The 260,735-nt window shown below is 61.6% G+C and overlaps 19 protein-coding genes and 2 long non-coding RNA genes across 59 annotated transcripts in view; 9 read left to right on the top strand and 12 right to left on the bottom strand.

Moving 5' to 3' along the window:
- Nucleotides 1–469: 469 nt before the first annotated feature.
- Nucleotides 470–15,649, top strand: GABPB2 (GA binding protein transcription factor subunit beta 2). 3 transcript variants are annotated; one of them, XM_074929324.1, is made up of 10 exons: nt 470–520; nt 2,166–2,228; nt 2,444–2,586; nt 3,581–3,748; nt 3,890–4,084; nt 4,464–4,614; nt 7,490–7,603; nt 8,914–9,099; nt 10,535–10,665; nt 11,459–15,649. In XM_074929324.1, the coding sequence occupies exons 3-10, from the start codon at nt 2,479–2,481 to the stop codon at nt 11,744–11,746; spliced, it is 1,341 nt and encodes a 446-aa protein (XP_074785425.1). In that variant the 5' UTR covers nt 470–520; nt 2,166–2,228; nt 2,444–2,478; the 3' UTR covers nt 11,747–15,649. The 3 variants fall into 3 exon arrangements, with proteins under 3 accessions (XP_074785425.1, XP_074785427.1, XP_074785426.1); XM_074929326.1 differs by having other exon boundaries at nt 13,913–15,649; XM_074929325.1 differs by lacking the exon at nt 7,490–7,603.
- An 86-nt stretch (nt 15,650–15,735) lies between these two features.
- Nucleotides 15,736–26,402, bottom strand: SEMA6C (semaphorin 6C). 3 transcript variants are annotated; one of them, XM_074929305.1, is made up of 18 exons: nt 26,286–26,402; nt 25,294–25,469; nt 25,106–25,220; nt 23,936–23,993; nt 23,798–23,854; nt 23,082–23,183; nt 22,515–22,605; nt 22,297–22,419; nt 21,996–22,084; nt 21,071–21,288; nt 20,164–20,295; nt 19,926–20,081; nt 18,941–19,180; nt 18,556–18,693; nt 17,958–18,035; nt 17,772–17,827; nt 17,575–17,616; nt 15,738–17,077 (listed from the first exon to the last, which is right to left on the bottom strand). In XM_074929305.1, exons 2-18 carry the CDS (start codon nt 25,412–25,414, stop codon nt 16,257–16,259), a joined length of 2,637 nt encoding a protein of 878 aa, XP_074785406.1. In that variant the 5' UTR covers nt 25,415–25,469; nt 26,286–26,402; the 3' UTR covers nt 15,738–16,256. The 3 variants fall into 3 exon arrangements, with proteins under 3 accessions (XP_074785407.1, XP_074785406.1, XP_074785405.1); XM_074929306.1 differs by lacking the exon at nt 26,286–26,402 and having other exon boundaries at nt 15,736–17,077; nt 21,071–21,198; nt 25,294–25,777; XM_074929304.1 differs by lacking the exon at nt 26,286–26,402 and having other exon boundaries at nt 25,294–25,777.
- A 731-nt stretch (nt 26,403–27,133) lies between these two features.
- Nucleotides 27,134–29,118, bottom strand: LYSMD1 (LysM domain containing 1). Its single transcript, XM_074929337.1, has 3 exons — nt 28,813–29,118; nt 27,807–28,072; nt 27,134–27,686 (listed from the first exon to the last, which is right to left on the bottom strand). The coding sequence occupies exons 1-3, from the start codon at nt 28,909–28,911 to the stop codon at nt 27,542–27,544; spliced, it is 510 nt and encodes a 169-aa protein (XP_074785438.1). The 5' UTR covers nt 28,912–29,118; the 3' UTR covers nt 27,134–27,541.
- Nucleotides 29,119–29,372: 254 nt separating this feature from the next.
- Nucleotides 29,373–31,258, top strand: SCNM1 (sodium channel modifier 1). Its single transcript, XM_074929334.1, has 8 exons — nt 29,373–29,516; nt 29,915–29,985; nt 30,084–30,172; nt 30,253–30,350; nt 30,428–30,522; nt 30,606–30,757; nt 30,845–30,977; nt 31,069–31,258. Exons 1-8 carry the CDS (start codon nt 29,466–29,468, stop codon nt 31,166–31,168), a joined length of 789 nt encoding a protein of 262 aa, XP_074785435.1. The 5' UTR covers nt 29,373–29,465; the 3' UTR covers nt 31,169–31,258.
- A 760-nt stretch (nt 31,259–32,018) lies between these two features.
- TMOD4 (tropomodulin 4) lies at nt 32,019–36,282 on the bottom strand. Its single transcript, XM_074929331.1, has 10 exons — nt 36,190–36,282; nt 35,308–35,451; nt 35,074–35,230; nt 34,488–34,610; nt 33,689–33,778; nt 33,329–33,459; nt 32,796–32,903; nt 32,448–32,591; nt 32,223–32,367; nt 32,019–32,133 (listed from the first exon to the last, which is right to left on the bottom strand). Exons 2-10 carry the CDS (start codon nt 35,428–35,430, stop codon nt 32,111–32,113), a joined length of 1,044 nt encoding a protein of 347 aa, XP_074785432.1. The 5' UTR covers nt 35,431–35,451; nt 36,190–36,282; the 3' UTR covers nt 32,019–32,110.
- A 340-nt stretch (nt 36,283–36,622) lies between these two features.
- On the top strand, nt 36,623–37,680 carry LOC141971769 (uncharacterized). Of its 2 annotated transcripts, none has more exons than XR_012635320.1 (3): nt 36,623–36,739; nt 37,027–37,200; nt 37,554–37,680. It is a non-coding gene; the product is annotated as an uncharacterized LOC141971769 (long non-coding RNA). The 2 variants fall into 2 exon arrangements; XR_012635321.1 differs by having other exon boundaries at nt 36,684–36,756.
- On the bottom strand, nt 36,741–39,204 carry VPS72 (vacuolar protein sorting 72 homolog). The gene is made up of 6 exons (XM_074929330.1): nt 38,826–39,204; nt 38,246–38,398; nt 38,024–38,135; nt 37,756–37,935; nt 37,510–37,651; nt 36,741–37,275 (listed from the first exon to the last, which is right to left on the bottom strand). The coding sequence occupies exons 1-6, from the start codon at nt 38,940–38,942 to the stop codon at nt 36,882–36,884; spliced, it is 1,098 nt and encodes a 365-aa protein (XP_074785431.1). The 5' UTR covers nt 38,943–39,204; the 3' UTR covers nt 36,741–36,881.
- A 183-nt stretch (nt 39,205–39,387) lies between these two features.
- Nucleotides 39,388–71,605, top strand: LOC141971460 (putative PIP5K1A and PSMD4-like protein). The gene is made up of 25 exons (XM_074928799.1): nt 39,388–39,497; nt 49,975–50,009; nt 50,742–50,831; nt 53,223–53,353; nt 53,683–53,800; nt 53,991–54,143; nt 55,174–55,473; nt 56,210–56,415; nt 57,064–57,147; nt 57,767–57,815; nt 58,189–58,273; nt 58,556–58,693; nt 59,383–59,512; nt 60,459–60,539; nt 61,721–61,805; nt 65,961–66,112; nt 67,824–67,964; nt 68,586–68,700; nt 69,276–69,362; nt 69,996–70,064; nt 70,358–70,573; nt 70,657–70,765; nt 70,975–71,106; nt 71,240–71,307; nt 71,397–71,605. Exons 1-25 carry the CDS (start codon nt 39,440–39,442, stop codon nt 71,559–71,561), a joined length of 2,997 nt encoding a protein of 998 aa, XP_074784900.1. The 5' UTR covers nt 39,388–39,439; the 3' UTR covers nt 71,562–71,605.
- A 1,487-nt stretch (nt 71,606–73,092) lies between these two features.
- ZNF687 (zinc finger protein 687) lies at nt 73,093–99,396 on the top strand. 5 transcript variants are annotated; one of them, XM_074929292.1, is made up of 9 exons: nt 73,093–73,174; nt 91,301–93,567; nt 95,306–95,484; nt 95,916–96,092; nt 96,849–97,011; nt 97,191–97,487; nt 97,827–97,939; nt 98,170–98,311; nt 98,568–99,396. In XM_074929292.1, the coding sequence occupies exons 2-9, from the start codon at nt 91,321–91,323 to the stop codon at nt 99,039–99,041; spliced, it is 3,792 nt and encodes a 1,263-aa protein (XP_074785393.1). In that variant the 5' UTR covers nt 73,093–73,174; nt 91,301–91,320; the 3' UTR covers nt 99,042–99,396. The 5 variants fall into 5 exon arrangements, with proteins under 5 accessions (XP_074785393.1, XP_074785395.1, XP_074785397.1 ...); XM_074929294.1 differs by lacking the exon at nt 73,093–73,174 and adding an exon at nt 81,498–81,769; XM_074929296.1 differs by lacking the exon at nt 73,093–73,174 and adding an exon at nt 84,173–84,257.
- Nucleotides 99,397–101,920: 2,524 nt separating this feature from the next.
- PI4KB (phosphatidylinositol 4-kinase beta) lies at nt 101,921–127,910 on the bottom strand. Of its 6 annotated transcripts, XM_074929298.1 has the most exons (12): nt 124,095–124,176; nt 120,472–121,441; nt 110,386–110,430; nt 106,210–106,437; nt 105,590–105,817; nt 105,385–105,494; nt 104,998–105,102; nt 104,253–104,376; nt 103,911–104,176; nt 103,627–103,759; nt 103,243–103,363; nt 101,921–102,769 (listed from the first exon to the last, which is right to left on the bottom strand). In XM_074929298.1, the coding sequence occupies exons 1-12, from the start codon at nt 124,157–124,159 to the stop codon at nt 102,588–102,590; spliced, it is 2,577 nt and encodes an 858-aa protein (XP_074785399.1). In that variant the 5' UTR covers nt 124,160–124,176; the 3' UTR covers nt 101,921–102,587. The 6 variants fall into 6 exon arrangements, with proteins under 6 accessions (XP_074785399.1, XP_074785403.1, XP_074785404.1 ...); XM_074929302.1 differs by lacking the exons at nt 110,386–110,430; nt 120,472–121,441; nt 124,095–124,176 and adding exons at nt 127,321–127,436; nt 127,695–127,824; XM_074929303.1 differs by lacking the exons at nt 110,386–110,430; nt 120,472–121,441; nt 124,095–124,176 and adding exons at nt 127,321–127,439; nt 127,695–127,824.
- Nucleotides 127,911–128,202: 292 nt separating this feature from the next.
- On the bottom strand, nt 128,203–132,764 carry RFX5 (regulatory factor X5). Of its 4 annotated transcripts, none has more exons than XM_074929319.1 (10): nt 132,533–132,764; nt 131,793–131,923; nt 131,288–131,321; nt 130,859–130,941; nt 130,586–130,711; nt 130,343–130,459; nt 129,954–130,035; nt 129,509–129,707; nt 129,267–129,364; nt 128,203–129,141 (listed from the first exon to the last, which is right to left on the bottom strand). In XM_074929319.1, the coding sequence occupies exons 1-10, from the start codon at nt 132,743–132,745 to the stop codon at nt 128,212–128,214; spliced, it is 2,013 nt and encodes a 670-aa protein (XP_074785420.1). In that variant the 5' UTR covers nt 132,746–132,764; the 3' UTR covers nt 128,203–128,211. The 4 variants fall into 4 exon arrangements, with proteins under 4 accessions (XP_074785420.1, XP_074785421.1, XP_074785419.1 ...); XM_074929320.1 differs by having other exon boundaries at nt 128,203–129,135; nt 129,509–129,710; XM_074929318.1 differs by having other exon boundaries at nt 129,509–129,710; nt 131,793–131,920; nt 132,533–132,761.
- Nucleotides 132,765–133,727: 963 nt separating this feature from the next.
- LOC141971763 (methanethiol oxidase-like) lies at nt 133,728–138,634 on the bottom strand. The gene is made up of 11 exons (XM_074929336.1): nt 138,589–138,634; nt 137,159–137,271; nt 136,705–136,890; nt 136,014–136,134; nt 135,632–135,814; nt 135,265–135,443; nt 134,693–134,771; nt 134,467–134,588; nt 134,262–134,354; nt 134,021–134,139; nt 133,728–133,900 (listed from the first exon to the last, which is right to left on the bottom strand). The coding sequence occupies exons 1-11, from the start codon at nt 138,593–138,595 to the stop codon at nt 133,738–133,740; spliced, it is 1,365 nt and encodes a 454-aa protein (XP_074785437.1). The 5' UTR covers nt 138,596–138,634; the 3' UTR covers nt 133,728–133,737.
- A 3,999-nt stretch (nt 138,635–142,633) lies between these two features.
- LOC141971601 (methanethiol oxidase-like) lies at nt 142,634–146,367 on the bottom strand. The gene is made up of 9 exons (XM_074929052.1): nt 146,185–146,367; nt 145,617–145,737; nt 145,041–145,223; nt 144,598–144,776; nt 144,317–144,395; nt 143,887–144,008; nt 143,697–143,789; nt 143,379–143,497; nt 142,634–142,796 (listed from the first exon to the last, which is right to left on the bottom strand). The coding sequence occupies exons 1-9, from the start codon at nt 146,350–146,352 to the stop codon at nt 142,634–142,636; spliced, it is 1,227 nt and encodes a 408-aa protein (XP_074785153.1). The 5' UTR covers nt 146,353–146,367.
- Nucleotides 146,368–153,343: 6,976 nt separating this feature from the next.
- LOC141971599 (methanethiol oxidase-like) lies at nt 153,344–156,809 on the bottom strand. The gene is made up of 9 exons (XM_074929050.1): nt 156,627–156,809; nt 156,144–156,264; nt 155,583–155,765; nt 155,139–155,317; nt 154,858–154,936; nt 154,428–154,549; nt 154,238–154,330; nt 153,893–154,011; nt 153,344–153,506 (listed from the first exon to the last, which is right to left on the bottom strand). The coding sequence occupies exons 1-9, from the start codon at nt 156,792–156,794 to the stop codon at nt 153,344–153,346; spliced, it is 1,227 nt and encodes a 408-aa protein (XP_074785151.1). The 5' UTR covers nt 156,795–156,809.
- A 5,113-nt stretch (nt 156,810–161,922) lies between these two features.
- Nucleotides 161,923–175,669, bottom strand: LOC141971499 (methanethiol oxidase-like). Its single transcript, XM_074928893.1, has 12 exons — nt 175,573–175,669; nt 170,715–170,768; nt 169,695–169,807; nt 168,433–168,618; nt 167,577–167,697; nt 166,331–166,513; nt 166,069–166,247; nt 165,188–165,266; nt 164,567–164,688; nt 164,309–164,401; nt 163,307–163,425; nt 161,923–162,692 (listed from the first exon to the last, which is right to left on the bottom strand). The coding sequence occupies exons 1-12, from the start codon at nt 175,574–175,576 to the stop codon at nt 162,530–162,532; spliced, it is 1,416 nt and encodes a 471-aa protein (XP_074784994.1). The 5' UTR covers nt 175,577–175,669; the 3' UTR covers nt 161,923–162,529.
- A 4,599-nt stretch (nt 175,670–180,268) lies between these two features.
- Nucleotides 180,269–184,816, bottom strand: LOC141971736 (uncharacterized). The gene is made up of 3 exons (XR_012635316.1): nt 182,719–184,816; nt 181,868–182,558; nt 180,269–181,078 (listed from the first exon to the last, which is right to left on the bottom strand). It is a non-coding gene; the product is annotated as an uncharacterized LOC141971736 (long non-coding RNA).
- Nucleotides 184,817–185,101: 285 nt separating this feature from the next.
- On the top strand, nt 185,102–219,581 carry POGZ (pogo transposable element derived with ZNF domain). 10 transcript variants are annotated; one of them, XM_074929363.1, is made up of 19 exons: nt 185,102–185,387; nt 187,899–187,999; nt 196,237–196,361; nt 205,726–205,901; nt 206,692–206,800; nt 207,720–208,013; nt 208,809–209,078; nt 209,834–209,943; nt 210,336–210,670; nt 211,331–211,485; nt 211,879–211,979; nt 212,795–212,941; nt 213,774–213,908; nt 214,320–214,489; nt 215,006–215,146; nt 215,721–215,780; nt 216,070–216,182; nt 216,709–216,733; nt 216,850–219,581. In XM_074929363.1, exons 3-19 carry the CDS (start codon nt 196,238–196,240, stop codon nt 218,420–218,422), a joined length of 4,038 nt encoding a protein of 1,345 aa, XP_074785464.1. In that variant the 5' UTR covers nt 185,102–185,387; nt 187,899–187,999; nt 196,237; the 3' UTR covers nt 218,423–219,581. The 10 variants fall into 10 exon arrangements, with proteins under 10 accessions (XP_074785464.1, XP_074785468.1, XP_074785463.1 ...); XM_074929367.1 differs by lacking the exon at nt 187,899–187,999 and having other exon boundaries at nt 208,809–208,870; nt 208,934–209,064; nt 209,838–209,943; XM_074929362.1 differs by lacking the exon at nt 187,899–187,999.
- A 1,095-nt stretch (nt 219,582–220,676) lies between these two features.
- On the bottom strand, nt 220,677–223,122 carry PSMB4 (proteasome 20S subunit beta 4). The gene is made up of 7 exons (XM_074929373.1): nt 222,966–223,122; nt 222,458–222,664; nt 221,966–222,112; nt 221,734–221,815; nt 221,526–221,642; nt 221,021–221,109; nt 220,677–220,790 (listed from the first exon to the last, which is right to left on the bottom strand). The coding sequence occupies exons 1-7, from the start codon at nt 223,085–223,087 to the stop codon at nt 220,778–220,780; spliced, it is 777 nt and encodes a 258-aa protein (XP_074785474.1). The 5' UTR covers nt 223,088–223,122; the 3' UTR covers nt 220,677–220,777.
- A 437-nt stretch (nt 223,123–223,559) lies between these two features.
- Nucleotides 223,560–237,665, top strand: CGN (cingulin). 3 transcript variants are annotated; one of them, XM_074929196.1, is made up of 21 exons: nt 223,560–223,624; nt 228,515–229,464; nt 229,570–229,670; nt 229,902–229,971; nt 230,126–230,218; nt 230,434–230,582; nt 230,803–230,944; nt 231,041–231,253; nt 231,552–231,700; nt 231,949–232,090; nt 232,161–232,361; nt 232,582–232,788; nt 232,872–233,129; nt 233,463–233,633; nt 233,720–233,881; nt 234,171–234,260; nt 235,413–235,496; nt 236,243–236,361; nt 236,454–236,562; nt 236,684–236,847; nt 237,105–237,665. In XM_074929196.1, exons 2-21 carry the CDS (start codon nt 228,538–228,540, stop codon nt 237,244–237,246), a joined length of 3,693 nt encoding a protein of 1,230 aa, XP_074785297.1. In that variant the 5' UTR covers nt 223,560–223,624; nt 228,515–228,537; the 3' UTR covers nt 237,247–237,665. The 3 variants fall into 3 exon arrangements, with proteins under 3 accessions (XP_074785297.1, XP_074785298.1, XP_074785299.1); XM_074929197.1 differs by lacking the exon at nt 223,560–223,624 and adding an exon at nt 225,640–225,850; XM_074929198.1 differs by lacking the exon at nt 223,560–223,624 and adding an exon at nt 227,945–228,304.
- Nucleotides 237,666–239,022: 1,357 nt separating this feature from the next.
- Nucleotides 239,023–251,677, top strand: TUFT1 (tuftelin 1). Of its 5 annotated transcripts, none has more exons than XM_074929164.1 (13): nt 239,023–239,098; nt 242,240–242,314; nt 242,576–242,680; nt 243,035–243,121; nt 244,777–244,857; nt 245,194–245,265; nt 245,866–245,988; nt 247,276–247,404; nt 248,133–248,227; nt 248,810–248,915; nt 249,428–249,511; nt 250,243–250,343; nt 250,659–251,677. In XM_074929164.1, the coding sequence occupies exons 1-13, from the start codon at nt 239,039–239,041 to the stop codon at nt 250,711–250,713; spliced, it is 1,173 nt and encodes a 390-aa protein (XP_074785265.1). In that variant the 5' UTR covers nt 239,023–239,038; the 3' UTR covers nt 250,714–251,677. The 5 variants fall into 5 exon arrangements, with proteins under 5 accessions (XP_074785265.1, XP_074785266.1, XP_074785267.1 ...); XM_074929165.1 differs by having other exon boundaries at nt 245,869–245,988; XM_074929168.1 differs by lacking the exon at nt 239,023–239,098 and adding an exon at nt 239,940–240,146.
- Nucleotides 251,678–252,580: 903 nt separating this feature from the next.
- Nucleotides 252,581–260,735, top strand: part of SNX27 (sorting nexin 27) — a 27,228-nt gene continuing 19,073 nt past the window's right edge. For 5 of the 7 annotated variants that reach the window (XM_074929060.1, XM_074929059.1, XM_074929061.1 and 2 more), the window contains exon 1: nt 252,581–252,885. In XM_074929060.1, the coding sequence (XP_074785161.1) occupies nt 252,602–252,885 (284 nt within the window). In that variant the 5' untranslated portion in view covers nt 252,581–252,601. The remainder of the gene's footprint in view (nt 252,886–260,735) is intronic. The other 2 variants (XM_074929064.1, XM_074929063.1) reach the window with 2 other exon arrangements.

Raw genomic sequence — 260,735 nt, forward strand, 5'->3', positions numbered from 1 at the left:
TATAGACCTAAACCTATCAAAAAGCCAAAAACTCAACCAAAACCAAACGCCTCGCCTGAGGGAGGCGCCGCCGCCTTTTTATAGTTGGCGCCTAAACGCCTCTGCCGGAACTAACTACAGAGCCGCGTCACCCCCGTCCGCCATTACAGGGCGGTTAATCCCACCGGATATCCTTCCGCTGGAGAAAGTAATCCCCTTCCAGCGCTCCCCCCGCGTGGCTCGCCGCCCTCCTGCAGGCCCCTGGGCGGGGAGAGGGCCGCGGAAATGAAGGAGAAATTTTCTAAGCCCGTCCCGTGCTGTCTGCGAGCAAGGGGAGGCCCACCCCGCCCTTCCTCCGCCGCTACCGGCGGACTCTTTGCTTACATCGCGGTATCCTTCCGCCGCCTCGCTTCCGGGTCGGCCATTTTGTGTGGCGCGGCGGGAGGGGCGGGAACAGCCGCGGGGTGTCCGGCGGGGGCGGGGGGGGCGGTGCCGAGCACCGGGAACAGCCGCGTGCCTTGGGGGGGGCCCGAGCCGCCGTGTGAGTGGGGCCGGGGGGCGGCGGGGGGACCCCCGGGAGGGGAAAGGGGGGGGACCCCCTGTGGGGGAGCAGCGCCGGGGGCCGCTTGGGACGGGAGCGGGGGGGACCCCAGGGGGGTCCCGTCGGGGTGGCACGGGGAGGGGAGAGCGTCGGGGCCCTGAGGGGGGGCCTGGTGCGGGAAGGGGGGTCCCGGCCCCCGGGGGGAGCTGGGCCGGGGGGGGGCTCCTGTCCCCTAGGAAAAGTTGGGGGGGTCGGGAGTTTTGGGGCGTCCTGAGGCGGGTCTCCCGCCCCCCCCCCCGGCCGCTCAGGGGGGTTTGGAGAAGCGTTCTCTTCCCTTTTACTTCTGAAATGCGGCGCGGAGAGGTGGAGGAGTTTGTCAAGAGCAGCCCAAGCTGCGGATACTGTAAATAACTTTTATATTTATAAATAAAAAAAAAAAAAAGAGGGAGCCTCAGACTGAAATCCTCCCTGAAATCATCCTGCTGGGAAAAGAGCAGGAATGCGAGGCCCCCAAGTAATTAATTAGCGACAAAGGTTCGGGTTGGTACGAGGAGAGAAATGACTGGTTTTCGTAAGGATTCGGCTTCTTTCTTTCCCAAACCTGCCCAGGGTGTAAGCGCCGCTCTCGCAAGCTGGTGGTTAACTCTGAACCCAGAGATGGGTGCAACGAGTCGTGCCCGGCAAACATGCACGCGTGTTCGACGTGTGGCGATGAGAAGGAACGTTTGAAAAATAGGCGGTGTCCTGCAAGAAGTGAGAAAGGGGAAAAAAATAAACTAAACCCAAACAACAGACCCAAACTGGAAAATCCTAAAGGGCGAGAGGGGGTTGTGGTGGTCAAACACACGGATCGTAAATGCGCCGAGGTTCCGGCTGCAGGGTGAACTCTTTGAGTAGCTGCTCTGGGCTCTTGACTTCCGAGCTTTAGGTTGCGCGTAATGACTGCACGCTCGGAAGAAGCTGCACGTCCGAAAAAATAGTCTTATAAAGTGAGATTGTGGAATTGTGGGGGGAGAGGATGCGGGCAGGGGGTCCTGGTGAGCTGCAGGGGGGAGGTTTGCTGTTTGCCTTTACTGTCAGGGGCTTGTGCTACTCGTAGCGGGTCCTGTTCGTCACTCAGGACAGGCTGGGGTGTTTCTCTTGAAAGAACAAGAAATAAAGGAAGAAATAGAGCTTTCTGACTATTTCATAGCACTGGAGGTGAAGGGGAGGGCCTCATGCTGCCGGAGGGGCTGTTGGGGGGTGGCGCCGTGCCCCTTCGCACAGACCTTGGGTACTGAAGGCGCCACGTGAGCGATCGACGACTCGAGTCGGCCCTGGCTTGGTGTCAGAACACGCCGTGGTTCACTAGTGCCGTCATCACGCTGTGCTCTACGGAGCTTGGGATGAATAGAGACTGTTGTGTGGTACGTTGAGCCCAGCTTTTGGGTGCTGCTCCTTTCACGACCTTGGAGAAGGCGTTGGAGTCACTGAGGTTTGTTTTATCCTCTACGGGCAGAGAACGGGCATCCTTCCTTCCCCCAGGCTTAGCTGGTAGTGCTGGGGTCAGTGAGAGGGTCTCGGAGATTAAATCAACTTCTTAAAGTGCTTTAAAAATCGAAACGATGTGCGTGGGGTGCCAACAGCTTTGCTGTTGTTTTTGTAGGTTCTGCTCTTGGAACTGGATCCACATGGGCCAGTCTTCGACTCCGTGCAAGGCGCTGTTGAGGTAAGCAGGAGCTCTGGTGGCTTCTGGTGTCTGACCCCTTTGCTGAGCCTCTGTGCTGCCTTTGCTTGGTATTTCAGGGCACAGAACCGAAAAATCTAAATATTTATGCGTGTGTTGGGCCTGGTTCTGTGGGAAGATGGCGTGTCCTGATGGGCGCTTTTACCAGGTCTCCGCCTCACTGCTCTTTGTTCGTTTTCTGTTTGTGGCTTTTAAAGCAGCTTTCGGCGAATACTTGTTCCCATGTGTGAAGATGTCCTTAGTGGACTTAGGGAAGAGGTTGCTCGAAGCAGCTCGCAAGGGCGAAGATGACGAAGTGCGGAAGCTGATGGCGAGCGGCGCTCCCTTCACCACCGACTGGGTACGTGGGGGAGCGGGCGCGGGTAGTGCTGGGCCTGAAGGGTGCGGGTGGAACCCGGAGCCGTGACACCAGAGCGTGGGTTGGCAGAAAAAGCACCTCTGGATTCCTGTGGTGGAGGGGATTCCAGATAAAGCACTCTTAAGAACCAAGACTTAGGCAAAGATGATCTGACGTTTGTGTAAGGGTTGATCTCGGCCTGATGCCCGCGAGCACAGTGACAGGTACCGTGTTGTCCTGGGGCCACCGACAGGTACAGGATTCAGTGCTTTGAGAATTGCAGTTCCCAGCAGCAAAATGATGGGTCAAGTCAAGTGGGAAGAACTTTTAACACCTCTGAGTAATAGGAAGTTCTTTTACAAATAGTTTATTTAATTGTTTAAACTTTCTCAGTCAAGAAACTCACCTTTAGGGTTTTTTTTGTTTCCTTAAAAAAAAACCAAAATCTGAAAACAAACCAGCCCATCCTGGGGCTGGAAAGGAAAGAAAAGCTTTAACAAAACTGAAGAGTCACAGTTGGATAAAGAGAGAACCAGAGAATAACGAACAAGCCATCAGTAGCCATTTTCCATCACCAGTCGGCTTCCTTTCCTGACTAACGAGCCGGTTCGTTGTGAGCTGTGCGAGGGGAAGGGATGAGCTGCAGGAGAGGCAGCAGAGCCTGGGGCTGCTGTGCCAGGGCCCTTCTCTGCACAGCGGCACCTCGCCTGCCGTGAGAGCTGCGCCGCTCTGCCGTGGGAAGGCGGCTCAGGGGCGAGTCAGCGGCACCACGGAGAGAGCAAACCCTGTTTGATCTTCAGATCCCTGAGAAGTCTGAGGTTTATCAGCTAAATTATTGGATGGGCAGCCCCCTATTTCTGAGTGGAGGTAAAAAGGATAAATGTGTTTCTTCCAGAAGCTTTGTGATTCTAATTACTGCCAGACGTACACGTGGTGATTGCCGTGGCTGTCCTCTCCCGCTGTGGACCGCCAGTAACTCTTGTAAACTCACCCGCAGCTCGGGACGTCGCCGCTGCACCTGGCTGCCCAGTACGGCCACTACTCGACAGCTGAAGTGCTGCTTCGTGCCGGCGTGAGCAGAGATGCCCGGACGAAAGTGGACCGGACGCCACTGCACATGGCCGCGGCCGACGGACACACTCACATTGTAGAGCTGCTCATTAGCGTAAGTACAGACAACCCGGCCTAACGTTAAGCTGGTCTAAATCACCCTCAGAGTCAAGCCTTGATGCTGAAACGCACAGGCACCACCTTTAAGACCCTGAGAGGGGACGGCGCGCAGGCCAATAAAGCTTCTTTCTTTCAGAACGGGGCCGATGTAAACGCCAAGGACATGCTGAAAATGACGGCTCTGCACTGGGCGACAGAGCACAACCACCGCGACGTCGTCGAGCTGCTCCTCAGATGCGGAGCTGACGTCCACGCTTTCAGCAAGTTCGATAAATCGGCTTTCGATATCGCTTTGGACAAGAACAATCCAGAGACTCTGGTCATGCTGCAGGTAGATGAGGGAGGGAGAAACTTGCTGGTAATTCTCTGCCCCGCAGCTGCCTCTGCGCTAGAGGGATCCTGTTGTGTCCGGTGGGATCGTTTTCTGTTTGCAGAGAGAGCTGGAAGTACGGAGGTGGATGAGGTGTGTTGGATTTCTAGATCCACCGGCGTGTGCCTGCTAGGACTTGGGGAGTGTTGGGGTTTTATTACCACGCACCTTGCGCTGTTGTTTCACAAGTTTTCAAGTTTAGGTGGTAGTTTTATCACAGCTTTTTCACCGGTGTCCCTGAACTGCTGCAGAGCGAAATAATCTGCCTCTAAAATGTTTGAAAGGTGCTCATCAGCACAGAAAGCCTGATGACTTTGTGCCTGACCCTGCTCTTTCCTAGGAAGCCATGCAGAACCAGGTAAACACTCATCCAGAGAGAACGAACCCCGTCACCAACACTGTGACTCTCACCTCACCGTTTCTTCTGTCACCAGGAGAAGTTTTCAATCTGGCCAGTCTCGTCTCTTCAGCAGACGCCAAAACAACCTCAGGTAAGGTTTTACGTGACCTTGAGTGGGAAAGTTGTGAAAAAAGTTTCTAAGACTGCCTACCAGTAGAGGGCAGATGGTTATTTAGTAGAGGAAAAGTGGTGAAATCCAGCCGAACACACCCCACTACTGCTTCCTGCCCCGGAACGTTTTTTGCCATCGAAGGTAACAAAGCAGATTTCTGGCTGATGTAAGTGAAGGTGGCGCCGCTGTGCGTGGCAGAGCTCTGCTCAGCTCAGCTGTGGGGCTGCTCCGGGTCTGTTTCGGAGCTTGAGAAAATGGATTTGGCTGATTGCAACAGAGGAATAATGAGAATTATGGCCTGTGCCAAATCCTGAGCGCTGCCGAGCGGTTGGGGAACAGTTTACCTTGTTCTTCCCTGGCCACAAGAGCTGGGGGAACGTTTTACTGTGTGTAAACGTTGGGTGAGGAAATTGCAGAACAAGCAGGTCTCTTGGATATGTAGATTACTCCTTATTTCTTCAGTCCCACATCTTAGATGGAAATAGTTAGGTTCCTCGTTGTTCCTGTGAGCCTTATTTTGGTGGGGAAAACACTTTTCAAGGCTGAGCGCGAATTCTTTTTTTGTGTAATTCCAATTTTCATCGTTAACTCTTAAAGTGAATTTTCTGTGTTTGGGGAAATCCAAACCGTTGTTTCTTTTCAGTCGCAAGGAGGCTACCAAATACAAGTTTTGTGAAGCTATTTGGCCTCATCCTGCAGACACTTCTGCCTGTGAGTAATCCTTTGGTTAGTGGGAGCGTTCACATGCTGGAGAGTGCTTTGAGAACCCCCGGTTTGGGCGGCCCCACCCCGACCTCTCCGCCTGGGCCTGGCCACAGCCACTTCAGCCAGCTCCAGGCTTGCTCTCCAAGCTTCCAGGGCTGCTCGCAGCTTCGGGGCACCGACAGCCCCTCCCTCAGAGAGGGGAAAACGTGAGGAAGCTGCAGCGTGGCTGGCGCACGGCATCGTCGGTCAAGGACCTTCCACAAACTCAAAAGGGGCATAAAATTCGGGGGTTTTGTAGCCGGGAGGACGCTCTGGCCACGGTCCTGGTCCCTGCAGACGGGTCAGGCTCTGCCAGGTGGGAGTCACGGGGGCCAGCGCCCCGCTGAAAGGCTGTTAGAAAGCTCCTTTTAGCTTAAACACACAGCCCGTTCGGACTTTCTCCTGGTGCGAATGCAGCCCTTCAGCTGAAATCATTCTTCTTCTTCCATCTCCTCCATCCCTTTGATGTGGAAGTCAGCCCCGTCCCCTCGCGGCCTCGCTGTGTGGGTGAGCAGCTGCAGGCAGCGCTCCCTCCGGATGAGCTCTTGGCCTTGTAAATCCCCGTCTCTGCCCGTACATCCTCGTACATCCTGCACCGTAATCGCCTTTCGGTGCCACAACGCGGCGGCAGCAGCTTACTGTCCGCATGGGACCGGACTAAAATACACCTGGGCTTTTCCCCCCACGACACTGCAAGGATCAGTAGTAGCCGGGCAGCTTCAGAACAGCCGGTGTCCCCTGCCCTGGGTCACGCCGGGAGGTTTTTTCCTCATTTCCCACAAGAGGGCATCAGCGACTGCACCTTCATTATAACAAAACCCTCTGATTTAGCACGTCTGGTTAATAATTTTTTCCTGCCTCTCTTAAATTCCCGATGTCTTCCTTTATCGAAAAAGTTTTTAAAGCCGAACAAGTACCTTTAACTGCTCTGAAGAAAGCGGGTTATAAGCTGCTGGAGACAGTCACTAGTCCTGTGTTTTTTTTTCACGTGCCCAGCCCACGGCCTTTTGCAAGTGTCGTCCTTTGGAAATAACCCCTCAACAACCTCCTGAAACCAGGAGCTGGCACCAAAGAGAGAAAATAGGCTGCAGGGGTTAAGGCGGGGGAACTTCAGATGAACTTCCCTTTGTGTGCTTATAATCTGTTTATCTAGCTGGCAGTGAAGTACAGGATCTTTTTTTTTTTTTTTTTAAGAGGAATTGTGGGTTTTATGCACTGAGTTTGCGCCCGTTTAGTTAATTTCCTGTTCATTCTTATGAAGTCAGCCTTTGAATAGGAGTTACTGTGGTCAATTGGAGGAAGAAACATTGTTTTTTGGGAAGTGAGAAGGCTTGTTTAGTTCGTTCAAATCAATACCCCATTGCAGTAACCGGGGTCTTTCCGTTGCCCAACCTGCCCGGGGAGGAAGGACAGACCCGCACGCGCAGCTGATCTCAGCCTTGGAGCAAAAGGCTCTGAACTGACTTGTGCCAAAACCTTTGGCCCCTCAAGTCGAGCTGGAGACTCTCCCAATTCGGGAAGAACCGGGGTGCTGGAATTTACTCGTGGTAGCCGACGAGTTTAAGATGCTTTTCAGCTTTTTGCAGTTTTTTGCAAGCGGTGGTACGACGCGAAGCCAAGAAATTCCGTGCGTAGGAACCGCTGTGCAGGACGTCCCAGCCCTCGGGCTCCAGCGCCGTCCGGGGCTCGCAGGGCCGCCCCTGTCTCCCGGGGGGAGCTGGGCAGCCCGGGGGCCCGGCAGGCAGCCTGCCTTCCCCTGCCTCTTACAGCCAAGCTGGAGAAAATCGGGTCAGCTGTGCTCTTCTTTTTGTGACGTGGTTCAGAAAAAAACTTAAATACTTGCTTTCGGTTCGATTAAAATGATCATAAAATATTCTGAGTGGGTGCAGTCTGTGCTAAAGTAGCATCAAAGCCCTTTCACAGTCAGTCACTGAAAAATGATCTGTACCACCTCCCCGTCTCCGCCGGCCACTGCCAGCCCAGAAAATACTTGACAGCCTCTATCTTGATCTCTAGAAGACCAAATTGTTGCCTTCTGAGTGCGTTATTCGCCGTTTAGGTGTGGCAGGTCCTGACGGTCCTTCCGTTTGCCCTCGTCTTTCCCAACCAGGTGACTCTCATATCTCCACGGCGCAGTTTCCCAATTCATCGACCTCCGTGCTTGCTGCGCTTGCGGCCCTCGCCGAGGTATCGGCGCCGCTGCCCAGCTCAAACAGAGACCCAGGTAGAGGAAACCGGGCGGATGCCGGTTCAAATTTGTGTAGCTCTGGCCAGGAAATCGAAGGAAATGTAAGATGTGGAGGTAAACTGGCCTTTTTTAAGGGTAAGGAGGAGATGATAATAAATATTTGTGAAGCAGTGGGTTTATTTGGTTTTTTTTCTTGCTAATCCCAGTTCAAATTTAATTTAAAAAAAGAGCAACTGTTACCAGTAGAAGTAACTTCATTTTTGTTAGCCAGCGTGTCTGAGCCTGGCGTGACAGTATGTCCTCTTGATGTGCTTTAACAATTATATTTAAAAAAGCCCCCAGAGTTCTAGAACGTAGGTTTACTTCCTATCAAAGTAAATGTAGATAAGTATTTGTTTAAGAAGGACCTTGAAGTGTTTTCTGTCCCTGCTTTGGGGTAAAATGTTGGTAGCCAATGTTTTGAGGCTCTGGAGGCTCTGGTAGTTTTTCTTACGGAAAGGTTTGGGCGTGTTCTGTGTTTGGGTTTTTTATGATCTTTTACTCTATGTTTGTAGAGTGTGATGTTTGACCTTTCATTAACTTCAGATTGAAGGGTTTGATAAAGTTTACATAATCCTTTCCCCTTGGGATTCAGTTCTTTTCCCCAAAGCTAAGCGTTTTGCCTAGAACCCAGAGAGGAGCCATTTGACTTCCTCAAGCTGCTGGTGCCGACGCCTTGACCTGGGGTGCGGGAGTGTTTTCCTCCCTGGCACCCGGAGCGCCCCAGCGGGTCAGACCCCCCCTGTTTCCTGCGCCGGGAGCAGGATGCAGCCGCAGGGTTGAAATCCTGATTATTTGTACGAGCTGTTAGGTCACACACAAGTGTCCCAGGGAGTGGAGTCACCCGGCCGTGCTCAGTAGCCTCCTGGTGGTCGCCTGGGCCGTGCCCGTGGGGACGGGGCTCTTGAGGCACAAGGAGGTTTTTTGCGTGGGGTTTGTCTGTGTTGGAGCTGGGGGAAGGGTCACGGGGGGAGCCTGGCCAGGCCTGTCGGGCAGCTGCCTCCAGCTCCGGGCTTCTTAATTCACTTCGTGTGCTCAGATGCTGGTATTTATTAATTTACCTCAAACCCGCTGGGTTTACTCCAGAACTAGACTTGTTTTGTTAAGGTGTAGTGGATTTTCTTTCCCCTGCTCAGACTTTATGTCTCGGTAATGTGTTTCTCTGTACTTGGCTTGTTTTTCATCAGCAGCATCCCAGGAGTCTCAAGCCGTGTACTTGAGCTTTTTTCACTTCAGTTTCTATTCGAGGAAGAGAGAAGGAAACGCTGACTCTTTTTTTTTTTTTGGCACTTGCTTTATTTCTCAAGGTAAGACGGAGGAAGTAGTGGAGGCAAATTCCATCGACCCTGCCCTACGGCACGCGGTTGGCAGCGGAGGGCAGCACGTCATCGCCATCGTGACCGACGGCGTTTCCCTGGGCAGCCTGCAAACGGCCATCCCCGCTGGCGGCCTCAGCCAGCCCTTCATCCTGACCATGCAGGATGGGCAGCAAGGTAAGGAGGAGCTGGGCTCGGAAGGCAGCGCTGAGGATTAACTCCAAAAAGACAAAAAAATAAAATCAAGTGCTGCCTGTGAGCCCCGTGGAGCCCCGCAGGGCTGGCGGCGGGTGCGACCTGGCTTGATCCGTGCCTGACCGCCGGGCTCCGGGAGGGGTTAAAATCCCTCTGTGACTGATGTCAGTGGCAGAGCTTGCCAGCCACTTGTTCGGAGCTTACTACATGCTGCTGTGCTTCAGTATTTCGATCTGTGCGTTAAAACCGAACACCGTGAGCAGAAATGCCCGGTTCAGCCGTTGTCTCTTCGGCAGCCGGGCGAAGGTGATTCCTTTATCTCGTGGTGAACTTCCCTGTCTGGGAGCAAATCACTCGGCTGATGAAACTGCAGCCTCTTACCTTTAGCAATCACTCTGCTGTTCTTGTAAAACTTAGTATTAGGCCATTAATATCAGCTTAAATCTGCCTCTTCCTCCCATAACTAGTTGTATTGCCGAGGGCAGTATAATCTCTCCGTTTTACAAGGCAAATGTACGTGGTGCTCAGTAAAGCAGGGCAGAGCTCCAGAGCGCTCCTGCAGTGGTTTTTCTCTTTCCTCGAGGGATGTAATTCATCAGCCTTGTCTGCTACCAACAAGTCTCTCAGCGTGTCCCGGGGATGCTCTGTTGTTTGGATTAACAGTGGGTGGAGAAAAGGAAAATGAGGAAGCGGAGCCGCTCTGCTGTGACACGCACACGGCGCTGCAGCGTGAGATGGTTACATCAGCTCTGCCTGTTCACAGGCTTCACGAGTGAAAAGCAGTTCTCTGAAGCTGTTAATTGCTCAGAATTATTTGCCAAATTTGCCAAGTTACTACAAGTAAAAACCGTTCTTAGTCTAAGGAAGACAAAGGCAGAGCTGTTTAGGTAGCGCTACCTTCGGTAGCTCACGTGGTGCCTTTCTCTTATTCAAGAAATAGAATTCAAGTAGAATTGTTGCTACTGGCTTCCCAAACCCCTGTTTGCAGATTTAAAATGTGTTTGTTCTCTGGAGTATTTACAGCTCTTGCTCGTGCTTAAAGCTGATTCAGAGCTTAGCCCCTGCGACCGTGCGCTGGGATTTCCGAGCAGAGCTTCTGTTCCTCCTGCTTAGCCTCTCTCGGCTTTCAGTTGCGCTGCCGAGGCATCGCAATGATAGTTCTTACATCACATGTTTTCTGAGGTGCAAATCTTTGACTCTGGATTCTGCCAGCCCTGTTGTGGTGAAATGCTCGGGAATTTCAGGGGCCTGAACAACAAAAATTGGAGACCCGGACCGGAGTTTCTCTCCTCTCCGGGAAAGCTTCAGCGGGTCTCGTCTCCCCAGGCCCGCGCCGATGCGCTGACTTCAGAGAACTCTTTGGGAAACATCTGTGCATGTCTCGCACTGGATAATTTGTCACCTTTCAATTTTTCAGTTTTAACTGTACCTGCTGGTCAGGTTGCAGAAGAGACTCTCGCTGAAGACGGAGATGATGCAGAAGAGGAGGAAGAGCTGCCGGCCAAGAAGCAAAAAGTAGAACAAAATGTAGATGACTCGGAAGACAAGGTAGATACTCCTGCTTGTAACTTGGATTGCCGTCGTGTCCTGCGGGTTCCTCTGCTGTGCTGGGGATGGCGGGCTCCTGGTCTGCCCAAACCATCTTGGAACGGAGGAGCAGAGCCCGGGGGTGTCTGTGTGACGAGCTCTGCCCCGAGGTTCCCTGCCCTTCCCACACACACTCCTGCAGCGGCAGGGAACACGCGGGCGCTGGGGAGCGGCGATGCTCGGTGCAGTGCGGGGAGGAGGAGAAGAGCCAGCTAAACCTCGTGTGGCTGTTTTGCCTGAGCTGAAGGGGTAGCTCAGGGTTTTTAGATGAATCGTGGTCGTCTGCTGAGATTATTTAGGATTTCCTGTAGAAGCACGACACACGGGCTGGGTGTGAGCCAAGGCTCAGCTCTCCCTAAAGCAGCAGGAATGACTCGCCGTCATTCTCTGCTGGGAGAAGGAACGTTCCTCTCAGTTGCCTCCCAACTTTTCAGCACTAACAGCTCTGTAGTTCTCTTGCATCGTGGTCTCACCTGCTTCCAACCTTGGAAATTCTTGATGGCGAGCTCCCACGTAACTCCCCAGCGTGCCTCCCCGCGCCGGGGGGCCGACACCCGCCAGCCAGTCGGTGCCTCCCCGTGTCCCGGCTGCCCCCGGTGACACGGGCTGAGCAAACCAGTCCAACAGAACTCGACCCGAGCCCGTTTCCAGCGCCGCCTCGGAGCGTTTTGCTTTTATAACTGGTAGGTGTCGGAGCGCTCCGTGTGGCAGGTTGGGCCTCCACCGTGGGCTCTCTCCGCTTTGTTTTCCGCAGGGCAGCGTTGAAAGGGAAGTGCTGCAGCAGCGGCTGCAGGAGGCGAACCAGAAGGCTCAGGAATATCGCAGCCAGCTCCGAAAGAAGGAGCAGGAGGCGGAGGAGTACCGCCTGAGGCTGGCAGCCATGGTGCGGCAGCAGCCCAACGGCGCCGAGGGGACGGTGCTCCACGAGGTCGCCAAGGGGGACCCGCTTGGGGTCACCCCAGAAGAACTCAAGGAATCGGTGCTGTCCCTGCTGGAAATGGATCAGCCCACTGATATCGTTGTGGAAACTGTAACCTCCTAATCCTTGGTCATAGACTTTTTTTTTTAAAGGAAAGTAACTTTTTTTTCTTTTTTTTTTTTTTTTCTGTTGTTGTTCAATAAGGTGCTGTTGGCGCGTGGTGTTGAGAGCAGAGGGCCGTTGGCAGAGCTGCCCCGTCGCCGGGGTCGGAGCTTCCCCAGCCCCTCGCAGCGTAACTCTGCTTTCAGCGCCGGGCCTAAAGGTGCTTTTAAAGCTTGACCTTGAGGGATTTGGAAGCTTTTTAACAAAATTTTAACCGGTGAGACCTGACGGCTTATTTGGTGATGTCAATACCTGCTTTGTTGGGGAGTGGAAAAGAAATACCTCGTTGCCAAAGCAGCTGGCGTTGGCGCTCGGCTGCCTGGGAGTTACAGCACTGAGAAGTGACCCTGCAGAAACCTGAGGTGTGCGCTCCCTTCCGCCAAGCCGAGGGACTGGATCTGGACCTTCAGAAAAAAAAAAAAACCAACAGTCTCGTGGGGTGTTGCTTTAAAATCTGCAGAGATGTGGAGGGGATTTCCCCTTTCAGCCAGAAAGTGAATTACATGTTCGTTTTCTTCCAAAACCATGAATCTTCCTGACTGAGGCAACCGTCAGTGCAAGAGCAAAGGCTGAGCTCAACGTCCGTCAGCCGGGGCGTGCACGATGCTGGGGAATACCACCCTTCACCCCGGGTCTTTCAGGAACGGTTTGGGGGGGCTCTTCCCCTTAACTACCAAAAGGGATCACCAAAAATTCCTCCTCGACTTTACGATATTTAGTCAGATGTTCCGTTTGACGCTTTGGTGCTGAACGGGGGCTGATTACGTACGCAGCTGCTGCCGGGCAGCTGGGGAGTGGAGTTGGCTCTGGAGATGCTGCTCCAGCACGGATCCTCCCGGGGACTCTGCCGGGGCCCCCGAGGATCAGGAGGTGATGGGGGATGGCCAGCGTGGCTTTGCCAAGGGCACGTGGGGCCGGGGCAGTTTGGTGGCCTACGCCGGGGTTACGGTGTCGGTGGGGAAGGGAAGGGTGATGCCGTCTGCCTGGGCGGGTGCCCAACTTCGTGTGGTCCTGCACGACAGCCTCGTCTGAGCTGGAGAGGGGTGGCTCTGGGATGGGCCGCTCGGGGGAGGAGGACTTGGCTGGTGGTTGCGCTCAGAGTTGGGGTCTGCAGCTCCGTGTCCATGGGGGAAAAAAAGAGGCGACGAGTGACGTCCTCAGGGGACGGGGCCACAGGGACTGAGCGCGCCCTCGGCACGTTCCCCGCTGGCACCGAGCTGGGGGGGGCTGGAGGGAAGGGACCCCTCCCCAGGGGCCTGGGCAGGCTGGAGAGGGGGGACGTGACACCCTCACGGAGCTCAGCAAGGCCAAGGGCAAGGTCCTGCCCAGGGGTCGGGGCAGTCCCCAGCACAAACCCGGGCTGGGCCAGGAGGGGCTGGAGAGCAGCCCCCAGGAGAAGGGCTTGGGGGGGCCGGGGGGTGGAAAACTGCCTGTGAGCCACCAACGGGCGCTGGCAGCCCAGAAAGGGCCCCGTGTGCTGGGCTGCACCCAGAGCAGGGGGGGCACAGGGCCGGGGGGGGATTCTCCCCTCTGCTCCGCTCTGGGAGCCCCCCCTGCAGGGCTGGGTCCAGCTCTGGGGCACCAACAGCAGAAGGACACGGACCTGCTCCAGCGGGGCCAGAGGAGCCACGGAGATGCTGGGGGGGCTGGAGCCCCCCTGTGAGGACAGGCTGGGAGAGTTGGGGGGTTCAGCTGGAGGAGAGAAGGCTCCGGGGAGACCTTAGAGCGGCCCCCCAGGGCTGAAAGGGGCTGCGGGAAAGGGGGGGGGGATAGGACGAGGGGGAAGGGGTTTAACCTGAGAGAGGGGAGATTCAGGTGAGATCTGAGGCAGAAATTCTCCCCTGGGAGGGGGGTGAGGCCCTGGCACAGGCTGCCCAGAGCAGCTGGGGCTGCCCCCTCCCTGGCAGGGCTCAAGGCCGTGTTGGACGGGGCTTTGGGCAACCTGGGCTGGGGGAAGGTGGCCCTGCCCAGTCTAGATGCCCTTTAAAGGCCCCTCCCAAGCCATCCTGTGGTGCTGTGACACACGTCACTTTCTTTTTTACTAAACAGCTTTTAAAGATACTAAATCCTTTCTTAATAAGCAGCTGATCTCGTTACTGAAATTGTATTTTTTTTTGCTCTTTGCAGCCCGGTTTAGCGCAGGGATCCGTTTAGCCCAGCGGATTAGGGGGGTCAGCAGGGAACGGCTTGGAAGCAGCTCGAGTAATCACGTGGAGCTTGGTGATGAAAACTGATCAAGTGAAGTTTAGAAAAACACCGTCGGTCGCGGAAAAGTTTTAAGGGCGAGGAGAGACTCGCAGCTGCGAGGCGCAGCAGCTGGCCTGCTCTCCGGGTATCTCTGGCAAGATAAAAATCCGGAGCTCTTTTGGCCCGTAGTTCATTGGTTTGGGGTTTTATGGGTTTGTTGTGTTGGGGTTTTTTTTGTCCCAGTTTTGTAACCGTTGGCAGGACTCAAGGCAATAATTCAGTTTTGTGGACCTTCCGTTGCGTTCTTCCCACGCGTGTCCGGGTTTTCTCTCGGTTCTGGCCTTCGTTAACGTCTCCTTGCTGAGAGATCAGACCCGGCGGCGCGGCCTGACGGGCTCGTGAACGTCCAGTCCTGGCACCGAGGGAATTCCTCGTTCCCACCCGGCAGAGGGGAAGGTGGGATCTGCCAGCGCCCGGGCTCACCCGCGGCCGCTCGGAGCGTTCCTGTGCCGGGCGGGGCAGGGAAAAGCTTCCCGAGACTTTGGAGAATCAAAGTGCATTTATTTATAACCGGTGTCGCTGTATTTATAAATCAGACTTTTTGTATCTTTTTTTTTTTTTTTTTCCTAAAGATGTTTTGAAGAAGGCTTTAATAATTATTTTTTACGAATGAATGTTTGGAGAGACTCGGTTCCTGGCTGTCGCTTACTTGGGCGTTTCCTGGCTGACTGACCGCAGATGATGTTCTTGTGCTCCCCAGCCCGCTGACACTTCGGGTCTGTTTGACCTCAAAACCTGCCTCAGAGGGGCCGGGACAGCAGGAAAGTCAACCCCGGGCAGGTGCTTCCAACACCCAGAAGTGTTTGCCGGGTATAAAGGGACTCTCGTCCACTTTGGCCTTTACGTTTTGCCTGAAATTTGTGTTTCTTTGTAAATTTGAAGAGCTCGGCAGCTGCGCTGCGTAGAAAGGCCGTGCTGTGCCTCCCCCAGCACCGCCGTTCTCTGTTATTTCCCCCCAAAAAGGCTCAGTTTTGCCAAAAACTCCCTTCAGCTGGGAAACAAACTTCCCCTTCAGAACAGGACGGGGAAAAAAAAAAATAAAGGGGGTGTCGTGGCGCGTCGCCTCGGGCAGGCGGAATCCCACGTTCCTTTTATTCTCAGACAGGCCCAGAACAAAGCCGAGGAGAATTTGATCTCCGCTAGAAAGAATTTAAACCCGGCTGCGGCCCCTGCTCCTCCCCCAGACAAGCTTCGGAGCTTTTCCAGCCGAGAGCAGCAGTTTTGGGGCGCAGGGCTGGGCTCCCCCCCCCTCGGCGAGCTGCTCGGCGCCGGGTTCAACCTTCGGTGCCGGATCAGACGCGGATTAAACCGTTCCCGTTACCCCCCCGGGGCCAGCGGGACGGTGTAAATCCGGGGGGGCTGCCCCCACAAACAGGTGAACCCCCGGCCGCCCGCGAAGGGGAAGAGCCACCCCTGGGGGGGGTGGGTGTGTGTGTCCCCCCCCTCGCCCCCGGGGCCGTTCTGGGGCCAAATCCCGTTATTTCTGTAACGGCGCCCGTTTCGCCCCGGCGGGGTCGTGGCCGCAGGGCCCCCACGGGCGCCCTTGGCACCGTGACCGGGGACCCCCCCCCCACCTTGAGCCTCTTTTCACTGAGGACAAACGGTTGGAAACGCAGAAATTTCAACCTTTATCCTTTTTTTTTTTTTTACAATTTTTCTTAATAACCCCCCCCCCCCCCCCCCCGTGGCTCTCCTGTCCCCTGCACCAGCGCTTTGCCAAGCCCTCGGTGTCCTGGTCACTGCGGGGACACCCCAGGGCCACCCCCCTGTCCCCAGGCTGGCCTTGGGGGTCTGGTGGCCCCTTGTGCCCCCCCCTTGTCCCCCCCCCTCACCCCGGACAGAGCCAGGTGGGCACCGGCGCGGGGGCCACCACGTCGCGCGGGGCCGAGCCCTGCCCCTACACGGTAGGATGAACCCGGCCCTGGTGGGGTTGGGGGGGCCACTGCGTCCCCCCACATCCCACCCGGTGTCCCCAGGGGGGGGCGGTGGCCTCAGCGACCCCCCCAGAGTAGCCAATAAATTAGAAATGATCAAACAAACAAAAAAAGGGTCTGGGGAGGTGAGGCCACTCGGAGAGGGCGTGGGGGGGACATGGGGACCCTTCTCCCCCGGGGGGGGGGCAGTGTGGGGACATGGGGACCCTCATTATTCGGGGGGGGGGCAGTCTGGGGACAAGGGGACTCCCATCACCGCGGCGGGGGTCACCCTGGGGACACGGGGACCCTCATGGCTCAGGGCACAGAGCTGGGCCCCCCCTCCCTGCCGCGGCGGGGGTGTCCCATGGGTGCTGGGGACCAGGACGCCCCCGTGTCCCCCCCACCGGCGCCACGAGGGGTTTGGGCAGCACCAGGGGCTTGGTGGCCAGGGAGCGGTGCAGGGGGCCGGGGCGGGGGCCCCCGGGCGCCCCCCCCAGCGAGTGCATGCGGGCGAGCCCCCGGGCCAGGCCCGGTGGTCCCGCGGGCGGCCCCCCCAGAGAGTGTCTCTGTGCCAGGGGCCGCCGGGGCGGGGGGGGGCTGTCGGGGGGCACGTCCAGGCGCCGGAGCGTCGCGTCGCGGGGGGCCGGGGGCAACGGGGCGCCCGGCTGCACCCGGTTGGCGAAGGAGCCGGTGCCCGGGGGGGTCACCGGCCACCCCGAGCCCCCCGCCCCGTGCAGCCGCTGCAGCAGCAGCTCCTCCAGGGTGGCTTTGGGGGGGGGGCCCGGCCCGGGGGGCTCCGGGCGCCCCGGGGTGCCGAGGCGGGGGTCCTGGCCGCGTGTCCCGGCCGGGGGCTGCGGGGTGGCCTCGGGGCTGGGCGGCTCGGGGGGGTCCCGCGGGCCCCCGGCCGCTCCCTGGGGCGGCAGCGCGGGGTAGAGGCGGGGGGCTGGCGGCTGGGCCGGGGCCCGGGGGGCGGCGGGGGGCTCCGGGGGGCCCTTGGGGGCGGCGGGGCGGCGGCAGGAGGCCCGCAGCAGCCCGGCGGCCAGGGCGCCCAGCGCGAAGGCGCCCAGCACGCAGCCCGCCAGCACCGGCACCGGCACCGCCGCCGCGCCCGGCCCGGCCCGACGCACCCCTGCGGGAGCAGCCGTCAGCCCGGCACCCCCGCGGGGGGCCCGCACCCCCCCGGGCCCCTCCCGGTCCCTGGGGTCTCCCTCCCCACCCCCGGGGTCCCTCCTGGTCCCTGGGGTCCCCCCGCCCCTCGTCTTTCTCCTGTCCCCAGGGTCCCTCCTGGTCTCTGGGGGTCCCGCTCCTGTCCCTGGGGGTCCCCCCACCCTCAGGGTCCCTCCCGGTCCCTGGGGGTCTCCCCCCACCCCAAGGTCCTTCTGTCTCCGGGGTCCCTCCTGGTGCCCGGGGTCCCTTTTCCACCCCCGGGGTCCCTCTTGGTCCCTGGGGTCCCCCCACCTCAGGTCTTTCTCCTGTCCCCAGGGTCCCTCCTTGTCCCCCTGGGGTCTCCCTCCCACCCTGGGGTCCCTTCCCGGTCCCTAGGGTCCCCCACCTCTGTGATCCCCCTCCCATCCCCGGGGTCCCTCCCAGTGGGTGTCCGGGGGGGACAGACGGGGTGTCACTGACCGTGGGCCAAGTCCCCGTCACCGTCCCCCGCAGCTGGTGCCTCTGTGAGAGCAGAGGGGGGGTCACCGCTGTCCCCCCAATGTCCTCCACATCCTCCGGTGTCACCCACACGTCCCCCCCGGTCACCTCACGTCCCCAGAGGTCCCCGCGGTGACACTCCATGTCCCCAAATAGTCCCCAGTGTCCCCCCCCTTCACCTTGGCAGGTCCCGGCGGTCCCGAGGGATCCCTCCATGTCCTGCTCAAAGCCGCTCCTGGGGCACGTGGGGGGGACACACATCACCCGCCGTCCCCAGTGTGTCCCCCCCCCGCGAGGAAGGGACCCAGGAGATGGCGGGGGGGTGGGAGGAGCCCCCGGCGGGGGTCACCGCGGGGGACACTTACGGAAGGTCCTCGGAGAAGGGGACGCAGCCCCGGGGGGGCAGCCAGACGCAGTACGGGTCCCGGGCGGCCAGGCAGCTCCTGGGGGGGCAGGCGCCGGGTGCTGGAGCTGCCCTCGCACACCCTTGTGCCCTCGCACACTCCTGTGCCCTTGCACACCCCTGTGCCCTCACACACCCCTGTGCCCTCACACACCCCTGTGCCGTCGCACACCCTTGTGCCCTTGCACACTCCTGTGCCCTTGCACACCCCTGTGCCCTCACACGTCCCTGTGCCCTTGCACACCCCCGGCCCTCACACACCCTTGTGCCCTCACACACCCTTGTGCCCTCACACACCCTTGTGCCCTCACACACTCCTGTGCCCTCGCACACTCTCCCACCCCCCCGTGCTCTCACACGTCTCCACGCTCTTTGCACGCCCTTGCGCCCTCACACACGCTCTGTGCCCGCACGTGCCCTCGCACACCCTCGTGCTCTCACACATCCTCGCACGTCCCAGTCCCCGTGCCCTCGCGCATCCCCAGCCCTCGCACACCCTCGTGCTCTGCCACGTCTCCGTGCCCTCGCACACCCTCGTGCCCCGCCCGTGCCCCGCTCACCCGCGGCAGGCGCCGTGCCGGGCGCAGCGGCTCAGGGGCAGACGCACCAGGCACCCGGCGAAGGCGACGTAGAGCTCCCGGCCCGGCGGGTGCAGCTCCAGCCCCAGCACCCGGCTGGCACCTCGCGGTCCCTGGCACCTGCACCCCCCAGCACCCATCGTGACTGCGCCCCCCAGCACCCACGGCCCCCACCCGGCAGCACCCACCGGCACCCCCACGGCCCCAGGACACCCATCAGCACCCTACGGTACCGGCGTGACCCCCCCAGCGCCCCACAGTGCCCCCCAGCACCCCCGTGGCACCCACACCACCACTGCGCCCATCAGTGCCTGCTGCCCCCCAGCACCCGCAGCCCCCCCCAGCCCCCCCAGCCCCCGGCACTCACCGCCCGGGGTCGTAGAGGCTGATCTCCTCCAGCAGCAGCGTCTCGGAGCCGGGGTCCCCGGGGTCCCCCCGCCCGCGGCTGTCGCCGGGGGGTGCGGGGGTGCCGCCGGGGTGCTGGGTGGCCCCGAGGTGCCCCGTGGGCGCCAGGACCTTCAGCACCCGCCCGTCCTCGGCGCCCAGGAAGAGCACGGTCTGGTTCCCCCGCGGCCCCGCGCCCGCGTCCACCGCCAGCTGCGTCAGCCTGCGCCCAGCGCACCCTCGCACGGGGCCTCGCACGGGGGCCCGCGCACCCACGTCTTACACACCCTCATGCGGCCTCGCACCACGGCTCCGCACGCCCATGCCCCAGGGCTTTGCACGCCCTTGCGCCGGGGCTTTGCACACCCTTACAGCAGGGCTTCGCACACCTGTGCACTGGGGCTTTGCACACTCATGCACCAGGGCTTTGCACGCTCATGTAACAGGGCTTTGCACGTTCATGCACCAGGGCTTTGCGTGCTCTTGCACTGGGGCTTTGCACACACGTGCACCAGGGCTTGGCACACGCATGCCCCAGGGCTTTGCACGCTCATACACCAGGGCTTTGCACATCCTTGCACCAGCCTTTGCACACACGTGCATCAGGGCTTGGCACGCCCTTGCACCGGGACCTTGCACACCCATGCACTGGGGCTTTGCATACTCGTGCACCAGGGCTTGGCACATCTTTGTCACCGGGCCTTCACACACCTTCACGTGGCCTTGCACGCCCCTCGCACCACGACCCCTCGTGCACCCTTGCCCAGGAACCTTCCACGAGGACCCTCCCTGCGCCGCCGCACCCGCAGGGCTGGGCGCTCCCCTCACCCCCCGCCCCGCGCACCCACACCCTCCTCGCACGAGCCACCCCCTGTCCCCGGGGCCACCGTGTCCCCGAGGGCACCCTGTCCCTGAGGCCACCCTGTCCCCGAGGGCACCGTGTCCCCGAGGGCACCCGTCCCACGCACCTGGCGCCGGTGCGGGTGAAGAGGGGCCGCCCGCCGGCGGGTGCCACGGCGCCGTGCAGCAGCGGGTGCTCCTTGGCGAAGGCCAAGGTCTCGTCGGGGAAGTCCCTGGAGGTGACGACGCCGGCGGCCGAGCCCGTCCCCGCGCAGCAGCCCGGCCTGCGGCACGGCCAGAGCTGGGGACCCGGGTGGCCACCGCAGGCCGGGGGGGGACACCTGGGTGTCGTGGGGGGGGTGGTACCTGGGCCGGGGCACCCTGTCCTCGGGCACCGGGGCCCAGGTGCCGGCGGCGCCGCGGGGCTCAGCGAAGGGACCCTCGAACGCCCGTTCCACGTCCGCCAGGTAGAAGGCGCAGACGGCCGAGCCGGGGATGCTGCGGGGCGGGGCGGGGGTGGCACCGGCGCGGGGGACACCCCTGTCCCCTCCCGGCGCTGACGGGCCGGCCTGGGTTTGGCCAGAGCCCCTCCGTGTGCCCACACCCCCTTCCCGTGTCTGTGTCCCTGTGTCCGGTCCCAGTGTCCCCATCACCCGTGTCCCCACGTCCCCATCACCCGTGTCCCCATGTCCCCGTGTCTGTCCCTCCCGTGTCCCCATCTCCTGTGTCCCCATGTCCCCACTGAGCCCATCCTCATGTCCCTGTGTCTGTCCCTCCCGTGTCCCCATCTCCTGTGTCCCCATGTCCCCACTGAGCTCATCCTCATGTCCCCGTGTCTGTCCCTCCCGTGTCCCCACGTCCCCACCGCCTCCATCTCCATGTCCCCATGTCTGTCCCTCTCACATCCCCGTGTCCCCATCTCCCGTGTCCCCATCTCCTGTGTCCCCATGTCCCCACTGAGCCCATCCTCATGTCCCCGTGTCTGTCCCTCCCGTGTCCCCACGTCCCCACCGCCTCCATCTCCATGTCCCCATGTCTGTCCCTCTCACATCCCCGTGTCCCCATCTCCCGTGTCCCCACTGACCCCCTGCCCATGTCCCCACATCTGTCCCTCGCATGTCCCCATTTCCCCACCTCTCCTGTCCCCGTGTCCCTGCCCACATCCCCCCCCCATGCTCCCCTGTGCACCCACAGCCCCGGGTCCCCTCGGCCACCCCTGTCCCCGTGTCCCCACGCCCTCACCCCCCGTGTCCCCGTGTCCCCGCCACCGTGCCTGTTGGGCTGGGTGCCGAAGAGGGCGAGGACAGCGGGGCGCCCGTGCAGGGCCCGGGGGGGCGTCACCGCCTCCAGGACGTCGAAGTAGAAGATGGCGTCGCCGGGGACGGCGCAGAGCAGCCGCACCTTCAGGAAGGACGTCCAGCGCCGCTCCAGCACCCGCGGGGACCCGCCCCGGTCATTGCGGCACACCCGCGCCACCCGCGCCACCACCACCTGCGCCGGCACCCAGGGGCGTCAGCACCCACGCGGACCCAGGACACTGGCACCCGGGCACCCATGGGTGTCAGCACCCCAATAGCTATGGGAGTTGGCACCCATGGGTGGCAGCACCCAGGGACGCGTGGGCATCAGCAGCCGGGCACCCATGGGTGTCAGCACCCCAATAGCCACAGGAATTGGCACCCATGGGTGTCAGCACCCCAATAGCTATGGGAGTTGGCACCCATGGGTGTCAGCACCCAGGGACACGTGGGCATCAGCAGCCGGGCACCCATGGGTGTGAGCACATGGATGTTGGTACCCAAGCACCCATGGGTGTGAGCACCCCAATACCCATGGGAGTTAGCACCCATGGGTGTCAGCACCCACGGGGACCCAGGACATTGGCACTCAGGGGCGTCACCACCCAGGGACCCAGGACACTGGTACCCGGGCACCCATGGGTGTCAGCACCCCAATTCCCATGGGAATTAGCACCCAGGGGTGGCAGCACCCACGGGGACCCAGGACATTGGCACCCGGGCACCCATGGGTGTCAGCACCCCAATACCCACGGGAATTGGCACCCATGGGTGTCAGCACCCCAGGAGCACCCTGGGAGCCAGCAGCACGTGGGCAGACACCCCGGGGGGGGCACTGGGCTCTCCCCTGCCCGGAGCCGGGGGGGTGGGTGCTGGGTGCCCCCCCGTGCCCGCACCCACCTTGCCCAGGGCGCTGAGCTCCACCGCCACCTCCCTGAAGAAGAAGTAGACGTAGGGGCCGTAGGGCAGCGCCTGGACGAAGTGGGGCTCTGGGGGGGGGGGGGGGGGGCCGGGGGGGGGCCGTCAGCCGCCTCCTGTCCCTGCCCGCCCCCCCCTGCGCCCCCGTGCTCAGCCCCCCCCCGTCCCCCCAGCCCCAGTGTCCCCCCCAGCCCCCACCCCGTCCCTACGCACCCCTACACCCGCACCCCCCCCCTCCAGCCCCCCAATCCCGCCGTGCCCCCCCCGGCCCCCCCGCGGGTACCCTGCAGCCAGCGGGAGCTGTACTTGAGGGTGCGCAGGGGGGGGCGCCCGGGGCTCAGGCTGCGGTAGATGACGGCGTCGCTCGCCTGGAAATCCGCCACCGTGGCCGAGTAGAGGCTCCCGTCTGCGGGGGGGGGACGGCGGCGTCAGCCCCCGGCCCGCCCCGGGCACCCCGGGCGTGTGTCCCCCCCCCCCCGACCCCCCCGCCCCGGCACCCACCGGTGAAGAGGGCGACGACGCTCTGCTTGGCGTCGAAGGGGCACCGGGCCTGGCCGCTCACCTCCTCCCCCTCCTGCGCCAGGCTGCCGACCTGGGGGCGAGGGGATGAGCCCCCCCGAGCATCGCCCTGAGCCCCCCCATCGCCCTGAGCCCCCCCAAGCATCACCCTGAGCCCCCCCATCACCCTGAGCCCCCCCGAGCATTGCCCTGAGCCCCCCCATCGCCCTGAGCCCCCCCAAGCATCACCCTGAGCCCCCCCATCACCCTGAGCCCCCCCGAGCATCGCCCTGAGCCCCCCGGAGCATCGCCCTGAGCCCCCCCTGATCATCACCCCTGAGCCCCCCCCGATCACCACCCTGAGCCCCCCCATCACCCCTGAGCCCCCCCCGATCGCCACCCTGAGCCCCCCCCCATCACCCCTGAGCCCCCCCAGCTCATCGCAGCCTCACGCTGCCCCAGCACGGAGGCACTGAGGGCGCCCACACTCGTCACACCTGTGGGCGCTGCCCCGCCGCACCCCCCCCAGGCTGAGCCCCCCCCCGGCAGTGACCCCCCCGGCCCCCCCACCTGGTAGGTGCGGCAGAGGGGGCTGAAGGCGTTGGTGCCGCAGGCCAGGAGGGTCCCGGCGTCGCGGGGCACCAGCACCCTGATGTAGTTGTGGCACTCGTCCTGCGGGGCGGGGGGGCGCGGGGGGGGCGCGGGGGGACCCGTCATCCCCACCTCCTCCTGCCCCCAGCGCCCTGTTTGCCCTCCTCCCTTCTATCTCCCCCCCCGCGCCCCCACACCCTGTACCCCCCCACATACCCCCATTCCCCCCCACCCTGTACCCCTCTGCCCCCACATCCCCCTGGACCCCCCCTGGACCCCCCCCATATCCCCCTGTACCCCCCCTGTGCCCCCCCACATCCCCCTGGACCCCCCCTGTACCCCCCCCATATCCCCCTGTACCCCCCCTGTGCCCCCCCACATCCCCCTGGACCCCCCCTGTACCCCCCCCATATCCCCCTGTACCCCCCCTGTGCCCCCCCACATCCCCCTGGACCCCCCCTGTACCCCCCAATATCCCTCTGTGCCCCCTCTGTGCCCCCCCACATCCCCCTGGACCCCCCCCTGTACCCCCCCGTACCCCCCACATACCCCCATACTCCTTCTGTACCCCCCCATCCCCCTGTACCCCCCCTGTACCCCCCAATATCCCTCTGTGTCCCCCCTGTACCCCCCCAAATCCCCCCGTACCCCCTCGCATCCCCGCGTGCCCCCCCGTGCCCCCCCGTGCCCCGTACCTGCCGCCGGCCCCGCATGGCGCAGTTCTCCCTGTCCCGCGCCTCCCAGGTGAGGTGCTGCCGGGGGACGCGGGCGGGGGGTGGGTGTGGGCATGGGGACCCCCCCGCCCCCCCGGGCAGCACCCGGCCCCCCCTTACCCGCTGGGGGTACAGCGTCCCCCGGGCCTGGCCCAGGTCGAAGGCGTAGATGTGGTCCCTGGGGGGGGTGAGTGTGAGTGTGAGTGTGAGTGTGCGGGGGGCACCGGGACGGGTGGGGGCACACGGGGGGGCGGGGGAGGCAACGCGGGGGCACAAGCACGTGCACGCGTGCGGGAGCACGTGTGGATGAGGCAAAGGCACGTGGAAGAGAGTGCGAGGGCACACAAGTGTGCACAAGCGTGTGCAGGCACACATGGGCTTACACGAGTGTGCACACGCGGGTACAAGTGCGTGAAACCTTGCACAAGCAGGTACAAGTGCGCGCAACCTTGCACGAGCAAGTACAAGTGCACACAAGCTTGCACAAGCACAACGCGTGTATAAACACCACAACCTTGCACAAGCACGTAAACGGGGTGATGAGCTTGCACAAGCCGACCGGCACGTGCAAGCGTGCACAAGCGCACCCAAGCAGGCAGAAGCTCGCACAAGCGCGCACGAGCACACAAAGGGGGGACGAGCTCACGCAAGCGCAGGCACGCGTGTCCAGGCCTGCGTGAGCTTGCACGAGGAGACAAACGTGCACAAGCGTGCACAAGCACGGACAAACGTGCCCCAGTGCGCCCCAGGGTGACATCACACCCCCCCTTCGCCCCCCCGCCCCCCCCCGGCAGCTGCCGAAGTCGCCCCCTTGGCCCTCGGCCTGGCCTCGGGGCAACACCCTGGTGCTTGCACACCCCCCTTACACCCCCTTACCCCCCCTTTATTCCCCCTTACACCCCCTTACACCCCCTTCACACTCCTTATTCCCCCTTACCCCCCCGTACACCCCCTTACACCCCCCTTCACCCAAATCCACACTTTACACCCCCTTACACCACCCTTGCACACCCCTACACCCAACACAGGGTGTCGTTACACCCTGAACTGGGTGACGCTGCACCCTGAACTCGGTGTCGTTACACCCAGCGCGCCCCAGTATCCCCAGTACCCCTAGCACTCCCAGTTCCCCCAGCACTCCCAGTTCCCCCAGCACCCCCAGTACCTCCGGTGCCCCAACTCCCCCAGTCCTCCCGTTCTCCGCAGTCCCCCCAGCACCCCCAGTTCCGCCCCGTTCCCCCCAGTGCCCCCAGTGCCCCCAGTGCTCCCAGTGCCCCCAGTGCCGCTCACCGCCCCGCCACCAGCAGGCTGCCGTTCAGCCGCACCATCCGCTGGAAGTCGAGGCCGCGCGGGGCCGGGCCGGGGCCCCCCCGGAGGCCGCCGAAGCGGGGGTAGGCGGCGGTGGCTGCGGGGACAGGGGGCGCGGTGACACCCGGGGACACCCGCCGGCCCCCCCGGGCCCCCCCCGGGCCGCTCACCTGCCAGCCCCACGGTGCTGCGGGCCGCCAGGTCCCGCGGGAAGGCGGCGGCGGCGCCCCCCGGCCCGAGGAGGAGGAGGAGGAGGAGGAGGAGGAGGAAGGGCAGCGGCTCCCCCGGCATCGCCACCGGGGTCCCGGGGCCGCGGGGCTGAGGGTGACACCGCCCCCCCCCCGGGCTGCGAGGGGCGACCTCAGCGCGGGGAAACTGAGGCACGGGGGGGGCACAGGGCAGCCCTGGGTGTGGGGACAGCGGGGACGCGCTTCCAGTGCCCCCAGTGCCCTCCTCCCAGTGCCCCCAGTGCCCTCCTCCCAGTGCCCCCAGTGCCCTCCTCCCAGTGCTCCCAGTGCTCCCATCCCAGCGCCCCTGTATCCGGCCCCGTGTCCTCCCGCTCCAGGGGCCCGTCCCAACGCCCCCGGTAACCCCGTCCCAGTGCTCCCAGTGCCCCGGGAACTGGTGCCAGCAGCGCCGGGACACCACGCACGGCTGTGAGCACCCCCCCACCCACTCACAACCCCCCCACACACCCCAACAGCCCCCCCGGCACCCACCTGCGCCTTCACAGCACCCCGAAACACCCCCCAACCCCCTCACAGCACCCCGAAACACCCCCCGGCACCCTGACAACACCCCGAAACACCCCCAGCACCCCAAAACACCCCCCGGCACCCCGAAACACCCTCCAACCCCCTCACAGCACCCCCCAACCCTTTCACAGCACCCCGAAACACCCCCCAGCACCCTGACAACACCCCGAAACACCCCCAGCACCCCGAAACACCCCCCGGCACCCCGAAACACCCCCCAACCCCCTCACAGCACCCCGAAACACCCCCCGGCACCCCGAAACACCCTCCAACTCCCTCACAACACCCCGAAACACCCCAAAACTACCCCCCCCCGTGTCCTGCCTCACCCACACCCCCCGAAACACCCCCACAGAGCCCCAAGGACCCGCCGCCACCCCCCGCCCCGACCCCCCCGCGCCCGGTACCGGCTCCGCTCCGCGAACAGCCCCGAGCGGCTCCGCCCCGGAACGGGCCGGGACCGGGGGCGGGACCGGGGACCCCCGCGGGACCCCCCCGGGGCCACCCTATAGCCAGGCGTTAATTCCCGTTAATGAGATGATCCTCATTAGCTGCCGGGGGGTTGGGGGGGCGGCTTGCACACGCGTGTGCACCCATGCGTGGGAGCGGGCACAGCCCCGCGCACCCCCCGCACCGCCGGCCCCCGTGTCGCTGCACACGCGTGTGCACCCGCCCCGGGGGGACTGGGAGCTACTGGGAGCTACTGCGAGTTACTGGCAGCGACTGGGAGCAACTGGGGTCCCGCCCAGGTGCCACTCAGGGCCCGGTCCCCAAGTGTCGCCAGCACCCCCGGGGGGGGCAGCACCCCCTGGGGACATCCCGGGCTACCGGGGGACCCTGGGGAGACCCCCGAGGCTCTGGGGGGGGCCCCAAGGGTGCGGGCACAGGGTGACACCTGGTGGCACCACGCGGCGTGACACGCGGGTCCCCTGGGTGGGGACACACACAGACACCCCCCCCCTCCCCGGTGTCCCCGAGCAGGCGCCCGCAGCCCCCGGAGGCGCGACTGTGTCCCCCAGGGTGTCGGTTGTGTCCCCGGGGGGTGACAGCATCCCCGGGAGGTGACCCCATGTCCCCAGCGGGGTGACAGTGTCCCCAGGGGGGTGTGTCCGTGTCCCCAGGGGGAGCAACCGCGTCACTGGGGGGGGGCAACTGTGTCCCCAGGGCTGTGACCGTGTCCCTGGGGGCCACAATCATGTCCCCAGGGGGGTGTCCGTGTCCCCCGAGGGGGGGGACACAAGCAGGCAGAGCCGGGTGACAGTGCTCCGCTTTATTGACAGGCTCTCGGGGTGGGGGGTGACCGTCCCTGTTCCCGGGGGGGGCAGGCACCGGCCCAGGGGGGTCCCACCCCCCCGCCAGAGCAAAGACGTACAAATAAATTACAACCAGAGGAAAAACATCAGCTGGTAAATCTTGTCCCAGTCCCTCCCAGTCCTTCCCAGTCGCCCTGCGAGAGGGCTGGCTCTGCACCCAGGCGCTGGGCGTCCCTCCGGCGGGAAATGTCCCTCGAAGGAGACAGGGAGGGGACACGGCGTGTCATGTGTCCGTCCGTCCCCCCCCCCCCCCAATCCCTCTGTCCCCTCCGGCGTGGGGGGCCGAGCCCTGGGGGCGTCCCGGGGTCCCCGTCACCGCGGGGTGGGGGTCACGGCGTCACCTCCCGGGGTCACAGCGTGAAGATCTCGTCCTCGGCGTCGCGGAGGGCGGCGGCCCGCGGGGTCCTGGTGAGGGGCCGGGGGCCGAGGCGGGGGCCCCGGGGGGGCGTCGGGGTGCTGGCGTCGGGGCGCCGGGTGCCGTCGGCCTCGGCCGTGCTGCAGGGGGGACGCAGCGGGGTGGCACTGAGGGGTGGCCTCGTCACCCGCCCTGCGGCCAAACCCGCGTTCCAAAAGAGCCCGTTTTGTCCCCAAAAGGGGAGGGGGGCGGGCGCTCACCCTGGGCCGCCCGCGCGGAGCCGCTGGGCCGCCGCCGCCGCCTTGGAGCGGCCGATCTCGGCGTCGAGCTGCCGCAGGAAATCGGTGGCCGAGAGGTCGTGGCGGGACGGGGCCGGGGGGTCCCCCGAGGGGCCGGGGGTGTCCTTGTTGTCCTCGTCCTCGGGGCAGGGTCCCCCCGGCCGCGCCGGCGCGGGGATGAGCAGGGTGGGCTTGAGGAAGATGGTGTCCGAGGTGTAGAGGCGGTTGGCGCGTTTGATCTGCTCCATCTGCCGGGGACAGGGACGGGATGGGGACAGGGACGGGGACGGGATGGGGACGGGATGGGGACAGGGACAGGGATGGGATGGGGACAGGGACAGAATGGGGACAGGGACAGGGATGGGATGGGGACAGGGACAGAATGGGGACAGGGATGGGATGGGGACAGGGACGGGGACGGGGATGGGGACGGGATGGGGACAGGGACGGATAAAGGGACAAGGATGGGGACGGGGACAGGGATAGGATGGGGAAAGGGACAGAGAAAGCAACAGGAATGGGGACAGGGATGGGGACAGGGACAGGGATGGGGACAGGGACAGAAAAAGAGACAGGAATGGGGACAGGGACAAGGATGGGGACAGGGATGAGGATGAAGATGGGGACAGGATGGGGACGGGGACAAGGATGCGGATGGTGACAGGATAAGAGTGGGGACAGGGTGGGGACAGGGATGGGATAAGGGCGGGGACAGGATGGGGACGGGGACAAGGACAGGGAGGGGACGCGGACCGGGATAAGGGTGGGACGGGGACAGGCCAGGGTGGGGACAGCGGTGGGGTGGGGACAGCCAGAGGGGCGCGGGAAGGGGACGGGGACAGGAGGGGACGGGGATGACCCCGGGGGGGTACCGGGGGACCCGCGACCGTCGTGTCACCCCCCCCCCCGCCCCGCCCCGGCGATCCCGCCCCTCCGGCGCCCTGGATGTCCCCATGTCCCCCCCCCGCCTTCCCCGCCGGCCGCTCACCGTCACCCCGTAGCGCAGCGCCAGCCCCGGCAGCGTGTCCCCGGGCTCCAGGCGGTGCTCGCGGGCGGGGGGCCCCGCTGCCCCGCTCCCCGCCGCCATGGCGGGGCGGCCCCGCTCAGCCCCGGTCCCCGCCAGCGCGGGACGCGGCGGGGCTCATGCGAACAGCCCCGGCCCGGGACCGGCCCGGGGCCCCGGCGCTGCGGCCGCCGCTCGCAGAGGGGGGGGCTGAGCCCCACCGCAGCCCCCGGGCGCCCCCCGGGCCCCGGTGAGGCCGGTGGCTCCAGCCCCGGTCCCGCCGCCCTCGCGGAGGCCTCTGGGAGTTGTAGTCCGGGACGGGTGTGGGGGGGTGTGTGTGTGAGAGAGAGGCCCCGCCGCCCCCTCGGGCCGTGACGCCGCCGCCCCCCGCCCCGGGGCCCGTCCCGGTCCCCGCCAACCCCCGGGCTCTGCCCCGGGGGGGTCTCTGTGCCGCCCCCCGGGATATTCCGCCGCGGAACTACAACTCCCGTCATGCCGCGGGGTCCTCCCGCCCTGCTCCTCGCTCGCTCTGATTGGTCGCCGCTCCCGCGCACAGCCCGACGGGAAAAGGTACCCGGAAGCCGGACACGGCCGGGGGGCGGTTCCCATAGTAACCGCGGGCCGGCGCTGCGGCCGCCATGTCCTTCAAGCGGGAGGGGGACGACCCCGCTCAGCTGGGGGTGCTGCAGGTGGGTCTCGGCCTCCCCACGACCCCCCAGATCCCCCCGAACCCCGGCTTCGGCCTCCCCGCGGAGGGATTCGCCCCCTTGCCCCGGCCTGTGCCCCCCCGCTCCCCCCTCCTGCCCGCAAACGGTCCCCAGTTCCCCCTCGCCCCTGCCCTGTCGTGCCCCCCCCCCCTCGCAGCGCCCCAAATACTCCCCTTGGCCCAGGGGACTCCCCAAATCCCCCCCCCTTCCCCTGCCTCAGCCTGGCCCCGGCCCCCCCGGCCGGGAGAACTGGGGGGTACAGGGCTGGGGGCAGAGGCTGGTTCCCCACGGGGTGAATTGGGGACAACCCCCCCCCCCAACTGCAGCAGCAGGCGCGGGGGGGTCACAACGGCTCAGCCGCCCCCCTCGATCTCTCCTAGAAAAGACGCGTCGCCGACTTGTTGGCCAACTACATCCCCGAGGACGAGGCGCTGCTGCTGAGGAGCGGGCGGTGAGTGAGACCCCCCCCCCTCCCTGCCCCGAGCGCAGCCCCCCCGCCCCGCTCCGGCTGCTGGCGGGGCCCTGACGGCAGCTCCCCCCCCGGGGTAGGTACGCCTGCACGGTGTGCGCCCACCGCCCCGTCTTCGACACACTGGACGTGCTGACGGTCCACAGGGCCGGCAAGAAGCACACGGGCAGTAAGTCGGGGGGTATGGGGGGGGCTGCGCCGAGCGAGCGCGCGTCCCCCCCCCTCGTCGTGCCCTTCGCTCTCCCCCAGACCTGCAGCGTTTCTACGGGGGGAAGCGCTCACTCCAGGACGCGGCCCCGAGGCAGCGACACGAGGAGGAGGCGCAGGCCGAGGAGGCTGAAGCACAGGTTGGGGCGCATCCCCCCCCGCCAACCCCGCTGCGCCCCCGGGCGGGCCCCCCCTGAGCCCCCTCCCCTCTCCCCAGGGCTCCCCGGCCCCGCTCCTGGCTCGGACGAGGCGGATCGCCCGGAGCGCCCTGCTGAAGGCGGCTCCCTACAGCAGCTGCTGCCGCCGGACCGGGTGAGGCCTCTGCGGGGCGGGGGGGGGCAGCGCCGCGGCCCCGCCGCCCGCGGGCGAGGCCCTGAGCCCCGCTCCCGCCGCAGGGTGGAGGGAAGCAGCTCGCGGCCCGGCGGGACCCCGACGGCGCCGAGAGTCGCCCCGACACCGGCGGAGCTGTCGCTGTCGCGGCGGGACGGCGGAGCCGTGGGGGCCAGTCCCGCGGCCCTGCTGCCGGGACACCGCGCCGGGCCAGCGGGTGAGCGCCGGCGCCACGGGCCGGGCCGCGGGCTCAGCTGGGCCCCTCGGCTCTGCGGGTCCCACCGGCCCCTCTCTGCCCCCCCAGACGCACCGAAGGCGCCTCCGGCTCGGACGCAGCGAGGTGGCAACGGAAAAGCCTCATCGTCGGGTCCGAGCCGGGCCGAAACCCTCAGCCCCGAGAGGCGCCGGGCCCTGGAGCGGTACCTGCAGCTGCGGAGGTGAGTCTGGGCCCCCCCCCGGCGCGGGGAACCCCGCAACGAGCCGCCTCTCACTGCCCCCCCCTCCGTGTGTCCGTCCGTCCGTCCCCAGCGCCGGCTGGATCCAGGACCGCGCCGGCAAGTGGGTGAAGGATGAAAACGCCGAGTTCGACTCCGACGAGGACGAGCCGCCCGCGTTGCTGCCGGCCTGAGGCCCCCCCGCCCCCCCGGGGACAGTCCCCCCGGGCTGTCCCCAAGTCCCCCCGTTAATAGAGGCAGCTGGAGAGGACGGAGGTGTCTGAGCCGTGGGGGCAGGTCCCGGGGAGGGTGATTTTGGGGCTCCCAGCGTTTTGCCGCCATGGGGTGCTCAACCTGATGCCTTTTCGGGGCGTCCCCCCTGCCCCCCCAGAGCGCTGCAAGCGCTGCCAACCTCCATGTGGGTTTCGGCCCGTCCCCACCCCGTCCCCTCCTGTCCCTGGCCCAAGTCACGCTCGTTTTCTTGCCCGCTGGCAGCTGCCTGTGGGTCGTGGCCTTTCGGGGTGGCAGCACCAGGTTCCCCCCCCTTCCTCCCCAGCCCCAGCAGCTGTCTCGGCCCCGCTGCCCTCCCCCTGCCTCAGTTTCCCCCCTCCCTCTTCCTGCCAGGCTTTGGGTGCCTGCGCTGGGAGCACCCATGGGGCGGTTGTTGATGGCTCTGAGCCCTGAGCCGCCATTCCCCCCCCCCCCCCCCCTCCCCAGGGTCTCTCTGGGTCCCTGGGGGCCTGATCCTGTCCCTAGGGGGGCTCCCTGGCAGGTCCCTGTGTCCCCCCACCCACCTCACTGGTCCGGGGGTGCCCGGCTCTGTGCCGGGGGTGTTACCCTGCTCCCCCCACCCCTCCGGGTGTAAACACCCCAACCTGCTGCCCCCCGCGGGGTCCAGGCCCCCGGCTCAGCCCCCAGGGATGAACGCCCAGGCCTGACGGGGCCCTGGAGCCCTGCAGGGCGGGGGGTGCCCCCGCTGCCCCCTCGGCTCATCCCTGTGACCCCGAGTGCGGCCCCCGCGGGCAGCTCCCGCCCCGGGACACGTCCCAGAGCCGCCTCTCTCCGTCCTCTTTATTTACGTCGGCCGGGGGGGGGCCGGAGCTGGAGCTCCTTCGGGCGGGCGGGGAGGGGGGCTGTTAGGTTTTCTTCTGCTTGCGACCTGGGGGCAGAGGAAAGAGGAAGGCAGGTGAGGGCCGGGCCCCCCCCAGCCCGGTTCCTGCCCCGGGAGGGGCCGCGGGGGCCACTCACGGAGCTCGTTGTTGTTGGTGATGGCGGTGGCGGCGCGGGCGCGGGGGCCTTGCTGCGTGAAGTGGTAGCCGAAGCGCACGACGGAGGGGCACTGCTCCAGCATGGCCGCCATCTCCATCTCCACCGTGTCCCCCAGGCGCTGGCACTGCGGGGTGGAACCAGGCGCGTCGGGGACGGCCCCGTCCCCTCCCCTCCCCGGGCCACCCGCGGGTGCCCGTCCCCTACCTGGTTGTCCACCTTGAGCTCGCTCAGGGTGCTGTTGTGGTGCATGGCCTTGATGATGCTCATCATGCCGGCGCTGGTGATGAAGTTGGATTCGATGTTGAGGCTCTGCAGGGTCTTGTTCTCCATCAGCATCTCGGCCACGGCCTGCGTGTCACCTCGGGGTGTCACCTCAGGGTGTCACCTCGGGGTGTCACCTCCCTCTGGCACCTCTCAGGGCCACCAGTGCCCCAGGGGATGGCGGAAAAGCCACCGTCACCTCAGCTTGCTGGTGCCCGGGATGGAGCCAGGGCAGGGGAATGTGTCCCCGTCCTGTCTGGGGACATGTGGGGACACGGGGTGTGGACTCACGTTGGCCACGGGGTCGTTGCTGCGGGTGGCCACCAGGCTGAGCTTCTTGACGTGGGTGTTGGTTTTCATGGCCTCGCAGATGGCCTTCAGCGTGGAGACGGGAATGTCCTGCGGCACGGGGACGGGGTGTCACCGGGGGGATGGGGACATCCCTGAGGGGATGTGGGTGACACCGAGGGGACGGGGTGTCACCGGGGGGTGTCACCGGGAGGATGGGGACATCCCTGAGGGGATGTGAGTGACACTGAGGGGACAGGGTGTCACCGGGGGGTGTCACCGAGGGGATGGGGACATCCCTGAGGATGAAGGATGTCACCAAAGGGGTGTCAGTGGCACCGAGGGGATGCGGGATGTCACCAAAGGGACACGGATGTCCCCTGGGGTGCCCTGGAGCCACTCCAGGATGGGGACAAACACCCCAGGGACACCCCAAGACAGGGACCAGCCCCGCAGGGACACCCTGGGACAGGGTGACCAGGCCCCGTGGGGACACCCTGGGGACACGCTGGGGACGCTGCCACCGGGCCCCTCACCTTGATGTTGTTGAGGTTGACGTCCTCCAGGGCCCCGTCGTTGGCCTGGATCTGCCGCAGCGTCTCCTCCACGTTGGTGGGGTTCGGGGGCTCATCCGGCACCGGCTTGTACGTGTCGGGCTTCACCACGCCTGGGGCACACGCGTGTGCGCGGGGACACACGTGACCACGCCCGGGGGCACGGACACACGTGTTTGCACACGTGCGTGGGGTCACCACGGGGAATCCCAGAGGCGTTCTGGTCTTCAAATCCCCCCCCCCCGAACAGCCCCGTGGACCCCGTGTCCCCGGTCCTGGGTGTCCCCTGTCCCGGGGGTGCTCGTCCCCGTGTCCCGTGTCCCCGTGTCCCGTGTCACTCACTGTTGATGCCCTCGGTGTTGGAGATGGTCCCGCTGCAGATCGCGTCGTAGTACTGCTTGTTGCTCATCAGCGTGTACATGCCCAGGATGGCTGCGGGGCCGGGGGCGGGGGGGTGTCAGCCAGGACCCCCCCCCGGGCCCTTCGTGTCCCCCCAGGGGTGGCCGCAGCCCCCCCTGCGCTGGCCGGGAGGGGCCGGGGAAGCCGCGGGGAGCGGGTGGGCCGGGGGCCAGCGGTGAAAGCCGAGCGCGGGGACGCGGCGCCGCTTTTAGCCGGGCGCTGGCGGGGACCCAGGGGGGGCGGAGGGGGGGGCCGGGCACACGCCGGGCTTGGGGGGGACGGGACACGGGGCTGGGGCGGGCGTGCAACACGCTGGCCTCGTGCGACGTGTCTCCCCACGCGACAAACTGCTCTTGTGCGTCATGCTGGCTCAGCGCGACGGGCTCTTGCCTCGTGCAATGGGCTCCCTCACCCCGTGCAATGCCACAGCTCCGTGTGCTGCCCCCCCCCCCCCCGTGCGAGGCTGCGGTGTGACACGGCTGCCTCGTGCAAGGCTGTGGTGTGGCAGCCCTGTGTGAGGCTGTGGTGTGAGATGACTGCCTCGTGCAAAGCTGCAGTATAGTGTGGCAGCCCCGTGCAAGGCTGTGGTGCGACGTGGCTGCCCCGTGCAAGGCTGTGGTGCGACGTGGCTGCCCCGTGCAAGGCTGTGGTGCGACACAGCACTCCCTCGTGAGGTTGCGGTGCAACACGGCTGCCCCGTGCGAAGCTGCAGCACGCCGCGGCCGCCCCGTGCGAGACCCACCGGCGATGTCGCACATCTCGGCCTCGGTGGCGTTGGCCAGCGCCTCCTCCAGCTCCGGCTCCAGCGTGATCTGCTCCTCCCGCGGGATCTCCCGCGTCGGGTTCTTGGGCACGAAGGGCTTCCCTGGGCGCGGGGACGCGGGTCGCACCCTGCCCGGCCTCGCACCGCCGCACGCGGTGGCCCGGGGCCAGCAGGGGCACGTGGGGCCGGGGGCTACTGCTGGAGGGGTGAGCTGGCCCGGGGGGCGACTGTCCCCGGGGGCGACGTTGCGGGGGGGTGGCTGCGCCGGAGGTGGCGTTGCCGTGGGATGGTGGTACGGGGGGGGGGGGGGCTGTACTGGCAGGGGGGGGTGTGACATTGCCGGGGGTGGCCGTGGGGGGGGTGACATTGCCGGGGGTGTCTGTACCCGGGGCTGGCGGGGGCCCAGCTCGCCCAGGACACCCGAGCCGCTGGCGAGGACCGTTCTGCCGAGCTAAATATACCCGGTGCTGCGGGGCCCCGTCCCCCTTGGCCCCGCCATGGTCCCCGCAGCGTGTGTGTGTCCCCCCCCCGGGTCCCCGCAGCGTCCCCCCCCGGGTCCCCGCACCTTTCTTCTCGCCGGTGAAGGGCACCAGGTCGTCGCGCTCGCCGGCCTCCAGCGCCTGCTTCTCCAGGTGCTGCAGCAGGGCCTCCCGGTCCAGCGGCCCCGTCGGGCTCTTCCGCGTCTGGTCCCGCTGCCGCAGCCCCGCCGGCAGCAGCATGTTCTGGGGACCCCCCGTGTCAGCGGGTGGGGGACCCCCACGGCCGGGTGGGCGCCCCCCACCCCGCGCCAGGAGCCCACCTCGGGGTCCATCTCCAGCAGCTCCACGTCGAGCTGCTCCAGCTCCTCGGCCGACAGCTCCTGCAGGATCTTGTCCTCGTCGATGTCCCGGTACTTCTCCAGCTCCTGACGGTAGGACGTCATGGCGGCGGGCCGGGGGGCGGCCTGGGGGGGGACAGAGGCGGTGGGGGGGGGCCTGAGCAGCCGGTGGGAGGCCCCCCGGGGTGGGGGGATGCCCCGTGCCACAAGGGACCCCCCCACACACACATCGTGGTGACCCCCCTCCACGCCACAGCTCGCAGGCGCCTTGGTGCCGCGGGGTGGTGTTGGGTTCCCGCTGGACTGGGGGGGCTGGGGGGCACCCCTGGGTGGGGGGGGACAGGGTGGCGTGTGCTTGGGGGGGCTCTTGGGGAAACTGAGTCACATCTCCAAGGTGCTCCCCAGGACCAGGACCTGGCGCCCCCCCCCCCCCCCAGCTTGGGGTGGGGGGGCAGATGCCAGTTCAGCAGCCCCAGCCCCCCCTGGACCCCCCCCTCCAGGACCCCTTTGTCCCCCAACATGGGTCCGCACCCCCCTGGCGGGGGCAGTGGGGATAAATGCCGAGGGCGTCAGTCCCCCGACGCCGGGGTTGGGGTCCCCCCCAAGGAACTGGGCTGGGATTTGTCCCCCAACACTGGGGTCCCCTGGGCGGGGGGGCGCGCACACCCCCCCGCTGCTTCCAGGAGGGACCAGACGCCCGTGGGTGAGTGGGGAGGCTGCAGGGTGGGGGAGCCCTCAGTGAGGGGATCCCCAGCAGCACCCGGGGACCCCGGAGCCGGTGTCCTCAGTGGTGATGTGCCCCCCACCCCCCCGGGGAACACCCCCTTGGCTCCCCACCCCCCCCGGCACCCCCCCCCCGCCTACCTGGCCAGTGCCCGGGGCGGCGGATCCTGCCTGGGTGCGAGCCCCGGTGCTGAGCCAAGGGCTCCGGCCGCGCAGGGCATGAGATCAGCGTTTTATTCTGCGAGCCGGCGGCGGGGAGGGGCGAGATCACATATCCCCGGGCGTTATCGAGCGCTGCCAGCCCCGCGCCGGCTCCACCCCAGCACCCCGCCACGGCGGGGGCACCCCGGGGCGATGGGGGGGCCCCCTGCCACCCGCTGGCTCCCCTGTTCCCCCTTGGGGGGGTCCTGGGGAGACGCTGAACCTTGTGCCCGGGGCCCTGCACCCCCCCTCGGGGACATTTTCTACCCCTTCACCCCAAAACACCGAGGTGATTTGGATCTCAGCCCCCCCAAATCACATTCGGGGGGGGTGCGTGGGGCCGCCGCGGCAGCGCTGGGACCGGCGGCCCTGGGGACAAAGGGTTTGTTTATTGTAGGGTCTGTCGGCAAACGAGGGGTCGTACGCACCCGGGGGGGGTCACTGCGGGGTCTCCTGGCGGTGAACGGAAATAAGAGTCCGCGCCCTCGCTGTACGCAGGCTACTCAGGTTTATTTCTCTTTTTGTATAAAAAAAAAAAAAAAAAAAAGTCGGGAGGAGATAAATAGAACAAAACCGTTCACCCGCGGGAGCGAGGAGAGGCCTCAACCCGCAGCGGCCCCCCCGCTCCGGGCTCAGGTCGGGGGGACGCTCTGCTTGATGATGATCTTCTGGCGCGTGGGACGGACGTTGGGGTCGGGGCCGGGGGGGGCGGCGGCCCCCAGGGCGGCGGAGGCGGCGGCGCTGGGCAGCCCGTGCGCCGTGATGTATTTCTTGTAGGCCTCGCGGATGATTTTGAAGGCGCGGATGTTGGAGTAGGGGATGTCGGTGATGGGGTCGCGGTAAACGGCCGGTTTGTGGGTGACGGGGCAGATCTCTCGCACCGGCAGCCGCGGAGGTTTCGCTTTGGGGAAGAAACGCTCAAAGGTTTCGTCGTCGCTGAAGGAGATGAAGGTGCGGGAGCATTTCCCGGCCGAAGGCGGAGCCGGGGCTGGAGCTGCTTCCGCCTGCTGCGGGTCTTGGTCCAGCCTGGGAGAGGCACAGTGAGCGCCCAGGAGAGCCCGGGGTGGGGGGAAGCCCCGAGAGGGCTCCCGCGGGGGGCAGTGCTGCCCCCCAGGGCTGGAGGGGGAACTGGGGGGGCTCCGAGGTGTTGCCCAAAACTCTCCCTCGCTGTGAGGAGCCCGGGGAGGGAGCGGGGGCTGGTGGGGTGTGTGTGGGGGGCAAAAACCCCACTGGAGCCACACCGAGGTGACCCCAACTTACCCCTCCACGTCCACGTTCTCCTCCTTGCCCGGCTCCGGGACCAGGGGCATGGTGACGGACCAGTACCGGATAACGGGCCCCACGCACTTCCGCTTCTTCTGCACCTGCTTCTTCTTGTCGGCCTCCAGGCGCTCGTAGTTCTCTGCGGTGGCGAGGGGGAGGCTCAGCGCCTCGGCGGCCCCCTCACCCCCCACCCCTGCGGCACCCCGGGGGTCCCCGCGCCCCTCGGCACGGCGCCCGGCTCACCCAGGGAGCGGAGGTTGATCTCCTCCGTGATCTTGGCCTCCTCCAGCAGCTCCTCCTGCGTCAGCGGCCGGTCGTAGTTGGGGCCGCCCTTCTTACGCTTGGACTGGACCTGCCGCTCCTGGATGCGCAGGAAGGTTTGGCGCGTGTGCTCCGTCGTCGACTGCCGCATGTGCTTCCGGCCTGCGGCGGGAGGGGACGCGGGGCTCAGCGGCGGGGACCGGCCGGCCCCGCTCCCCGTTTCCAGCCCCCCCTGTCCCCACACACTCACTGTCTCCCACATCATCCTGGAGCTCCAAGGGGACAGATTTCACCTCTCGGGGCTTCTGGGAGCCGCCGCTGGGCACGTCTGTCTTCTTGGGGCGAAGGCTCTTGAGGGGCTCCTGCGGGACGGGGCAGAGAACGTGAGCAGGGAGAAAAAAAAAAACCCGGCTACGGCTTCGGCCTCGTTTAAAGCTCGTTTTTTCGCGGCCCCCGAGCCCCCCGCCCGCACCCGGTAAGCCTTGGTGACGACGCGGCGGCGGCGCTTGGGTTCGCTCTCGTCCTGGTCGCTGGCGGGTTCCTCGCCCTCGTCGATGTCGAAGTCCGAGTCCACCTCGTCGTCGCTGTCCGACTGGTCGCCCCGGTACTCGTCATCGCCCGATTCCTGGGGGGACAGAGGGGCTGAGTCACCGCTCCACCCCCCTCCCCCGGGCTCCCCACACCGGAACCCCGGGGACCTCCCCCCGCCACGGCCACGGGGGCCTCATCGCAGCGGGCGGGGAGGGGGCGGCTTGTCTAACGGCCGGACACCCCCTGGCCCCGCTGCTCCTCCCCCGGACCCTCCTGCTGCCCCGGGGCCCCCTCCCCGGGGGACACCCCCCTCCCCCCCGGTGATCCCCATCTTCCACACCCCCCCCCCCGGGGGCTCCACATCGACCTCCCACACCCCCCCCCGTGGCTCCCCCAACCCCTCGGGACCCTCAGATCCCGCCCCGAGCCCCTCACAGCACCGGGGCACCGTCGGTCCCGTTCGCCCTCGAGTCCCCGAGACCCCCCCCCGGTCCAGGCCGCTGCAGGTCCCGTCCCCGCACCTCGGTGAAGCCGCCGTAGGTGGTCTGGTAGAACTCATCCTCCTCCTCGGCCTCCAGCAGCCCCGAGAGCCGGTTACCGGCCGTGCGCCGCGGGGCGCGGCCCTCCGCCAGGCTCATCGCGCCGCCGCCGCGATCGGCGCTCTGCTACGCGTCCTGCCCGGCCCGTCGCTGCGCCGCCAGGCAGCGCCGAGCGCGCGCCGAGCGGCCGATGGCGGCGGGCGCCCCCCCGCGGGCCGGAGGGTGACGCGCGGGGGGTGTAAACCGGCGGGACCGGGCCGCCACCGGCGTGACGTCACGGGAACGCGACGCTACGGGAGCGCCCCCCGATGCCCATCCGCTGGGCCCTGGGAAGGGAAAACGGGAAAATGACGTCACGGGGTGACGTCACATGGCGCCGTCCCGCGCGCCACGCGCCTCTCGGCTTTGTTTTGGTCGCGCTTGGCCCCTCACGTGACCCGCCCGCGGCCCTCAGCGCCCCCCGCGCATGCGCGGCCCGTCCGCGGCGCGTGGTGCGGTCCCGGGGGGCGGGGCCGAGCGGGGCGGGGCCAAGCGGGGCGGGGCGCGGGCGCCGCGCGCGAGCCGGCGGCCGCCGCAGGAGGAGGGAGCGCTCCAAGATGGCGTCGGCGGGGCCCGAGTCGGGGGGCAGCAGCGGGAGCAGCGGCGGCCTGGCGGGTACGGGGCGGGGCCCGGCGCCGGCCGAGGGCCCGGGGGGGCTCAGCGGGGGGCCGGGGGGTGTGGGCTGGGGGCGGTGGGGCCGCTGTGGGGCTGGGGGGGCCGCTGTGGGGCTCAGAGGGGGGCTCTGGGGGGGGTGGTGTGCTGAGGGGGGCTGTGGACGGGTGAGGTGCGCGGCGCGGGGGGCTGAGGAGCGGGGTTTGGGGGTGTGCGGGGGGGCCGCGGGGCGCGTGGGGCCGGTAGGAGCTGGGGGGGTGGGAGCCCCGCGGGGTGCGCGGGGCTGGGTGTGGACAGGAAGGGAGTCGGGGCCTGGGCCGGGCCCTGCGTGGGGTGGGGATGGGCAGACGCGGGGGCCGGGGAAGGGCTCTCGGGGCGGGGGGGAGGGCGGTCGGGGCGCTGGGGCAGCGCTGGGGGGTGAAGCCGGGGGTGGGGGAGGTCTCTGCGGGTGGGGGGGGGACACGACGAGGAGCCCGAGCTCTGCGGAGGGTGTGTGGGAGTGAGCGCTGGGGGCTGTGGGCCGAGCCCCGGGGGGGCTGGGGCTCCGGGGGGGGCTGGGGCTGAGCCTTCGCTGGGGGAGGTGGGTGTGGGCCGACCTTTTCCTGGGGAGGAGGCTGGGGGTGTGTGGCGAGGACCCTCCGGGCATGAATGGGGGCCCGGGGGGCTTAAAACCCCCTGCAAAAGGGTAGTTGGGGGGAGCAGAGGGGTCTGGGGAGGCGGCGCTGGGATCCGTTAAGGGGGTGCTGCGCTGGGCTCGGGGAGCAGCGGTTGGTGCTGAGCCGTGAGTCCGGCCGCTCGCCTCGGGGGTGGCGGCGGGTCCCTGGGCCCGGCTGCTGGGGTGCAGTGTGGGGGGGAGCCCAAATCCTTCCGTTAGTCGGGACGGTGCTGGGGAGGGGGGAGGATGGCGTCTCCCCGGCGGGGGCACTCTCTCTTCTGCTGCACCTGGCGTTGAGCAAGGCGAAGGTAGCTCGTCAAAGCCATTTGGCACCTGTGGGAGGCAAGATATTGTGGGAGCGTAACCATCTCCTGGGCAGATTTGGTTTGATGAGTAGAACCGGAGCGGTGGGAGTCGAGGGGAAGGTCCCGAAGGCCTCTGACGGCTGAAGGTTTCTCTCGCTCTGCTGGTTTAAAACGTGAGCTGAACCAGAAACACGCAGGGTTGGAAGTGGTCACCGTCCGCATCCCCGCAGAGGGGTGGTAACGAGGGGTGGAAGCCTCGTCCGGGGTGAACCAGGGCGCTTTGGTTCTTAAACCCGCGACTCTGCCTCCTGCCAGCGTTTCGCAGGTCTGGCAGCGTTCCTGGGGGAGCCGAGAGCCCTATTCCCCTCTCCACAAGCCCCAAACCAGCTTCTTCACGCTAGTTTGTGGCTAGAAACCAAAATGGCTTTCTCAAAGCCTTAAAATTTGCATTTGGCAAGATCCAGCCACCCTTTTGGAGCTTCCCTGGTAGAGAGTGGCCGGGCTTTTTATTTATTATAACGCAAGACGCTGCGGCTTCGCCGTCGGTGTGACAGCGTTTGTCACCCAGGTCACCGCGAGGAAAGAGGAAGCCCAGGGGAAGGCCCGTGGCTGAACCTCGACTTCACCCGCTGCTCTCAGCGTTGGTGTTTTGCACCTTAAGCCCCGCTGCCTGCTACCCCCCTTCTAGAAGTGTTTAGGGCCGGATCGTTGAGCACCACTGGAAAATAAATCAACGTAGTTGTTGGTCTGGCGTTGGTGAAGCATTGTCTAGCGGGATGTCTGTATGTACGGGATTTTCCAGGCTCGTGGCTGCGTCCCTTGGGCAGTTTTGAAGGCAGACGTCCAACGTAGCCGCTTTATCTTTGCTCGCCGTGGAGCGGGCGCGGGGGAGGTCGTACCTGTCGGTCCGATACAGCCAGTTTTGTGAGGGAGGAGGGAGCGTTTGGGCCTTCCCTGGCTGCGGTGCCTCAGCGCAGGGCTGAGCGTTGGGGGCCAGACCCCCGCGTCTCTCTCTGTTGCTCTGGGGATCCCTTTGAGATCTTGATCCTCTCCCCTGCTCGCCCGTCTGGGCTGAGGAGGAGGAGCCGGCTTCAGAAAGCTGGAAGGGTTTGGAGAGCGTTACTTAAGAGAAAATGGGCAAGTCCACGAGTAAATCTCTTCTCCCTTCCTGGTGGAGTAATTGCCATTGTTCGCTTCTCCGGCCAGCGAGGTGTTGGCTAACGCGGGTTTCCCACAGGATTTGAATTCTGGTTGCGGCGGAGGCTCCGCCGCGTGACGTGTGCGAGACGTGACACGCGCCGACCTCGGCTGGTCCCTGGCGGCGCAGGCTTTGAACCTCGGGCTCCAGCCCCGCTGCCGCGACGTCGGGGCCTCTCCGGGCGGTCGCCCCCCGGCCCGGGCAGTGCCTGGGCGCTGGGTGGGACCCGGTTCCTCTGCAGCTTCTGGAGGAAGCGGGTAGAGCCGGGGGTGGCGAGAGCTGGCAGGCGAGGAGGGCGATCCTGAAGCGGCTGTTGGAAGGGCTCGGATGCAGGGGACAGAAGGAGGCGGGTGGTTGTTTCGGACACGAGGTTTTAGTTTGCCCCGTGGTGAACCTTAAACCACCTCAAACCCTGCCACGGGTTTTTGGGGGACAGTTGCCCTCAGTGGCCCATGGTGCCGGGGACTGTCACTGCGCTTTGGCACTATCCAGCGCAGGTGAAGGACCCGCGAGTGACTTTGAAGCCCTTCCCGGCCCCGGCAGGCAGTGCTTCCTCCTCTCCCAGCCTCGACGTGTATTTACCTCTCTGGGGAAACACCCAACGAGATTTTCTTTTTTTGCTGCTTTTGCTTTGAAGCAGCATCTGCCAAAAAATGCTAATGTGGGATTTCAGTTGTTTGGCCCTTTGTGCCTTGGGTGCCGCGGCTGCTTTATAATTATGGGTCCGAGCGAGTTGAGAGTTCATTGTCACCCCGGCGTCGGGCCCCTCCCTGGAGTCCACAGACAAAAGAATTGCTCTCAAAATGGCTCGGTCACTTCTGGGCGCAGGAAAATCATCCCGACAGTGAGCTGAGAGCAGGGTCCCGAACTGCAGAGCCCTTAATGTAGGTGTAAAACACCCAGAAAGACTTGGCCCCCCCCCCTCAGATTCCTGCGAGAGGGACAAAGCTGTCTTGATCGCACCTCGCCGAGCGTGCAGGAGGGAAGATTTTATTAAATAGAAACATCAGAATGGCTCATCACCCTCCAGCTTAAAATAGGACTGTCAAATGACTCCCAGTCCTGTCTCTGTTACACAAACCTCTTCCCCACCATCAGCTGTGAAACCCTGGTGGGTGTCGCAGGTTGGTATCGTCAGCCGGGTCCTGTCGCCCAAACTCTCGGCGGCCCTTTTTGGTGCCGTGGGAGTCGTGTGCGATGCCCACCCCGGCGTGGGGCAAGGCTCCTCTTTAAGATGGAGACAAAAGATTACTGTCGGAAGAACAAAGGTAGGAGCCAGCTCGACTAAATAAATGACAGATTCGTCTGTCGGAGGGAAGCTCGTCTGGCGAAGCGGTAGCTAGGAAGCGAGTGAGAACCGTGCGGTTTTGGGGGGACACCAATGAGCGGGAGAACCGTTTCCTGAATTGGAACTGAATTTCCCTTTGGAAAGTAAAAGCCGCTCCTTCCTCCCTCCCTCCGGTCTCGCCGTGTGTTGTTGAAAAGAGCTGCTCGGTGTTTTATTTCCCCTTCCCACCACCCCTGTTAGCCCCGCGGGGTTGCTGAAAAAGCCTTTTTTTAAAAATTTGAGATGGAGGTGAATTACTGCTGCCCGCGCCGCTTCCTTCCGCTCGCCCAGAGCTTCCTTCTCCAGGATCGGGGCTTCGTTTTCCCCCAAAGGAGGTGTCGTACTCGTTCCTCCCCATTCCTGATTACGACATAATAGCGGTGATTAGGAGCGTTATCTCACCGCATCCCTGCGGACTCTGCCTTGTTTAAAAGCAGAGCGCTCCCAGGGCAGAGAGATCCCTTACATCTGACCTAAATCTTACTCTTCTGGGAGAGGATCGTTTATCTTCCCCCAAATTAAGGAGGTGGCGGAGCAGGCAGGAGCCTGATTCTGGTTCCCCCGTCGGCAGGTCCCGTCCTCGCTCAGCTGGCAGAGGGGCCGCTGGTGCTCCCTCCCCGGCCTCGCTGGTGTTTGCAGGGCCGGCTGGAAAAGGAACGTTTGGGGTGTTTGTCCGTAGGATTCGTGTCCCCAGAGTAGCGCCCGGTAGCTGTAAAGCCGGGCTTTAAATTCATCACCCTGGAAAACCTGGTGCCTTTGTGTTTCTTGAAGAGGCGTTGCTGTCTGGGAGTGGGGGTCGGCTTAAATTCTAAATCACAGAAGTGTTTTGGTGGAAAGCGGGAGTAGTGCCGAGCTGTAAATTCGATGGTCTTTGGCCAAGGGCAGGATTAATTTTCAAATGGCAGAACCTTGTGCAAAGCCGAAGTGCCGGGAGACGCTGGTGGAGGGAGCGAGGGTCCCCCCAGCCTCCACAGGTTGCAGGGGCAGGACTCGCCATCGGATGTTCCAGAAAGGGGTCTTGTCCAAAAGGCCTGCAGCAAACACGAGTCTGCCCCCTCTCCTGCGGGGAACTTGAGAGCTCCTCGTTCCTCCTCCCCTCGGGATAGTTGTGCCGTGACCCGCACGGAGAAGCCGTAACGGGAACGGTCGCCGGCCGGCGGCTGCGACAGCCCCAGCTCCCGCCTGCTCGGTCCCAGCTGAAGGGACTTTTGCTGAGCTTGCTCACTGATTTCCTTTCTTCTAACTGTGATTTTTGCAGTTCCGTGGTGCTCTTCGGCTCCCAAGTAACAAGGACTAGAGTGTGCGTGTCGGCTCTACCTCAGAGTGGGTGTTTGTGAGCGAGCAGGAGGGCACGGCCCCGGCCGTGGGGCTGCTCCCGGGAGAGGGATTGGGGGGGAAATAGGGGCTGGAGCTGGGGGCAGATGCTGGAAACTTCTCGCTCGTTGCCCTTTTTGTCTTCAGTTTCCACCCTTTGGTCCTACCATCTCCCCGCTGCCCTGCGGGCCAGCCCCATCCTCTGCTGCTGAGGACGTCATGCAGTTGAGTCTTGTTCGATTCGGGGTTTTTTTTTATTTATTTCAAATGTTTTTCAGTGGAGAGAGTCAGTCAGCCAAGACCTTTGTGTTTCCAGGCACGTTTAGGCAGGGTGCTCTCCTGAGCACCGGTCTTCGGTGCGGCTCTGCCGTGCTGCCGAGACACGAAGGGGAGCGGGTTTCTTCCCAGCCCCGGTGAGCTGTGTGGGCTCTGGGTTGGAGCTCCCCAATAACCAGATGCCGTGAAGTGCATCCTTCCCCGAATCGCTGGGATAAGCCCCAGATGGGGGCTCCAGAGTTACTCTGGGGTCTGCTGGCGTCAGCGCTGACCTGCGCCCGCCGACCTCCGGGTGACGGCAGGGGAAGCCCAAACCCCAACCTCTTTGGTTCCTTCTCCCCTCCGCTCACCTCTGCGGAAAATGGGGCATTTCCTTGGTTTAGGGGTTTTAAATTGATTTCTAGATGTCGTGCCTGGCCTCAGCTCTCTCCTGGGTACTTAGAACACACTGGTGACTTTGTGCGTGGAAACCGGTTCTTCGTTCTCCCCCCGGCCTCTCGGATTATAAACCGCCTTTGTTTCCCCGTGGCTAGGTGTGCTGACCTCCTCCCAAAGCGCTTGGCGGTTTGCTGGTGAGGAGAGATTGAGGAAGGGTTTATGTTTCTGCAAAGCACCGAGCAGCCCCTAGATAACGTTACAGAGATTGTGTCTCCTGGGCCTTTTCCCAGCGCGTCGTCCGCTCGCCAGCCTGGACGCGTCAGCGGGATCCGGTGACTTTCGGGAGCGTCTGGTCCTGCGCCTCCATCCTGAAACAAGTGTAGGGGAGAGGAAGATGTGCTAATCCGGGGCAGTAAAATTAGTCATGGGCACATCAGCTGCCGGCTGCTAACGGTGGTGGGAAAGATAATCCTGAGCGGGAATCTCCAGCGCGCGGGAGCTCGGGGTCGGGAAACTGAATTATCGAGCTCTCTCACGGCAGCTTTGATGCCGTTGGGTTTCACGTCCTTAATATAAGTTATCGGAACGAATCTATTGATGCAGAGAAGTTCAAAATTATTTCTCGCTGCTTGGCCTTCTGGCCAAGATCAAGTGTTTGTGAGTGTTTTCCTCTGGAGGGCCGTGGTCTGCGCTGGCAGGGCGGGCTGCGTCATCCCCCGGGTTTTCTCCCCTCTCCAGCTGCTGTTGGCTTTGAGTCCGAGTTCAGGCCAGACTTGGAGAGTTTTCCATCAGAGCTGCCCGAGAGAAGCAAATGCAATATTTAGGCTCTTATCTTCCAGAGCAGTGGAAGAGGTTGTTGTCCGTGACTGAGGTGCCTTGCCTGAAGGGTTTAGCTTGCAAAGTTTGGACCTTTGTTTTCTTAACTGGTGGAAACAGGATTTCTTTTCACGTTTCTTTAACTTTCTTGGGGAAAATGTCTCTTGTTTCTTCAAGCAGGCGAAGTATCAGTTCACCACAACAACTATAACCTTTTTTTGTTTTTCCCTCGTATAGATTTCAGCTTTTTGTGCTGCTCGGTGATGTCGTGTCGAAGAGGTAGATGTGTTGTGTATATGTGCTTAAACAAAGCATGGTTTCTCCCTCTCCAGTAACCAGCAGCAAAATGCCGAATTACCTAACTGCCTTGGCTTTTCAGGACTGACAAAACTTGGTGGGTTTTTCTTCCCCTAAATAAGCTGCTGCCGCTCTGGACAAAAGCTGCTGTTTTGTTGAGGTGTGTTGTGTAAGCGCTCTCCTGACATCCAAACAGCTCTCCGCATCCCTCCGCACCAGCAGGATTGTTCCAGCGCGGCTTTTCTGCTTTGGTTTCTGCCTGGTTTGCACTTTGGGGAAAAGAAATGGCCCTGCTGCTCCCGTGTGCAGCCGTGGCCTTGGATGGGGGGGACACGCTCATCCCAAGAGACCTTTTTTTTTTAGCGGGGGGAGATTGGCGGGCAGAGAAAAAAAATGTGTTGGGGGGGTTTCTGTGCGGACAACGAGTTGGACGTGTCCGCGGAGGCTCCAACGTGCTACACGTCCTCCAGGTAGAGTTTGGTGGGTCTGAGGCTTGAGCTCATGGCTGACGTCGGTGTGTGTGGAAGCTCTTACCGCTGCTGCCACCACCTGCAGGCAGAGGCCAAGCGAGGAGGGAGAATATTCCCGTTTTTGAGCATTAATTGGGCCTGGCTGGGGAAGTCCCCGGTGCTCTCTGGCCCTGGCTGCTTGTCTGGCCGGGATGGAGCCCGCGGGCGGCGTGGCGGGGGCAGTGCATGCTGCTGTGGCGTGTCCCGGCGCTCGGCTTGTCCTGCTCACACCCTGGAGAGTTGAGCTTGATGATGTGTCTGGGTGTGCTAACGTTTTCACTTTTTATTTTCGTCCAAAACATGAGCAGCTCAAATCTGTCTGAGCAGCTGTTTAAAAATAGAGCGGAGCGGGTATTTGTCCTGGCTGTGCCCCGTTAGCACGCTCGTTTGCTAGACGAGACGAGGGAGGATCTGACCCGGGCGACTTGTTACCTGCCCCTTCCACTTGAAATACTTGTCCGAACCCTTTGCCCAGGTGCTGTAGCCACAACTTTGTAGCTTTTTTTCCCCGTGGTTGTGTCGTGGTCGGTAGGAGAGCACTGTCTGTCGCTGGCTAAAACGATCCCGGGCAGCGAGGGCTGGCGGAAGGCAGGCAGCTATTTGTTTAGGTTGGTTCAGCTTCCAGTAAACAGCTCTGAGGAATGCTCTGAAACGGCCCGTAGGAATTGCTCCCAGAATCACGAAAGAAATGGAAAAGGAAACTTCTTGGGACATCAAGAAACTCGTTTTGGACAGGACTTTCTGACCTCGATCTGTTTCCTACAGCCAGAATTAACTGTTTAAGTCTCTCAGGCCATTTTTCCAGTTGTCAGTCTGGGTCAGAATTGGGACTTTTCATTTTAAAGGTGTTTAAACAGACCCAGAAACGGCAGGTTTTTTTGGGAACGGTTTCATTTTGTTACGTTCATGCCATTGGATTTAACACCTTCCAGCAGTGTGTGTTCGGGGCGGGAGGAGAGAGAAAACTGCCTTGACACAGCAACAGAAAGAGGGGGAGATAACTGAAACGTTTTCACGTGGAAACCTCTTGAGTTTTGCTCTCCGGCCTCGGCTGATAACGCTGTTGGTAACGGAGAGAGCTTGTTTTTGCAGGAGGACGCGCCACAGACCTGTCGGAGCCGAGCAGATCTCATCAGCCGCGTGTTCGTCCTCGCGCTGGGGCGCGAATCGGGGTGTTCTGTCACGGTCAGGCAGGAATTACCTCTTTCCCAATCAGCAGCAAACTCGGGTGGAAACCAGCGGGAGGGAGGGAGGGAAGGGGGGAGCTTCCTGCCGCGGCAGCTGGGCGTGCTGGGACCGGGCGATGCTCTGACCGCAGGCTGCAGCTTTCCCTCGCTGACTCACCCTTGGCTGGAACCGCCCGGCTCGGGAGGAGCGTTGTCACCTCCCGAATCGCTATGGGAAGGGGCAAACCCAGATGCCGCCGTCTCGGGGCAGCGGGGGAGGAGGAGAAGGTGAAGCTGATGCTTTGGTCTGTCCTGGGATGCTGTACGACTTCCTTCGAATCACGGCGGAACCTCCAAGATAAGGGCTGGCGGCACAGGGGACGGAGCAGCCGCACTTCGGGGTGCCGCCTCCTCCAGCTCCTCCGTTCCCCCTTTTAATGGTTGTTGCGTTGATTAAGGCAGCAAAGAGAAGATTTGCTGCTGGGTCCCCCGGCGAGGGAGCTTTAGTTAAATCCCAGCGGAACCCGGTTTTGCACAGACGATTAAATATTAACACAGCGAATCTCCAAGGTGATGAGGCCGGTGGCGCCGCTTCAGGATTGCTTAAACCATGGGGCTTCTAGAGGGTTTGAGTTACATAATTACGGGTACTTGCTTAAAAAAAAAAGGCTTAATTGCTATAGAACACACGTTGTATTGTGATGCCTGGGATGTTTCCTCCGTCCCTGTGTCCTGATGGATCTTGGCAAGTTCCAGAGGCTTGTGGCGAGGTGATGGAGTCGAGCTTTATCGATTTTTGCCGTAACACAAAGTCACAGGAGCTTCCTTCTAGCTGGAGAAGTCCCAAGTCGGGGCTGGTGGTGAGGGGAAGAGGGAAGGGACCCCAGGGGTGAAGTGGGGCGGACGAGTGTGCTGGGAGGAGGAGGAGGAGGAGAGCTGGCCGTGAGAAACTTCAAACACAAAAAATTAGAGCTTGTGGGACAAACTTGACTTTAAAGGGAGATGAGAGGGGGTGGGAGGGCAGTTGGAGCCAGTCCTCCCGCGCTCGCTTTGTTTAGCAAAAAATGTTTGTCACAGATTTTCTTCTTGTTTGTTTGTTTAATATGTATTGAAATGAGAACTTTGATCACTCGATAAGGGGATCAGAAGGCTGCTGGGTTTTGCTGTTAAGCGCCTCAGTTCCTTTTGCTGAAATGGGGTTTCTGTAGAGCTGTGGCGCTTGATGAAATCACAGCGTGAGTCTTTACACCGCCTGGAACAGGCGAGCAGAAGGGGCTTCTCCGCTGAGCGAGCGGTGGGTGGACCCAGAAGGATTTTATGTAGTAATGCTTAATCTGGGAAAACAATTACTGGCCGTCGGGGGAAGCAGCCCTGCGCCTGCTCCGTGGTGCGACGCGGGTGTCGCTCCTGGGTGGGGGCGATTTTGTAAGGCTGTGGTCATGGCTCCCACGTAAAAAAAAAAAAAAAAAAAAAAAGAGTTGCCGTGTCTGAAATGGAAAGAAAAACAAAATGAAAGAGCTTGTCTGCTTTCCTGGGCTGGAGGCAGAAGGCCCGTCCCTGTTTTACGCGTCTTGCTGGCGAGGGCAGCGTCCCTGTCCTGGGAGCTCTGGGCTCGATCCGGCTGGTGCCTTTGTGGGGTGGACGGACATTGCAGAGGGCTGGTGTCATCTAATTGCTTTTTTTTTTTTTTTTTTCTCCTTACTGCACCAAAAAAACCCCCAAGATGGGAATCCAGGCCTAAAAGATAAAAGCTAATCACCTCGCAGATATTTAACAGCACAGTAGTTACAAAAATCCCTGGGCTTGGCTTCGAGCAGAAGGGTTGATCTTCTGGGTCTTTTATTAAAAGGTTTGGAAATAATTTTAAGATGAAGTGTGGTCAGTGCATCTAGAAGGTTCTGATGAGCAGGCAGCAATAACCCCGCGACGCCCCGGGGCTGGGCGAGGGCAGGGGGGTGCGGGTGCCCTCGGAGGTGGCCCCGTGTCTGCCTGGCAGCCCCGAGCCGGTGGCACCGCCACGGAGCTGAGCTTGGCAAGGGGGGAGCAGAACGGCATTTCTTTGTGTCTTGACAAAAATTCTCTCTGCTGTAAGAGGAGAAGCCGGGAAGAAATCGGCCGTGAGTCAGTGCTTTTTCAGATGCCTTCAAATGTTCGTTGGAACCGAGGCGGTGTGTCAGGCTTTTTTGTGATGCGTAATAGTGATTAAGGCTTTCTGAGTGTGGCTTTATTCTTTTGACAGGATCGTCTACATTCAAAAAATCACTCACCCCTGAGGTAAGTTTCTGACCGACAAGCTGGTTTGCTCCCTGGCTGAGAGAATGCACGATGTCAGCCTCGTCGGCTGGTTTTGGATCTCGTTCAAACTGGGGGTGAAGCAGGCAGCAGTAGGTGCAGGAGGCCGCAGGGGGTCAGTTGGGAAATGGGAGCGTTTCTCCCTACCCGGGGAATCTCTGCTTGAAAACCCAACGTGTCTGGAAGTGAACAACTCCCCTGCCCCCAGAGCACTGCGTCGATCTGCCGCGAGCAAGGCGTTCAGCTCCTTTTGGCTGAGAAACACCATTTAGCAACTGCGTGTGTTAGACAGAAGACGATGAGTCAAGCGAGCTCTTGTGGCATGAATCAGAGTAGAATTTGCCACCTTCCTACAATGTTTCCTCAAAGACTTGTACCCTTCCTGGCAGGAGGCACGGTGACCGCCTGCGGTCGGTCCAGACTCTCTTTGAGCTGGTCTCTTTGTGATGATGGTGGCCAGGAAAAGGCAAACGCCTGCAGGTGGTCTTGCATGAAGGTGTTTCTCTCTAATTAGATTTCTGGCCGCAGTCACGCAGGGGTCAGTTGGTTCTCTGAAGGCATTTCAGTGCCGTGTCCTCCCTTCAGCAGGGTGCACTGCACTTCACAGCCTCCACCTTTGAGAAAATCCTGCCGGGGGGCTCTGGGGAGCCACCAGCCCTCTGCCACCTTGGGTTTTACATCCTTGGTTCTTACCCACTTCTGCTCCAATCCTAGATGCCGGGTGGTTCTGGGCAGCCAGGCTCACAGACGATAAAGAAAGGGCACAGAGGAGTGGACTCCACGGGCGAGACTACCTATAAAAAGGTGAGTTGTCTCTCTCACAGCTCATCCGACTGTTGCCATCCTCCTCCTCGCCGGGGCAGCGATGCGTGTCGCGAGGTTCGGCCTGAGGGGGTGGGTGAGGACTGTGCCGGTCGCTGAAGAAGATCTTGGAGGAAAGGAACCGAAGGCCTGAACACGTGCTGCTTGGCTTCTCTCCTGTACCCTTCTAAAGAGGGGATTATTTTTAAACTTTACCCATTGGCAACACTTCCTAGGCCTCTTCTGGCTTGTTGGGTGCTTTCTGTGCTCTTTGGGCACAATGGTGTCTATAGATCTTGTGGCATTACTGGAATTTGCTTTACAAAGGGGAGATTGTTCGGGTATTTTTAAGAGGCCTGTAAATGTGGGTATTCTGTGGATGCTGCTTCCCGTTTGTTGGACTTCATCAGACTGGACCGACTTTCTTTGAAGCGAGGTTGACTTCTAGGGTGTAGATTAAAGGGGTAATGGCTTGATTTGGGCATTTCACTGCTTTGTGTAAGGGAGGCTTCTGCTCTGAAATCTCTGATTCGGAGGTACCTCTGTCTGTCTGCGGGGAATCGGAGTGGGAGGGAGGGATTCAAAGGGTTTCCTTACACTGCCCTTGTGGGAGCTGCTGGTGTCGTCAGGATGGGCATCTGGCTTTCAGTTGCCCAGAAAGTTCAGAGCTGGAAGGTTAGATAGCAGTGATAGGAGAGGAAAGGAGGAGCCAGTGGAAAATGCCTGAAAAAAGGGTCCCAGAAACCTGGTGGGACACTGCAAGGGGTTTATCTGGGAATGAGAGGCAAGGACGGGCTGTCTGTTTTCCAGCCCCTTTTTTTTCCAGCAGTGGTAAGTTGTTTTTTAAAATTCTTTGCCCTATAAAAGCGACCGTAAACAGGCAGGCAGCTGCTCAGCTGATCGTGCTGGCTAATAAAAGAGAAAAATACTTGTTCCTTGGCAACCTGGCCCTGTGGCTCTGTGTTCACAAACAAGGCAGCAGTGCTGCGCTGTTGGTAAGTTCTCTTTCTCAACAGTGAGACTGTCCTGGGAGTTTAAGCAGGGCCAGGTGAGCTGAGATCTGTTTTCAAGCAGCTTTAGCCTTTAGAGGGTAAGGAAGGAAAGCGGAGTCAAGTTCTTCCTCCTTCCCCATCTAATACCGAAGTAAATACCAGATACAAACAGGTACCTGAAGCAGAAAAGGACGTTGCTGACACGCTGGAGTTACTGCCAGATTTTGTTGCGCTCTCCCCGGGGAGCTGCGAGCGGGTCCCTTGCAGCTGTGAGAACAGAAAAGCAATTAAGTGGGAGAAACGTTCCCGTTCGTTTGACAAGCTTCGCGGAGGATGCGTGTCTGGGGAAAAAAACCCCAAAACCTTGAAATGTTTGTTCCCCAGATACTGCGGTGTCCTCTGCCAAATGCTTTGATCTGCAGCGATTTGTTGGTGTGGCAGGGGGCTGGGCTTTGTTTGGCTTAAGGAAACAAACACCAACGAGTGGGATCGTGAGCCCCGGATCTTGTTCTGGGTCCAGTTGCTTTATGTACAGGCCAAGTGAAACGTCCCTGAGCTGCACAAATCCCGGCTGCACCTGCTCCGCGGCCGCAGCGATTCCAGCAGGTTTTACGGCAGAGCTCGGGTCCCCGAGCCAGCGGGCTGGCCGGCAGGGCCAGTCCTGGCCCCTCGGGGGCAGCCGGGCCATCGCTCCGGGCTGAGATGAGATCGTGGGTTTCGCAGGCAGAGGAGGGCTCTGGGTGGAGTCGCTGTCACAAGAACACAGCCCTACGTTGTTCTTGGGCGCTGCAGGAGCAGGATTCATGTCTTTGCTCCTTATTTAAATCCGACAGTGACCTCCCTGGGTTAAAGAGCTGCCACCGAGCAAGGGAGGCAGGAGGGGGAACGTGGCAGCACCGAGCAGGGTGCGTGGGGTTGTGTGTGTGGGCTGGCGTGTTGGGGGGCGCGTTGGCCCTGCCTTGTCCTGTAGAAGAGCTGAGCCTGCGCGAGCTGGGGAGCGCACGTGTCAGAGCGTACGGTCCCAGGGTGACAAGAAGCGCGTCTCCTGTGTCCCCACCCTGACTGCAGGATGTAGAGGGGAGTGCTGGGGGAGGACGAAATGAAATTCAGTCCTTTTAAGGAGCAGCTGGATGTTGGTTCCAGCTCAGGTCCTTCACTGCTCGAGCACCCGGAGTGCAGACCCTGGGTAGGGTGCTGTCGGGGATGGGGGGCTGTTCCCAGGTGTTCCTGGCGCCACGGCGGTGTTACTCAGTGAGGAAGGAATGAGGAAAGCTGGAGCCAGCGGGCGTGGAACACCCCGGCTAACAGTGCTGGCTGAAACCGCGGCCTCTTTCCTTTAGCTCCTTTCATTCCTAGTCCCAGTCTGCGGCTCCGCACTAACTCGCCTTCTCTGCCCCTCCAGACGACATCATCTGCCTTGAAAGGTGCCATTCAGCTGGGCATTACACACACGGTCGGCAGCTTGAGCACCAAACCTGAAAGAGATGTTCTCATGCAAGATTTCTACGTAGTGGAAAGTATTTTCTTCCCAAGGTCGGTGCTGGCTTTCTCCTCCCCGTGACGCCTCGCTAGCGAGCAGCAGCACTGGTCCCTCACGCTGCCCGCGCGCGGGGAGGCTGCCCCAGAGCCTCTGGCTCCTGCTGCCGCCTGTTCCTGAAGAACCCTGGCTCTGCCTGTGCCAGCGGGCCTGGGAGCAAACGCAGGCCGCCCGTGGGCTGTGGCCCCGTGGGTCCCTCTGGGTGGGTCCTTCCGAGCCCTCGCGCGGGGTAGAAGCAGCCCAGGCGGTGGGCGTTTGCTTTTAGGGCAGTTTCTTAAGAAATGTTTCAAATATAAATCCTTGCGTTTTGCTTCTCCTCGATCAGCGAAGGGAGTAACCTGACCCCAGCTCATCACTACAACGACTTTCGGTTCAAAACCTACGCCCCAGTGGCCTTTCGCTATTTCCGGGAGCTCTTTGGGATCCGACCGGACGACTACCTGGTAAGGGGCGGCCGCGGCGCACCCGTGTGCTCAGCGTGACGGGGTTTGTCCTCTTCCCCCCTCGGAGCTGGGGGGGCCCCGGGGGAAGCTCTGGGAGCGCAGCGGCGGGTGCTCTGCCTGACCCTGGTGTCGGAGGCAAAGCCTTCGCCCTGACGTTTCCCGTTGACGTTTCTCACCTTCTCCTCCTCAGTACTCGCTCTGCAACGAGCCGCTCATTGAACTTTCCAACTCCGGGGCCAGCGGGTCCCTCTTCTACGTGTCCAGTGACGATGAGTTCATCATCAAAACGGTCCAGCACAAGGAGGCTGAGTTCTTGCAGAAGCTGCTGCCTGGCTACTACATGGTGAGTGGCTCGGGGGAGGCTTTCTCGGCGAGCTGGGGCGGCTCCCGGCCGCGGAGGCGTGCGAGACGCGGCTCTGCGCCGCGCGCGAGCCCTGACCGGGGGTTGAGCCCTGCCCCAGCTGAGTGGCAGCTTCTCCCCCGGCCGACACGAGGTGCCTGGGTGTGGCGAGCCCAGCGTGCCGCGCGGGGCTCTGGGCTTGCGCTTCGTGGCTTGTGGGAGGTGGCAGGCTGCGTCGTCGCCACCTACGAGCTCTCCGTGGCCTCGCCGCTGCGCGGCGTCGGGCCCCTGGTGCTTTGTCTTGCAAAGCGCTTTCCCTTCCCAGGGTTCTGTCTGCAAAGAGAGTTGAAAAACTCCTGATTTTAAGTTTATACAGAAGCAGCGGCAGCTTTGGCAGTAAAGGCGCGCTGATCTCATGGCAGTGGCGACAGCAAAAAAGGCTTTGCCAGCCCGGGGCAGAGCCGGGTCCCAGCCGGCTCGTGGTCGTGTCCCGCCCGGCCCCTCTGCGAAGGGGAGCTCAGCCCTCGGGTGTTGTGGCCCCGTAGCCGTGCCTCAGCACTGCTGATGCTGGTGGGGTCCCTACCTGAACTCCTTAAACTGCTTCGGAACCTACAAATATTTTTTTTTTCTGTGATTCTATCCCAGAACCACATTGTTTTTCTTCAGAATTCTGTCTCGCGTCTTCTGCGGCTGTGAGAGTTTAGATCATCTCTATCCTGACGTGTTTAGCTTGACCTAAGCACCAAATCTAAAAAGGCTTAGCACGAGATCTTCAAAGCCTCTCCAGCTTAGCTTCTGCGTGGATGAGCACAAACGCCTTCCTACACTCTCTCTGACCCGCTCAGCTCTGCAGAGGTCACTCGCAGCACCCGTCTGTCCCCGTGTTCACCCCCGCTCCTCTCAGCAGCTTTGGCGATGGCTTTGAGCCGCCACCAGCTCCGTTTCAATCCAGGAAGGAGCAAATAACTCCTGGAACTGGCGTGTGAATATCCAGAACGGCTTTGAAGGTGTTTCTTTGTCTTTGGCATTTCAGAATTTGAACCAGAACCCAAGGACGCTGCTGCCAAAGTTTTATGGCCTGTACTGTGTCCAGGCCGGAGGCAAGAACATTCGCATCGTCGTGATGAACAACCTGCTGCCCCGCTCTGTCAAAATGCACCTGAAATACGACCTGAAGGGCTCCACCTACAAGCGCCGAGCGTCCCAGAAGGAGCGAGAGAAGGTTTTCCCGACCTACAAGGACTTGGATTTCATGCAGGACATCCCAGACGGGCTCTTCTTGGACTCAGACATGTATAACGCGCTCTGCAAGACGTTACAGAGGGACTGTTTGGTAGGTGGGGGGGACGGGGCGGGGGAGCTGCCTCTTCTCTGAGCCCTTCCCACGCGCGGGAGGTGGCAGCTGTCACCCTTGGAGCCTCTTGGCCCAGGTTTTTGGTGGTGGCACAGACCCGGAGCCCGGTTTTGTTCAGTACTTCTAACCTGAATTAAACCCAACACTGCCCCCAGAGCTGGAGGAAGCACCTTCTGCCGAGGCTGAGCTCTAGATTAAACCCGAATTAAACCCAACACTGCCCCCAGAGCTAGAGGAAGCATTTTCTGCCGAGGCTGAGCTCTAGATTAAACCCGAATTAAACCCAACACTGCCCCCAGAGCTCGAGGAAGCATTTTCTGCCGAGGCTGAGCTCTAGATTAAACCCGAATTAAACCCAACACCGCCCCCAGAGCTCGAGGAAGCATTTTCTGCCGAGGCTGAGCTCTGGAGCAGGGCAGGGTCGAGGAGAGGGGTGGGATGCTTGGCTGAGTCTGGTCTCAAGTTGAGCAGCTGTGCAAAAGTCAGTGTTTTCCCCTGGCTTGAGTCCTGCCCAGGAACACCACCGAGGGCTTTCCTCTAACTCCCTTTGGTGGCTGAGATGAGCTGACTGTGCACGAGCTGGGGATTAAAACCCATCCCCTCGGTACGCTCGGGGCTCTGGGTGGAAATGCTGAGTGCGCTTCTGAAAACCTCAGCTCTGACAGTTTCCCTGGGCTCGCGATAATGAATTGGCTTTTGTTGACTTTCTGCCCAGGTCCTGCAGAGCTTTAAAATCATGGATTACAGTTTGCTTGTTGCGATTCACAACATGGATCTGGCCCAGCGGGAGCACGCGCTGGCGGACGGGACGTCCCAGGCCGACACGCGGCGCCCCGCTGCCCAGAAGGCCCTTTACTCCACGGCCATGGAATCCATCCAGGGAGAGGCCCGGCGAGGTGGCACCATCGAAACAGATGACCAGTAAGTTTACGTGCCCTTCCCAGTGACATCCTGCGGGGAGTGAGGGGTAAAACCCAAGCTTGGCTAACGGAGACTTAATTTAGACGCAGACTAGGCCACACAGGATGGCTGTCGCGCCGGGCAGAGAGGGCTTGGCATCAGATCTTGTGCTTTTACCTTTGATTTCCCTTCCTTTAACGTACGGAAGATCTTCTTGCTTTCTCGGTGGCATTTGAGAGTTCTCTGCCCACCAGTTTTTGGCAGCTTCAAGTAGCTGCTTCCATCCACCTCCAAGAAGCGCCGCGAGTGCTTCGTTAGATCAGACTTAACAGCCCTTAGAGCCCAGCTGCCATCTTAGAACGGGTGGTAGTAGATTCTCTTGGCGGTTCCTTGGTCTCTTCTCACACACGAGTTGGGTTTAATCCTCACCTTCAGTAAAATTGTCATACGGAGGGAAAAGGGGGTCAGTTCTCAGGGGTTTTAGCCGATTCACTGGAAAAGCGTTTAGCTCTGGCTCCTCTTCCCCTTCGTTAGCTGAACAGTAGGTGCCTCCCGCGTGTTGGTGCTTGTTAAATGTTTTGCATAATCCTCAGCCCGCGCCGGGCTGTGTGAGGGAGGCGGAGGGGGGTGAGAACCCCCTGTCTGACGCTCGGGCCCTGTCTGCTCTAGGATGGGAGGCATCCCAGCCCGCAACGCCAAGGGGGAGAGGCTGCTGCTCTACATCGGCATCATCGACGTCCTGCAGTCCTACAGGTACGGGACACTTCCCAGCGCCTGCGCCTCACCCAAGGGTGCCTGCCCCTGCTCGCTGGTGGAGGTTGGCTCTCAAGAAATAGTTAAGACACCAATAAACCTTTTTAAAAATTCATTTACCACCGTCTGTTGAAGTCGTGCCTTTCGGGATCAGTTTCTGGGTTTTGCTTACTGTACTTCATGTTCCGGGAATAGATTTACTCTCGTGAAGTTGTTTTTGTGTGCTGTGGTGGTTGTACACAGGCACTGTGCGGGAAGTGGCAAGGAAAAAAACCCAAGCGATGGCTTAAAATGGCCACAGGCACTTCTCCCTGTAAAATGAACCTTCTCTGTTTACATGGAAATGCCGCGTGCAGAGGGTCACACGTGTAAGGTCTCTGTTAAATACCATCGTGGGGTCGCTGCCCCCCGATAACTCCCCTCGGGAGGGTGAACTGTGCGGGCAGCCCCGGTGCCTGTGGAGCAACCTTAGGATGAGAGGAGGAGAACCCAAAGCAGCCACGTCTGGGGCTCGCTCGCCCCTGTGGCCACCAGCCGGGCTCGGCGCCGAGCCAGCGTGGCGGGACACGGGCAGCGGGGACCTGCTGTGAAAATTGTTCTTAATTCTTTCCTTTGTCAGATTTGTCAAGAAGCTGGAGCACTCCTGGAAGGCCCTTGTACACGATGGGGTAAGCAGAAGACTAACCCCTTTGGAAGTTGTTCAGCGGTAATACCAGTGTCTCGTCAGGCTGCGCCCGCTGTCCTTGCTCCTCCTGGGATTTCTGAGGCGTGTGTTTGCCCTCTTAGCTATGAGTATTTCCAGGTGCTCTCAAAAACGTTGGTTTTGTTAACGCTGGTCACCCGTTCGTTAAGGAGCGTTGGTTGCTCTGGCTGTACCACCTGCTGCTTGTAGCTAATTGCTCCCCAGAGCTGCCCCCGAGAGCGGCTCTGTTGGCACTGGGACAGCGCCTGGGCCAGGCTGCCGGCCTGAGCCGCTCGTCTCGACCTTGGGCGCTTCTTAATTCAGATTCACACGTTAATGTTTGTCCCTTGGACTTCTAGGACACCGTTTCTGTGCACAGACCCAGCTTCTACGCCGAAAGGTTCCAGCGGTTCATGTGCAACACGGCGTTCAAGAAAATCCCCCGTAAGTGCCTCGGCGCAGCCGTCGCCGGGTTTCTGGTGGCTCCCGCCCGCAGCCCTGCTTTGGGAAGGTGGATGACGGCGTGACAGAGCCGTGTCACCTCTTCCTTCCTCCTCGGCTGTTCTGGCCTCGCAGACGTGACCTTAGAGGAGCTGTTTGATCCCTCAGCTCGTTCCTTCAGGGCGCAGCCCTTGCGCCAGACGCTCGCTGGGAAGTTGCTGCGTCGGGTCTTTTCCTCCTTCCTCGACGTGTTAGAAAAGGGCTCTCTTGGTTTTTGTCTTGAAGTGAAGCCTTCCCCCTCTAAGAAGAGCCGCTCTGGCACGGCGGTTCCTCGGCGGAGCTGTCAGGGAGGAGTGCCTTCCCAGTCGCACACGTCGTGCGAGACAAAAGCACAAGTAACGACAGAGGCGGATGTAGAGCAAGGTTGGTGCCTGGGCTAAAAAAAGCAGCTTAGAGAAGTTATTTTTCAGCTTGTATTTGTCTAGTTGAAGCTTGCTGCCTCCTGAGCTGTGCAAGACACCTCCACGGTGCTTTGTGGCCTTGCTGGGGAGGTTCTGGGGCTGCGGGTGCAAGAAACCAGACGGGGCCAAAAATTCGTAGACACCAGACGGCCTGCGACAGCGCCGTGAGAAGGCCTGGAGGGGCAGGCAGCCCTGCAAGCGCTCGCCTGTGCCCAAGTAGTCTGTTGCAACAAATGCACGGCAGGATGATAAACCTCAGTGAAAGCCAGGCTTTACTCGCAGGCGGGACAAGACCAGGTTGTGGAGGTGGGGAGTTGTTTCTCCCTGGGATTTTTCAGCCTTGTCCAAGCACCCAGCGTGGCCCCCGCTGCCCCGGGAGCTGGGCTGAGGCTGCGTGGCAGGGCCCTGTGCCTGCTCTCTGCCTGACAGCTCGTGCCTGTGGGGTTTGTGCCGGGGAGAAGCTGGGTTCAGGCAGGTGTGTGGAGGCTTGGACTAACGGAGAACTGCCTGCAGGGCTGGCTCCTCAGCGCTCCAGTGTCTTAAACGTCTCGGGTGGGATCCAGCGCGGATCCCGGCCCCTGGCTGGTGTGGGAGCTCGTGCCACACGATCCCACTTGTGCTGGTGATGGAACAGTCTGTGCTTCAACTCAGGTTCCCACCTTGGTCGCCCAGATCTCCTGCCCAGGACCCTGCCCGTAGACGAAGCCAACAGCGACTCCATCGCCACAACCCTGTCCACGTCGTCCTTGGGCAGCGGCGGCCTCAACTCGCCCGCCAACAGGTGAGGCTCGGGCTGCTGCGGTGCACGGCAGGCCAGCAGCTCCCGCGGGCCAGGGTCGTGAGCCGGGGGAGGACTTTGTGCTGCTTGGTGGATGTTTTGGGTTTTGGCATGCTCAGAAACGCCCCGTGGAGCGGTCCGTGTGTCGTGGAGCAAGTTCAGTGCTGCCGGTCCAAGCATGTGCAAGGGGGGAGCATCGTGTCGCTGTCCCAGCGCCCAGCCCGTCTCGGAGGAGGCATTTTGCATCTTCTGCTTGGCCTGTGCGGGGGTCCCGGTGGCTTCTAGTTCCTTGTGTGTTCTGTGTGTAATGGCTTTGGTCTGGAGTTGAGGTCGTTGTGCTCGTTAAAGTGACTTGGTGAAAGTGTCGCTGCCAGGATGTACGTGAAGAGCATTAACGTGGTGACGGGGGACGCCGGAGTCGACCTTCCTGCGGCTCGTTTCACAGGGTCGGGCGCTCTTACTGGTTGGGTTGGCGTCGAGGTGCTGCGGCCCCTCGGGAAGGGAGGCCGCAGGATGTGTGCGGGTGCCGTTCAGAATGTCTCAGAAGCTGAAATGCATGGAGAGCCCTGAGGGAGCTGGTGGCTGCCTTTGAATGTTTCGTTTCTTGCTGAAGTGGGACGACGAGCAGGGACGAGGAGGAGCTGTGGTCGGAGGACAATCCCTTTCGTAGGAGTTGGTCTGAGGTGTTAACTTCTCTGCCTGGGAGCAGTCGGGAACCATCTCCCCCGTTCCCGGCCCGCTGCGTGCACGGTGGCGCTGAGACGTGCCCGCCCTGTCCTGAGCAGCAGGAGGACACGGTGCCGTTGTAGTTAACACCTCTTAACTCCCTCCCTAAAACTTCTTGGTAGGGATCCCACACCAGAGCTGCTCCTTTCCAGTGCGTCAGCATGCCTGAGGGGTTCTTCTGACTTACTTAACCGCGGGTCTCTCTCCTTCGATCTCTACGTAGGTCAGTGGGCGTACAAGTGCACAAAGCTGACAGCTCAGCAAAGGATTTGACTAGAACAGCTCCTGGCATCTTCCTGCCTAGGTGAGGGGAGGAACCAGCCTTTGCCTGACACCTTCTCCTGTCTGGAGGGTGGCACCCCCCGGGGTTTGGCCTCACGCTGGTCGCTGGTCACAGACGGGGCAGTCGCTTCGCTCCCGCGGCGCGGGGCTGTGCCACGGCCCGGCACCCCCCGACTCTGTCTGCTGGAGGCTCCGCGGCAGAACCTCTGGGGCGGGCGCTGGGCGGGGTAGAGCCTGGCCCCGAGGGAGCCAGAGCAGCTCCGGGTAACCGGCCGTAGGTGAGGCAGAGGCGGCGCTGGGCCCTCCCGCCGGGAGCCCCGTGTCCCCCCTGGGGCGTTGATCCGGGGTGAGTGAAGAGCCCGATGCTCGGGCAGGCTGCGCCGAGCCCTGGGGGGCGGCTGCGGGAGGGCCGGGCGGGTCAGGCCCTCCTGAAACCGCTGCTAGTCACCGGGGCACGGGGGAGCCCTGCCCGCCTGGCCGGGGGGAAGCACACACCCTCGGACCTGGCTCCTCGCCCCGGGGCCGAGGAGAGCCGCTGCAGTTGCCGGAACGGGGCAAGGCCCAAGCTGGGGACTGGAGCCCCTCAGCCAGCGCGTCGCAGCCCTGTGGCTGCGGGGCTGTGGAAGAGGTGGGGAGATGAGGGGGTGCTGCTGGACCCCAGCGAGTCTTGTCCTGCGCCCCACCTTCCTCCTCGGCGACGTGTCCCGTCAGGCGCTCGCCGTGCCCGTGTGCGCACCCTGCTGTAGCTCGTGTTCAGGGTGTAAAAGGTTTGTAAAAGGTGTGTAAAAGGTTTGCCAGGTGCTTTTTTGAACGAGGGCGCCTCCGTCTGAAAAGGCCGAGACTCGCTGAGCTCCGGTGCTTCGTGGTTTCTGTCTCTGGACTGTTCTCGCCCGGGACCGTTTCTGTGCTGATGAGTCGCTTGAAGATTTCTGTTGAAGAGGTGCTGCTGCTTGGCTGCACACAAGATCCTCGTTTCTAATTTCCGAAGTCTCGGAGGGATGATTTTCGCGGTGGCGCTTTGGGTGCCGCCCCGGCGGAGTTGTGTTGCCTGTGCCTCCCCGTCCAACCTGCCTGAGAAACGCCTCTGCGCCCGCCGGGACGCCCCGTTGGCTGGGGGCAGCAGGGCAGCCCCGAGGGGAGACTTTTACTGACGGCTCCCGTTTAAAAACTGCCTTACAGGTCTCCCCCCTTCTGTTTCCCCAGCGGCTCCCCGGGGCCTTCCATACCCGAGCGCTCCGCAGAGCTGAGAGAGCAGCTCGAAGACCTGCAAGAGACGGAGATAAGCTTTGTGAGTACTCGCTCCCCTGCGCGGGAGCGGGGTGTTCCTCATCCCCCTCTGGCAGGCGAAGCTCGGCTGCCTTGTGCTCGGCACCGCTCGCCCTCTTGGCGATCCTCGGATGCGGGAGGCAGAGCAGGGAGCGTCCCCCCTCGTGAGGGCCCAGCGCGGGGGTGAGACGGGACGGAGCTGGTGATAAACTCCCAGACCCTCCTCTCTCAGTGTGGGACGGTGGTTGGGGTAAACCTGGACTTGGCAGCCCCCTCCGCTCCCCTCGGCCAGGGTGGGGCGGGAGACCTGCCGCTCTTCCTCGGAGGAAGGCAGAGCCCTCTCCAGCATCTCCCCTCTCTTCTCTTCACAGTGAAGCAACGCCGAAACCGCTGCGATGGAAGCAGATTGTTCTGTGCTCTGCGTGGTCTGTGGAGTCTGACAAACGTTCAGCCCCTGTTGCTGATTTTTTTTTTTTTTTGTTGTTTTTGTTTTAAAGTAATCTTCTCTGGACAGAAACCTAAAAGCTGGAAGGCTGGGCTAGACTTAGCAGGATAGGATTAACAAAGACCGAGGCAGCGCAGCTGAGCCTCGGACACCTGGAAGTCTCCTTAGAGCAGAGCCCGCCGCTGTGTCCCCGCTGTCCTCCTCCTGCGAGGGTGGCGGGAGGAGGAGGAGGAGCTGCTCCGCGTGGGCCGAAGGCCTCTGGAAAAGGGATCTGACTTTCAGGGAGTTGGCCGCTTACGATGCCGACGCCACAGACCTTGCGAGAACGGGCGACTCCTCCGAGTTCCTGGGAGGGAAACGGGCGTTAGAGCCTCGCTGGGGCAGTTTGCGACAGAGCGATGTGGTTTTATTTTGTATTTTCAACAAGTTTTTAATTTAAATGTTTCTCTGAATTCAGTCATATCACTTCTTTTTAGTCCTGCAATACGGCAATTTTTTTTTTTTTTTTTTTTTTTTTAACAAATAGGGTTTTTTTCGGTGTATCACCAGAAAGTATCCCAGGTGCGAGGGGCGGAGCGGGGCAGCGGGAGCGGCACCGGCCGCGGCCGAGCTCTTGGTCCGCCCCAGGCGGCGCCGAGGAGGGCTCGAGCTCGGTGCCCGCAGGACTCGGAGCCTGCGAAGCTTTGTCGGACGTCAGGGAGGTTTCGGGTGACTTTGTCCCGCGGTTTTTAAACTAAACCCTTTCGTCCCTTCCCCGCCAAGCAGGGAGTCGCAGGAGGAGGGAGATCTTTGTCAGGGGCACACTTTTTTAAAAGTATTTCTTAAGCAAACGGACCAAACCCAGCCTGCCCCGCTCCCCTCCGTCCTGCTGCGGGCGCCCGGTGTAAACCCTTCCCGTTTTTACAGCTCGCCTCCCTCTTTTTGATATCCCGCCCGTATCGTAGCCGCGGTCGACACCGGTGCTCCCGGCGGCTTGAAACCTGAAATTCCTCCCCAAACGGGACAGATTTCAGCCTCCGCAAAAGTCCGGGGCGTTTTGAGTCCGATTTTAAACAAAATAATGAGCTGACAGGAGGGATTGTTCTGCTGCCGTGTCCCCGCGGTGCCGCCGCGCTGGCTGCAGACGCTTCTCCAGGAATCTCGGAGCAGATGTTGGACTGATCTTTATTTTCACTAAATGCTTTTTTTAAAGAAATGAAGTGACTTTTCCCCGTGTTCCTGGTGGGTTAGAATCCTCCGTTCTTTTTTATATATATTAAAAAAAAAAAAAAAATAATTTAAAGCTTGCCCTTGTGGTAGTGCAAGGGGTTTCTATACTAATTAGCAATGATTGCTAAGGAAACAAAGAATGTAGTGGTGTAGAGAGGGATTATTATTTTTTTTTTAGTTGATGTTTCAGAGCCAAGTCTCTTCCCACCTTCCACTTCAACCTTTCAAAGTGGATGCGACACAAGCTAATATTTTATTTTTTTTTAAGCAAAAGCGCTTTTTTTGCTTGTTTTTTTTTTTAATTTTTTTTTTTTTTTTTTTTTTCAAAAGACTGAGCAGAATGGCCTTACTCCGGGTATCCGGATCCCCAGGGGGAGGGTTGGTGGAGCGCGAGGACAGGCGCTGTTCACAAACCTGTTTGGTTCTCAAGGGCTCTCAGACTTTTCGACACGGATTTATCGTCAGGACGAGTCCCGAGAGCGGGAGGAGGATCGGCCCGGGGCCGCCCGCGCCGTCTCTGCTGGATCTTCCCGTCTCCCTCCCCTGTACCTCTGACCCCACCCAGCAGGTTACACTTCATAGCTGCAGTAACTGTCTATATTAGACACTTGTTTCTTATTTTCCCTCCTAACCCATATTTGTTTTTGGTTTTCTTTTTTTTTTTTTTTTTTTTACCAGGAGGGAAGAAAACCAAGTCTCAATTTTTTTTTTTCATGATTTAATATTTATGAAGCTGTATTTAAGTGTTGTGTTTTATTTTTTTTCTTTTCCTGGGGATAGTTATTCAGCGAGTAGGAGGGCGGTGGGGAGGGGGTCGCGTTTCTATATTGACCTCTGCTTTGTAACGGGTTTTCAGAACCGCTTTTTTTTTTTTTTTTGTGCACGCGTGTTTCCCAGCGCCGGGTTTTTGTGTCTTTTTAAACACTCGAGCGGGTTTTTTTTTTTTTTTCTTCAGCGCGGGGAGGGAATTTGGCTTCTCCGGCCCCACCGGGGAGGGATCGGAGAGCAGCCACCGCCGTGGAGCGTGGAGCGGTTCCTCCTGTCCTGCTCGACGTCGGCATCGCCACCGGGACCCCTTGGGGGGGGGCATAACCCCCCTGCAGCCCCCGGGGAACAGCTCGTGCCGCGCGTGCCCCCGTCCTCTCGGCTGTGTAACGCTTGTGGCCTCGTCCGCCGTCTCCTGGCCGCGCAATACACCGTGTGCTGCTGACCCGCTGCCTCGCTGCTCTGTCCGGGGGGGCCGGGGGGGGCCGGGCGTGCGGAAACAAACTCTACAACTCGAAAAGAGTTCTAAAGCAGGCGTGTTTATTCCGGCCGGGGTGCGAGGGGGTTTTAGCCGCAAAGCTTGCACACCGTCTCTGGCAAGTAGCCAGATATTTACTACACCAAAACACACGTATTCCTCAGGAAGGGCCGGGTTATTACAATTAGTTCGGGGAACAGGTGTGATTATTTTAATTATTCAAAGGGGAGAAGTACGTGGTCCTCTTCACGGTGTCCCGCTGTTAAGCATTAAGTCCGGCTGTCTCCTCCCTCGAGGAGCATCTCCCAGTCCCTTTGTTCAAGTTTCAGTTTGCCCAAGTGCCCGCTCAGGGCTGAGTTGGCCTTTTCATTCACCCCCCCGGCCTAGCTGATACTTCATCGGAGCCAAGCCCCAGACTGTCTCTAAAGCCCCGGTGAATCCCCAACGCGAGTCTGGACAAGCGGGATTCTCAGCAACGTTCGGAATCGTCGCAGGTTGCGATGAGTAAAGAACCGGTGTTATAAACTGACTTAAAATTGGCTGAGTCAAGAGTTTCCAATTTCTTTCTTTAGCAAGCGGCAACAAGCAAAACAGTACTGGGAGGCCAGAGAGTCTCCTGCTCCAACAACGGCTCGCCCCTCTTATGGAATTTTGTCTTAATTTTATGCTAAAAGCATTGAATATTCATTAAAGGCCTATACGTGTTCATTACCTAAACCCGCCTACTCCCGCTTCGCATGGTAATTAGCTCATCGGTCCTTTACGCTTGCGCAGATGCTGCTGGAAATTACGGGCCGGGGTCTTCAAATCATGGGCGGTGGTCTGCGGGAGGAAGGCCGTAGGTCCTCCTCACGGCGCCTGGAACGCGATGGTTTTACAAGCTTGCGGTGCCCTTGCCAGTCTGGGCTCGTTGCCGCTCTTGAGTAAGGAGGTTTCTGGACGTCCCTGTTCGTGCTTTGTCAAGTACAGACACTTCTCCCTCCTGTTGCCCCCCCTCCCTCTTTCTTTCACTCTTTCACACAATATTTTATCGTGTCAGTTCAGCTAAGCCCTGGCCGTTAGGCCTGTGCGATGTGCGGCCGTTCGTAGGACGGTTCACCTTTCCTTTTTTTGATTCGATTCACAACCCGCGAGGACAGCGGTCGGGTCTCTGGACCCGGGGGGGCCCTCTCGGGGTTTTTTCCCCCCCGTGGGGGCGGCGGAGGGAAGGGGCGGGCGCGTCGCGGCCCGCTGGGCCCGTGTTCCGTCTCCCTCCGCCACACCGGGACTACAACTCCCAGCATGCCCCGCGCCGCGCCTCACCTCGCAAGACGGCACGTTGCGATTGGTCCGGAGCTTTGAGCCAATCGCCGGGCGTCTTGTTTAAGCGGGATCCGGCCCGGTCTTTGAGGCAAAAGGAGGCGAAGATGGTTCTGGAGAGCACCATGGTGTGGTGAGCGGCCGGGCCGGGGCGGGCGGGGCCGCAGGGGGGGTCCGTGCCCCGCTTCGCCCCCCCGCTCCCTCCGCCGCCGCACCGGGCACCGGGCGGGCCCCGCGGGTTTCCCTGAGTCATCCCGGGCCAGGCCCGGGCGGGGGGTGTGGGGGGGATTGGGGCGGGGGGGTTAAACTGGGCTCAGGGGGGTGGTGGAGGGTTTGGGTGCCGGAGGGGGTCCGGGCGGGGGGTGAGGAGGGGTCTGCGGGGGGGGGAGGCTCCGGCCGAGCGGAGGGGCGGGGGGGGCTCGGGGGGGGGGGGCGCTGCCGCCGCCCCAAAGCGGGGCCAGGCCCGGCGGAGGAGAACCGGGGCTCAGCCCCAGGCCGGGGGGGTCCCTGCTGGGGCGGGGGGGGGTCCTGCGCGAAGCAGCCCCCGCATCAGTCTCCCTCCTTGTTGCTCAACGTCGGGCTTGAGGTGAAAACATTTCTGTCCCCTCCGTGCCGAGCGCCTCCGGGGCGGGGGGCAGAGGGAAGCGAAGGCGAACTTTGACGGGTCGTTACATCGCGGCGGGTCCGGGCCCGGCGTTTTCCCGTTGTGGTGCTCGGGAAGGGCCCCGGCGGAGACAAACGCTGGACCGTGCCCGGGCTCTGCGGCTCCCTCGGCTCGCTGCGGGCTCCCGCAGCCCGGGGCCACAGCCAGCGCGGCCCGACCCGCTGCCGGGCATCGAGATCCTTAAGGTTTTCTCCGGGTAACTCTTTGCTTAGTCACGTTGAAGGGCGTTAAAACGCGTCGCTGCTCCTCGGGTTGCCCTGGAGAGCCCGGAGCAGCGAGCGGTACGGCCTGGGATGGCCTCGGCCAGGCCGCCTTGTGCCCGAGGTCAAGTTCGGCCGCTGCCGCCTCGCTCCGGGGGTTTGGTGTGGGCTGGAGGACGGGGGGGCCCAGCCCGAGCCCGAGCCCAGTCAGGAAAATGGTCATAGGTGGTTTTTTTTTCCAGAAGAAACCTTTCCCGTGGTGTTAAGACTAAGAAATGGTGGCACTAGTCCTCGAGAAGGTCTTCATTTGAGGCCGGAATAAACTCTCAAGCTCTTATTTCACTAGTGGTGCTCCCCGGGGTGGCTTTCCCGAGCCTGGCCTAAGAGAAAGGCTCTTTCTGCCGGGGCTCTGCTGGATTTAGCAGCTGAGGAGGGAGCGGAGGGTCCGCGCAGCGGGCTCGGGGGGTGCCTGCTGCCCTCACGCTGCGGGACGCTTGCCCGTCGCCGTGTGGCTTCGGGGGGGGAGCGGTGGCGGAGCAGAGCCCCTGGGAAAGCGCCCGCCGTCCCTGCCCGGGGAGAGCTGCTCTTTGTCCCGATGAAAACCCCACGGCGGCGACGAGCGCAGGGCTCCGCGCTTTGCCGTGGAGTCGTGTCTCTTGGCTTTTTTTTCGTTGTTGCGGAGACGGAAGAAGGTGTCGGGGAGACGCGGGGCTGAGGCTGTGTCTGGCCCGGCCGCAGTCTCACGTTTTTTAGCGAGGAGCTGGAGCTCCCAGCTCTGGGCCAGCGTTCGTCCGGTGACCCAGAGGTCGGATCTGATCGGAAAACTCAGCGGAACGCAGAGACAACTCGTCTCTGCCCTGCCGTGTGTCTTGCTGCATGTCCCCAGCTGCGGGACCTTAGGGCTGCTGCCCCAGAAAGCACGTTTTGGGGGTAAACCTCGACTGTTTCACGAGCTGACGCTTCTCCTCTCCGTGTTTCAGCGTTGACAACAGCGAGTACATGAGGAACGGAGACTTCCTCCCCACTCGCCTGCAGGCCCAGCAGGATGCTGTCAACATCGTGTGCCACTCGAAAACCCGGAGCAACCCCGAGAACAACGTGGGGCTCATCACCTTAGCCAAGTGCGTCCCGGGGGGAACCGGCCCCGGGTGACGCTGGGGGGGACACGTCAGGGAGCTGGGGGGCAAGGGACAGCGGGAGTGTTGCAAAACGGGGCAGCAATAACAGTCTAAAACCAAACCGGTTCTTCCTGGAGGGCTGGTACGAGAAATCCTGGTTCCTGACGGGTCTGTAGCTTCTGGGCTCGCTCCTGCAGTGCCGGGGGACGTTATGGAGGTTTCTCCCCCGGGACCTCTCTGCCAGGCCCGTCCTTTTGTGGCCTCGTGTCCCAGAGCGTGGCAGGTGAGGCCTGAGCTGTCACCGTAGCTCACGAGTGGCCCCAGGAGAGTGTTTCCTCCGTTTTGCTGAAGTCTGTAGGATTGCTGTGAGGTCTCTCTTAGCCAGTCGATTAAAATTGGCCACTGGGCTCAAGGTTGCTGGGGCAGGGGTCAGAGGCACCCGCAAGCCTTCACGCAGATGGATTACTTCGGGGTTTTTTTTTAGGAAACCAGGCTAAAAGTCTTGCTCCCTGACGCGCTGACCCCCGGCGCCGAGCAGGCGCCAGCTGCGGGCTTGGGGCAGGACGGGCCTTTCCTACCCCCGTCCCAAATACAGACGCTGACGTGAGTGTGTTTGCGTTGCAGTAACTGTGAAGTGTTGACCACGCTCACTCCAGACACGGGCCGGATCCTTTCAAAGCTACACACGGTGCAGCCCAAAGGGAAAATCACCTTTTGCACGGGGATCAGAGTGGCTCATGTAAGTGTCTTGTTGGTTCCTCACGAGGAGCCTGCACCTTTCTCTGTCGTTCCTTTTGCCTTAGCGTGTCTTAAATTACCCGCCCTGGGGACAGCTTGGACACGGGAGCCTTTGTTCTCTCCCTGCCTCTACGGCTGAACGATACCAAGCAAACCATTTTGGTTTTGCCTCAGTTTCCCCGCCTGCAGACGCAGGTGACGCTTCCTTTAAAAAACCCGATATAAAAGCTCGGGCATTTGCTTCAGAGGAACCTGCCAGCTGCTTCGCGGGCGTCCAGCCGAGCTGCACAGCCCTCCCTGCCCCGAGGGGGGCAGCTCCCGGCCGAGGAGGGTCCCCAGGGTGTGCCCACCCTGTTTTCTTGCTCTGGCCCAGACTCTCCCTCTGCCAACAAACTGCTCCCAGCAGAGTCACCACGGTCAAAGGGGAGGCCCTGGGGACAGTTCGGTGACGGAAAAGTCCCTCCTGATGTTTAGCCTAAATCTTCCTGTGTACCAGGAAGAGCGTTGGGGTGCCGGCCGGCCACCCCTTTTTCCTGGGAATTGCTCCTTAAGTACAACACGGCTTCTGTCCTGCAGCTGGCTTTAAAACATCGCCAGGGCAAGAACCACAAGATGCGAATCATCGCCTTCGTTGGGAGCCCTGTGGAGGACAACGAGAAAGACGTGAGTAAGAGGCAGGGGGAAGGACGCCGGCTCAGCCTCGCGCCGCAGGTCGGCTTTCCCTGCACCGAGCCGGGTTTTGCGCCCCAGCGCGGGGGCAGAGCCGCGGGGGCAGAGCGGCCCTCGGCCCGGGCAGGGGGGAGCGGGATGGCCGGTCCCCGGCACAGCCAGGCCCGAGCCAGGGACGGGGACCCCGATGGCCCACGGGGAGCTCGGCGCCACGTTCGGGTCCTCCCGGCTTGTGACTGTCACCAAAACCACTTGGGGCTTTGTGCCCGAGGAGCCGGGGGAGGAAATCTGTGTCCCTGAGTCTGGGCCGTCGTTCTGCTGGCGCCTAAACCGGCGCAGGCGGAGTTACTGCAGATGTGCCGGGGCTCTCGGGGACACGCCGCCTGTGCCGGGCTCTGGCTGTCCCCAGCCACGGGGACATCGGCTCCCTCGCGGCAGCGCCTGTCCCGCCCCGAGAGGTGAAACCCCTCCGGCACCTTCCTGCTGGGAGGGGTCGGAACCGGGAAGCTGGTTCTGGGCTTCGTGTCTCCAGGAGCGGACCCCGCGCGCGCTGCCTGGGCTCCGCGGGGCTGCGCGCGGGTCGGGGCTGGGATCCAGGCGCACGCCGCCACGTTCTTCTCCTTGCAGCTGGTGAAGCTGGCCAAGCGCCTGAAGAAGGAGAAAGTCAACGTTGACATCATCAATTTTGGAGAAGAGGTGAGACTTGCGCCGGGTTTCTGGCGTAAGAGCCAAGGATCTGGTATCCTGGCCAGCCTGGAGCCCTTCCTCGGGCGCGTGAGGGCGCGACAGCTCTGAGCCTCGGGCCCAGCTGCCCCAGTGAAGACGCTGCTGCGGGGAGTAACGTCTCCCTCGGGCAGGGGCCGCCCTGGTCTCGCTGCGGGCGGTTTCCTGCGTTCCCTCGTGCCGGCGAGGCGCGGGTGTGCGGAGCAGCCGGCTGGCCCTCGCGGCGCCAGGCCGGGCTCTAGTCCCGGCCTTTCTCTCCGGCCTAGGAAGCCAACACGGACAAGCTGACGGCCTTCATTAACACCCTGAACGGGAAGGACGGCACCGGCTCCCACCTGGTGACGGTGCCGCCGGGGCCGAGCCTGGCCGACGCCCTCATCAGCTCCCCGATCCTGGCCGGGGAGGGAGGCGCCATGTTGGGCCTCGGCGCCAGCGACTTCGAGTTCGGCGTGGACCCCAGCACGGACCCGGAGCTGGCGCTGGTGAGCGCGGGGGGCGCGAGGGCGGCCGTGGGCGCCCAGCTCCGCCCGGCCCGGCCCCGCTCAGCTCCCGCCCGGCTCCGCAGGCCCTGCGGGTCTCCATGGAGGAGCAGAGGCAGCGGCAGGAGGAGGAGGCCAGGAGGGCTGCGGCCGCCTCCGCGGCTGAGGCCGGGATCGCCGCCGCCGGCGGGGACGGTGAGGACCGGGCAGGGAGCGGCGCAGGCGGGGACAGGCGGGACGTTCCCCGGGGCCGCCCCGCGGGCGGGGGGCAGGTTAAGGGCGGCGAGTCGGGAGCCGCCGCCGCAGTTCCCCGGCGGAGATGGAGCCGCTTTGGTCCCACGCTGCCGTCCCCTTCCCGGGCGCCGCCGGCCGTTCCCGCCCTGAGCGCGGGGTTTTCTGCGCAGATTCGGACGACGCTCTGCTGAAGATGACGATAACCCAGCAGGAGTTCGGCCGGGCCGGGCTGCCCGACCTCAGCACCATGACGGAGGAGGAGCAGATCGCTTACGCCATGCAGATGTCGCTGCAGGGAGCGGGTGAGGCCCCAGCGCCGCCGCGACGCCCCTTCCCCGGGGGAGACCCCGGGAGGCGCCTCCCGGCCCCTTCCCGGGGGGGTTTTATCACCCGGGGGGGGGTGACCCCCGCCCTCAGCGCTCCCTCTCCCCGCAGAGTTCGCGCCGGCGGAGGCGGCGGAGGTGGACGGCGGCGCCGCCATGGACACCTCGGAACCCGCCAAGGTGGGGCCGGGATCCCCCCCCCTCCCTCCGGGAGGAAGATGGAGACCCCCGCGCCCCTCCCCGCCTCCTCTTCCTCTCTCTCCCCGCAGGAGGAAGACGACTACGACGTGATGCAGGACCCCGAGTTCCTGCAGAGCGTCCTGGAGAACCTGCCGGGCGTGGACCCCAACAACGAGGCGATCCGCAACGCCATGGGCTCGCTGGCCTCGCAGGCCAAGGACGGCAAGGAGCGCAAGGACGAGGAGAAGAAGTGAGGGCGCGGGGGGGCCGGGCCGCCCGCCCACAATAAAGGAATTCACGGGGGTCCCTGTGCCCGCGCCTCCCTGGGGATGGGCCCCTGGGGTCCCCTGTACTGGGGGGGACTGGGCCCCTGGGGTCCCCTGTACTGGAGGGGACTGGGCCCCTGGGGTCCCCTGTACTGGGGGGGACTGGGCCCCTGGGGTCCCCTGTACTGGAGGGGACTGGGCCCCTGGGGTCCCCTGTACTGGGGGGGACTGGGCCCCTGGGGTCCCCTGTACTGGAGGGGACTGGGCCCCTGGGGTCCCCTGTACTGGAGGGGACTGGGCCCCTGGGATCTCCTGTACTGGGGGGGACTGGGCCCCTGGGATCCCCTGTACTGGGGGGAACTGGGATTCTAGGATCCCCTGTACTGGGAAAATTGGGCCTTGGGATTTCCTGTACTGGGGGCACTGGAATTCTGGGATCCCTTGTACTGGGGGGAACTGGGCCCCGGGGCTCCCCTGTACTGTCTCCCCTGGGCCGCCCCTCAACACGTGCCTGGAGGCGGGGCCTGAGTGTCCAAGCCCCGCCCCCTGCGCCACCTCCCGGCGTGCCCCGCGCTCCCGCAGGATGTTTATAGTGAGGCCGGGGGGGGTGGGCCTTGGCGGTTGATGGGCAGCGGAGTCGGCCAGTGAGTGAGGAGAGGTGGCGTGGATGTTGTCCGTGCGTGGGGCTGGTGAGGCGGCCAATGGGGTGGGGAGAGCCCGGGGAGGGCGGGATTTTGGGTTGAGTGGCGGCCAGGCGGCTCAATGGGTGGCGTTGCTTTGTCATGGCGGACTGGCGGGCGGGCCAGCCAATGGGGTAGCAAAGAGGCAGGGGCGTGCCTGAATGACAGGGCTCTTCACCAACGGGGCTGAACGTTGTGCGTCACGTGCCAGACGGAGGGGGCGGGGCAAGCACGCACCTCCCTCCCTGAGTGATAGCGTTGCCAGCAAATGGGAGAAAACGGTTGAACCACCTGTGGGAGCTTCCGACCAATGGGACTGGTGGAGGGGCGGGCCCTGGCGTTGAACGACAGGTCTCTCGCCTAATAGGGAATAAACAGCTGGGAGACGCCCTGACGGACGTTCCCTGCTGCCAATGGATGCGAGAACCCGTGCTTGAAGGGCAGCCTCGTTGGGCCAATGGGAAGCGGGAGGAGGGGCGCTGATTTGATGAACAAAGGCTCCGCCAATAAGCAGCGAGGCTGCCCGGTGGACGAGCCAGGGCCAGCCGCCAATAGGAAGCGGGACAGCGGGGTGGGCGAGGACCACGCTTTGAATGGCACCACTGCGCCCCAATAAGCACACGACGCGGGAGGCGGGCTCCGGCCGCGGAGTTGTCGTCCGCTCCACCAACGGCGAGTGCGAACGGTCGCGACCACCCGAGAGCGACAGCGTCGCTGACCAATGGAAACGCGCGCAGAGGCGAGTGGCGGGTGGCTCCGCCAATGGCGCGGCGCGCGGGGGGGCGGGGGGCGGGAGCGCGTCCCGCGAGCGGCCGGCGGCGGAGGGCGGGGGGCGCGAGCCAAGCAGGAAGTGGCTGAGGAGCAGCGGCCGCCGCGGCGGGGCCTGGGCGGGAACCGGCCGCCCCCCGCCCGCAGCAGCAGGTACCGCCGCCGCCGGACCCCCGCGCCTCCCCGGCCGCGGGACGGGCCTCGGGGCCTGAAGGGGGCACGCGGGCCGGGAGCGGGGGGGCGCAGGCCTCGGGGCGGGGGGGGGCGGTTGGGGGGGGGGGGGGGCGATGGCGCTGCCCGTCTCCCCTGTCGGGACCGCGGTGGGGCAGCGCCGCCCCGTCCCCGCTCGGGCTGTGGGGCGGCGGTCGCGGCCCCTCCCCGGGTGCCAAGGGGTGGGGTCACGGTCATCCCCTTCCCCTGCGCGGTTTGGGGGGGTCGCGGCCATCCCCTCCCCTCCCGCGCTGTGGGGGAGGCACCGCTACCTCCCCCCCCCCCCCCCCCCCCCGCCTCCATGAGATTTGGGGGGGGGGGGGGGGGTGCAGCCTAACGGTCATCCTGCGCTGTTCCCCTTGGGAACCGGGGACGTAACGGCCCTTCCCGGTGGGATTCTGCTGGGGGGGAGCGGTCGCGTTCCCCTGCCCCTGCCGGGAGGGCTGAGCGCGTCCCTTCCCCCCGCCCTGAGAGGTTTGGGGTTTGTTTGGGTTTTTTTTTGGGGGGGGGGGGGGGGGAGCGCTGGTCGTGATCCTCGTCCCCTCTGTCACTGGGGAGCCTGGTCATGTTCCCCCCCGCCCCTCCCCAGCAGTGGGGGGGCTGACAGTGCCCACCTGCATCTCCTGGGGAGGCCTGGGCATGTCCCCCCCGCCCTGACATCACCGCGAATAGCGGGGTGTGGGGGGGGCTCTGGTCATGCCCACCCAGAGTCAGGGGCAGGCTGAGCCCTCCTACAGCCGGAGGAGGCTTTGGGGGGGGCGCAGGGGCTGCTCGTGTGCCCCCACAGCTCCGGGAAGGGCCCGCTCCCGGCTCTCTCCAGCTCTGGGAGTGTTGTCGTTCCCCTCCAGGCTCCTGGGGCTCAGCTCCTGCCTCCTCCCTGCCCGGGGGGGGCCGAGGCCACTTCCCCCCCCTCCAGCCCAGCTCAGAGAGGGGCTGCCTGTGGCCCCCCCACTCCTTCAGCTGTAACATCTCTTGCAAATAAGGTGGTATCTTGTTTTGTGGCCCCAGTTCCTGGGGGGATTTTCTTGCTCCTCCAGTTTTCGAGGAGTGGCCGTGTGAACAAGAAGCCGGTTGGGGTTTGGGCTGGAGATCCTCTCCGGGTGCCGCTGTCCCGAGGATGGCGTTTGAGAACGGGGCGTGTGGGTCTCTTATCGCACCCCGAGGTCCTGGGAAGAACAGCGCTGCGGCTGCTGGATGGTTTAGGGGTTTGGGAGGAGGGAATCGCGCTGTTGCGCCGGGTGTGGCGGGGCAAGAGAATACGGGAGGTGAGAGGATCCTGGGGGGTTCTCGGTAACGCAGCCTGCGTGTTTTCGGGTCCTGTAGCAGCCGCCTGCCTTTTGGGGGGCAGCTGGGAGGAACTGGGGAGCTCCGGGAGGGCCCGGTGTGGTTCCAGGCGCAGGAGAAGGCTTGCGGGGAGGTGGGCGCCGTCCTGAATCGAGGTCTAGGTCCACCCTGACTCCCTGCTGGGAGTAGCAAAGCCTAACGGCGGGTTCTTGCTGGCGCTTCTCGAGGTGCCCGCCGAGGTTCGGGGGACTCTGGCCTGTGGGCAGTGGGGGGGCCCTGGCCTGGGGGTGCTTGCCCTGGGGAGGAGGAGGAGGCCATGGGGCAGGGAGCAAACCTTCTGCAGGGAGGTCGAGTATTTCAGCGGGGCTATTTCTAGCGGGTCTCGGCCACGTCTTTAAGAGCCTCCTGGTTTTGCTTTGTGAGAGGGAGAGTGGGTCGGTAGTACGAATGTGTTGTTTTCTTTCAAACCCGGTTTCTTTTCTCTCTTCTCCTCCCGTTTCTTGGTCTCAGCCCCTGTAAAGGCCCATTCATTTGTTGCTGCTGGTGCCTGTGTGCGATCGGGTAACGGGCAGCCCTTGGAGGCTGTGATTAGCTTCCCACAATTAGTTTAATTCAAAGAGACTCCCCTAGAAGGGGAGCGGGGCAAGTTTGGTAGCCTCTCGACTTAGGTTTTAAGCGGCGCATTAGGAGCTGAGCCTTGTTTGTGGAAACAGCTGCCTCAAAGGATGTATTTTTAGTGTGTCTGAGGAGGAAAAGAACTGCGTCACCCCACATGTGGCCGTGCTGGCGTTAGCAGAGGTGGGAGGACTGGCAGAGGTGCTTCCCAAAGACTTTTCTTCCCCTGATTTTTCCTGGTCAGGAGCAGCAGGAGCTCTGCCAGCGCTTTTCCTCGCAGTGTTAATCCTGGTGCGAGGGAGCCCCGGTTCCCCGCAGGGACCACGGTTGCTGGCGAGGCAGCGCCGGTGCCCAGGTAGCTCAGGATCTCCCGTGATGACCAGCAGCACCCAAAGCTCTCGTCATCTCGCAGGAATCACGTTTGCGCCTAGTTTTTTGGGTTTATTCCACCCTGATTAGGTTCTCCTGGGTCTAATCCCTCCTTCTGCTAAGGCACGATTGCCCCCTGCGAGGTATTTTCTCGGGCTTTAATTTGTTTGTACCACCGAGTATCTAAGCACGCATCTGGGTTTTATAACACTAATAACACCCTGAGAGCGAGCGCAGCGATGGCGCGGCGCCGCCGTAGCGTGCGACAGGAGCGAGGGAACTCTGTGTTCCCTTCCTTTTGGCATCCTACATGGCAGATTTTCTATTTATACCGCTAGAATAAACGGGGTGTCCTGGCTGAGTTTAGAAACTTTACGTTGTAAAAGCCAGCGCGATGAAATAGCCCCAAACCCGCCGGGATGGAGCGAACTGGGAACTGTTCACCGCGACGTGGAAACGCTCCCAGGTGAGGGGAGTGTCGCTGGGCTGAACGCTTGGCGAGAGCCTGGGCATTCTTCTGTGAAATGTCTGCCCGGAACCACCGAGCCCTCATCCGCCTTACACTGGTGTGGCTCCCGGTCATACTGGTAAATCTGGGAGCAAAAACCTCCCTGTGTTGACATTGAGGCTGTTTTGCGCGGATCATGGCTGCAAAAACGCCTGCCAGTGTTTAAAAACTTAATTTTTCAGGCCGGCCAAATTGTCGGGATTTCTGGATCTCGTCCACCCCTTGTTTGTTTTGATATCTCCAGAAGTTAGCAGATGGTAGAGACTTAATTCTGTTAAACGTATGGGAATTTAATCCCCAACCAGCCTCCGGTCAGGATGTGTCATCTCTGCGTGGCAGCTGTGCTCTGCGCCGGGGTGGGACTTGGGACCGGGACGGGGCTGCCGGGCCCCTCTCGCGGCTTTGCACCTGATGGCGGGCACAGGGGCATGGGGAAGAACCGACTTTCCTGCTCCGTTCCTCGATGAAGCATCTTTTTTGCTTGAATTCGGTGAAATCTGCGAGCTAGCTATTCATATCCCGGCAGGGGGAATCTGTGTTTGCTGCGTGTTGGTGAGAGACCGTCTCCTCTCCCCCTCCCTTTGCAGCTGATTTTGGATTCGCCTCTTGCTTTTAAAGACTCGCTTGCTGTCGCAAAACCTGCTGAAAGATAAAAAAAATGATGTTTCAGCGGTGCTAATCTGGTGGGTTTGGGTCTGACACCAGCCCTTTATTTTTATTTCACTGCAAATGTTACTCTCTCCTGTTTTTCTTTCCCCTGATGTGTTGGAGGGGGATCTGGGGTGGTTTTATCTTGCCGTGTGTGATCCAAACAGCGGGGAGGAATCCCCAAGAAGCCGCCTTAGATGGATGGAGCAAGCGTGCAGAACAAAGGGAGCACATTTTTTAATTACTTTAATTACAGCAATCATAAATCTGGCTTTAAAAAAAGAAAAAAGAAAAAAAAGACGGTTCAAACTCTTTGGGACCAGCAGCTTCAGCCTGAAAGCATCGAGAAGGTTGTTTCCTTCCCTCTCGCTCAGCCCAGCGGCGCTGGGGAGCTCCAGCCTCTGCCCAGGGCCTTCGGAGACGGTGCCCGAAACGATGGGGCAGCCTGGGCTGACGGATGCTGCTCCCTTGTCCGGGAGGGCTGGCGTGCTGCGGAAAAATAACACTTTTTTTTTTTTTTTTTTTCCTGGGGATGTCTGTACATGACTAAAACCAAGAGCCACCTACGCCCATCCTCCAGCAGATAATTCAGCCTCCGTACTTGAAGCTGCCTCGGAATCGGAGGCGGTGGGCAGGCTGCAGCTGGGGATGCTGCCAGGGGGGAGTTCTTTGATGGGGAGAAAACGTAGTTTCTGATTAGATTTTGAAGCGGAGACGGCTGGGGGGGGTGTGAAATAGGAGGCAGTGTTTAAGAAGGAGGGGAGGACGCTGCTGGGCAGGGATCTTTGTCCCCCGGCAGAGCGGGGCTGGGTGGTGTCGGGTGCTCGGGGAACACAGGCGCCTTGTTTGCGGCGGCGGGGCTGGAGCTGGCGAGGCCTTTGCCCAGATACGTTATAGCCTTGATTTATAGAAATAGATATGTCCTGCCTGGCCAAATTAAGTCATGGCAATGTGAAAAAAATCTTCCCCTTTTGTTTTTTCCCAGTTGCTGGCCTTGTTTGTTGGTCTGGAGTAGGATTTTCCTGCTCTTTGCTCCCCCTCCCACGGTTTTTACCCCACGCCGAGCAAGTTCTGCCAGCAAAACCTCTAGGTGTGCCTGGGCTGGGTCCGGGCACAAGGACGGCCTCGGCTCCGGGTTTGGAGGCTGGGATTTGCCACGGCGTTTGCATCATCACGGCTACTTGGGGGATCATTTCTCCTCGTCGATTCGGTCGGGAGCGTCCGAGCGTTGCCGAGCTGGCGGCCGGGGCCGGGGCGCTTCGCCGTGCTGGGCCTTGTGCCCGCCGCAGCGCCCTGCCCGCTCGCTCCCCCGTAGGAAATGGAGCCGGGAAGGGGTTTTCAGGCGGCACTGCTCCTCCTCCTCCTCCTCCTCCTCGAGCGGAACCGCCGCGGTGCTGGCTGGCTTGTGCAGGCACGCAGCTCGCCAGCCGCTGCAGCCGCCGCGTCTGCGCTCCCCTTGGGCTTGGGGTTTTTCTGCGAAGGGGAAGGGCTGCTGCAGTCAGCTGCAGTAATAACCTGGACGTGCTTATTCCAGAGCAAGGGTGAGGAAGGCCTCGCCCGTTCCCCTCGGGAAGGGATGCCGCTCCCGCCGCGCGGCAGAACCGCAGGCCCGCCGGCGCGACCCTTCGCAAACCCGCCGCCGGCGCCTCGCGGTTCTCCTCCGCTCCCGCTCGACCTGCGGAAGCCTCCGGCCCCTTGGGCTCCGGGGCAAGGCCCGGCCGTGGGCACGCGGGGAGGAAGGGCCAGCGGGCCCTGGCCAGGCCGCTGCGGCGGGGAGAGGCCGGACCCCAGAGCTGCCTCTGGTCTGGACGTGGGACCCGTTTAGATGTTAATGCGGAGGGATGGCTGAGCCGAGCACAATGGAGCACAAAACATGCGCATAATGGCTGAAGTTTTAATCCCCTGCTGCCGCCTGGAGCAGGGAAAACAATGCCGAGGGTTTCAAATGGCCCATCCAGCGTCCTGGCAGAGGATTATTTTCTACCTGGTACCCCAAGAGAGCCTCTTCATGTGCCAGAAGCAAAGAAAAAAGGGAAGGGGAAGGAGGGACAGCCAGCCAGCCCGCCCTTTCCAAGGCATGTCAGCAGCAGGGCACAGGCTCTGCTTGGGGCAAGGCAGCAGATTTCATGGGGAAAAATTAATAATTAAGCTCCTGGAGCGCCTTAAAGTGACCGTTCTCTCCCCGTCTGCCAGTGAGCCGACAGCCGGGCTCGGCAGGAGCCGCCCAGCATCCGCCTGCCACCTTCTCCTCCTGCCTCACCCAGGCCATGCTGCAGAAGCCGCTGGATGTGGGATGAACCCCGTCGGGGTTTCTGGCCGCGCCGGTTGTCCCCCGGCTGTCGGGGCCGAACTCTTGGCTGGGGAGAGGGGACCTGTGGCCACGAGCCCCCCTGAGCCGTCGGGGCTCGACAGGCCCGGCCGGCGGGACGGGGAGAGGTGCCCTGCCCAGAGCTCAGGTGGGGACCAGGCTGTGAGGAGAAGGGTGTCTCGGCGCAGACCCAGGGCCAGGGAGTGTTTTATTCCAGCAGAAGCGGAATTTGTGCAGCTGGAGGTGTGGGAGAGGAGGGATTGGGGGCGAACAGCCAGCGGGTTGGCTCAGGCTCTCCGAGCTGAGCCTGTGCTCGTGTTTGGAGGCCGCAACGCCCGCCTGGCTCCTTCCCTCAGCGCCGCTACTGCCTTGCTGTCAGCAGCTGGGAATGTGCACCCGGTGTGCTGGGATCAATTGGCATCAAATCCCTACGGAATCACGCTGTCGCTTTGTCCCCTTGGCCTCCAGATGGGACGTGCTGGGACACGCGGCCCCGGGCCGCTCCGTGGGACGGGTTATCGCATCCTCGTGCGCAGGAGCCCCGTCAGCACCAGCGTTTGCCGTTCCTGTGGGTGTCTGCACGCATTCGTGTTCAATAAATGCCAAAAACCCAAAAGCCTGGAGCAAACTCTGCCGGGATCATGTCATCGTTGTCTCTTCCCTTAAATCCCGCAGACACGGCTGCTTTTGGGTGCTGCCGAAGCCACTCTGGGGGTCCCAAAACACGCCCTGGCCCCCAAAGCCTGCACGGGGGCCGCGTCTGCCAGGGGCACGTCTGCTGCTCAAGCACGTGGCGCCTGCTCCGTGAGGGCTAAACCCTGCCCTGCCCCGCGGCCGGAGGCTGCTGCTTCACGTGGGGGGAGACGGAGCTCCGGGGAGGGGGCGGCCGTCACGCACCGAGCCCGAGGGTGTCTCTGGGTGCAGACTTTGTTCCCAGAGGTGCCGAGAGCCTGGATTTTGTACCGGTGGCATTTTGCACCGGGCCGAGGGCTTCGTTGCTCAAGGTCCTGCCAGCTGCTCCTCCGGCATCGTTTCCCCTTCGGAGCGTGTGCTAAAAATGTTCCTCTGGGGGGTGATCCTTTCCGTGTTTGGTCTGAACCAGGAGCTGCGCGCTGGTTTTTGGAAAGCCTGAAGTAACTGTCTCTGCCGCGCGCTCTCGGTAAATCCCGCGGAGTTGGGCGTTTGGGAGACAGCGATCCCGTTGGCGAGCAATAACCCTGGAAAAGAGCTGAACGAAGGCTTGGCCGCGGCAGGTGGGGGCCCCGCTGGGCGGGAGAGCGGCCCGGATCCTGCGAGAAGTGAGACTGAAGGTCGCGGCCGAGCAGGGAACGGGCCTCGCGCCTCCCCGCCCTCCGGCAGGATCTGCCGCTGCCTCGGCGCTGCTGGGGGGGTCCCGGGACCCCCGTTCCTGCTCCGCTGCTTCTGCCTGTGGGTGGCTCCGGGCTGGGCCCAGCCGGGCTCCAGAGCTCCCTCGGGTGCTCGTCTCCCCGCGCCTGGCGCCCGGCAGAGGGTTTCTCCTCAGCTCCGAGCGGATGTCGAGCCTCAGGCCTGGAAAAAGGGAACTCGAGCTCCCGGAGCCGGGACCTCCAGGGCTTGTGTGCGTTTCCCTCCGGGTGGGAGCGGGGGGAGGCGTGGGGGTGACGGCTCACGCCACCGCCCAGGCGCTGCGCGGTGTTGGCCTGGCCTTGGCTCCTCAGGGCCTGCTCCCAGCCCCGCTGAGGTGAAGAAAGGGGGGACCGGTCAGCTCGGGCCTCTGCGTGCTTCCCGGCTTTGACTCGGACCTTTCCCCCCTTTGCGAGATCTTGAAGAATCCTAAAACCAGAGTCCCGGCACCTTTTCCTTCCTCCGTCCTTGGGAGGGGCTGGAGGGACGCTCCGCGCTGCCCTGCAGACGATATTTTCTCGCTCTCGGATCTCTCCCATGTGGTTCTTGATGCTTTCAAAGCCCCGCAGCGTCCTCGGGGTGCCCCGATCTTACAAACGGGGCGAAGCGCAGGGATTCTCGCTCCCTTTCCCCCTGCGGGGCAGATCCAAGCTCAGGACCACAGGGGCTGCCGCTCCAGCAGGCGCAGACCCGCCGTGCCCCAGGGCTCCCAGCAAGCGGCCGGGACTGGTGACCGGGCGGAGGGAAGAGCCTCGCCAGGAATATCGAGGATTTTGCTTTGGGTTTCAGGCAGAGGGGAGGATGCAAACGCTGCTGGGGGAGGCTGAGGGGCCTCGTTTGATGTCAGCAGAGTCCGGGCACCTCGTACTCACTGCTGGTTCTCGCAGCCCCCGTCTCTCCCGCACCCTCCCCGTGCCGATGGCGGCAGCCGGGGGGGCTGAGCCCTGGAGTTGGTGGATCCCGGTGCTGGGAAGGGGAAGCGGAAGGGGAAGGGGGGGCTGCCCCGGCCATCAGCTGCTCTGCTGGGGGGCGCGGCATCGGGGAGGGCCCCTCCGGCTCGCGTGGCCACCGCCTGCAGAGCCACCTGCGGTTGCCATTCGACCACCACTGTACCTGGAGCCGTCCTCCTGAAGTGGCGGGGGCGTTGGAGGAGTTTGGTGCTGGGTTATTTTATTTATTTATCTCTTTTTTTTTTTTTTTCCCTCTGAACCTCCCCTCCCACCGCAGCCGTCACCGCTGAGCCCTGACCTCATGATGTCATGCTGGGAGTAGGACGTGTTGCTGGTTCTTGTTTAACCAGCCTCCCTTTCTATCATTTTCCCCCTCTCCTACACATGAAACCTGAGACCACTCTCTGTCCCTTCCCCCGCTTTTTTTCTCTTTTCCTCCCTCTCCGCTCTGTCCAGAAGCTCCTTCCCATCAGGTCAGTACTGGGCTCGGGTCCCTGGCACAGCGCCTGCCTCTCCGGAAGCGCAGTGGGGACGGCGCTTGCAGACCGTGCTGCTAAAGCCTTGCTAGATAAGCAAATTCTTAGGAGATCAGGAGGCAGAGAGAGAAATCTCGTGTGCTGGCAAGGGCTTGGTGCTGCGATTTGGAAATAGGCTGTGTGGGTTTGGGCTACGGTTACGGAGCAAGTGGATGCGAGTGGGAGCCGGGGCGTGTCACCGGGGCGACGGCGAGGGGACTCTGCGGGTCGCTGGGGGTGTAAATGCTGCCTGGGAAGGGGCAGAAGAGCATTTGGTGTCGTGGAGGAGCGTGGGACAAGCGCGAGGGCTGGGCGCGAGCAGGGGCTGCCGGGGGCAGGAACCCCGTGAGCGCCGGGGACGTGGCGGTGCCGGTTCCCTGCAGGGGCTGTTTCCCACGTGGCTTTGCTGCCCTTGAGGCTTCTCCTCTCTTTCTGCTTCCTTCATCCCAAAAAGCAGGAGGGAATATTTCCTCCCTGAGAAGAAGAAGAAAAGGGGGCGCAGGAGATTTAATTCCACGTCCGTGGATCTGCAGATGTCAATTGCGGATCCACGGACGTGGAATTAAATAAAGACTTTTAATGTGCGAGAGCCCATCTTGGCGTTAACCTTTGTTTCTCTTCTGACCTGTTGTCTCTTCCGAAGCTTGGCCGAACCCCTCCTGCCTTTGGTATTACCAAAACTAATTATAGTTCTGCAAAGTAGTGAGGGGCGGCTAACGAACGTCGGAGCTGGAGAGTCTGGCACCGTGCTAGATACCCGGAGGAGGTTCCCAGAGCGCCGCCGGGGCCCGGCCGGCCGCGCGGCCGGCACAGGGGGCAGGTGCGGGGGGTTCGGCGCGGCGGCCGTGCTGGGCGACGGGCCCGGGCCGGGCGCTGCTCCAGCTCCGTTGGGTGGCCTTCGCATCGCCCCGAGCCTCAGCTTCCTCACACGGAACAGGGGCTAAACCCCGACTTGGCCAAGAGCGCGAGCTCGCTGGGACCGAGGAGGGGAACGCTGGTTGGAGACGGAGGGAAAACCCAAGTCCTCTGGCAGGTTCAGCGTTCGGTTTCTGCTGGGCTGACGGCAGCGCAGCCTCTGTGTTCCGAGGATCCCATCCTTCTGGGTGATTCCTTAATAGCTCGCTGTCAGACTAATAATATCTCTGAAAATCCTTTCATCTCTCAATTCTTGTTTGCTTTTCGGCCTTCCCTCAATTTGGACGGTAAAACGACACCGTTCTGTGTCACTTGAAAAATACCAGAGTTGGTTTCATCTTCTTGCTGGGGGAAGGAGCTCTGGCTGCTTGCAGGGAATTTTCCTCTTTGGAGATACCCTTCTGGGAGCAGGGCACCGCCTGCGTTGCAGCAAGAAACTGAAATTAAACCGTCTAAACAAAACCCACTCATCTTAAAGTGGTTTTCTACTACAAAGCCACGGCTGCTTGTACCAACTTGTGCAAAACTTCTCAAAACAACACTTCTGGTCCCAAAACAAAGCGAGGCTGCGCGTTTATCTCGCGCAATCTCTCGACCACGAAATCCGGGCATCGGCTCTGCAGCGCCCTGGGCTCTGCCCCCGGCTGCGCTCTCTGTGAGGAGCTGCAGGGCTGCGGGGAAGGCAAGGCGAGGCACGGCCGCTGCGCCGGGGCAGATGCCGCCGACCCCGGCACCGGCTGCGAGCCGCCTCACCCACCAGCGTGGCGGTTTCGTGGGAGCTGCCCCTGGAGAGAAGGGAGGGGGAGCAGATGAGCGCTGGCCGGGGCATAAAGAACCGAGAGCGGGGCTGCTGCGGGCTTTGCTTTCCTCCTCCCCACCAGTTGCCAGCAACAGGGGGGCTGGGGAGGATTTGCAGAGCGAAAGGAGGCTCTGAAATGGAGAAAAGCCACGCCAGGTGCTACAAGTTTGTTGCTTGGGGAATTTGCCCCTGTCCTCCCCCCCCTGCCAGCCCCTCTGAAGCTTGTCTGCAAGGTCTCCGCCGGGGAGTGAGATTGTATAACACCCAGCCGCTCGTTTGGCTCATTAAAAACAGTTGTTCTCACCGGTGACGTCTCCTCTGCACAAAGGCTGGGGCTTTCTAGCAGGGGATCGGTTCTAAAATAGCTCCCAGAGCCCCGGGAGGCAGCGATCCGCTCGGCTCCCTGCCGCCCAGGTGGACCTGTCCTTGTTGCTTTGTGTTTTGCAGACTACCCCCGGCGGAGGTTTGTTTTTCTCCGGGGCTCCCTTGGCGCTGGCGGCCCGAGGGAGGCCACCGGCTCGAGGCCTGGGAGCAGCGGCACGGGGACAGGCTTTGTCAAAGGTTTCCTCTGTGCCTCGGAAGCTAATCCCGCCCGTCACGTGGTGCCGGGAGCGCAGCCGTTCCCGCTGGCCTCGGCCGCGGTGGCCGCAGGCAGGGCCGCAGGTCCCCCACGCGCCTGGACGCGGGGGGTTAAACCCGGCTTAACTTTGTTCCAAAGTCAGCTTTCGGAGGGTAATTTTTCATGTTTTGGTGCAAACTTGCTGGCGGGTAGCAAGTCCCCGCGAGGGTCAGGAAGGGAAACAGGAAAAGCAGCTTTTAAAAATAGCAAACCCCTGAAATAGCCCCAGCGTTCGGCCGCTTTTGTCTGGGCTGCTCCGGAGCGGCCCCCGCTCGCCCCGCCGGCCGGGGAGCCAGGCTCGGCAGCCGGGGGCCCGGTGCTTCTGCCGACGGTTCCCGCTGGTCCCGTGCCAGAGTCGTGCGGCGGGAAGCCCTTGGGGTGCTCTCGGCGTCGAGGGTGAGTGTGCGTGTGCAGTCCTGGGTGCCCCCGGGCAGCCCGGTGGCGCTGCGGAGCCCCGGGTGGGGGCCGGCCTGGCCGCAGCTCGGGGCCCGAGGTTGGCGAGGGTGGGACCCTCCGGGTGTGTTTTCACGCGACCCGGTACGGGACCGGCGGAGGAACGTGGCGTGGAGATGGGGAGCGGGTTTGGCGAGCGGAGGGGGCCGTGGGGTGGCCGTGGGCGAGCGGAGCTGGTGCCTTTTGGGGGGTTTTTGAGCAGGAGGAGCCTGGGGAAGGGCAAGCGGCGTCTCCCCGTGTGCTGTGGCCAACTTCAGTGCTGGCGTCCTGAAACAGTGAGCTGGGCAAACCCCTCCTCGTGAACAAACAAGCCTTTCTTCTAAGGGAGGCTTGGCTGCAGGAAAGGAGATTTTTAACAACATTTTATCTTTTCTCGGTAGACTAACTGAGCAAATGAGCCATAAAAATAACAGTTGTGTTTCAGCAGCTACTCATTGTCGTATTGTTTTAGCCGTGAGCCTCATTAACTTCGGGCGGGGGGGTTACAGTGGTTCCCCTCGACCGGACCGATTCAGGGCCTGTGTCTCAGCGGTGCCTGGGCCAGCGGGAGCCCCGGGCCAGCGGGAGCCCCGGGCCAGCTCTCCGGCGTTGCTGACACGCGCTCGGCGTTGGTTTGCTCGTGGCAGTCGCGCTCCGGTGGGGGCTGGGGGGAGGCGCCGGGGCTCTGCCACGGTTGGGTTTGCTGGAGGGAGGTTTGGGTCGCTCCTGACTCGGTGCCGCAGGTCTGTGGACCCAGACTTGGAGAGTGGAATCTCCTCACCCTCACCGTTGTTCTTCCGGAGCTTGTGGGTTTTTGTTGTCTTTGCTGTGCCGCGCAGGGCAGCGACCCAAGACCTGCCTCTTGCCCGGCCTCCTGCTCTCCTGAAAGGCAGAAACCTGAACCTGGCAGCAGGGCTGCAGAGCCCAACTGCTTCCTCTTCCTGCCAGGGACCGGCTAAAACACGTCCCCGCCGCGTCGCAGCCAGCCCCCGCGACATCCCCGCGCTCCTTCGGGGAGGCGCTGGGCGGCTCCGGCCCCGGGCAGGATGGGACCGCGGTGACGCCGCCGACCCGGAGCAAAGCTGCCAGCGCCGTGCCCTCGCGGGGCGTCCAGAGCGCGCTGGGCCCGGGTCTGGGAACAGCAGAATAACACCGAGCTATCTCCTCCTGCCTGAAACCGAAAGCCTGGTGATTATTGGTGTGATTTGCTTTTGTGTGTGTATATTCATTATGCAAATCAGGGGCCGGGGCTGCTCTAGGCCCGTCTCCAGCCGAGGAAGGGCTGGTGTCGGCACGGTTGATGATTCCAGTTCAGAGCCCCGTGTAAGGCTGCGGCTGGCTCGGCAGCGTGGTCGGGGGGGAAAGGGCATCTTTGGGGTAGAAAAGGGATCTTTGGGGTGGAAAGGGGACGCCAGGAACAGCGTGGTTTCAGACTCGGCAGCCTGCTCCGATTTCCTTCTCGGGCCAGGGATCCGGGTTCCCCAGCTCGCTGCCCCCGTGGGGTGTCCCGCTGACGCGTGGCTCCGTCACCGTGTGCCGTCCCCGCTGCCAGGCGTGGCCCTGGTCTGGACACGGCCCGGCCCTGCGTGTTCCGTCGGGGTGACCGTCTCCAGGGAGGGTTTTTCGGGGTGATCCTGTGCCCGATGTGTTTTTGGTGGTAGGCAGGATCACAGAGCGGGGACTCTCAGATGTGGTGTCTGCCCGCCTGTAATTCAGAGCCGGGGCTGGGATGTTCAGGGCCGGCTGGCAAACAAGTTTGGCAACCTTCTGGTCGCAGCTCTTCAAATCCAGAGAGGATTTGGGGATCTTTTCCGCGGATGGGTTTGGATCCCTGACTCCTTCTCTCCCCTGGCCTGCGGTTTCCCAAGCTGTGAAGCCAGGGGACCGGTGGCCACCACGCTGATGGACGATCAGTCCGGCTCCGAGCCGCGCGGCCACGGCCGGGTCCTGCCGGTGCTTCTGCCTGCGGGGGCTTGTGCGCGGTGGGACGCCGTTGCCCCCATCAGAGAGTGTTCCCGTGCAAAACCGGTGCTTGTTGTAACCTCGGCTCTTTCTGTGAGGCTAGATGGTTAACGCCACTCGACCGGTGAGGTTAAAAATACCCTTCCCTTCCCCCCTCGTTGGCTTTGTTTTCCCTAAGAAAAATAGTTGTTTTGCTTAAGAAAATAGTTGTGTTTTGAGCTACTGAAATAACTCCCCGGCTCAGCCTGGTAGAGTTCAAGGTGGAGCTGGGCTCTTCCCATCTCTGCTGTCTCCTTTTTGACTTGAAACCACATGACTCTCCTCTTCCATCAGGAGGGGCTGAATTGGGAGATTTTAGGAGTTCTAAGATTAGGATCTTAGTATTTCTAAGAACAACAAAAAACCCCCCTCTGGGGCGGAGACCTTCCTGTTAACACCAAACAAGGAGAAACACTGGTGTAATCAGTTCTGTGCAGGGTCTCCTGCGAGGAGGAGCCTCCCTCAGCTGAAGAGCATCCTGCAAGCGATGAACGGTTGGTAAATGACTGAATTCCTGTGGGCTCTTAGAAAAGAGACAGAGGATCCGGAATCAGTTCTGCAGGAAGCGACAGAGGGAGGGTGTTCAGGGGCAAGAAAGGCCAGAAACTTTTTAGTGAGGGGCTGGGAAGGAAGTAATCGAAGGAAACGCTAATTGAAGGCCAGCGGGGTGTATTAAAGACCCATCGGTGAGCCCAGAGAAATCGGATGCTGTGGGTTTTCCTTCTTTCCTCCCCCCATCCGAGAGCCCGACGAAGGGGAATTACGGGTCTTGAGCACGAATACAGGCACTGGGCCAGGCCGAGCCCCGTGGTCCTTGCGGCACTGGCACACGAGGCCGCCCCGTTCCCTTCACCGGTGGCGAGAGGAGCCGGCGGTGGCGCAGGCCGGTGCTGGGGAGAGGGCAGCGACCTCCTTGTGCCCGGAGCCGGGCCCCCACGCGCCGTCCTGCCTCTGCCAGCGTCCCCGGGCTCTGCCCCCCGGCCCCCCGCGCGGGTTCACCGTCCTGCCCGCGCTCGCTCGGGCGTCCTGGCCGGGAGAGAAGCTCTTCTCGGCAGCGCTGCGGTTTTAGCCCGCTCTGGTTTTGCTCGGGGAGGTACGAGGGGGATTTCTGCCTTGCAGGAGGTGCTGGCGTTTAGGAAGTTCGGCTGCTCAGTGCCGCTTGCGAGCCCTCCCCCGGCACAGGGAGCGACCATGTGGAGCCCAAGGAGTGCTCCGCCGTCACCCCTTGGGGCTCCGCCGTCACCCCTTGGGGCTCCGCCGTCACCCCTTGGGGCTCCGCTCACCGGGCTGAGCCCAGCGCTCTCGGAGGACGGCGCTGGCCCCGTCGCCCCCCGTGCCTTTCCCTCACGCCAGCTCTTCTCTTCTTGGGAATCTTTTCCCGCGTCGCAACCTGCTTCTCTCCACTTTACTGTCAATATTTGTATCCTGCTAAACAGTGATTAGAAAAGTCGTTTGAAAAACAAATGTCCTTGTGTCACACCGTTCTCAGCAGAGAGCCTGGGCTGAAGAGCCAGATGGCAGCGCTGGAAGAGGAGCGTAGCGTTCCGTGTCTCCCCCCGCCCAGTATTTTAAAGCCTGGAGCTTTTCCTTCTGGTGCTCTCACCGACGCCTTCCCTCCGCTGAGCTGAAGTCCTGACGTGGTGGAAATGCTTTTAGAAAGCGGCTTGAACTTGTTAAAATCTCCCAGAAAGGAGTCTGCTTCCCTAAAGCCGGTGCTGGAGGAGAAGTTCAGCGGCACAGACCAGGGGTCTGCTGGGCAGAGCCAGGTTTGGGGGGCACGTGCTGGCAGCCGGCGGCAAAGGCTCGTTTTAATTTTTGGGATGTGGATGATCGGCCCTCCTGCAGGAACGGGCTCTTCCCCCAGAAGCAGCCGTGCTTTGACTTCCTCCCAGAGCGGAATGGGACGTGTGGTTAAAAACCCCACACGTTTATGGGGAGATAAAGCAGCACAATCCCGCCTGCGCTCTTTGAGACGTTATTCTGGGGTATCTGGGCCTCGCGATGATCCTCCTGTTGCTGACGGCGTCCCCGGGGGCCGCTGCTCCACCCTTGGGAGCATCCCTGGCTCGAAGCAGCTCTGCTGTTTGCCTCGGTGATGCTTTTCCATTTGGGGTGTGGGTGCCTTCCTCCGGGGTCGCTCTTTTCTTGTCTCCCAGTGGCTCGTCCCGATGTCGAACCTTTTGTGCTTTTGCAAGCAAGAAATACCGCTCGTGCCACGCAGAGCTGCCTTTCCCGCGTGGTCTTCCCCTTCGGCTTCAGCGGAGGTTTAAGGGCCATCCAGCACTTGCCCTGTTAACCTCTTCCCCCGGGGTCTGTGCGTCGGCAGAGGGGCCGCCGGGGCTCGGCAGACGCGGTGCCGGGAGAAAGTCGCCCACTTGCCTTTTAAACGTCGGCGTCGTTCTGGAGCAGCAGATTCCCTGCTGGCCCACAGACCCCACGCTGCACCCGGCGGAGATCCCCTTGGGGTGACCTACGGTGAGAGTTAAAAATAAAGCTAGACTAAGTCTCCTTGCTAAGCTCTCCGTCAGGAAAACCACCAGAGCCTTTGCAACCCCGCTAAGCCTGACAGTGGCTGAATTGAGCATCTGAGGGGGTTTGTCAGGTACAAAAAAAAGACCCAGCCACGTGCGGGAGCAGTCCCAGGACTATTTCTGAACCCTGTTTGGCCTCCGCGCTGCTTTGTCACCAGGTACTTGTGTTGTAGAGGGTGAAGGCTGGTCTGGAGGCTTCTGACTGCACAAGGCAGTAGGTCTTTTGCTTCAGGCTGCTCCCTCCCAGGAAACCCAACCCGCTGCCGGGCTGCAGCCCTCGGCAAAAGCCTTTTGGTGACCAGCGGGAGGCTGGAGCGGCACGTCGAGGCGAGAGGAAGGGCCTGGACGCTCTGAAGCGGCTGCTCTGGGTTGTGCAGGGGCGAGGGTGAACGTGTTGTGGCCTCCTGGGACGTGTCTGAGAAAAGACGATGCTCCTGCAAGGGGAAAGCTCGTCTGTGTTCATCCCTGATTAGACGGGAGAGATGGAAACCAGCTCCCTTGGTGCTGCTGCCTGCCTGGCCCGTGCCCAGAGCTCACCCATCCATCCGTCCATCCATCTCACAAAGAAGCGGACAGGACTGAGGAGATTATCAAATCTTTATTAAAGAAATAGATACCACAGCGGCGTGTTGGCAGTGCGGAGGGGCCTGGCAGCGGGACTCTGAACCGCTCCCCTCCGCAGCGGCCGTAGGACAGGGGGACGGGGGCTGTGACCTGGAGATGTGGCAGCTGGAGGTGCCAGTAGTGTGCCACCGGCCAGGAGGATGCTCTGGTTTGTCTGTTGAGACAAACGCTGCAGGTTTTCTGCCTGTCGGTGGTTTGGCAGTTTCAGAGCCGTGACTGGCATAACTCTGGCATAACTCATGGCAAGGTCGAGGGCTCCCAGCACGGGGCTGCGGGGGCTGTTGGTCCCTGTCGGTTTTAACTGAACCGGGAGGGAATCCCTCCCTTGTGCGAAAAGCAGATTTACCCCCGACATGTCGTCCTCGTCCAGTCGGGGGCTGCCGGTGGGTCCTGCCGGGGTGGCTGGAGCAGCCTGTGCCGCTCGCCACCCGTCCCTCCCGGTGCCGGCAGCCCCACGGGCAGCGGGTGCCCCCGGGGGGGCTGGAGCGGGCTGAGCCTCCGCGGAGCGGCCTTGGCTTCATCTGCGGCACCCCAGGGGCAGGACGCGGGCTGGGGGAGAGGCCAGGGCTGGCTCTCTGCAGGGCTCCAGGGAGTTTGTGTTTACCCCTCACAGCTGCTGAGATAAAGGTTTATCTTCTTTTTTATTTTTTTTTTTGCTTTTGCGGATGGCTGTTGGGAGGAACCGTCCGTGCTCAGAGCAGAAGGCCCGCGGGCCGTGTACCCCGATACCATCCCCGAGAACCCCCCGTCCCCTCCTGATCTGCTCCCCTGGCCGGACACGGACACGTGTCCAGCTGCTCTCCCACACGTGGGGTGTCCCCCATCCTCCTGCCTCCTTCTCCTGGTTATCCTTATAAATCAGACTCTTTCCTGCTGTCTAAGCCGCATCCCCTGGCAGCAGCTTAATCCTGGGATTTCTTACCCAGCCTGCAGCGACGGGAGGAACATTATTCCCTTTGTCTCTGCTGCAGCCATGTTTTGAAACCTGTTGCCATGTCTCCCCTCAGCCTCCCTTATTTCTTCATCCTGCGCTCCGCAGCCCACATGTTCAAGGTCTCTTCTTATCTGAGCCTTCTCGTCACCGCCCGGACGCCCTCGTGAGCCGTGGGGACGGCACGGCCTTGGGCCGGCCTCGCTGCTGTGGGGGAGGAAGGACGGGCCCTGCCTCCTCGGGTGCCCCCCACGGCGCGTCCCCCCGGCCAGGCGCTCGCTCTGCCCGCAGCTCTCTGGTCCCCACTCGCGTTCTCCCGGAGATTCGCTGCCACCCTGCGAAGCTCCGGCCCTCCCTCGGCGCGTACGTCCGCGGGGAGCGGCCTCGGAGCCGCGCTCCTCGCCAGGCTCAGTCCCGCGCGTCTCCCCGGGGCGCTGGGGTCCTCCCGCGCTGGAGTCCCCAGCTGAGACACAAACAGACGCAGTGAAAAAGGCCGAGGAGCGTTGTGCTTTGCCCGAGGGGCTGGAGGCCGGGGTTCAAAGGGAAGGCGCACGGGGGTTTTGTGCTTCGTCTGGGGCTGAGGAGAAGCAAGTCCCCGGGGCACGGTGCTCACGCTCCTCTCCTTGCTCTGTTGCAGACTCTGCCATATTCCCCACCATGGGTGACATGAAAACTCCAGATTTTGATGACCTGCTGGCAGCTTTCGATATTCCTGACATCGACACGAACGAGGCCATCCATTCCGGGCACGAGGAAGCTGACGCTCACATCAAGCCAGTCCCCGGGGAGCCGGGACCCCCAGACCACGTCCTCCCCCACACGGACATCACCGCTGTCAGCGTGATCGTGAAGAACACGGTCTGCCCCGAGCAGCTCGATGCCCTGGACGGGCGCAGCAAGGATGGGCACGTCATCGGGCCCCGCTTGCTGCAGAATGGCTTTGGGGCCACCGAGATGCCCAGGTCCCCCACCGCCAGGTCCGTGGAAGCCGTGGCGTCCTCCAACGGGGAGTGCTGGGTGAAGGAGAAAGGCCCCAAACCCCTGGATATCTTCTCCCACTTCAGCCCCGATCCCAACGAAGACAACGCTGCCAACCTGATCGACAGACCCCGGGAGTGTAAGCCGAAGGAGAAGTCCCTCGCCGTGCCCTCGCTCTCCCCGTCTCCCACCCCGTCGCTGGACTGCAAAGAGCCCCTGGGAGAGAGCACGGAGAACCTGCCGCCGGCTTTCCCGCAGCCCTTCGAGACCAGCCAGGCTGGGGGTGCCAGCGGGTCCCCTCCTACCATCCCCTGCATCAAGAAAGAGGAGTCCGACTCGGAGGAGGTGGGCCGCGAAGCCAGCCCGAAGGGTTTGGCTGCGGCCTTGGCTGACAGTCCCTTGGATCACCTGAAATCCGTCACCGTTCGCTACTCCACGGATGATTCTCCTATCGTGGCCTGGCCCGGTTCTGACCCAAACCTCGACAGCAGCACCAACAACCTTCCTGAAGTGAAACACTCGCCCGCCAGCCCCCGCGAGCCCTTCTTCAAGCCTTCCTCGCCCGTGGTACAGAGCCCCCGGCTCCCCCCTTCTCCAAAGCAGCTGGACAACATCACCCTCAAGGAAGAGCAAGAAGTGCTGGAGAAGTCGATGGGAAGTCCGCAGAGTATGTCCAGCGCCGAGGAAGAGGAGGAGGAAGAAGACAACAACAACGATTCCCCTTCTTCCAATTCCTCGCGGCCCCTGAAAGTGCGGATTAAAACCATCAAAACGTCTTGTGGCAGCATCACCCGGACGGTGACCAGGGTCTCGTCGGATTCGGAGCCGGGCTCCACCAAGGGGCCGTCGGAGCAGAGCTCGCAGGAGGCTTCTCTCGAGGCTGCCGGCTTCTCGGCGTCGGCAGAGAAAGAGGAAGGGATCGTGCTGGAGGTGCCCAAGGAGAAAATGGAGCTCTCCAGCCCCTTGAAAACCATCGAGGGGCCAAAGATCGTCAGCGTCCAGCTCGGCAACGGCACCAAGCTCAAGGGCACTGTCCTGCCCGTCTCCACCATCCAGAACGCCAGCAGCGCCATGCTGATCGCCGCCAGCGTGGCGCAGCAGAAATCCGTGGTGCTGCCGGCCAAGACGGGGAAAGCCGTGGCCAAGAACATCATCAACCTGGTGCCCCAGACCCTGCCCAAAGCCGACACCAGGACCAACATCAGCACCGTGACGCAGACCACCACCATCACCACCACGGCCAACCAGAAAGTCAACGGCACCACGGTCGTGATGGTGCAGCCGCAGAAGCCTTCCCCCACCATCGCGGGCACCGTCATTTCCAGGAGCCAGTCCAGCCTCGTGGAAGCCTTTAACAAGATCCTCAACAGCAAGAACCTCTTGCCGACGTACAAACCCAACCTGAATCCTCCGGCCGACGCCAGCCTCGCGCTGCCGCCCTTCGGTTACCGCTGCCTGGAGTGCGGGGACTCCTTCGCCCTGGAGAAGAGCTTGGCTCGCCACTACGACCGGCGGAGCATGCGCATCGAGGTCACCTGCAACCACTGCACCAAGCGCCTCGTCTTCTTCAACAAGTGCAGCTTGCTCCTGCACGCCCGCGAGCACAAGGACAAGGGCCTGGTGATGCAGTGCTCCCACCTGGTGATGCGGCCCATCGCCCTGGATCAGATGATCGGGCAGCCAGACATCACCCCCCTGGTCTCGGTGACCTCCTTCCCCGCCGGCAAAGTGGCCGGCGTGGCTCAGGACGCCCTGGCCGCGGCCAACGGTGCTCAGGACCTCCCCATCCTGCCTCTGAGCAGCAGCTCGGAGCAGAGCAACTACAGCTGCTTCAGGTGCCTGGAGTGCAAAGAGCAATGCAAGGACAAGGCCGGGCTGGCCGCGCATTTCCAGCAGGCAGCGGCCGCGGGGACCACCAGCAGCACGGTACGTGGCGACCAGGCACGGCGGGGGGACGGCGGAGCCGCAGCAAAGTGTCCCCGGGGGCGCGGGGCAGGAGCAGGGGGGCACCCGCCCCGTTCCTCCCCGTGGGGACGGCAGACGGGGAGCCGGGGCTCTGTGGGGCGCTGGGCGGAGGGAAGGGGCTGGAAGTTGCCCCCCCCTCGCTGATAGAACTGCCCCGTGGGTGCGGTGGGGAGGGGGGAGCCCCGAGTCTGCGCCCCGCTGGCACCCGCGGCGGCCCCCCCGCGGAGCCATGTTAGAGCCGTGGGCGCTGCTTCCTCTTTCGCCAGCTCGAGGCACAAATGGAGCCTGGAGAAAGCAGGGCGGGGGGGGCGGTTTGGGTTGTTTTTTGTTTCCTTCCCCCTCTTCGAGAGCCGACGTTGCGATCCCGGGCGCTTCCTGCTGCTGCCAGCAGCCCGGCGGGCGAGGGCAGGCGGCGTCCACGAAACACCCGAGGGGCGCGAGGAGGGAAGGAGGTCCCGGGGAGCCCCGTCCTCCCCTTTGCCCAGAGGCGCTCAGCCCCCTCCCCTGCCGCTGCACGGGAGGAATTGGCTGTCTCCTGGTAACTCTGTTTGCTCGGGCGCCGCTCAGATGCGGATCCTGCGGCTCCGGGGGAGGGCTGCGGCTCTGAAGGTCACCAGGATTCCCGTGGCTGGGAGGACGGCGCCGAGGAGCTTTAACAGGGGAGGATTTCTGCCTCCCGCCCCCTCTCCTGGCCCAGGTGTCGACGGAGGGTTGGGGACGGGGGACGGGAGGGCTGGGGGAATGGTCGGGGTGTCCCCGCAGGGACCCGCACCCTGCCGGTGCTGCCGTGTGAGATTTCCAGCTCGGGGCCCGCCTGCGCTTCAGCTGGGAAATGCAACGTGAAGATGCTGGCAGGGCCGAACCTGTTACAGCCTTCACCTACCCGGGGTGGCCTTGTCCCCGCACCCCGCAGACAGCCTCCTCCCGAAACCAACACCACCTACAAATGTTTTTTTTTTTTGCTTTTTCAAAAAAAACCAACCCATGACCCAGCAGCTTTCCTCGGCACAGCGAGGGATGGGGGTGGCTGGAGCCATAAGCCTCCGTAATCCTCTTCCTCACCTGCCACCTTTCACCCCGTCTCCCTTCCCGGCGTGCGCTGCCCTGCTCCAGCTCCCAGCCTGTCTTCAGCTGCCCTTCCCGCTCCGATTTCTCGTGCCCCTCTTGTTGCCCTGCGCCCAGATCGCCCTCGGGTCTCTCTTGGCACCTTCCCTTCCCCGCCCGCCTCCGCTCTGGTTATCGCATCTGTCGGGGCAGGCTCGAGCCCTCGTCAGCTTCTCCCCTCGTCATCCCCACGGCCGCGTCCTGGCGTGGAGTTGGAATTAGTGTCAGAAGGGTTTTGGCAGCTGGTCGGAATACGCCCCCGCTCCCTCCGGCACAGCTCCCTCGCCGAGCGGCTGGTCCCGGCTCACCCTTGGCACACGCTGCATCTGGGACCCATCTGCGGCGACGAGCCTGGAAAAGGCGTCTCGTCTGCTCGCGGAACGCCCTCAGCAGTCACCCGGCAAGCTGCCGCAGGCAGATTATCTCCTAAAACGTGCCCTGCGCAGTCCCGGCGCTTCTCTCCCCCCGGCAGCACGTGGCTGCGCCGGGCGGTGCAGGCTGTCGGCCCGTCCAGCTGCGGAAAAGGCCTAAAAGCCCTTTTGCAGGCCTGGGTGCGTGCCAGGCTGAACCCCCCTCGCTGCTCTTCTCCCCCCAGGTTTGTACGACGTGTCCCATGATCATGTCCAACCGCTGCAGCTTTAACGCCCATCAGCGGATGCACAAAAACCGGCCTCCCCACGTCTGCCCCGAGTGCGGAGGGAATTTCCTGCTGGCCAACTTCGAGAGCCACCTGAAGGAGGCCTGTCTGCACTTCTCCCGCAGGGTGGGCTACAGGTACGGCACCGCGGCCGCACCGGGGGGCAGAGCGACCCTGGGGGCTGCCCAGGGCCCCGGGGCAGAGTCCCGACTCCGCAGGTGGGGCAGGAATCCCCCCTCCCTCTCCCCGCCGCGGCGCAGGGCGGCCGTCTCCCTCAGCCCCTCGCTGCCTCTCGCCACTTTAACCCCGGGGGTCTTCTCCCCCCGGCCCCCCCGGCCCCTCTCCCGCACGTCCCGACCCGCAGCCTCTCCCTGCTCCTTCCGAGGAGCTGCCCGGGCCGCGGCTCCGGCAGCGCGGGGCAGGGCTGCCCGCTCCCAACTGGGGCTTTTCCCAGAGCCCGGAGCTGGTTCGATCCCGGTGTCTGTCGGGGCAGAGGCTCCCCCGAGCGCCGCGGTCGGACGGGGAGCGGTTTCTCTTGGCTGAGCTCCCCTCGCCCCCCGCGCCCCAGGTGTCCCAGCTGCGCCGTGGTCTTTGGCGGCATCAACTCCATCAAGTCCCACATCCAGACGTCCCACTGCGAGGTGTTCCACAAGTGCCCCATCTGCCCCATGGCCTTCAAGTCGGCCCCCAGCGCCCACGCGCACGTCTACACGCAGCACCCCGGCTTCAGCAACCAGCAGTCCAAGTAAGTGCTCCAGCCAGCGCCAGGCCCCGAGGGAACGGCCTCCAGCTGCCCAGGGCAGGGTCAGGCTGGCTCTGAGGAAGGATTTCTGTGCAGAAGGGGCTGTTGGGCCTTGGAATGGGCTGCCCAGGGCAGGGGGGAGTCCCCGGGATCCCTGGGGGGGTTGAAGAGTCGGGCTGAGCCAGCGCTGAGGGATCTGGGGGAGTTGGGAACGGTCAGGGGGAGGGTCATGGTGGGGCTGGAGGAGCTTCAGGGGCTTTTCCACCCCGGATGAGTCTGGGGTTCTGTGAACAGATTGCGCCTGGCAAGCGATAGGATGTGAGGAAATGGCCTCAAGTTGTGCCAGGGGACGTTTAGATCGGATATTGCGAAAAATTTCCTCGCAGAAAGGGTTGTCAGTCATTGGAACGGGCTGCCCAGGGCGGGGGTTGTGTCACCATCCCGGGGGGTATTTAAAAGACGCGTAGAGGTGGCGCTTGGGGACGTGGTTTAGTGGTGGCCTTGGCCGTGCTGGGTTAACGGATGGACTCGATGATCTTAAAGGCCTTTTCCAGCCCAAACGATTCTGTGATTCCCAGCCCCGGGAGCGTCCTCGGAGGGCGGGACACGGGGCAGAGCTCAGCCCCAGCGTGGGGGGGGCTGCGTCCATCTGGGCACAGCCCGAGCCGCTCTCGACCCTCTCGCCGAAAGGCTCCGTCCGAGATTCTCCTGCTCCAGGCCCGGGCTGTGCCAACGGGTGTTTTTTCCCCCCCCTCCCAGAATGATTTACAAGTGTGCGATGTGCGACACGGTCTTCACCCACAAGCCCTTGCTCTCCTCCCACTTCGACCAGCACCTGCTCAACCAGCGGGTCAGCGTCTTCAAGTGCCCCGACTGCCCGTTGCTCTTCGCCCAGAAGCGGACGATGCTGGAGCACCTCAAGGTAACGCTGCGCCGGGCCCGCGCCGCCGGAAGGTGAGGGGGGTCCTTCGGGCTGGGGGGGCCGCCAGGGGTCCCTCGGGCCTGAGGAGATGACCCGGCTGGGCAGGGGCAGCTGCTGCAGTGCTGGGGGGACAGTCCTAACCCCAAACAGCTGCCCACCCCCTCGCCTTTGCTTTCCAGAACACTCACCAGCCCCAGAAGCCCAAGGAGGACCTGGCGAAGAAGGCGGCCGTCCTGCTGACGCCGAAGCAGGAGCCTGTCGAAACCCCCGTGTCCAAGATCTCGGAGGAGTCGTCGTCCTCCACGGAGGAGGATGAGCCCCCCAGCTCCCCGGAGCTGCGCAAGACCAAGCGGAGCCGCTTCCAGCGCAAGACGGTCAACAAGTCCAAGGGCAGCGGGTGGACGTGCGGCGTCTGCCACTCCTGGTTCCCGGAGCGCGACGAATACGTCTCCCACATGAAGAAGGACCACGGCAAGGTGAGGAGAAGCCTGGGGGCCGCGAGCCCTTGGGAACGTGGGCAGGGAACGTTCACGGCACCGGGGAGGGACACCCGGGATCCTTGCCGGGCCGGGAGCGCGTTCTGCCGCAGCCTGGACGTTGCTTCTCCCCCCAGTACAAACCGGGTCGGGGTTGTGGTTTTGGGGAGCGGGGACGTCCCCTGTTCTGGTGAACAGCAAAGGCCAGACACTCGTTACCCAACCGCGGGACGGGCAGGGACAGGGAACCCGGGGCAGCGCCGAGTTCCCGCGTCCGGCTTCCGAGGGCGGCGGGGAGCCCGCGCGGGCCCGGCCCCGACCTGCCTCTGCTCCCCGCAGTCGGTGAAGAAGTTCCCGTGTCACCTGTGCGAGCGCTCGTTCTGCTCCGCTCCCAGCCTCCGGAGACACGTGCGAGTCAACCACGAAGGGATCAAGCGCGTCTACCCCTGCCGGTACCCGCCGAGGGGGGGGCTGCTTCCCGGGGGGGGGCCCTTTGGTTCCCGTGACGGGGGGGGCTGAAGCTACAGATGGTCGAAGCGTGATGGGGATTGAACCAGCGTCTGGGAGGGAAGGGCGGTTCCGGGAGGGCTCTGGAGGACGGTGGGGGGGTGTGTCGGGGTTAGGGCGGGGGTCGGGGTGCCAGGGGTGCCTGTCGGCTCACGCCGCCCCGCTCTGCCTGCAGATACTGCACCGAGGGCAAACGGACCTTCAGCAGCCGCCTCATCCTGGAGAAGCACATCCAGGTGCGCCACGGCATCAAGGTGACCGACCAGACCAAGAGCCAGGAGGTCGTTATCGCCCGGATAGGGACCGGCAGCGCCCAGGTACGGCGCCTCCGCGTGCTCTCGGGCCGCTCCCAAGGGCCGGGGCCTTGCGGAGGCCTCGGGCGGGGCTGGAGGCGTCGCCGTGAGGGGAACGGGCGCGGTGGGGTTACCGGGAGGGGGGCACGGCGCTGGGGGCCGGCCAAGGCCCGTTCGGCCTTTGTGTGCGCCGACGTCTGCAGGAGCCCCCGGGGAAATCCCGGAGCCGGGGGGGGGACGCCGGGAGCGGCTGCTGGAGCTCAGCCAGCCCTTCCCGCAGGTCTCCGGTCGGAAGCGGAAACTGTCCTCGGACGAGGGCGACTCGTGCAGCGAGGAGCCCGACAGCACCACCCCCCCTTCCAAAAACCCCAAGGGCGAGCGCAAGGCCCCGTTCCGGTGCCGGAAGTGCGGGTACCTGGCCAGCAGCTCGGCCGACTTCCAGGAGCACATCCCCCAGCACCGGACTGACGAGAGCTCCCACCAGTGCCGGGAGTGCGGCCTCTGCTTCACCTCCCAGGTGTCCCTCAACCGCCACCGCTTCATCACCCACAAGAAGAAGAAGGGGGCGGCCGAGCTGGAGGAGCCGGGGCCGCGGAGTCCCCTGGAAGGCGGCGCCCAGCACGCGCCCGACGGCAAACTCTGCTGCAAGGTCTGCGGCCGGGGCTTCGACAGCCAGCTCAACCTCAAGACGCACTTCCGCACGCACGGCATGGCCTTCATCCGCGCCCGCCAGAACGCCAGCCCCGAGAACTAGGCCCCGGCCCCGGCCACGCCGCCTGCACGGACCCGGCGCAGAGCCCCCGCCCGCTCCCCCCGGCAGCGTCCCCGCGCGGGGCGGGAGGAAGGAGCTGGGGGGCCGGCGGGGGGCGGCCGCCTGCCCCGGCGCGGGGGGAGCCCCGACGCTTCGCTCGCTGCGGGGACGTGACCCGGCCCGCGGCCGCTCCCGCCTGGGGGGGGACGGTGGCCTTTGTCCCGCGGGGCCGAGGACGGGCGAGCGGCACCGACGGGGCCCCCTCCTCCCCGCGGGGCTCGTCCCGGCCGCGCCGGCGCTGGGCAGGACCCGCGGACCAGGGGAGACGTCGCCGTCGCGGGACTGTGCTGACAACAAGGTCACAGCAAAAATCCACCTTTTTTTTTTTTTTTCCTTTTTTTTTTTTCTTTTTTTTTTTTTTCTTTTCGGTTCCCGTTTGAATGTCGCTCGTTTTGTATTTTGCCGGGAGCTGCGGGGAGAAGCCGACGGCGGCCGCCCCCCATCGCCGCAGAGACGCCCCGGCCCCCTCCCGGCCTCCGCTCGAGGACCCTCCGAGGTCCCTCCTCATCCTCACTTGCACTACGGGGCCGGCGCTGCCCCGCGGACGCTCCTCGCTTCGCGCCCCCCGACGCCGCCTTCCCCGGGGAGGAGGAGGAGGAGGAGGAGATTTCCGTTTGCAGAGGAAGAACAGAAGCCAAGGCCTCTGGGCGAGAGCGGCGGCACCGGCCCCCCCCCTGCACCACGAAGCGAGGGGGGATCCCCCGGCCCCCCCGGCCCCCCCGGCAGCCGCTCTCGGGGCGCAGGGGCCGCGAGGAGGCGAAGCCGCTGCCGAAGGCCGTTACGGACCGAAACGCTGACGGTGAGTCTCGGGGGGGGCTTCACCCACGGGCCCCCCCTTCCCGCCCAGCTCCGGGGCTCCGGCCCAGGGGCTCCCCCTCGGCCAGCGACCCCGTCGCCGCGCACACGCGTGTGCGAGAGCTCAGCCCCGGCCGCGGGGCGCTCGCCGTCCCGTTACCTGCGGGGAAGGAGAAACAAAACAAAACAAAACAAAAAACAGCCGCAAAAGAAACTTTCTACTTGTTCTGTTTGTTTAGCGCCTGTGCTTGGGGTAGGGTGTTTGTGTGAGTAATTATTTCAGTAACTTAACTTTGGGCTCCTCATTTCCTTGTGAATAACCTCTAACACGCTGTGTAAAGTTGTATCATACACTAAAAGTGACAAAAAAAACAAAAAAACAACCTACTGTTGTGATTTTGGGTTTTGTTTTGGGGTTTCGGGTTTAGTTTGTTTTTTTTTTTTCCCCCTTATTTTCTGGGGTGGGGAAAGCTGGTTTGCTGGGGTTGGGGTGGGTTTTTTTTATATATATATATATTTTTTTTTCTCCTTTTTTTTTTTAAGCCTGAGGGGGGGGAAAAAAAAAATAATCCTCCCCTTCGCTGCAGGTGGATTCAGCTGGAGGCACACGCAGAGGCGGGTTTGGGGAGGGGGGGTGTGTGTGTGTGTGTTTTTAAAAGAAAAGGAGAAAAAAAAAAAAAAAAAGCAACCAGCAGTTCCCACAGCCCCTGGGCCAGGTCCCCCCCCCAGCGCTGAGCCTCCCCGCTGCGTGTCCCCCCCCCCTTCGCCCCCCCCCCCCCCCCCGCCGCATCGCGTGGGGCTGTGAACGTGTAAATGATGTTTAATAATAGAGAAGAACCTAAAGTTTCTACGAGTTTTAGAGGAAGGAAAACAAAAATTGCTTTGTAACCGGGGTTTTCAAGCACTTCAGTGCCTTTAGAGCGATTTCTGTTAACGCGGGGGGGCGGGGGGGGGGCGGCTGTACCGGGGGGGGGGTTGTGATTATGCTACAGTAAAACTACGGGCACTGCAAGAGGCTCTCAGGTATCCTTTATTCTTGTAGTAATAATGCAATTAATTAAACTTTTAGTGGTTTAACCCCTGCTGTGCCCTGTCTTGCTTACCTGGCCCCGCGTGTGTCCCGGGAGGGGGCCTGTGCCCCCCCCGCTCCACCACAACGGTGTTGGTCCTGCCCCAAAAAAGGGGGTGGAAGGGGCTGAGCCCCCCCCTCCCGGTTCTGTCCCTGCTGCCCCAGAGAGGCCTTAGGGCTCCTCCGGGCCCCCCCTCAGGCAAAGCTGGGCGGGGAACCCCCAGATGAGGTTTGTGAGCGCCCGTGACACAGTTGTGGGGTGCCCTTGGCATGGGGACAACCCCCCCCCGCCCCCATTAACCCCCCCCCGCCCCCAGCTGGTTCCTGGCCACTGGCAGCCAGCTTTTTAAAATAGAATTTTTTTGTTTTTTAATGCTAAATAATCAACATGACAAATAATTAGTGCTAAACAAAGAGACCGGGGGCACGGGCCGGCGGGGGGGGCCACGGAGGGGACAAGGCCGGGGGAGGGGGGGGGGGGAACAACACTCGGGGTGTCACCATCTGACCAGCAGGACGGGCTGAGCTGGGGGGGGACATGGGGGGGGGCAGAGCCGGTGTGTGTGTGTTTTGCTGCTCTTAAAGCCAAGAAAGGGGCTTGGGGGGGGGGGGGGTGGCACCCTTTCCTTCCTTCCCCCTGGGACCCTGGGAAGGCACCAGGCTCCCTCCAGCCCCCCCCGCCCCGGCAAGGGGAACTGCCCCCCCAGCCCAGCTCCAGCCCCCCCCAGCCCTGCCTGACACTGAGGGCGAGGAAAAGCAGCTGGAAATTATTGCAGTGGGGGGGTGGGGGGGTTGTGTGAAGCTTCACAGTCCCAAATTCCTGGAACAGAGTCAAAAAAAAAAAAAAAAAAAAAAAAAAATGCTCGTAAGGAGCACGAGGCTGCACCAGCCCCCCCCCCCCCCCCCCCCGCCCCCCCCGAGGGGGCACCAGCCGTGGGGAAACCTCATCCCCCCCCCAGGCCCGCCCCCCCCCCCCCCCCCCCCCCCCTTGATGCAGCAGCCGTGGGGGCTGCGGGAGGGGCTTCAGCTTTCAATAGGGGGAAGGGGGGGGGGCAAGAAACCAAGGGGGGGGCTGAGGGGGGATCGGGGCGAGGCTGAGGCCGCGGGGGGGGGGGCACACACATGCGGGGCTGGGCCGGGGGGGTTTCACCTTCGCGGGGGACCGGCGGAAGGTTGGAGCCACGGCAGAGGCCGAAGGGTGGGGGCCAGGCCCCGCGTCCCCTCCCCAGGTCCTAAAACATTTCATGAGATTGTGGGCGAGTTCCCGGGAACCAACGGGCGCTAATACTGGCGGGAGGACGGGGGGGGCCGGGTGCTGCCCCCCCGCCCCGAGGTCCTTCGCCGGCTCTCGCCCCGCGCCCGCGTGACAACGACAGTTACCGCATCTCCGCCGCGCTCAGATTTTTTTTTTTTTTTTTTTTTCCATGAGTGGGATTTTTTTTTTTTTTTCCTTTTTTTCCTGCTGCTGCGACCGCTTGGTTTTTTTTTTTTCCCCGGTTTCATTTTGTTGTTTTGTTGAGGCGTCTCGGCTACAGCAGCCCCGGGAAGGGGCTGAGGCTCGGCCTCCACCGTCGAGGCCCGAGGGCCGGCGCGCGGCGGGCGCGGGGGAGCGGAGCCGGCGGCCCTCACATGATGCCGTTGGTGAGGTACTGGAAGCCGTCGTAGAGCTTGGTGGTGATGGAGCGCATGCTGCCGTCCACCATCTGCTCGATCAGCAGCTGCAGCTGCTCCTCCGTCATGTTCATGTGGAAACGCTCCTTCAGGTTGCGGATGGTGCTGGAGCCGTGGAAACAGGGGAGCTGCGACCCTGCGGGGACGGGGACGCTTCAGCGCAGCCCCTCGGCGTCCCCGTCCCTGCGCGGTCGCGGGCTCCGAGGCCGGGCTGCGGCACGGGGCGGGGGGTTAGTTACAACCCGCTGCCGCACGTCCAGGGCCCGTTCCCACGCCGAGGGAACGGCACCCCCCCTTCCCCGGGCGTGTGTCGGGTGTCCCCGTGGGCCAGGCACCCCCAGACCCCGCGAGGTCCGAGAGGTGGAGGAGGGTCGGGGGCCGCTCCCTCGCGCCCCGGGGCCGCGCACCCCTCCCGGCATCCAGCGTCCCCCAACCCCTTTCCCCGGGCCAGGAGCTCTCCCCGTGCCCCCCCCAGACCCTCCCGGGGCTCCCCAGAGCCTCTCCGGGCGCCACCCAACCCCCCCCCCCAGCTTTCCTGCCCTCGCCGAGGGTCTCAGGGTGTCGCTCCGCGCCGCCAGACCCGCGCGGGGCAGCTCTGGGTCCCCTCACCCTGCTGCATGATCTCCACGATCTGCACAACTTTATCCATGTGCTTGCGGGCCGCGATCAGACCCTGCAGCATCAGCATCTTGTAGTAGTTGAACATGTCCCCGTCCAGGCCCCCCATCACCTGCAAGGGAGAAGCTGCGTGGGCCGAGGGCAGCGGACGGAGAAACCGCGGGACAACGGCGTGTGCGGAGCAGAGGGACCGTCAGCGGGGGCGGCACGACGGGACTTTTTCGGGAATTTCACTTCTCGGAGTGAACCCGGGCCGCAGAGAGCACCGGCAGCTTCCCACCCCCCGGCCGGGCCTCAACCCGGCTGCCAAAGGCTCCACGGGGCCCCCGACGCCGTGGGGTCCCCCCTCGCCCCCTGCGTCCCCCCTTCACTCACATCCACAAATTCCGTGGTGAGTTTGAAGGCCGAGGTCTCGAAGCCCAGATTCCTGGGGGAGCTGGAGAGGATGAACCCGAAGTCGATGTGGATGATGTGCCCGTCCGCGTCCAGCAGGATGTTGCCGTTGTGCCTGCGCCGCCGGGAAAACGCCGCATGGAGCCGTGCGGTGGCGGGCACGGCCCCGGCAGCAGCTGCACTCGCTGCTCCCGGGACTTCCCGGCTGCTCCTGGGACAAAACCACGAATCCCGGCGGGAGACGCGGCCGCGGCGCGGGGACCCACCTGTCCTTGACCTGCAGCAGGTAACACACCAGGCAGTAACCGGCGCAGCTCTGCACGAAATTCCTCTGGGCCGTCAGGAAGGACTCGGTGTTGTAATTGCCATGTTCCTGCAGGAAATAATCCAGCAGCGAGAGCAGGGATTGCTTCTTGATTTGGTGGATGGACACAGCATTCACGACTGGCTCAATCATGCCGCTGTCGGCGGAGATGACGAGGATTTTGTATGGCTTGATCCAGAGCGGGACGCGCTCCTGCTCCCAGATGGACTGTGGGAGAGAGCGAGAAAATCCCTCAGGACCAGGGCGGCCGCGGGCCCCGCGCCCAGCCCCTCTCCCGTCTCACCTGCAGCTGCTTGAGGACCTGGAAGGCGAGCAGCTCCTGCCGGAGGTCGTCCCCGCACTTGACGATGACGGAGAGGAGGCGCCAGGAGGGCAGGTGGCCGTAGGGGGACCCTTCCCGGATCCTCCTGCGGGGAAGGGACGGGGTTGAGAGCGTGAGGAGAGGGCGGGGGGGCAGCGAGGCAGCCCCGAGGTCTCCCGTCAGGGGGTCAGAGCAAGGAAAAACCCCTGGGAAGGCTCGGTCGGGGCGGCAGCAGAACGAGCTCCGGGGCCCTGGAGGGGACGAGCTGCCCGGAGCACGGTGCCGACCTCACCTGAGCCACAAGCCAGCCCCGAGAACAGCAGAAGGGGATCAACTCCCCGCGTCCCCCACCCCTCCGTCAGAGGACAAGGCTACCCCCAAATTTACAGAGCGGAGGGTTCTCCCTCTCGTTCAAGTTGAAATCTGGGGGTTGGATGTAGAACTCTAAGAACCGGAACCCCAACGGGTTTATTTTGGAACAGGCCAGACTCTTCCGACCTAAAGGAGGTGGATAAATACCCGGTAAAGCCCCTCAAAGCCTAGGGCAGGAGCAGCAAACCTGCCCTCCCTCCCCCGGCACACCCGAACACCCCCACCCCGGGACGAGCGGGGCCTAAAGCCGAGGCCACGGTGATTTCCTGCCCAAACCAGAGAGCCGCTTCCTTGGATTTTCGGGCCGGACAAAGTCCCTGCGGCGCCGGGGCCGGCGCGGCCCTTCCCGCCCTACCTGACTTTCTCCTGCCAGGGCTCCTTCAGGGCGACGGCCGACGGGTCCTCGGGGTCCCTCTTGAAGGAGGTGGGGGTGTGCGCCAGCTGCTCCGAGAGCCGCCGCCTGCAAGACGGAGCCATCAGGGGTGAAACCCTTTGCTGAGGGAGGAAGCGGCATCGCCAGGCGCGTCCCGAGCGCTTTACAAAGCTCCTGGGTTCACCCCAAAAACCCAAACCGAAGGTGCCGGCGCCCGCGCCAGCCCGGAGCGTCTCTGCCGAGTGCACAGCCCCTCCTCGACCCGTGCAAGTGGTTTTTTAGCTCTGGGAATTTAGCTGGGAATTTAGCCCTCCCTTTTCGCATCAGAACTCATCCCCCCAGCGAAGGCGCCGCCCGCGCCAGCCTCACCGGATGTCTCCGGCGGCGATGAACACGGGCTCCCGGCTCTCCTGGCTGGTGATGCTGTCCACGGAGAACTGGGAGATGTTGTCGCAGCTGTTGGTGTGAATCTCGGGCAGCTGGGAGGGGAGAGGGGCGAGAGGCGGGATGTGGCGGCCGCTGAAACGCGATTCCCGCCCGTCTCCGCGGCCCCCCGGGCCCCCCCGGGCCTCACCTCCACCTGCAGCTCCACGATGTCGTCCACGGACCAAGCCTCGTCGTCGTTGTCGTAGTTGGGGACGGTGGTGAAGCTGCTGGTCCTCTGCTCGTGCGTGATCCCGCACTCGGGGAGGTTCTCGGCCGAGCGGGTGCTGCGGATGCGGTTCTCGGGGATCCGGGCGGGCACATTCGCTGTGTCGAAATTGTCACATTCAAGTACTTCAACGTAGATTAAATAGGGAGCCTGGGGGAAGGAAAACCGAGCGTTAGCGGGGAACGGGCCCTGCGAGCGGAGGCAGCACGACGCTCTGCGCTTGCAGGGTGATGCTTTTTCTTTTGGGCACGTGGTTTTTGGGGGCGAAGTGGTGCTTTTCACCAGACGTGGAACAGCACCCAGGGCAGGGCTGGGCCTCCCAGTGCCCCCCTGCAGCGCCCGTTTCGGGGGGCCGTTACTCTCAGGGGTGTTTCTGCCTGCACAGACCCTCTCCCCGCTGCTCCCAGCCCTGGCCGGGCTGCTAGGGGGGGCCCCGCTCCGATGCCCTGAGCACGTTTATTTTGCTCAAGGCCCGAACGGGGGCCGTGCCGAGGACAAAAACCCGCCCTTCCGAGGCAAAACTGATCTCCGGGCGCTCGTACCTTGTCCTTGGAGTTGAGGACGACGGCCTGGGTGTGGGGCACCCGCACGACGTGGTGGTCGAAGCCCGCGGTCGGGAGCCAGGCGCGCGCCGGCAGCTTGTGGTTCAGCAGCGACAGCTCCGAAATGAGCCGCTGGGTTTTCTGCTCTTTGGTCGGCAGCGTGGCCAGGCGCTTCCCGATGGCGATCAGGGACTTGATGAACTCTCTCTCGGGGGCAAGTCTGACAGGCTAAGAAAAGGTTTAGGGAAGGAGGGTTGGGGGGAGAGCGTTACGAAGGCAGCAGGTTGGTAAGACGCCGGCGGTTTCGCAGTCAGGTTCCCCGGTCTGAAAGCACCGGGATAAATTCCGGATAGAGAAGGAGGCTCTGCCCGTCCCACCCTCCTCCCCGCCCTGGGATGACGCTCCCGGGAGCGGAGAGCCGGGCTCACCAGCCAGAAGCAGAGCAGGGCAGGGTCAAAGCCCTTTTTCCCTCTCGCTGCGCTGCCCAGAAATCCCCCCCCGAGCCCCCCGGCTCCCCGGCCCGCAGCCGGCAGAGGGAGCATCAAGCGGCCTCATCCCGGCTCGGCGCTGGCTTTTGCTGTAGCCTCCCCCGAAGCCCCGACTGCGGCTCGGTCCGACCATTTTGCAAAGATCAAACTGGGATTCGGGAAGCGCCTTGGACCCAGGAGCCCCCCCCCCGCCACCCCGCAGCTGAAGCCGAGCTCTCTGCTCGACTTTTTCAAGCTTTTAAATCAGAACAAACAAACGATTGTGGCTGATTTTGCCATTTCAGATGCAGAATTAAACTTGCAAAGTGTTCACTGTACAATCATGCTGGAAATGCACATGCAAAAAGCTACGGAGCGTGAGGAAAGGAAGCAAAGGGAAACGTCGGAGAGCCGGGAACGGCTGCACAGCAAAATAAAGGGATGGTGAAAAGAGAAGGATCAGTCTGGTGGTTCCCTTGTGGGGCAGGGCAGGTGGGAAATCGTTTGTATCTGTAGTCCACGTCAAAAATCCTGCCAAGCTCAGGGGTAAGCGCTGTCCTCTCCTGCCCCCCCTCGCTGGCGAGCGCAGCAGAGGCGGCCCCGGGCCGGAGGGAGCAGCCGCACAGCCCCTGAGCCAGGCGCTGCTCCCACCCACCAGGCAGAGGATAAAGATTTAAAACCAGCTGATGCTCCGTCCCCCGACGCGCTGGAAAGCGCCTGCTCCAGGCCCCGGCTCCTGCCACCCAGCCCACCCTGCGCCCCAACGCTTCCCTGACCTCCGGGACCGTTTCCCTCAATTGCATTTAATCCGATTTCTGCCAAAAGCAGAACAGAGGCCCCTTCCGATGCCTCTTCCCGTCCTCTCCCATGGCACCCTGACGGCTGCGACGTCCCAGCTCCTCCAAGGGCCTTCTGCTCTCGGGTCGATGCAGGATCCAGGTTTGGCACATCCTCGATATCGTCCCCAAAACAGTCCCGTGCCGCCTCGCTCACCCCGAGGTCTCTGGGAATTGCTTCTCTCAGCAGAATCATTTCACTGAAGCGCTGGTGGGAATTTGGGCTCGTGCCCAGGCGAGCAGGTGCCCCCGTGCAGGGGCAGAGCGCAAGCGAAGTGCTCCTGGTTCAGGCCTCTCCGGATCGGGGCACCCCGAGCGCGGGGGGGTTTTAAGCTCCTTCGTCTCCAGGGATCCCACAGCACCTCCCGACGCGCCTTCTCCCGTTCCGCGGCGAGCGGAGCGAAGCCGTCCCGACCCCAGAGCACCCGCCGCCTCCGTGGCCTGTTCCGTCCCCCCCATCTTCACGCTCCGGTTGAAAATCTTCAGGTTTCGGCTCCTCCGGCCCAAAACCTGCGGCCGGGGAACGTCCCCCCAGCCCGTCCCGCTCCAAAGGCGTCCCACCGAGCTCTGCTCGCTCTTCGCCGCTCCGGGGGGACTCGGCGCAGGAAGTTTCGCATCCTGTTGTGGAGAAGCAGCTTTGGAGAACGGCCTCAGCTGAACCGGGGCCGCCCCTGGCCCGAGGCGTCGCAGGAAGCGCCGTCCCCAGCCCGCCCGGGCGCCGCACAAAGCCGGGCTGCGGGACCTGCTTCGGCCCTGGCTCGTGAATATCACGGCCCCGAAGCCAAGCGAAGGGAGGGCGGGAGATGCTCTTCCCTCATCCCACCACCCGAAGGATCCTTCTGTTGCTCTGAGCCAACACAAATATTTACTTTCTACCGTTTACTTTCTACTACGGCAAACACTGCACTGGCAGCGCTTTGAAAAAAAAAAAAAAATATTCCTGCTCTTAAAATTCGGCAGGGCTTCGTGGTTTTGTTTTGCTAAGACACGCTCCAGGAGCGTCCTTCTCCCCACGTCGCGGGACGCTGACGCAGATCTGCTCCCGGGCAGGGGACCGGCAGAGGGAGGCCTAACTTCGGCCGACGGCTTCGGGGCGGCCACCGAGGGTCGGGGCCGGGGGGCTCCGCGCGGCCACCGCCAGGTTTGCGCCTCTCCAGAGCCAGCGGGTTCACGTGGACGCTTCCAGCCCCGGCTGCCCCCGTGTTTTCTGCTGCGCTGCCCACCTTGGCCCTGACGTCCCCGCTCAGACCACCACAACTGGCCATTTCAGAGCTTTAACACGGCCAAACGGTGGCCGCCCCCCATTTCTGCTGCTCCACGGGAGCGAGACCCCCCTGACCTGCTCAGGCTTGGAAACTCCTCGGCGGGGAGGAGCAGAGCTGCTGCCCGGCCCCCGTGGCTCAGGCGCCTGCCCCGGGGATTCTGGCGTCGGTGCTGGCACCCGATCCCCGGCACCGGCCATAAACGCCGCGACCGTTGCGGTCGGAGCAGGTGCCCGCGGGGGTTTACACGTCGGGCAGAAAGGTGAGCGAAGAGCCGCAGCGACCACCCGCCCCGGATGAACACCCCGGCCCTGCAAGGCCCGGCAGAAAAGCTCTCCTGGCCCCGGGGGACGGCCAGCGGGGTGGGGGGACGGCGCCCGGCGCCCTGTCGCTGCCGAAAGCCACCGGGGGAGGAGACGGGACGTCGGTGCCTGCGCCTGGCACGAGGGGGAAAACCAAAGCGACTTACCTAAAGCTGGGGGGCGAAGCGGGACCCGCGGCCCGGCGTCCTTCCCCCCACCCAAGCCCGGCACCCGCGGGTGCCCCAGCGCCCCGCCCGCCCTCGCGCCTCTCGGAAACGGTGGAGTTGGAGGAGATTTATAAAAAATGAGAGGAGGAGACTCTGCGGGGTAAAAGCCTCGTGCCCCGTGTCTGTGCGCGGCTGCAGCATCCACACGCCTGCCCGCACCGTGCCGGGCGTTAAAGGTGGGGAGATGTTCCCTGGGAAGGCCCAGAGCCCTCGTAGCTCTTCCTCAAGGCTAAAAAGGCTGGAATTCACCCCAAACCCTGCCCGGGAGGAGGGGGGCTGCGCCAGGCACCGCTGCCTGGGTAAGTGCTTTTGATCATGGACTACATATTCAACGTGTGGAAGCCCACTGGGAATCCCAGACGGAGAACACACATCCACCGCAGGAAAACGACACAGATGGGGAAGGTGCTATTGATTGGAAAAAAAATAAAAATGAGAAGGGTTCATTTCGAAAGCAAAACACTCTACTAGGGAAACGCTGGGTTTTGATTGAAAGACCAAAGTTTAACACACAGAAGGGGAAGAATAATGATTCGTGGAAAAAGCAAATTAAATCCCATCTGGCAGAGAACTTTTAAGTCAAACTCAAGGAAACAGCATTTCCTCTTCCATCTGCGGACGCCGCCACGCAAAGGTCAGCGACTGCTCAGACCGAAATCGGCAGCACCAGCCAAAGCCCTCTCCTGCCCCCGCCGTTCGCCGGCGGGACGAGGGTTTCTCTCTCCCTCGCTGCCTTTTTTTGAGGGGGGAAATGAGCCCCCAAGGGCACCCCCCAGCCCCTGGGGGTTTTCTGCTTTATTTTAGCCAAACCGGTGCAAGCGAATTTGCCCCAGAGCTCCGTCTCCGCCGGCGTTTCGCCGGGCTGCTGCGGCACGAGAGGCGCCGGGCTGGGGGGGGACACGCTGGCTCTGCCCTCGCCGCGGGCTCAAGCCGTGCAGACCCTGGGGGGGGCGCCTGGGGACCAGAGCTGCCCGCGGGGCATGGCCGGGGGCCGGGGTTTGGTGTTTTCGTGGCAGAGAGGAAATGCTGCTGTGGCGGGGAAGGCAGGCAGCCCGGGCGCAGGAACGAAACGGGCCACTTACGGGAGAGAGTGACTTATCGAGACTTTCCGTACTCGAGGAGAGCTCCTGGGAAACGGAGGAAAGGGGGTTTGGTGGCAGTTTTGGGTGGTGGTGTTTGTTTAAAAGGAGAGAGAGGAAGGAGGGAGAGGGGGAGAAAAAGCAATAGTTTAGCTCCAGGTTCACAACCATCACTTTTCATTTAATTTTTTTTTTTTTGTTCCCCACCCCATCACAATTTTGCTGCCTTTTACCCTTGGCTGGGGAGCGGCACCTCCGCCGGCACGAGACGCTTCCAGGGTCACGCGACAATCTCGCGGATGTAACCCGGAGCCTCCTCTGGCCGCGGGCACTCGTGGTGGCACCAAACGGGGAGCAGGGCTCAACGGCAGATCCTAGCGCTAAACGCCTGTAAACCCCTCAGATTTTCCCCATCCGCAGCCTTTAAAATATTCTTCTACCCCAGAAGTGTGCCTGAGCTCCGGCTCTGACTTCCCCGGCCCAAAGCAGCTGCGGAGACGGGAGCTGCTCGGACGGGCAGGGATGCGCGGGCTGGGATCTGCCCCGCCACCAGCCTCTCTCCATCCACAAACCCACTTTATCCTTCTCCCCTGCACTCTGATTCAGCCTCTGTTTTCAGTAGATAAAATAAATCCCATGGAAACTGTCCTAAAGATTAAAAAAAAACCCCCAACAATTAAACTATTGTCGAGACAGTTCCATCAGCGGAGGTTTTACGAAGCGACACCCCCGCGCGGCCAAGCAAACCTCCGGTACTGTGAGCACAAGCCACCGACCACGTTTCCCTGCGGCCACCAAAAGCCACCCCGTGTGGCCACCTGTCCAGTGACTTCCATCTCTACCCCAACCATCCCACGATTTCAGCAGCACCACGCTCAGAGCCCGAAAATCCATTTTTTTCATGCCAAAAATTGCTGAAATGGAGCTTCACGCCCTTGAGGCTGCTGCGTAATTGGTTTTAAAATTCACTTCCCAAAAAGAAACAAACAGGTCCGGGTTTAGTATGTTAATTACAGGGATACGTTAATTCCACCAGGCTTAGTCTCACCCTAAGAAATAACAACGCTTAAGTTAATCGCTTCCGTGTGATCACACACAAAGCCCAACAGCGCCGGGACCCCGCAAGGCTCACCCAGAAAAAAAATACCTGGAGCTGGAGGCTGCTGCGGGCTCAAGCCGCTGCCTTCCCTCCCAGGCACCAGACTCACTCCTGGATCTTAAATCAAAGTATTTCGGGGTCAGAGTTTCGCGTTTTGTTGTAAATAACAAACGTCTAACCGGGAGATCAGCCACGGGAGCGGGACGGTGCCGTCGGGAGGCGAGCGAAAAGCTTTGAAACGCACCCTCCTGCCGCGCCAGGCGGAACGAGAGCCGCGGCCTCGCACACAGCTACCGGCTGCGCTGCGCCCGGTTCGACTCCCGTTAAAATAAACCAGGATTTTGGAAGCTCCTCCCGCAGCATCCAGCCGTCCCCCGGCGCAAGGTGCATCTCACCCACGCCCGGCTGCTCCCCCCGGCCGCGCCGGCGCCTGCCTGCACCCCGTCCCCGGTACATTTTTGAGCACGGCCCATTCCACTAAAGCCGTGCCAGTCTGCAAGGATCGAGGGTAGAATTTTCAAACTCCTCTCAGATTTAGGACGCAAGCTCCTAATTTTTATTTGAGTCTTAAATCAAAGTCACACACAACCTGCTCGGCGCAGGAGCGCGCCCTCCCCTTTGCCATCTACAGCCTCCCCTCCCCGACGGCTTCACGAGCCGTTAGCGCTTCAGTCCCGCTGGAAACCTTGAAAAATTTATTTACCGACTTTATCAAAAAAATCCTGTCTCTGAAAACCGCAACCAGAGGAGCTGGAGGTGACCCCTGGGGAGGCATCAAGCCGCTCAGCAAACGCCGCTGTTAAACCAAAGCCCTTCGGTGAATTTAAGAGGTGTCGGGGCACGAACCCGCCCCAGAGAAGGGTCTGCTCCAGACGAGGGGGGAATTAGCGCCCGGAGACCCCTGCGGCGCCCCAGCGGGAAGAGCCGCTGCTGGGGGGCACCCGCAGGAGCCTCCCCGCGGGGCCGGGGACGCCGCGGAGCAGCCGCAGCCGAATCCCAACTCCCCGGCAAAGCCGCAGCTCGAGCTCCGCTCCTCCCGCGGCCGACGCGCGGCCCTCGGCCGAGCCGCCAGCTCCCCCGACCCACCGGCTCCGAGCTCCCGGTGCCCGCGGCTGCACCACGAGGAGCCCGGGGCCGGGCGGGAGGTGCCGGGCAGCCGCGTGCTGCCGCCCCGTCGGCCTCGCGGTGCGGAAAATGAGGCAGAGGCGGCTCGGGGAGGGGGGACCAGGCGGGTTCTGCTCCGGGTCTGTCACGGAGCCGCACGCGGGCGGAGCGCGGCCGAGACGGCGCCTGTGTGACCTCCTCCCGGGAAGGGCCCGGGAGCTCCCGCGGCTCTGCTCACCCGCGGCCCAGCTCACCCGCTCCCCACGCCGACGCAACCCGCCCGCAGCACCAGGCTGGATCCGGAGAACAGGAATAACCAACTTGGAGGGGGAATCCAGCGCATCTGATTTTTCTGCTTAGCGTCTGACCCTCTGGCGTAATCTCAGCAGCTCCAGACACGTTCAGAGCCGGTTCCTCCTGCGCTTCCAGCAACATCATTTCACGGGCAGCTTCGCTCCCCAGCTCTGAAGGATGGCGAGCGCAGGGGCAGGAAAAGCTGGGGCAGAGCTTGGCCTAAACCCACCCGCTTCACCCCAAGGACGTGGCTGCAGCAGGACCCACTGCAGCCCCCAGGGCCTCGGTCATTCCCTATTTCCCCACATTCCCGGCAGCACGGCTCTGCCCCGGGACACAGCGGGGCAACCAGACCCACCGGCCACCCAAGGAAAGACACTTTTGGGGTCACTATTCAGTACTTGATGATTTCCCCAGAGAGGTCAGGTAGTTTTACAGCAGCCAGGCAGCAAACTGTAATAAAAAAGCGCAACAGGGAAGAGCCGGCTGCGCGAGCAGACCCAGCGAAGTTTGGGTTCCTCCAGATGCATCTGACATCCCCCCACAACAGCTCCAGCCACCCCAAGGCTTCCTGCGACACCCCGACACCTCACACATCCCCTTGTTGGGGACCCAGGGGGTGGCCTTGGCTCGGGGTGCACTGGGTGGCATCAGCAAGGGGCACAAACCTCCGCAAAGCAGCCAATTTGGTCAAATATAAAGAAACTTGGCACGTTTCTGGCTTCTCCTCTCTGCAGCATTTGGCTGATGCCTCAAAATTTGCTGCTGGAGGAGACCAGGATCGCACGAGACCCATTTTTCTGGGAAATCGGGCTGGAAGGAGCGGGAAAAGGAACCACATTCAAAGGGTGCCAGCAGCACGACTCCTCTCCCTTGCAAACTCGACATATGGATGAGCCGTTTGCCAAGCGCGGGCAAGTTTCCAGATCTGTCACTCGGGAAACAAGAAGCCTTGAACGTTGAGTCCCCTGGGCTCAGCCGAGATGTAGGTGCGACGCGGCGTTTCCAGCCGGTTGTGGCCATCGCCGGTTCTCTCCCCTTCACCCATCGGGGACGAGGCTCATCCACAGCCACCATCTCGGCAGGGTTTGCTTTGGGGTTTTAAGGATAAAATTCTTGGTCTTTCTTAAGATGTAGGAACATTCGGCACAAGTTTCTACCCAGTAAACACATAGCGTCATCCCAATAAAAATAACTTCATCTCTCCGTAAAGCTCGGCACGCTTTGGCCTGACAGCGCTTTCCACCAGTCAGGAAGGCGTGCTCTCCATCCTACCGACTCTGCTAAACTACAGCAGGTATTGCGGGTGGCAGTGGTTTATATCTTTAAAAATAATCTAAAATCAAGGCAGCTCTTGAGAGGCAAACGCCTCACCAGCACTGCTTGTATTACAGGGAAATGTGGAAGTTTTAGCTAAAAGCCATCAAGTGGGTGCCCGGAGGAGTCGGGCTTTGCAGCCTGAGCGACTGCTCCCACCGGGGCCCCGTGGCTCCAGGCAGGCAGAGGGACGCCCCACTAAATCCAAAGGGATGAAGCAGAAAAAACACAAAACCTCCCAACTCCGAGCGGCCGTGCAGCGCCGCCCTCGCTGCGGTTTGCCACGACAGCATCGAGACCGATCCTCCGGCAGCCACCCTGCTCCTACCGCGGCCGGGAAGCAAACTCTGCCAGGAAACACACCTGCGCCGGTGCTGCCGGAGGTGCCGGTCCAGGGGTAAAAGGCCAACGCTCCTCCACACCCCGGCTGGCAAAGGCAGGGCAGGGACGGGGGCTAAAAAGTGAAAGACCAGGGTCAACGCGTTGGGCAACCTCTAATAAAAGCAGCTTTGAAATCCAGAAGTCGCCCGCGAGCGCGCACACACACACACGCACACACGCACACCCTCCAATAAGCGAATCCGTGCAGGAACGCAGACGTAAACAGATTTGCATATAAACCCTCGCTGCCGTTTCTCAAGAGAACGCTGATGCTGCTGTTAAAAAAAAATAAACCCCCACGCCGTGGGCAGCGCTCGCGTCGCGTGAAAGCTTTGCTCTTCCTCCACCACCACCCACACGCCACGGCCCCGAGTTAACAGCGAGGCGCTGGCATTTCAGCAGCTGCCACTTCCAGCGCTCCCTTCCCGGCAGCCAGCCTAGATTCTTAACTGATTATTCAATTAGCAGTTTTCTAATTAATTTTTTTTTTTTTTTTTTTTTTTTTTTTTACTTGACTAGTAGAACCAGTTCAGCCAAACACCTCGGTTCGCACGGAGACACAAGTCTGCCCAGCTCCTCCGCCACCAGCCTGGCTCTGGGTGCAGGCTCCCAGCTAAAGCGAGCTGTTCCCACTGAAAAATAGCTGGCTTCAATCCAGTTGGTAAAAAAAAAAAAAAAAAAAAGCTGGTTTTCCCCCCCCCCTGCTCTATTTTCAACCTTGATCTTAGCTCCGGAAGGGATCTGAGGGATGAGCCACCCCTCTCCAGGCAGTCGCTCTGATTTATTCTTCCCACCTCTGTGGCTTCAGGAGTTGAAAGGCTGGTGGGAGGCGGAGCGGGGGCACGGGGAGGGAGCATCCTCCCTGTTTCATCCAGGTGCAAAGTCTCAGCCATAAAGTTTGAGGCATCCGCCCTAATATTAAAATTTCTTAAGCTCCAGGACTCGCCACCTTGGCTCCAGATTTCTCAGCACCCTGCCACGCTGGCGGGGCGGCCGGGGTCACGCCGGGCAGCGCGGCTCGTGGGGGAGATAAAGGGCCACGTACGCTGGGGAGTGAGAGCTCGCAACCAGCCTCGGCTCCCACTCGGAGCGCAGGGTTCCACCTTTAAAGTGTTTTCCAAAAGCAACAGCCTGTGAGAAAGGCGAAAGGGTGCCCAGAGCAGCACGTTCACCCCCCAAAATGCCGACTCGGCCGAGCCCCAGCTCGGGGGGTGCAGAGCCCGGGGGGCCTCGTCCATCCCGACAGAGGTGGGGGTGATGAGAGCAGGGAAGCGGGGAGGGGTTGAGGTGCTGCCGCTGCTCAGCCCCTGCCCGGGAGGAACCGGAGGCGTCTGGGCGCTGCAGAGGCAGCACAACCCGTTTGTGCATCGAACCCCCCCGGGCGGCCGCGCGAGGCCTCGCTGCACCCCTACAGCAAACCCTGCCGGGTGTACGGAGGAGGTGTCACCAAAACCCAACCCCCCCGAGCCAGCAGGGCCTCAGGTTTGTAGAACTCGCTAAAACGAAGGCGATCAGTCACGAGACAACTTTCTCTGCTCCCAGTTACCCCAGATACCTCCAGGCCGGATCAAGGCGCCTCTGGCAGCCCGGCCCAGGCGCTCGCAGCTTCGCTTCCCTGACATTTCAGCAGCAGCTCTGCCCGGGGTGAGGTTCCGTTTCCAGGTTGCTGCCCGCAGCCCTGCCGAGACGCCGGGGTGCCGGGCGCGATGGCCCGTGGCCAGTTTCCAGCCGGGTTTCCCCAGCCCCCCAGCTCGGCTCCACGCCGTTCCTGCCCAGGACTCAGCAGCGCCACGGCGAGCCGAGGGCAGGACCAGCTCGCGCCGCAGGCAGCCAGGGACCCGTCTTAGAGCTTTAACGTTTACACAGGCAAGAAAGAAGCAAAGCGCCTCCAGGGCACAGCGCTGGGATGGCAACCTGTCATGCCGGGCTCCCGGCCACGGCCAGTCCCTCCGGCATCCCAGCGGAGCACCAGACTCCCACCACCACCCCTCGGCCCAGCGCCCGCCAGGAAACACCGAACCGCGCCGCCGGCACCAGCGTCAGGTTCCGGCACGTTCCTCCCCTCCAGCTCTCAAGTTGCTCAGGTGGAAAATTCAGCGCGGAGCAGCCGCAGCACATTTAATCCCCCCTTTGTCCGTAAGTGGATCAGAGAACGGGGCACACCTGGACACCGGCAAAACACAGCCCCCCCCTGAAAACCGGGGCTGGAAGGAAGGCTGAGCCCATCCGCCCCGGGCCGGAGGGACGCAAGACAACGGAGCTTTGAGCCTGCAGCTTTGCCTTTGCAGGCCTTTGCCTTAACTGAAAATTAACAAACACAAAATACATTTATCCCATCAGAACCACATCACGGAATCGTGTTACAGGTGCACGACCCGGTGAGGATTAAAAACCCACAACGCAAACGGCACTTGAAATAAAACCCCTCCTGCCCATTATTATGGTGGTTGTGCAGCACAAGTGACACCTGGAACACAAAGACCTCAGCAGGAAGAAATATTCTCGAGAAACAAACTGCCACAGCTGCAGGCGAGCGCGGGGAAGAGGATGGATTCGTCCCAGTGGCGACCACTGACCCTGCTAAGAGCCACCCTCCACCACGCTCTAAAAAAAAAAACCAACGCAGACTTTTTTTTTTTCTTAAGCAGCATTAATACCTGCTTTGGGTCTGACTCAACTAATCCGGGGACGGCTGGTGTCGGAGGCCCGCGCAGAGGATCTGCAGCAAAGGACAGAGGCACCTTTAAGAGCCTAGAAACAGGGAGGACCTGGCACCGCGTGGAGCAACGGGCGAAGGTCCAGAGGAGAAATAAAGACCCAGAGGTCTCGAGGAGGTGACCTACGGGAAATGTAGGAGAGGCCAAAACCGTTCAGCGGAGAGAAAAACCGATGGGAAAATGACCCCAAAATTGTCCGGCGGAGAAAAGACTGATGGGAAAACGACCCAGGCAGACACAGAGGGACGCTGCTGAGGAGGGCGCGTGGTGCCACCACCTCCTGGGCAGAGCTGAAAAGCGGCTTGTGGAGACAAAGCCTGGATGCGGGAAGCCCCGCGCAGGCTGCAGAGCCTCCGGCACGGGCAGAGCTTGCAGGACATTTCCACACGCCTTGCAGGGACGGCCGGGCCATCCTCCTCCTCCTCCCAGCCTCCAGGACCGACCCCGGGCTCGGCTGATCTGGCTCCACGCGCAGCAGACGCCGAGTTCGCCGTGCTCACGCACCGGCCCCGCGCTGGCAGCGGGAACGCGGCGTTAGCAATACGGGACAGGTGCCGAACCGTCCCGTTTTACCCGCGGCTGGGCTGTATCCGGCTTTTTTCACTAAAAAGACGGGAAAGAGATGCGCAGCCGAAGGCTGGACGAGCCTGCAGGCCGAGGCCAAGGCAAGAGCCCACGCCGCAGGCAGCGCTCCATGGGGGCCTGCGAGCCCTGCAGCCTCCCCTGATCCAGACAAACGACTTCTGGCTTTTACAGTTTGCAATTTTTTTTTATTTTTTTTTCAAACAGAGAAACAGAAGTTTCTCGGGAGGTGCAGCAGAAGCAGGTTCCCAACTCAGGGCTCGACGGCACGGACACAACAGCATGAAGGGAATAAAGCAGCTCCCAGAGGGGCAGACGTGAGATTTTAACCTGTAAAATCTCCAGTGTGAGAAAGTCTGGGGAGCAAGCTACAGCTGACCAGCACACCGCCAGTCAGACATCTGCGGGTTTCCTGGACCAAGCAACTTGTAGGTTAAAGTATCTTAAAGTAGTGAATTCCAGAATTTGCTGGAATTTACCCCGGACTTCCCAGCCACCCCCCCGACCTGGCCAGCTCCAGGGAAGCAGGTTTTTGCAGGGGATCGCTGGTTTCAAACAGGAGGCAGTAACAGTCAGCACATAAAATAACAGAGGTCCAGGAAGCCGGCGGGGGCTCTTCGGAGGCCGGGGAAGTTCTTACGGCGCCTGGAGTACCCCTGCTGCCGTGCACCGCTCGCAGCTCGCCCGGCCTCTGGAGCAAAACACGTTTCAAACGCTGCCAAGAGAAACTCTGCAGCGCTGCTTTCATCCATCATTTATGTAAAGCTTCGGTTTCCATTATTCAAGAAGCTGCAGCCAGTGTGAGCAGAGGCCTCGGCGTGTCCTGCTCTCCGCTGCCCGGTTGTTTTCCACCGAGCGGCCCATGGGCAGAGACATGAAAGATTCATTTACCCGCCAGCAAATGCCACGACCCCGGCTCCCGGCTGGGTTTTCACCCAAGAACTGTGGGGAGCAGGACAGGGCGGTTTTAACTTGAAACCAACCCAGACAACTGCTGCTTCACACCTCCAAACCCTCCTCCAAATCCGTATCCAAAGGAGCCTTCCCCAGATCCGGCAGACGGGTGGAAGACCACACAGCCCCCCCCCAGCGATTCACAGCCCCGGGCGGAGCTGAGGGAAAGGGGGAATATCTCAGGCAAGGCAAGAAAGCCAAGAAACCCTCCACCGTTAGGAAAACGGTCACGAGATCTCGGATGTCTAGACGGAGCCGCGGGGAAGGCGGCTTTCCAGGTCTCATCCACACGAGGCACAGGGATGACCCAGAAAAGGAGCGTGAGCCCCCGCCGGGACCCAACCTTTGCTACTGTGGTTTTAGGAGCCATTTCCGAGCCCGCTGAGCCATCCCCGCTGGAGAGGTGAACCACCTCCCCGGGGGAGTGTTTCAACTTCTTAACTCCTGGAAGAGACGCTGCTTTTCTCCGACTCGGTTAGCACTGCTCCTAAAGCCTGCGTTTAGCACCAGCTCACCTCCTCCGTCCTCCCCTCCCGCTCAGCGTTCCCACCTCAGCCCTGCATTTCTCACCAGCTCAGGCTGATGCTCGCGCTAAAAAAACATCAGCCCTTCCAAACAAAGCGGCAAAATAAAACAATTCCACTTCCAGCTCTTTTCCCCCCAGCCTCGCGTCCCCACTACCCGGGGTGCTGCTCATCCTTCTGCTCCGTCTCGGCAGACGCGCGAAGCGAAGCAGCTGCGTTTTCTCTGGGACAAACCCTGCTCTCCAGCGAGCGCCGACGCAGCAGCTCAGCCCTAAAGCCAAAGCAACTCGGTGCCGACGGCTTTCTGACACTGAAACCAAACGCCGCAAAGCCCGCGGGAGCTATTTGGGTTTGGCAGAGCCGCACCGCGCACACGCCCCTTCACCTGTTTCACTGCCGTTTGCTTTGGCATCAACCCGCATCGGCGCCCAACCCTGGGAACGGGAAGCGTCCCCTTTGCTTCCAGCCCCTCCGGCAGGGAAAGCCCAGCTCTCCACCACCACGGCGCCGCGGAAAGGCGACGGAAATCCAAAGCAGAGCTCGGCACAGGACAGCAGCCACGGACAAAGCTCACAGCTGCAGCTCTCGGCCCTACGGCCAAGCAGGGTGTGTGCACCAGAGGCTCGTTTTGGCCAGGGCACCGGGACGCCGAGCTGATGGGATTCACCTCCTCCTGCTCCCAGCTGCCCAGGGCCTTTTCCACCCACGAATAAACCTCATCGTTGCTAAATCTGAACAAGTCAGGACAAGGAGGAAATCAGGTTTCCAGCAGCGATCAGATGGCTGCAGATTGCAAAACGGAGGCACCGGCTGAGTTGCCCAAACCGTGTGGGAATTGAGCAGCGTAGGAAGGGACTCAGCCCTCCTGACCCAGCTTTCCGCCTTACCTTGGAGCCATCGAACGCCCTCCCTCCCCCTCGCACCCAGAAACCTCCCCTCTGGAGCCCCGGCACCCCCGAGTGACCCACCGGGAATCAAAACTTCACTCGTTTGCAGCAACTAGGGACAAAAAAGCTGCGGTAAAGGAGGAGCCACGAGGTGAGAACCAACCGCCCGAGCACGGCCCCGGGGCCATCCCTTCCCAGGCAGGCTGAGCCCCGGAGAGCCCCGGCATTACCTCCTCCTCGCTCTCGACTTTGGGATTGCTGGCTGTGCGCTTCAGATTGCTGCTCAGGCTGATGGTAACGGTGGCGTCCGACTTGGACCTCTGGTGAGTCCTTTTGGAAGGAGACAGCCCCGTATCGGGCGCCGGGCTCAGCGACGGCAGCTCCCTCTTCTTGTAAGCTGGTTTCAACTCGTCCGAGAGGATGAGTTTCCGCAGCTTGGTCCCGCGGGAGTGTCGCTGAGTGGAGATGTGCATGTCCGAGGAGTAGGCGCCCAGCAGCAGGGCGCACTGCAGGGAGAAGTTGATGCTCTGCCGGCAGCGGTGCACGATGTAGGGCTTGATGGCATCCCCCACGTCCTCGTCCATGTGAATGTACATGTTCAGCAGCTGAGGCAGGTAGAAGTCCACTTCTTCGTTCCTAAAGCAGAACAACCTATTCCCAATGTAAGCCTGCACACCAGGTTCCTTTGAATTGTACAAGTATGAAATGGCCATGGAGATATCAAAGAGTTTGGATTCAAAGAGCCGGAGGAGCCAGGACTGCTTAGCAGAGTTATTCTTCTGCCGCTTCCGGGCCGTTTTCACCGTGTTGGCCATGGTCTCGTCCTCCTCCTGGATCTTAGAGGCCGTGCCAGGCGGATCGTCCAAGCACTTGATTTCACAGCCCTCCCCAAGGTCCCCGTTGGCCAAATCCACCACGGTCCGTGGGGCTCGCTCGGCCTCGCCGCCATCGGCCGGTTTCGGTAAGCTGTCGGAGGAGACGCCGTGCATCAGCTTGACCTTCTCCAGGACCTCTTCGCAGGCTTTCTTCGCCACTTCGGGATCGATGACTGCCAGCTCCCCGACGCCTTCCGTGATGACGCTGAGCGACGTCCCGCCATTCCCCTGCGGCGCCGAGCCGGGCGCCTGCTCCAAGCCTGTCCCTCGGGCTGGGTCTCCGACAGAGTCTCCCATAGCAGTGGCGGGTCTGCACACCTCAAAGCTGAAAGGAAAACGAGACAAAAGAACAAAAAAAAAAAAAAAAAAAAGAGTCAGGGACACAACCTGAGGAGGAGACCTGCTGCCAGCCCGGAGGTGGGAACACAGGAATCCATGCTGGGACACAGCTCAAGGGACACCGAGCGCCGAGGGGAGGGTTGGTGCAAACCTGTTCAAAAAGCTTTTGTCTGGAGGGGGAAGGTGTCCCAAGGTAACTCACGCAACACAAGCCAGGCCGGCGCAACGCCCGGCCGGTCCCGCTGGGTTTTAAAGGTCTTCTTGGTGCCCCTTCCACCCAAGACTTGGGAGCTGTGAGCATCTATCAGCCCTTACACAAAATTTCCCCGTTACCATGACGATAAATAAAACTGAGCAAGCCAAAAAGAGAAAGAGATGGGGCGGGGGGGGGGGGGGAAGAAATAACCAGGTTGCTTTACGGTCTCTCCACCCCAACGGCGTTCTGCAACGCTTGGGCTTGGAGGGCCGCGGGCTGGGCGGACCCAGCGGCCCTGCTCCTTGCGGAGATGATGAAGTTTATCTCGTGCTCAGCTTTGGCTCATTCAACCTCCCTTCGGGACAGAAAGCGACGGCAGCACGCGGCGCCCCGATGGCGAAATCCTCCGCTGGTGCCGGGCGATGGGCGAGCAGAGAGCCGGAGCAGGAACCAAGTTTGTTGCAAGAAGGTCCCCGTTTTCAAAGTCCAGACACTACTGCCCAGATTCCGTCTCCTCACCAATGATCAGCACTTAATGACAGTTTAAAAAGAAGATAAACGAGGGATTGAACGCACTTCCCGGTTCCCCATCGCGATAAAAAGAGCAGCGGTGCCTCTCTATAGATAACCAGCAAGAATAAAGGCGGCCAGTGCCAAGTGAAATCGTCCTCTAAAAATAAAATAAGGCACTCTATTCAATCTAACATCATTACTGCGGCTCTGACTGCTTCCCTTTATTGCTCATACGCTACAACAAGACAGCTCGTGATCAGCAGAAGGGCACAATGCCTTTTACAAATGTTAAGCACTGCAAGCAGATTGCCAATTCCCTCCTGCTTTTCACGTCCAGCACGGTGGAAAGAATTACTGTCTTTGGAAAAGAAGTTCACTGAACCATTTTCTGCCTGTCGGTTCCCCCAATGACCCCCAGTCCCTGGTATGCCCGCAGAGGCTGCGCTGGCAGGTTCTTACGACAAGATATTTCCCCTTTTTTAATGACCTTGATTTCTGTTTATTTTTACAAGCGATTACGGCTCCCGACGCGGGAGAAAGGGGCGAGGAAACCCGCGGCGCTTCTAAAAATTCCAAGCGAGGAGAAACGAGGTCGGTGTGTCCAGATGCGAGTGCCGCGTCCCAGAGACCGGTTTCCTCCTCTTGTTTTCAAAGCACTTAAGCTCTAACTACGAGGTGAAAAAAAGCCCGACCAAAGTTCAGCAGTCTGAGCCGCTGTGAATAGCATCTTTCACCCCGTCGGCACGGCAGCAACACGCAACGTTGGCCTCTGTGCTTGCCATTCCCTTCGCTCCAAATCCCGCGTGCTTCAAATAGTTGTGGTCATTAGATCCTAAAGACCCTGCGAGCTGAAGGAAGTTGTTTTTCCTTCTTGGTGAGCCCAGCCTTGCCCCACAAAAATCCAGACGATCTAATTTTTAAATTAACACCACGCCGGCAAGGGGGAGATCCTCCGGCGTAACTCGGCGTGGGGGGATTTGAAGAGGCACGGAGAGGGGCCAGGTCCAAGGCAGAGTCGCAGAGAGCTCTGCTCGTGCCAACGTTCTCAACAAGACAACTGGGATGACAAACCGATGAAAAATTTTTTAAAAATTTACCGGTGGCATCCGCCGGAGCCCCAGAGGCGGCTTCGCAGCCTCACGCTGGGTGCAGAAGCGCCTGCGATCGCCTGGTTGCCCTCAAAGGGCTTTTCCAAGCCCCGACTGGTTTATCCGCCGCAGGGAAACGCTCCCGACGTCCCCCTGGCTGGGCTGCAGAGGCAGGAAGAGCCCGCGGGGTCCCCACAAACCTCCCTCGCCGACAACACGGGGCGCGCAGGTGAAGCCGGGTGCAGCGCGACGGCGCGCGCCGCAGTTCCGGGCGTTAAACCTCCTCCACGTCCGCGGGAGGGGCTGGACCCGGCCCGACCTACTCACGGAGTATCCCGACGGCTCCGGGGCGCCCGCGGGGCCGCTCCCAAACGCCCCGATCCTCCGGCACCTTCGTGAGGCCCAGAGGGGCCCCGTGCGCCGGCCCCGCACCGCGGAGGCGCCGGCCGGCCAGGGCTCGCAACTGCCGAGTGGGTTAAACTTGGATTAAGGATCTGCGCAAGATAAATCCACCCACGGGCCTGCGGGGTTACCTCCGCGCCGCAGGCACGGCTTTGAAATCCACGCGTTGCCTTTTTTTTTTTTTTTTTTAAATCAGCGCACCGCTTTTTTTCATCATTATTATTATTATTTTGCTCTTCAGCCGCATCCCCCCGACGCTTACACAGCCACCTTCTTGGGTGACATCTCGGCAACGGGGCCGCCCGGAGCCCGCCAAGGACACATCTCTGCTCCTAGAGCTCCCTAAAACCCCAGCAAGGGAACTCACTCCCCGCCTCCCGCACCTCTCCGCGTTTTTCCGTGACTCACATTTGTTAAACGTATCACGACGCACTATTTACCTCTGGAGGCTCAGCATAACTCCCCTACTCCAAATCGCTGGTCTCAACAGGGATGAAAACCCCATCGGCTGCACACAATGAAGCAATCCAGTCTGGAAAACAGGCTGAGCTGAATTCGTGTGGCTCATCCTCCACCCACAGCCATAACGGGCCAAGTCTCTCGCTGGTGGAACGGCCCCGAAGTCGATGATTAAATACGAAATAAAGGGAAGCCCCTATTAGCACAGAAACTACCGACAGAGCAGCCGCGTGTCGCGGCAGCGATTCGAGAGCACAGTTCCTCCGGGAAGGGACAAAAGCAGAGGGAGATCTACGGGAACAGAGCTGGGGCTTTACAGGAAAAAAAAAAAAAAAAGAAAAGTCTCTCTCCTGCCTGACTTGAATAAGAAATATTAGCCCTGGCAAACAACCAGGAGGACAGGATGAAGCCTCACCAAGACATCTGGTCTCTATTACGCTGCATTACTTTTTGTTTTGCTCAGCACTGACGGCCTCCGACATCTCGCTGTGCCTTCGGGAAGGCCACAGGAGCGGGATGGGGGTAGAAAACATCGCAGCAGCGCCGGGGGCCGGAGGAGGACGTCCTGCGGGTGCCCCTCACCCCGCTAAGGGGAAAGCCCCTCTGGACCCGCTGCAGAGTGACTCGGTGCGACTTAGGAGTTGACAGCTGAGGGGTTGGGGAAACTGAGGCACAAAGGGTCTGGGAGCGACGCAGCGGAGACGGGCGGGTGCTGCCAGCACCGCCGAGGCCAGGACAAATAATTCTTTCTGGGGGATTCTACGCTCTCAAGTCTGAAACCCCCTTCCAGGAGAGACCCGGCACCGACACGGATGGGCTCCCACCCGGTTTTCACACCCGGCTGAAGGAGATTCAACCTCTGCACAGCACCACGGTCTCGCTCTGCTTCCAAAAAACCAAACGCCAGGATCCAGACATTCCCCAAGGACAAACTCTGCCCGTAAACTGCCCCTGCTGGGGAACTTATCTCCCAGGGAGTAGCACCGCTTCCATCTCGAAGGACACACAACCCGGAGCAAATGGCAGAGGGAGAGCAAAAAAGGTGAATTTTCAGGGAAAAGGGCAACGAGAGGCCGTGAGGCAGAGACTGAGCGATCACTGGCACCGCGGACAGACGGGACGGGCTCCTCCGTCCAACGCAAGCGCCACGCGTCCGGCCCCGGGACGGAGCCGCCCCGGGAGCCTTCGCTTGGGCAGCACCACGAGCAGAGGACAAGTTCAGCTCCTCTCGGCTGAATCGGTGCCTCAAACTGGGACGTCAAAGCCCTCCCACACCAGACCAGTGGTTTTATGCTGGAAGAAACAGCATCAGGTAAAGGAACAAACACGGGCGGCCTGAGCTCGCTCCTCACGGCTCCTAACAGCCATCCCGGCGCGCGGCCCCGCGGCGGGGCTCACCGGCTCACCCACCGCCCTCGGGGATGCCGGAAGGACTCTGCATCCCCGTGCCGAGTTGTACTGGGCCAAACCAGCGCGTCCCAAACAGCCACAACGACTCTGCCCTGAACCTGGGGTAAAACAAAAGCCGCGCTGCAAGGAACGCGGCAGGAGAATGCCGAACTACACACGCGTCTGAGAACGGCTCCCAACGCGCCTCGGCCTCCCGGCTCCTTACGGGAGACGCTGCTAACTCCCTGCTCCCGGCGTCCATCCACGTCAAACTATTTAGAGTTTGTCTCCGTTGCATCTGTCCTAGGAAGCTGTTCCGCCCCCCGCGCTGCAGAGGGGACGGAGGCGCAGGGCAGAGCCGCAGCCCGACAACCCCCAAACCGCAGTGCCAGCACTTCCTTGGCTCCTTCCTCCTCCACAAATGATGCAGCCCCACGGGGATAAGTAAATCAAGCCGGCGATTGACTTATAAACTAACTTCCCCATTAAAAAAAAAAATAATAATAACTGCGAGAGCACTAAGATCTCTCTCACCTCCGCGTGTCGCCGCGAAGCGCCCCGGCCCGTCGGAGGTTTCCCTGGCTGGAGCAGGCGGGTGGCTGAGGAACCCACGGCACACATACCACAGCCGCGGCTCATCCCACACGGCCCTCACACAAACACATCCAACCTTTTGTCCTCTTCCCTCGCACCTCTCCGCCCCTGAGGAGCGTTAATTAGACCCTGAGCAAGCGAGGACAAACCCTTCCACCCCAGCAACTTGTTTCTGAGCTCACCAAAGCCTCAAGCAAGCCGCGCTGGCACGGCCACCATGGGAAGTTTCCTCCTCCCAGTCATCACAAGGTACTTTGCACCCGAACGTTCCCACACTCGTTTATATATGCAAATTCACTATTTCAAGTCGCTGTTGTTACCCACAGTCACGTCTGAGTCTTCCTCTAAAGCGTGACTTGAAATAAGCTGTCTAGATGCGACAGAAAATGGAAGGAGGAAAGGTGGGAGCCCACGTCCCCAGCGCCAGCGCAGACCCCGAGCTGCGTGTGACAAATCGCCTGGGATTTAGGGAGCACACGACTGCGGCACAGACCAAAATCCCACTCGGGATTTCCAAACCGGAGCTCGGAGGCTGTGATCCGCGCCGAGCAGAGCCCCCGGCCCGGCTGCGCGTCCGCACGGAGCGCGGTGAAGTCCCCGAGGAGAGTTAAAACCCTCGGAGGTGCCGAAAAGCCTCTTCCAGGCAGCGCCCGAGCGGGACGGCGGCAGCGCCGGGCGAAAGAGCTGGAAAGCGGCGTCTCCACCCCGAGCGGCGCCCGGTTAATTCCCCCCGCTGCTCCGCAAAGCTCCACCACGGGTTAAAGGGAAGTAGGGGAGAGCGGCGGGGGGGATTCGGTATCATTGGTATTATTTATCTTGACTAAAGCTACCAGCGACTCGGAGCAGGATGTTTCAAGGGGGGGAAAACCGCCCCGAGGGATTACTAACCCAGGGCAAAGCCTGTCCTGAAGAACCTCTGCTCAGCAGCCCCCCAGCCGAGCGCGTTACATAATATCTCCGGTCTTTAAGCAGATATTTTAGGCAATTACAAAGCACGAGGGGCGCCAGATGGCCCCGGGGGGGTTGGCAAAGCCTCCTCAGAACCGAGAGTCCAACGGCGCCAGGAGAACCAGCTCAGAAAGTCTCTGCCCGGGCCCTTGCGACACGGAATCCGGCCGCACCCCGGAGGGGGGCCGGTGTGTCCCCCCCGGCGGCGCAGCGGCACCGGGGGCCGGCGGGGGTTGTCGCCTGGTCCCCGGGGACGGGAAGGACAAGCAGCGGTACCTGGGGCGATCCCATCCCGCGCGGCCGCGTCTCCGGTCTGGGATGCCGAGGCACGGGGCAGCGCAGGCGGCTCATCCTGGGCAGCGGCTCCGCGGGGCTCCGGGGACGATCGGCTGCTGCTGAGAGAGGAAGGAACAAAATTTTAAAAAAAAAAAAAAAGCGGAAAAGATGATTTTCCTGCGCGACGCGGCGCTCTCGGCCCGCAAAGCCCCGTTCGCCGGTGCTGGCGAGCCCGGGGCAGGCGGCAGAGGCCCCGGCCAGCCCCGCGCAGCCCCGGGGGGCCCGGCCCGGTGGAAGGAGGCGGCGACAGCTCCCCGGTAAAGAGCGCGGGCCGGCGACCGCCCCCCCCCCCCCCGACCGGCGGCAGAACCGACCCGGTAGACACCCCCCGCTCCCCGGGGGGGGGACGGTGCCGCCGCGGCCCGGGCCGGGCGACCGGACGGAGTGTTCCGGGGGAGGCCGCGGGGTGCCGGGAAAGGCCTCGGGGGACCCAACGCGTCCCGGAGCGGCGCTCACCTGCGCGGGGCCGGGGCGGAGCGGGCCGGGCCGGCGGCGCGGCGGGGCTGGCGCAGGCCCCGGCGGCCGGGGCTGCCCGCGGCGCCGCCTGACGGGGCGGAAGGACCGCGCCGCCCGCAGCGCCCCCTGCCGGCTCGGCGGCACCGCGCGGGTTGGCGGAAACCGGCGTTTTTCCCCTCGGAAATCGCCTCCGCACCCCCCCACCCCCCCCCGCCCGGGAAACTGAGGCACCGCTACCCCCCCCCCCGGCCTGTTCGGCACCGCCCGCGGCTCCCCCGGGGCAGAGCTGAGCCCACCCGGGCCCCCCCCCCCCGCGCGGCGTGTCCGGCGGAGCCACAGACGGACGGACAGACGGACGGACAGAGCGTTTGGTTTTTAATGGGGGGCGCGGGGGGACGCAGCAGCGGGACCCGTCCCTGCCTGCGTCTGTCCATCGGGGGGTGCGGTGGGGGGGTCCCCGTCATCCCGGGGGGGACAGGAGCCCCCCGAACCGCCGGCGTCGCCCTGGGGGGCCCCGGCTTCGTCCGGGCCCCGCTGCGCCGCCGCTTCCTCCGGTTCGGGCTCGCGGCCGCCGGCGCCTCTGGCCCCCGCCCGGCCGTCCTGGATGACGCTGACCTGGGCGGGGAGGGACCCCCGGGGGGGGCTGTCCCCGGGGGGGCTGGTGGCACCGTCACCGCCGGGCGAGCCCCCGCCATCGGCCCCCGCCGCCGGGCCGTGCTGAAGCTCCGCCGCCTCCCCCGGGGACCCCGCGCCCCCATCCTCCGGCCTCTTCCGCGGTCGCCCGCGTCGCCGCTTCGGGGGTCCGGCCTCGCCGGCCGGTTCCGGGGGACGCTTGGTGGCCTTGGGGCGCGGCGCGTCTTGGGGGCCGGGACCCTCGCCCCCCCCCGCGCTCCGGGGGTTGGCGGGGCTCTCGGCCGCGGGGACGCCCACGCCGGGGAGCAGCACGTTGAGGACGGGGACGGCGGCTTGCTGGCTCAGCAGCCCCGCTGGCCCGTTGGCCCCCGGGGCCAGCCCCAGGGGCAGGGAGGGCGAGGCCGTGCCCACCGGCAGCGGCAGGGCCACCTTGACGGTGCCCCCCAGGGGGGCGGCCGTGATTTTGGGCGCCAGGACGGGAGGGGAGGAGCGGACGGCGGCGGGACCGGGCGCTGTGGGCCGCTCCCCCGAGGGGATGCGGGGCAGGAGCAGGGGCAGGCGGGCAACCAGGGCGTTCACCTGGGGGCTGTTGGCCGTCCGGGGGGGCTCCGGGGGCTTCTTCTTCTCAGGCCGGGGCGGGCCAGGGGGCTTGGGGCCGCCGTCCTTCTTGATCTGCGGGCAGAGAGGCGCTGGCAGGGGGGACGTCGCGGCAGAGCCGGGCTGCTTCCCCGAGCGTGTCCCCCCCCCGGCTGAGTGGGGGGATCCTGGCTCCCCGCCCGTCCCCGGTGGGGTCTCACCTGCCCCTGGCTCCTGTCGCCGCCCTCGGAGGGGTCCAGGCCGTTCTTCTTCGCCGTTGCCGGGGTCCGACTCTCGCGGGGGATCTTCTCCACGCTCTCTGCAGGTGCACAGGTGACAAAGGTGGGACGCATCCCCCCACCACCACCCCCCAGCTCAGCCTCACCACGGAAGGGGACCCCGTCTCCCAAACCCTCTGCGCCCCTCAGGGGTCTGAGCGAGCCCAGGGCTCCACCCCACCCACCTGAGACCACCATGGCCATGACGAGGTCTGCGCGGGCCGAGCGGGAGCTGATGATGTGCTGCTGGATGAGGAACTGGGCCACCTCCACGATGTTGTTGAAGGAACGTTTGAGGATCTTCTCGGCCCAGTCGCAGGTCAGGGCACAGGCCGCCTCCATCACCTCACTGGTGTAGGACTGCACCAGGTCCGTCAGCTCCGACTGCTGCCGGCGGGACGAGGCGTCAGCCCCGCGGTGAGCGACGGGACGTCCCGGCTGCGACCGGGCCCGATCCCGGCGCCCCAGTGGGTCACAAGCCCACACGGGTTCTCGACCACCCTCGGGGAGACAGAGCAGAACCTGCCCCGGAGAGGGAGTCCCTCCACCCTCTGCCTTCCTTATATCTAACGAGCGAGGAGGCTCGTTAACCCACCGGCGAAACCCGGAGGCAGGCGAGGGAGGACTTACAGTCTCCGTCACTTTGAGGTCCAAGCTGGGCAGGGGGGGCAGGCTGACCACCGTCTTCCTCCGGATCCCGCTGTAGCAGTACGTTTGCTGGGGTTAAGGAGTTTTGCTGCCACACGAACGCGGCCGTGACAGGGCACAGCTCGCAGCGGGGCGGCTGCGGGGCTCAGAACGGGCTCGTCCTGGAGGCACGACGGCAGCCGGGCTGCCCCGAGGGTACAGCAAGGACGGGGCAGCTCCTCAGACAACCCAGCTGAGCCTCCAGGAGCCAAAAAACCAGGAAGAGAAGCTACAAAACACCACCTCGCACACAGACTTATCAACGGGAGAAGTTGGAGAAGCAGCAGCAGGTCCCCGGGCTGCCCTGGCCGGCCGGGCACGTGCAAGGATATTTCGACTGTCCTCGGCCTCCCAGCCGCCGGGCTTTGATGTTCGGGAAGATCTCCCGGATGATCTTGCCAAAATTGGCGGCGCTCAGCGGGCGGCAGCAGAGGTTATCGCAGTATCGCCTGCGGGGCGAGCGGCGGGGTCGAGCCGTCGAGCCCTTCTCCGGGCGCAGCAGCCTCCCCCCGCCGAGCCCGGCACCCGCCGCCCTCCGAGCCGGCGCCCCGCGCCAGCCCGGCCCCTGCGCTCACTTGTAGGCGTCGTAGACATCCTGCTTGGGCAGGCAGGTGTCCGTGTGCTCCTCCAGGTGGTTCCGGATCCAGTTGCACGCGTGCATGTACTCGGCCGTGCTCAGCGAGCTCAGGTCCAGGCTGCTGCTGCTCCCCCGGGAGCCCCACACAAACATTTCATCAGCAGAGAAGCGGCACAAGCGGGACAGGAGGAGGCGGCGCTGTGGCCGTATCCCCCCCACCCCGGCCCCTCGCCATCTGTGTGTGTGTCCCCCCCCTCGCTCCAGCACCCACCTCTTCTCCCCCAGGCTTGGTCCTGACGGCAGCTGGAGGTAGAGGTAGAGCTTGTCGTTGTCTGAAAACTTCTGGACATCTTGCTACGGTCAAAGGGTCCACAGGGAGGGGGAGAACGGACCAGAGACAAAGGAGGGTTAAGGATCCACACCCAGGGAGAGCTGGTGCAGGCGCCTCCCGCCACACCGACGGGGCGCCGCAAGCAGAGCAGGCGGCGCGCGGGGGAACCGGGTACGGGACGTCGCAGGAGCTGCCCGCGAGGGGCCTGGGCAGGGCTGGGGGCGGGTGCTCGGGGGCTTCTCGGGGTTAATCCCCGCAGCCGGCTCCCGACCCGACGGGGAACGGGATCAGGCAAAACCCAGGGTCCGGTTTAGGCGGGAGAGGAGAGATGTGTCAGTCCCCGGCCCTCAGCGCCGCGGAGCCTCTCACCAGGATGGCGTTGACTTTGCTCTGCACGGATTTGCTGCGCGGGACGGAGAGAGGGGGTGTCAGTGCCGAGGAATGGGGTGACCCCAGGGCACCCCCCAACCCGCCCAGCCCCCTGCCACAGCCGCTGCCCAGGGCTCCCGCCGACCCGGGGCCCTCCCGGACCCTCCCCGTGCGTCCCGGGAGCACCGAGAGCCGCCTGGACCCGCGGCTCTCCCCGCGCTCGGGTGTCCCCGTGCGCCCACCTCCCCGCCCCAGCGCCGCGCCCTCGCCGACCACATCCCAGGGGGTGGCAGCCGCCCGCTCTGAGCTCCTGCGACGCCCCGAGTGGGTTTTGCACCCGCAGCGGGCGGGGGCCGCGCTCTGCGCTCAGCTCCCAGCGCGGGAGCGAGCGGGACAGGCCCGAGCCCGCGCTGCGGCGCTCATCCCGGGGGCTGCAAATTTATCAACCTCATGCCGTTCAGCCCCGTTCGAGGCCCGGGCGGGGGGACGCGAGCGCGGCCCTTACGAGATGGTGCCGCGCAGCTCCTGCAGCAGCGTGCTCGACTCGGTCGTGCCGCCCCGGGAGCTGCTGGGGGAGAAACTTCCCTTTTTGGCGGCGCGGGCGCTCAGCTCCTCAGCCATGGCACCTGGTTCCTGCTGGGAGGCGAAACCCGAAAATTTAATTCAAAACGAAAAAAAGGGAAGGTGAAGCCGTGGGAGATGTGGAGCCCCCGCGGGGCAGAGCTGGGGGGCCGGGGGGGTTTGGCGCAACCCCCGGGACGTGCCCCAGCCACGAGTCACCGAAGGTCGCGGAAATGGTCCCGGGAGGGGGGTGTCCAGCAGCGCAGACTGCGACCGGCCCCGGGTACCCGACCCCGGGGTGACACCGGGGAGCAGCCCCGGTCCTGCGCACCCCGGGGGGGGGGCCGGACCCGCAGGCCTGGGGATGCTGGGGGGGGACCGTGAGAGTCCCGGGGGTCCCGGCTGCGAGTCCCCAGGGGCGCGGGGACGGGAGGAGGGGGGTGATGGGGACACCGGGAGGGCAGGTCCCGGGGGGACGGGGCTGCCCGGGGCCCCGTGACAGCGCAGCCCCGCCGGTGCCGGCCGCCGGGGAGGGGGCGGGGACAGGGACCGGCCGCGTCCCGGGCCGGGCAGCACCGGGCCGGGCCCGCCGGGCTCTGGGGACGCCCCGGAGCGGACCGCGCCCCCCCCGCCCCGCCACCCCCCGCGGCCCGGCGGGCCCGAGGCGCCGCGACCGGCACCCACCTGCGGGCGGCCACAGCCTCGGCCGGTTCGGGCCGGTTCGGGCCGGTTCGGGCCGGTTCGGGCCCCGCCACGTGCCGCTGCCCCGCGCGCAACAGGAACCGAAAGTGCTGCGCCCCGCCGGGACGCGCCCGCGGGCCCCGCCGGCCGATTTATTTTCTGATTGGCTGCGGCGCCGCCGGTCTGCCCGGATACTGGGCTCTCCTTTAACGCCATTGGCTGCTCTGCCTTTCCTACCCGGATACAAGCGGCGTCGGTCCCCTGAGTGGCCTCGCCTGCGCTGAAGTCTGCCTAGTAACAGCCTTCTGATTGGTGGGGCGGGAGGAGGAAGCACGAGAGCGAAGGAGTCGCCGTGCGTGCGTGTGCAGGGGGTTCGTGTGCAACGGGTGTGCACGAGGGGTTCGTGTGCAAGGGGTGTGCAAGGAGGTGCGTGTGCAACTGGTGTGCACGCGGTGCGTGCACAAGGGGTGCGTGTGCAACAGGCGTGCACGCGGGGTTCGTGTGCAAGGGGGGGGGTGCATGCGGTGCGTGTGCACGCGGTGTGTGTGCAGCAGGTGAGTGTGCAAGGGGCACGTGTGCAAGGGGCGCGGCTCACACATTCCGCCTGCACGCGCCACGGGCGTGCCTGCGTGTAGCGTACGGGCACACAGCGCGCACAGTGCGTGTGCAACGTGTGCGCCGTGTGTGTGTGTGCAGTGTGTCAGCGCCGCGTGTGCTCCACGTGTGCCCGCTGCGTTTTCACGTGCGGCAGGCCCGGGTGGTCCCCTCACCACGCGTGTGTGTGCACGTGTCACGCGTGTGCGCCGCGGGCGTGTGTGCGGGCAGCGGGTGTGAGCCCGTGGTTGTGCCGGAGGCTCCCGCCGTGTGTAAACCCGATTTCCCGTTTTGGGGGACAAAACGCTCCCGGCGCCGGGAAAAGCCGCCTCGTGGGGGGCGTCGCGTCCCTCTTTGGTCGGAAAGCAACAAAAAGTGTTTCTGGCCCCTGGGCGCAGCTCGAGCCGCCAGCGCCCACGGGTTTTATTGGGGCGAGCGCGGGTCGGCGGGAGCGCGGGGGGGTTTGGGGCGCAGGGGTGTTTTGGGGCGCGGGTGGGTTTTGGGGCACGAGGGGGTTTTTGGGGCGCGGGTGGGTTTCTGGGGCGCGGGGGGGGTTGGGGCACAGGGGTGTTTTTGGGGCGCGGGGGGGGTTTTGTGGCGCGGGGGGTCCGCGGCTACAGCCAGATGTCGGAGGTGCAGTCCCCGCCGGGGTAGCGGATCTCGTGCGCCAGGCAGGGCCCGTCCGGCTCCCGCCCGAAGTCCACCAGGAAGGAGGGGTTGGCTGCCAGGCCCCCGCGCGCCGCGTCCACCTCCAGCTGCAGCATCACGGAGCCGTCCCTGCGGAGCGGCCGGAGCGGGGTCTGGGGGGGGGACGGACACCCCCCCTGCCGCTGCCTCCCGCGAGGAGCTGCCAAAATGGGACCCCCAGCACCTCCCCGCAGCGCCCTCGGGTCTCACCTGAGGAGGTCGGGGTAGAACTGCCTGTCCCAGGCGCTGTAGAGCGACGTGGTGACGTAGAGCCTCTTCCCGTCCAAGCTGAGCTGGATCATCTGGGGTCCCCCCGACACCCTCCTGCCCTGGGAGCGGGTGGAGGGGGGTGCTGGGCGGGGGGGGGCACCGCTGCGTCCGTCCGGGGGGATGCGGCGGAGCGGAACCGCCGGGACCCGCTCCCCGGCCCTGCCGCGGTCCCCGACCTCACCTGGATGACAAAGGGGTCCGGCTGCCGCTGCAGCTCCTCGTCCCCGCACACGGTCACGGGTCCTCCCCGGGTGATGCTGCCACCCAAAAAGATCTGCAAGAGCCCAGAGGTTGGGGTGGCCGAGGCAGCGCGGAGGGGCCGGTCCCAGCCGCCCCCCAGAGACGCGGGAAAAGCGTCGGGACGCGGCCGGGAGCTGCCGCCTCACCTGCCCCACGAGCCGGGGCCGCCGCGGGTCGGAGATGTCGTACTGGCGGACGTCGCCGTGCAGCCAGTTGCTGAAGAACAGGAACCTGTCGTCCAGCGAGATGAGGATGTCGGTGATGAAGCCTTGGGGAGGGGACGACAGAGCTGCACGGACCCGCGGCGGCACCGGCAGCGCCACGGGGAAGCCGGGGGGCACCTCGGCACCCGTCCCCGCGGGATGCACCCACCTGGCATGTCCGGGAGGAGCCACCCCTCCACCTTCTTGCTGGGGACTTGGATCACCTTCTCGGCCGCCCAGTCTCCTCGCTGCGGGAGGGGGGGACAGGGCACGGCCCCGGGGGGCTCAGCGGCGCGGCAGAGGCAGGATGCGGCCCCACGCTGGGCCAGTCGCTGCGTCTGCGCTGCCGCCACGTCTCTAGGGCTGGAGCCGAGCTGCCAGGGCAGCCGCTGGGACCGCAGGAAGGGTTTTGCGGGCAAAAACGTGTTTAATTTTCCAGCTAGGTTAGCTGGTCTGGCGCAGGATGTTCCCTCTGCTCACCCAGTTCGATCATTACACATTAACAACGGGCCAATTCGAATACTGCCCGGGCTGTTGTAAATCCACAGCAAAGGTACAAATAAATCTTCATGTTAAATCGTTTCAGCCTAAACCGCTGCGGGCCAGAACGAGGCCTCCGCTGAGCTCAGCCCAAGCCAGCTCGGCTCGGGGCGCAGAGAGGCGGCTGCCCAGGGCTGTGAGCGCCGGCGGGGCCGGGGGGTGCGGGAGGGGGGATCACCCCCTCCCCCGGGGGCAGCGTACCTCGGTCTTGTAGAAGTGGTGGACGGCGCTGCTGATGGTGCAGCCCACGTAGCCCTCGGCGGCCGCGGGGTTGTGCAGGAAGCGGATCTCCAGGGGCGCCGCGTCCTCGCCCACGTCGATGGCCTGGACGTAGGTGCGAGTGGTCCAGTCCCACACGTTGAGGCGGCGTCCGTAGCGCCCTGGGAGGGGGGAGAAGGGGGGGCAGAGGGGATGCTGCGGGCGCAGGGTCTCAAGGAGAAGGGCTACGGGCCGGGCTGCGTCCTCAGCCCCTGCAGCTCCCCGCAGAGCTGGTCCCCGCTCTCAGGCGAGGGTTGGATCCGCCCTGCTCAGCGTCTCTCCTGGAGCATTTAAACAGCAGTTTTCTCACCTTTCTTCAGATCGTTTGGGTCAAACCCATAGCCCAGGCATTTTGGGATGCCCCACTCGGTGCTGATCAGGACGTTATGGCGCGGCTGGTACCAGAAGTCGTAACCCATCGGGGGCACCTTGTCCCCCTTCTCCCAGTTCCCCTTGATCTCGAAGGTCTCTCCGTCCAGCAGAATAAAACCACCTGACACAAAACCACACCGGCAGAGAGGAAATCATCCAGATGAACAGTTTACGTGTTATAAAACAAGCGGTGACAGACAGGTCAGCCCGCCGCAGACCCGGCTGCTGGACTGGGAGACCTGGATGGAGCCTCCAGGACAGCTCCGGGCGTGGGGACGGTTCCTCCTGTCCCCGCGTCCCCCCCCCGGGGCCGGGGGTACCTTTCCCGTTGCCAGCCGGGTCTCCCAGGGCGCTGATCATGATTTCCCCGCTGCCCAGGCAGTGGGAGGTGTGGGGGTGGCCCAGGTTGCACTTCCAGAAGACGTCCTCTGCATCGACAACCTGCCGGGAGTTCAGAGGCACCGTCACGGCCCCTGTGCCGGGCTGCCCAGGCGAGGGGGGGCTCGCTGCGGTGCTGAGCACAGGCTCACCAGCCCGGTGTTGCCCCGTGGGGTGGCCGGGCAGCTCCTGCCTGACCTCAAGATGGGGCTTGCCGCGCAGCCAGAGGGGCCCGAGCGCGGCTGCTGCGGTGGCCCCGAGGAGCTGGCTGCTGGCCACCGGCCGGCCCCTCGCACTCCCAGGCTCAGGGCAAAACGCACGCAGATGCCCGCGGGTCCCTGGGGTACGTGCACCGCAGGCGAGACACGGAGTGTAACCCCGAGGGGCAGCGCCGTGCCTGGCACCCGGCGAGCCCGCGTCCCTCCCGCGCGGGGCTGGAGGGAGAACTCAGTATTTGCACATCAGCAGGAGAACGACCGCCGTCCGCAGCCTTCCCGCACTGTCACCCAGACATCAGGGTCCCTCCAAGCTCTCGGTGCACCCCAAAGCCTCCCGGCCAAGCTGCCACCACAGGCAGAAGCCACCATCCCGGTCCTGGAGCCTCCACCGCGCGTCGGCGCCGCCCTCGGGTACCTTGAACAGCCTGGGAGCTCGCGGGTCCGTCCCCACGTCCACCACGTAGATGCGGGAGGAGATGAAGCTGGGGAGGATCAGGCGGTTCCGCTTCTTGGTGGCGTCCCCGAAGCAGCTGCTGCAGGCGTTCCAGCCCGAGTGGTGCAGCTCGTCCCCCACGTTGGGCATGGGCAGGCGGTGGATCACCTGCGGGGCCCCAGCCCTGCTCAGACGGGGGAGCTGGGCGCAGCGGGACCCCCCGCAGGGTCGGGGTGCCCCAGGAAAAGCCTCACCCCGCAGAGGGGAGCGATGGCACCCGGGGGATCCCGAGGACGGGGCAGGAAGTGCCGGGTAAGCGCGGGAGGGCTCAGAGTCGTGAGGAGAACCAGACAGGCAGCAGCTCTGGGGAGCACGAAGGGCAAAGCACCCAGCTGGTCCCCGGGTCAGTTTAGCGCCGAGAGAAAGAGTTTGGAACCTGGCAATAGTGCGAAGATTCGGGGTTGACATCCACAGTGGCCAGAAAGTCGGGTTTCTTTCTCCCTGTGTTCCTGTAGATGCAGGGCACGTACACAATCTCCTCCCGGGGACCTGCCAAGACAGAAACGTTGCGTGAGCATCAGCACCAACCTGGCAGGAGTCTGTGGCCAGCCTGGACCCCCCTCCCGGGCAGCTGGGGTGTTCCCGTACGGACGGGGCACTTGGGTCTCCACCTCCCCGCCCTACCAGGATAAAGGACTGCCAAAGCCAGGGCTAGTGGGGAAGAACTGGTTTAGGAAATGCTGAGGAAGAGGGAACGGTGGAAAACAGGCACGGAGAGGTGCTTTGGGAGCTTTGGATTTGATCCAAACCAGGTAATAGCTGCCTTGGCAGCACAGGCCCTTTGTGAAGCTCCACGGAGCGGTGCCTGTGCAGTCCCGGGCGTGAGCGCAGCTGCCAGAGCCCCAGGGATCCCTCCCTGCGGCCGCAGCGGCACCGGAGCCGCGGAGGGAACCCGGCCACGGAGCTCCCGAGGCCTCCAAGGGCCCCCGAGCACCTCCCCGGCCCCTGCTCCGGAGCCCGACGTCTGCACGGACCAGCGATTCGGGTGCCAGAGCTGCTCGGCACTGCTGAAGCAACCAGATAGTTCCCGAGGGAACGTGCCAGAGTAGCAGGGACGTCGGGATTTGTGCGATTTGCTCTTAATTCCAATCGCTGCCCGGCCCTGCCAGCACACAGGGGTGTTTTGAAGACTCATCTCTCCATTGTTTTCTTGGTTCAAAGCCGTTTCAGGGCGAGGAATTGGGGCTCATGAGCAAGCTCCAGAGCTCTCTAAGGTTTCAAGGATGCGTGTGCTAAGCCCTAGAGAAGAGGATTAAGGGAGGGATGGCCAGGGATGATGCATTCACCAGGCTCCCCGCATCAGAGCGCCGGTGCTGCGGCAACGCAGCGAGCAGGATTCTCGGACAAAGTGTCCAGGCCTGTGAGGAAGCAGCCCCCGGGGCTGGTTTTTATACAAGGAGGTTTTGTCACGTTGTGATCCCACCGTCAGGAGCAGGGTGCAAAGAAAAACCAGCGTGGTCCCCTCTCCCACCCCGGGTTTGGCAATAAACTGCCTCGGAGAAACCCAACAATCCCGCTTGGGTTTGCAGCAGGAAGCCACAGGTGACTGTGCTGCAGGCTGTGACCCACCCCAAGCCGCCATAAAAACCTGAAAAGGTTTGTTCTGGCACCAAGCTGTCATTATGCAACTGATGCTTGGCCTCAGGACAGGCCGGAAGCGAAACCATCCGCTTCCCTAACGCTTGCTGGGAGCCTCCTCGTTTAATGGAGTTAATTGATGACGCCCTCTCGAAAGCAGCGTTCTATTCTCCTCCTAAATCCCAGGCAGCGCGGGGCTTTTCCCTCCTCGCCGGGTTTCAGACTTGCCTTTCATGGCGTCCAGCGGCGAGGCGAAGCCGGGGCCACACGCTCCACACTTCTCTGCGTCGAGAAGAACAGAAACAAACAGGAATTAGACGACAGCGAGTTCTTTTCATCCCTTTTCGCAAAGGAACCGCTCGCTGGAGCGGCCGCGCACGCTCCCGCCCCGTGGCAATGCCCGAGGTGAGCCAGGTTGCCCGTGTGCATCCAGGTGACCCCCGGAAAGGTTTGGGGCCAGGACAAGCCAGCGGTGCATTCCTGGGGGGACAGGGACACGGCTCCGAGCCGCGGCTCCCCGCTGCGCCCCCGTCGCGTCCTCATGGCGGAGGGGAAGGGGTGACGCCAGGCTCTGTGGCCTCGGGGGGACACCGAGAGCTCTGTGCTGCTTCTGCGAGGAGGAGGAGGAGGAGGAGTGGAGGCAGCATGGAAGGGCTCTGCACCAGGGCAGAGGGAGGGGAACAGATTCTCCCGGGAGCTGAGCGGGGAGGGAGCGTCCCCCCGCTGCGAGGTGAGGAGGGGCACGTGCCCAAGCCCAGGCTCCGCTCTGCGGCTCCTCCCGACCCCCTCTGGGGACGTTAATGCAAAACTTTTGCACAAAAAATCCCGTTTCCCCCCTGGACGTTCAGTCTGGGGGCGTCAGGCTCCTCGCCAGCCCCCAGCATCACCCCGGGAGCCCCCGTCACGCTGCCGCGGGTCTCCGGGGCACTTTGAACCCTGCCAGGCGTCCGCCAAAGGGCTCGTACAAACTGCTGAGAAACTGTCCGTAATGCAGTTATAAACCAGCTTGTTAGGAAACCACCCCCCCCAGAAGGACCCCTTCCCCCTGAGGAGAGGGAGGAAACCCCCGGCCGAACCCGACGACTTGGCTTTGCTGCGTCAGCTGCTTGTCTGGGTTTGTTCTCACTTGTTTTATCCCTCGTGTCCCTGCTCCCCCAGGGAAACGCTCCCACCCGAAGCACGGAGGAACCCCCCCTCCAGCTCCCTTCTCCTTGCGCCCCTCCTGCGACGCCAGCCCCGCCAAAGCCAGCCTTCGCGCGGAGCAGCTCATCCCAAAGCCCAGCCTGCGCAAGCTGCAGTGAACAAATGAGGGAAGAGTTGCGTGGCTTTTCATCATCAGTCTACCCCGACATTTCCCGGCACTTGAGACAATAAACCTGGCCAGAGAGAACAACCACATCCATTCCTAGCTTGGTTTTTTTTTCTACTTTCTGTTTTTTGGGCGTCAGAGTAACGAAACCCCGAGCCCCAGCGCCCAGCGAGTTTAGGAGGAGCCCGACGCAGCGCCCATGGGCAGAGGCACGGAGACACCAGCGGTGCCGAGCCTTCTCCTCTCTGGAGAGGAGTCAGCGGCGAGATCTCTTACCTGTGCTGGAGGCTGGGCTGGATCTCACCTGCTGAGGAGAAGGACCCGATCCCGCCTGCATCCTGCCTGCCAGGAGCGAGTCAAGAGGAAGCTGCAGCAATGCGGGGGGTCAGCTCTATAGGGAGCGCGATGGGGAGAAGGAGGGTTTCGAAGAAGGATGCCAAGGGGAGGATCCACACGCGTGGGGCTGTGGGAGGTCCCGGGGCAGCCTTTAGCGTCTCACAGCGCTGGAAACGTGCAGGGAAGCTCCAGCACTCCCAGAACCTTCCCCCCTCCCACATGGGCCGGGGCCGGGGCTGATTCTGCGCTGCACAGCACACTCATCCTCACGCGCTGGGGAAACGGGAGCTTTTGGCCGTGGAGGGAAAGCAGACTGTTCCCCCCCCGCGCTGATTCCCTGGCAGAGGCAGCGTCTCGGGGGGTGTCACGGGGCTGGGGGGTGCCCTGAGGGGGGACGGGCAGGCACCGCGCTCCCAACCACAGAAACCACTTTGTGAGGTTGCAGATGTTAATCCCGACGGAAAATGAAGAGTGAGGATGAGCGTTTCCTGTGGGAGGTGGATTTGCTGGCGGGGAGGAGGGCAGAGCAGTGTAACAGTTTTCCCCATGACACACCTGATTTAGGGTGTCGGCGGCTGCGTCCGGCTGGACGCGGGTGTCGGCCGCCTCGGCCTCGGGGCGCGCAGGGAGCTCGCCCGCCGCAGCCTCGCGGCCGCCGTGTCCTCTCCAGGGCTCAGCCCGGAGCTGGGCCGACACCAGCAGCTCACACAGTCCCTCTGCCCTCGGAGGCCCTCGGCCGCGGCCCCTGACGGTTCCCAGCAAACGACTTCGGCCTCGGCTCAGGCTCCGCCGCACGCACCTGCCTGGGCTCCTCTGTTTGTACTCGGTGCCCGAGGCCGCGCCGAGGAAGATGTTTGGCCATGGGAAGTGTGAAGAAAGAAAGTGAAAATATTTTCTTCCACAGCCCCCTGGGTCCTGCCTCACCTCTGGCCCAGGAAAACTCCCCCGGGAGGCCCCAAAGGACAAGGGGGTATAAGCAGCGTCTGGATTTGCAGGCGCCTCCCAGTCCTCGCCCGCAGGAATGGCTGCGGAGTGCGGCGAGGTTGCTGTAAGGGGGGTAAATTCCCTTCGGGGAGACGCAGCGGGGTCCGTCCTCGAGGGCAGCTGCTGGAAGCTGCGAAGGACCTGCCGGGAGCTGGCAGGGGTGAAGCCCGTCTGTCTCCCAGGTAACCCCGGGAGGGAGCAGGGAAGCGGCCGACACCGGCCACCCCAGCGCGCCGCCGCCCCAGGCGAGGCGCCCCCAGAGCCCCTCGCGCGCCGCGTCCCACATTCCTGGGGGGGACTCGCACACGAGGGGGGGAGAGGCCCGCGCTCCCCGAAACACGGAAATCGGGACCCAGCGGCCTGGGAAGAGGCCTTGGAGGGGACCGAGGAGTTTGCAGAGTCCCGTCCGCATCCACGCGGCGCGGGCAGAGCGCGGCCGGACGGGGGGAGCAGGGGCTGGGCCGCCTCCGTTCCCGTTGCCCTTCCCGGCCCGGCGGCAGCTCGAGGCCCGGGCTGAGCCCTGGCCACAGACCGAGGGGCGCCGGACGGGGACGGCGCCGGCCCCGTCGCAGGGAGGGGCTTCCCCTGGGCCACAGGCTGGCACGGGGGGGGCTGCGGGGCCGACTCTGCCTCCCGCCGCGGGCAGGACCGGGCGCGCAGGGAAGGGGGTGCAGGCTCTGATCCGGCTCCTTCCGAAGCCACCTCGGGCAGGACGTCCCCGCCGGCAGCCACAGACCAGGGCTCTGGGTGTCCCACTCAGGCAGCACCCCAGGGGGGACTCCCGAATCCTGAACCCCGAGACCTGGGGGAATGTCGTCCTCCCTGGCCCGTGAGAAGAGGCCCCCCAAGGCAGCAACTCCTCCCGCATCCCCGGACACCTCACTGGAGCTTGGGATGGCTCTGCACAGGGGATGGTTCTTCTCCTGGGACCGTTAAGGGTGCACAGGAGAGCTGCAGGAGGATGTTTGGCCATGGGAGGTGTGAAGAAAGACAGTGAAGATATTTTCTTCCACGGCAAATATGTAAAATATTAAAATTCATGAGGATTCACATGATAGCCACATGTTTGCAAACTCTGGGTTTCAGGAGGACTGACAGGCACTCCTGCCCAGCCAGAACTTCTGCCGTGGGGATTTCTAAGACCCAGAACTACTCATCAGCCACCTCTGGGCACAATATAGAAAAGCCCCGATGAAATGAGACACGTGAAGATGTAACTGATGCAAAGAAAAGTTTTATTTGCGTTTAAAGCAGAACACAAGAGCAAACCAGTGTCAGGAAACAGGCACCTCTTCTCAAAACGAAGCACTCCCAAGCCCTTCAGCTGTGAGGCGCATCCACCCAGGCACGGGGGCAGCAGCCAGGAGGGATCCGGCGCACGTCCTGCTCATCCCCAGAGCCCAGCAACGGCCCTGGGCTGCGCGCTGAGTCACACCCGGGGATTGTGTGTCCTGAAACCCGGAAACCCTGAAACCACGCCACGTGCCACCGTTCACTGGTTTGCCTGAACCCGACCCTTGCAACTCGGCAGAGCTTCCGTAGCTCCTCTTAGCAGAAATCCAGACCCCCAAACCCAACTACCCTACGCTATTTCTAAATGGCTGCGCTACGGAAGAGAGAAGAGGGGAAGCTCCCACGCAGCACCTAGGCCGGGATGTCGGAGGTGGAATCGCCACAAGAGAAGCGGATATTATGGGCAAGGCAAGGCCCGCAGGGCTCCTTTCCAAAATCCACCAGGAAGTTCTTGTTGACGGTGAGGCCGCCCTTCTCAGTGTCCACGTCGATCTGGAGCATGACGGAGCCTTCCCTGCGAGGGGACGAGAGCGCAGCCGTTAGAGGAAGCAAACCAGGGCCCTGGGCAGGAGATCCTGCCCGTCACCCTCCTGCTGGCGGAGGAGGACGAGGCTTTCCCTGAGCATCTCGTCATCCGCGGGGCGGAGGCTCAGGTTCGAGGCTTTCCCTGAGCTCTCAGGGGACCTGAGGAAGCCGCGACGCGGGTGTGAGAGGGAGGCTGGAGCTCGTCTTTGTGCAGAGACCGTTTGTTTGCTAAATGGAGACGGCTCTGGGGGCTGCAGGGGAGGTGCTGGGGCAGAGCCGTGGCCCGGCTCTCACAGACCCCCAGGTGGGTTCACTGCACCCTTCAGCCCTGAATACTCGTGCTCTCCCGAGCCAGCCCCGGGCCCTGCAGTTCCCCACCGCGCCCGGCCAGAGACACTCGTGAGCCAACGGCTGGTGAGAGTCACCAGGAGGACGCTGCAGGGATGAGTGTCAGGAAACCCGTCCCCTGCCATCGCTCCCGCGCCCCAGGAGCCCCCAGACAAGGCGCCTCTCCCGCTCCGAGCACAGAGGCCACCCCGAGGAGGCCCCTTGGCCCCCAAACACTTCTCACCTGACCATGCACGGGTAGAACTGCTTGTCCCAGGTGCTGTAGAAGGAGTTGGTGACGTAGAGCCTCTTGCCATCCAGGCTGAGCTGCATCTTGCAGGGGCCGCCGTACACCCTCTTGCACTGCAGGAACAGCACGGCACCGCGGTTACCGGCTGCGCAGGAGGCGGGAACCGGGCAGAGCGGAGCGGCCGCCTCCCCTCCCTCCCCGCGGACACGCGGCGCGTCCGCGGGGACCTGCCCCAGACACCCTGCGCCCAGAGTCAGCGGCGCGGAGCCCAAGGCCGGAGGACGCCAGAGGCCGGCGAGGACGCAGACTCACCTTGACCACCAAGGGCTCGGGCTGGCACTTCATCTCCTCATCCCGGCACACCGTCACGGGCCCGCACCTGGTGAGGAGGCCTCCCACAAAGACCTGCGAGCGAGGCAGCGGGACACACGTCGCCGCATCATCCCCCCGCCCCAGCTCCTGCTGAGGAACCCACAGCCCAACCCCGCTGCTCCCGCCTCACCTGTCCCACCAGCCTGGGCTTGCAGGACCTGGAGAGCTCGTACTGGCGGATGTCTCCGTGCCACCAGTTGCTGAGGTACAGGAACCTGTCGTCCATGGAGATGATGATGTCGGCGGTGAAGGCTGGGGCACAGAAACGAGGAGCTCCAGCAAGGCAGCAGCCACAGAAAAGCTGCCCGGCCCCCAGCCCCAGCCCCGTCTCTCCCCCCGGTCTCTGCCCGAGCCTCCAGCTCAGGAGCCCTGCCCGGGCGCGCAGGCTCCGGCAGGGGCAGCGGCGGCTGCTCGGGGGCGTGCAGAGCCCCGCAGCCCCTCCAACGAGCCTCCGTCACGATTGAACAGCGAGGCTTTGGGGGTCAGCGAGGGGCTCTGCCAGGCTGCACGGCACAACGCTGCGGCAGGAGAAAGGAGACCCCCCCTTAGGGCAAACAAACCTGGCATCCTGGGCATGATCCAATCTCTCACGTTTATGGACGGAATCCGAATCACCTCCTCCACTTCCCAGCAGCCTCTCTGCGCAAGAAAGAGAGGCCCCGCACCGTCAGCTCCCGGCTGGGCAGGCAGGACCCTCCCCTGCACCCACACGCGGGCACGGGCAGGCAGAGCTGCCACGGCACCGGCCGCTCCCCGCAGAGACGACGCGGCAGCAGCAAGACGGGGCTTCATCACCCAACCCCCGCTGCTCCTCTGCCCCCGCCGCGGGCACAAGCCTTGCCTCACACTTGCAGAAGCGGTAGGTGACACCGCTCAGGGCGCAGCTGACGTATCCCTCGGCAGCGTCGGGGTTGTGGAGGAATCGGACGTTCAGGGGCAGAGAGTCCTCCCCCAGGTCAAAGCACTGGGTGAGGGTGCGGCAGGACAAGTTCCAGAAGTTCAGGCGGCGCCCGTAGATCCCTGAGGAGAAGGAACCCCCGTCAGAAGAGGGGGGCTCCCCGCGGACACTAATCCCTGCCCAGAAGGCTCAGGGCAGGCACAGCCGCGGCGGCGACTCGCCAGGATGGGCCGAGAACGTGCAGAGCTTCGGGGAGGGTCGGGAGGGCAGGGGCTGCAGACGGGCCGTTCGGGGAGAGCCCTGCCCGTCCCCGCTCCCCACGGCGTCGCCACGCGCCCCCCACCCCACCGAGAGCCGGCTCAGCGCCTGCGCCCGTGCTCCCTCACCTTTCTTCATGTCGTTGGGGTTAAACCCGCGTCCTGCATATTTTAAGACTGCTCCAGCAGAGCTGACCAGAACATTGTGGCGTGGCTGGTACCAGAAGTCGTACCCCGTCGGGGGCACTTCACAGGTATTTTCCCAATTCCCCTTGAGCTCAAAGGTCTCTCCATCCAGCACGATAAATCCACCTGGGACACAAAAGGGGACCCGTGACAAGTCACAGACACCATTGCTGCACGGGCAACAGGCTAAGATACGGTAAGACGTCCTAAGACGTATGAAGACACGCTAAGACACGCTATAGACATGCTGTAGCCGTGCTAAGACAGGGCGGGTGAACACCTCAACGTGCAGAGGAGACCAGCTTTGCCTCTAACCTTGTCTCCGCGTCCCCACTCTGCGCTTCAGCTCGTGGGTGATGGTTGAGCTCACACCAGCACAGGAGGACACGGACTGACATGTATCCCAAGTGGGAACAAGTATCCAACATTTTCTGTTTGAACCCTGAAAGCCCGCCGGTGTTCAGCTCATCCTTTTGCTAACAGGAATCCCCTTCCTGGAGCGGTTACAGGAAAATGTACCTTTGCCATTGCCAGCTGGATCTCCCATGTTGGAAATCAAGATGTCGCCGTTAGGCAGGCTGTGGACGACAGCGAGGTAGCCCTTGTTGCACTTCCAGAAGACTTCCACTGGCTCAATCATCTGAAAAACGTTGACACACACACACACACAGACCCTTCAGCTTCCATCTCCTCGGCTCGTTTCACACTCCCCATCAGAGCCCGTGGCCACCAGAGACTCCTGGAAATCCCTGACGCTGGCAGGAACCTGCTTGCCAAGAACTCGCCCGCACTAGGCCTGCTCCTGGCAGAGGAGCCCAGAACCTTGAGCTCCCTGTGCATAGCCCAGAAGCACCCCTGGACCCCCAGCACCCCGGCTGCCTGCAGCGCGACTTGGGCCGTTGGAGTCTCTCCGAGCGCCCCGGGCACACAGGAGCCCGCGCTCGGAAAGGAGAGAGCCGAGAGGGAAGCGTGAGCCAGCCCTCTGCAGTCAGGGAGGGGAGAAGGGGCAGAGGTATCCCTCCTTCCCTGGGCACCACTGCAGAAGCACCAGCGCCCAGCCCCTGCCCCGGGATCCCCTCGGGCGTACCTTGCACAGCCTGGGAGCGCGGCACTGGGAACCCACATCCACCACGTAGATGCGGGAGGAAATCAAACCGGGGAGGATCAGCTTGTTCCTTTTCGGCGTGACATTGCCCACGCAGGCGCAGCCAGCGCTCCACCCCAGGGAATGCAGCTCGTCTTTGAGGTTGGGCATGGGCAGGCGGTGGATCACCTAAGGCAGCCAGGGGAGAGTCAGGGTCTGCGGGGAGGGACGGGGGATCCCTGCCCCCAGCAGTTCAGAGGCGATAACCCCCCTCCCTGCACCAGAGGAGACCTGTGCGAGGGTTCAAGTTCAGTGAGCCTGAGCGGGTCAGAGACACACAGGAGATGGAGATAATCTTCCTCCGCAGCCCCGGAGACAGGCGTGGGGCGGAGGTTGGCGCCGTGCGGAGCAGAACGGCTCTGGCATGGCGGCACAGCAGAACCAGGCTGAGCTCTGCGGAGGGACCAAGCCAGGGCGGCCGAGACAGGAAGGTGCAGGAAGACAAGAAGGTGCAAGGCATAAAGGGGCAGGCAGCGTGCCCGGGGGGTGTCGAGCTCTCTGAGCTTCCCCAGCAGAAGAGAGGAAAGTCCCGAGCGTGGAGGCACCGCGAAGCACAGAGCCAGCAGCCAGTCTCCAGCCCAGTACAAGCCCAGTACAAGCCCAGTGCAGAGGCAGGTACCTGGCCATAACAGGGAGATCTGGGGTTGAGATCGACCGTGGCCAGGAAGTCAGGTTGGTCAATGCACGTTCCCCTGTAGGTACAGGCCACGTAGGCCACCTCCTCTCTAGGAGCTGGTGTGGAGAAAGCTTGTGTTAAAACAGGCCGTGGACTGCCCGGGCAGGAAGAGAAAAGCTTCAACAGGTTCTCGGAAAGGGCTGAACTTATTTTTCTGGATGCTGCGACCTTCCTACGGGCAGCTGAACCACATGGTCGTTGGAGATCCTGTCCAGTTGGAACTGCTCTGCTTATTCTATTTTATTCTATTCTATTCTATTCTATTCTAGTCTATTCTAGTCTAGTCTAGTCTAGTCTAGTCTAGTCTAGTCTATCCTATTCTATCCTATCCTATCCCATTCCTTTCCATTCCACCCACCCCAAAACGCGCTGGCGAGGACTTGCCTTTTGTAGTATCGGGGCAGGTGGAGCAGTCGTAGCAGGGAGCTCTGCATCTGTCTGTTTGAGGAGAAGAGAAGGAGAAATGAGAATCGTCCCCGTCCTTGGGCGGCGCCTGATCAGGAGCCTCTGTCCCGCCCGACGGAGCCTCCCCCAGCCCAGCGGCCCGTCCCCCGTGCCGGGATGGCACCGGCAGAGCGCAGACCCGGGAGAGGATCCTCCCTGGAGCGCTCGGGGACATGGGCCGAGCGGGTCCCAGGGCGGGGTGTCTGCAGCCTCCCGGCAGCGGCCGGAGCCGGGTGCGGGACGGCGCTACGAGGCCGGGGGGAGCCGTGGGCTGCGGGGAGGCTGCAGAGTCTCTTACCCATGGCGAAGGGCCGGGGTCCCTCTCCTCGGGAGCGGAGGTGCTGGAGCTGGGGGTGCCGCTGGGTGTCTGCCTCGCCGGGGTGGGTCGAGTTGTGCCGAGGCTGCTCCCAGGGGCCTTTTATAGAGGCGAAGGGGTGGGGGCGAAGCGAGGTGCCAAGGGAGGAGCCATCGCTCCACAGCGTTTGGGAGGTGCCAGACCAGCGCTGTGGTTTGTTTCCGCCTCGCGAATCACCAATCTAGAGGGGAAATCTGCTGGTCCATGCAGGTCTTTTCCTTAAACAACCTCCCGTATCTGATCCTGGGGCTCTGATGGTTTCCACTGGGACGTTCTCGGCTCCGGAGGCCTCAAGTCCCAGCTGAGACATCAGCTAATTAAAGCTGCCCCCCGTCCCCAGGTTCCGGCCACACAAACGTTTAGTGGCTGCAAATTCCACACGAGGGGTGGCAAGTCCGGCTCGACAATCGGCCCCACCAGCAGCCTCTGGAAATTACAAGGTTTGCAGAGACGGAGCCACCAAAGGCACCTCTGAACGCTGGACCCTGACAGAAGGCACGTCTCTGTCGCGGGGCTGAGCTGAGGGCGTCACGGGCTGCCCGGGCTCAGCTCCGAGAGCCCAGAAAGCCTTTGGGAGCTCCAAGGGTGCGCCCGGGGCTGCAGCGCCCAGAGGAGGGGGGCTCCAGCGGCACCGAAATGGGGTGAGGAGCTGCCAACATCCCCCGCAGAGCCAGGCAACGCCTGAGGGTAGGAATGGGTGTCTCTGGAAAAACAGTCCGTGCCCCTGCGGGGGGATCTGCTCGCCTTGGCCAGACGCCGCTGCTCAGCCTCCCCCAAGGCCCCACGCAGGCACCGACACCGCCAAGGGCCCGGCCTCAGCCTGGTGGGGTCGTGCTGAAGTTCTCCAAATCACCACGGGAGGAGCAGGGATCGGGCTGAAGGGCCTGAGCAGGGTGCTGGGAGAAGGGTGCTGGGGGAAGGGTCCCCTCCCGACACCTCCAGGGGCCTGGCTGCCGCCAGCTGCCAGACGGAAGCGGGAAGGAGACACCAAGCGCAGTGGAACGTGAACAAGTATCGTGTCTGGTGGAAGAAACCCTCAACCAGTCGGCAAATTACACGGGATAAGCGATTGCTCCGCGTAGGAATGCAGGAACACCCGAGGGCCACTAAAGGAGCTCTGGGAGATCTGTCAGAGAGCTCCCTGTCCCACCAGGCTGCCAGTAACGCTCCCTGGTTCCGGAGCAGCTCCCCAGAGCGGGGACAGGCGGCCGCGGGCGCAGCCTGGCACCGGCCCCGGGGCCCAGCTCTAAGCAGCTTCTCAAATATTCCTGCGGCACCCAGGGGCAGGTGGGCCCAGGTGGCCAAACGCTTTCCTTCAGGCAGTAGAAAAGGAAAAAGTGGGGGATTTTATCAGGCTCGTTCTCCCTCCTTCCACAGAGAGCAGAGGGCAGGCAGGCAGGAGGCAGCGCGGCCCAGGCACATGGAGCAGTGGCCGCTGCCCGCCGAGGGACCAGCAAGGAGAGCTCCCGGCCCGCGCTGAGCCGGGCGAGGGGCAGGGAGGGGCAGCTGGCAGCAGCCTGCGCTGAGCCGGCGGCTGAAAGGCCGGCAGGGATCGGGGAAAGTGAGGGGCTGGCTGGCGCCTCCCCGACGGACAGGAGGGAGCCCTCGGCCCGGGAGCGGGTCCCCAGCCGGAGCGAGCTCCTCCTCAGAGCGACCCCGAAGGGCCGATCCCTCCTCTGCGCTCCCCAGGGCTCTGCCCCGTGCTCGGGGCTGGGCACGGCTGCCCCGCTTTCCCCAACACAGAAGGATTTGGCCCTTGCACCCGCCTCGCCGCTGGCCTCGTGCGCTGGCAGGAACCCGCCAGGCCTGGGGGCGAGCGAGAGGCACCCCCAGAGCCCCCGGCAGAGCTCGGCTGAGGCCTTCGCGCGGCTTCTGCTGTCAGGGCGCGTGGGTCGCGCTGCGCCTCCCCCTGGCGCCCACGCACCTGCTCATTAACGAGTTCATTGCTCTCCCACTCATTAACAAAGTTTGCTGGCCGTGCTCTTTGGCTTTCCTCGGTGACGTCTTTGGCATCCCTCACAAAACCACGCTGTGGGGTGTCGAGTTTTCTAATTAAAGCTGATGGCAGGGAGGGGAGGAGCAGGGCGGGCAGCACCCACAGGCCGGCGGGCGATGGTTAGCGGAGAGCACCAGCCCTGGGCGCTGGGCCCAGGAGAAGCTCCCTGCGGCTGGCAGGGAGGGGAAGGCACCGCAGGGAGAAGCCCACACGGAGGTGGCCACGGCTCCCTCCCCCCGGCCATCCCCTCCGTCCCTGATCGGGAAGAACACGCTGTCGTTCTGGTCACGGCCAAGGCTCGGTGACGCAACCCGGTGCCGACCGGCCCAGCGCTCTGAACGTGCTGCACCCAGAGCCCCACGTCTGCTCCGGGCACCCAGGCAGGAGCTCCCCCGGCCCCGGAGCTCCAATCTGCCCCCGTGCGCCAGGGGGGACGTTCGCTTCCCACCTCACCCGCCCGTAACACCCCCGAGGACCCCCGGGGTGCCTGGGTATCCCTCATGGTTCTGTAAACTCAAACCTCCTTTTCCTACACTTTTCACTTGGCCTCCAAACTCTCTCGGCAGCTCCTGCCGCATCAAACAGCTCCGGCGGGCACTGCGCCCCCCGAGAGTTTGGAAAGACTCTGTCAGTGCCAGTGTCCCAGCAAAAAATGCCAGCAGAGGTTCATTGTCCGAGACCTTCCCAGCTCCGCATCTCCCAAGGGTTTCACTCCGGTGAGTCCGTTCCCCTCTCCAGGCACAGGAGGAACACCGGGACATCCAACCCTTGTGTCAAAACAGGCACAACTCATCCCCCCAACAGCAGGGGCAAGGTTTGCCGGTTAATTCACGAGCTGCCGATGTGGTGCGGGAAGTTTAACACAGTTTACTGGTAACTTCTGCAAGACGTGGCTTCGGGAGGGGCGGTGGGAGCCCCCCAGCTCTGCACACCAGTGTTTACTGCCTGACGACCCCAGTCTGGTTACCAGCACCCGCCAGGCGGGCCGATGATGTTCCGAAGCAGAGCTTCGCGGATGAATTTAAAGTCAAGGAGCGAGTCGCAATTTGTCATTCCTACCTGAACTGCTTGGGGGCATTTCACCGCCAGCCCTGTGGGTCGCAGCGCCAGCCAGAGGCAGAGATATTTCACACCAAGAGGCAGAGAGAAAAGGGACCCTTAATGCCAACAGCCACTTAAGCCTTGCTGCACTGGGACGGGCCCCAGGGCCTGCGAGGATAAGGCTGCGCTTCCCGCTCCTCTTTGGAGCAAATCTCGGGCTGGGACAGGGCGGGCTCAAAGCCGCTGTCCCACATTCTGTCAGGAGCAAGGAGAACAACAACAGCTGACCTTCCTCTGAAGGAGAAGGAAGAGCAGCCCAGGAATACACAGGCTGAGCGCCAGCACGCCAGGTTCCACCACAAGGACCCAGCCACACCTCTCTGTGTGAGGGGCTGTTCCTCCCGCTACGCGTGTGCCGGCAGAATGTGGGCCCGTGGCTTGTTCAGCTGTTACAGAAGAGAATATTTTTATCTATGGTAAAACGGCCTAATCGATACCCTTTCCCGCTTTCTGCAGTATCCATGATTCCTCCACAGAACACTGTTGCATTTGCATCCCCATCTCCCTGGCAACGTCGCTTCAGGAAGACAAAGGTCACACTCACACTCGGCACAATTTCCATCCATTCAGCCCAGCTTCTAAACACCGAAATGAGCAAATCCTACAAAAGTACAGCAAAAAGCATTCGGGGCGGGGGGTGTAGGAGATCTCAATATTCAATATGGGACCTGCCCTGTCGCAGGGAGGGGCTTCCCGGGGGGATTCGGCCCCCTGGGCCACAGGCTGGCACGGGGGGGGCTGCTGGGCCGACTGCGGGAGCAGGCGCGCAGGGATGGGGAGCGGGGTCTGAGGCTGCTGAGATCAGGCTCCTCCCGAAGCCACCGAGGGCGGGACGTCCCCGAGGGCGGCCACAAACCAGGGGCTCTGGGATGGCGACGGGGTGTCACACTCAAGGGACTGCGATGCTGCCCAGCAGCACCCCAGGGTGCACGAGAGGCCTGTGGCCACGTGTTTGCCCCAGAGAAGCGTGAAGGAAGTAAATGAAGTTGTGTTTTTCCAAGGTAAATACATAAAAGGCTGAAACTTAGAAGGATCCTCTTTACATACTAATTTTTGCAACCACCAAACCCGTTACGGTTTTGGCTGCAGCGTGAGCCCTTGTGAGGCTGCTCAAGGCGAACGGGGCTCAGGGGAAGGGCTGTGGGTGTGCAGAGGGGCTCTGGGGCCGGTGCTGGCTGTCCCGCGGGCTCAGCCTGGGCCGTGACACCCCCACAGCACCAGGTGAGCAGGAGGACGATCGACAGCCCCAGCAACTCCTTCTGGTCTGTGTGAAAACCTCCGCGGACGGTCCGCTGACTGTTGATGGAGTGAGGGGACTCTGCCAGCGCCACAGCCGGTGCAGACGGCGCGTTTGGGTGAAAGCCCTCTCCTTCCTCTGCTCGGCTTAGCCCGCGCTGCCCCTCTGACAGGATCAGGCTGAAACCAGCCTCTCAGGAGCCGCCAGCCAGGACTCCCCGACCCCGAGAGATCTCGCTGGCGTGTCTGCGCACCATGTCCCTTCCCACCTGCACGTATCTGAACGTAAACCCTCCGGCAAGCAGATGGTTGCTTTGGGTGGTGACGCCGCGTTGCTCTGACGGGGAGCGTTGGCTTGGGGCAGGAAAGGGCCCAACGGTTGCCAAGATCCCCTGTGGAACAGGTGCCTGCAAGGCAGAGCAAGCAAAGACAATTCCTGCCAGAAACTCCCAGGAGGACTAACAGCCGCTCTTGCACAAGCGGTGTCCTGTCTTAGGGGTTTTCAAACCCCCGATCTTGCCACTAACCACTGATGGCTTTTGTTTTCCCCTGCAATAAATCTGAAAGGCTCCAATGAAATGAGACACGTGAAGATGTAACTGATGCAAAGAAAAGTTTTATTTGCGTTTAAAGCAGAACACAAGAGCAAACCAGTGTCAGGAAACAGGCACCTCTTCTCAAAACGAAGCACTCCCAAGCCCTTCAGCTGTGAGGCGCATCCACCCAGGCACGGGGGCAGCAGCCAGGAGGGATCCGGCGTGGGGACGGGCTGGCCAGGAGTGACCTGCCTGAAGAGCAGCAGCTCAGCCCAGCTGGGCCCTTCACTTGCTCGTGCCTGAGTTTTCAGGCGTGAAGGAGCTCCGAGTCTGACCCGAGAGCTGGCGGCCACTGGCCTCAGGAGGCGGTAGCCATGGGGCTGGGAGGCCAAGGCAGGTCCCGCCAGCCCGCGGCAGCGAGGGGAGGCCCAGGGGTGCCCAGAGACCGGCACCACGTGTCCTGCTCATCCCCAGAGCCCAGCAACGGCCCTGGGCTGCGCGCGCTGAGTCACACCCGGGGATTGTGTGTCCTGAAACCCTGAAACCCTGAAACCCTGAAACCCTGAAACCACGCCACGTGCCACCGTTCACTGGTTTGCCTGAACCCAACCCTTGCAACTCGGCAGAGCTTCCGTAGCTCCTCTTAGCAGAAATCCAGACTCCAGTGAGGAAGGGGGACCCCCAGACCCAACTACCCTACGCAATTTCCAAACGGCTGCGCTACGGAAGAGAGAAGAGGGGAAGCTCCCACGTGGCGCCTAGGCCCAGATATCGGAGGTGGAATCGCCACAAGCGAAGCGGATATCACGGGCAAGGCAAGGCCTGCAGGACTCCTTTCCAAAATCCACCAGGAAGTTCTTGTTGACGGTGAGGCCGCCCTTCTCAGTGTCCACATCGATCTGGAGCATGACGGAGCCTTCCCTGCGAGGGGACGAGAGCGCAGCCGTTAGAGGAAGCAAACCAGGGCCCTGGGCAGGAGATCCTGCCCGTCACCCTCCTGCTGGCGGAGGAGGACGAGGCTTTCCCTGAGCATCTCGTCATCCGCGGGGCGGAGGCTCAGGTTCGAGGCTTTCCCTGAGCTCTCAGGGGACCTGAGGAAGCCGCGACGCAGGTGTGAGAGGGAGGCTGGAGCTCGTCTTTGTGCAGAGACCGTTTGTTTGCTAAATGGAGACGGCTCTGGGGGCTGCAGGGGAGGTGCTGGGGCAGAGCCGTGGCCCGGCTCTCACAGACCCCCAGGTGGGTTCTTTCCACCCTTTGGCCCAAAAGCCCACCCCGAGGAGGCCCCTTGGCCCCCAAACACTTCTCACCTGACCATGCACGGGTAGAACTGGTTGTCCCACGAGCTGTACAAGGAGTTGGTGACGTAGAGCCTCTTGCCATCCAGGCTGAGCTGCATCTTGCAGGGGCCGCCGTACACCCTCTTGCACTGCAGGAACAGCACGGCACCGCGGTTACCGGCTGCGCAGGAGGCGGGAACCGGGCAGAGCGGAGCGGCCGCCTCCCCTCCCTCCCCTCCCGGCACAGCGATCTGCCAGACCCCGCAGACACGCGGCGCCTCCGCAGGGACCTGCCCCAGACACCCTGCGCCCAGAGTCAGCGGCGCGGAGCCCAAGGCCGGAGGACGCCAGAGGCCGGCGAGGACGCAGACTCACCTTGACCACCAAGGGCTCGGGCTGGCACTTCATCTCCTCATCCCGGCACACCGTCACGGGCCCGCACCTGGTGAGGAGGCCTCCCACAAAGACCTGCGAGCGAGGCAGCGGGACACACGTCGCCGCATCATCCCCCCGCCCCAGCTCCTGCTGAGGAACCCACAGCCCAACCCCGCTGCTCCCGCCTCACCTGTCCCACCAGCCTGGGCTTGCAGGACCTGGAGAGCTCGTACTGGCGGATGTCTCCGTGCCACCAGTTGCTGAGGTACAGGAACCTGTCGTCCATGGAGATGATGATGTCGGCGGTGAAGGCTGGGGCACAGAAACGAGGAGCTCCAGCAAGGCAGCAGCCACAGAAAAGCTGCCTGGCCCCCAGCCCCAGCCCCGTCTCTCCCCCCGGTCTCTGCCCGAGCCTCCAGCTCAGGAGCCCTGCCCGGGCGCGCAGGCTCCGGCAGGGGCAGCGGCGGCTGCTCGGGGGCGTGCAGAGCCCCGCAGCCCCTCCAACGAGCCTCCGTCACGATTGAACAGCGAGGCTTTGGGGGTCAGCGAGGGGCTCTGCCAGGCTGCACGGCACAACGCTGCGGCAGGAGAAAGGAGACCCCCCCTTAGGGCAAACAAACCTGGCATCCTGGGCATGATCCAATCTCTCACGTTTATGGACGGAATCCGAATCACCTCCTCCACTTCCCAGCAGCCTCTCTGCGCAAGAAAGAGAGGCCCCGCACCGTCAGCTCCCGGCTGGGCAGGCAGGACCCTCCCCTGCACCCACACGCGGGCACGGGCAGGCAGAGCTGCCACGGCACCGGCCGCTCCCCGCAGAGACGACGCGGCAGCAGCAAGACGGGGCTTCATCACCCAACCCCCGCTGCTCCTCTGCCCCCGCCGCGGGCACAAGCCTTGCCTCACACTTGCAGAAGCGGTAGGTGACACCGCTCAGGGCGCAGCTGACGTATCCCTCGGCAGCGTCGGGGTTGTGGAGGAATCGGACGTTCAGGGGCAGAGAGTCCTCCCCCAGGTCAAAGCACTGGGTGAGGGTGCGGCAGGACAAGTTCCAGAAGTTCAGGCGGCGCCCGTAGATCCCTGAGGAGAAGGAACCCCCGTCAGAAGAGGGGGGCTCCCCGCGGACACTAATCCCTGCCCAGAAGGCTCAGGGCAGGCACAGCCGCGGCGGCGACTCGCCAGGATGGGCCGAGAACGTGCAGAGCTTCGGGGAGGGTCGGGAGGGCAGGGGCTGCAGACGGGCCGTTCGGGGAGAGCCCTGCCCGTCCCCGCTCCCCACGGCGTCGCCACGCGCCCCCCCACCCCACCGAGAGCCGGCTCAGCGCCTGCGCCCGTGCTCCCTCACCTTTCTTCATGTTGTTGGGGTTAAAGCCACATCCAGCAAGTTTTGGGACAACCCCAGCAGAGCTGACCAGAACATTGTGGCGTGGCTGGTACCAGAAGTCACACCCCGTCGGGGGCACTTCACAGGCATTTTCCCAATTCCCCTTGAGCTCAAAGGTCTCTCCATCCAGCACGATAAATCCACCTGGGACACAAAAGGGGACCCGTGACAAGTCACAGACACCATTGCTGCACGGGCAACAGGCTAAGATACGGTAAGACGTCCTAAGACGTATGAAGACACGCTAAGACACGCTATAGACATGCTGTAGCCGTGCTAAGACAGGGCGGGTGAACACCTCAACGTGCAGAGGAGACCAGCTTTGCCTCTAACCTTGTCTCCGCGTCCCCACTCTGCGCTTCAGCTCGTGGGTGATGGTTGAGCTCACACCAGCACAGGAGGACACAGACTTACAAACAAGTATCCGATGTTTTCTGTTTAAACTCTGAAAGCCCGCCGGTGTTCAGCTCATCCTTTTGCTAACAGGAATCCCCTTCCTGGAGCGGTTACAGGAAAATGTACCTTTGCCATTGCCAGCTGGATCTCCCATGTTGGAAATCAAGATGTCGCCGTTAGGCAGGCTGTGGACAACCGGGAGGTAGCCCTTGTTGCACGTCCAGAAGACTTCCACTGGCTCAATTGTCTGAAAAAATCGACACACAACCCCACAGTTTAGCCTCCGTCTCCTCGGCTCGTTTCACACTCCCCATCAGAGCCCGTGGCCACCAGAGACTCCTGGAAATCCCTGACGCTGGCAGGAACCTGCTTGCCAAGAACTCGCCCGCACTAGGCCTGCTCCAGGGCACGACTTGGGCCGTTGGAGTCTCTCCGAGCGCCCCGGGCACACAGGAGCCCGCGCTCGGAAAGGAGAGAGCCGAGAGGGAAGCGTGAGCCAGCCCTCTGCAGTCAGGGAGGGGAGAAGGGGCAGAGGGATCCCTCCTTCCCTGGGCACCACTGCAGAAGCACCAGGGCCCAGCCCCTGCCCCGGGATCCCCTCGGGCGTACCTTGCACAGCCTGGGAGCGCGGCACTGGGAACCCACATCCACCACGTAGATGCGGGAGGAAATCAAACCGGGGAGGATCAGCTTGTTCCTTTTCGGCGTGACATTGCCCACGCAGGCGCAGCCAGCGCTCCACCCCAGGGAATGCAGCTCGTCTTTGAGGTTGGGCATGGGCAGGCGGTGGATCACCTAAGGCAGCCAGGGGAGAGTCAGGGTCTGCGGGGAGGGACGGGGGATCCCTGCCCCCAGCAGTTCAGAGGCGATAACCCCCCTCCCTGCACCAGAGGAGACCTGTGCGAGGGTTCAAGTTCAGTGAGCCTGAGCGGGTCAGAGACACACAGGAGATGGAGATAATCTTCCTCCGCAGCCCCGGAGACAGGCGTGGGGAGGAGGTTGGCGCCGTGCGGAGCAGAACGGCTCTGGCACGGCGGCACAGCAGAACCAGGCTGAGCTCTGCCCAAGGGCTGCAGACCCCAAGGCCGGGCTCGCCAGAGAGCAGCGCCCGCGCTGAGCAGCCCCTGCCAGGGTGACCCAGAGCTCCCTGGCAGCACCAAATTCTCTGGAAGTGAGTTGGGAGCGAGACAGAGCCAACGTTTCCCCAGGACACCCAGACAGAGATGAGTCAACTAGAGCCGAGCACAGAGGGGACGGGGGACAGCGCGGGGAGGTGACATTCCCGGCAGGTGACACCCCCAGCTCTCACACAGGCGTGCAGGGGGGGCCATGGAGCCCTCCGAGCTTCCTCAGCAGAAGAGAGGAAAGTCCTGAGTGCGGAGGCACCGTGAAGCACAGAGCCAGCAGCCAGTCTCCAGCCCAGTACAAGCCCAGTACAAGCCCAGTGCAGAGGCAGGTACCTGGCCATAACAGGAAGATCTGGGGTTGAGATCGACCGTGGCCAAGAAGTCAGGTTCATCGATGCCCGTTCCCCTGTAGGTACAGGCCACGTAGGCCACCTCCTCTCTAGGAGCTGGTGTGGAGAAAGCTTGTGTTAAAACAGGCCGTGGACTGCCCGGGCAGGAAGAGAAAAGCTTCAACAGGCTCTCGGAAAGGGCTGAACTTATTTTTCTGGATGCTGCGACCTTCCTACGGGCAGCTGAACCACATGGTCGTTGGAGATCCTGTCCAGTTGGAACTGCTCTGCTTATTCTATTTTATTCTAGTCTAGTCTAGTCTAGTCTAGTCTAGTCTAGTCTATCCTATTCTATCCTATCCTATCCCATTCCTTTCCATTCCACCCACCCCAAAACGCGCTGGCGAGGACTTGCCTTTTGTAGTATCGGGGCAGGTGGAGCAGTCGTAGCAGGGAGCTCTGCATCTGTCTGTTTGAGGAGAAGAGAAGGAGAAATGAGAATCGTCCCCGTCCTTGGGCGGCGCCTGATCAGGAGCCTCTGTCCTGCCCGACGGAGCCTCCCCCAGCCCAGCGGCCCGTCCCCCGTGCCGGGATGGCACCGGCAGAGCGCAGACCCGGGAGAGGATCCTCCCTGGAGCGCTCGGGGACATGGGCCGAGCGGGTCCCAGGGCGGGGTGTCTGCAGCCTCCCGGCAGCGGCCGGAGCCGGGTGCGGGACGGCGCTACGAGGCCGGGGGGAGCCGTGGGCTGCGGGGAGGCTGCAGAGTCTCTTACCCATGGCGAAGGGCCGGGGTCCCTCTCCTCGGGAGCGGAGGTGCTGGAGCTGGGGGTGCCGCTGGGTGTCTGCCTCGCCGGGGTGGGTCGAGTTGTGCCGAGGCTGCTCCCAGGGGCCTTTTATAGAGGCGAAGGGGTGGGGGCGAAGCGAGGTGCCAAGGGAGGAGCCATCGCTCCACAGCGTTTGGGAGGTGCCAGACCAGCGCTGTGGTTTGTTTCCGCCTCGCGAATCACCAATCTAGAGGGGAAATCTGCTGGTCCATGCAGGTCTTTTCCTTAAACAACCTCCCGTATCTGATCCTGCGGCTCTGATGGTTTCCACTGGGACGTTCTCGGCTCCGGAGGCCTCAAGTCCCAGCTGAGACATCAGCTAATTAAAGCTGCCCCCTGTCCCCAGGTTGCCACCCCTGAAATGTGCAGTGGCTGCAAATTCCACACGAGGGGTGGCAAGTCCGGCTCGACAATCGGCCCCACCAGCAGCCTCTGGAAATTACAAGGTTTGCAGAGACGGAGCCACCAAAGGCACCTCTGAACGCTGGACCCTGACAGAAGGCACGTCTCTGTCGCGGGGCTGAGCTGAGGGCGTCACGGGCTGCCCGGGCTCAGCTCCGAGAGCCCAGAAAGCCTTTGGGAGCTCCAAGGGTGCGCCCGGGGCTGCAGCGCCCAGAGGAGGGGGGCTCCAGCGGCACCGAAATGGGGTGAGGAGCTGCCAACATCCCCCGCAGAGCCAGGCAACGCCTGAGGGTAGGAATGGGTGTCTCTGGAAAAACTGTCCGTGCCCCTGCGGGGGGATCTGCTCGCCTTGGCCAGACGCCGCTGCTCAGCCTCCCCCAAGGCCCCACGCAGGCACCGACACCGCCAAGGGCCCGGCCTCAGCCTGGTGGGGTCGCGCTGAAGTTCTCCAAATCACCACGGGAGGAGCAGGGATCGGGCTGAAGGGCCTGAGCAGGGTGCTGGGAGAAGGGTGCTGGGGGAAGGGTCCCCTCCCGACACCTCCAGGGGCCTGGCTGCCGCCAGCTGCCAGACGGAAGCGGGAAGGAGACACCAAGCGCAGTGGAACGTGAACAAGTATCGTGTCTGGTGGAAGAAACCCTCAACCAGTCGGCAAATTACACGGGATAAGCGATTGCTCCGCGTAGGAATGCAGGAACACCCGAGGGCCACTAAAGGAGCTCTGGGAGATCTGTCAGAGAGCTCCCTGTCCCACCAGGCTGCCAGTAACGCTCCCTGGTTCCGGAGCAGCTCCCCAGAGCGGGGACAGGCGGCCGCGGGCGCAGCCCGGCACCGGCCCCGGGGCCCAGCTCTAAGCAGCTTCTCAAATATTCCTGCGGCACCCAGGGGCAGGTGGGCCCAGGTCCCCCAGAGCCCCCGGCAGAGCTTGGCTGAGGCCTTCGCGCGGCTTCTGCTGTCAGGGCGCGCGGGTCGTGCTGCGCCTCCCCCTGGCGCCCACGCACCTGCTCATTAACAAGTTCATTGCTCTCCCACTCATTAACAAAGTTTGCTGGCCGTGCTCTTTGGCTTTCCTCGGTGACGTCTTTGGCATCCCTCACAAAACCACGCTGTGGGGTGTCGAGTTTTCTAATTAAAGCTGATGGCAGGGAGGGGAGGAGCAGGGCGAGCAGCACCCACAGGCCGGCGGGCGATGGTTAGCGGAGAGCACCAGCCCTGGGCGCTGGGCCCAGGAGAAGCTCCCTGCGGCTGGCAGGGAGGGGAAGGCACCGCAGGGAGAAGCCCACACGGAGGTGGCCACGGCTCCCTCCCCCCGGCCATCCCCTCCGTCCCTGATCGGGAAGAACACGCTGTTGTTCTGGTCACGGCCAAGGCTCGGTGACGCAACCCGGTGCCGACCGGCCCAGCGCTCTGAACGTGCTGCACCCAGAGCCCCACGTCTGCTCCGGATCAGCCCAGCACACGGCGGGCTCTGGGCTGGCGGCGCCTGTTACGGGCAAACTGTAAATCCTCGGTGCGGGCGAAGAGAGAGGAGATGCAGCTGAGCCGGCTCCTGCCGGGGCAGAGGCAGAGCGACGGCAGCTCCAGGGCCGTGACGTTCCTGCCAGGGAGCAGCAAGGAGTCGGTGGCAACGCACGGGCAGCGCCGAGGCACGAGCGGCTCTGGGGGCGGCCCCCGAGGAGAGTCCCCCGAAGGTGCGTGAGACACAGACAGAGCTCTCCGAACTCTGGTAGCGATATAAATCGATCTGCAACCTGAAATCAGCAGTGAAGGTGTGAGACCCAGGAATCCGCAGCTTAGGCAGGGAGGGGGAAGCTGCACTGTGCCCTCCTGCGGGTGCTGGACGAGCATCTCCCGGCCTCAGCACCAACCCCGCGGCCGTCCCGCGGCCCCGCCACCGGTTCTCCGTGTCCTTGCCTGTCTCCCAGCAGGTCACGATGTCAACGGACCGCAGGAGACGGCGTGTGCGGACCCCGAGTTTTGCGCCTGTGAGTGAGGACGGATTTTGGCCCGTGGGTGAAACCTCCTCAGCACTGCTGAAGGAACGTGGGAGAACTTTCCTGAGCCGCCGGTACCTGGACCTGCTCTGCATTCACCAGCTCGTTTTGTTTCACTGCAGCTGTTTCTCCTGCTTCGAGAAGCACGAGAGAGCCAACGGTCAGGGGAAGGTGTCACCCCCTTCAGAGCCGCTCCCACCAGCCGGCTGAATTCTGGGGCCCGTTTCCAGTGGCCTCTGCCTGTGGGTGTTCGCCGTGGCAGCGTCCCCTCAGAAGCCAACGCAGGTGTCGGCACAGCCCGGCGAGTCCACGGGAAAGCCGCGGGGCAGAGCCAGACACGTGCAGCAGCGTCTCTGCTGCCGGCCGGACCCCGTAGGCACGGCGGGACCCGCTGGGGTCCTCCCCAGATCACAGGGAACTCTGCTCACAGCCTGCCTCAGTGCCCACGTTTGCAGATATTAGGAAAAGTGAAATATATTCACACAAGCAAGTCCCACACTTTGCTTTTCTCCTCCTTCTCTAAACATCTCTTTGCATTTAACGTTTGCCCGTTACAGGGAGTAGAAGCCGCACACACTCGTGTTGGGGGGAACAGGGTGGGACCCCGACCGGAGCGCTCTCTGGGGCTGGAGTGACACCTCGGTCACCCACAACACACTGGCGGGCCGAGCAGAGGCCTGAGGCCGCCCTCACTGGCAAGTTTGTGCCCTGTGGAAAATCACAACGTAAAATTCGAGGGAGAGAAGCTCCTCGGTGGCGGCTGCCGCCCGCCCTCAGGCGGCCATGGGAGAGATCACGTACCTGTTCCGATGTCAAACGCTCAGCCGTATGGGAAATAGGGGTGAAAATAACCCGGGCTTGGGTAGTATTGCCTGGGAGCGACTTCCTAACAAATCACTGACTTTCCTGCACAAGGTTGCCCAGAGCCCGAGCTCTCGCTGTGCCCAGCCCAACCGGTGAGTGCTTGTCTGCTCAAGGAGTTGCAGGACACCTGCGAGGCACCTGCTGCTGGCATCATCAGAAAAATTTCTTGCAGTTTTCTCCAGTTTTAGAAAATGGGAGAGAAACTTCACCTGCAATAGGTGGCTTCAGCAAAAACAAATCCCTCACCAAAGAACTTTTAGACCAGTGACACTCTTAACTTTCTGAAGTGATCTTACATTTTACGTTTTTTGAAACAGAAAATGCTGAAATGCTAAAAAGAGAGAAAAAAAAAAATGCAGCTCCACCCGATTTGAAGAACAACTTTATTGTTGATTTTTTATAAGTGCACAGACGTTAAAATATAACCCAGCTCCAGAAACATGTGGCTTCAGATTAGATACGCATGATTTTTATGCTGTGTCTGCTGTAAAGCACCGATTACTTTATGAGCAAGCGAAGCTTTGCGGGGGCAGGACGCTCTGGGACAGGCCCACGGCCGTGTCCTTTGTGCCGAGTTGTTTAGGAACAGCTTCTCCGCCAGCAAACAGCCCCAAGGCAAACAGGGAGGCAAAGCGGCAGCGAACGAGGCAAAGAGCCCTTAAAGGCTGGTGACCTTGGCCTCGAAACAGTCAGCGGGGGTTACGCAGGACCTTGTGAAGGGGGAAGGAGCAGAGGAAAGGATGTGTGTCATGTCTCGGAGAGATTCACTTGGCTGCTTCAGAATGAGAGGAAAGGGGAGCTCCTGTGGCTCACCCTAATGGAAGTTAAATTTAGATGGGGGACAAAGTTCCAGCTGGCCCGACTCACCTACATAAAAGAGAAGTGGAGAGTAGGGAGGAGAGAGAGGGAGAAAGAGAGAAAAGACTGAAAGGAGGAAAAAAAATGACAACAGAAAAGGGCTCCAGACAGCAATTACATCCAGATATCGGAGGTACAGTCTCCACCGGGGTAACGGATCTCGTGAGCCAGGACAGGCCCACCAGGTTCCTTCCCAAAATCCACTAGGAAGTTTTTATTCGCCTTCAATCCACCTCGTTCAGTATCCACATCAATCTGCAGCATAACGGAGCCTTCCCTGAAAGAGAGACAAGAAAACAGGTATTGGGCAAAGGATTCACCCGCTCCCTCTTCCACATTTGCTTTGTTCTTCATTTCATTTAAAATGGGAAGAATCTCAGACTCAAAAGGGGCCTCAGCAGGTCTGGGAGGTGAGTTGCGCTGGCTCAGTTAAACCCGCAACCTCAAATCAGCCACGAGCGAGTGACAATCAGTGGCTGTTGCTCCTTCGAAAGGGAGAGGGAAGCTGCGCCGTGCCCTCCCGTGGCCGTCCGGAGCATCAGCCTCTCCTTAACGCCCCAAACTGGAGAGTCTGTGCGGCCGCCTCAGAGGCCGTTTGGAGTCCTGCGGCTTCCAGGAGCCTGGGCCACATTCACTTGTTTCTTCCCATCCCCATCCGCTTCCAAACGGGTGATGATTTCAACAAGGAGCGAGTGCAGACCCCAACGGCTGTGCGCCTGTTGCGGGGGGAAGGATTGTGGCCAGTGGGTCAAGCACCTGGGCCGGTGGCCTGTGCAGAAAAGTCACGGGAGCTGGGAACTCTGCGTCCCCGCGGGTCCCGGCTTAGCGCGGCTGGAAGGAAATCTCGACCGTGGGCTCGACGGTCGTCCTCGTTTAGCAAAGCTTCCTTACTTGATGAGATCTGGGTAGAACTGCTTGTCCCATCCGCTGTAGAGAGAGGTGGTGACGTACAATCTCTTCCCATCCAAACTCAGCTGGATCATCTGGGGTCCGCCCGGCACCCTCTTCCCCTGAAATTGGAGTAGAGAATAAAGAGCTGCTCAGGCCAAGCTGCCACAGAGCCTGAACTAAAGAAATGCAACAGCGAGGAGAAACAACAGCACGGCAGTTCTGCTACTCCGGGGAGCAGCCAGCGCTCCGAAACCCGTGGGAGGAGCAGCACGGCCCCTGCTTCGGAGAGGGAGCAGTTGTGGATGGGAGTTTGTTCCTTCCGAACAGGGAGCCCCAAAGCCACCGCCCCGAGTTCCGCTTCATTCACAGAAGTAGTAAGGTAGGCAAGGGGGAAGGGTGCAGGCTGCCCTGCCGGGATGGAAGCTCCAAACTCAAGCAGGAGGCGGGTGGTGAACACAGTGCAAAGCGCGTGTGGGTGCCGCAGCCGGGTCACGGCCGCAGCGTGAGGAAGAGAAGTCCCTGGAACCTCCCGCGGTGGCCCACAGGTCGCAGCCACCTTACTGAGCTCTTGCACATCCCGAGACTTTCCACAGGTGGCTGCCTTGGCGGTGATAATGTTAATGCAAGTTGTTAATGACCAGAGGCAATTAATGCTCCCCCATTTCTCTCCCACGATGCCAGGTGCCATAGAAGTAATCGCCCCCCCCAGCAGAGTGAGCCGGTGCAGAGCTTCACCCATCGGCTGCCAGAGGCTCCTCGGGGGCGGCGGTGGCAGCGCCCTGCGCCAGCCCGAAGCCACCCGCGGGGCAGGCGTGAGGACACTGGCTGCAGCACGGCTGGGCAGCGCGGCCAGTTCCCCCCGGACCCAGGAACTGAGCAGGATTTACTCCCTCCAGGCCAGGCTGACAAGAGCCGAGATGCAGAGCGGCTCCGTGCGCGTCCCCTCGGCTGGGGACGTTCCACGGCGGGTCACAGTCAGCAGAGCCCTGACAACGCGCTCACCTGGATCACAAAGGGCTCCGGCTGACTCTGCAGCTCCTTGTCTTCCAGCACAGTCACAGCCCCCCCGGCCGTGATGCTGCCTCCCAGGAACACCTGGAACCAAGGGAGCGCGTGAGGACGGCGTCAGCCGCCGAAGGGACACAAAAGCAACACGGTGACGATTCTCAAGCAAAATCAAATCATCTTTTTCTCCTTTTAAAAGAGAAGGGACCAGGCGGCCCGTCCTGCCCCTGGCACGGCCGGGAGCTGCCGCCTCACCTGCCCCACGAGCCGGGGCCGCCGCGGGTCGGAGATGTCGTACTGGCGGATGTCGCCGTGCAGCCAGTTGCTGAAGAACAGGAACCTGTCGTCCAGCGAGATGAGGATGTCGGTGATGAGACCTTCAAGAAAATATTCAGTGGCAAAGTCAGGAAACGGACAGGACCAGCAACAAACCACACCACGAGCCTGTTCTCTTTCAAAATTCTTGTCGTAGTAACCTCAGAAAATATGTTAAAATATGGATTGAAAAATCACAGTCATCCCTGGAAACCCAGTGCCTACTGAAAGGAGGCTCAGGCTCTCCCAGCGTTCCCAGCACCGTTCCGGAACACTCCAGCTCATGCTGAAAGGCCCAAACTCCAGGTATTCTCCTAGAGAAGCTGACCTCGGGCATCGCGCAGTGTGGGAGCAGAGGTCTGGCAATCTCCTGCGTGGTGCCTCATGAACAAGGTAATTGCGTTACCTCAGGAGTGTTATACCAAGGGTCCAAGCAGGAATTGAGTATTTTACGAGGGAAGTGTTTGCCGTTTACAGATGAGACTTTGCAAACCCCCACACGGTCCCAGGGAAGCGAAGAGGACAACACCCCGTTTCTTTCCCAGCCGGGCTCCCACTGACCAGGCATGTCCGGGAGGAGCCATCCTTGCACCTTCTTGCTGGGCACCTCGATCACCTTCTCTGCCGCCCAGTCCCCTCTCTGCGGGGAGAGAACACGGCGCGGTCACGGCCTCGGCGGGGCCGGGGGGCTCGGCGCCACGCGGCAGAGGGAGGAGAAGCAAATACTGTTTCTTGAACAGGGGGGACGTGTTACCGCCGGGCGAGGATGGAAACTGCCCGGGAGAACGTCAGTGATGGTGGCAACGACACCCGCCCCGGCCGTGCCAGCGGCAGGACTAAGGGCTGCCAACCTCCTGCAGCCCGTCCCGCCTTGGGAACGGCCACCCCCATCGCGTCCCTCCCTCCCTCCGCTGCCTTCAGGCCTTCCCGGGGCGGCCCAGGGCCGGGAGCAGAGGCCGCAGGCTGGGGAGGTTTCACATCTGCTCAGCTCCAGCCCCCCGAGGCCGCCGGGGTGGCCCACAGGCCTGGGAACGAGCCACCGAGCCACGGCCACGGCCCCTTCCTCAGGGCAAGCGCCCGTCAGAGTGACTGCTGTGGGCCAGACCCCCGCTCTGCGGCGCTGCCACCCCTCATTAACCGGGATTGAATTGATCAACAAGCGGCTGCGGAGCGGGGGGCGCTGGGAGTGGGGCTGCAGGCCGGCACCTCCCCACTCTGCTCCCTCGGGCCACCAGCCACCCCGCTGCCAGGGCCCGGCGTGAGGAGGGCCGAGGCGCGGCCGTTGGCTTGGCCCCCGCCGCGGTGTAGCTCGGCTGGGATCAGACTGCCGTTAGGAGCCATATTTTTTTTTAATCCGAATTCTGCTATTTCCTAAGTGACCAGCGGATTTCTGAAACAGCGACGCCTGAGCCTCCGTGTCAGCCCCAGCTTTCCTGACTCACCTCCGTCTTGTAGAACCGATGCACCTCGCTGCTCAGGCCACACGCAACAAACCCCTCTGCGGCGTCGGGGTTGTGGAGGAAGCGGATCTCCAGGGGGACGGAGCCCTTCCCCAGGTCAATGGCCTGAACGTAGGTGTGGGAGCTCCAGTCCCACACGTTAATGCGGCGGCCGTAAAGCCCTGAGGGATCAGGAACAAGCACAGAAGGGACTTGAGCAAAGAATCACTTTTCCTTTTGAGCGTTTAACCAAAGGCTCCCTCACCTCTCTCTACGTCAGCGGGGTTAAACCCGTTTGCCAAGGCTTTGGGGGCTCCCCACTCGGTGCTCATCAGGACGTTGTGTCGCGGCTGGTACCAGAAGTCGTAACCCAGAGGAGGAACCTTTCCCCCATTCTCCCAGTTCCCTTTCACTTCAAAGGTCTCTCCGTCCAGCAGAATAAAGCCACCTGGCATAAAGCCCAAAGAAAATTGTTTGAAGACATTCACACAGATTCACAGCTTCAAATAAGATAAATAATATATTAATATTTCAATGTCTACTTTCTAAATAGTGTGTAAAAAGCAACCCTATGCCTAAGGAAAACTTTGTGATTCTGTTGGTTTTGCTTTTGTGGATTAAAGCAAATAAAAGCTGGATTTTTAAAGGACCTTATCACATTTTAATGAATTTTTTAAGCTTTAGTTTGCTCTATTCCTACTCAAGAGAGCCCAATCAATCCGTTAGCCCTCCTAGAGCACATTTCAATTAAGGGATATCTTAGAGAAGATCCTGGAGGAGTCATCTCTAGTTTAATTTACTTGCCACCAGTATCCTTGAATTACGTACATAATATGCATCTGTTCAAGGACGTGTTTACCACGATCCGGAAGAGAAAACCCCAGTGAAAAGCAGCAGGGTTAACCACTCACCATCTGGAGTATATTCCTTCTGCTAGCTCGCATTTCTCTTTAGACGTCAGGTGGTTTACACCTGAACAGGCAGCAAAATTTATACACTAGAATCCTTCAAGAGTTTTAAGAGGAAATGCAATCTAGAATAGCTCGAAAGGTTTCATTTTCCTCAGGCAGTGAGACAGAGGACTGAGGTCGGCAACGGACCCTTTCGTGCCCGAGTCACAAGCACTGAGCCGACAGGGGTTGTGTGGAGGACAATCCTCCCCTGCTCCCCGCTGAAGGGACCCGAGCGAGACGTCGGTGGGTTTCCTGCCCGTGTTAAACCCCCAGAGCCGGTCGCCTTTAGCGATCCACGCGGCAGACTGAGGCGTGGAAGCTGAACTCGTCCGCAGACCCACAGAGGTTCCTCCCCAGCGGGTCTGAGCCGCTGCGGCAGAGCAACGACCCCCCAGGCCCCCTGGTCACGGCGGCGTCTGTTCAACAAACCACTGCTGGAATGGGCCCGGGCACAAGGGACTGGGAGCGCTTCAAAATGCTCCCAGCTTTGCAGCCGGAACTTTGGGAGCGTGCTATACCACAAACAGAGAAAAAAAATAAAATCTAGGGGATGAATACCTTTTCCATTGCCTGAAGGGTCTCCCAAACAGCTGATCAAGATGTCACCACTGCCCAGACAGTGCGAGGTGTGAGGATTAGCCACGTTCCCCTTCCAGAACAACTCCACTGGCTCAACAATCTGAAAGGGGTGAACACGGAGTCATCGTCACCTTCACTGAGATCTCCAGAGAGTCCCAGAGATCAGGTCTGAAAGAGTGAGGAAGGGGCGGGAACGGCGGAGGTGCAGTGGAAGATTTCTGTTGCAGTGGAAGTTTTAGTTTGGGAAAATGTCAACTGTTTCCGTGAAGAAGAGATTTAAAAAAAATGTTTCATTTCCTCATATTAAAATATTTTCTTAACTTTTTCTGTTAAAAACCCTACATATCACATGTTTAGGAGCCAAGGATCACGAATCAAAGGGAAGGTGACGGAAGAGATCTGGTTTTGCTCAGTGAAAATCCAACCAAATGAGAACTCATGGCTCAAAACCATCCCGTCTACATAAGCTCAGCTCAGTGTGTCAGGCCGGAGTTTGCCTCCTCACTGCAGGCGTTTGGACTCGGTTTTGTAGTCAACAACAACAGCACAGTGTGCAACTACTTTGAAATTCATACTGCGGAGGCAGGTTGAACTCTGGAACTTCCTAATTTCTCAGCGTTTGTCACCACATTTACTGGTGTTCCTTTAGTGCAAGATTTTTGTGTGTTTATTGAAAAAATGGTGGGAGCTTCGAAACTCCCGCAAGGTCCTAATGTTTGACAGTAGCTTCCATAACTCTTCCGGCTCTCCCATTCTAAGTTGGAATCCATAAAATCACCGTCTCTTGGTCAAAATATAAGACCTAAAAGCAGAGTTTAAAGTCGTCTAAGTGTACCTTATGGATCCTAGGAGCTCGCGAGTCCGTTCCCACATCCACCACATAAATTCGAGAAGAGATCAGGCTTGGTAGAATCAGGCGATTTCTTCTCTTTGTGGCATCCCCAAAGCAGCTGCTACAGGCGTTCCACCCCGAGTGATGGAGCTCGTCCTTAAGGTTCGGCACGGGCAGGCGATGGATCACCTGCCGAGGCACAGACAGACTTAAGATTCAGCCGGGGATAGTTTTTTCCCTTAGGCAAAGAAACGGGTCTTTATGTCAAAGCATAAATTAATAAAGAGCAGAAGGAAACTGCTACTTGTTATTCAGGAAGCAGATTCAGCCGGAGAGATGCAGAGCTGGAGCTGTAAAGTGGGAGAAGAAAGTTGGACCAGTGCTGCACGGTATTAAATTAATGCAAATCTTTAACAGACTCCGGCTAATCAAGGAGACATTCAGTAACGATATGGAAAACACAACAGAAAAAAACCCTCCCTTGCCCACGTGCTGCAAGTCTCTGACTTACAACCGGGCCTGACTGTAGCAGCTTGTAGTTAATTCGCATTCTTGCTTCTGATTTTTACTTTTCCATTATATAACTGAGAAAAGTCAGAGGATTACAGCTAAGTTTTATCAAAGTTTTAGGAGATTTGTTTCTACCACTCTGCCACAATAAAACCCTAAGCAGTCACTATAAAAAAAAAAAAAAAAAAGACAAATTATGAAAATCTGTGTTGTTAAACCTGATTCGCTGGGCCTTAAACCCCCGGAGATCAGAGTCCAAAGTATCTTCAGTAACTGGAGTCACACAGGCACCGCGCTGGAACGCGGTTTAGTGCGTGCGAGTGGCAGGAACAAACGGAGCGGCTTCAGGCCAGTCTCACCAGTGTCCTGGAGCTGGTGTACTGGGAGCTGCCCACCCTCAACTTCCCATTTACGGGGTAAAGGGAGTGGATTTATAACGTCTAATGTGTAGAACTTGCCAGGGTGTCGGACATCCTGCGTTAGAAACTGTCTGTGCTACGGACACCCCCGGAGGAAACGTCACCCAGAGCCCGTGCTCGGCCCCGGCGTAAATCGTGTCACAGAAAGAACAGTGAAAAAACACCAAACACAAAAATGCTCCGAAAGCGTCTTGAGACGAACACGACAAATGTGAAGCTTTGAGCAACCCAGTAAGAAAGCCAGCAGAGGATTTGCGTGGCTCTCAGCACAAGCCCCCGCGTGCCCCGGGCTCCGCAGACCCCCGGGGGGCGCAGCGGAGCCGCCCCGCGCGGTACCTGGCAGTAGCGCGGGGAGCCGGGGTCCACGTCCACGGTGGCCAGGTAGTCGGGCTTCTCGATCCCGGTGTTTCTGTAGATACAGGGCACGTACACAATCTCCTCCCGGGGACCTTTCAGGGCAGAAGTCTTGTTGAAGAAACCATTTTTACAAAACCCTGTGGTTAACTTCAAGGGGATCCCCTCTGGCCCTGATCTCTTCGGCTGAGGGTCGCGGTTCCTCCCGGGAAGCTGAACCCCGGGTTTCCCTCTCCCGAGGCCCACGGGCAGCGCCCGGATGGGGCAGCCCCACATCACCAGGAGGTGCTTGACGAGGCGCGGGGCCTCTCGGCTGTCCTGCCCTCCTCACGCGGGGCTCTGGGGGTGCAGTTATTGCCCCCCAAAAGAGCCCCCTCCCGCCTGCGAGGCCACTCAGGCCTCTCCCTCCCCCGGGCACACGCGGGACGGCTCCTGCTGCCAGCGCCAGGATTTCGGTCCACAAACGCCAAAACCCCGCTTACTGCAATCGATAAAATTGAGGCTTCTAAAACATATCGGACTGAAGGTGAAGTTCCGAGACTACTGAAAGCTACACCAAAAGGCCTCAGGGGCCTTAGCACGGATCAGGATTTAGCCCGGCGGTGCTGGGGGGAGCAGAGCAGAACCTCTGGGCAGCGGCTCCAGAGCCCCCCCCGCTCCCCCCTGCCCTCCTCTGCCCTCGACACTCGCTTGTTTTTACCAGACTGTATCTATAAAGCTCCCCACCAAGGAAACTCTATTTTTTTTTTTAGGTTAAACACTTGCTGCCGATATTCTGAAAGCAAAGCTTTGTCCTGTGGCGCAGAGAAGCCGAAGGGTTTGTGGAGCAGCTGCCGACACCCCGAGCCCTCGCCCTGCCCGAGCGAGCTCACTCCTGGTATCGAAAGTCTCCTCGGCCTTGGTAGTGAACGAGCCACTCTGGAAGGCACCTGCCTAGTCTGCGCCTAATCTGAAAACAATTCCTTACCGCTGGCCTGGATTTAGAAGTGTCCCAGCACTTGCCTTTCATGGCGTCCAGAGGCGTTGCATATCCTGGACCACATGCGCCGCATTTTGCTGATTGGAGGGAAAAAAAAACAACAACAAAGTTCCTTTAATTGCTGAATTATTCTAAAGGGTAACTCTAAGAGGACGCTGGTTTTGCATTCAGAGACTGACAAATCCTAGGTCCGATTTTTAACCCCCTGCACGTCTCGCTGACTCCGGTCAGCGCTGAGGTTACCCGAGTTCCTGAGAATACGCACAATACGACACTCAAAAATAATGGGAAATTTGGGCCTTCGTTCCAAGGCGTTCCGCCTCAGCATTTGAAAGCACATTCATATACGACAGGGGGCTGGGATTTAAGAAAACTGTGTTAAACGTTTTGCGGAGATCTGCTGAATCACTGCCAGATGCGTAAGTAGACAGATTGCCCAATTTGAACAACCCATTTTATTATTACTGGAAAGCCTCCCGTCTTTCTCTGCGTATAAATGCTGGAGAAGTGCCCGTTTTTAAGGATTTACAGCCTGGGTGAGGGGTGATGCTGCAGGTGAGCCGAAGGGAGGAGGGGAAGGGGGTGATGGACCCGCTCCCCACCTCTGCTCTTACACCACGGCTCCGGGGCCGGGCGTCCCTCGCTCAGCACCTCCAGCACGGCGACAAACCGGACGACTGAGCGGGGAAACTCTGGTTTTAGGGAGCCAGAAAGGAAATCTCCGTGTCCCCAGAGAAGAGGAGCCCGGGGGGGCAGAAGGACCCCGTCTGGCGGAGGCCGGGCTCTGTGCCAGCAGGAACGTGCCGATTTATCGGGGCAGGAGAGCGAGCGGCGCTTCTGCCCCGAGAGGCAAAACCAGCCGGAGCGTCGGGGCGGCTCCGGGCACGAACCCTCCACGTCTGGGGGGCGGCAGCCGCAGCAGTTGTTATCTCCAGCCCCTCTGCCTGGCAAGACAAGGCTCCTCTATCAGGGTCCTCCAGAACTCAGAGCGCGAGCCTCCGGGAGCAGAGCGCCAGCTCAGTGCTGACACGTGACGGTCCCACCCTCTGCGGGTCCCCTCTCGAAGCGGCTTCGCTCCCTTCGCTCCAGCCCGGACCCCAACCACCACGTCGGTAAAGCCCGTGTTACAGCAGCCTCACACGCAGCCATCGCCACGCCAACACGGCCAACAGAACACACGTGCTCAGGGCTGCAGCGCTAAGCTGTCAGCTAGAATTAGGGAAATATTACCCCGAAATACCGCTCCAAGGGGCAGTTACAACATGTTGCAAGTTTATGGGCTGAACTGACACATAAATCTCGACTTCCCTACAGTCAGGGAGCCGCGGGCCTGCGGAGCGCGATGCCGGGAGCTTCTGCTCCGTGTCCCGGTGCAACCAGAATGAGTTTAAAACCCAGTTTAAACAGAATGAGTTTAAAACCCAGACGCACGGGAGCGCTCTGCAGCGGGACGCCAGCGTGTTTCTTCAATACGACATGAAGCGGAACACGTGCTGACAGAAGCAAAACCATCGTGTGTAGCTGCCTCCCTCCCCACCCCAAGTGTCTGCACTAAAAATAAGCAAACCAGCTAATTACTTGCCGTTCTCCGATATTTAAAAAGATAAAATTGAGGGCAACAGTTTATTTCAGAAGGCCTCAGATCTAAGATTTCAGACCCAGAGGCAGTGGCAGCCCCGGTGCCCGCTGAACCGCGGAGCCTTTCTCGGGCGGCGAAATGCTCCCGGCAATCCCCTCGTGACTTCATCACCAGGAGCGTCTCAGAAAGAGTCATTTAGCGCTTTAGGTTTAATTTCACGTCCTTTGTGAAATATTTTTATCTGGAAACACAAAATATAAAGTTTGCTTTGTTCCGTTTACATCTAAGCCGTAATTTAAACTTTATTCCAATTTTCTCAATCACCTAAATTAGCAGGAACTCAGCATGCATTAGACCACAGCTTAATTAGCATTGCAAATGCAGTTTTCTGCAGATTACTTTGAGAAAACGATTATTTGTGCCAAATTGTTTTCCAGAGAAAACACACAGCGAGATGATGAACGCTTTCTCTTCCTTCTTCCCCTACATGTTGGTTTTTTTTTTCCCCTTATCCCTCTGATCCTGTTCAAACACTCTTTCATTCTGCACCATTGTCTCCAACCGCCCGAAGAGATCTGCGGACGACGCAAGTTCTCCCACGTTACACGATGCCAAGCTCATTTGTGAATGCAAAATAAGGGTTTTGCCACGGAACTGCGATGTGTACCATCTTGTAGCAAAGTATTAACAATAATATTTACACTGCGATGTTAATAATCCACGGTTAAACCTGTCAGTGTTACTGGTTACGTTCCAGAGCCCCCGTTAACCCGCAGCCGACCGAGTGACACGATCACACACACACACACACACACACACACACACACGGGGTTTGCAAACTCCAGCCGGGACGAAAGCATCGAGATTTTTTCACGTCTGGGGTGGCTCTTGCACCTTTACAGACAAATCCCCTCACAGGTGGCTTCCCACCCTCCTTGCCTTTCTAAACCAAAGATCATTTTTCCACCGCCACTGGCTCAGGGGTCGGTTTAACAGGAAGGACACTCGGCTTCAGCCGCCTCGCTGTGCAGTTTGCCTCCTTGCACAAGTGAAGTGACAATAACCCTGATCCCTCCCTACTCCTGTGCACGCATTTCTACGTACACCCCAAGAGCTGATAGAAGTGTCACAGTTCCTTGCGTTACCCTTGCCTACAGCGCTTCTCCTTGTGAAGAGCAAAGGGAACTGAGGAATCCAGTCTAATTTCCTTTTGCTCCGTATTTTTTCATCCCTGTTCCTCTTTTCGGGGAATGGGAGGGTCGGGAAACCAGAGGCAAGCGTCCCATCCTCCGTGAGCCACCAACAGCGATCCACCGGCCGCTCTGGGAAACTCAATGAAATCAACGACAAGGTTCGGGGGTATTTTGCTGCACTCCCAGCAGCCGAAGATGCGTAAGCCCCCATTTCCCACAGAACGCACACGGGGATGCCCCGCAGCCTTCCAGCCCCTCGGGAGGCTTTAGACAAAGAGGAGGCAGTTCCTGATGTCAGAAATGTTGAAAGAGCTTCTCTGATGGTGGCAAAGACACCGCGCTCTTTCGGCTGGCACGGAAGAATAAAAAAAGGTTTCATTTCCCTCATTTTTGGGGCACGAAGTTGTCCCACAGTGCCAAGTAAAATCCCGTACGGCGCGGGGTCAGAGAATGACCCCGGCTCAGTCAGAGCTCTGGGTGCGTCCGTCCCCATCACGGAGGAGCCACCTCACGCTGCTCTCCGCACCGGGGGCGCTTCCCCCCGCCAGGCAGGTCCCCCGGACCCCCCCTCTGCCTTTTCAAGGGCTGTGAGGTCTCCAGAAGCGCTGAGTTCCTCAGGGCGAAGAAATACTGGGGAATACAGATCACCCCAAAGGACAGCAAACACCCCAAAACCTGATAAAAGCGAGATTTAGGAGATGGCTTTATGAAAAACTCCTGCAAGTAGCTTTTTTTTTTTTTTTTAAATAAAAGTCCAATCCATTTAAACTTAGCTAACCAGCGTGTTAAAGGCACTATGAACACAAAGAGGTGTTCTCTGATAGTCTGGGCTTAACAGCGTGAAATAAAGGAGAGGAGCAGGCAAGACTCTTGTTCCATTTGCACTGTTTTACAGCAGCTCACCTGAGACAAACTGACGGTGCCTAAAACTCTTTAGAGAGGGAGTTGAGGAGAAATGAGGCAATAAATTAGTCACCTCTTTGAGAACGTAAAGCTGGGTGGAATAAACCTGGGCCAAACTGGGCTTTCTGCAGAGCCCACGTAAATGGAAAGTTTTCTGAGTTTAAGGTGAGGCGTGGGTTAAAGAGTGACATATTAAAAAATGAAATCTGGTTTATGGTTTGATTGTGCTAAACTGCTGAAATAAAGATGTAAATGGGAAGAAAAAAAAAAATAAATTAGTGCATCAGCTGTAGTTCACACACGGCAAGACCCAGGGCTTGGAGAACGACAGAGCCGGAAGAGGCACCTTCTCTCTGGAACACCCGTCCCCCTCCAAGTGAAAAACGATGCAAACAGGCTTGAACGATCTAATACAGTTCTGAAGAGCAATCCAAGACTGGATCTACCCTGCAAGAGCACTGTGACCCATCAGTCACCCTCGGGCCGCCTTGGGCTCCAAGGTGTTTAACTTCCACCCTCCTGCAGGCTGCCGCACCCAGTCAGGCAGAGCTGAGAAAATGAAACTTGGAAAGCAAAAAGCAAAACTCGTATTCTTGGCTTCGTACTATTAGAAACGCGCAGAAAGCTTCACCCTCGGCAGATAAACCTGGACACTTCTGCCGAGCCAGAATCATTCTTTTCGCCTGTGCAATAGGGGTTTTTTTTTACCGAGCTCTCCAGTCTCGCCCTGTTTCGGGCAATCCCAGCGGGGCAGCGACCCCCTCGCGCCCTCCGCGGTGACATTCTCACGCAGACGAAGCTGCCGTCTCTGTTAGTGCCCGCTATTTCCTGTCCGTGTATCCAAAAACGAAAGTTCCTAAGGATTGTGCGGTCTACCGCAAAAATATAAGCAAAAAGTGAAACTCTAGTCCTCTGCGCCCCCCTCAGCGTCGCTCACCCTCAGCCCCCCCGAGCCCGGGTGCTTGTTTCAGCTTCTGAGTGCCGAGGGACCGAAGAGTCCCTCAGTGGCAGCGAAACGGCGTTACAGCTCCTTATTTACAACCACGGGGGGCTGCGAGAGCTTGGAGAAGTAAAGCCTTAACAGCGGGAGGCAAGGGCCCAACTTCGGCCCCGCGTCGCCCCCCAGTCCGCCGCCCTCGGGAGCCCGGTGGCCGCTGCTCAGCCCCGGTCCGTGGCCACCAGCGGCCCCGGGGCTGCGTCTCTTACCCATGTCGGCTGCGCGGGAGGAAGGACCGTGCCCGGGACGGGATTCCTGCGAAGCAAAAGCTGCCGGGAGAGGGTCAGATATGGGAGAGCCAGGGGCGGGCCGAGGGCGAGAACCGCCGAGGGGAGGATCCGGCGCGGCGGGAGGCGGCGGGACGGGGTGCTGGCTCTGCCGGGGGCACCTCGCCTGCGGAAACCCCACGGAATCGCTTCGGAAAGAGGATTCCCTCCAGCCTGACAGCTGCCCCAGGGGGCTGGAAAATCTGGATTCCGCTCTTTATTCCATCTGGGGTTCTGCTAAGCCGCCCCCAGTCGGAACGAGTCGATTATTTCCCGCTGATTTTTGGAGGGACGGTACTTTTCCCCAGGCAACGTTTCCTCCGTCATTTCCAACCCCCCCCGGGAGAGGACAGTGCATTTCCAGCCCTGTCCCCCTTCGTCCCCACCTTTACATAAGCCACCAGCAACAGCAGAGCCACTAACCGGTGCTGAAACACCTCAGCTGTTGAAGGAATTCCCTCCAGCAAGCCAGGAGAGCGCCAGGGAGAGCTGAGAACGCCCTGTGACTAACTAACCCCTTCTTCAGATGCCGGCAGGGAACGAGCCTGCTCTCCCTGATCGCGGATTAGACAGACGCAGGCTGTTAACCTCTTTATCGCTCCAGGCCGATGGCTGAATCTTTTGTGCGAACAAACTACGGCTCAAAGATGCTTTTCTCTGAATTTTGTTTTTAATACTCCGCAGCCGTAGTTCGGTGTTTGAACTGTGTGACGGGCCAAGTCGCGTCCCTCTCCCCCTATCTGATGGGCTTCCTTCTGCATACTGATTCGAAAAGATAACTTGGGGGAAAAAAAAAAAAAAAAAAGTTTATGTTTATTACTTTTGCCCACAAATCCTCAGTGTCGTTGGACTGTTCATCCTTTATTAATTGCTCCTTGCACATCCATCACTCTTTCTGGTCTTTTCCTCCTCAGACGCAGCCTCACCTGTCCAAGAGTTCCCTCCCTTCTTCCCTTTTCACTTTAAAGCCCTGTTTTACCACACATAAGCATGATTCAGTGTTTTTTTAAGCCACTATTAAAAAAGTGTGAGTAAGGTATTTCATAAGCTCAAGCGACTCTGTTCCCAGGAGACGCCACGAACCAGTCACCGAGGATCTCCCTCCTCGGACCAGCAGAGCCCCCCCCCCGCCAACGCACCGACCGGGGGTGGGCAGCGGTTTACTTCTGTTTAAATTCTGTTTAAATCTGACCCAGCGGGGAGCGGGTTATCGCTCGGGGTGAAACCGGCGTTAGGTGGAATCCTTAGTGCTCCGGGCTGCCGCCACGTGCCCCCGGGGAGGCAGCGGGGTCGCGCACACCTGGGGCCTTGGCCAGCGCCCCCCCTCCACAGAACCAGAGAGAGGCCGAGGTGAGTCTGAACCTCCCGGAGGCTTTGGAACGGCCTCGGGGCAGCCCGGAGCCGGGGAGTTGCAGAAAAGATGCTCGAGATTGAAAGGATCCCGTGCCAAGGGGGGCAGCCAGGAACAGCCGGGGGAGATCGTGAGACGAAACCCGCGGAGCGACGGGGGCTGCGCTAAAACCAAACACTCCAGTGACACGGAGCGAGCCCAGGCACCGACCCCGGATTTCAAATGTTCCGACTTTTATTCTTCGTTGTGCTGTTTTGTGTAGCTCATCCTCAGCTGACGCTGCACGGCCTCATACTGTGACAAACCGCTTTTCGGCTGTTGGGTTCAGATTCTTCCAAGGTGGATATAACGTGAAAATTCTTTATTTTCAATCTTTAGACGTTGGATCTACCAACGATTAGGCCAATTCTTTCAAGTACAAGTAGGATGGAAAAATAAACCGTAGGCTCTCGAGTTTAACCAAAGTCCTTTATATGACACATAGTCAGAGGAGGTGGAATATTGGGCCCCTCATCTTTTATTGAGAGTCGTTGTATAAAAGCACCATGGAAAGAGTGAATTATAATTATTAGCCCTTAGAAACCGGACCAGGCACATATCAAAACGTTTGTATAAAATGACATGAAATAGCTACAGTCGGCGTGAGAAATGATTTATTTACTTCTCTGCCCTGGCCACGCTGCGCAGCGGCCGCCTGTCAGCCCGTCTGTCTCCCGACCACCGACGACTTCTTGAACTCAGCAACTCAGAATTACACAACCAAAAGTTCCGTCTTTTGTTTGCATAATTTGTCCTGCAAAAGCTCTTCGGGAGGAGGATCGGGACCTTTACACCGCGCTCGTGTTTTCATTCCTGTCATGTAACTAATCCAAACAACATCTCCAAACATCCCAACCCTCTCTCCAGAGCAAGGACACGGGAACAAAAATCTAAATGTCATTGTCAAAGACTACAGCAACGAAGAATTCCCTCTTGTGTGTTTGGCTTGGTAGACAGTTTAATACCAGGGTTTTATCCTTTTAATGTTTATGAAAACATTGTGTCGATTTAAATGAATCTTTACAAAACGGGCAAAAACTTGCAAACCTCAGGCAAAACCGTCACAGAGAATGTTGGCTGAGTAAAGACTACTGCATTTAGATGAGCAATGATTCTTTTCTTTCTTCTCTTGATTGTGCAGAGAGTATTAAAGCAAAGGGGAAAAGAAAAAAAAAAAAAAAAAAAGAAAACCAAACAAATGCAACATAAAAATAAAACTCCAGACCAAAAAGCCCAACAAAACAGAGCAGCCCACCGGAGACAGATTCATCCACCTCTAAGGAGGGTGGGAAAGGAAAATCCCCCCAGGACAAGGAAGGGTCAGGTCAGCCACAGGAAAAACTTCCCCCAGCCCAGAGGCGAGGGCAGAGCAAGGCCTGGGACGGGGACAGGACACAATCCCGAGGCCATCGCGTTTAGTCAAAGCTCCAGTTAAGGGTGTCAATATAAATTAAATTCATTCCCCTTTTATGCTGATGTAAATTGAATTCAGTCGCCTTTTGAACGTGCACTGTCAATCCTGCATTGTGAAACAACTCACCGTTATTTTTCCGTGAGAGGCTGAATACAGTTCGCTGAGCGGTTCACACATTTCTAACCGTTAATATTTAGCGTGTAACCCCGGGTTTACCAGTAACCCGACACATTCCAGCCAAGCACAAAACGCAATTTTTAAAATTTCTGTATCTGAATCGTGAATTATTCTCTAAACACCGCTGAGCTCAGGCGCCACGTTAGGGGCATCGTTCGGTTTATTGGACAACTGCTGGCCTGGGAGCGAGGAGAGTCTTGATTCCAGTGAGCAATTAGTGCCCTTCAGTGCCATTAATCCCGATTCCAGTGAGCAATTAGTGCCTTTCGGTGCCATTAATCCCGATTCCAGTGAGCAATTAGTGCCTTTCGGTGCCATTAATCCCGATTCCAGTGAGCAATTAGTGCCTTTCGGTGCCATTAATCCCGATTCCAGTGAGCAATTAGTGCCTTTCGGTGCCATTAATCCCGATTCCAGTGAGCAATTAGTGCCTTTCGGTGCCATTAATCCCGATTCCAGTGAGCAATTAGTGCCCTTCAGTGCCATTAATCCCGATTCCAGTGAGCGACCCGTCCACAACAACCTTGGAGTCAATGGAGACACCACAATTTCTTTTTTGAGGATTTGTAGAGGATAAATTAGGCTGCAGGAGACAAAAAAAGAGTCAATGGCAGCCGAAAGCAGGGTCCAGGGAACGTCCAGCTTTCCTCTTCCCATCTCCCCCCGGGAAGTGGTTGGACAGTTTGTTAGAGCCTGGAAATAGCTGGCGAGGACGAGCCTGTGGGTCTCAAGAACAAATCACAGCAGTTCATTTCTGCGGTGAGACTTGAACCAAAAAGGAGAAGTAGAAGAGAACGCATTTTTTCTTTACAGTGAGAAGTCCGACGTTGTGCCTCACCCCTTCCCCCTCACCAAACGTTACCCCAAACCCACCGTCGGTGGGAAACAGCCGCGGGCGCGGGGCGACGGCCCCCGCGGGGCTCCGGGGCCGGGGGGGTGCCAGAGGGGCCGAGCTCCGCGCGGGTGCACCCACGTGAACATCTCCCCGCGTGTCACCTGTGAGCGGGGAACAGGCACCTTAAACCTGCCACAACAGCAAGGTCGGGCTATCGAGTATTACGGGATTGCGAAAGGGATTAGGAAAAAATGGGAGAAACGTGGAGGTGGAGAGGTGCTCTTCCAGAAACGCCCCCGCCGTTACCAGAAGGAGCCTGGAAGCCAGAGCAGTCTGACGCGTTTTACGCAACGTTTGCAGAACTCCCCTCCCGGTGGGTCTCTCAGGGTCGTCGCTCCCTCCTGCGGGCCCAGGAGCGGCCGGACTGGGCCGGGCCCAGCGCGGACGCAGCTCCCGCGTCGCTCAGGCTGCGACGGACGCCTGGAGCCTTCCCCCAGCCCCGCTGCTACTGGCGAACCGCGTTACTGGTCTTTGTTACACAAAACGCTGCCCGGACCCGGCAGCTCCGCTGGCAAACGGAGTGACAGATCTCCACGCGCAACAAGAAATTATCCTTTCGGCAACTTTCAAATTTTATCACAAATCTGCCGGCAGAGGTTTCTGTTAAGCCCCACAGTCACACTCTCTGGAGGGATCACGGGTTTTCTTTTTAAGAGGCAATATGCTCAGCCTCGTGTTTATAAAGCTCACGGCTTGAAGCCGAAGGAAGCACAAAAATCACACACACGGTTACTATTTTTAATAATTTCATAACGTTTAAAGACATGGTGTAACCTCGGAGAGCCCAATCTTTTACTTCAAGGTTGATAATAATGAAATTACAACAACCAGATGTTTAGAGAAACTGCAAAGGGAAATCTCAGCTGGGACTTGACAAGACAAACAAACCCCATGATTAAGAAGACAGACATTTTTATAGCCACAACAGCTTCCTGCAGAGAAATATCTTGATCCTGGGCCAAATCCCGGAGTCCTGGAGGCTGGAGGCCTCTAACTCTCGTCTTGTTAAGACCTCCCTTGAGTAGCTTTCTTCTGCAGTGGTGGGTTACGTGCTAAGTAATTAGCTCATATTTTGCAGATAATATTGTCACTCTTTCCGGACTGATACCAAGAGCTGTCGGTAAAACCCCGCCGTGTCTCAGCAGCTTTCCCAGGAGAGGAGCCCCACTCCAGGGAGAGCCCTGGCCGAGCCGAGCAGCCGGACGCAACGTGCTTCAGTGTCCCTCGGGTGTTTGGTGCCCTCCAGACACACACGTTTAGGTTTGATCTACCTCGGTGTTATCCGCGTTGCACAAACGAGCTCGTAATTGTGATGAACGCACCCAAAAGTCCAGTCTGAGCTCCGCATACCCTGAGCTCAGAGGGCGGTTTCTTGTCGGGGGTGTCTGTATCGGTGTGACCCCAAGTGCCCCCACCTAGAGCTGGCCAAGCCCCCAGGACCTCCTACTGCAATAGCTCATTTAAATAAAAAAGGGGTTAAAAAAAAAAAAAACTTCAAAGATTCCTCAGTGGCCAAACAAAATGTACTTTCACCTCTCTGCAACATATTGAAACAGCTCAGCCGATTTTTACCCTAAAAATAGAAATGTGAGAGTTTTTAATGATTTTGTGCAATCTTTTCCACGACGCAAGCGGTGACTGAGGCTCACGCAGTCGGCAGCTCCGTGGTTTCAAACAACTCAGGTAGCTCCCGGTCACCCGTTCCCACCCTTCCCGATCCACGAGGTCGTGCAGAAAAAACAGTGGCCAGGGACAGAAACTTGCTACAGGTTTAGTTACCACAGTGAAATTTTGGAGAGAAGGGAGAAATTTATAGCTATAAAAAATAAAAAAAAAAAGAAAATCCGCGCTCTGTGTTACGCCTTGTAAATGTAAATGAGTTACAATGTATTTGAGCATTAAATTGAGCGTGGAACCAATTGATAAGCGTCCTCAGGCATCGGAGTGACCCATTTGTGCAAAGTATTAAGGAAAAACGTTGAGTGGAGGATTCCCCAAATCCGGTCTTTTGAGGTAAAACAACGCATTTGATTTCTGCTTCACCGGGAGGTCGGGAAAAGCGTTTTAGGAACAGCTTAGAGACATTTATCGCAACGTTTGTTGGAAAAAAAAATGAAAAACGAAGCTCAAAACTTTATACGTCAGTTAAAATACAGAACATGTGGATGTTTTAAAGGTTCAGATCTAAAGAATACTAGTTAACTTTATCACAAACAACATGAACTGAACCTTTGTATTCAGTGGGATAAATGGAGTGACAGTTCCATAATCAAAAGGAAACGGGGAAAAGTCCTGCATTTAAAGCAACGAATTATATAATAAAGAAACTGAAAAAAAAAAAAAGAGGGAAAACATCACTCACCCGTAGTAACCTTGGGTGTTCTGGGCAGGCAGCTCACCTCGCGTGCAGGCATCTGACTTGGCCAACCTGCCAGAGGGAAAAAAATCTCACACAAGTAATTTTGTTTTCCCGTTGCCAGCGGCGTTCTCAAAGCTGATTTCATCCCAATTCTAGTGGAAATTTCTGCTCCCTCAGAACCTTTATTTATTTTTCTGCCCAGCCCCACGCTGGTTTTTGAAAATGCTTAAGAACTGGGCGAAGTCTCCCACGGCATGTCCAGCCCCCGGAGCGGCGCCGTCACCCCGAAGCCGCACGTTGAACCTCCGTCACTTTTTGCTGCAGGTTCCACCCTCCGAGCCTGGCAAAGCCCTGACGTGGCGGCGAGGGCTCGAACCCCCTGCAGCAGCCAAACCCAACGCGCCAACTACCTTCGGCACGTGTGGTCTATCAGCTGAGCTCCCCTGCATCAAACTTTCCACATCAGATTAGGAAAATGCTGAGGGACAGCCGGACCCTCCCGACCCTCCCGCTCAGGTTGGTCTCACCCAGCTCCTTCCCCCGGGCGAGCTCTCCCTGAGGAAAGCAGCATCCCGGTGTCTTCGCAGGCATTTGCCTTCTCCCCACTTCCAGATTTTATTTAGTCTCCTGCTTCTTCCAGCCACAGGTTGTTCAGCAGCTCCGAGACGGCCCCGAACGCTCCTGCCGTCGGTATCTACAGGATGAAACACAAAAGTCCACCCGCGTGTTGTGTTTTAAAAGGTGCCCAATCATCTGTATTCCGAAGGAAAGAGGAATTTTCTTTTTGGAGCAAGACTACCAGACCCCTGTCTCGCCACCCTCGTGGATTTATGCATTTCAGTAGCCACGCAAACCTTCCCGCTCTGCTGCGCCCCCCGGACAGGGGCTTTCCTGCTGCTCCAGCTGGACGCGGCAGAAAAGAAAAATAACTCCCCCACGGTGACGTGACTGAAACCAGCTCCGTTCTCCCTGTCATTAAGTCCATTTGAGTTTGGTACCTGCGGAACATACACCGGACAAAGACAAAAACGCCGTGGAGAATTTTTATGGCTTCATTTTTCTTTTAACTTTGCTTTTTCCTCAGGTCTAAGAGACGTCGCGTTTACAAGGAAGGAAGAAATCAAGTTTGGGATTAGCAGATGATAATTTCTTTCAGCGGTAAACACAATCGTTAGTCATCAGCCAGTAATATAAAACTTCGCTGGTAAATCCTTGCCGCTATCGGCATCTGAATTCCATTTACAAACTTAATTTTCCTCATTGTTAGCAACGCCAGCGCGGCTGGCGGTTTCCCCCTGCGTTTAAGGAAAAAAATCGCTTTTTATTCATAGCTTCTGCTTCCAGATTATCTCTTTTTGAGAAAGCAAGCGAAAATTGCTATTATTATATTAAATAATTAAATAATCCTCCATCTAAGGCAGAGGCTGCGAAGCGCAATCAGGAATACAAACGCGTAAGCAGCGATAATGATGTTTGTTATTATTATCAGTGGCAAAACCACAGAAGAGAACGCGGCCCTTTGTACTGCGCATGGCCGTGATTTATAGGTGACAGACAGACAGTCAAATGGAAACACTTCCCTCCAGCGCGAGGCGAAGGAGCCTGGTGCATTGTGTAAACCAGGAAGGAGGGCTGGTAACTCCTGGAGACCATCCGAAGGAAATTAATGCGCTTGTTTAATGAACCACGGGGCAATAAATCACACTCTAGCAGCACATGGGTGTCACAGCACGGGGGTGCATTTGGGAAGCACAGCACTCACCAGATTCCTTAGGGGGGGGTTAAGAGTAAGTAAAATAACACTTCAAAGTCTGCTGAAGGTACCTTAACAAGAGTTATGAAATGTGTTTTTTGTTAAATACGTTAACTACCCATAAAACCCACACATCATCTGTTCTAGCCGCAGCACCTTCAGCACCCGGTCGGTCCCACAGCAGGTAGGAGCCGAGTACGTCCCATCGTTCCTAAATTATCGACAGTAGTAGGTTCATGATTAAAGACATAAACCATTTGAATTCATGCGAGGGAGAAACGCAGCCACTGACGCCGCACCGGCTTGACAGCGCAGGGAACTTCGATGGCACCGATCCAGCAACGCACTTCAGCGAACGCACAACTGGAAGCATTTCTATAGCCGCGTCGATCGGGATTTGGATCGTTTAAATACCTCAAGTTAGACCGAGGCTGAAGTAATCCCTAACGCCAAGGTCGTAGCCAGGCGGACGGCTCCCGGCCTCGGTCTGTGTCCCAGCTCCCAGAAACCTCCCCAGCAGCTGTGGGGAAGTTTATGGGGATTTAATCCTCAGCCTCCGCCTTGAAGCCACCCCCGAGGGACGGAGCCCGGGCCAAGCGCGGACACGGCTCCTGGAAAAAGGACGTAAACCGCAGAGATAAGGAGGAGTTTAGTCAAAAAGGCCTCGAAGCATTTTTGGACCTCGGAAATGTTTTTCCTCACTAAACCTTCCGCTGTTGGCATCCAGCAGGCCGGGGCTGCCGGTCCCAGCCCCTCGCCCGCCCCACGGGAACCGGCGGCCGGACTGCCGGCAGCAGCGGTCCAGACCTCCAGACCCAATTAAGCCCCAAGAACTAATTATCCCTACACCTGTAGATGGTAGCATCGAGTCCTCCCCACCCCGCCGGCCCACGGCGAGCCCCGGCCGCGGGGAAACGCTCCCGAAGGCGGCAAATTCCAAAGGCACAGGTAGAAGCCACCGCCGCGGCTACCGGTGGAGGGGTTGTGGCCAGCGGCCGCTCCCGCAGCGCCTCAGCCCCGCGGGCGGCCCCGGGACGGCGCTGACAGGCGGGGGGGGGGGAGCCCCGCTCAGGAGATGGCGGCGAGGCGCCGCGGGCCTTGAGGCGGCGCCAGGCCTCGGGCAGCGCCTGGGCGGGCCCGCTGCCGCCCCCCGCCGGGAGAGGGCTCCCCGCAGCGCCCCGGGGCGGCGGCGGCGGCGGCAGGGGGGGCCCGGGGGGGGGGGGGGTGTCTCCGGGCCGCCGCGCACCGTTTGCGCTTCAGACAAACTTCGTCAGGGCAGCGGCTGCGCCGGCCGCGGGGTGACGTCACCGCGCGGCGCGCCAATCGGCGCGCCGTTCCGCGGCCCAGGAGGAAATGACGTCACCGTATCCCTCCGCCGGCCAGGTCCCCTTTTTGTGTGTGTGTGTGTGTGTGTGTGTGTGTATGTGTGTGTGTGGCCGCGGGCGCTCCGCGCTGTATCAGCCCGCCGGGCGCTTCCCCCCCCCCCCTTCCTCCCTTCCCCCCCACCCCCCCCTCCCTTTCTTCCGAGGTGGGTGGGGGGGAGACACACGCGAAGCACGGAGCCGCCCCCCGCGAGAACGTGCGGAGGGAGCGCAGAAACAGAGAGATCCCCTCCTCCCCCTCCCCAGCATCCCGCCCGGGGGTCCCGGGGGCTGATGCCACCTGCCCCCCCCCGCCGCTCGCCTCGCCCGGAGCGCGGCGGAGCCCTTTAAGAGCGAGCGGCCGCGGCTGAGGCGGCGGGAGAGCGCGGCGGCGGCGCCGGCGAGGAAGGTGAGGTGGGGCGAGCCCGTTATGTCGGGGCTGGGGGGGCGGCGGCGGCGTGTGGGGAGGGCGGGGGGGGGCCCCGCCGTGCGCGGGGGGCGGTTGGTGACCGTTGGAACCGGTTCGAACCGCCCGGGTCTGGGGGAGAAGAAGAAGAAGAAGGAGGAGGAGGAGGAGGAGGAGGAGGGGGGGCGGCCGGGCCGGAGCGCGCCGTACACAAAGCGGCGGCGGGAGGAGGGAGGGAGGGCTCGGGGCTGCCCAGGCGGGGGACGGGGAGGAGCCGCGGCGGCGGCTCCCGCTGGGCGGTGGAGGAGCCACCGGGCCGCCGCTCGCCCGCCGGGCCCCGAGGGGAGGCGGAGGGATCCGCGCACACCCCCCTGCGCCTGGGGGGGGGGGACGGGGACGGACACACACGCGGGCGGTGAAGCGGCACCGGCAGCGCCCTCCGCCCGCCGCCGCGAACCCCACACCCCCCCTCGCCGCCGGCGGGGTCGCCATCCCGGGGGGGGGCCGGGGGGAGCGGCCGCATCCCCGCCGTCGTGCCTCCCCCTCCTCCTTTTCCCATGGCTGGTGCTGGGTGGGCGGCCATGTTGGGCACGGGGATTATTTTTCTCTCTTCTTTCTTAGCCGCCACAATACGCCCAGGGTGGGTTTTGCTTTACTCTGCGGAGAAACGGCCCTTTCCGCCGCTTTCTGAGGGAAGTTCGCGGTGAGGAGAGCCTCTGCCTGCCTCCGGGGAGGGCGAGAGCCCCCCTCGGCCCGCCTGTGCTCCCCCCCGTCACGCAGGGGCTCCCCGCTGCCGCCCGGCCGGGGGGAGCGGCGCTCTGAGCCCCCCCGCTCCGCGGGCGCCGCTCGCCCGCCGCTCGCCTCCCCCGGGGTCACCCCCCAGGGCTCCCCCCGGCGCCGGGGCGGGCTGTGCGCCGGGCTCCCTGCCCGCGGCCCGGCCGAGGGGCCCTTCCCGCCTCCTCCGGGGACGCGTCGAGGGGAAACTCTTCTTGTCATCCCTCCCCCGGGCCCGCGGAGCCTCTCCCCGCGCCTCCTCGCCGGTCCTGGCTCACTCGCCGCCCTCGGCCGGCGCCTCGTCCCTCCCGCTCGCCCGCCCCGCGGCCGGGCCAGCCGTTGGGTTTACCCGCCGTGGCTGGAGGAGGACCGGGAGCACTGACGGACTTTGTGCAAATCCCCCCCGCCCAGGGCTGGTTCTTCGGGCTGCGGACACTAAACCCGAGGTGTTTGGCAGCACGGAGCCGCCGGGCCGGCCCTCGCTCTGCTCCTGCTCCCCCGAGCACCGGGGGGGGCCCAGGCCGCGGCGTCGGGGCGTCCTCGCGCTCCGCTTCTCCCCCTCGGCTGGGACGCGGCAGGAGCGTGTGTGGAGCTGGAGGAGAGGCAGGGATCCTGCTGCCCGACACCCTCGCGCAGAACGCGCGACACATGACAACGCACGCAGCTTTATTTTTATTAACTTGGCAGCAGTTGCAGCTGTCACCAAGACATACCAAATGGGGCAGGAGTGAGTGATCGGAAGTGGGGGTAGAGGATGGGGGGGGGATCTGGTGCTTCTTTTAGGAAATACTTTGCGAGGATAAACAAATGATGCCTCTTCCCTACGCCGGTTCCCCGCGCGCGCTGTCTTAGAGCTCCGGGTCGCTGCGGTTGTTAATTTTTACCCTTGAACACGAAGCCAGGCTCGCCGCGTGCGCCTCCTCCTTTCACCTCTGTAATTATTAGTGTGCGCAGGGCCGGCCGGCGGGCTACCGGCCCAGGGAGCTCACTCGCCGCCTTCAGCTCGGCCTGGGCGCGGGGTCCCGCAGGTCTTACGTGTGGGTGTGGATGCACACGGTTACGCTGTTGGTCTGCCCCGTCCCCACGCTGCTCAGGTGCTGTCAGAGACCCTCTGACTCCTGGCGTGAGCAGAGCCGGGCAGGAGGGGAGCCCGCTGCTCCCTGCTGCTCCCCTCGGGGCGGTCTCCTCGCAGAATTGCCCCTTGCAGGAACCGAGCTGCCGACACTGCCGACACGCTCCGGGCCTCTCGGGGCAGTCCCGTGCTCACAAAATACGCCAAAAATCAGAAAGCGGTTTGTTTTCATCGCTTCGCAGTTCAAACTTTGAGGTAGATAACAATCATTATAATTGAGTGTGTAATAATACATTTTAATTAGTAGGCTTCGCACACTTCAAAGCCTTTAATAAAACGTATAGAACTTTAAATGATAGCATCCATAGGAAACGTAATAACGCCTTTTGAAATAATTTCAGTACCCGGCAAAGTCAAGTCAACCACATCAGTCAACAAAACATAAATTTACCTTGGCCTGAAGGATGGAACTGCTCAACTCTGGCACTCGGCTCGCGCGGTGCCGCTCACCTGCCCTCGTCTTCCGGAGGTGTTGCTGGTGATGAATAGCCCTATAAACAGGAGTGGAGGCATCATCCAATATGTATTTTCATCACTTAGATTATATCAGTTTTAGGCTGTGCCAGTTACTCATGAAAAGCCACTGAAGGGCATTATCTTTCTTTCAGGGCAGGGATTGCAGCATGTCTTGACAGCAGAAACCTTTATCGTAGGATTCATTTGCATTTACTGTAACCTCGTCGGGTTCCTGGGTTCTAACAAAGTTAAGGTACGTTCCTCGCCGTTAGGCACGCGTTATCGAAAGCGAGTGAGGAAATAAGTAACGAGGCAGCAATTCTGTTGAGGCTGCGTGTTCACCGGGGGAAGACATGATGGAGAGAAGCGGCGGCCATTCAGGAGGAGAACTTGGGACGAGAGAAGTTGATTTACGCATTAATTTCTGTCCTGACGCGTGCCTTGAGTCACCTCCTCAAGCTTATTTGTAGGTCTCTCGAAGCCAGACCCTCATTTTTATGCTTTAGATTTTCCTTCCTGGAGTGTCGGGAGGGGAGGAGGTGGTTTTGTAGCAGGTGGTGAAGAAAATTTAGGGGTCGATGAGTTCTTAACATGTGTTTTTGGAAAGGATTGGGGTACCGGTGGTGTTATAACCCTACTGCAGTTAAATCTACAACAGCAGCAAATACGGACTGGCATAAAAACTGACAAAACCTTTGGCAAGAAGGATTGAAGAAAGTTGACACGGCTGGTGCTGAAAGTGTCACCTGGGGCGTAGCTGGTGCAGAACCCACCTCTGCCTCCGGGCGCGGGCGGTCGGCAGGACGCGGTTTGCCCTGGGGGCGCTCCCTGGTTGCCCTTGAACCCGATCGCTGGCCCCCAGGGTCCCTCTGGGGGCTGGGGCAGGGATTCCCCGAGCAGAGGCTTGGCAGGGACTCGCTCTTCCTGCTGGGGCGCCTCTGCCCCCGCCTGCCAGGTGTGTGGGCCCGAGTGAGGCGGCAGCTCTGCGCCAGGACTTGCGGGAGTCACCTTTGCGCTGAAATCCGTTAGTCGTAGCCCTTGGGAAGGTGCAAGGCCCGTCTTTACCCTTCGCAAACAACTTCCTCAGCTTTCATTCAGTCCTGCGCCGCTGGTAGTCAGCTGTGACCGTGGGTTCCCCAGGGGAGTCGGCTGGGACTTTAAAAAAAGCCATAAAATATCAGCACGCTAATGCCGCACGCTGGTTCTTGGATTGATCCTCGCTGCCTGTTCGCTGGGGTTTTACCTCGTACGGTCACGTGTCGATGCGTATTCTCTCTGGAAAGGGTGACTAAAGCTTTAAATGAGGATTCCTGAAGCTGGCTGTTATCTCTTAGGGTTAGGACAGCTGTTATTTTTTAATGACCCGACTTGCCACCCGTTCCGTGGTGGTCGCGGCGCAGATCTGCACCCGGAGATCCCCCCTGAGCGGGGAAGGGCAGCGCCCGGCAGGTCGAGTCTGGGCCAGGAGCCAGAGGTGGGAGTGGATGTTCCCGGGTGCTCCTCTGCTCTGGAAGCCTCCCCCGGCTGACCCCAGCGCGGCCGTTTCCCCCTCGGTGAAGTCTGTGACTCTTGTGCCGCTGGAGGCGACGCGGCGTCGGAGGGAGGGCGTTGGGAAGTTGTGCGTAGCGGTCCCCGTCCCTCTGGGGTCACGGGCTCTCTCCACCGCTTTGTTCCGTCTTCAGACAAAATTCAGCTTTTTGCTTTACCGGGTCACCTGTGCCACGCAGCACGGGTTTATCCCTGACCCACCAGCGTGCCCCTGACACCGGGAGTGTTGCAGATGATTTCACCCAGTAGGCAGAAATTGGGCCACCAGCGGTGCCCTGACAAGTACTGATTTATTTATACTTTTTTTTTTTTTAATTAAAAGCCTTAGAAAGGGAAGCTTATATAGCAGGAGTAGTGCATATCCCATCATGTGAATTTTGAAGAACGCTGCGAACGAGTCATTAATCTGAAGCCCCTTTTTAAAAAAGAAGCGTGTGTGTATATACAGCATATGTATGTCATAACTTGTTTGCTTTGTGTCAAATAACATCAAGCTGTGAATGAAACTGTAAATATATAACCACACATCTTTTAGAGATCACTTCAATGAGACACAGCTGCCTTATTCTGCAGCTGTCATGTAAAACCTGCTATCCACAGGTGCTTTAGATAACAGAACACACTTGGGACCTGGTTCTCTCCGCTTGCATCACTAACTCGGTGAAATTACCGAGTTACAACTCGCTTTGTGGTAGCCGCGTCCTTTGTTTGCCACCTCGTTTAGGTGGAGAAACTGGGCTAAGCGTTTATTCTTCTGAGTGAGATGTTCTTGGAGATGGAAAGTGCCGGCGATCTCTTAAACCGGAGCACGAGGTTCTGTCCTTTCTACCTGTCCAGTCATTTTCTCTTGAGAAAATAACGCCAGGTCTGTAGGGGTTATATCTGATACCTATGTGAAAGCGGTTCGTTGATAAATAAATGCAACTGGATCTCCGAATTTCAACTGAAATTTGGAATTTAAGGGATTTTTTTTTTATTTTTTTTGCAGTGAGGCGGAGGAGAAAAGAAAAGGATTTCTCCTTTTCTCATGCCAGGGTAATCTGTCTGGTTACATGCAAATACAACATCTTTATTGTTGGCTTTCCCCGGGTAATGGTGATGCCATTGATCAGGGAGTGTAATCAGGTGGCAGCCTTCTAATACAAGAGTTTAATGGCTGTTGGCTTTCTTCCCCTGTATGGCAACAATGAGCGTGCACCACATCAGCTGACAGAAAATAAAGGGGCTGTATCTGGCGGTTGTGCCAGTTCCTTGTGCAAGGCTGATGTCTGTTGGCTCTTCCCCTGAAGGTCTTCTCCCTTTTTCCAGCTAAAGGGCAGAGAAAACACCTTTCGGTCTGCAAGGCTTCATTTCTCGCAGCGTGTCTAGAACACTTTGTAATTTTTATTTTTATTTTTTTTCTGTAAATCTTTTTGGCATCCATGTTTTTCAACCAAGCATCTGCCAACTGTGTGCTGAAAAGCTAAATGTAGAGTATTTATCATTGGGATTAATCATTTTATTGAGCAAAGGCTTCTTACATACAAAAATATTCAAGATCAAAGCTTTGAAAAACAAAGCTGTTACATTATAGAAGAGAGGAGACATTTTCTTAGTTCGGTTGATACGAACAGATGAAATTCTATGCGCATAATGTAAGTTAGTGTCAAAAGAAGCTTGTAACTACAGTCTCTTTAGCATTTTGTCTTTGCATCTTTTGAATAATTATGAGGCGTTGAATAATATATTTTTTTACAACGTGTGCAAAGACTTCCTCCGAAGTTCTAACCTTCCCGGGCAGACATATGTGCGTGCTTTAATTAATAGAGCAGGTTATTTATCCTGACTATTTATAGCCTGCCCGCCGCTGAGCACGGGGGCTCGGCTCCTCTGGCGGGGAGTAACACGATTCCAGACAAATAGTTACTGTTGGGAGCGTCCCCCGCTCTGCCGGCGAAGGGAGCTTTGTCCTGGAAGCTTCACAGAGGATTTTTTCTAGATGTTTCTCTGAAGGATGAATATTGAAAATCATAACCGTGTCGTCCTTGATCGCTCGTGCTGGCTATCCATTCGAGATCTTGGGGTGCATCTCCTGTGATTTTTATTTTTTTTTTTTTTCTTGGTTTTGCTGAGATCTTGTAGTTATAAAAAAAGTTGATGTTAGCAGGCAGCGAATATAATATTTAAGGCTCTTTGATTCTTGCTTTCCCCTGCTAAGCTGATCTCTAGCAGAAACCTGTCCTTCAGAGCTTCGTTTCTTGCAATCTATTTTCTTACTGTTTGTCATTCCAAAAGGATTTTTTGTCATGTTGGGTGGGTTGGTGGGTTTTTTTGTCCTTTTTTTTTTTTTTTTTTTAGCAGAACAGGAGGAAGTCTGACTTTATGTTGAGCGATGTGAGCGAGGGCTGGGCATCTTGAGTTTTATTTCTGACTAAACCACTCACTGCTAGTAGAATCTCTGGCAAGTCATTTAATTTCACTGAACTCTGTTTCCCACATTGGAGATAAGGTTAATAAAATTCTTTACACACTGCAGGTTTTATGTAAATGAAGAAGCTAGTAACGTCTTTGAAGCGTGCAGGTAATGGGTGCTGTGGAGAATGTGAGCTTTTTCATGCTTAATGTAATACACTTGGCTAATTGTATATTAGGATTATTACAATACTCTGTGATTTCTTTTTTTTTAAATATACTAATGTAATTTTATGTGACAAGTAAGAGACTTGATTTATTTTTTTAATCAGTTGGCTGTTCTTTCTCAATGGCTACAAGAAATCTTACGAAAACTCGTTTTAGGCATAGGTTGCTGTGAAAAGTTCAAGGGACACGTTTAAACAACTGCTGCTTTACGCAGTATTTACGAGCAGGAGTTTGGATGGGTTACGTTGGGGTAATTTGGTTTATGTGCCATATTTATTAGTGATGTTCTGTGTGTTCAGCAAGATGAAGAGAGTTAACTGTTATAGGAGCGTTTAATTGCTTCCTGAAAGGCAAAAGCCTCAGAGTTGGCAGCTAAAATGTAGTTGCTGTTTCGTAGTAGTGCAGAAATACTTGGTCATACAGGTTTAGTTCATTATTACACGATACTGCAGAAGAACGGAGCCTCGCATGTCCCCGGCAAGACGCCGAATCGGCCTCGCCTCCCTTGGAGCACACAAACCTCCTCCAGACCCGCCTGTTCCCAGGGGCACCGGGAGTGCTGCGAGCTCCTGGGCAGCCTCGTGCGGTGCTTCATCCTTACTCCTGGAAGCTCCCTTGGTGTCCGGGTTGGAACGTTCCCTTCTTCAGGTCGAGCCCTTCGTTGCTCGTTTCCGTCACGGATGCGGAGAGCAGACCGCTTCTTCCTGCTTCCCAGTAGCCTTTTACCCACCCGAAGGTCGCTGAGCAGCTCGCGGTCATTCCCTCGATTCTTGGAGACGTCGCCCTCCGGCTCTTGTGCCCCCGCAGCGGGTTGCAGCCTCGCGCTCCCGGCGGCGTTGGGGCCTTCCGTGAGGAGCCGCTGGCCGTCCCTTCGCCTCTCCGTAACCCGCTCCTGCGCCCTCTGGCCGCCTTGGCAAGCCCGAGCTCTCGCTGGGGTTTTCTCGGCTCAGTCGCTGGCTCGAAGGTGTGACCAGAGCGGGGAGAAAACGGCCCTGGGGGTGTGGGCAGCTCGGGGCAGAAGAGCACAGCGGGCGCTTGGGGACGGCTGGAGGAGGCAAGGTCAGCTGGCGCTCCTCAGAGAGCCGGTTTTAGGTCCGAAGCTGACTGAGAAGGGCTTGAAACAGAAAAGAAACTCTCTCTTGCTCTCCCTGTGTCCAGAGAAACAGGATTCTTTACACTTCCCTTGCGAAGTCACAATACCAGACCACACTTCTCTACCAGCAGCTTTTCCTGGCGGCTGAACAAGCCCGGGAGCGGTTTGAGCGATCCCCTCGCGTCCCCCCGAAGGAGGTAGCCTTGGCAAGAGTAAGTTATTTGTGAGTTGGGTTGGACTTTGGGGGCTCTTTGTCTTCTGAAGGTCTTCGTAAAGGGCAAATCCCCTTTCCTAGAGATCAAAAGTGATATTAAGCAGAAATGTTTTCCCTGCACGATTTCAGATTCTGCCCACAAAGGCGCGGGGCGCGCCGCGGTAGGTACGTGTTTCACAGTGGCAGTAGGTGGGAAGAGGCACAAACCAGTTGGGGTGACGGTGCTGCCGCTCGTGTCCTTGTAGGAGCGGCGGCAGGACCAGTCGCTCAGGGTTGTGTGGTTGTGTGCAGAGGAAGACAAATGACTTTTACTCGGTTCTCGTTATGAATGTTGAGGAAGTGGGGAACAAAAGATCAACTCCTGAACCCGAGGGGTGCGATGGGCCTCCCTGAAATACCACCTTCCACGTTATTCTTAAAATGAGTATTACTGTGCTTCAAAAGCATAACTGGGAAGTGAAAATGACTTGGTTTAGTATAATCAGGCATAAAACTGAGTATTTCTCAGTAAAACACCATCGTGCAAGGACAGCATTGCAGTGTCAGCTCTGCGAATCCCTTTCAGAGAAACACAACACAGAAAGCTGAGAGTCTCTATCTAGGGAAAGTGATGGTATGTGCTTCAGAAAAAGTGCTGGCAATTTGAATTTGGCAAACATCAACAAGTTTTTAGGATTATTCTCTTTTTTTTTTTTTTTTTTTTTTCTGAGGCTTACCTGGTTAAGACAGTTGCTTTAGATCAGCATCTGTTGAAATTTTGTTTTGGCTTCGTGCTGTATTGCAGGAAATTCCTGACATTCATGCTTTGTTTTGCAGCTAGTGTGGCACAAGACAAATAAAAATTAAAGATTGCACTTGCACAAGGTGCTCGCGGCCGCGCCTGGGCAGCCCAGCTTGGGGCTGATTTACAAACTGGAGCTTGTAGCAGGTCCAGCATTTGTTTGGCCAGAAGTGACTGTGTTGGGATAAGGAGGGTAGACACGGTTTAATGGTACAAGACTTAAAATCTAATTGCTCTGTGGTTACTTAATCCAGCCTCTGTTTCAAAGCTTCGACTCCTCTAGTCTTTCCACAGTGAGCTAATAAACCTTCCCCTGCGTTTCAGCCCCCGGGTCAGCACTGATTTCTGTGGCTATTGAAAACACAGATTGTCTGCACATGGGTCGGATTATTTCCTTGCTCGTCCCCTATTATAAGCTGTTTATTTTGGCCAGTTTGTCTCAGAAGATTTCTCATCAGATTTTTATGGCTGTCAAATGGTAGCGGAGATGACAAAATGCAATCATAACAGTCTTTTTTTTTGCCACCAAAGTGTAATCAAGAAGAGCAAACTCCCTTCTAGGCCTCTTGATTCCCATTCACCTGCGGTGCAGAGCTGCCACTTGTGCCCGCCAGCCCTTCTGGGGGTTGGTGGGAGAGGGGAAGAATTGATCCTCTTTCACTAAAACCCAGGTGGGAAGTTGGGAGAGTCGGTTTTTCGGTTGGGAGAGTCGGTTTTTGTGGTGTCTTCTTTCCTATAATAATCCCCATTTCCTTTAAAAATACAACCGAGCTTCTAGAATGGGTCATACTGGTTTAAGACTCCTAAATATCTTATTAAGGAGAATTAAAGTTTTGCGTGAGCATCGTCCGTGAGTGGAGTTCAGAAGCACCCAGAGCCTGAAGCGATGCGGCCCCTGGCCTCTGCCTGGGCAGCGTGGTGGGAGCCGCGTGTCCGTGGGTCCAGCTCGGTGCCTGCGGGGGAAATCAGCTGGTGGGAGACCTTTGGTGGCAGCTCCACCACCCCCTGCGAAGGGATGTCCTCCGGGACACTTGGGACTTGCTGGTCGTGAACCGGCGTGTGCTGAATTCTGCCTTGATGGTCCGGATGTTTAATTGAACTCCTTAAACACAGATTCATACATCGAGGTCGCAGTCCCGGGAGAAAATACTTGACTTTCACTGTAGGCAGATCCATAAAAACTTGTGTTCTGTGTGCAGTGGTGCTCAGAAAAGCAAACAAAGTGGGCAGGTATGTAAATAGCGGAGCAGCAAGTAGCGCTGAACTCTAATGTTACACCGTCCTTACTCGCAGCCGCGCACCCCCTGCTTATGCAACTGCCTTTGTTCCTGCTTCCCCGGCTCACAAAGATGTCGCCAAAATAGACGTTTCAGATTTTGATGGCAAGAGCGAGAGAGACTTATTGGTGAGGAGAGGAGACGAAACAGGCTGGAACTGTCTGTTGTGTCTTTTCTCTCAGTAAACACGGTGGCGGAGAGGGGAGTTGGGTGCTTTACCCCGGCGATCACGAGAGCTTTCCTGTGAGCTGAAGGACAGTGGCTCTGGATCTAATTGCAGAAACCCCCTTTACTCTTTTTTTTTTTTTCTTCTCTCTTTGAACTAGTTCACAATTGTCTGTCGTAGTCCCGGCTCCAAGGAGGATCGCAGGAGCCGGGGCCGTGGGCGCGTGCAGGGGTTTGGGTACGCGCGGGTCTGACGGGGGGTCGGCTCAGGTCACCCGAAGACTCTTTCACACGTTCGTGCACACATTTTTCACTCGTTTAAGCCTGGATATTCCATCTCTGTCATGTGTGTTGGCAGGAATCCTAGAATATTCAAAACCACCGACAGAACAAAACCCATGATTCTTCCCTCTTTCAGTCACAGTTAATAATTGATTTAAAGGTACCGAAGTTTGGGGCGATGACTTCTGATCTCGGAGCTGTTGGGTTGACTTCCCCATGCAGGAGAGGCAAAGCTGCTGCAGTTTTAAGTCAAAACCAAGGGTTTTCAGCACCAGCGTTAGCTGAAAGGGAAACACAACCTCTTAAAGTAGGATGTGGAGTCCACTCTATTACTGGAGAATTAATCCAAGAACCTGAAAATATGCAGTTCGGGTTGTTTTTCTTTAGAATACTGGGAAATAGAAACGTTGTTCATATTTCTGGCATTAGGATTTTTCTTGCAGCGAGTGACTCTCGCTGCCTGACAGAACGCAGTTCTCCAATAAAGGTTTCTCTTCTTTTCCCTTTGCAGGATGGCGGACACGGACCTTTTTATGGAATGTGAGGAGGAGGAGCTGGAACCATGGCAGAAAATCAGTGATGTGATTGAAGATTCTGTTGTTGAGGATTATAATTCAGTTGATAAAACTGCTGCGGGTAATTATTTTAGTCTAGAATTATTCCCATTACCGGTGTTAAAATTTAAAGGGAAATGGCAGCGGCTGGGTACATCCTATCCCGTAAGTAATCTTATTTGATGGCTAAAAATCCTGGTAATGAGTAACGTAACAACTACCAGTTCCCCAGGCTGGGAGGAGCTGAGCGCTGGCAGAGGTGACGTGGTGCGGTGCTGCGCGAGGCCAGGCCTCCTGGGAATCAGCGCTTGAGGAGGCAGAAAACAGCTTTTTTCTCTGTGCAAGAGAAATAAGGTTTTTTTGCAGGTGTCGGAGAGGGTGACCTCTTTAAAAAATGAGAAGGGAACTTCAGCTGAGTGGTTCGTGTTCTACAGCCAAAGCAGTAGTTGCTTAAAAGCCGAGAGTTGATAATTTACGTGGAAGATGATGCTTTTTGTTTTACAAAGTGGTTTAACGTGCCTCGGTGTTCCGTGGTGACCAACGTCGGATCCTTCGAGCGGTTTTGGAGCGAGTGAGAAAGTCAGGCACTCGATTCCTGAATTGTATTTCCTGCGACCGCTTCCGTAGCCAAACCAGGGGGATTAAAGCTGGTTGATTATTATTTATTTAACCCATTATTTGATTCAGTTGTTTGAGGGGGGGCGTGGTGGTGCCTGCTTTCTGCAAGTGGAGATTCATAGCTTTGATGTTCAGAGCTTGCATTTCACGTGCAGGTCGGGGTATGAAGTTATCCGCCGTTTGTCTCAAACTGAGAAATTTGGGTTGATAAAAAGCAGTAATTGCCGGGTGGGAGGCTTTGTGTTTTGCAGATGCTCTGTAACCGTTCGGTTTGCAGTGGGACCCTGAGTGGTGATAAAGGATGGTCCTTCCTGCCTCTTGGTTTCTGTCGGGACCAACACAGTGAGTTGGGCCGTTGTACACAGACCTTGCACAGATCAGACCTCGGTGATGAGCGCTTCGCACTTTGGGAGTGAATGAATCGTGACTATAATAAGAAAAGCTTATTCACCGGTTCTGGCCACATACTTGAGTCTGGTGCGTGGAACAAAGACTTTTTGCCCCAGTTATGCGTGTGGGTGAAGTAGGCTGGAGTGCTTAATGAGTCAGGCTTCTGTTTAGGCCTTTCGGCTACTTTCTCTTGGTCAAGATCAAGCAAAGCATCAGCTTAATACCTGGGACAGAGATGGGTCGGTGCTGGTCCTAGGCCAGGGCTAAGGGTGGTGATTCGGCGCGTCCGGCGTTTCGGGCTGCTGGGATCCTAAACTGGGGCCCTGCTGGGAGCACTGGGGCGGCTGCGGCGCCCTCGGCAGGAGCTGAAGCACCGCCCGCGGTTCACGCAGCGTGTCGGGGGTCCAGCCTGGGGGGAGCAGGAAGGGGCTGTCGCTGCGGGGGCAGGGAGCACGCCGATGCCGGCACCCGCCTCCCTCGGGGCAGGCGCAGAAGGAGCTTTCCTGGAGGAGCACGCAGGGATGCCGGGGGGGACCCAGAGCGATTCACAGACGGGTTGAAGCGGACAGGAGACTCACAGTGCTCGTGAGCAAGTTGGGTTTCTCTTGCCTGGGCCGTTGGGTAGACAGCGGGGGGCTGAGGGCGCGGGAGGCGAGTGCGGGCGCTGGACAGAGCCGGGTTTTCCCCGGGGTGATCCGGTGCTGGCTCTGCAGACAGAGCACCCTCTCCGTTTCTGTGAAACGCAGCCCTGCCCTCCCGTCCCGCCTGCCCCCGGCCAGCCGCTCCCTGCGCGCCCGCAGGCGCCGATCCCTCCCCAGCCGTGTCGGGCGGGAGCAGGGGGCTCGGGGTGGTGACGGCGCGAAGGTGACACTAGTGACGGAGTTGGGGAGCAGAAGCGCCCTCGGTGTTTGGGGCGGGGCGGGGTGCAGAGGGGCCCCTCGCTGTCCCGAGGAGGCACCAGGGCAGCGCTGGGGGGGTCGTGCTGAACCTCGCGATTTTCCTCCGCGCGAGAGCGAATCCAGTGTCTTTACGCGCTGGTGGAAGTTACCACTGGTAGTATTACCCTCAAGGTAAGGTGTAAAATGCAGGGCCTGGCTACTCAGGGCCCCTCTGGTGCGCCACGATGCGTTTTGCAGGAGTAGATGCGTTAAGCTGGTGTGTTGGCCCAATGCCAAGGTGAATAATTCTGGGAATTTTTTTTTGCTCCTAAAGGGTGGTTGTGCTTTGTTTCGGAGCTCGCTTGAACAATCTCCCTGCGTAACTTACCGTACTGAAGTATATAAAGTGGGTTGAGGATCCTTTGGGATTAAGGAACCGTAAACCCATGTAAAACTCATCTAAAAGCCATCGCGTTATTTTTAGTAAACCGTAACCAGACGCACACGTGATGAGGAAGGTTCTGTACGTTGCCTGGAACAGACGTCTTGGTTGGGAGTGTCTTGTGAGAATCTTGAACTCCTAATGCATTGGATATCACTACAGGATGCACTTGTGATTAATATTTCATAGCTTTACTAATAAAAGCAATTTGAGACAGATGTTCTAAATCAATTACAAGAAATTAATAAAGGCTTGGTGATATCACTATGCTATAATTAGATTAACGGTTAAAAAAAAGGAGCGCGGCTGCTAGAAAAACCCTTGCTAATAGCAATATATTTATCAGTAAAACATTGGTAGACTCTTCTGGCAAGTTCCAGTGTGCCCCCGTAGGATCTGCTGTCCAAACAGTTCCCGGATCCCGTGAAAACTGGTGGATTTGTGCGGGAATCTCATTTGGAGGGGGCTCTGTCACATCCCGGACGTTGTGCAGAATCACACCACAGTCTGAGAAACTTTGTTCCTTTGTTATTTATTAGTTTGTCTCAAAACCAAGAGCCATGGTACGCGCTGGAGACCCGTCCAGAGCTCCAGCATGTGACAGAAAGACAGCGGAGATGGTTGGAGCAGCCGAGTGGGGCTGGGTTCGTGTTCCTCCCTGTCTCCCGCTGGGGCTCTCGGAGGATTCCCACGCGCTGGTGCTGTCGGCTGGAGTTTTGGTTGGGGGGTGGTGCGGAGGTTCACCTTCCTCCTGGCTTTGGAGGGGCCTTGCCCCGAGGAGCAGGTGGTTTCTAGACGTTATTCCCTCTGCTCTGTGCTGGGGGATGAAATCCCGGGTGTAGCCGCCTACGATCGTCGTCTCTTACACGCTTATTCTTTCATCTTGGTTTGCAGACAGGACTCGTGGCGCCTACTGGGGCAGTAGCACCTTCAGATCTTGCTCCGTAGGTTAAAAGTTGAGGTTGGGGAGGGACGTTACTCGGCGTGACTCCAGCTATCGCTTTCCGCAGTTCTTTTTCCTTTATGCATCTCCTGTAGCCTGCTGCCTCGGCGGAAACGAGCGCTGGGGCGGTGGGTGCAGTTTGCTGGGACTCCCCAGCCCCACGGGCCCTCGGTGTCTTGCTCTGCCGCAGGGACCGCGCTGGGTTTACGCCTCCCCTCGTGCCGTGGTGTCGTGTGCCGGGATCTTTCTGCCCCACGGTGTGAATCCACCTGTGAAGGAGGGTTTGTAGAGTTTCTGAAGTAACGTTTGGTCAGAGAACTGCTGAAAAACTCCGCAGATCTCAGAGGTGTGTGGGTCTCCTTTGGGAGAGAGGAGGGGGGGGAATGACCTTCACAGCCGCAGGACACCGTTACTTTTCACATGGGCAGAATTCCTGCCTTGGCAGCTTGGTCGGCCCTCTTAGCATTGTCAGAACAAAGCGTTGAACATTGAAGTGTCCGCCGTGAGCTGGGGCTGTGTTTCAGGGTGAGCTTGGTGGTGTGGGTTGTGTTTGTGGGTTTTTTTTGATCTGCTGGAGTAGAAACCAAGTGTGTGAGGAGCCTGGTGGTCCCGGCCACCCTCCCCTGGCCTGAGGCTTCCAGGGCTTTGGGGTGGGTGCTCTTAGGGGAGAAAACCCAGAAGAGCGCTTCAGTTTTTGAGGTGCAGTAAACTCTTGGCTGACTGACAGAGCAGAGGGTGGCTGGGCCCGTGAACGTCGGCACTGACACAAACCAAGATCCCGCAGCTGCCGCGTGGCCTTTGCCTTTCCCCAGCGCTGCTCCTCGGGTCCCTCCCAGCTCCGCTGCCAGGGCTGTGACTTGCCGGGGAATCCTTGCTGGGCTGGTGCCAGCGAGGGTTTTGAGTGGCAAAGTGCCACGGGGACATCTGTCACCTCTTCAGTCTCTGCTGGCCCAGTAACTGAGGGTCACATCCCAGTTTAAGTTGTGACTGCGTGGAACTCTCACAAAATGAACCGTGTCTGGAGTCATCCCAGCTTTCAGCAATCTGTTTTTTACGCTCATGGCTGTCGTCTTGCATTTTGTTTTACATTAATTAAAAAGACTTAACAAGCTAGGGCTGGAAAAAGACCCATTAAATCCATCCATTCTCCCAGCGTAAGGTTTTGTTGGGTTTTGTTTTGGTCTTTTCCCTCTAGGATGGAATTCACTTACGAGCGACCTAAACTTTATCCTTTTCTTAAATAACAGCCTCCACGGGGGAACCTGCCTGGCTCTGAGGAGCGTGTGTTGACAATCACAGGCTGGAGCTGCTTGTGAGTGTTGTACTTGGCACTGCTGCACCCAACCCGCTTCTCCTTTGGGTGCCAGAACGTCCAGCTGGCCTGGACAGGGAGGACCCCGTGTCCCAGAATCAAGAAACAAGATCTCCAAACTAAAGCTGGAAATAACTTTTCACTATCTTTTTGCATCTTTCTTCTGGATCCCAATTTTTCCCTTCGGATCAGTTTTAAAATGTCTCAAATTACTGGGACATAAAAGGAAAAATTACTGAAAGCTAAATATATTTGAAGTGACGCTCGGCCTAATTTTTTCTTTCCTTAATTTCCGTTGATTGCTTTTAGCTGTACCTGTATCCCAGTCAAACCAGTTCTTCCCTGTATCCCGTAGCCGTGCACAGCTAGCTGGTGTAACACACACGTCTGTCCTCGCATCCAAAACCCACAGTTGTTGTGGACAAGAGCACGAGGTGGGTGCCACATGGCACGTCAGCCTGACAGCTTGACTCCCTTTTTAATAATTCCACCATCAGATAAAAATATAACTTATGTTCCCGCTGTTCTCTTCGCCGCAAGACTTCACAAAGTGCTTTTTGTCCTGAAAATCTAGAAACGATGGAAGAAAAACACTGTGCTTACGGTTAACACGCAGGAATTGCGTAAGGGCGTGTGGTCAGGTCGGGTTAGGGTGGGACGGGAGGAGATTTAGTCTGGTTCGGGTTGCTGCCCTGCCCCGGAGATGGACCCGGAGCGTGCAGGAGCTCGGAACGGCGGGAGGCTCCGCGGACCCGCAGGCTCTGCCCCGGGAATCCCGGAGCTGGGGTTGCCCCGGTGACCTGACTCCCCTTGATGCCCGCACAGCTGTGACCCCGCGCGCCCTCGGAGCGCAGTCGGCAAGGCGCCGAGTCCTCCCGGGCTCCTTCGTCGGAGAGCACCTTTGGGGCGCCCCGGGGTTGAATTCGAAGGCTGCGTGTACGGGGACCTCCGGGTCGGGACGTGCTGGCCCCGGTCCGGGCGATTGTGGCCGGGTTTGGTGCGGGTTGTGGCCGCGGGGGAGCCGCGGGGCCGGGCTCTGCGCTCGCCTGCCCCCCGCGCCCGGTGACTGACCCGGGGCGCCAGCACCAGAGCTCTTCTGCAGGAGGGTCGCGCTGCGGGGGAGCGCGGATCATCGCGGGGTCTGGAGCGTCAGAGAGGCTCTGCCGGGAGCAGCGTCCCCTGCAGGGGGCTCGGCGAAGGGAGAGGGGAGGACGCGCCTGCGGCGCCGCTCCTGCCGCCCCGCTGGCAGACTGGAAGCCGAGGAGGGGCTGAAGAAGCGTCGGAAGAGGCCTGGGACTCGTGAGGGTCCCTGTGTCCCGGACTGAGTGGGCTCTTCGGGAGGTTTTGCTCCCGCAGCCGGCACCAAGGGCTGAATCGCCCTTCTCCAAGAAGCCAATTAAGCCGTTTCCAGCGAGCTCCTTGAAAACCGTTCACTTGAGAGGCAGGAGAAGAGGAGAACCTAGTTTGTTCTTTCCCAGCAGCTGATTTCTGCCAGTCCCCTCATTCTCCCTAGATGAAGTAGTGAATCTATGCACACCTGTCTTAGCCGGTGAGTTGAAAGTGCTCCAGGACCTGTGGGAGCCTTGCAGACCTTGGGAGCGATGTAGAGAAGCACCGCACGCTCTGGGACACGCCACTCCAGAAGGCTGCTTGTTCTCGCTTACAGAAGTCCACCAAAGCCTGGAAAAAAAAAAAATTGGGCATAGAACTGTGTCCATCCTGGTCACATTGAAAAGAACCTGTAGTCTGTGGTAAGTAAGAGTATTTATATATATGCTGCGGCTATTGTTTTGTCTGGTGATGATGGCACCCCAGGAGGGAGCAGCTGGCAGGGACCTGCCAAGTCCACACAGAGAGAAAAGAGTCAAACCCGTTGGACTGGCTGGACCAGAAGCTCTTTGTCAGCTGGTCTCTGCTTTAAAACCGGCTTAAACCCGGAGTCATCGTTTGTTTGTTCAACTACCACACATCTTCCCGGATTATTTGTCTGACCAAAGGGGCGCCAGAAGAAGTTGGAAACGCGACTGTCACGCTCCGTTTGAGATGGCCCAGCGGCCTCCGTCCCAGCGCCCGGGCTGCTGCTGGCGGTTGCGCTCGCGCCGGCAGCCGCGGAGCTGCAGCGCTTGGCCGGGGCTGGGGAAGCTCTGTGCTCCTCGACAGCCAGGCCGGCTCCTCGGGGCTCTGGGGAGCAGAAAAGGATCTGCTGGTGCTCTGGATTTGGGCCTTCATCAGCACTAGGTGGGATGTAAGCGTCCAGAACCTGACAAACTGTCCAAAGGTTCTTTTTTTCTGTGACTTCTCTTCTTCGACGATCACCTTCTTATTTTTTTTCATATCGTGAGGCGATGACCTCTCTGAATTTTTTTTTTAAGGATTTCAGATCCAGTCTGTCTCTAGTTTTCATTCGCTCGTTCCATCTTTTTCCTGTCCCTCTCCCGTGACCCTGCTTCACAACGCGGCAGAGGCAGATCCTGCCTGGGGCTGGAGGCAGCCCACGCCGAGCTCGGGCGCTGGCGGGTTTGTGCTCGTTGGTTTTCACCCTAAACCAGAACTTGCTCCAAGACAGGCTGCCAGCCTTCACGGCGTCTCCATCCTCTGCCTCGCGTTGAGGTTTTCTCTGCTGATGGATGGGGGTTTGGGGGGTTCCCTGTGCTCTGGTGTGTCTCCCCCAGCGGTCCCCCCGCTCTCTGGGGCACTCGGAGGAGGGAGGCGAGATGCCGCCTGGGCCAGCTGTGTGCCTTGGCTCCGCACCCTCTGCTGCCGCCTGCCCGCCGTACCCGCTGTCTCTGCCTCCTGCAGGCTTCACCGAAACACTTGGATCGTGCGCCCTGAGGACTGCCAGGCAGGCAGCATGCAGACTGTCAGCGTGAAGCATCTTTCATTCAAAGAAGCTGTTTTGGCTGTGGGTCGGAACGTTCTGGCGTGCGGCAGGTCTGTTCCCGGATTTACAGTGAGGAAACATTTGCTGTGCGGGTGCGGCAGCCCTCTCCTCCAACAGCAGCAGTTGTGGTAACGTTGGACCCGTTTGTAGCCCTGAAACAACGTGGCTGTGCTGTCAGTCTCGTGTCTGTTTGTGCCGCAGATCTACAGCGGGAAGATTCCGGGGGGGCTCCTGGATCGCGCCTCCCCCTGCCCCTGGGGAGCCCTTTGTGGGACGGGGGCCGTGGTGGGAGCAGGACGGAGCGGGGCCAAACCCCCGGTACCCGACTGAGCTGCACTTCGGGAGGGGGAATGGGATGGAGGAAGAGGGAACTGGAGCCCAAATAAGGATCCTGCTCATTTTTCGCAGTTGAGTTTGAAATATTTGTAGTCTGTATTATTTCTTTCAAGTGTTGTCCCCTCCCCTGCGGTACTTGGGAAGAATTAACGTGTCTCACCCTTGCTGCAGTGAGCCCCTCGCTGCCCCTGGGCCGGGTCCATGCCACCCCCCCCGGTGCTCCGCAGCCCCGCGCCTCCAGCGCTCCCCTCGCCCCGTAGGCAGGGGCTGGGCGAGCTCTCGGGAGGGGACGGAGCCGAGAGCTGCCCCCACCTGACCCAGGGGGTGTCCGGTACCGCACGGCGGCCGCTCGTGGCGAAAAGGGCGGGGGGGGTGTTTGTTACTGCGATGTTTTGTCTTCCGGAGCAGCCGCCCCGCGTGCGGGAGCCCCCCGCTCCCCGGGAAGTGGCTGCACCTCGCCTGCTGATGGGAGGTAGAGAATAAATCTTTTGTTTTCCTTTGCTTCTGCACTCGGCCTTTGCTTTTTCTTTATTAATCTGCCCCAATCTTGACCCACGAGGTTTCTTCCATCTTATTTTCTCCCGCCCGCCCCGCTGAGAAGGGCGGTGATGCAGCAGCTCGGCGGGCACCGGCCGTCCAGCCGAGCCCGACCCACCCGTCACCTGCGCCAGGCCCCTGGGAGATGAAGGTGTCGTGATCCCCGGAGGAAAAAGTAAATTTTTTGCTGAACTGCTTAACGGGCTGAGGTTCAGTTTTTGCCAGGTGATAGTCAATAACCTTCGGAAGCAAACCCCCGTCTCATCCGTGGTCCTTCGCTCCCGTCATGGTTCCGTTTCCAGCACAAGAGCCGGGCCTGTGCGGGCATCGCCCCCCGCCCCGCAGCTGCCCCCCGCCCCGCAGCTGCCCCCCGCGCAGAGCGAGGGGTTTCTGTGGAAAAAGGCCCCGTCTGGCGGGGAAGGGGCAGCAGGGAGCTGTGTCTGCCGCAGGGGAGCCGCCTCGGCAGCGCCCTGCGGAGCGTCGGGGGCAGAGGTTTGCTCTGGGTTCCTAAACCAGTTCCTTGGTGGCTGTGGGCCGGTTCATCCCACCTTTCCCCGGTGTGGTTCTCCACAGCCTCCTCCCTCCTCTTCTGTTCCTTCTGTTCCTTCCCCATCTCAGGTGCCCGCAGACACTGGCAGGAGGTGGAGACTCTCCTGATCTTTGTTTGGGTGCAGCTTTGCCCCCCAAGTTGCCAGAAACCAATGGGGTGATATTCCTGGGTCTGAATTCCCTCATTCTGTGTAAACATTGAAAGTGGGAGCTCGTGGAACGGGGAAGGCACGTGGGACAAGTGGGATCGTGACTGAAGGCCCCGGCCAACTGCCGGGAGGGGTCTCGGGGCTGGTGCGAACTGGGGTGGCCAGAAGCTGGTCGATGCGGATTTTCCTGGATGTCCTTTGAACATCTAGTTCCTAGGCTTGGAAAATCGAAGCGTAAATATGAATATTGACACCCTACATAGAAGGGTTGTCTGTTTTCACAAGTTTACTTTTGAAGCACGCTCTGGAAAACGCGTTCAGATTCTGAAGAGTATAACGGGGGTGCGTGTGAGAAGCAGCGGCCGTTTCACCCGACAAACGTGACCTTTGCTGTTTGTGTTCCTCCCCCAGCTGGCAATCCTCTGGTTCAGCAGAGTGGGCAGCCGCTAATCCTTACCCAGAACCCAACCTCGGGTCTGGGCACGATGGTGACGCAGCCGGTGCTGCGACCTGTGCAGATCATGCAGAACGCCAACCACGTCACGAACTCGCCGGTGGCCAGCCAGCCCATCTTCATCACCACCCAGGTGAGCGCCCGGCCAGCCCCGGCTCTTCTCTCGGAGAAACAATCAGACGCCTCTTCCAGTTCTCTGGGCGCTTTAGCGGGTGCTAGACTCGAGCTGAAATCTGGTGGCTTTTTGCTTTTTTAGGTTAGGTAGATGTAGAAGTAGCTTTGTCTGGGGGCAGCTCGTGTTCTCAGGCTTTTGGCTGAATCTCACTTGAGGAGACGGGCCCGTTCCACACGTCAGCAGGTGCTGTGGGACGTGGCCTGGGGCTGCCCGTGGGGCCGCACTCCCTGCTCTGGGTGGGTCACGGAATCCCAGACTCATCCGGGTTGGAAAAGCCCCTGAAGCTCCTCCAGCCCAACCACAAACCTCCCCCTGACCCCCCCCAACTCCCCCAGATCCCTCAGCGCTGGCTCAGCGCGTCTGTCGGCTCTGCCTCCTTCAGCCTTGCTCAGTACTTAACTACTTGCTTTTGTTTTCCTGGGAAACGTGCAGGGAAATTTTCTAAACGTCCCCTGAGAGCTTTGAGCATTTGCTAAGGCCCGGGAGGAGGTTTCGGTAGGTGCTTGGGAAGGAGATGGGGAGGGGAGGCTGTGTATGGGATGGTGTAGATCCCATGGGGCTCCTGGGTGAGGAACAGCGTGGCCTCACGCTTCAGTTGGTCTGTAGACGATAGTACTGCAGGGTTGGGGTCTTTTTAATTTGCTTATTTGATTTTGAGAAGAAAAAAAAAAAAAAGGTAGAAAGCTCGTATTGAAAGTGATTCAGATGGGCTCAGTTTGCTCCGGGTAACGGTACTGTTGGACTGCAGGGATTTCCCGTGAGGAACGTGCGGCCTGTTCAAAACACAATGAACCAAGTTGGGATCGTTCTGAACGTGCAGCAGGGTCAGACAGTGAGACCCATCACCCTCGTCCCAGGTAAGGGCTGGAGCAAGCCCCGGCCGCTGTCGTGTTCCGGTTTAGAGTACCGAGGGTTAAACAAAAAAAATCAATCTGTATGTATTTGAAATCTGTATTTCACCTGCATATCCAGTAGCTCTGCGGGGGGGGTTTCGGTCTGCACTAGGTGAGATTTGTTCGTACTTGTGGCCATAATTCTGCTCACCGTTTTGCAGCAGAGTCGGCCCTTTGGTCGGAGTAACCACTTTGCAGAGCAGGGGACTTGCAGCGGGAAGGAGCGTCTGTCTCTGAGCTCCGTGTGATCTGGCCTCTTCAAAAACCCTCCTCAGCTAACTGAATCCCAAAGTCCCAGCCCATCAGCACCCCTCCTCCTTGCTTCCCCACTCCCCATGCCGTGCTAGTTCTGGAAGCCAAGCCCCTCGCCCCGAGGACAACTCTTCCAGCACGAATTTCTGCTGAGGGATCCTGTCCCACGCCATCGGGGACTGACCCGGGGTGTCACCGGACACCGCCGCGTCACAAAGCCGTGCTGGGCCTGAGTCGCCTTTCGCCCTCCCCAGAGCGAACCTCCAGAGCCTCGCGCTGCAAACTGATCTGCAGCTGTAGGATCACCCTTGTCCTGCCATCAGAAGCCTTCCCTGAGTTCCCTGGGCCTGGTGACAGGGCTGTGAGCCCCGTGACACATTTGTGCTCCGAGGCCACTCGGGCCCTTTGGAAGATTCCACCTGAAAGTTGTAAATGCAGTCCTCGCTCCGTCTGCGTCCGCGTTCACCCTTAGTCTGGTTGGGAAGTGGAATTAAGGTGCTGAACGCTTGAAGCTTCCCCTGGAGTTGCTGGGCGTCTGGGGAGCTCAAAATTTGGAGAACAGGTTGCGCTCGGCGCGCGGGAGCGGGCTTCCGTAACTTGACGCGCCGTGTCTGTTGGTTTGTTTTTGAAGCCCCGGGTACCCAGTTTGTTAAGCCGGCAGTTGGCGTTCCTCAGGTGTTCTCTCAAATGGCCCAGGTGAGACCAGGTACAACCATGCCGGTCCGACCCACCACCAACACTTTCACTACGGTCATTCCGGCCACGCTCACCATCAGGAGCACGGTACCACAGTCCCAGGCACAACAGCAAAGTAAGTCCACTCCCAGCACCTCCACAACTCCTACCGCAACGCAGCCAAGCACCCTTGGACAGTTAACTGTGCAGCAGCCAGGGCAATCCAGTCAAGCTACTAACCCCAAATTAGGTAAGACTTGCCATGGAAAAGCGAGGGCGCTCGAGCGTATAACACTGTCTATAATTTGAGCTTCAAACATACGGCGCAGCAGCTAAAAGGCAGAAGTTGAGTCAGAACTCCTGGGTTCTATTTTTGCCTCTGTCATTGACTCACGCTTCAGCTCTCTTGCCAACGTGGAGAATGAGGCTGGTCCTGCCATCGCGTCCAGTTTGGTTTGGGAACTAGTTAAGGTTGGGTTTGTAGAATGTTCTGAGCCCGTCAATTAGGAGTCCCCAAAAGTGAAAATTACTGTTGGTTAATCACTTGTGTTTTTTAAAAGGTGAAGTACATGATGAACACATGCAGAAACTGGGTTGCTTTTTCTCTTTCTTGAACGTTGGCTGAATTCACGAGTGAAATGATTGCTCAAGAATAGTGACGATTTAAAAAGGGAAAAAAAAATAAATATACTTCTTCACACAGCAAGTAGTCAGGTTGGTTTTAGCTTTAAGTGGCCGTAATCATATACAGCTGCATTTAGAAGAGAAAAACGAGTAATTGTTGTGACCATCAGTATCCTGTTGAGTTCATCGTGGGACTTGGCTCACGTCTTGGCGTGTGACCCGGAAGGTCAGGGAGGTTCCCTGCCCAGTCTGGCCGTCCTCGGCATTACTGGGCAGGGCAACTGGTGGCTTGGTCGCCGCTGGTGAAGGCTCCGGGCAGCAGAGGAAGAGAAGGCGTTGTAGCTGGGGGTGGGATTCGCACCGTGGATCAGATCTCACTGATTCCTCATTAGTGTTCTTGTATTATCCATTCCCTTGGCAGTGAGTATTGCGAGCTTTGTGACTGTAAAGAGACCCGGAGTGACTGGTGAGAACAGCAATGAGGTTGCTAAGCTAGTGAATACCCTGAACACCATTCCTTCGTTAGGACAGAGCCCTGGCAATGAGGTTGCTAAGCTAGTGAATACCCTGAACACCATTCCTTCGTTAGGACAGAGCCCTGGCCCGCTGGTGGTTTCCAACAGCAGCCCCGTGCATGGTTCCCAGAGATCTAGTGTTTCAGAGTCGTCGTCGTCGTCGTCATCGTTAAAAGGTATGGTCTGGGGCTCCTGCACTCCCTTGGTTCTGCCGAGATTCACAAGTTTATTTTCTGGAGTTAAAAAAAAAAAAAAGGCTAACCTGTAACTGCCGAGCTTTCACAAGAGGCATAAACACCTGAAAAGCTTTTGCGATTAATTTCTTCATCTCGACCTGTACGTTTTGTCCGGTGATTGTCTTTTGTTTGTGGATATCTGCTTGCATACCTTAATTTGCACTCAGAACCGTTAGTGTGCATGCTGCCATCTCGAGAACACGCACGCACCTGAAATACTCTGTGCAAGGAGGCAAAAGGATAAAATCTTTGCTTCTCTTCTTCCGAAAAAAAAAACCAAACAAAAAAAAACACCTTCCTAAGGTGTTCGGGAGGCCAGAAGCTGATTTAAGGTACTTTCCATGTCATCTGTATTCTGAGTTTCAGCTGGAGGTGAAGATGAGGCAGTGTAGTCTGATGGAAAACCAAAGCAAACAAATGATTAAAGAAAAAAGGGGAGATGAGTTGAGCTGATCTTTCTTCCTTCTTGTTTTGATTTCAGTCCAGTTTTGAGCCACTCCTTCCCGTAGCTGCTGGGGGCTCTGTCCAGTCGCACAGACTGTCAGAACTTTGCATGCTTTCGCCTTTTCCGTGCCTCTTCCAGCCTAGTTAGCAGTCAAAAGCGCAGCTCTTGAAACTAAAGCGTTTCAGTGTGCCGGAAAGCTTGCCTAGATTAAAGATTTTTCTAGTTTTGTTTTGTGTTTTTCCTGTTACAGTCAGTTCATCTCCTATTCCCACATTTGATTTGCAAGACGGTGGCAGGAAGGTCTGCCCGAGGTGTGACGCTCAGTTCCGAGTCACCGAAGCTTTGAGAGGCCACATGTGTGTAAGTAACTGCAGGGGCGATGGCTCGGCAGCGGGGAGTGAAGGAGCAGTTCTCCCTAGATCAGGGACTTCCGTGGAGAGGAAGAACGTAGGAGAAAGGGAGAGGCAAAGGAGAGGCCTCGGAAGAGCTTCCACAGCATCGCTGCCTGCGGGCAGGCAGGGCCTCGCCTCCGAGTCCTGTTGGTGCCAGGCGGTGCCTTTATGTTTGAGCTTACGTGTCAGGAAACAATGGAAATGGAAAACGAGATATTGCTCTGCTCTCCTCAAGCTTCCTAGAGTTCCTCTGTCTTTTCTTAGTACTGGTTAGTCTTTGTTTGATAGTATGTGTGGTTCTCCCTAGATACGGTTTAATGTCTGGGGTGTTTTTGTGTTGGGTTTTTTTTTCCCTTTTAGTACTGCTGCCCTGAAATGGTTAAATTCCTCAAGAAAAGAAAATCGCCAGAATCTGAACCAAATATTCAATCTGCAAAGCCTCCATCTCCAGAAAAAACTACAGCTGTTGCTTCACCCCCCTCTTCTACTCCCATCCCTGCGCTGTCCCCCCCTGCTAAAGCTCCAGAGCCGAGCGAAAACGTGGTTGACTCATCCCAGAGTAAACTCATCATGTTGGTGGACGATTTCTACTACGGCAGAGACGGCGGCAAAGTGAGCCAGCTGCTGAACTTCCCCAAGGTCCCAACCTCCTTCAGGTGTCCGCACTGCACCAAGAGGCTAAAGAACAACATACGGTGAGGGGCGCGGGGCGGCGGGACCCGCGGGAGCACAGGCCAGGCGTTGGCGTCGGTCTCTCGGGCCCCGCAGCCTCCCCAGGCTGCAGCTTAAGACCAGAACTGAAGCACAAAAGGGGGAGATCTGCCCATTGTCGCACAGTCCAGTCAGGGCAAGAGTTGTAAGAGGATTGCGTGGTTAGAATAACGGCATTTATGTTCTTCGGCAGAGGAGTCTCATTTGCTCGTCGCTAGTCTTAGCGGATAATAGGAAGTAATTCTCGGTGAAGAACTGCTCTCTATTCAGTGCGCTTTCAGCAGAGGGAGAAAATGTTTCTATGACATAGTGTGTTCTTCTGAGCGAGCCACTGTGTTGTTCCACTGTGATAACTGGACTAGTGGTTTTTCTTTCAAGTTGAAATGTTTTGTCATCATCAGCTGAGCGCCAGGCTGGGGTCAGAAGCCGGTCGTGCAGCCTCTGCGCTGCAGACCCGTCCTCTGCCTTCCCCTAGAGCAGGAGGTTCTGGGCAGGAGGCTTTGCCTGCTTTTGATGGGAAGAGCAAGAAGGAAACATCTTAATGCTGTTAAAAACCTTGTGGTGTAGAGTTCCTGGTGCTTGCAGGGTTACAGGTGCAAAATGTTTGGGTTTCTGTTCACGCGCTTTCTCTTGGCCTCCATAAGATTTATGAACCACATGAAGCACCACGTTGAACTGGACCAGCAGAACGGGGAGGTGGACGTGCACACCATCTGTCAGCACTGCTACAGACAGTTCTCCACCCCCTTCCAGCTCCAGTGCCACCTGGAGAACGTCCACAGTCCCTACGAGTCGACAAGTAAGTGGTGGGTGGTTCAGGCTTCGGAGGGTTTCTGCCTCCTCCCGGGGCAGGAGCGTCTGTTCCGCCCTGGGGGCCACCGGGAGAATCCGTCTCGGTGGCATCGCTGCACATTTACTGTCAAGAATATCCTGAAGCTTGAGGCCAGCAATAGCGTCCTGGTAGAGCTGAGTTTTTATCAGTAGATGGACGCCTGATCCAGAGTTAGGACATCTTGTACCCGCCGTTCTAAGACAACTTTTGCTGCCTTTTGGAAACCTCTCAGAATAGATTTTGTTGTCTCCCCAATTACAAGAGTCCGGAGGTAGTTTTTTGAGGGGTGGGTGTTTGTTTTGACAGTTGTTGCTGTCGGCTTTGGTCCCCCAGCAGTTACCTGCTGTTCCTCTCTTGCAGCAAAGTGCAAGATCTGCGAGTGGGCGTTCGAGAGCGAGCCCATGTTCCTGCAGCACATGAAGGACACTCACAAGCCTGGGGAGATGCCCTACGTTTGCCAGGTATTAAAGGTGCTTTAGGTGTTCAGTATTAGGAGTGCGTCCGGGAGAATAAGAGGAGATCTGGCACTTTCAGCAGGTGTGTGGCTCGCGGTGGCCCAGCGCCGCGGAGCCGCCGCCTTTCCTTCCTCGCCGCGGCCCGGTGGCTCTCGGGGCACACGGAACGTTTCCCTCCGCTCCCCAGCTCTGGCAGACGGTTGTTTAGTCCCAGTGGCATTCTGAGCCTAATTTATTTTTTTTTCCTCCCAGGGCCTGCAGGCACATTGCTGTGCCATAAAGAGAAGTTGTCACTGGAGCAGATGAGATTATGTTGCTTGTGTGACACCTTTTCTTGACACTCTGTTGTCGTGAGATCTGTGCTTGAGTTGATTCTGAACGTACCGTCTCCACCCAGAGGCCCTAACACTGTCCCTCCAAAAAGAAAAATCAGAGAAGCTTCTAAAATATGTCATGTTAAAACAGATCACGGTCCAAATTCTGCGTCTTACATAGATCCTGAAGAAGCAGCTCTTTAATGTGTTGCAACTGCTTTGCACTGACTGTCTCCCCCTTTTTTTTTTTTTCTTTTTTTTTTTTTTCCGGGGGATCTGGAGCTTGACTTGTCGCTACTTTCTTTTTGCACATTTAGTTCAAATCTCTTTCTCCCAGCTACTCCGAACACACGCTGCCTCGTTTTCTGTCTTGGGGTTTAAGGTTCTTTAAGGTCCTTTAGGACCCTCGGCCCCAGGGAGCAGCACCCGGGGCTCTGGGCCTTGCTGCCGGGGCGGGAGCGGGATTGTTCCCGACGCGCTCTCACTCCGGGTCGCTGCCGCCCGCAGGTCTGTCAGTACCGCTCGTCGCTCTACTCCGAGGTGGACAGCCACTTCCGCATGATCCACGAGGACACGCGGCACCTGCTCTGCCCCTACTGCCTCAAGGTGTTCAAGAACGGCAACGCCTTCCAGCAGCACTTCATGAGGCACCAGGTACCGTGTCGGGGCCGCCGCCGCCGCTCGGGGGCAGAACGGGGGAAGGGGAGCTCGGTGGCGGGAGGGGGTTCAGCAGCTGCTGGTTGGCTCCGCACCGAGCAGGGTGTGGGGGTGTCACTGCAGACCCCGCGCAGGGCCCGGCTCGGGGAAGAGCCCTCGGGAGCAGCTCAGGTTGTTACCGAGCAGCAAAAAGCGCGTTCGGCTGGACTCCGCTGCGTGTGGTGATGAACCAGCGCTGGGCTCCCCGGTCGCTGGGGCTTGGAAGTATTTTATCTCCGCGTAGTTAAGTAAATAATACTGTATGTGCACAAGGGGACGTAACTCGGGCAGCTCCCTGGTGCCGTGTGCGTTGGCTGCGTTGACAACATATTTTCTGTGGGTGGAGCTGCAGCGTACTTCAGAACTCGAGCCGCGCTGCTCCCGCCCAGAGCCCGGGTTGATCTGCCCCCGAGTCCTTCGCTGCCTCCCCGGGCAGAGGGGGGGCAGCTCTTGAGGGCAGGTTGCCCCACGTGCCGCCCTGCTTGCCCACCCTGCCTGGCCTTAAGCTGGGTGAGACTCGTCCCGTGCCGCTTCCAGGTCTGGTGTCTCTGCAGAGCCTGATGATTTTAGTGAAAAAGAAACAAACCAAAACATTTAAAACCAAAACACCAAGATACGGAGCTTGGCGGGGAGGGACTTTCAGATGCTGAAGAAAAACGGGGCTGCCTTTGGTTTCAAAGCGGGGAAAAACGTTGGGGTTTTTTTTCTTTTTTTTTTAAACAAAAAACCCCGCTGTGCTGTGACATCTGTTTCTCTAAAACAAAATCTATTCCATCTGCATTTGCTTTAGAAGAAGAGTGTTTATCACTGCAACAAGTGCAGACTCCAGTTCCTATTTGCCAAGGATAAAATTGAACACAAGCTGCAGCACCACAAAACTTTCCGAAAGCCCAAACAATTAGAAGGGTTGAAACCTGGCACCAAGGTGAGAAATCCACGCTCGCAGCAGCCCCGTTGCCTCAGGAAACACCCGCAGCAGTGGGTGGGGAGTTCCCAAGGGCTGCAAGAGAGACGTTTGCTTCGTCTGCATCGCTTAAACCGCCCTCCCTGGGACAGAAAACCGCTTTATTCTGCCCAGTTTGTGTGTGATTAGTTACAGGGATGCTGGGAGGGACGGGAGCGGCCGCAGGTGAAGGCGCCCGGACGGGGTCTCCGGGCGCTGGGCACAAACGGGCGGTTCTGGGGCTCGTGTGTCCCCTCGGGGGCCGCCCTGGGTGGCCCCAGCACGTCCCGGGGCGCCGCCGTGTTCCGGGCGGGGGGTCGGAAAGACGGAGGAGGCCGGGCTGGGCTCGATCCCTCCTGTTTTAGGAGCCACGGGCGGGTGTGTTCGCTGCAGGTGACGATCCGGGCGTCGAGAGGGCAGCCGCGGGCGGTGCCGATATCTGCCAGCGACGTGCCGCAGGGCCCAGGGCAGGAAACCACCTCGCTGTCGTCTGCCGACCCCCAGCCCATCTTCCTGTACCCCCCCGTCCAGAGGAGCGTCCAGAAGAGAGCCGTCAAAAAAATGTCAGAGCCTTTTGCTAAATGTCACCTTTAACAGATTTTTTTTTGTGTGTGTTCTGAAAGGGAGCGTAGTTTGTAATGCCGCAGCGACGGGCCGGGGGGTCCTCAGCACTGGGCAGCTCTGCCTCACCCGCTGCCGAGGAAACGTCACACCCAGAGGGTGCTGCTCCCCCAAACTGCTCCGCCCGAGGCTGGAGTCAGCTGCTGCTTTTATAGAAACAGTGGCATCTCATCGGCGCGAGGGCTTTATGCCCACCCTGGGTCCTGCTGCTTTGTCTTCATATTTTTTCTGGGTGTTTTGTGTGTTTTGTTGGGTTTTTTTTAAATTTATTACCCCTTCGTAAATCCTCCTGACTACAGCAAGTGGGAAGTGCTCAGCCTGGCACCGGCGCACGGCAGCCTCCTGGGGTGCAGGATGGGACTAGTGGGGCCTGCAGGGTTCCGGAATTCTCTGTCCTGATGACCTGTGGCCCCGGGATCCCTGCTCAGGCCCTGACGAGACCGTCCCTCTCCCCGCAGGAGCGTCCTGGGCAGACAGACCTGCCTGGAGTGCAGCTTCGAGATCCCCGACTTCCCCAACCACTTCCCCACCTACGTGCACTGTTCGCTCTGTCGCTACAGCACGTGCTGCTCCAGAGCCTACGCCAACCACATGATCAAGTACGTGGGGCTCTGAAATCCCCCCGGCCCGAGCGCAGCAGCCCCCCGGGTCTGTCCGTCCGTCCCCCGGCAGCGGGGGGTGGCCTGGGCTGGCCCTGGGGGGCCGCGGGAGCGGCGGCAGGGTCTGTCGGCGCGGGCGGGGGCTCTCGGGTGGGCCCGGGGCTCGTGGTGCAGCCACGTGCTGCTGCAGGAAACTCAAGTGTTCACCCCTCCTGGGATCTCCTGAGAAACCCTCGGATTTAATAATTTAAAGATTTTCAGAAGGGGGCGGGGGGGAATTATGCCGTGCTTGTCCAAGCCTGCGGGTCTGTACGGGACCGTGGAGAGACCACAGAGCGGGATGGCAGAAGAGTTACTCCAAACTCTGGGCACTTCGGATGTTCTGTGCAGGCGTTTTTATTCAGACACAGAGTTTTCATTTTCTTGAACACAAGACTGGCAGACAGAATATCACTAAAACCAGGACTGGGTCTGTCTCTGTAAATGTGCTGTATTTCACATGGATTTATAGCTCTTCAAATGCCCAGAATAATTCTGACGTTTAATAAACTCTTTTTTTTTTTTTGTCTTCCAGCAACCACGTTCCTCGGAAGAGTCCAAAATACTTGGCTTTGTTTAAAAACTACACTGCCTGGTAATGGAAACTTGTCGTACTCAATCCCCTGGGACTCTTAACGTGCATCCCCTCCCCGACCTTCCAGTTCCGCTCTCCCACAGTTGCTTCTGAAGAAGCTCTTGTGTGTTTTGTGCCCCCCATGAAAACCTGTGGACTGGGGGCAGTGTGTGGGGAGTCCCTTGGCTGGGGTGGGGACAGGGGCTGTGCGTGCTGGGGGTGACACCGCTGTGTCCAGCTGTTAGTCCGGGGGTGTCCCCGTGTTTTACACCCGGTACTGAGCCCTCCCCTCTCTCTGGTTTCCTCCCAGTGGTGTCAAGCTGTCCTGTTCCTCCTGTCTCTTTGTAACATCCGAGGGCGACGCCATGGCCGAGCATCTGGTCTTCAACCCATCACACGAGTTTAGTAACATTATTTTCCGAGGTGAGAGTTTGAAAAGGAGCGGAAAAGTCGCGAGACGTTCACGCGGGACGTCAGTTCATAGGCTGCGGGTCAGACGCACCTTTGTTCAGCGCCGGGCTGAGCACTTAGTCCCGAGTTCTTCAGGGACCTTCTGGAGCCTCGTTGTCCTGGAGATGGGCGAGTTAAGCCTGAGCCGGGCTGGCTCTGCCGGAGCCGGGTCCCGGCGAGGCCGAAGGCTCCAGCGCGTTCCCCTCTTCCCCCGGGACGCCGTTGTCCCTCCCTGACGCGGGGACTCGCGCAGCTGCTGGGTTTGAACAGGCCTAAAGCGGGGAACCGCGGCCCCTCGGGCCCTGCCCAGAGCTGAGCTTTCCCAGGCAAGCTCCCCCCGTTCGTCCGCACGGACGCGGGGTTTTGCCGTCGGGGGCTGGCGAGGGCGGGGGGGCTCGGACACAGAGGGACGCGGATCCTGGCTGCGAGAGAACGGGGCGGGGGGCGTGTGTGCGCACTCAGCTACAAATGGTTTTTGTTGTTTTGTTTCTCCTGACAGGGCCTGCTTGGATGTCCCATTCCAGGTAAACTGTTTGTAAACGCTGATCTCAGCTTGTGGGGTTGGGTTTGGGGTTGGTTCGTTCCCTCCACACCTTTATTTCCTGGGTTTTAAGAAGGTCCCGTGTTCTCTCCCCTCAAGGCACGCTCAGCCCCAGGACAAAAGCATGAAGAACACCTGCCCCGCCTATTCCCCAAGTAAAGCTGCTACTGTGAAAACAAAGTCTGTGTTACCTGCGAAGGACGACCTGGAGCCCGAGCTGGCCCCGGCAGCCTACGCCCGGCCGCTGCTCTGCCCGGAGGAGGAGCAGTGTTTGAATCTCGATGCGCAGGAGGACGAGCAGCCGGCCAAGGAGCCCGAGCCCGCGGGCAAGAAGGAGCAGCTCTCGGTGAAAAAGCTGCGCGTTGTACTGTTCGCTCTGTGCTGCAACACGGAGCAGGCTGCGGAGCACTTCCGCAACCCCCAGAGGCGCATCAGGCGCTGGCTGCGGAGGTTTCAGGCTTTCCAGGAGGAGAACTTGGCGTCGCTGTCGGAGGGCAAGTACCTCAGCTTGGAGGCTGAGGAGAAGCTGGCGGAGTGGGTCCTCACGCAGAGGGAGCAGCAGCTGCCTGTGAACGAGGAGACTCTCTTCCAGAAAGCCACCAAGCTCGGCCGGTCCCTCGAGGGCGGCTTCAAGATCTCCTACGAGTGGGCCGTGAGGTTCATGCTGCGGCACCACCTCAGCACACACACGCGCCGGGCCGTGGCCCACCCCCTCCCCAAGGACGTGGAGGACAACGCCAGCTGCTTCATCGAGTTCGTGCAGCGGCAGATCCACACCCAGGACCTGCCCCTCTCCATGATCGCGGCCATCGACGAAATCTCCCTCTTCCTCGACGTGGAGGTGCTGAGCAGCGACGACCGGAAGGAGAACGCGCTGCAGACGGTGGGGACCGGCGAGCCCTGGTGCGACGTCGTCCTCACCATCCTGGCCGACGGCAGCGTCCTCCCCACCCTGGTCCTCTTCAGGGGCCACCTGCAGCAGCCCGCCAACGTGCCCGAGTCGATCATGCTGGAGTCCAAGGAGAACGGCTACAGCGACGACGAGGTGATGGAGCTGTGGCTGTCCCAGGTGTGGCAGAAGCACACGGAGTGCCAGAACAGCAAGGGCATGCTGGTGCTGGACTGCCACCGCACGCACCTGTCCGAGGAGGTACTGTCCCTGCTGAGCGCCTCCAGCACGCTGCCCGCCGTCGTCCCCGCCGGCTGCAGCTCCAAAATCCAACCTCTGGATGTTTGTATAAAGCGGACTGTGAAAAATTTCTTGCATAAAAAGTGGAAAGAGCAAGCCAAGGAGATGGCGGACTCCACGTGCGACTCGGACATTCTCCTGCAGCTGGTGCTGTGCTGGCTGGCGGAGGTGCTGGAGATCATCAGTGACTCTCCGGAGCTGGTCCAGCAGTCCTTCCTGGTGGCCAGCGTGCTGCCCGGCCCCGACGGCACGGCCAACTCGCCCTCGCGCAACGCCGACATGCAGGAGGAGCTGATCGCCGCGCTGGAGGAGCAGCTGAAGCTCAGCGAGGAGCCGCAGGAGGCGGCGGCCGCGCGCCCGCCCCGCGCCCCGGCCGAGGAGGCGGCCGACCCCGAGCTGCTGCACCAGCTCTTCGAGGGGGAGAGCGAGACGGAGTCGTTCTACGGCTTCGAAGACGCTGACTTGGATCTGATGGAAATCTGAGCTCTGATCTGCGAACCGGGATCCAGAAGGGTTATTTTTTAAATAAATGTTGGATGAGACCATTACACTTCCCTGTGGATTTGTGGGTTTAGGAAATTCGTAGGCGATCACTCAGATAAATAGCCATTTATGCTGTTCATTTATAAGTTTTGTGCTTTTTTAAAAGAAAAAATCACTGTGTTGGTATTTTCTGAAAATATATTGTGGGTGAATATTTTTGCGTTTTCTTTACCTCACTGTATCATAGTTTTCTGTTTTTATTGTGCAGAAATGTTTTGAATTATACATTGTCAATGTGACCATTTCTAAAGAAAGGAGAAAAATATGTAGCTAATGAACCAGTATATAAATCTTTTTGGTTGTCTTAACACAGATTTTTTTTTTCTTTTTTTTTTTTTTTTTAACACTTGACCCAGAGATTTAGGTTTCTGTGGAAAACTTAGGTATGACTTACTGCTCTAATTGTGTGAACCTTCTCTGATTGGCCATTAAGATTTGGGTTTGGTTTGGGGTTTTTTTGTTTTGGTTTTTTTTTTTCCTTTTTTTTTTTTTAAAAAAAAAAAAAAGAAGAGTAATTATTTTGCTTGTGACTTTGGATGCGGGGTAAAACCGCAAGTGAAAGCGTTTTGCTGCCCGCTGGGGGCCGGTGCTGGGCGGGAGCGGCCGTTCCTCCCCCCGGCCCCCCCCTTGCTCCAAAGAGTTACTGACAGAGGGGCCGCGGGGGGAGAGGGGGGTCGAGTCCTCGCAGAGGGGGGGGGCGTCAGGACCATGAACCCGCTGACCTTTAACTCCCAGTAGTTGATAAACCCGCTTCAACCAGTGGCATCAGACACTACGTTCCTTAGAATTAGAAATCTGATTTAACGAAACAAACTGTGACGTGCACAAAAAGAAGACGTTTGTTTTTATTTTTCACTGCCAGCTTAAATTTTTCTACAATTTGCATGTTTGAGGGTTTTTTAATTGTATGTATTATGGTATAAACGGAAAGCATTTTGACATACAGAATCCAGAGCACCTGCACCTTTCTGTTTCCATAGAGGTTTTGTGAACCTTCCCTATTACCGAAGGAAAGCAGGAGGCAGCATGTGCAGACCTGTAAATGGTTCATCTTTAAAATGTACATAAGTGGAACATTTAATAAAACCAGGGAAATGGATTTATAAACATGTGTTTTTATTCTGAAGAACTCTTTCACTCGCGTGCTACCCCGAACGCTGAACGAGGCGCAGCCGGGCCGGAGCGCGGCCGCGGGGTCCCTCACCCCGGGGTGGGGGGGACGTGGTGGGTCCCTGGGACCGTAATTAAATGTTTGTGTCATTAACACCTGAGGCAGTTCTGTGCCATTTGCATTTCCCCAGCCCTCCCCGCCCTTTCACCAGGCCCTAGGCTCAATGGAACAACCTGCTCTCCGCAGTGAGATTTTTTTTTTAAAATAAAAGTCTGAAAAATCATTAATAAAACTCTCCTGAACAAATACTTCTGGTGTTGTGTGTCTCGGGCAGCAGTAAATACCCCTCGGTATTCTTTACAGGTGGATTTTGCTGCGGCACCAGCAGCTCCGGGCCGGCGGGAGGGGGCGGAGCAGCGATTGTTCATTATTTTATTCTGTCACCCAGAACGCGCCGGAGCCGCGGACATCACCCCCCTCCTTCACCCCTCGGCGCTCTCGAGCCTTTAACGGGCCCCGAGAGCAGCGGAACGTCGGCGGTCGAGGCGCCGCTGCTGCTACCGGGCACAAACACCTATTTTTTTTTTTAAGCAGAAAACAGCATTAAGATGCGGTTTTGTTCTGGCCACGGGAGGATTTTAAGGCTGACTGAGGCTTTTGACCCGCCCAGCTCAGAATTCTCGGTCGCCTGCTCAGAATTCTTGGTTGCCCGGAGCCCAGCCCGACGCCGCACCCTGAGGCTGGACCCAGCCGTTACCCAAACGCTGCCGATCCGGCCCCAAACCGCAGCCCTCGCCCTGCAGATTTTTCTTGCGTTCAGGCCAATCCTGACACAACTCCAATATTTCACTTCAGGTTCGGTGACGGGTGCTGCCCCCTCGGGCCGCCTGGTGCTGCTCAAACCCCCAACTCAAAAAACTTTTTTTTTTTTTTCTCCCCAGAAAACAACAAAAGTGGGTTGGGTTTTTTGTTGTTTTTTTTTTTGTTGCCCTTCTCCAGCAAAACCAAGGGCTTGCAGCCGTTAGTAACCAAAAGCTGGAGCCTCCCCCAAACTCCGTCCCGAGGGCAGCACAACACACAGACTCGTCTGAACGGATTTATTTCGTTTCCAAATGGGGTCAGGCCGGCGCTTGGGAAGCGGCGACGGATTTACAGCGGGTGCAGAGGGCGGGAAGGCGGCGGCGTCACTCGAAGCCACTGCAAGAAAACGTTTCCATAAGGCCGGGGCGAGGCACAACCCGGATGCGCAAAATCGGGGGGTTTGGCGTTACCAGGCGCTGACGGTGGGGGGAGCGTCCACAGACCCCCCCTCCCGCAGGACCCCGCCCCGAGGAAAGGGGCGAGCGGAGCCCAGAGCCGCCTCCCGGGGTGGAAGAATTCGGGGGACGAAGGACGGGGCAGGAGCTGAGGAGCCCCGCGGGTGGTACCTGACGAGGTGAGCGATGTCCCAGTTGGCCTCCAGGGTCAGGGGCCCCTCCACCTCCACACCCTTCTCCGTCGCGATCGCCACTTCGTACTGCGGAGAGAACGGGGACGGGGCTCAGCAGAGCCCGAGACGGGCCCTGCGAAAGCTCTGCCCAGCGTCACCGAGAGCCGTGAAAGCAGTCTGGCTTAAGGCGGTTTTGCATTCAGCGACGTTTCACTGTTTCCCTGGGGGGCAAGCTCATGGAACTGGACACAAACACTTCCCAGAGCTCCGAGATCGCAGCTTCTGGATGCTACAACTGCGGGGACGGGAGAAGAACCACCAGGTCCGAGACGAGCATCACGTGGACTCAAACGCCCCTCGGAGGCTGCGGAGGACTCTGCTAACAGCACCCCCCAACGCCCCCCTCTGCCAGCCCGGGACTTCCCACAGGGACCCCGAGATCGGGGCCAGGAAACAACCCGGGGTGAGGCCGGGCTATCGGCCCCAGGCGCGCGGGCACGTACCCTGTTGAACGACCGAGCGTCTCTGTAATACAAAATTTTCATGCAACGCTCAATCAGGTCGCGGGCCTCCTCCTTTGTCAGGCTGGATTTCTTCTCCAAGACTTCTCTCATCAACGGCTGGGGGAGAAAAAATAAAAATCCAACAGCTCAACAGCTGCGTGCCCCGGTGCCGAGGCGGCTTCAGCAGCAGAGCAGGAGCGAACTCTACCTGAGCCAGGTACGCGCCGTAACCCGTCGCCAGCGTCGAGGCTTCGTAGGCCACACCGAGCATGTCCACGTAACCTAGGAAACTGAGGGGACGGGTCCGTCAGGAAACCGAGGGGATGGCCCGTGAGCGCGGCAGCTCGGGGCAGGGCGGCGCCGCGGAGGAACTCGGCTCCCGAGCGGCTGCGCCCGGCCCAGGACCCGCCGGAGGCTCCGCGCCACCCGGCCTCGCTCACCTCTCGCCGCCGTAGTAGCCGCCGATGACGACGGTGTTCCAGAGCGGGTTGATCTTGGACCTCCGGTTGTACATGACCCGCGTCAGCCAGGAGTGAATGGCTTTGGGGCTGTAACTGTGCCCGTCGCCCAGCAGCTCCTCGTCGATTCTAATTTAGGGAGGAATTTCACCCAACTAAGAAAAGCCGGAAACCACCCGGAGGAGAGAGCAGCTGCCGCCCGGCAGGACGGGGGCCCCCCGCTCCCCCCCGCTGGGTGTTCAGAGACTTTCCAGGTGAATCAGCCAAAGGCTGCAGAGAACAACCGGCGCCGATTCCCCGCGGGGTCTGGAAAAGGGGCTTGTGCCAAAGGGGCCGTCAGAGCCCACGCGGGATTTCAGCTCAGCTTTAGCGCAGCTCAGCCAACGCGTTTAATTCCGGTTCAGTCCTCCGAGGGCCGGGAGGAGGGAGCGGCCCAGCAGGACCCCCAGCGCGGGCAGAGCCGGCGGAACTTACACCATCTGGTCGATGATCTGCTTGAGGTACTGGAAGTCGGCGTAGTCGCCGGAGGCGCCCAGCATGGTGCTGTCGTTCACCTTGAGGAGCCGGGAGATGCTGCGGAACCGGGCGAGGGACCCGTAGGAGCCCATCATGTCGGCCGCGATGATCACCCCCCCGGAGAACTTGACGCCCAGCACCGAGGTGCCCGTCACCATCGGGCTCCTGGAAACACGAACGTCAGCGAGGCCCCCGGACACCCCCCAGGTCCTCAACCCCCAAACGCGCCCCCTCGCTCCCCCCCAGCGACATTTCCTCCAGCCCAGCCCCTCCGCTCCCCCCCCAGCCCTTCCGTTCCCCCCCCCCAGCCTCTCCGCTCCCCCCCCAGCCCCTCCGCTCCCCCTCTGCACCCCCCCCAGCCCCTCCGCTCCCCCCATCTCCCCTCAGGCCCCTCCAAACCGTCCCGCCCGGTGCCGCACCCCCAGGCGCCCCCAGTCCCGCTCCCCCCGGCCCCTCCCGCGCTCACAGCGTCCGGGTGAAGGGCAGGAGGCCGGCGGCGGGGCCGGCCCCGCCGGGGATGTACGTTTGCCCCGGGGCCGGGCCCCCGGCCCAGAACGGCGGCGGCGCCCGCGCTCCCCCGACCTCCATCTTAGTCACGGTGCGGCCCGCGCTGCGCAGGCGCGGCGGAAGCGCGGCCGCTGCCGGCCGCCGTAGGGAGGGGCGGGGCGCCGCCGTGGGCGTGACCAGAGCGGGCAGCGATGGCCGGAGCTGGGCGCCATCTTGCGTGTGGCGGAACCGCCTCGGGGCCGGAGGCCTCTCCTGCGCCGCGCTGGATCCGGGGATCCCTCCGCTGTCCCCGAGGGACCGGGGGCCGCAGAGAACCCTCGGGGGGGCGGGCAGGGGCCGGGACCGTCCCCGCCGCACCGTGACCTGGGGAGGCGCGGAGGTGTCGCCGCCCGGGACGCAGCTCCCTCCCCAAGATGGCGGCCCCAGGCGCGTCACGTGATCTCCCCGCCCCGTTAGCACGCGGGAGCGTGGCGAGGGGGCGCGGTAAAACATTTTATGTCTCCGCCCAGGGGCGGGGAGTAGCGCGGCACGGTCCAATAGGCGGCTCAGGGGGCGGGGCCTGAGCGAAGGTAACAGGTTGCGGTGGGCAGCGGCGGGGAGCGGAGCCGGCGGCGGGCGGTGAGTCCGGGCCTGGAACAGCGCCCAGAGGGGTGGGGGGTGCTGCTGGGGGGGCCCTGCCCTATAGCGGCGCCTATAGGGGTGGGGGGTGCTGCTCCGGGGGGGCCCTGCCCTATAGCGGCGCCTATAGGGGTGGGGGGTGCTGCTCCGGGGGGGCCCTGCCCTATAGCGGCGCCTATAGGGGTGGGGGGTGCTGCTCCGGGGGGGCCCTGCCCTATAGCGGCGCCTATAGGGGTGGGGGGTGCTGCTCCGGGGGGGCCCTGCCCTATAGCGGCGCCTATAGGGGTGGGGGGTGCTGCTCCGGGGGGGCCCTGCCCTATAGCGGCGCCTATAGGGGTGGGGGGTGCTGCTCCGGGGGGGCCCTGCCCTATAGCGGCGCCTATAGGGGTGGGGGGTGCTGCTCCGGGGGGGCTCTGCCCTATAGCGGCGCCTATAGGGGTGGGGGGTGCTGCTCCGGGGGGGCCCTGCCCTATAGCGGCGCCTGTAGAGGTGGGGGGTGCTGCTCCGGGGGGGCCCTGCCCTATAGCGGCGCCTATAGGGGTGGGGGGTGCTGCTCCGGGGGGGTCCTGCCCTATAGCGGCGCCTATAGGGGTGGGGGATGCTGCTCCGGGGGGGCCCTGCCCTATAGCGGCGCCTATAGGGGTGGGGGATGCTGCTCCGGGGGCGTCCTGCCCTATAGCGGCGCCTATAGGGGTGGGGGGTGCTGCTCCGGGGGGGCCCTGCCCTATAGCACCCCTATAGAGTGCTGACCCTATGGCTCTGCCCATAGGGGTTCCCCTCCCCGGGGCGTGCCCCGCCCTGGGCAGCGCCTTAGGGACCCCGCGGGTTGTCCCTCCTGTCCCCATGGAGCCGCTTGCCCTGTCCCCTGGGCCTGGCCCCCCCGGCAGCACAGGGACCCGCAGCCCCCCTCTCTGGGGCCGGCGACACCCCGGGGGGGTGAAGCCCTTTGGCGCCGCCCGGCGCGGCCGCTTCTGGAGCTGTAACGCGCTGCCCCGCTCCGCCGCGCCCCGGGGGGGTCTGCCCCCCCTGCTCAAAAAGAGGAAAAAACTCCGGGGTTCGGGTCTCGTCCCGCTGCCGCCCGCGGCCTCGAGGGCCTCGACACGCTGGGTCCCGCCAGCCCGTCCCCGTGTCCTCTGCCCCCGCCGCCGCCGTTTGGTGGCGGGGGGCTGTGCCACCCCGACCAGTCCCCCCGCCACCCCGACCAGTCCCGCCAGTTTGGACCCCGCCGGGTTTCAGCCGCGGGGACGAGGGGCCCTTTGCGGCGCTGCAGCGTCGCCTCCGAGCGCGGGGGTGAAGGTTTTGGGGTACCGGGGGGTTGGTCCCTGTGCGCCCGACCTGGGGCTCGGGGCGGGGGGGGATGGACATCCCTGGTTTTGGGGTGAAACCAGAGTGTGGGAGCCCCGCGGCTCTGGGGACGGTTTGTGCGGATCCTCGCGGTGCCCTGGGGCTCTTCCTCCCTCTCTGCCGCGTCCCCCAGGAAATGTTCATCCCCGCGAGCCTGTGGCTCAAAATAATTCTGGTTCCGAAGGCACAACTCGCTTGGAAACGGGTAAACCGATCCCGGCGGTGCGGCGGTAACGCCTCAGGAGCCGTTGTGCCGCGCTGGCGGCCTCGGGCGCCCTCGGCCTGGGGACGGGAGCGCTTCGGGCCCGACCCCGGGGCGCCGGGTCCCCGCGGGGGGGTTTCGGTTTCCAAACCGGGCCCCGGGAGAGGCAGCGACAGGATTTTCCAGTCCCGGGGTTGATGATTAACCCGCGGGCTCTGCCCGAGGCCAGCTGGGAGGGGAAGGAATTTGGGCCTTATCAGCTCTCCTGGGAGCCCCGGGGGCCGTGGCCTGAGGGGGGTGACCCTCATCCTCCACCCCGGCGCCCTGCGATGATGGTGATGATGGTGATGAGCCCGGCCCTGGTGCGTGACGCAGGTGCCCTGGTTTCGGGTTCCTCCGACCCGCGGCTCACGTGTTCCGCCGAGGATTTATCGGGGTTTCGGCTCCGGAGTTTGCGGGAGAGCAGGAAGAGCCGGTCCCTGCCGGTGTCAGCGCGCAGCCGGGCAGGGCACAGGCACGGCGTGTGCTGCCTGCGCCCGGAATCAGCCCCGGACTTTGGCCCCGAGCAAAACCAGGGCGGCGTGGAAACAGGGTTGGGCAAGCGGCGCCGCGGAGGGGACAGAGCTCTGGGGAAACCCTCGGTGGGAACAGCCTGGACCGCGCCGGGACCCCCACAACAGGTGACGGGGGAGAGACGCCGGGTCTGAGCGTCTCTGCCGGCCCCTTCCCCGCAGCACGGGAACGCTGTGGGCAGCGGCGCCAGGCTTTGCCCCCGCGCTCGGGGGCCGCAGCAGCCGCACGGCCCCACCTGCTCGCTTCGGGCCGCGGCGCTCGGAGACGGGCTCTGGCTGCTGGGCGAAATGGTGGCGGCTCCGCGCTCGAGTTACCTGCCTGAGCGGGGTGGGGGAGGATCGGCCCCTCCCGGCAGCCTTCGCCTCTCCCACCCGGCGCGGGAAGGGAGCCGGGCCCAGGCGGCCCAGAGCCCCGCTGGGCGTAGGAGCCTGCTCCAGCACCGCCCGCAAATTGCAAAACAACTTTCTGGGTTAACGTGGCCGGCACAAAGGGCTGATTGTGCCGCCGCTCCGGGCGCGCGGAGCTGGCCGCCCGCCATCCCCGGCAGCGCGATGCCGGAGGTGCGTGACCCTCTCCCGCCGCTTCGCTGCCCGCTCCTGCCTGCCCCTGCCCGCTCCTGCCCACCCCGCTCTGCCCTCGGCCGGGCCAGGGACCCCCCTGCTCGCGGCACCCGGTGCTGCCCCCGGCCCAGCGCCGGGTTAAGCCGCGTCGGAGCACGATGCGCGCCCCGGGGGCAAGAGCCAGCCTGGGTTTAGCCCCAGTCCTCCGGGCTTCCAGGCTCCTTCCCTGCGGTTTCCAGTGAAATCCCCTCCCGGGGCTGTTTCCAGCCCAGGGCCGGGTGTTGCTCCCACGCAGGAATGTGACCCAGCTCCTGGAGCCCTGCCAGGGGAGGGCGGCGCTCGGGGCAGGGCTGGGCCCGGCTCACCTGCGGCCTCGCAGCTCCCAAGCGCCCGACTCGTGCCGCCGCGGCCCTTGGCAAGAGCGGATCCTGCTCTCCCTGAGCCCGGCGCCATCCCCAGCCGCATCCGACCCTGCGCTTACCGGCTGCCGCTCGCGCCAGGCCCGGGCCGGGCAGGGCCTCGCCGGGCGGCACCGGCTGCGGCTGCTCCGCCGCGCTGCCCCTCGCCGCCCGCCCGAAGCCCTTCCCGCGGCGGGGGGCTGCACCCCGGGCTCGTGGTTCCTGCCCCGGTAGCCGCAGGGGCCGAGCCCTCTCCCCAGCCAGGCTCTGCCTCGTCGCTGCCCGCACTTCGGACACTGGCAGCTGTGGAAAATTCTGAATTCTGCTGCCAAAGCCGGTTCCTGCTCCTCCTGGAGCCCCCGTCCCCGTGCCGGCGGGGACCCCGCAGGGACGGGACCGATGGGATTTGCCGCCGGGGCTGTCGCTGCGGGCGCGGGGCTCCGGGTGGATTTCTCGCGGCCGGTGTCGGTGGCTGGTCTCGTTAGCGGGGCACGGGCAGGGGCAACGAGCTCACGAGGCAGGAGCTCTTCTCCCGTCCCCTGGACTCCTTCGCCTCTGAAACCAGCCGCCGCTCCCTCGCCCGCCGCTGCCCTTGCCGCCGGCTCTGGCCACCCGAGGGGCTCGCCGGGCCTCCGGCAGGACGCAGGAGCCGCAGGAGCCGCCGGTGCCGGGCTTGGCCGCGGGCCGGGAGCAGACGGCGGCTGCGGGGAGCTGGCAGGGCCGGGGGCAGCAAACGGCTCGTCCTTCCTGGCACTGCCGGGCGCGTCTGGCGGCACCGCGGCTGCCTCCGGCCCCCGCTGCTGCTGCGGGCCCGGCCTGGCCCCTGCCTCCCCCCCCGCAGAACGGTCCCCCGGTACCGGGGCTCCGGCTTCTTCCCGGGGGGGTGCGGGAGGAGACGCGGGCTCGGGGCTGTCGGGGGACGTGGGAGCCCCCGGAGCCCCCGGCACCCCGCTGCCCCGGCCCTGCCCGCTCCCTGCCCGCGCTGCAGCAGCTCTGCGGGCGAAGTCCGGGCCTGAGCTGAAAGCGGGGGGGGCTGGGGTTGCTTTTTTGATTTTTCTCCCCACTCAGGATGCGTTTAAGCATCCCCCTGCCTGGGCCGGGGTCCCCTCAAGTCCCGGGGTGCCCCCAGGGGCGCGGGTGCGCGCGGAGCGCTCGGAGCCTTGCGCCGCTCCCGTTGATTTACAGCAGAGGAAGGAGCCGCTGCTGCTCCCGGGGCTCGGGGTGGGGGGGACACGGTGCCGCGGGGCTCGGGGGCTGATGTGGGGCTTTTTCCATCACTTAACCCCCCCCCAGGTGCCTCCAGGGGAGCTGAACCCCCCACCCCGTGCCCTCGCTCTGGCCGGCATCGCCCCGGGCACCTCCGGGACCGCGGGGGAGGTTCCATCACGCTGTTCCCAATATGTCACTGCTCGTTTCTGTCCCCTCCCCGCGGGACCCCGGCGGCCGCCCCGGCCATGGGGACGGCGGGTGCGGGGGGTGATGCTGAGGGACACCGGGGCGAGGCTGCGGCGCTCCACAGGGGCCCGGGCGGCAGCGGGAGCAGAGCCCAGCCGGGGTCTCCGCGTCCCCGCCACGTCCCCGGGGTCCTGTCGCGGCAGACGCGGTGAGGGTCCGGCCAGGATGCGGGGTGGGGGGGGGAGGTGTTGTCCCCAGCGTCCCCCCGGGAGCAGCCGGGCGATGCCGGCGCAGCGGAGCCTTGTCCCCGTCCTGCACTGGGGATGCTGCAGTGCCAGCACCGCGTGTCCCCGGCACCGCGTGTCCCCTGGCGCCAGCTCCGCTCCGAGGATAACTCTGCCCCCTCCCTCCCCCCCAGGGCCGCGGCGCTGAGCCCCGGCGATGGAGTGGCCGGCGAGCGCGGTGATGGCGGAGAAGCAGAACCCCGTGGACTACGGCGTCCAGATCCGCTTCATCAACGACCTGCAGGAGCCCCGGAGACCCCCCAAGGCGCGGGGCAAGCCCGGCTCCTACGGGGTGGCCGTGCGGGTGCAGGGCATCGCCGGGCAGCCCTTCGTCGTCCTCAACAGTGGCGAGAAGGGCGGCGACTCCTTCGGGGTGCAGATCAAGAGCGAGGGCTCCTACCCGGCCCCCCCCGCCGGCCCCCGGCCCTCGGGCTCCGTCAGCTCCGACTCGGAGCTGCCGGAAAACCCGTACGCGGGGCAGCAGCCGCGGCACGGCTCGTCCTACAGCACCTCGGACGAGGAGGCGAGCGGCATCTCGGTGACCTCCCGGCACGAGCCCAAAGCGGCGCCGGGAGAGCGGCTGCTCAGAGAGGAGCTGCGGAGGACACAGTCCCACGGGGACCTGCTCCGTGCCGCCGCGGCCGAGCCCGTTGCCAGCGGGGCTCCGCGGGCCGGCGGCGGCCGGCAGCTCCGCGCTCTGCCCGGCGCCAGGAGCAGCAGCATGTTGGACATCGCAGCGGAGCGGGGCAGAGGCACCGGCCCCAGGGCCAAGGCCGCCTCCTCGGACACCGAGGCGGCCGCCGGCGGCAGCGACGTGGACACCAAACCCCTCTCGTCGGTGGATTCGCTCATCAGCAAGTTCGACGGGAAGGTGCCGCAGCGGGGCCGGGCGGCCAGGAGGGGCCGGATCCCCGCCGAGGAGCGGAAGCGCTCGCAGAGCCTCGACAGCCGCGTCTCCCCCCGCCGCGTGCCGGACGCCGCGGAGCTGAGCGGCGCCCGGTGCCCGCCCGCGGGGCCCCCCGGCCGGGGCGCGGAGGAGCCGGCGGCCGAGCGGCTGCAGAGCAAAGCCCGGGCGGAGCTGCAGGTACCGGGGGGCCGGATCCTGCGGGGGTCCTGCGGGTCATGAAGCGGGGGGCAGCGGGGGGACTCGCGTCCGTGCCGCAGCTGAGCTCCGCCGCCCCTCGCCCAGCTCAAATCCACCCCGGACCTGCTGCGGGACCAGCGGGAGGTGGCCCAGCCCGGCAGCAGCGAGCACCCCAAGGAGCTCATCTACAGCATCCTGAAGGAGGGGTGAGCCCCCTCAAACCCCCCCCGTGCCCCCGTCCCTCCCTGCCCCTTCCCCCGCGGTTGGGGTGCTGCGGGGGGCGGGGGGGAGCCGGGGTGTCCCTGGAACCGGCCCCTGCTCAGCGTCGTGGGGGAGCGAGCGGCGGAGCGCTGGGGGTGTTCCCACCCCCCGGGTTTGGCTGCCCCCCCCTCCCACCCCCGTCCCCAAACGCTTCCCCCCCGCTCTGGCGCCCGCAGGAGCAGCGAGAGCGAAATCTCCCTGAAGAGGAAAACTGCCCGGCTGCTCGAGAAGATGCAGGAGCTGGGGGTGAGTCGGGGCCGTCCTGGTGCTTCTCCCTGCCGCGGGGGGGGTGTCAGTCCCCCAGCCCCCCCAAGGGGCTCCCATGGACTGAGCTGTGGCCCTGGGTGGGGGGGCCGCAGCACCCTGAACCCCCCAAGTGAGCCCGGGGGGGTCTCCCCAGGCGCCCAAGGAGGCGGCGTGTTCGCAGCCCCAGCACCGAGCCCTGGCCAGGCAGGTGGAGGAGCTGCAGGAGAAGCTCCATGAGGAGACCAAGGTGAAGGGCGTTGGGGGGCTGGGGGGGACGCGGGGTCGAAGTTCACGTCCTTGGCGGGGGGGTGCCGAGGGTCCCCGCTCTGAGCCCCCTTCACTTGGGTCGGGTGCCCAAGTGAGACCAAATCTGGGGTGTCTCGGGGGTGCTGGGGGGGGATGCTGGGGAGGCGGGATGCAGCGTCGCTGGGGGGGCCGTGACCCGTGTCCCCCCTCCCGCAGCTGCGGCAGAGGCTGGAGCTGCCCGGGGAGCCCAGGAGCGGCTCGGCTCGGGCGCTGGAAGCCCGGCTGCGGGAGGCCGAGGGGGAGAGCCAGCGCCTGCGGGGGGCCCTGGACAGGAAAACCCAGGAGCTGCAGAGGAGTTTGCAGGAGTAAGAGCTGGGCCGGGGGGCGATTGTCCCCCCCCGCTGCAGGGGCGGTGGGAGGGGAGGCTGGAGGCGCAGCGAGGGCTGGGGGGGCACAGGGAGGGCGGCAGTGTCCCCCCACACTCCCCGTTGCCACGCCGGGACGAGCTGCCCCCGGTGCAGACGCCCGCGGTGGGGGCGCAGCCCCGGCCCGGGCCCCGCACCGAGGGCCCCGCGCTCCCCCCAGGCTGGGCGAGGCGCGAGCGGCCGAGGAGCAGGCGGCGGCGCGGGCGGGCGACTGCGAGGAGCGGCTGCGGGCGGCGCAGCGGGAGCTCGACCGCCTGCGCCAGGGCCCCGGCGCGGCCCCGGGCGGCGAAGCCTTGTACAAGGTGCGGTGACGGTCGCGCCGGGGCGTGAGCCTGTGTCCCCCCCCCGGCCCCGTGTCCCCGCGCTGCCGCCGAGCCCGGCTGTTCCCCTTCGCCCAGGAGCTGCTGGAGACCAGGGAGGAGCTGGAGGAGGCCCTGAGCTCCAAACAGCGGCAGGAGGAGCAGCTGCGCCTGCGGGAGCGGGAGCTGACGGCGCTGAAGGGAGCCCTCAAGGAGGAGGTGGCCACCCACGACAGGGAGCTGGACCGCGTGCGGCAGCAGTACCAGAGCGACATGGACCAGCTGCGCCGCAGCATGGAGGACATCTCGCAGGTCCGGCGCGGGCCCGGCCGGGGCACGGGGCTGGCTGGGAGTCGGTGTCCTCGAATTCCCCCGCTGAGCGGTCCTGAGCTGGGAGCGGGTGTTTGTGTCCTGCCCCCGACTCGCCCCGTGGGAGCACCCGCCGGCCCCGGCTCTCGCTGCCGCGGGTTTGCGGAGATGCTGGGCGTGACGGAGCCGGTTTGCGGAGCTGGGGCGGGGGCTCCCGTGGGCTCCCCGCGCTGGTTTGGGGGGTGTGAGGCGGGGCAGGGCCGCGGCGTCCTGCAGCTGAGAGCTCAACCCCGCCGTCCAGGATCAGGCCAACCTGGAGTCGGAGAGGCAGAAGATCAACGCGGTGGTGAGGAACCTGCAGCGGGAGCTGGAGGAGAGCGCGGAGGAGACGGGGCACTGGCGGGACTTGTTCCAGAAGAACAAGGACGAGCTCCGCGCCACCAAGCAGGAGTAAGTGCCAGCGGCGCTCGGGGAGGTCCGGCCACTGCGACCGTCCAGCAGCTTCACTCCAAACCCCGTCAGGATGGGCCGGGAGCTGGGATGGGGCTGGTTCTCCTCCTCTTCCTCCTCCCCTGTGCGGAGGAAGGCGACAGCCGAGCTGGGTGCCGCTCTTCGGGCATGCTGGGACCTGGGGACAGGGGTGTGGGACATGAGGGCGCGGGGCCGGGCTTGGGGGGACTCATCCTGCCCCGCTGCAGGCTGCTGCAGGTGAAGCTGGAGCGGGAGGAGTTCGAGGAGGAGCTGCGGGAGCTGCGGGGACGCTTCGCCGCCGCCCGGGAGGAGGTGGAGCAGGCGCGGAGCAGCGCGGCCGCCCCTGGCGAGCTGGAGGCGCTCAGGAAGGTGGGTGACGGCGGAAGGAGGCGCAGGCGGCGCCGAGGACCCTCCCGAGCCCCCGTCTCCTCCGTCCCAGGAGCTGCGGCAGGCGCAGGAGGCGCAGCGGGAGCTGGCGGCGGGGACGCAGAGCCGGGAGGAGCTGCTGCGGCAGCGGGAGCGGGAGCTGGAGGCGCTGAAGGGCGCGATGGAGGAGGAGGCGACCAGCCGCGATGGGGAGCTGGAGCGGCACCGCAGGGACCTGCAGCAGCTCCGGGAGGAGCGGGACGAGGCCACCAAGGTGGGCGCCAGGGCGAGGGGTTTGCCGAGGAGCGAGCCCCTCGCGCCTCCCCGCGAGCCCCAAATCCTGCGGCCGTGGGGCAACGCTGCAAACCCACGGCCCCGGATCCACCCGCCGTGGGCTCCTCCCAGGGCGTGCAGCACAAATTGTCCCCCCAAGACCCGCCCCCCCAGCTCAGCAGCTGGCCCCGGGGCCACCCCGTGCCGTGGCTTCGTTGCAGGCAAAAGCATCCCTGGAGAGCGCGCGGGAGGCGTCGGAGCAGGCGAGGAAGGTGGTGGAGTCCAGCCTGCGGGAGCTGCAGGAGCAGAACGACGACCTGAGGAGGAAGATCCTCGGGATGGAGACGCAGCTGAAGGAGTACGAGCGCTTGGGCGAGAACTGGGAGGGCTCCCAGGCGCGGCTGAAGGAGAAGGTCACCAAACTGGAGGTACTGGGGCTGCGGCCGTTCCTGAGCTGCCCCGAGCCCTTCCCCGGCCCCAGGAAGGAGTTTGAAGGGCCCCGTCTCTGCAGGCAGAGCGCAGGCAGACAGAGGAGTCGCTGGGCGAAGCCACGGAGCGGGAGCAGGAGCTGCTGATGGCCAAGCGGTCGCTGGAGACTCGCCTGGAGGAGGCGCAGCGGGGCCTGGCCCGGCTGACGCAGGAGCACCAGGAGCTGAGCGCGTCCTTCCAGGACGAGCAGCGGCAGAGAGAGCAGCTCAAGCGCGCCAAGAGCGACCTGGAGGAGCAGAAGCGCCTCCTCGATCGCACCACGGAGAAGCTGAACAAAGAGGTCGGGGCGCCCGGGTGTCTCCAGGGCCTCTTGCTCTGGGGTGGGGGTATCCTGGGTGAGGGGAGGGAGCCGGGGCGCTGGGTCTGGGTTCCCTGCGGAGGTGGTTGGGGTCAATCCTTCCGCCCTGTCCCGAGAGGCTCCAGAAAACCGCATCGTCCCCCGGGACCAGCTGGTGTCCCCAGGCGGCTCCCGGCTCTGGCAGCGCCCGCGCCCCTCGCCGTGACGCTGCGCAGCCCCCGGGGCAGAACCGTCCCCCCCCGGGGCCAGGGGGCAGGGGCTGGACCCGGCGCCTGAGCCGTCCCCGGCGCCTGAGCCGTCCCCGCTCTGCCGCAGCTGGAGCAGATGGCGGCGGAGTCGCAGAGCTCGCTGGCCGCGCTGAAGTCGCAGCTGGAGGAGTTCAAGGAGAAATCGCGGAAGGAGATCACGGACTCCCAGAAACAGGCCAAGGACCGGGGCGCCGAGGTGGAGAAGATGCAGATCAGCGTGGGGCGGCTGCAGGACGAGGTGCGGCGAGGGCCGGCGGGTCGCGGGTCCCCGCGGGAGCTCGGGGCCGCGTGGGGACACCCGTCTCTCCTCGCTGGGCGCCGCAGGTCGGGCGGCTGAAGCAGGCGCTGCAGGAGAGCCAGGCGGAGCGGGAGAGCGTCCTGCTGGACAAGGAGGTGCTGCTGCAGCGCCTGCGCAACCTGGAGCAGGAGGTGGAGACCAAGAAGCGCTCCCAGGACGATCGCTCCCGGCACGTCAGGGCGCTGGAGGTGGGGAGCGCCCCAAAACCGCCGCTGCAGTGCTGCGAGCTGACAGCAAGGGGCAGAGCTGGCCCAGGGACTGGCAGCGCTGGGGGGGCCGCGCTGTGGCTCATATTAATATTAATTAATTGCCGGCGCAGCCGGCTTTGTTTGGGCTCGGCGTGCCGCAGGCTGTCGCTCTGGGGCGCGGGGGTGGGGGGGGTCCCCGCGTCTCGTATCCGACGTCTCCCCCCTCCCGCGCCGGGTGGGTTCCGCTGTGCTGGAGGCGTCGGAGCAAAGACCCTTCTGGTCCCGGCAGGAGAAGTCCAAGCGCCTGGAGGCGGAGCTGGAGGAGGAGAGAACCACAGCGGAGCTGCTGACCGAGAGGGTCAACCGCAGCAGAGACCAGGTAGGGCAGCGGGGCCGCCCCCAGCCCGGGCGGGGCCCCGGCAGGACCCCCCCAGGATAACTCGGCTCCTCGGGTGCCACCGGAGCCAAAGCCCCGGGACTGAGTCAGTAGCGAGCAGCCCCGAGCCCTCCGTCGCTCCAAATACAATCGAGATGACGGCGTCTGAAAAGCTGGTTCGGGCGCGAACGGAAATTATACAAGCTTGACACCAAAAAAAAAAAAAAAAAATCCCCTGAAATTATAGGGTGAGGTTTGTGTTTGTGCAGGAAGTTGGGGCTTAAATTACACCGGGCTCCGGGCTCTCCCTCCCTCCTGACCCACCTGCTAATTACCTGCAAAGCCGGAGCCGGTGTTTGAGCTCCGGAGCGGGCGGGAGCTGCCGGCCGAGCCCCCCCGGGATCCGGCCGCGCTGGGTTCTCCCGGGTTCAGCAGCTGCTCCGCTCACAGCCCGTCTCCCTCCTCCCCGCCGGGACCCAGCCCGGGGCTTGGAAAGGGGATTCCCAGCCCCCGGGCTATGGCGAGGCAGTAAAAGGGGTGGTTTTCCCATCTGGGAAATGGGTACATCCCAGGGGAGGCTTTTCCCATCAGTCCTGGACGGGCCTGGGGCGCAGGAGCTGCGGCGCGGGGATGCACGAAACCACAGCTGGGTTCGGCTCAGGAGTGGCTCTACCGGCTTTTGGGGCTGCTTGAATCAATTCCAGCCATTTTTTATGTAAACTCCAATTTCCTTCGCTTTAAAACGACGCACAAAGCTGCGTCGTTCGCTTTGGCCAACCTGAAAGAGGCCCCTGGGGCAGTTCTGGTTTTGCTCCATCGCTGGATCAAACCCATTCCTGCCCCGCGGTGCCGGGCAGCGCCGGGAGCGCAGCTGGGTCCCCGGGTCCCAGTCCAACCAGTTTAAACCCTCCAGTGGAAAATTGCAGCCCTCGTCTCTGGGCCGCTCGCCAGAACGGCGGTAACTAATTTAGGAAGGAACCAAAATCCTCTCGCCGGGGGTTTTTGGTGTCGGATCCCGGCTGTTGGGTGCACCGAGTCCGCCCGCGCTCTGCGCCACCAGTTGTCGCGGGCAGAAATCGCGGTGACCGTGACCCCGAGCGAACGCGGCGGCGAAGGACGCGGCCAAACCCACCGGCGCCGTGTCCTTGTCCCCAGATCGACCAGCTGCGGGCAGAGCTGCTGCAGGAGCGCTCCAGCCGCCAGGACCTGGAGTGTGACAAGGTCTCGCTGGAGCGGCAGGTGAGGCTGCGCCGTCCCGGGGGGGCCCAGGCCCGAGCCCCTCCCCACAGCCCCCCCTGAGACCCTGTTCCCAAGATTTTCCTCTGTAAAACCGTCCCGGCCCCGGGTCTGGCCCGTCCTGTCCCCAACCGGGGCGTCCCGGGGGGGCCCTTCCCGGGGGATCCCCCCTTCCCCTCGCAGCTCCCCGCCGGCCCGCCCGGGCTCACACCCCACCGCCTTCGTCACCCAACGCCGAGCTGGCTCCTGACGGGGCGGATCGACGGGAACAAAGAGCTCCCCGAGCGGTTCTTGTTCCCGGCGCGGAACTGCCGCTGCCAAGGCCCTCGCGGGGCTCCCGGTGCTGACGCCGCGGGGCCCGGGCCGCCGTCGTTGCCCTGTTGACGAGGCTGGGGCGATGCCCCTGCGCGGGGAGACGGGCTGGTTTTGCGGTGCTTCGGGGGATTTTTGGCCAAGGCGAGCATTTAAGAGCAGAATCCGGGGGGCTTGGGGGATGATGGGAGCCGGCGAGGGCTCTTGCACCCGGTGGTCCCCGGCACATCCTGGCCTCGCCTCGTGCCTCGGCTGGTGCCAGCGCGGCTAATTGCCATTACATAACCCGCCTCGTTACGTCTCCTCCTTGGGAAAGGGTTTCTGGGCCCTGAGTCACCGCCCGGGTTTACATAAGCCAGGCTCTGAGCCTTCCCGCCTCGGGGCTGGGAGCAGCGCGGGGGTGACGGGGGCGGCTTTGGGGTTTTCTCTCCCTGCAGAACAAGGAGCTGAAGAGCCGCCTGGCCAGCTCCGAGGGGCTGCAGAGACCCGGCACCAACGTCTCGCAGCTGGAGGCGCGGCTGGAGGAGCTGCAGGACAAGCTGCAGGCGGAGGAGAGGTACCGGCCCCGGGGCCCCCTCCCCGGCTCGGGGGGCGCCTTCGCCCCCCTGTGCCGGCCCAGCTCGCCCACCGCCCCGCGCTCCGCCGCAGGGAGAAGAGCGTCCTGCTGTCCTCCACCCGCAAGCTGGAGAGGAAGGTGAAGGAGTTGACCATCCAGATCGACGACGAGCGGCAGCACGTCACCGACCAGAAGGACCAGGTGGGTGCTGGGCGGGGGCCCTCGGCGCGGCTGCGGGACCCGCCTCGGGGACCTGGAGGGGGGGAGCCGGTCCCGCACCGGCCCCCCTCATCCCCTGGGAACGGCCGGTGCCTCCCCGCAGCTGAGCCTGCGGGTGAAGGCCCTGAAGCGTCAAGTGGATGAAGCCGAGGAGGAGATCGAGCGGCTGGAGGGCGCCCGCAAGAAGGCGCAGCGGGAGCTGGAGGAGCAGCACGAGCTCAACGAGCAGCTGCAGAACCGCATCAAGGCGCTGGAGAAGGAGGCGTGGTAGGGGACGCCGGGCCCGAGGGGGGGTCCCAGTCCCATGGCGGAGCGCAAGGGGGGGCCCTAGCCCCATCACCGGGCTCAAGGGGGGACCCAACCCCATCACCGCACCCAAGGAGGCTCCCAGCCCCATCACTCAGCTCGAGGGGGGGGTCCCAACCCTGTTGCTGGGCCCGAGGGGGATCCCACCCCATCTCCAGGCCTGAGGGGGGTCCCAGCCTCGTCCCCCGCCAGGGCTGACCCCTCTTCTCCCCCGCCAGGCGCAAAGCCGCCCGCTCGGCCGCCGATTCCTCCCTGCAAGACGACCCGCTCAGCTCGGACGAGGAGTTCGACAGCGCCTACGGGCCCTCGTCCATCGCCTCGCTGCTGCACGAGGCCAATCTCCAGACCAGCTCCTGCTGAGGGCGGGGCCGCGGGGCCCCCGCTCCGCGCAAAAACTCTTCTGCGACCACCGACGTGAAGGAAGGAGCCGCTCAAAAGGTGGCGGGACGGCGGGGACACCCCCCGGGCACCGTCTCGCCTCTTCGTCTTCATACGGGTCTCGGGGTGCGTCGGCACCGTGGCTCCCTGCCGGGGGGGGGGCTGCTCCCCGCCGCCGCTGTCCCCCTGCGTGACCGGGTCCCACGGGACCACCCTGGCCCTGGGGTCCCAGGCCTGGCCCCGGGGGATCAGGCTCCCGTGGGGGCAGCTGGAGCACGGGGCCGGAGGGGCTGGCGGCACCCGCAGCTCTGCCCCCCCTGGTTTATTTTTATATACAGCCGCCCTTCCCCTCCTCGCTGCCCTTTTCCCTCTCCCAGTGATATTTTAAATAAAATCGAGAGTTTTAATGCCTGCGACGCGCCGGCCCCTCGGGCTCCGTGGCACCAGGCTGCTGCCCGGCTCGGGGAAGGCAGCTCCTTCCCCGCTCCGCTGGATCTGGCCTGGAGATAAATCCTCGTTATCGCTAATTAACAAGGATGGGAGTCTTGCCAACTGCTAATTAGTGCCATTGCGTTGATTGGCAGGTGGTTACCGCCGTTCCCCTCCGTGGCCTCGAGCGGGGCCGAGCTGGCTCCATCCCCGAGCCAGCGTGGGGCCGGGATGGTGCCCGGGGACCCGGCCAGTCCCCTCCCTGCTGCCTCAGTGTCCCCTCCCGCGCCCCGGTGACCTTTAACCGGGGCGGAACTGGCAGGGATGGACACGGTGACACCACCAGGGACGCCCCCGTCCCCTCCCTGCCTCGGGCTGGCAGTGCCTCTGCGTTACGCCCACCCAGGGCCGTGCCCGGCACACGGCCCCGCACCCACAGCGTCCCCGCTGCGGCTGCACCGGGCCGGCGCGACCGGTTCTGCCCTTGACTCCTCCCGGACACGCGTGTCGGAGCCGGGGTCAACCGCCCTCCCCACCCTCTGCCTCGGTTTCCCCAGTGCCTGCTCGGCCCAGGGGGGCAGCAGGGCCCCCGCTGTGCCTCAGTTTCCCCCGCGGGGGGCTCAGGGAGGCACCAGCTCCCGCGGCTGAGCGAGACCTGAGCTCACCGGGCCCTGGCTTGGCCACCGGCTGCGGCCCGGAGGGAGCCACATCCTCCGGCCTGCAGAGAATCCCGCTGCCCCGAGCTCCCCCGGGACGGGGTGTCCCCCCCCCCGGGGCTGGAGCGTGGCCCCAACCGGCAGCGCCGCGGCCAGCGGGGAACCTGAGGCCGGCTGAGCTCATCACACCGGCATGTGGCAATTAGCGCGGGGCAGAGGAGGCAGCCGGCACGCCCCGGCCGCGCGGCGTGGGGCAGGGACACCCCCCGCTCCCGGCCCCGGGGCTGCGGTGTGCAGCCGGTGACCCCGCGTGCAGCCAGTGACCCCGCGTGCGGCCGGTGACCCCGCGTGCGGCCGGTGACCCTGGGGCCAAACCCCGGCGGGGTGCGGGGGGAGGGACCCCAGCGCGGTTGGGGCGCGGTGCCGCCGGGCAGGCCCTGCCTTGGGCTCGGCGGGGTCTGGCAGAGCCCGGGGGGGGCTCGGCGCGGTTCTGGCGCGGTTCTGGCGCGACTTTGGCGCGGCCGAGGCTGCCGTGGGCGTGGCCAAACGCGTGAGGGCGTGGTTAAGGCTAGGGGGCGTTCCTTTAGCGCGGAGGCGTGGTCAACGGGGGTGGGGGCGTGTCCCGCGCGGGGGCGTGGCCTTATAAAGGGGGCGGGGCCGCGGCGCGTCCCCGCAGTCGCGGCGGGGCCATGAACGGGCTGCAGGGCTGGTGCGCGGTGCTGGACGTGCGGCCCCACGGCGAGAGCCCGGTGAGCCGCGGCCCCCCCGGGGCCCCGCCACGCCCCCCCCGGCCCCCCCCGGCCCGCGGGGGCCGCCCCTGCTCTTCGCAGGGTGCTTCTGGGGGGCGCGGGGGTGCCCCGGCGAGAGGCGGGGGGGGTGTCCCCGGGACGCGCCGTGGGTGTTGCGGGGCAGCGCCTGCCCGGGCTCGCCCCGCAGCCGAGGGGGGTGTTCGGGGGTCTGCGGGGGGGTCGGCGGCCCCTCCTGTGCTGGGGGGCTCCGGGATCCTGTCGCGGGGGGCTGGGGTGAGCCCCGCGGGGACGGGCGAGGACGGCGGAGCACGGCGAGGGACACCCCAGCGTCGGCGCTGGGGTCTCACCGTCGCCCCTCGCGCTTACGGGGGGCCCCCGGGAACCCCGGCCGGCACGTGGCCCCGCGCCCTCGCCGAGCCGTCCCTGGGTAACGCGGGTTTTTTGGGTAACGTGGTTTTTTGGGGAACGCGGTTTTTAGGGTCACGCGCCCCTCGAGCGGCTGCCGGGGCCGCGGCGGCGGGAGCGGGCGGCAGGAGCGTGTTTTGGCGCTTCCCCGCCTCGGCTCCAGCCAGGCCCCGCGTCTTCCCCTTCCTTATCGTCGGGTTTTCCCCATCGCCGTCAGCAGCCGCCGCCGCGAGGACGGGCCCTGGGTGGGGCTGGCAGCGCCCCAAAGCCGGCCCCGCGCCGCCGCGGCGCCCCGACCTCCCCGCCGAGGGGACGAGGCCGGCGCTCGGCGATTCCGCGGTTTGCTCCGGTTTCGGCGACCGACGGGATCCCGCGAAGGCACCGGCAGAGGAACCGCGACGGCCCTCGGCCGCCTTCCCCCGTGCCGGCGGCCGCCCGGCTCCGCGGCCCGAGTCCCGCCGGGTGACTCAGCTCTGAGTCTCCTTAGGAGAGCCCTAATTCTCCGCGGCCTTATAAGGAGCGATTGCAGAGTTGGGCTCGTTTGCCTGATGGGTTATTACGGTGATAAGCGCCTCTGTCACGCCGCCATCTCCAAAGGCCAGAGCTGTTTGCTGCTGATCGCCGGCGATACCCCCCGGGTCAGGTCAGGCCTGTTCTTGTTTAACAGTCGGGACAGACGGACGGACGGACGCAGCGTCTTCCCCGCGGTTGCAAAACGCCGGCGTGGGGATCTCCGGCTGCGGGGCCTCGGACGCTGCCGCCTCTCCCCGGCCCGGGACGTGGTTGGGGTTTGTGTTTCCCTCTTCCCCGGGCGCGGAGCCGGTGCCTCTCCCTCCAGCCAAGCTTTTTCCAAGGCGGGTTTTTGGGGCTGGATGATGCAAAATAGACCAGAAAGTTTAGAATCAGCTCCGGTGTCCCCAAAAGCCCAGCTCTGGTCGGCCTGGCCGATGCTCGCCCTCGTTCCCTGGCGGCGGGGCCCGAAGGGTTTTGGGAAGGGCCCGGGCGGGAGCGGGGCCGTCCTGCCGTGCTGGCGCTTGGCGGGAGCCGTGACCCGAACCCGGCCCAGCCCTGCCCGTGGCGGTTCATTCCCGAGGCCGGTAGTAAAAGCCGTAAACACGCGCTGCCGGGCGGGGGCGGCTCCTGGGGAGCGCGGTTGGGGCGTGAAGGAAGCGTTTCTGCACGAGGTGGGGTTTGTTCCAAGCAGGACACGAGTGCAGGGCGCTCCGGCCGCGTCCCAGCGCTGGCCACACCGCAAAACCCTCCTGCCTTCCCCAGAGGGGCCCGAAACCCGCCGCCCCCTCCGCTCCGGGGCTGTTGAGCAGATTTAGCACCAGGAGGGGGATGATGGAGACGGCGGAGCCTTCCCCCGCGGGCGGTTGCCGGGTCGGCTGACCCCGCGTTTGGGAGCGCCGGTGCCGGCCGGGAAGGCACCGGCTGCTCTTGGCTCCCTGCGGCGGCTCGGTGGCGGGTTTGTCCAGGAGCAGGTTTTGTTGGGGTCTGCTGGGGCAGAAAGCACCCGCGTGGCGGCTGCGGGGATGGAGATAGGCCGGGGCTTGTTTCTTATCGCCAGGAACCTTTGGGGGGGCGAGCGGTTGCCTCGGAGCCTCCCACCCTCGCCCGGGCTCGACGGGACGGGGAGCGCAAGCGCCAGAGCCCGACGCCTGTAAACAAAACCGCGAGCGAGGCGCTGCCGGGCCGCGGCTCCTGCCCAGGGGAGCGGGCTGCTCCGTGCTCTTACCCCCCGCCTTTCCCCGCGCCCCGTTGGCTTCGGGCAGCACGAAGATGAGGAGCGAAGCTTTGGCGCAGGCGCTGCCCTGAGCCCTTTTCCCTGCTGCAAACCCCCCCCTGGCGCTTCTGGCGTCTCCCCCGCGCCGCGGCGCATCCGGCCGCTCTTCTGGTGGCCTGACCGACGCTTCCAACCGCTCGGGTCCTGCCAAGGAAAACGTTCCCTGGGGTAAAAGTTGCAGACAAGTATCGGGTTAAGGGATCGGTGGTGCCGAGCGCTGGCAGAGCCTGAGCGGGGTTTCTCCCGGGGAATTGTCTCTCTGGGGGAAGGCAGGGGCCTGCCCGCGTGCTGCAGAGCCGGGGGAGGGCTCCTCATCTCCCAGGGTTTGTGCGAGCAGCGTATACAAAATATTTTGGAAACAAACAGATGGCTTGTCGAGACTTGGATGGCGGGGAGAGCGCTTGGAAGCGGGGAGGCAGAAATACCTTGATGTTGCTTTTGGAGAGCAGGAGGCTGACGTGGCCGAGGTGTGGCAAGGGGCGGGCGCCCGGCGCAAGCACCTACCCCGGCTCCGCGGCGCTGCCGCCCGAGAGCCGGGTGCTGCGGCCGCCCCTCACCGAGCGGCTCCGCTCTCGGGGTCGCACATAAGAAGGGCCATGAGCGGCGGCTGCCCGGGCACCGGTGAGGTCTGTCCAGGGACGGGGGGTCGTGCAGAGCCGTGGGCGCACGGTGCCGTCGCTGAGCTGTGGACGGAGCAGCCCCGCGGAGCGTTCCGGGTGTCTGTGCGCCGCTTTGGGCATCTCCACGGGGTTTTCACGGAGCTGCACGCGGCCGAAACTCTTTTTATTTGTTACTCATTTTAATCCCAGCGTGACTTCGTGGGCCGCGGCGCAAAGCCGGGGGGAGGCAGCTTGTCTGCAGCGAGGCCGACCTGGCTCTCGGCTCGTACCGGATGTAAAAAGACTTTCAGGGAGTCTCAGCTCAAAACTAAAACCCGGCTCTTGTTTCAGGAGAGCGTGAAGGTGCTGCGGCTGACTCTGCCCAATGACCTCCCGGGCGACAGGCGCGAGCAGGCCAAGCAGAAGGTGGGTCTCCCCCGCGGCTCGGGTTGGAGTTGAAAATGCAGGTTTGTGAGTTAGCTGAGGGAGGGGGAACGGGCGTTTGACGGAGGATCGGTCGCTTTACGCTGCGTGAACTGGAAAACTCCCCTCGTGGGCTGTTAAAGGCCTCGGGGCGGGTGCCCCAGGCCGCGCTCGGCGCCGCGTTCCTCTGCGGAGGCGCCTGCAGCTCGCTGGAGAGGAGCCGGGCGAACCCTGCCAGGCAGCCGCCGCTTCTGTCTCCCGCAGCCGGTGGGCAAAGCCTTTGCCATGGTGGCCAACCGATCCAGCAACGGGCACTCCCTGGCCTCCGAGTGCATCAAATCCAACGACGGCGACGAGGAGATCATCAAGGTACGGTGCCTGGCTCCCCGGCTTTGTTGCAAAACGATCTTGTGTAATAATTGGGGCTGGAAGAAAGGTTTTGGCTGAAGCTACGCCAGCAGAAAGCTCCCCGGGGGGGCTCCTGATGGCACGGGCAGGACTTTGCGGTGCTGCGGGCTGGCAGCACCAGCCTGGGCTTCCGCGGCGCCGGGAGGAGGCAGCGGGGGCCCTGCGGGGTGGGGGGGTCCCACGGAGGAGGAGCAGCTTCCAATCTCACCAGGGAGGGTTTGCTGCGGAGGGAGCCCTGCGGGGGACGGCGCTCGGGCCGCGGTGGGCCGGCGGGAGCCGGACGCTCTGACCCGCGGCCGCCGTCTCTCCCGGCAGGTTTATCTCAAGGCGCGGGCCGAGGGTGGCGGGAACCACGAGGAGCACGTGAACCAGCTGAAAAGCGAAGTTCGTTACATCCAAGAGGTAGTTAACGTCCGCGAGGGGCCCGGCTTGCGCTGCCTGAACCCGCGGGGGCTTGCGGCCGGGGCCGGGCGCGCTCAGCTCCCCCGCGCCGCGCTGGCCAACCCGCGGCGGAGCTGCGCTCCCCACTTTGTTGACTTGCCTGTGCAGGGCAGTAGTCTAATCAAGCACCATAAATTAATTCAGCCTGACTAATTGCTCTGCTCTATGGACTGAATTTGAAGAGAATTGCGCGATGACTTTCCCCCAAGGCTGTCCCCTGCCTGCCTGGGCGCGGCACAACCGGAGCCTCTTGTTAAAAGGCAGTTTCTTTGGTATGTCTCATCTCCCAGAGTAAACTGGATGATGAGGCTGGCGGGAGATTAACCCTTTCCTCTGCTCCTGGTGGGGATGTTATTTCTGGAGAGCTGGTTGCAAGGCACGGAAGCGGCTGCGTGCATGTTCTGGGCTGGGCAGCTTGGCTAAAAAAAAAGAGAAAAGGGGAAAAAAAATATTTAAATTTGGGTTTGCTCTCACGGGGGAGTTTCTGTGCTGGGTGCTGGCCCCAGGGAGCAGCGATGGGCAGATCTGGCAGGGCAGCCTCCAGATCTTTTACATCCTCCTTCTGACTCCTCTGCCAAAATGCATGTTTTTCCCCCCAAAAAAAGAAAAGAGCCTGTTCCTGCTGCCTCCCGCCTGCTGCGGGGTGGTGCTCACCCAGACCTCATCTCGCAGCCACCTGCCTGCTGCAGATTTTGTGCCTGATCCTTCCCGCTCCCGGGGCTTCGACTTCAGCTCTTCTGATCTGAGCTTCCCCGCAGCTGGGAGGGAAACAGGAGCCGGGTTTTAAAAGGCCTCTTAGCAGCAGTTGGGCGGGACTTAGACCTTGTCTGGCCGCAAAGGCTGGACTGCGTAGCCCTGTCGGGAGAGCTGAAGCAGCCTCACTGTGCAGCACGACTTAATCCTGCCTGTGAAAAGCAGAGAATGCTCTGAAGCAGGCAGTCACCGTGGCTGTCCCAGTCTGTCCGCACCCAGGAGGTGGTGTAAAAACCCCGGGGTGTCTTGATCCAGCTGGACCAAAGGCACGGCCGCTGTCCCCGGGAGCCGCGTGTCCCCCTGCTGCTGCCCGGTCCCGGCAGGCTGCTTCCCCCCGGCGCCTCGGGCATCCAAAATCCAGGGGTAGGGACGAAGCCGCGCTGTTCGTGCTCTGAGAAAGCTTTTCTTTGGAAAGCGTTGGGGCAGCGTTTGCTGTAAAAGCCTGTAAATCATTCCTCTGGCTCACTTGCTCTGACTAATTCGAGTAGCTGCAAGTCAAGACTGTACTTGTCGGCGTCCCGCGGCGCGGCAGAGAGGGAGCTGGGAGCTGCAGGGGTCTTCCCAGCACTTCAAAGGTGAACTTGGTGACTAATGCATGAAAAATCAGAAGCATCTCCAGATTGTCGTGCTTTTTAAAAAAAAAAAACCCAACAATTTTTTGTTTTTCCTTCCCATGAGCCGGGGACTTGCAGAGGCTGCTTGCAGGCAGGGCGTAGCGATGCCGGCGGGTCGGGCTGGCGGAGGAGCCCTCGGCTGCGCGTCGGCGCGGGGCAGCGCAGCGGCCGCTGTGCCCCCCTTTGGTTTCTGCGGGGCTGGGCGACCCTGTCCGTGCAGATCAAGCTAAATTGATTTGCCTTTGCCAGGCTAGAAGTTCTTTGAAGAAGCTGCGGGAAGACTTAAGTAGTAAACTTGAGAACAGACAAGGAGATAAACAGCACGCACAGGTAACGGGAGCATTTCTCGGGCGTTAAATGACGTTGACTGATTAAAAAGATGTCATCTGCGGGTCCGGAAAATGATAGAAAAGGGGCCTTAGAGATGGAGGCGCTTGTGGCGAGCGAAGGCCACGCTGGCACTCGACAGGCAAAATGCGAAAGCCCCGCAAGCTCGTAGCGAGGAAGCAGTGAGCGAAGGCGCTGGCTGGCCAAACGCCCTCTTGCATGTTCCTTTGCAACAAGCCCTGGGCCCGCGGCGCCGCCCCGGAGCTGCCTGCCTGCATGGCCCCGCGCTGCCGTGCCGCCCGCCCTGCAGCCCCCTCCCTCTGCCCTTTCCTCGCGTAGGTCGTGCTGGAAAAGCAGAACGGGAGCTGGCTGCACCCCGAGAGGCTGCGCGCCGACTCCTGGGAGGACCAGGTACGGGGCTAAAGGGCGGGATTTCAGTGCTACGGAAAGAAATACCAGTTTTAGTTCCATCCCTTCCTCCCAGCAGGTCGCTTTGGACCCACTGAGCCCACGATCAAACCTCAGCCTTTTTGTCAGGGTCAGATCAGAAATGGAGGGAGCTCTACTAGAGCAACAAAAACCGTGCACAATGGGGTTTCAAACCTCTGCGCACGAGAGGGGTTTAGCAGAAGGGATAACAGGAATCTGAAGCTGGAAAACATTTCTCCAGCTCTTCGTCCTTCCCCTGGCAGGGGCAGACGCCCTGGGCTGGGGTTTGGGGCTGGGTCGCTGCGGTCCCGGTTCACGTTTCGGGTTGCCCACGCGCGGCTCGGGGTGGCACCCTGCAAACAGGGCTTGGGAGGCGACCAGAGACGCCGCGCGCGTTGTCTGGAGGGCTGGAAGCTGTCGCTCGAGTGTGGGAGGTGAGGACAGGGGCGCCGCGCCGGGTTTTTTCAAGCTGAGAAGCGACGTTGGCAGGTTTTGTCACCGGCTGCGCTGCCCACGCTGGGGCGGAGGGTCCTCCAGGACCTCCCGTGGCTCAGCCTCTCCCGCCCCGTCCCGTCTCCGCAGGAGGAGGAGGAGGAGGAGTGCGCAGGGGAGGACGTGGAGAAGATCCGGCAGACAGCGAAGAGGCTGTTCACGAGGCTGCAGGAGGCTGAGAAGCGCCATCAGTTGGAGAAGAAAGCCTTTGAGGTGACTACGCTGCGCGCTTTTCTGCTGGGAAAGCGTCACTTTTCATTTTATTTCGGTGGGGTTTTTCTTCTTTTTGGAAGTCTGAGGAGCTGCAGGGGCACACGGCTTCGGGCTGCCGGTGTCCAGCTTCTCCCTGCCGAGCAGCAGGCTCAGTGTGTGCCGCTAAAATACACCGGGGAGGCCAGGCCTGGCCAGCCCCAGCAAACGGCCTCCTGCTGGCCCAGGCGAGCCTGCAGCCGTCAGTGCCTTCCCCGTTAAAAATCCCGGCATGTAACAGCGGTGGCCGGCTCGGAGGGCCGTTCCCCCAAACCCTGCTGAGCCTTCCCGCCCGTAGCCGGGCACGGTGCGTCGGGGGGATGTTCTGTGGGGATCAGGGACCCCCGGCGGGTCGGGCAGGGACCAGGGGTCTCCCCTGGGGCTCGGGCTCCTCGTCCACGGGCTGTGGCCGTAGGGAGGGGTGAGCTGCCCGGTGGCTTCCGGCCCCTCCGTGCGGGTCTCCTCACCTGCCGAGCGGTGCCACGGTCGCTTCCCTCCCTGCCTCGGCCCCGGTGATTAATGGTCCCCTCCGGTTTGGTTTCCAGTGACTGCTCATGTCCCGGACGGGCTGGGCCTGCCCACGTCACCCCGCAGCTCCAAGCGCTGGTGGCAGTGGTGACATCCTGGCTGGTGTCCTGTCCCACAGCCCAAACTGGTCCCGGCCAGCCTGGGGGGTTCCCCGCGGCGCGACGGGGCGCAGTGTCCGCTGGGGAAGTGGCTTTGAGCGGCGACCGCTTCCTCCGGCGCGGTGCCCCGAGGACGTCTGTCCTCACGCCGAGGAAGCCGCATGGTTTGGTGGCGTTTTGGGGTCTTTGGTCAGCTGTGAGGCTGACGGCGGGCCCGGAGCCCGGGGGCGATTCCGGGGGTGGCGGGGAGGGGTGTGCCCGGGTGTCCTCGGTGTGTCTCGCTCCCCGAGCCCGCTCTCCAGCCACCGTGGGGACCCACGGGGACACCCTGGTCCCCCCTAGGCCGCTGATGCCAGCGTGGGGCTGGTGGCCCGGGAGGAGCCTGCGAGCAGCCCCAGAACACGCGTGGCCGAGACCGAACCTGCCTCTTGCGGCCGGGGAGCCGATCCTGCCGCAGTTTAAGCGCCGGCTCCTCTGAAGTGCTGTGAAGCCGGGAGCTGTCTGAAGCAGCCCGTGCTCTCCCGGACGCCCGGGTGCCTTCAGCAGAACCCGCTGCCGAGGCTCCGAGCGCAGAACCTGGCCGGGGAGGAGGGCCGGGGTGAAGCCGCCTCCGTCTCCTTTGCAGAGGACGGTCTCGCAGTACCAGGAGGAAGCGGAGCAGACGAGCTCTGCCCTGCGGAGAGCCGAGAGGAGCGTGGTGGAGAAGGAGGTGCAGGTGGACGAGCTGCAGAGACTCCTGGCAGGGATGGAGAAGGTACCGGCCCTGAGGCCACGGCGGCGGGGCTGCCGGGATAAGCGGGGCTGCCTGGTCCAGCCCAGCGGGCCGGGAGCAGGGACGCCCAGTGGTGATGAGTTTGGCAGTGCTCAGCGCAGCCCCCGCCGCGGGTCTCGGACCCTACAGAGGGTTTGACTTCCCAGCCAGGTTTAACCTGACCGTGTCGGGCAAAGCCCGCTGCTGGGAACGGCTGCACATCGACTGGTGCTGATCTAGACTTGCATTTCTCAGGCCTAGAAGATCTGGTCTGTCCGTGTAAACTCCTCCAGGTATCCTGGAAATGAGGGCACAGTCTAGACAGCCGCCCGGTTCTTCTCGTGGGGGCATTCACACAACCTCCAGCCGTCATTATATTTATTTTTTTTAGCTGTGGTCTGCTCATAATACTATCGAGGTCATAAATCTAACAGTGCAGTCGGAGCGTGGAGCGATGTGGGGCTGCGCCCCGGCCCGAGAGCAGGGAGGGAGAGGGGCTGGTGCCGTGCCCGTATCCCGGGGTGGAGGAGCGGGACGGCCGCCCTCGGTCATCTCTGCGGCTGCCCTTGTCCGTCTGTCTGTCCCTCGCATGTAAACCGACGGCTCGTGCCAACAACCCGCGGGGGGGGGCTGCGGGGACCGTCCCGGCGCCCCGGGTGCTCGTCGTCCCCCGGCAGCACGTGTGGCGACTTGTTTCCGTGCGTGTGACTCGGGCTCTGGCTCTGCCGCAGGAGCACAGGAGTTTGCTGCTGAAGATGAAAGAAGGCGAAGCAGAGCTGGCGAGGCTGCGGAGCGTGGAAGGGGACAAGCTCGCCGAACAGGACCGGTGAGGCTCGGCCTCCGCCTCGGCTGCAGCCCCAGAGCAAGCCCACGCCGCTGGGTCGGGGTGTCAGCTCGCTGGGGCCTGACTGCACATTCCTGCGCAGGGCGTGCTCGCTCTCTGCCTTGCAAAACAGCGCCCTGCTCCCCGGAGCTGACTCATCTCCAAACACCTCCCGCACTTTGGCTTCGCTCCCAGAGCTCCGGAGCTCCGGAGCCGGGCGGCCCGGGGACCTCTGGCGGCCCCGCTGCCGGCGGGGAGCTGGGGCGGCCGCTCCTCCCGCCACGGCCGGTTCCTTCCCCCCAGCCGGGATCCTCCCGCTCCGGGGGCTAATTGGCGCTGCCGTGTTTCTGGAAGGCCTTGTTTGTGGCCTGACTCTTCCTGATGTTCCTGTGTCCCTGCAGTCTGCGGTTGCTCGGCTTTGTGGGTCCTGCTTGAATAGGTTTTGTCTCTGCCTCTCCTCGCCTCCTCTAGTCAAAATATTTCAGTCCTGCTCGGCTGTAGAGGAGACCTGGCTGCTCTGGGCTTAGCTGGGTGGGTGCTCCCTTCCTGGGAGGGCTCCTGGACTCCATCCTCCCCTTTTCCCAGGTCAGCCCAGCTGGAGAAGGAGGTGGCCATGCTGCGGGAGAAGATTCACCACCTGGACGACATGCTGAAAAGCCAGCAGCGCAAAGTCCGCCAGATGATCGAGCAGGTGAGAGGAACGGGGCTGAGGGCACTTTTACAAAATGAGAAAGGCGGGGGGAAAAAAAAAAAAAAGCTGCTTGGAAGCAAAGAATTGCTGGTTTGTGGGAGCTGAATCCCTTTGCAAATCAAAGACAGCCCAGAGCCCTGTCCCACAGCGGGGACTGACCCCAGGTGACAGCCCAAAGGGCTGCGGCGCCAGCTGCCCCGGGCCAGGGAGGGGAGTGAAAGGGGTGTAAAAGGAGTGTAAAAGGAGTGTAAAAGGAGTGCTGTGTGCCCAGCTGGGCCTGCTGAAAGAGTTCAGTCTCACACTGTGTGCGCCAGAGGCTCCCTCACCTGGGGCTTAACTCACAGACTTAATTTGAGGCTTTTTCTGGTCGGTTTTTACACAGACCTCGGAGTTCAGGTTGCGGCTGTTAAGAGGCAGCAGGGTGCCTGGTTCACCTGCCCTTCCCCGGGCGTTTCTCCAGCCCAGCCAAACACGGGAGGGATTTTCAGCCGCTGCGAACGCTTCTCTTGCAGCTCCAGAACTCCAAAACGGTGATTCAGGCCAAAGACGCCGTGATCCAGGAGCTGAAGGAGAGAGTCGCTTACCTGGAGGCTGAGGTGGGTCTGAGCGGGGCCGTCCCGGGCGTCGCGCAGGGGCTCTGCTCCGGGCTCAGCCCCTCGCGCTGGGTGCGTGCGTGGCCGCGGGCCCAGGCTGGGCTCCCTGGGCCAGGAGCTCGGCTCAGGGCAGAGCCCGTCCCCGACACCGGCTTTGCATGGGAGAACGCACCCTCCGCAGCCCCCCGGGTTCCCAGCGCTGCCGGGGTTGCTGGGGCAGCTGCGAGCTCAAGCAGAGTCCAAAATAATCTCATCAAGCGCGTTTCTCTGGCAGCAAACCCCTTCTTGCTTGCAAAACTGCAGCTGAATGCGTGCGTGTCAGAAATTAAAATCGCATTCCAGCCTCTAGCATTGTAACAAGTGTCAAACCTCCTTTTTTGGAGGAAAACTGAGCCTGCATTGGCCCTTCCAGTGTTTTCCTCCCTCCTCGGTGACTAAGTTTGCTCATTTCTGCACGGGGACGGTGTGTGTGAGCACGGCCAGCCGTGACCCCGGGCAGAAAACCTCCAGTGAGAGAGATCTGTGTGCTGGTGGGTGCCCGGGTCGGGTGCTCGGCCGGTTTTACAGACCCTGGCGGCTCTGGTGACAGTCCCCGCGCAGGGCTGGGGTTCATTTCCCTCCAGGAAAATCTGCCCCGTGACGAGAGAATGTTCTGGAGCATCCCCGGGCAAGCGACCGGTGTGCCCGCAGCCCGCCCGTGTCCGGCTGCTGAAGCGTGGCTCCCTCTCTTGCAGAACCTGGAGATGCACGACCGCATAGAGCACCTGATCGAGAAGCAGGTCAGCCGGGGCGGCCACAGCTCCAGAGCGCGCTCCAAGTCGGAGTACGTGAGCAGGTACGTGGGGAGCCGGTGCCCTCCCGCCTGCCCGGCTGCTCCGCAGGGCCCCGTCTTACCTGGGCCGGCGGGAGCTGCGGTCTGGGAGAGGTGCTGGGGTCGGGGATGCTCCTCTGGAAGCGCCTTGTGCTTTTGTTGTGTTTGCAGAGGGGCCTCCGTTCCTGTGCTCCTCCTTCGGGGTGGCCCGGGGAGCAGAGCTCCCTCCCGCAGGCGGTTCTGGGGGGAGCCAGGGCTGGGGCAGGACCCTCTCCCGCAGGTTTTCCCCCCACACCCCATCCAGCTCGCCCGGCCGAACAAACCCCTTCTCTCCTGCAGCAAAAGGCTGACGGGCCCCAAGCCGCTGCCTCTCATCCGAGTAGTGGAAACATGAGCTTCGAGGGCCGGTCCGAGCTGAAGACTCTCCCCTTGTTATCGTTGACTGGATCTCCCTGCTTGGCTGCCGTCCTCTGGCCTCGGGCTCCCGGAGTCTCCCCGGAGCTGCCGGCGCGGGGCTGGGCCCTGGGCAGCGGCGGCGGCCGAGGACAGACGTAGCCGGGACGGTCCTGGCAGAGGGAGGAGGTTTACGAAGCGTCCGCATTGCTGTCCCCGCTGGGTCCCGAGCTCACACGGATGCCAGTTGGGAGGCTGGGACCAGCCGGCCCCGGCGTGGGCCAGGTGGCTCTCTGGCTGGAGAGCCAGGCTCGCTTTCCCTGGTCAGTCCTGGCCGTGCCGAGGTTGCTCTGCGGGAGCAGCCTTTGCTTCTGAAGGGCCTTGTCCGAACAGAGCCCCCCCTTCAGCTTGCAGCTTGCCAACACGGACTTGGGGTTTAACCTTTTTTTTGGTTAAAAAAATTTAAAAAAAAAGATTCACTCTCACAAAGAAGAAAGAAATCCTCCTGAAACCAGACTCCTTCCTACAACAAAGCCCAATGCGTGACAAGTTGGGAGCCTCCACCTCCGATCTCCAGCACAAATCTGGCTGCTCCACACTTGGCAAAGGCTCACGTGGCCATAAATCAGTGTATCACCGTGCTTTTCCCAAAGGCGTAGAGAAATTGTACCCGGCGTGCGTGTAGTGTTTAAACCCAGAGGCTGTTTGGTTTGTTACCTGTATTTATTTCAATAAATTATTGGTGTCTTCCAATGATGTGGTGACAGGCATGATTGCTGCTGTCTGCCTCCACGGGAGCGCACGGTTCAGGACTGCCTGTCCCACGTTTGACCTGGAAAATACCAACCAGCTTCCTCTGGGCTTGCGCGTTGTCCCTGGCTCGTGTGCGGCCCCGCTCAGGAGAGGAGCTCGGGCACCGTGAAAGTCGTTGGCGTTTGTACTGACCACGTTAATACACAAATACACGTGCCTTAACCCTTCCGGCTGCAGTGACTGAGTAGTCGTGAGCAGGGGCAGGGTTGGGGCTGCGCTGGCTCTGGGCTCCCGGCTTCTCGAAGCCGACGCGTGCTCCTTCTTTTTCCTTTCCTTGCTGGTGAGTCAAACTCTGCCCAACGTCCCGCTCCCCGTCCTGCGCTCCGTGGGCGGGAGCTGACGCGGTGTCCAGCGCCGTCAGCTCGTTTGGCTGCTTCTGGGTGGGAATTTGCTTTTTCCGGGTGGGAATTCGCAGTCCCCTGGGGCTGCCCCTCTCCGGGCTGTGCTGGTGGGGACAGTGGCTGGGCCCAGCTTGAGCTGGGACTCCCTGATCCAGACCCGGCTCCCGCACCTCCGCCCTCCCGGTGGCGCATCGCCCGGGCTCCGTGAGCAGCCTCGCGGCAGCCGCCCTCGTGAGGCGGGAGCTGGGCTCCGACCTCCGCCCTGGGCCGCGGCCTGCGCCGTCTCCCCGCCGCTCCCTCCACGGCGGCCGGGCCCTGCTGCGAGGGGGGGGCCCCCGCCCCACGCTCCCTCGGCGCTGGGGCCGGAGGATGAGGCCTGCGGGCCCCGGGGCCTGGGGACGAGGCCGGGCCGCGGGTGAGGCCTCTCGGCCGCTGTTGCGGTAATGAGGCAGCGTGACGTCACAGCAGCGACGTCACAGCAGCGACGTCACAGCGCGCCGGCGCCCCGCCCTCCCGTTGCCACGGCGACAGCGGAGGCGCGGCACTACCACTCCCAGCAGGCCCCGCTCCCGCAGGACTACATTTCCCAGCGTCCCCCGCGCCCCGGTGACGGTGTGCGGCGCGGAGGGGCGGGACTACATTTCCCGTCGTCCCCCGCGCGGGGGCCGGGGGCGGTGCCGTACGGTGGCCGGCGCGGCGGTCGCGTGACGGGCCGGCCGGGCGCTGCTCGCCAAGATGGCGGACGAGGAGGGTGAAGGGCTGCCGCGCTCGGCGGCGGCGCCGCACCGGAACGGCGGCGGGGAGGGGGCCCCGGCGGGGCCGGGCGGCCCCCGCGTGGTCCGTATTGTCAAGTCCGAGTCCGGTTACGGCTTCAACGTCCGCGGCCAAGTGAGCGAGGGCGGCCAGTTGCGGAGCATCAACGGCGAGCTCTACGCCCCGCTGCAGCATGTCAGCGCCGTGCTGGGCGGCGGGGCGGCCGACCGCGCCGGGGTGCGCAAGGGGGACCGCATCCTGGAGGTGTGAGTACGGGGGGGCCGCCGCCCCGCTGCCGCCCGCCCCGCCCGGCCTGGGGGGCTGCCCGCCCCCGCCCCGCTGCCGGAGGGCTCAGCCCGGGGCGGGGGGGAGTCCCGACGGGGGGCTGAGCCTCGCGGGGGGCTTGGGGTGTCCTTCTGGGGCGGGGGGGCTGAGCCTCGCCGGGGGGAGGCGTGAGGAGGGGGCTTGGGGGAGCCTGGAATGGGGCGCTAGGCCGGCTTCCCCTCCCTGGGGCTGGGGGGGGCGTATGGGGGCGGCTGGTCCTCTCCAGGGGCCGGGGGTGTCGGTTTGTTCTCCTCTCACCGGGGGCTTTGGGGGGGCCCGGGGGAGGTTCCCCGGAGGAGCTGTGTTGGTCTGCTGGGATGTTCTGGGGGTCCCTGGTGAGGGGGTCTGGTCTGTCTCCTCTCAGAGGGGGCTTGGGGGTGCCCCTGCTGTGGGCGCTGGGGCAGGTTCCTCTCAGCGGGAGCCCTGCAGGGCTCTGGCCCCCCCTCGCTGGGGGCTCCGGGGACCCCTTTGAGGGGCTGCGTCGGCCTCTGATCCCTCGGGACCCCTTTATGCAGAGGGGGGTGCGGGCTGTCTTCGTCCTCCCGTTGAGGGTTTTGGGGTCCCTCCTCTAACGGGGGGTTGTGGGGCAGCATCTTCCTCCCCGAGGGCTTTGGGGAACCCTCTGGGGGTGCAGGGACGCAGCCTCCATCTCCCTGAGGGCGAGGCCCCCTCTTGGGGGCTTCCTTAGAGGATCCCCCTCTCTGTGGGGTGTGTGGAGGGTCACAGCCTCAGGAAGGAGCCCCCCCCCCCGCCTTGGCCCGTGAATCTGGGGTCCCCTTCACCAGCTCAGCCCTGCGGAGATTCTCCCCTCCCCTTTGTTTTGGGGGGCATCGCCTGGATCAGAGGTGCCCCCGCAGAGGGACGAGGTGTGTGAGGGGGACCCTCGGCCTTCAGCGTGCGGGGTGCTGGCGGAGAGGGGAAGAGGAGGGCTGGCACGGCAGGATCGGTGCTGCAGGCAGGGACGGGACAAACCCCCCGTTCGGGAGGGAGGCGGCAGAGGGGGGAGTGGGTGCTGGGGGCCGGACCCGCCGCTTGGCTTTTCCTCCCCTGGGTCGCTGGGACGGCGGGTTTGTTTCTCAGCAGCAAGAATTGTAACGGGAGCCTGCAGACCTCTTTCCACAGCAACGCTTCAGCTGTGCTCAGACAGATCTTGCCCTCCCCAAAAAAAAAAAAAACAAACAACTTTCAGCCCGTGCTTGCGGGCTGACATCGGTTAATTCTCTTCGAGGGCTTTCTGTAGCCTCGACCTGTCGAGGTGTGTTTTTCTTAGCACGTTCCCCTTCGTCTTGTGGTTCCTGGGGTTGGTCCTGCCCGTGCTGAGCTGCGCGCTGCCTCCCGTTCCTTACGTATTTGTGCTTCATGCTGAGTTGGTTAAGTTCAATTACTTATTAATTACAGGGATTTCATAGCAGCAGGAATGCTTTGCTGCCAGTCTTTGCAGGCTGCAGTGTGTGAAGGACAAGAGCGTGTGTTTGGGCCCAGCAGAGAAGATCTGTTCTGACTAGCCCGTGGCTAGAGAGCTGGCCGTGCCCTGCGGAAAGCTCGCTCTTGGGATTTGGCGCTCTCCCGCGTGACCCAGATACTTTGCGCTTTGATTTTTTTCTGTGCAGAAGAACCGTTCGGGGGGTGAATTCTGCACCTGGAGGATCTACTTGAGAGAACAGCCTTTATTGACCAAGGGGGAATATTTTGTATGCGTTCCAAGGTGCCGAGCTGAAATTCTCCCTTGTGCCCGCTGCGGGGAAACACTTAAAATGCCGCCTTTGAAGCCCGAGGTAGGTTTGAGGCCGGTGCTGGAGTCGGGCGTCGATCCCCGGTGTCTCTGGCGCAGGGCGAGGGCCCGACCTTTGGTCCGTCGCCAACCCACGCCGCGGGGTTTGCAGGTGACGAGGGGGCCCGGGGGGGTTTGCGGAGGCTCTCGGGACCCCGGCGTCCCCCCCGGCGGGGCAGGGAGCCGCAGCGGCTGCAGGGATGGGGAGTTCCTCTTGCTTTAGCTGCCACTTCTCGTCTCCCGGGAGAAGTCGCTTTTAATTGGCCCCTGTATCTTCTTGTAGCTCTGCCAGGTTGGCTCTCGCCCTTTTCCAGCACCAGCTCTCGATTTTGTTAACCTGGCTGCGTGAATCAGCCTGAAAAATACCACCCGGTACCAGCCCCCCTCTGACGGTGTCAAGTCCCCGTGTCTCTGCCAGGAGGACGCTCCCTCTCCCCGTTAAAATCCAACTCCAGCAAGTAAATCTTCGCACGGGTGCGAGTTGGAGTAGAAAACAATAAAACAAGACTCCAAAAATAGCTCTGATTTCCCTTCCTTTCCCCAGCAGCACCCTGCGCACAATGGTGGGGGTGGGGTTCCCCGCGAGGCACGGGCCCATCCGCCACCGCCTCGGCCCCGGTGCCGCCGTCCCGGTGGCCTCTCGGCGTCTCTGCGGATCTCCCGTCGCGTTGGAGTGCCGAAAGCGCGCGCGGGTTGGGGGTTTCTCTGCACAGGCCGTTTATTTCCAAACGGGACTTTGTTTCCACCTCCCGCAACTCTGCGGAAGCCGCCCTGGGAGAGAGATGAGGTTCTTCCACCGCGTGGTCTTGATGGAGTTACTGAGCCTGTTGCTGCGATCTGGGGGGGTTTTAGCCCCTGGGAGCTCGTCCGGGGCTCTGCGCCCCCACAGCCCCCCCCCCAGCTCGCTCTGGACCTGTGCGGTGCTGGAAGCCCCAGAGACCTCCCGTCCCTGCTCCGGCCGCGGGGACAGGAGCGTGGCTCTCCCCTGCGAGGTGCAGCACGACCCGCTTCCTCACCCGCAGCCAGGGGACGTTTCGGGTGCTGGGTGACGGGTTTATTCCAGTCCCGCGCCTCTACAAAGCCCCTTCTCGCCGTCCCTCGCTGCATCGCGCTCCGTCTCCGGCATCTAGCTCAGGCCTCTTGCTTTCGAAGGCTGGTTTTGCAACATAGCTATGGCGTGCTCTCTAATCTCCTTAGCTGGTTGTGTGTTTGTGGGTGTTGAGGGCATTGGAGACAGACAATGAAAGCTAATTTAGTTCTTGATTATCACCCTGAATGACAATCATAACTAATCTTGACAGGGAAGAAAATCTCACTAGCGCTTGCTCTGCTTGCAGGGAGCTCGCTCAAAAATAATTGAACAGATAAAGGAGGGATTTGTTCTCCACATTGTTGAACTGTGCGCGACGGTCTGACCGAGGTGGGATCGTGAGGGCGGGGGTCCCGTGTCCCGCCGGGCCGGAGGAGCCGTCGCCATCCCTCCGTCCTGCAGCGGGGGCGTCGGAAACGGTCGGGGTAACCCCCCCCGCCCGGGGACGGCTCTTCCTGAGCCCCTGGGGGGTGACTCGGGGCTGGTGCGCGGGGTGAAAGGCGTTTCCCCCAGGAAATTAAACTCCTCATCTCTTCTTGGTCTAAAGTCTAATTTTGTCTTTCACCGTGGGACAGAAAAAGCCGGTTCTGCTTTGGAAAAGGCCGGAGCGATCTGTAGAAGGGAGGCGGCGGCTGCGAGCTCGGCTCGTCGCCGCGTTTTGCCGCTCGCACGAAGGGCCCCGCCAGAAAACCCCCTGACGGAGCGGTCGGTGGCCAAAGGCTTCCCGGGTGCCTCTTGCCTCGACCTCGGCCCGCGCGGGAAGCGGATTGAATCGGTGCCGGCAGCCTTGTCCCGCGCGCCGGGGCGTAAGGAGGTGGGAAAGGGGCCGCGCGGCCGCTCCGGCGGTGGGTGGTGGCGGTTGTGGGGCTGCAGGGGCTGGGGACCTCTGGAATCCCCCGGGTTCACCCCGACCTCTCCAGGCTCCGGCCCGCGCTCTCCTGCGCGTTTTCGGAGCGTTTCTCCGTGGGTCGGTGTCTCTGCCCCGGCCGCAGGATACACGGGGGGGCGGGGAGGTGGATTCGCCCGGTTAAGGCTGGAGATTAGAACTGGACGAACTCGGGTCTCCTGACTGCGCCCTTCAGCCTGCGCTCAGCAAGGCTGGCGCGAGCTGTTGGAGTGAAAAACTGCAAATGTCTCTTTTTTTCGTGGGAGATAACAGCAGCAGGTAAATGAAGAACCCTCGCGTGCCGGGTTTTCCATTAAGCGCGCAATTAGATAAACGCGAGAGCCTTTTTATCGCCCCGGTTTAACGCTCCTGCAGTGTATTCAAGCAGAAGTCGGTACGTGCCTGGGATCGGGCGCGATGACGGAAGCTGCAGAAATTTAAACCCGTTTCTGCTGCCTGTGCTCTCCGCTCCCGCTTTGTTCGTCTCGAGATAACGAAGCAAATGGGTCAGAGCCTGTAGGCTCGGGGGAGGCGGCCGCTCCGCTCCTGCCGGGGAGGAGCTGGATGCTGGTGCCCGGGTGTTGCGGTGCCTTTTCACGTCCCCGTCATTTCCCTCCCTTGTTCACTCTGAGCACAGGGGAAACGACGGCCTATGAACAAAATACGGGGCAAGGGGGGAGTTTCCTTTGACTGGGATTCAGCCCCGCGATGGCAAAGCGCGAAACGTCCTAGAGAGGCCACGTGGCCGCGGGTGCTCCTGGCGGCCGTTGGGCTCGGGATGCTCTTGGACGAGCCGGAGCGCGAGGCCCTGCCGGGCCCTTGGCTGGCTCCTCTGGAGCAGCATCTCCTGACGGTGGTTTTCAGGCCGTGGCCCACGGAGCCCCCGGGGGCTCGTTGCTGTCGGTCAGAGCTCTGCGAAAGCGCGGCTGGGAAACCAAAGCCTTGAACTTGGTCGTCAGCAGCTTGAACTGAGCTGGAGGAAAATCTGGGTCTGCAACAGGAACAGATAAAAATCATTGCTTTGCGTCGGTCGGGGAGGTTACGCTCACCAGTGCAGCGCTGTGCCAGCAGCGGGGCCTGCGGAGCAGCGGCCCCGTCCCTCCGTGGCCTCCTCGGGTGCTTTTGCTGATGGTTCAGGGCAGGGAAAACCAGGGAGGCCTCGGCCAAGGTCGTGTGCCCTATTCTGGTGTGGAAGCTGATGGCAATTACCCACTCCTGCCTTTCCAGGGTGGATTTGATACAGGTTTGGTTTGACAAGTGCCCCCAAATGTTCCTTTTTCAGCAAGACTAATAGCTTCCCACCTGTGTGGAAAAGTGTTCGCGTTTCAGTAGCATTTACCTTTTAACCTTCTGAAATGTTAACGGCCTTTGCCTTCTGCCAGGCTGTTTGAGTGTTCACTCGCGAGGATTCGCCGCTCTCGCGGCCGGGCGGGTGGCCGGCAGCAAAACCTCTCCGTGTGTGCAGGGACCTTAGAACTTCCTCGGGGCTGGAAGAGGCTTCTGTGGAGATGGTAACTGCCCCAACCTCCTCCTGGTCTCTCCCACGGAGGAGAAACAGGAAAAGGTCAATGGAATTGCACTTGGTGGTTTCCCGGGTTCTTTTTAGCTGCTTGGAATAATATCGGACAGAGTCTGGATTCCGTGGCTGCGGAAGAGGAAGGCTGGCTTCTCCTCCGAGCGACCAGCGATGGGGAAATGCTGCTTGGGCCTCGGCGGAGCAGCGCTGGCGTGGCTCAGTTTGAGGGAGCCTTGTGCCGACGGCGGCCGGCTCTGGGGACGCAGCGTCGCGGGGAGCAGACGCGCTGCCCCTGGGGGAGGACGTTCGGCCCGGGGGTGTCGTGCCGCAGGTCGCTGCTGACGCCGTGGGGGCCGGTCGGGCTCTCCCCGGGGTGCGCGGGGGCTGCCCCTTTGCGGGTGCGCCTCGTCGGTGTTGGGTGTCACCTGGGTCTGGGAGGGGGATGAAGGCGGCGAAGCGCCTGTTCCTGCCCCGCGCCGCTGTGGCCAGCGAGCTCGTGAGCGGCTGCCCTGCGTTCCCAGAGCCGCTGCCGAGGAGGCTGCTGGCCCCGGGGGGGCTGCGCTTGCTGCTGCGGCTCCTCTTCAGCGCTCGGCCCCCGCCAGCAGCCCCTCCCAGAGCAGAGTGACCTGTCACCGCTGCTGTCGGCTCGGCACCGCGCTGAAAATCTCTCCCGCAGCCGACGATCGTTGGAGCCGGTGTGTTACCGAAGGAGGGGAGCGCAGGGACCTTCCTGGTGACATATTGAATTTTGTGGGTTTAGCGTCCAGCCCCGGCCAGAGCCGGAGCCAGATGAGGTTTTGAGCCGAGCGTCGGGGGCTGGAAGCTGCAGAGCGCTGGGTGGGGGCGCGGGGCCTGGGCAGCCCCGGGAAGGTCACTCCCGGCTGTCACACCGGGCGGGAGGGCTCTGACCTGCGCTCGGCCGTGGTGGCCCTGCGGGGGGGGGTGTGGGGTGCCAACAGGCAAAGCCTTGACGGCGACCTGAGCCATTTTGGGGGTGTTTTCCCCCGAGGGGGTTTGTCGGCACGGTCACTGTGCTTGGTGGCTGTGGGCTTAATCTCCAGGAAGCTCATTGCAGACTTTCTTGCAGTAAATTTCCTTCTCATCTCTTGACAGACAGAGAGTTGGGAAATTTTGAGAAGCCTTTGCGGAAAATGAGTCATTTGGCGTACAAATGGGAGAAGTGAAATGTTCTGTCTTGGGGATCCTGCTCGTTAGTGTCAGCCTGATGGGGAACTTTGCTCTGCCGAGCACGTGCTCCGTGCCCCGGCTCGCCTGTGCCTGCCGCTCGCTGATGGGGGTCCCGTGTGCGGACGCAGCTCTGAGAGCTGTTCCTCCCCGTGCAGGCGGAGAGAGGAGCTTTGGGGGAGCGCGTGGGGTGTTCCAGCAGCTCATCCCCCTTCCAGCCGGGGGCCGTGCCAGCCTCCCGCCGCTGCTGGCCGTCGTCAGGCTGGTGCTTCGGAAACTCCGTCTCAGAGAGGCTTTTAAATTCCCGGCAGCGAACAAAGCCCGCTCTGCTCTGCCCCCCAGCATGTGTTTTTTGTGGTAGGAACTTGCCGAACCACAAGCCGAAGATGTTCTGGTCGGCACAAGCGGCGCTAATCCCGGAGCTTGGCTTCCCCCGCAGCGCCAGGCGAGCCCCGACGGGCCAGTGCCGCGGCGGCAGCGCCTGCTCTCGCCCCGCGCCCGCCGGGTTTCTGCCCCCGCGGCGGTGTCCGCGGGCAGCAGAGCGTGCGGCTGCCCCGGGGCACGGCCCCGGCCTCTCTTGGCAGCGTCTTCGGCCTCGCGCCGGACCGTGGCACGGGCGGGTGTTCCCTCTGCTGCAGGGAGATGGTCGCCCTCAGCTCAGCCAACGTCAGCCCTTGGTCGGGGCAAGTATCGAGCCAGAGCAGCCCTCACCCAGGCTCAGGAGGAGAACGACTTCTTCCCAGCTCCCTGGGGGGTGGTGAGAGCATTTGGGAGCCACTTGTGGCCCCGTCATGGGGGTGCCCCTGCCAGCCCGGGAAGGCTCCGTGTTGCCCGGGCCAACAGTGCAGCGAAAGCTCCAGCATCGCTTCTGCCCCGGCCCGGGCGCCTCCCTGCAGTGACCTTCCCGCCGGGCAGCTCGTGCCCCCCGCGCGCCAAGGGAGGTGCCAGGGCCTCGTGCTCCTGCTTTAACCACATCCACGTTTGGTGGCGGAGAGCTGAGAGAAGAGATTTCTTGGAGGAAGTTGCTCTTCGATGCTGCTGAAGGCGGGCAGCCCTCGCCGGGGGTCGCAGGCACCCGCGGCAGTTGGCTCTGCTGCAGCCAGGGCTCTCCTCTACCTCCTGCCCCACGCAGGAGTCGCGGGAGCTGGTACCTCCCTCCTGGAGGTGAGGAGCCGCTGGAGCTGGTTGTCCTCCGTCGCTGTTGTGTCCGAGCGTCCTTCCTGGAAGGCGTGGAGGGACCCAGCCCTGCCGTCAGCTCCGCAGCCTCGCCTGGGACCCTGCGCATCCCCTGGAAGGCTGAAGCTGCCGCCTGGATCTTTCCAACGCCAAGTGGAGGCAGAAGCT

Source organism: Athene noctua, chromosome 29 (genome assembly GCF_965140245.1).
Source record: "Athene noctua chromosome 29, bAthNoc1.hap1.1, whole genome shotgun sequence".
NCBI classification, from domain to species: Eukaryota; Metazoa; Chordata; class Aves; order Strigiformes; family Strigidae; genus Athene; species Athene noctua.

Coding starts and splice junctions, on each gene's coding strand:
- GABPB2 (XM_074929324.1), top strand. CDS start 2,479: ATGTCCTTAGTGGACTTAGGGAAGAGGTTGCTCGAAGCAGCTCGCAAG. Junction 2,587..3,580: donor CTCCCTTCACCACCGACTGG/GTACGTGGGGGA, acceptor ACTCACCCGCAG/CTCGGGACGTCGCCGCTGCA. Junction 9,100..10,534: donor CATGCAGGATGGGCAGCAAG/GTAAGGAGGAGC, acceptor TCAATTTTTCAG/TTTTAACTGTACCTGCTGGT.
- SEMA6C (XM_074929305.1), bottom strand. CDS start 25,414: ATGCCGGGGGAGCCGCTGCCCTTCCTCCTCCTCCTCCTCCTCCTCCTC. Junction 23,855..23,935: donor GGACGCTGTACCCCCAGCGG/GTAAGGGGGGGC, acceptor GTCCCCCGGCAG/CACCTCACCTGGGAGGCGCG. Junction 18,694..18,940: donor AGCCTCTACGACCCCGGGCG/GTGAGTGCCGGG, acceptor TGGGGGGTGCAG/GTGCCAGGGACCGCGAGGTG.
- LYSMD1 (XM_074929337.1), bottom strand. CDS start 28,911: ATGGCGGCGGGGAGCGGGGCAGCGGGGCCCCCCGCCCGCGAGCACCGC. Junction 28,073..28,812: donor CGCTGCGCTACGGGGTGACG/GTGAGCGGCCGG, acceptor TGTCCCCGGCAG/ATGGAGCAGATCAAACGCGC. Junction 27,687..27,806: donor CTCCGCGCGGGCGGCCCAGG/GTGAGCGCCCGC, acceptor TCCCCCCTGCAG/CACGGCCGAGGCCGACGGCA.
- SCNM1 (XM_074929334.1), top strand. CDS start 29,466: ATGTCCTTCAAGCGGGAGGGGGACGACCCCGCTCAGCTGGGGGTGCTG. Junction 29,517..29,914: donor CTCAGCTGGGGGTGCTGCAG/GTGGGTCTCGGC, acceptor GATCTCTCCTAG/AAAAGACGCGTCGCCGACTT. Junction 30,351..30,427: donor CCGAGGAGGCTGAAGCACAG/GTTGGGGCGCAT, acceptor CCCTCTCCCCAG/GGCTCCCCGGCCCCGCTCCT.
- TMOD4 (XM_074929331.1), bottom strand. CDS start 35,430: ATGACGTCCTACCGTCAGGAGCTGGAGAAGTACCGGGACATCGACGAG. Junction 35,231..35,307: donor TGCTGGAGATGGACCCCGAG/GTGGGCTCCTGG, acceptor GGGGGTCCCCAG/AACATGCTGCTGCCGGCGGG. Junction 34,611..35,073: donor CTTCACCGGCGAGAAGAAAG/GTGCGGGGACCC, acceptor CCCCGCGCCCAG/GGAAGCCCTTCGTGCCCAAG.
- VPS72 (XM_074929330.1), bottom strand. CDS start 38,942: ATGAGCCTGGCGGAGGGCCGCGCCCCGCGGCGCACGGCCGGTAACCGG. Junction 38,399..38,825: donor CCTACGGCGGCTTCACCGAG/GTGCGGGGACGG, acceptor CTGTCCCCCCAG/GAATCGGGCGATGACGAGTA. Junction 37,652..37,755: donor GATCAACCTCCGCTCCCTGG/GTGAGCCGGGCG, acceptor TCGCCACCGCAG/AGAACTACGAGCGCCTGGAG.
- LOC141971460 (XM_074928799.1), top strand. CDS start 39,440: ATGGCGTCGGCGGGGCCCGAGTCGGGGGGCAGCAGCGGGAGCAGCGGC. Junction 50,832..53,222: donor GCGAGACTACCTATAAAAAG/GTGAGTTGTCTC, acceptor CTGCCCCTCCAG/ACGACATCATCTGCCTTGAA. Junction 71,107..71,239: donor GATGTCGCTGCAGGGAGCGG/GTGAGGCCCCAG, acceptor CTCTCCCCGCAG/AGTTCGCGCCGGCGGAGGCG.
- ZNF687 (XM_074929292.1), top strand. CDS start 91,321: ATGGGTGACATGAAAACTCCAGATTTTGATGACCTGCTGGCAGCTTTC. Junction 97,488..97,826: donor TGAAGAAGGACCACGGCAAG/GTGAGGAGAAGC, acceptor TGCTCCCCGCAG/TCGGTGAAGAAGTTCCCGTG. Junction 97,940..98,169: donor AAGCGCGTCTACCCCTGCCG/GTACCCGCCGAG, acceptor CTCTGCCTGCAG/ATACTGCACCGAGGGCAAAC.
- PI4KB (XM_074929298.1), bottom strand. CDS start 124,159: ATGGGGTTTTCATCCCTGTTGAGACCAGCGATTTGGAGTAGGGGAGTT. Junction 121,442..124,094: donor GTTATGCTGAGCCTCCAGAG/GTAAATAGTGCG, acceptor TTTTCCTTTCAG/CTTTGAGGTGTGCAGACCCG. Junction 105,818..106,209: donor TCCTCAACTCCAAGGACAAG/GTACGAGCGCCC, acceptor TCCTTCCCCCAG/GCTCCCTATTTAATCTACGT.
- RFX5 (XM_074929317.1), bottom strand. CDS start 132,745: ATGGCGTTAAAGGAGAGCCCAGTATCCGGGCAGACCGGCGGCGCCGCA. Junction 130,460..130,585: donor GATGTCTACGACGCCTACAA/GTGAGCGCAGGG, acceptor CTCGCCCCGCAG/GCGATACTGCGATAACCTCT. Junction 130,036..130,342: donor GGAGGCCGAGGACAGTCGAA/ATATCCTTGCAC, acceptor ACCCCAGCAAAC/GTACTGCTACAGCGGGATCC.
- LOC141971763 (XM_074929336.1), bottom strand. Junction 135,815..136,013: donor CCCGGCTGGCAACGGGAAAG/GTACCCCCGGCC, acceptor GTTTTGTGTCAG/GTGGTTTTATTCTGCTGGAC. Junction 134,140..134,261: donor CGGACCCCTTTGTCATCCAG/GTGAGGTCGGGG, acceptor ACCCGCTCCCAG/GGCAGGAGGGTGTCGGGGGG.
- LOC141971601 (XM_074929052.1), bottom strand. CDS start 146,352: ATGCCCAACCTCAAAGACGAGCTGCATTCCCTGGGGTGGAGCGCTGGC. Junction 145,224..145,616: donor TCCAGCTGGCAATGGCAAAG/GTACATTTTCCT, acceptor TTTGTGTCCCAG/GTGGATTTATCGTGCTGGAT. Junction 143,498..143,696: donor CCGAGCCCTTGGTGGTCAAG/GTGAGTCTGCGT, acceptor CTGTTCCTGCAG/TGCAAGAGGGTGTACGGCGG.
- LOC141971599 (XM_074929050.1), bottom strand. CDS start 156,794: ATGCCCAACCTCAAAGACGAGCTGCATTCCCTGGGGTGGAGCGCTGGC. Junction 154,550..154,857: donor GATCATGCCCAGGATGCCAG/GTTTGTTTGCCC, acceptor TCTGTGCCCCAG/CCTTCACCGCCGACATCATC. Junction 154,331..154,427: donor AGCCCAGGCTGGTGGGACAG/GTGAGGCGGGAG, acceptor CCTCGCTCGCAG/GTCTTTGTGGGAGGCCTCCT.
- LOC141971499 (XM_074928893.1), bottom strand. Junction 168,619..169,694: donor GCTCCCCGCGCTACTGCCAG/GTACCGCGCGGG, acceptor GTGCCTCGGCAG/GTGATCCATCGCCTGCCCGT. Junction 163,426..164,308: donor CGGAGCCCTTTGTGATCCAG/GTGAGCGCGTTG, acceptor CTCCAATTTCAG/GGGAAGAGGGTGCCGGGCGG.
- POGZ (XM_074929363.1), top strand. CDS start 196,238: ATGGCGGACACGGACCTTTTTATGGAATGTGAGGAGGAGGAGCTGGAA. Junction 205,902..206,691: donor CCATCTTCATCACCACCCAG/GTGAGCGCCCGG, acceptor GTTGGACTGCAG/GGATTTCCCGTGAGGAACGT. Junction 214,490..215,005: donor AAGAGAGCCGTCAAAAAAAT/GTCAGAGCCTTT, acceptor CTCTCCCCGCAG/GAGCGTCCTGGGCAGACAGA.
- PSMB4 (XM_074929373.1), bottom strand. CDS start 223,087: ATGGAGGTCGGGGGAGCGCGGGCGCCGCCGCCGTTCTGGGCCGGGGGC. Junction 222,113..222,457: donor CAGATCATCGACCAGATGGT/GTAAGTTCCGCC, acceptor TCCCTAAATTAG/AATCGACGAGGAGCTGCTGG. Junction 221,110..221,525: donor ACGCTCGGTCGTTCAACAGG/GTACGTGCCCGC, acceptor TTCTCTCCGCAG/TACGAAGTGGCGATCGCGAC.
- CGN (XM_074929196.1), top strand. CDS start 228,538: ATGGAGTGGCCGGCGAGCGCGGTGATGGCGGAGAAGCAGAACCCCGTG. Junction 230,945..231,040: donor GCGGCGAAGCCTTGTACAAG/GTGCGGTGACGG, acceptor CCCTTCGCCCAG/GAGCTGCTGGAGACCAGGGA. Junction 235,497..236,242: donor AGGTCTCGCTGGAGCGGCAG/GTGAGGCTGCGC, acceptor CTCTCCCTGCAG/AACAAGGAGCTGAAGAGCCG.
- TUFT1 (XM_074929164.1), top strand. CDS start 239,039: ATGAACGGGCTGCAGGGCTGGTGCGCGGTGCTGGACGTGCGGCCCCAC. Junction 247,405..248,132: donor TCCTGGCAGGGATGGAGAAG/GTACCGGCCCTG, acceptor GCTCTGCCGCAG/GAGCACAGGAGTTTGCTGCT. Junction 248,916..249,427: donor TCCGCCAGATGATCGAGCAG/GTGAGAGGAACG, acceptor CTTCTCTTGCAG/CTCCAGAACTCCAAAACGGT.